At 46.6% G+C, this 288,358-nt stretch overlaps 1 protein-coding gene across 1 annotated transcript; it reads right to left on the minus strand.

The window, feature by feature from the left end:
• Window positions 1-62,976: 62,976 nt before the first annotated feature.
• RAB1B (RAB1B, member RAS oncogene family) lies at window positions 62,977-203,547 on the minus strand. Its single transcript, XM_078660750.1, has 6 exons — window positions 203,310-203,547; window positions 131,942-132,014; window positions 112,715-112,810; window positions 108,553-108,648; window positions 81,303-81,434; window positions 62,977-68,642 (listed from the first exon to the last, which is right to left on the minus strand). Exons 1-6 carry the CDS (start codon window positions 203,321-203,323, stop codon window positions 68,448-68,450), a joined length of 606 nt encoding a protein of 201 aa, XP_078516876.1. The 5' UTR covers window positions 203,324-203,547; the 3' UTR covers window positions 62,977-68,447.
• Between the last annotated feature and the right edge of the window lie 84,811 nt (window positions 203,548-288,358).

Consider the following 288,358-nt stretch of genomic DNA (forward strand, 5'->3'; position numbering starts at 1 on the left):
AAGGTGGTCCAGACGATCTCTCAATGGATTTTAAAAATGCAGAGATTCTTTTCTGTTCAATAGTTTTATTAAGAATTTAAAAAGATAAAAACAGTCAGCTACATTTCATAATGATACCAATATGAAGAATAAGGAAAGAGCCACAAGTTCATCGGAATATGACAATAATAACCAATAAATTGTCCCAACTCATATCACGTAGAGCAAAAATGACAATCAAGAAATAGAGTGGCATTATTGAATCATAGGAGCCTATGAGTGGCATCATTATTAAGAAAACAGAAAGAGAAAAGAGAAAAAGAGAAGGAAAGATTACAGAAGACAGAAAAGAAGAAAGAAGGAAGAAGAAAGAAGGGAAGAGAAAAAAAGGGAAAAGGAAAAGGAAGGATCTCACTGGAGGGCGGAACAAAGCAAAAGACTACAGACACCAATCAGGCAGACGTCACAAAGGGATATTGATCGACCAACCCCCGTGAGGCCAAATCCATATAAGTATCTAGAGTTCTCCAAACATTAAAAGAAATAGTGGGAGTAAGATGAGCCCTATCCACAGAAGTGTGTGCACTTCTCAAGAAGGAAACCCATGCCCACCACGTGTGATAAGAAACGGAAGCAAAAGACTTCCACTCCATCAGAATCACCTTGACAGCCACCGTCAATAAAAGATCTAACAATTGCATATCCAAGGTATCTAACGGCAGAGGTACCTGGGAAGCCCAGGGTCCCAATAAGATCATAGGAAAAGAAAGAGGAAATTTGATTTGAAAGATTAACATGAGATGTTTATGAATAAGATCCCAAAAGGGCTGGAGAAGTGAACAATGAAAAAACATATGTGGATAATCACCGACCTCCAATCCACAACTCCAACATAAATCATCATCCTGTAAATGAAGAGAACAAAGCCGCTTAGGAGTCCAATGAAGAAGGTTAATGGAAAAAAATTTGGATTGAAATAGAGAAGGCGCAATTTTATTGCGCATAGAGAACATACCTATCAATTGCCAGGTGTCCGACGACACGTGGTCCGTTATCTCCGTACCAAAGTGACGGGCCCATTTTTGCTGCGCAATAGTGCATGAGTCTGAAGATGTTGAGGACAAAAATGTATATATGCGTGAAGCAATGTGACCAGACTTGAGCCACATAGATAATAAAGAAACCAAAGGGGAATCAGGAACAAGACGCACTTTGGCAAGAGCGACTTTAATTTTCAAAAAGGTATAAAAATCCAGATTAGAGAGTGAAAATTGCCGAGCTAAAGAAGAAAAGGGTAACGGGTCATTGTCGGAATTATAAAGATGTTGTACCAATGTGATACCTTTGGCAGACCAATATTGAATAAGTGAAGGGTCAATAATAACCGTTATGCGGGGATTACGCCACAAAGACGACCACCTAGATTTATGAATCGGAGTTGCCAATCTCCGATCAACCAATTTAACAGCTGCAATGGTGTCCAATATAATAGCTCGAGAAAAGAGAATAGATAATGAAGACGTGGTTAAAAATGAAGAGACCGGAAGAGGAAAAGAGAGGGCCTGTTCGATGCACATCCAAGAAGGGGTATGGCCTGGGAGTGAAGAAAACCACAACACTCCCTGAGAGGCTAAAAAAGCAATCTGATATTTTCCCCAATCTGGAAAATTACAGCCACCCATATCGTAGGGTTTCCTCAATGCTTTATATGCAATACGAGCTCTCTTGTCATTCCAAAGAAATGAGGAAGTGATGGAATCAATCTCACGAAAAAAAGAAGAAGAGAGATTTAACGGGAGCATAGACGAAATAAAGTTGACAATAGGAGTGACCATCATTTTTAATGTTTGGAGTCGGCCCCACCAAGAAATGTGCTTAGGAGACCAAGTCTCTAAAAGGCGCCGGACCTTAATTAAGGTCTGAGTCTCATTATAGGCCACAGTTTCCGATAAAGTACTACAAAACCAGATCCCTAAATATTTGAGCTGTTTAGATTGCCATTTGAAACCAGCTGAGCCCATATGGGCTGGAAAACAATAAGCATTGAGGGGAAACATCTCCGTCTTATCTCTGTTTAGAGTATAACCAGAGACCTTAGAAAAAAGGGCAATCGTGTCTGTGATCGCAGGAATAGCTGAAACAATATCATCAGAGAAGATAAGGACATCATCTGCATATGCCTCTGATTTTAGGCACTGTGAACCAAACGTAAAGCCCTTAATATCCGGATGAAGATCAATTAGTCTCAGAAGCGGATTGATATCAAGTAAGAACAAAAGCGGGGACAGGGGGCAACCCTGACGAGTACCTTGACGAAGATTAAAGAACTCCGAGGTAGCTCCATTCACTCGAATATTCGCTCGAGGGTGGGCATAAAGAGACATCACCATAGTAATAGGAGTCTCCAAGATTGTGAGCACGAAGAACAGCTTGTAAAAAAGGCCAAGAGACCTTGTCAAAAGCCTTCTCGGCGTCGAGGGCTAACGCTGCAGCAGGAAGCGTGGATCGTTTAGCTGCTCCCAAAATATGGCAAAAGGTACGAATGTTGTCCCGAGCAAGCCGACCTTTAAGAAACCCAGTCTGTGAAGGATGAACCAGAAAAAGAATATAGGACTCCAAACGTTTAGCCAGAATTTTGGCATACATTTTCACTTCCATATTAAGGAGGGAAATAGGACGGAAATTTTTAGGGTTCGTGACGTCCTTCCCTTCCTTAGGAATAACTACAATCGTAGCATCCACCGCTGAACCAGAAACCGCACCACGTTGAATGAATGCATCAAAAAGGGTCTTGAGGCGAGGCACCATGAAAGGGAGGAAAGTTTTATAAAAAAGAATGGGAAAGCCATCAGGCCCTGGTGCTTTGCCAGAACGAGTAGCCTTGATAGCAAGAGTAATTTCCTCAGTTGTAATTGAGGCGCTTAACTGCTCCCTAACATCCTCAGAAACAGAGTGAATAGGAATAGTGCTTAAAAATTCCTGACAAGCCTCCAAGGACGAAGGATTAGTAGGAGTATATAAGTTATCATAAAAATCACGAAAGACCGCAAGGATCTCCCTGGTCTGAAATTTTTGAACACCGGATCTATCAGAGATAGAAGAAATTTGAGACGACTTACACCCAGAGTCCTGGAACTTCAATGTGGCTGCTAATACTTTACCAGCACGGTTTTTTAACAACAATCGCTTAGACTTTTGTGCCTGAACACCAATATGAGCCCGCTTAGTGACAAGAGAATTATAGGAATATTTTAGATTTTTAATAGATTGTAAAAGTTGTGAATCTTTCGTTTGACGAAAAAAGGAGTTCACTACGTTTAATATTGTCCGCTAAATCAGAAAGTTCCTTCTTAATGGCAGCATTCCTACGTGCCATAACTTTAATGATGTAACCGCGAAGAGTACATTTAAAGGCGTCCCACAAAACCACCGGAGAATCAACGGACCCTTCATTATCAGAAAAAAATTGCAAGGCACTGATCGCAGCATCATCATAAAGAATCTCCGTATTTAACTTCCACGAAAGGGAGGATTTCTTAGGGGCGAGCCCCGAGAGGGAGAGGGAAACCGCCGCATGGTCTGAGACAAGAATAGGAAAAATGAACGGAGAAGATGAAGATTGTAGCAAAGACGAATGAACCAAGAGGTAATCAATACGAGAAAAACTAGAATGAGGAGAGGAAAAGAAAGAAAAGTCACTGCCAGTAGGGTTATGAAGACGCCAGACATCATGAAGATTAGCGGAAGAACACATGTGTAATAAATGTTTGTGAGCTCTAGGAGGACAAAAAGGAAAAGCAGAATTCCTATCCAAGAGAGGATCCAACGGTAAATTAAAGTCACCACCAACTATTAAATTACCATTATGAGGCGTACGGGTGAGTAATTTAGTAATATTTTGCCAAAAAAGAGGATCATCAGAATTTGGAGCATAAATGTTCAAAGCATATAGATCATGAATACCATCAGACAGTCTAGACAAAATCCAACGACCTTCAGAGTCATGGTCAGAAGAAAGGATCGATAAGCCAGAAGTTTTAGAAATAAGGGTGATCACACCATTACGTTTACCGAGTGCATCAGAGCAAGCAACATTCATAACCCAGCTATTCTGCAACCACAGAGCCTCTTTATGGGATAACTTCGTCTCTTGCAAAAAGACCAGATCTGAAGACAAAGATTTGCAATAATGCAAAATGTTAGCCCTCTTAACCGGATGATTTAAACCCTTAACATTAAGGGAAACTACATTTAAGCCAGGCATAAATGAACAGAAAAAAAAACATCACAAAAAGGAGACGGATGGACAAAAAAATAAAACACTACCATCGGACACACAGAAGAGAAACGCCACCAGGAGACCCAAGAGAGAAAGAGAAAGGAAATAGGAGAAGAAAGGGAAAGAGAAGAAAAGATAAGGAAAGAAAAGAAAGGAAAGGAAAAAGAGAGAAGAAGAGACTCGCCAGGGTAGGTCTATGGGAGACCCGACTCATATCAGGGGGAACATGGAGAGGGAAACAAGAGACCGTCAGGAAAAAGATCAGGAGAGAAAGCAATAGATCCCAAAATGAAGAAAAGGAAACAGCAAGCAATGAACGTAGAACCAGAAAGTGAACCCAATAGCAAACTTGAAACCGGAAAATGGAAGGTATATAAAAGAGGTCCGGAAAAACACATCCGAACAATGGGCGAAAACAAATGACTGAAAAATACAATATGAAACTGAGGCATATGCAATAATAAGCAGTTGAATAAAAGCTAAATTGAGATAACAGGATCTTAGCTATATGGCAACAATTAAAGGGCAAATAAGCTGTAAAAGCAGTACAAAAAGTCAGAAAAAACTAAGTATAAAAGTCAAAAGATGGTGTAAAAGCAGGAAATTATCTAAAAATAATAAAAACGCAGTAATACATGGTATATGGATAAGAAGACAAGAACTATATACACTAGAAAATCAAGCATCTGAAATGAGAAGCAATATTAGATATGACTAGGAACAAAGTACAAGGTGAGAAGCACATAGCGAAAAAATAAACAGAATACCATCACATTCTAAAAAGAAATACTAGCCCGGGAGGCATAAAACAGGTACAAGAAAGGAAAATATACAAAAACGAGACCATATGAATGGACATAAAGAGGATAACTGACATAACGGCTCGAACGGCTTAACAAAAAACAGACATCATAACCCACGTAAGAAAAGAGAAGAGCACTACACGGACAGATGCATAATCGAAAGATAAGAAAAGTAAAGAGAAAGAAAAGGACAGCGTAAAACAAAGACCAGCAAATATGAGATACCTAACGACGGCACCAAAAAATGGCCATCTTAAAGAGAATAATCAGGTAAGACAAAATGTCCACAAACAGATACCGGTAGTAAGTAGAGAAATATCCATAATAAGACAAGCTAAAACTGACACGAGACAGACATATTAATTGGAAAGCGAATCTCAATCAGTGATCAAACATATGAAAACAGGGAACAGAAGATGTGAGATGCATGAGCGAAGACCCAAAAAACGCCAACATCAGGAAGGATAAACAAGAAAGTCAAAAAGACCACAAACAAATATCAGAAATAGTGGATAAATACCAATAACAAGTGAAAGTAAAATAGACAAGTGACCAACAACTCATGTAAATAATGAGTAGTAATCAACAATCGACATATGGAACAAAAAGACAAAAGCGTATGTGAAACTGCAAGACTCATGAATCCACTAGAAACAAGAAAGACAAAAATTCAAGACCTAGAAACCAGGAGGTGAATAAGAATCCATCTGAGACGGAGAACGAATAAAACCAATATTAGTCAACATAACGCTGACAAAGAACGGACAAATCATCCAGAGACCGAATAGCAACCAACTATCAACATAAACTGCGAAGGAGCAATGACAGATGTGGAACAGTAAAACGCACTAAACCACGTGGAACAACAAAGAGAAAAACTCAAGTCCCGGAAGATCCAGGAGTCGGAGCAGAGTCCATCTGTGATTCCAGTTGGTTATCCAAAAAAGAGGAAAGATCAGCAGGTTCATCAAAAATCCGATGGCGACCTTGGAAAGTTATACGAAACTTGGATGGACCAGCAAAAGAAAAAGGAATATGCATGTCCAACAGACGTTTTCGCAAGTTGAGAAAACCTTTCCTCCGAATTACAGTGTCTCTGGCAAAATCCTGTGAAATAGTAATCCGGTGGCCGTTCCAAGAGATCGATTTAACTTTCCTCATGTGGGCCAAAATCTGTTCTGAATGCTGATGACGCAGCGGTTTGAGGATTACTGCTCTCGGATAAGTGGAGTGTTTAGGTTTAAACGCAGGAACCCGATGAGCTCTTTCAATTTCAAAGTCTCTCTGAAAGGAGATTTGTAGAGTAGAAGGTATCCAGTTGGAGAGGAACTCAATCATGGAAGAGGCAGACTGTTTTGCATCTTCAGGAAGGCCAAAAATACGCAGATTAGACCTCCGATTGCGATCTTCCTGCTCCGTAAGGTCTCTGCGTAATGCCGCCATCAAGCGTTCCATCTGAAGAAGAGATCTCGACTGTTGATGCGTATTATCCTCTACCACACTAATACGAGATTCAGCGTTCGTAACCCTACCAGATAAGGCTTTAAAGTCACTCCTGATAGCAGCCACCTCAACTTGCAGTAAGTCTGTGTTAGTTTTAGCAGACTGCGCAATATCATGGACAGTATTTAAGCGCGCCAAAATAGTATCTAAAGTGGAATTAGTATCTTTCTGAGAGGATTCAGGAGAGGGGGACTGTTGTTTAGAGCGTTTTAAAGTCCCTTTAGAATCCTTTGCAGTAGGGGAAGGCCCCATGTTGTCCGCCATAAGAATAGACCACAGTAGGCAGTTCAAAAAAAAATTTGACGTAGCGTAAATAAGCAAGGGTTAAGAGTTATACAAAAAAGCAAAGCTCACCAACTGCCACTGACCAGAAGCTCTTTAGCTGAATAGGCGCAGACTATGACCTGGAGAATAGCGCACAAAATGGCAGACAAGAGCAGGTGAGGTAAAATAAAGAAGCCAGAGAGACCCAAAAGCGCGAAAAATAAATTCTGTCAAAAAACAAGCAACCTAGCAGTCAGGTTACATAGCATTAACCCTCAGGTAAGGCAGGCACGCAAGTAGAGCGAGACACATGAGGTGAAAATCGGCATTCAGAGAAGAACAGAAGCCAGTAAGTAAATAGTGCGCCTGTAATGCATAGATACAATTGTACAGGGTCCTCAATACCAAAAAAGTGGTAAATATCACCTCAAAGCCGCTGTGCAATATGTCACGCTTGAAGACATGGGTCTGAAGTAACAGAAACGAGCGACGCCACCGCAAAAACAAAATGGCGGCCGCTCCCTGAAGTGCCGGTGAAGAGGATATCCGTCAACAAAGAGGACCGTTCTGGACGTCATCCATCAATAAAATCCACATGGGAGCACTCACTGCACCTTCCTTCACCCCATGTCGAAGTTTGAAGAGGAGACACTTGGAAACGGGATCCTTAAATCGTCCCGACAGCCCTCGTCTCCCTGGAGCTCAAGCGAGACCCGCCATCACGTAGCGGCGCGCAAGCCACGCCGGCAAAATGCAGAGATTCTTTAAGCGGGAATCCATCTACGCAAAAACGGTAAGATCCTTAGCTAAACTTGAAAAAATCTGGCGGTTTTGGAATTAAATTGTTCCTATATCCTCTATATTTTTGTGTATTACATATTTTGTTCAGATGATGTTTTTCTTTTATATTTAATTTTTCATTAATATTTTTTCTTCTCTTCTCCTAAAATGAAATATGAACTACGAATGTCATATATATGTAATGGGACTAATGCAGGTTACCTTCTCGTACTTTGTCATTTTGTACTGTGTAAAATTTTTAACTTTTGCTACAACTATAAAAATATTTAAAAAAGAAAAAAAAAAGATATCAGGCGCAATCACCTCTGGGTGTTTGTAGAGACTTTTGTAATAGCTACAGAAGGTTGCATTATTGGACTCGGGTGATTATAGCAATAACCCTTCATCGGATAAGATCTGGGTTTTGGGCGCTCCCCTAGACTCTGAGCCCACCAACCAAGTCAGTAGCCTCCTTGATCGACCCCCCACCCCCCTTTTTCATGTACTCTAGCAAGGTATTCCCTAAGGTCGAAGCACCGAAGATGCTCTCGAACAGCACTATATTGCCTCTTTATCTCCTTCAGTTGTTTCTTCATAGCATCATCAGGACCTGTTATCCAAATCGTGAAGTTCATGTTCCAGAGTAGAGAGCTCCTTATTAAGCTCTCTTTTGACCACAGCTGTTTGCCCCATGCAGTGACCTCGCACCACAACCTTGAAGTCATCCCATTCAAGAAGGAGACCCGAGGCAGTTCCCTGGTTAAATTGAAAGTACTCAGAGGTAGTCTCCTGCAGGGATTCTCTAAAACACAAATCTTCGCAAAAACATGGGTTGAAGTGCCATATGGGGATCACTGGGGGTTCAGCAATGGGACAGAATATCAACAATAATGGGCTATGATCTGATAACGTGTGCCCCAGATATTCAGTATGGGTCACACCCCAGGCCGGCTGAGCCAGCAAACATATCCAGCCGAGTGTGTAATCTGTAAAGATTGGAGTAATAAGAATAAGCTAGCCCCTGCCCATATTGTACACTCCAGATGTCCATAAGGCCCCGGTGCCTAACTCAGTCGCAAAAAACCCTCAAGGTCTTTCATGCTAGTGCCCCAGGCATAGTAGGTGTGAATCTGTTTAATTGAACATCTGTGACACAATTAAAATCGCCTCCTAGGACGAGATCATCTGTTATAAGGGAGGACAAAGGTATTAAAAGTGTCAGAAGGAAAGGGATGTGATCAAGGTTCGGGGCATATATACTACCCAGAGTAACCTCCCTACCCAGGAGTTTACCTTTTACCAGAGCAATCCTCTGGGTCAATAACAGAGTGGATAGCTTCAAATGGGGTACCTGCCAAAATCCACAACCGTGCCCCCCCCCGGGGAATAAGCAGAGTAAGAGGTTGCATAAAGTTGCCACGCCACCTTCGGCGCAGGCGTATATCCTCCTCTGCGGTTAGATGGATCACCTGTAACATTTCTATACCTTGGCTATACAAATAACGATTAATACTATGACATTTAGAGGCAGCACCCATTCCTCGAATGTTCCAGCGCTATAGTTTTACATTAGAATGAATGTTTGACATTTACAGTGAACCCCTGACCTATCATCGCCCGGCCCTCGTGCCCACAGAGCTTACCATGACCCCCAAGACAACAAACTGCAACCTCAACCCACACACAAACTCCCACTCCCAAGGGAAGTCCAGCAATAGCTAGCCATCCAAACTTGTAAAGAAACAATATTATTATGGGAAAGCCACCTTCCACTTACTAGTAGGGGCAGTTTGGATGTGGGCAAGCAATAGAACTCCTAGCGCCCCAGTAAGTATCAGCTCATTGCTAGTAATAGTGCTGGGTTTATACCTCCCAGAGGCCACTTAATCACAGCTAAACGCAAATGGCAAAACAAGCAAAGATTAGGCATCAAATAATGTCATCTACAGATTGCTGAGTTATGACTGGGAGGCCTTTTCCACCCAGTGTCAAACTCTTGGAGTCAGATGCTGCAGTGTGTTGTTCCGAAGAGGAGTCTTTATCAGCCTCAGTCTTTTGTGATGAGACTAACTCAGTCACAGCCAGAAATGCCTCTCTACGCTCCTGCTGTATTTGCAAGGAGGAGGGCCCCCACAAGAACGACCTACTGGTGGGCCGCTTAAGCCGCCTTCTGGTTCTCTGTCGAGCAGTTTCAGGCTTCCTTTGGAAGCATGTGAGCAGTGTACCCTGCCTTGTAGAATTCCAGCCAAGTCCATACTGCCTCAGGAGAGTCACATAAATATATTTGCCCATCTAGAGCTATGCAAAGTTTGGCAGGGAACATCAATGATTATTGGCGACCGTGCGAACGCGCAGCATTGACGCGCAGCGGGCGCGCCGTTTGTGCGCCGAAGGCGCGCCAAAGGTAAGCCCGTCTGCGCCCGTCCGCGCCTGGACCGCGCCCAGTGCCAGGACCCCTGGCCCCCACCGACGGAAGCCGCCCCGACGAACCTACAACGCCGCCGATCTCTTCGCACTCAACACCGGCCGCACCCCAGGATGCCACCGAGCCGCCCCGAAGCACACCCACGGACCCTTCAGCTGCCACGCCTGCAAGTTCACCTGCATCCGGACCGACCCTGCACCAGCACCCGCCAAGCCGAACACCAGCAGCAACCACCTCAAGTGCATCCTGCTCAACACCCGCTCCGTCCACAGACACGCCATCGAACTCTGGAACCTCCTCGACACCACCGCCCCTGACGTCGCCTTCCTCACAGAGACCTGGATGAACGCCTCCTCAGCGCCCGACATCGCCATCGCCATCCCAGAAGGCTACAAGATCACGCGGAGGGACCGCACCGCCAACCAGACGGGAGGAGGCATCGCCATCATCCACAGAAACACCATCCGCATCACGACCAACACCGAAGACACCCTAACCACCGCCGAACACCTGCACTTCCAGATCCACACCGACCCGAGGACCACCCTCAGAGGCACCCTGATCTACCGACCCCCAGGACCACGCACACGATTCAGCGAGGACATCGCCGACTTCATCAGCCCGCATGCCCTCCCCTCCGCCGACTACATCCTCCTGGGGGACCTCAACTTCCACCTGGAGAACAACAGCGACCGCAACACCATCACCCTGCTCGACAACCTCGCTAACCTCGGACTCAAGCAACTGGTGACCACCCCCACCCACCTCGCCGGACACACACTCGACGCCGTCTTCTCATCCAGCAAAGACATCGCCTTCAGCCACGCAACAGGACTCCACTGGACGGACCACAGCTGCGTCCACTTCACCTTCAAAAGAACGACGATCCACCACCACCAGCAACAGGTTGCCCGAAGAAGCTGGAACAAGATCACAGCCGACCAGCTCACCGCCTCCCTGAGCCAGCACCCTCCCGCCGGCTCAACGAACCCCAGCCAGGCCGCCGACAACCTCACGAAGTGGATCAGCAACTGCGCGGACGAACTCGCCCCTCTGAGGACCCCGCCCAGCAGACCCGGCAGCAGAAAAGCCCCATGGTTCACCGACGAACTCAAGAGCTCCAAGAAGAACTGCCGAGCCCTCGAGAAAGTGTGGAGAAGGGAACAAACAAGGGACAACATGGCTACCCTCAAGCTCGCCACCCGGAAACACCACCAACTGATCCGCGCCACCAAGAAAAATGCATACAAGGACCGGCTTGACAACAACGCACACAACTGCAAGGAACTCTTCAGCATCGTAAAAGAGCTCTCCAACCCCAACGCCGGAAACAATGACATCACCCCGTCGCAAGACCTCTGCAACTCCCTCGCCTCCTTCTTCCACAACAAGATCGCGGACATACACAACAGCTTCAGCATTCAACCATCGCACACAACGACCGCAGCAACGCCGCCCACCACCACTCTCCGCGCCTGGACTCCGATCAGCACCGAAGACACCATCCACACAATGAACTCCATCCACTCCGGATCTCCAACCGACCCCTGCCCTCACCACGTCTTCAACAAGGCCGACGCGGTCATCGCACCCCACCTGCGGGACATTATCAACACCTCCTTCGACACCGCCACCTTCCCGGAGAGCTGGAAGCACGCCGAACTCAGCGCTCTCCTCAAGAAACCCACAGCGGACCCCACCGAACTCAAGAATTACCGCCCCATCTCGCTCCTCCCGTTCCCGGCCAAAGTCATCGAAAAGACCGTCAACAAACAGCTGGCTGCCTTCCTCGAGACGAATGGATCCCTCGACCCCTCACAGTCTGGCTTCCGAGCCAACCACAGCACCGAGACCGCCCTCATCGCTGCCACCGACGACATCCGAACCCTGATGGACAACGGAGAAACAGCGGCCCTCATCCTCCTTGACCTCTCCGCGGCGTTTGACACCGTCTGCCACCGCACCCTAGTACAGCGCCTCGGCAACATCGGAATCCAGGAGAAGGCACTGGAATGGATCACCTCCTTCCTCGACGGAAGAACACAGAGAGTCCGCCTACCACCGTACAAGTCAGAGGCCACCGAAGTCATCTGCGGCGTCCCCCAAGGATCCTCGCTGAGTCCCACCCTCTTCAACGTCTACATGAGCCCCCTCGCGGCCATCGCACGCAAACACAACCTCAGCATAATCTCCTACGCCGACGACACCCAGCTGATCCTCTCCCTGACCAACGACCCCGCCGCCGCCAGAACCAACCTGCACGAAGGGATGAGAGACGTAGCCGAGTGGATGACGACCAGCCGCCTGAAACTGAACTCGGACAAGACGGAGGTCCTCATCCTGGGCTCCTCGCCCTCCGCCTGGGACGACTCCTGGTGGCCCCCCGCCCTGGGCACCGCACCCAAACCGACTGACCACGCACGTAACCTGGGCTTCATCCTGGACTCCTCCCTCTCCATGACCAGACAAGTCAACGCCGTCTCCTCATCATGCTTCAACATCCTACGCATGCTACGGAAGATCTTCTGGTGGATCCCCACCGAGACCAGGAAGACCGTCACCCAGGCCCTCGTCACCAGCCGACTGGACTACGGCAACGCTCTCTACGCCGGAACCACCGACAAGCTCCAGAAGAGACTCCAGCGGGTCCAGAACGCCTCAGCCAGACTCATCCTCGACCTCCCACAAAACAGCCACATCTCCGGACATCTGAGAGACCTGCACTGGCTCCCCGTCAAGAAAAGAATCACATTCCGTCTCCTCACCCACGCACACAAAGCCCTACACGACCAAGGCCCGAGCTACCTCAACAACCGAATCAACTTCTACGCTCCCAAGCGCCACCTCAGATCAACCAGCCTCGCCCTCGCCGCCGTCCCCCGCATCCGAAGAGCGACAACAGGAGGAAGGTCCTTCTCCCACCTGGCCGCCAAGACCTGGAACTCCCTCCCGACTGACCTGCGCCTGACCCAAGACCACCTCGCCTTCAGGAAGAAGCTCAAGACCTGGCTGTTCGAGCAGTAACGGCACCCCCCCCCCTAGCGCCTTGAGACCCTACGGGTGAGTAGTGCGCTCTAAAAATGTCGTGATTGATTGATTGATTGATTATTGTATGCCCTCATCCCGTAAAGCCTTCTTGGCCTCCCCGAAGGGCGCACGCTGAATCTGCACCTTGGCGGTAAAGTACATAAACACCAGCACTTTACTATTTTCAATTGTGAATTGGCCACCATTGCGAGCCCTCTGCAAAATCATGTCCCGGTCTTTGTAATATAGGAGCCTAAGTACAGCTGGTCTAGGCGGTCTCCCTGGTGCCAGCGGCTGTGATGGCAGCCAGTGGGCTCTCTCCAGGGCAAATAATTTTGTGAGGTGATATGGAGCAACTGTGGTGCTAAGCCAGTGTTCCAGGTAGAAAACCATATCTGTTCCTTCAACTCCCTCAGGGAGCCCATTCACTCAGCTGTTGTTGCAGTGATTCCTGCCCTTCGCATCTTGAGCTCTATGTTCCAGAGTAAACACTCTAGTTGTAAGTTTCTCCACCCTGTGATCTTTTGATTGCTGTCTGAGGAGGAGCTCCCCTACAGACTGTTCTACGTTTTAACTCGGTCCCCCAATTTGTGATGTTCTGCCTTCAGTAGGCCCAGCCCCACAGAGACTGCGCCAATGTCCTGCTGGAGCGCTGCCTTAGTGTCCGCGGAAGCGGGCAAGACCCTGTCCAGTTGAAAGTGTAGCACAGTGTCATCCCCCTCGCTATCTTCCTTCGCCCAGTCGGTGGGAGCGAGGAGTCCCCAGTCTCCAGCGTATGTATTACGTTACAACGCATACTTTTACCACGCATAGCTTTACAACGTGGTTTTTACCACGCATACCATTACAACGCATAGCGCTTAGAGGTGCTGGATAGTGGTAAGTATAATTTTCTATTCCAACTCCAGTCCCCGTGGACACTAGGGAAGGTGTTGGATAGAAAATTAAACTTATTCCCTATCCTAGAGCGCCCCCCAGGGCAATGCGTTGTAATAGTATGCGTGGTAATACCTGCGTTGTAATGGTAGTGCGTTGTAAATATTTCGTTGTAAACGTTGCATACCGTCTCCAGCTGTGGGCCCCCTGTCAGGGCCTAGACTTACCCATAATTGCAGTCAGCATCGCCCAAAACTGAAATGGTGACCAAACTGAGCCAACGCAGCAGGACAGATAAGAGGGCTCCCACAGCTCAGCGATAATCATATAGCATTAGTGTGAGCATCTCTCCCAAGCCAACATTCAATTATCATACAGCAGTTTTCACCAAATCGTAGGGGCGTCACGGCTCAACTCAGTTTTAGGGTACCCCCACTGTCACAGCCACTGAGTTACAATGAACGCTGCAGGCTGTGGCAACCATTAGATCTGCAGGATGCGGCGCACCCAGGTGGCAGGCCAAAGCCCTGGGGCCACGCCCCGGCCCTTCAGATGACACTAAACCCCTCCATAATCAGCATGTCTTAAAAAAAAGCCAGGGGGCAATTCACTCACCCCTTCTTTGGGGGTGACACAAATCCTCTTCTCCATCCAGGGGCTGGCCACCCTGGCTCCCCCGGCCACGGTTCCCAACCAGGATGTCCAGGAGATTCGCAGCAGCGACTGTTTGGGCCCTCGAGTGAACTTCTTGTCCTGGGTGGCATTCAGTAGAAGGGACAAACTGACCAGCCAAGCAGATGTTCTCCTTGTCAGCAACTGTGACCCCCACCACACCCCCCCAACCAGACGGTGCTCGAGGGCGCCGGTCACCGGATCTGTCACAGTGGGCTCTAATGTCCTAGAGTTATCCTCTGGGGTTCCCAGATCTTGCGTAGCACATCACTCTGATCTCTTTTCCTCCGGAGTCTGTGGGATCACGGACCGCAGACAGAGGACGAGAGGGTGATTGGCAACTGCCGTGGCTCCAAACAGCCAGTAGGTCGCTCCCCGCAGGTGGGCAATGGGGTATCGCAATGGGTCCCAGTACACGGACTCGGCCCTCGTCTTGCAACCTGTCACCCTCAGGATAGTCAAAGTCGGGCAGGGTCGCTGTTAGGGGGCGGTCCGGTCAGGCGCCATCTTGCACTGGGTGTCTCACACTGTGACAGCCCACGCAACTGAATCCTGGGCTCTCCTCCCAGCACCAGGCGAGAACCCATTGAGGGTGGGCCCGGGGTGACACAGGGGGCTCCCCGGCTCACAGCCCCAGTTCTCCGCATGCCCTTGTCACCTTTAGCTCGTTCTGGGCTGAGTAAGGTTCCGTCTTCGGGCATTGGCCCTGGCTGGCGCCATCTTACTTGGGCCGGTTCACATCAGGTCGGTCTTCGCCCTTTGTCTCCATGCCCCTTTTATGGCCACAGGTTCGACTCTCCATGGGTTGGATGCAGCCCGAAGGCGGAATGGGCAGGATGGGGATTGGGCGTCAGGATTCAGCCAGGATTTATGTGGGCCCATCCAGAGCTCAGCTCAGACACATCTAGTTTGCCATGTAGCCAGCCACGCCCCCCCCCCGGTTTTTAAGCTCACCTTTGTTGGTTCTTTTTCTTCCATGCTTCCTCCCTTTGACACTTTATCTCTCTTCCTTTCTGTCTTATAATCTTTTGCTCGGGGTCAAAGTCTGATGATGTAAAATAAGCCTCTGTCCCAGGAAAGACATTTCAGGGCCCACCACCTGCAACCACTGGTACACATTCAGTACTTGCTGAGCACAATCCACACCAATAATGCCTCCTAATAGCGGTTTATATGGGGTACACCACATCAAACAAAACCATAGTTTATTTTCTCCACAAATCTAACCCATCTTTAAAATCGTAAAACTTCTCACATATCATATTACCTACTAACCTAAATCCAATAACATGTGAAGCTTCAAAATGCAGTGCCACCACACACTTGTCTTACCTTTTCCTAGTGGCCTCCATAAAGGTACATCCTGGGGTCCACTGAAGCCCCCTAAAACAGCACGTAGCACAACATAATTTCAAAAAAGAACATAATCTCAATATATCAAAAGCAACATAATTTTTAAAAAAAATTTAAATTTATTTTGAGTTTTATAGAGCGCAAACTTGACCCCTTAGGGTATCGGAGCGCTTTACAGGAATCTGCAGCAGTATACAAAAGACTTGGAAGGAGTGGGGGCATTTACAGTTCACGAGGAAACGAGGGTCCCAAAGTCAATGGTGGTAAGTCACGAGGAGCCGGGATCCTGTGTACTCCCGGGGATGCATTGAAAGGAGATGGGGCAAGATCTCATCTCTGGGTGAAATAACAGGCAGAGTTTAGATGAGGAATTTGCCCATTAGGAAGTTTTTGGCATCTTTTTTTAAGCGAGCCAGCAACGGGATTCTTCTGATGGCGGGCGAGAGTGAGGTCCATATTCTTGGTGCGGCCCCGGAGAAGGCCTGATTGTAAGTTTTCTTTTTCCTAAAGCATGCAGGTTGGAGCAGGAGATCTCTGGAGGACCGTGAGTTTCTGGTCCCTCCGGATAACACAAGTTTCTGGACACGATATGCAGGGGAGTTTGTGTATATTGCCTTGTGCATGATACATGCCATTTTGAGTTCGATTCTGGCCTGTAGAGGAAGCCAGTTCAGCGTTTTCAGATGTGGTGAGATATGGTTTATTTATTTATTTATTAATGACACTTATAGAGCGCGTACAATTACCCGTGGGCGTCTCGGCGCTAATATGCAATTATGTCTCTCCCTGATCAGTATGTTTAGAAGCTTGATTTACTGGTTAAATAACCATGTTTTCAATTTTTTCCTAAACTGCAGCAGTGAGGAGCTTGTTTTTATGTGGTTTGGTAGGGTGTTCCAGAGTTTAGGGGCCGCGATTGAAAAGCGGCGGTCGCCCCAAGAAACTGTTCTGCTGCGTTGGACCACTAGTTGGTTAAGTGAAGTAGATCGAAGTGTTCTGGACGGATTGTAGGGAATTAGTTGCTGTTTGAGAAAACGCGGGCCTTGATCCTGCAGGGTTTTGTAAACTATACACAATGATTTGAATTTTGCCCTATTTTGGATAGTTAACCAGTGGTAACTTTTCAGAGTATTTGAAATGGGTGCAAATTTAGGTTTTTTGGACAGCACGCGTGCCGCTGCGTTCTGCACGGTCTGTAATTTTTTGGTAACTCTGTTTTGTGCATTAAGCAGAAGACCATTGCAGTAATCTAGCGATGATAGGACAAGGGAGGTGACTAGCGTCTTGGCTGCTGAGTCTGGTAGGAACGGTGTGATTTTTTTTTATCATTTTAAGCTTAAAATGGGCATTAGCTGCCACCTTATTTACATGGGCCATGAAGTTGAGCTGGTCATCGAATGTCACTCCTAAGTTTCTAACCTTAACCGTGGGGCAGGGAGGAGTTCCTAGAGCCGATGGCCACCAGGCTGCAGACCAAGCTGGCATAAGGTTACCATAGATAACCACCTCCGTTTTATCGGAGTTGAGCTTCAGGCAATTTTTTGCCATCCACTCACCGATGGCATTCATCCCGTTTTGGAATCTCACTGCCACCTCCTGTCCATCGCCCTTCATGGCCAACACTAGTTGAGTGTCATCAGCGTATGAGGTTAGGCCCATCCCGTATGCTTTGATGACACTAGCAAGGTCCGACACATATATATTAAATAGTGTCGGACTTAGGGATGAGCCTTGGGGGACCCCACACGGTAATGACAAGTCAGCTGATTGAAAAAGGCCCAGTGTAACCGCCTGGGTTCTGTTGGCCAAGAAGGAAGCAAGTAGGTCCCTAGCAGTGCGCTGAATACCCAACCTTTCGACACGATCGACCAAGATCTTATGGTCGACCGTGTCGAAAGCTGCTGAGAGATCCAGAAGGACAAGCAGAGCTGTTCCTCCTTGGTCGCGGATGACTCTAATGTCATCAGCTGCTTTGATGAGAGCGGTTTCCGTACCATGATGTTTACGGAAACCGAACTGAGTGTCATCCAGCAGGTTATGACTTTCTATATATTCCGACAGCTGCTGATTCATAGCTTTTTCGGTAACCTTAGCTAGAAAAGGGAGACTCGCTATAGGACGGTAATTTTTAAGTTCACCTTTATCTAGACCAGGTTTTTTCAGCAGGGGTTTAATCAGCGTGTTTTTTAATGAGTCAGGGTAGATTCCGGAAGTCAGTATAGTGTTACAGACATGAGTAATAATAGGGATGACTGTGTCTGGTACAGTTGTGATCACAGAAGTTGGGCATGGATCCAGAGCTGATCCAGCTTTGATCGATTTTACTATGCCCTCAACTTGGTCAGTGGTAAGGGGTTTAAAGCTGGTCATGGTATTCGTGGGAGTGATCATGGGGGTGATAGCATTACTGATGCTCAGGTCTGATTTGAAGGCTTGGTAAATATCATTTACCTTCACAAAGAAGAATTTGGATAAGGCATCACATAATGCTTGTGATGGCGGTGGATTAAGATCCGGTGCATTTCCAGAGAGAGTTTTGGCGATGTCATATAGCTGTTTGCTAGAGTTTTTCGCAGTCTCTATATGGAGTGTGAAAAAATTTTTCTTAGCCGCAATTATCATTGCTTTATAAGAGGCAAGAGCTTTTTTGTACTTTTCCTTATTTTCGCTGTCATAAGTTCTTCGCCAATGCCTTTCCCTGTTCCTAGTTAATTGTTTTTGGATTTTTAGCTCTTGTGTATACCACTGAGCTCTAGGCAGATTTCTGTTTCTTGAGAGGGTTTTGGTAGGTGCCAGCTGAGACGTGGCATCGCCCAACCATTTCTGGAATTGGTTGGTTGCGATATTAGGATCGGTGGATAGATCCGGGCTGGTGTTGTTTAGAAGCAACGTTAGGTCGTTGGAATTAATGTCCTTCCAAGCTTTGAAAGTGCCAGTTTTCGCGTGAACAGCCTTTTTCCTCAGCGAGCCTTTGATAGTAAGGCTGCTGAGAATGACTGAGTGGTCTGTCCATATCATGGGAAGAACTGAAGTTATACAGAGACCCTCCGCATTTGTAAAAATTCCATCCAACGTATGGCCTGCCTGATGGGTGGGGGTCATGACCAATTGTTTGAGGCCCATTGTTTCTAAATCTGATATAAGGGAATTAGTATCCCTGTCACCGATTTGCTCCAGATAGAAGTTGAAGTCACCCATAATTGTGGTGGACTCTTCTGTGGCTATGGACTCAGTGATGTTACTTAAATTAGTTAGGAACGCCGATCTGGTCCCAGGGGGTCTATAGAGAAGTACTCCCTTGAAGTTATACGTGGAAGACAATTTTATATTAAAATGCATGGCTTCACATGAAGTAATGGGAATAGGTGAGAAGCGAACCTCAAATTGGTCTCTGGCTAAGATGGCTAGCCCACCTCCATTCCCTTTGGGTCTATCCTGCCGATAGGCACTAAAGCCTGGGGGAACTGCCGTTACATAGTCGGGGGCAGATGCCTCATTGGACCATGTCTCTGTAATATAGAGAACATCTAAGTTAAGGTCGCTAATGAGATCAGCTATTTCCTGGCAGTGTTTACTCAAAGAACGCGCGTTTATAAGTGCCATAGTCACGTGTGAGTCTATCTCAGACACTGAAGATTTAGCAGCGATAGTAGAGTTAACAAACGCGGGCACGATGTTGCAGTGTGGGCATTGTGTTTGTTTCTCCAGAGGCATGAGAGATAGATCGTATTTGGTGCAGAGAGGGGCATGGGAGGGACAGATCTCCAACAGCGTACTGCGATTATACATAAGCGGAGGAACAGGGGTTGTGGCCCTGGGCCCGGTCCCGGCGCGGACGGGCGCAGACGGGCTTGCCTTTGGCGCGCCTTCGGCGCGCCGTCGGCGCGCCCGCTGCGCGGTCGGGCGATACTGTTGTTAATATACATCTGTTGGGCGGGGCGGGAGGAGGGTGGGAGGGGCGCAGAGCTGTCAGGCCAGCCTTCCCAATGGAAGATGGCGGCCAAAAATGCTACAGAAAGCTTCCCTGCGCCTGGCAACAGCGACGCCGTGGGAAGCGATGAATAGGGGCCTCGGCGAAGTAATCTCGCCTTAGGGTAAGGGCACAATATTAAAACGCACCAATTAAAATATAATACAGGGTTTTAAAAACAAATTCGTAAATCAATCGTTTTAAATGGCAATAGCTGCAAGGGAGCAGAGAGACCTCCGGCTTCCGCCTCAGAGGGAAGAATACATCAGCAATTACTGGCGGCGTGAGAAAACGCCCATTAAATACCCTGGGAGGGCGGGAGGGGCGCAGAGCTGTCAGGCCAGCCTTCCCAATGGAAGATGGCGGCCAAAAATGCTACAGAAAGCTTCCCTGCGCCTGGCAACAGCGACGCCGTGGGAAGCGATGAATAGGGGCCTCGGCGAAGTAATCTCGCCTTAGGGTAAGGGCACAATATTAAAACGCACCAATTAAAATATAATACAGGGTTTTAAAAACAAATTCGTAAATCAATCGTTTTAAATGGCAATAGCTGCAAGGGAGCAGAGAGACCTCCGGCTTCCGCCTCAGAGGGAAGAATACATCAGCAATTACTGGCGGCGTGAGAAAACGCCCATTAAATACCCTGGGAGGGCGGGAGGGGCGCAGAGCTGTCAGGCCAGCCTTCCCAATGGAAGATGGCGGCCAAAAATGCTACAGAAAGCTTCCCTGCGCCTGGCAACAGCGACGCCGTGGGAAGCGATGAATAGGGGCCTCGGCGAAGTAATCTCGCCTTAGGGTAAGGGCACAATATTAAAACGCACCAATTAAAATATAATACAGGGTTTTAAAAACAAATTCGTAAATCAATCGTTTTAAATGGCAATAGCTGCAAGGGAGCAGAGAGACCTCCGGCTTCCGCCTCAGAGGGAAGAATACATCAGCAAGGTTGAGCTTCCTTGAGCCTGCTAGAAGCCTGGCGGCCGTGGTGAGCCAAGCTTTTAAAGGTGCCAGCGAGATCTAGGGTAAACCTGAGAGGGTAGAGCAGCCATATTCCAGTCTTGAGATGACTAGTGCCTGGACTGCCATTTTCAGGTCGGGAGTGTCGAGGAAGTGTTTCAAATGCCATCCTTGCACAGGCCTCCTCCATTTAGTTTGTGATGAATGGACACAGCAGTACCATGATCACTGGTCATAAAATTTAAAGTGAGTTTAATTCATTTATGAAGGTATGTGCAATGTTATCTCTAAGTAATGACTTTGAGCAGATGGTCTACAACATAGCTTATATAAAAATATGATCCACAAGCTCAAATGGGTGCTATGTGATCTAAAGTGGCATAAATAAAAGTGTCTATCCATTTTTGTTTGCACATATATATTTGTACCTAAATGACGCGAGGGCAGCTCTGAGACAGCATTGCCTCCCATAGCACGAAACCACTAATCTATGAAAAGTGGGCTTAACAGGGCTGGAACAGGGCAAACACCACTAGGATATCACGCAAAGCCAGATCAACTAATTTTGCACGACCTGGCTTTGTATGGAATTCTAGCACCGAATGAAACCAGGTGCAACCAATATCTGAATATCATGTGATATTTTCATTCTTAAAATGGCTTTTTTTAAATATATATAATTACCAACACATTTTAAATGGCTTCTCCTTGGGTGGGTTGTCTGTGTGTGAAAAGTTATATTTTAGTCTGTGCCTTGCAAACAAATCTCACGTAAATCACCCTTCAGTGGCGTCACTAGGGTTGGTGTCACCCGGTGCGGGTAACTCATGGTGTCACCCCCTCACGACTTACCGCATGGACCTCCTGCGCTCTGAGTCCGCCAGTGGACACAGTTGGCAAATAACGGGACCATACAGAATCCTTAGCCTTTACCACATGGGACACCAATTTCCCAAATTGGGGCGCTATTTTAACTGCTGATGCGATGTGTGATGTCATCATCATTTTTTGCCTTCTAGCTAACAAAGCTTTGCCTACGAGGAAATATAAGACAATAGTTTCTAAAGGGAAGAACAAACGTACACCTTCCAGACTATAAAGCGGTACAGATTAACTAATTATGTAGTTTGTGCTGTTGTAAAAACGGGACTGCAAGTCCCAGAATGCAACGTAAAAGTTCGGAACTAGATTAGTTATTCACGATTGGAGTTGGGCAACTTGAGGCGTTGACAGGTAGAACACACTAACTGGCACCAAACATCAACTTTGCATGCTGGGACGTGTAGTCGTGATTCATTTCCATCCCAGTTGGACTACACTGTCAGTTTACAATTCTTTGAAAAACTAAAATCCGGTGCCGGAAACATTATCTTCATTTAACGACGCATCAGCTGCCCAGACAACAGGCCTTGCCTTGTGTTTTCAGATTAATGGATGTTCGAAATGGCCTCCATCCGGAGTCTGTCTGGAAAGCATGCGTTTCACATTGACAAAGGTCAGAATGCTTCGACATTGGCTGCCCGTGGCACAGTGTCGAGCAGTAGGCCAGTTCATTAATGCTGCATGGAACGGAGACAGAAAGAAAGACGTATGCAGTGGCGCCCTATCTCACAGACCAAAAAAAACCCGTTCAAATGATGCTGCAAATGGCGTCCCATCATTAGCGTGAGGTAAGGTTCACATGTGATCAGCACACAGCCCTGTGACATGTATATTTCTCACAGTGACAGTGACATCTTACCTTTTCTTTAGACTCCACTGTGGTGGTGGCTGGGCCCCTACCGTAGGGGTTCTGCAAATTGCCCAGCAGCACTCCCCTGCCGACACTGTCTCCACTCAGTCTAAGCGTGTGGTGGTGGTGCGCGTCAGAGGAGTACAGCGAGGGGGCTGGCCTAGGGCTGTCATTGGTAGCACTATAAGATTGACGGCCCTGGGACCCACAAACTGGGTACGCCGCCACTGCGCATCGCACCGTCACCACTATGATAGTAGGTGGTGCGTACGTGGCATGCACTGCAGTATTTGTTGTAAGCAGGTGCGCATGGACAATGCACTAACATAACCATAGTCTCTACTGATTTCACACTCTTCCTTTTGTCTGTACTTCCTCCTGTTGCACCACTTTCACCCTCCTCTCTCTCTCTCCTCCACTCTCCCAAGTCTTGATGACTCCTGTTCATATTTAGCGCTACTGCCGCTTTTAGTATGAAGGACTCTTATTTAATGTGTACTTGCTAAATAGCTCTTTATCCTGTGAAACACCGTATTATACTTCTAACTTATTAACCTACATGATGTTACATTTTGAGACTATTGATACTTCTTGCTAAAAATATGAAAAAAGACGACACAGCCACTTGGCAGCTACGACAACTGAGCTCAGCAGGTTTGTATGAGAGGTTGGCTGAGCACTTACCCGTAAGGTGCATCTGTGGCAAGACATGTCTCACACAAGCACACAGGGGCCTGTTATCTCTACATCTTGGCAAGACTGGTTTACAGTGCAGCTTGTCTAAGCTTTTGCAGTGAGAGACCTGTGTATGACTGATGACTATGCTTCCAATCACTAATAGTTTACTTAAGGTTGATTCTGTTCTTCAGTAGTGGTTATTGCACCACACAATACTCCCATGTTCTCATTTATATTGCACTGTCACTGAGCGACGGCCTAAGGACCTCCAGCTGTTCAAATGAAAGCCCCTCTTGCCACTCCGCCACCAAGACCCGGCCCTTGTAGGCATTCTTTCCGGCAGCCAGAGACTGCTCCTGTGCTGATCTGGGCCTGACACTCTGCACTGGTGCACTGACCTGCCCGAACAGCACAGAGGCCTTCTGGGATGGCAGTGCAAGCAACATATGCACACGAAAGACACACAGAGTAGGCAGCACAGCAAAAGTGATTGAGGGGGAGTAATCTTCATTCCCAATCACATTAAATTGAGCAGACCAGGTAGCGGCAGTGAATCTTCACAAAGAGGCCTAGCAAAGGAAACGTCGGTGCAAGCATCATTTTCATACAGAGCTTCAGAAAAGCCATTAGCAGTCTTAAGTGTCTCAAGAATGCAGATTCATTACACGTCATAAAAAGGGCCGATAAAACTCTTCTCACCTGCCACCATCGATCGAGGGTCTTGCGGCCAAAACACTCTTGCTAGGATTCTGATGCTCTTTTGTCTAGCGCTGTATACTCAGTCCAGTGGGTCACACTTAAGTACCTGCCAAACTTCCCTTACCTACACGCACACTATTTGCCAAGCAGCGGTAAATCCCGAGGTGCACCACAAGCTTTACACATCACGCACGTGCGTAAGAGAGTGACCAATCACTGCGCTCACAAATAAAACGCCATCCAACCAGCGTGAATCAGCCAGCCTCATTATAACTTGCCAGAGAACACTAATTCGCCGCCGAGTTCCCTTGACACCCCTCCCCACTCCGTCTGTATAGGCAGCGGAAACAATAGATCTTAAAACAAGGTAACACGCTCAACTTTTATATTAGCTGATGTGCCATGTGCGTGACAATGTTTTTGACAGTAAATAAACTTAAAATGCGTTAGTAGTAGAACACGAGGTGTGATACTTAGCACTAGCAGGGCTGTATAACTGCACGTAATGTATGCACTGTGCCGTCGCCAGAGCTGTGTTACACAGCGTAACCCAGATTGGTGCCACCCCATGTGATGGTGTCACCCGGTGCGGTCCGCTCCCCCGCACCCCCCTAGTGACGCCGCTGATACTCAGTCCAGTGGGTCACACTTAAGTGCCTGCCAAACTTCCCTTACCTCCACGCACACTATTTGCCAAGCTGCGGTAAATCCCGAGGTGCACCACAAGCTTTACACATCACGCACGTGCGTAAGAGAGTGACCAATCACTGCGCTCACAAATAAAACGCCATCCAACCAGCGTGAATCAGCCAGCCTCATTATAACTTGCCAGAGAACACTAATTCGCCGCCGAGTTCCCTTGACACCCCCCCCACTCCGTCTGTATAGGCAGCGGAAACAATAGATCTTAAAACGAGGTAACACGCTCAACTTTTATATTAGCTGATGTGCCATGTGCGTGACAATGTTTTTGACAGTAAATAAACTTAAAATGCGTTAGTAGTAGAACACGAGGTGTGACACTTAGCACTAGCAGGGCTGTATAACTGCACGTAATGTGTGCACTGTGCCGTCGCCAGAGCTGTGTTACACAGCGTAACCCAGATTGGTGTCACCACATGTGATGGTGTCACCCGGTGCGGTCCGCACCCCCCGCACCCCCCTAGTGATGCCGCTGCACACAGTGCAGCACAACATTAGATATTTCTAACGGTTTCTTTTGTCAAAATATTGCACCAGAAAGCAGGTATTTGACTGCTTTCTCGATCATGGGGACACGGCGTCAGTTCTGTCGTCTCTCCCAGGGATTCAAGAATAGTCCAGGGTTATTTTCAGCCAGAGTAACAGAGTTACTACAGACGTATGATGATGAAGCATTATCATATGTCGATGACATCTATCTAACAGACGATGACTTGGACAGGTACTTGAACAGAGTGAACACCATAATACTTGGCTTCGCCTCTGAAGGGTATAAATTCAATTTCAAGAAATCAAGAATTGCCCACCTCAACGTCCTATTCCTAGGATATGAATTATCAAGTGAAGGCAAAAGCCTGGTGGCAAACTTTCTTGAGAAATGTGCGCTGCTCCAACCTCCAAAAACGCTGAAAAACGTAGTCAATTCTAGGTTTCCTAAATTTCAGAAGAACTTACATTTTAAATTACGCAGAAAGGGTTAAACCTCTTTACAGATTAATTAAACAGGATTTCAAACAAATAAATTGGACTCAGAAACTGCAAACAGACATGTTAGCAACCACACATTTACAAACATGCGTAAATATACACAATTTAGTAATCCGAATCATTCCAGGAAGATGCGGATTCACGTACTTAACCTTTAATGAAGGGGAAAAGGTACCAATTGCTTATAAATCACACTTGTACACACAAGCAAAAATGAAATTCACTTCTACATAAAAAATTCTGACAGCAGTTCAAACTGCAGTAGCAAAAGAGAGAGCCCTCGCACAGGGAAAACGCATAATGGTGGTTACTCCTGTACCTGCTTTGGAAGCAGTAACAAAAGCAAGCATTCCGAATGCAAAAGCTTTACTTTCAAGATGGATACAATGGGTTAATTCTCTTGCTGCAACAGACGTTGAATATGTTTTTGACCCCTATTTGAAAACGCAAGAATTTCTACAATACAAACAAGAATGTCCTCTGCCCACTGAAATTCTGCCTCTAGAACAGTACGAATGTATAATTTATACAGACGGATCAGCACAACCCGCAATTGGGGGTAAACAAGCTTATAGTGCTGCATGTGCGACCGTTAAAGGTCGCTGGCGAGATGGTAAATTCCAACCTATGGTCACAAAAACACAATTTCTCGGAGATTGTACAGCTCAGCGAGCTGAACTACAGGCTTTCAAGATGGCGCTCGAAAATACAGATCGCAAATTCCCCACACTCATAGTGTGCGATTCCTATTATTGGGTTCAATCTTATAACGAAAATTTGCAGAACTGGATTGAAAACTGTTTCAAAGATGTGAAAGGTGGCACAATCAAACATAAGTTGCTTTGGGAACAAGTAGTTCAGTTACGAAAAGAACCTGATGGCGTTCATGTTGCAGGGAATTCATTGGCTGATGAAGCCGTGAAGGCAGCTGTGCAAACGGCTTCCGTAGCTGCAATCACTCATTCAAAAACGAAAATAGACGGCAAAATAATGCTTGCTGTCAATGCGACAAGCAAAGGTAGCGGTGCAGCGTTACCTCAAAACTATCCACTCGAACAGTCATACATAATTGATGCCAACTCCGTTCCTTTTGCTCGAATCCCTGGGGTGGGGGATAGAGTAATTCCAAACCGGAAACGTAGAGTAGCTTTGATACAAGAAGTTCATTTTGGAGAGGGTCTGATGCATCAGGGGATCTCTAAATCTGTACTAGAATTAAAAGAGATGTACTGGTGCCCAGGGATGAATATTCACATTTACACATTTGCAATTAATTGCCATGACTGCAACAGAGATCGCAGCATAGAACGCCACCAGATACCTGACTAGAGCGTAGCCAGCCCAGTACAGACACCATTGTTAGACAGCATTAGACTATCTACACGCAGATGTCACTATGGACAAATGCGGTCCCACAAATATTAAGACGAGATTCATTTGGATGTGGCCCCAGTGCACGGCTGACGCCCGAACTGTTATAAAAGATTTGTGAGTCTTTATCGGCACATACGTAGTCGGCACGCTACATTCTGACCAGGGTCCTGCATTTAGCTCAAAAGCTTACAAGGAGGCCATGGTCAATATGGGTGTTGCATTGCGGTATTCTAGTCAATTCCATCCTGAGGGAAATTCGGTTGTGGAGAGAAAAAAACGAGACATAAAGCAATCTATAACAGCTAGGGTACTAGGCTCAGGTGACGGGTGGGTCAAACATCTAATAAGTGTCCAACGTAGTCTTAACAATCTGCCAAGAAGTTCTCTAGGGGGTATCACTCCATATGAAATCCTTTTTGGAACTAGAATGATTGTCCAGGACCTTGATCGTCACACTTCAGTGGTAGAACAAAAACCTTTTGATATCAAAGACCGTTTGGCTGTTTTGCAGGACTTAAATGAAACAAGAAAAAAATCAAAGCAACGTATTACTGAAGTCAACGACCACTGAAGAAAAAACACCCGTCCCAGCAAGGTCTGCCTGGATTCCAAAGATTGGGGATCTAGTCAGAGAAAAGATCGCGGACAAGAAGGAATTTGGGCCTTCATATGGACAACCAGTACCTGTGCTAGCAATCCACGGATCAAGAACAGTACTTGCTGGAAGAAAGGAGAACAGGTTCGTGTCCATCGACCTGGTAAAACTACATCATGTGGCCGATCATAAGTAGTAAGCCGAGTGGACTCCAAAGATGTAGCAGACACCCGAATCTGGCTACAATCCAAGAGGTTCAAACTGAGAGACTGATAACATTCGAAGACTCTGCAGTACAGAATAAAGGACTATGCAACAAAGCCATGGAACTTTTACCTCTTGAGACCCAAATAACAGTTCGTCAAGAAACACCGGTCTACAATGATATAACACCCGAGTATACTAACATGACAAGTGAACAAGCAATTCCAGTGATTTCATCAAATCCTGAAGCAATCCCTACAATTGACAGAACTGCCTCTGGCTACTTCATTAACGTTGATATGTTTTCCGAGGACTCAAGTGAACCTGAAACGCTGCCAGCTGAAAAAACTTTAAAAAAACAAATAACAGATCTCCTGCAACAACTGGAAAAATATATCTGGTTTCACCATGGGTTATACTATGGATTATATTAGGTGTACTTTTTCTTCTACTTAGGTTGACTCTGGTATTTCCTTGGGAATGCTGATCAATGGAAAATATAGTACAAAGGAATAGTAAGAAAGAACATCAACTTACTCCTCAAGCCACACAAATCATCTCATCGTGAACAAAGAGGCTTGTCAGCAGTAAACATCACAGCCATCCCTATACCAGGTAGTATAGCTTGGGACAGAACTTAATATGACATTCTTGGTCCGGCAGAGCTGTTGAAGATTCCACACCAATTCAAGGTTTCCTTGAGTGATTTTGTTTCACCCAGCACATTTTCTGATGATTGGGACTTTGAGACTGTTAATAATATGATGTCATACTTAGAAGGTTCATCAGACTATGAACAAATGCACTGTTATAATCACTATGGTCATAATTTCTTACATAGATCTGCAAACTCTAGAAATATTTTTACTTATAATCAATGAGAACATTGTCCAACACCACCAAGAGGTAGCTCAAAAACATTTTATGACAAATTTCCGTTCTTTTTAGGCTTTCATGTTTCCAAACCAGAATCATTTTACTTTAAAAATGTTAATAGGACAGGAATGAAAAATATGTTGACAAATACAAAGCAAATTTATTCTGCTGCCTTTTATGCTCAGTTGTCTACATTAGGTTTTGACTTTTGGAAAGATACCGTTGAGACAAAAAGTGTCTGGGGCACAAAAGACTGGCAGATGCAGGGCTTAGAAGCTTTATTTATAGCCTGCATTATCCCAGAACAAATAATGTTTTTGAACGACACTGTTCAACAGACATCTTGTCTTGGACCAGCTAAGATTAAAGATTTAAACACACCATCAGTACCTACACCAGAAAGAAGTAATATTTCAGAGGGGGTGGTTGACGTTAAAACTATTTTACTTTTTTTTTTTTTTTAATATATTTTTATTGCAGAATCAGGAAGAAAAACATCCAACAAACCAACCCGTACACCAACAGTCCCCATCATACAGTGCAATAATAATACAGTACACAGCCGATCGGCCCACATCCCTGAGGCTGGGCGGCGCATCAATAAGTCAGTTCACTGGAGGTACCTCGGTGCATGCCCTATTCGGGACACAGGTCAAGTATAACACTTCGTATCCGCTTTTATCCCACAACAACCAACCCACACTCTCCATCAGATCCCAGGCCACTCTAATGTCATGTCACTAAAGCATCACAAGTACTATCCTGGGCCAATCGGTTCCGGGAGGTTGCCGCTAGCCGGCAAACCGCTCCTTCCAACAACTCCCTCCCAGTGCCCCCCCCCAACTGCTGCTAATGCGGGTTCCACCATCCCCCTCCTGCTCTCGGGTGACAACTATCAGAAAGCTTTGACAAGCAAGTAGCCACACGGAATCCCTGGTTATAACTGATCAGTGTCCTCGCTTTCGGTGAGATAGTCCCTCAATGCCTGCACCACCAGCTCCCAGGACCGCGCCAGTTCCAAGCACTTCTCGTTACCAGCCCTAGTCGCCTGGCGCATTCGTAACACACTCTCACAGCTCGACCACCTCACCAATTCATTCCTCCACCTCCGTACAGATGGCCCCTCTTTAGACTTCCAATGCCACGTGATCTCACGCTGTGCCAGTATCAGTCCCAACCCAATGAATTTGCTCGTAACCTTGGTCTTTTTGGTATGCGGGAACCAAAGAAGTAGGCATGCGGCCATGTCAAAATCTACCTCCCGATCCGTGACTGCATTCAAGAGGTCCCCTATCTCAGACCAGTAGTCCCCCAATTTCGGGCAACCCCACAGCATGTGGTCAAGATCCACCTCAGGTTCTAGACATCGCGGGCACACGGCATCAAGCACCTGGAAGTGTCGCCGCAACCTCTCTGGGGTCAAATACGCCCTATGGAGCACAAAATAATGCACTTGTTGGAATCTCGCATTCCTCGTCCCCTTCCAGGTCCTGTGGAGCACCTGACCCCATACAGAGTTCGGGATTTGCCTACCGACGCTGGTCTCCCAACGCGACTTCAGTTCAGCCAACGGGGCCAGACCTTCATTTAACATCCTATTGTGGAGGCAGGTCACCGCCTTAACGGTGCCCGCTGCCATCACTACATATTGGCACACCGTCGTCACCTCCGGCTCAGCCAATCCGCCCCCCCCAATGCCTCTGCAGGGCCGCAATAACCGCCGCATGCAACAGGAAGGTACCACTCGGCAGGCCGAATTGCTCCTGCAAGGTTTGGAACGGGGCCAGCGTCCCGTCCACATAAAGGTCACCTACCATCTGCAAGCCCAGGTCCTCCCACTCTAACAATTGGGACCAATCACCCCCATGCGGTAAGGCAGTGAGCATTCCCAGCGGAATCTCCGGTGCGTACGGCCGGCGCTTCCCAGCCCTCTTCAGGTGCCTGTTCCAACATAATCTGAGCGTCCATTCCTCCATCGTGAGGTCCCTACTGGCCAGTCTCTGTTGCATCACGATAGACGACAAGACATACCTCCGAATGCCAACCCCCCGGCCATCTTCAGGCCCCCTGAACTCTCTGGCCACGTTCTGCGTCAGGACCTGGAGCTGCGCTGCCAGATAGTATAGCTCATAGTCGGGGACGGCCACCCCTCCCTCACACTTGGGTCTCATCAGGGTGGTCAATGCCACCCGTCTGCGGCCGCGGCCCCAGAGAAAGCCGGTCACCAACGTCCTCAGCTCCCGAAAGACACCCTGCGGGATCCACACCGGCAGTGTTCTAAAATAGTAGAGGAGCCTCGGGAGTGCCACCATTTTCAACAGCGCCACACGGCCCAGCACAGACAGCGGGAGAGAGGCCCAGAAGTCCATACTGCCTCTCAGCGCCCTAACACAGCGCCCCACATTCCCCTCAAGGAGGTCCGCCGTGTCATGGTAGATACGCACTCCTAAGTAAACAAAACAAGAGGGTTCCCACACTACCGGCCTCGTGAGCTGCGGGCAGAGCGTGGTCTTCCGCAGCGGAAACACACAAGTCTTAGTCCAGTTCACCCTGAGGCCTGAGAGCCTCCCGAACCTGTCCAGCATGTCCACCGCGCCCTCAAGAGCCCTTCCAGAGTCTGCCAGGTACAGTAACAAGTCGTCGGCATACAGCGAAATATAATGCGAGTCAAGTCCCAGCGCAATCCCGTCAAAAACAACTCCCTGCCTCGCCTGCGCCGCCAGCGGTTCCATTGCTAGAGCAAAGAGCAGAGGAGACAGCGAGCAGCCCTGCCTCGTGCCCCTGCAGACCGGATAAACCGAGGAGACCAAGGTCCCTAACCGCACCCTCGCCTTAGCCGAAGAATAGAGCACTTTCGTCCAGCCCCGGAACCCCTCCCCAACTCCGAACTTCAACAGCACACCATCTAAAAAATCCCATTCCAAGCTATCAAACGCCTTTTCAATATCAACCGTCAGCACTACCGGGCCTGGATCCGCCAGGGCAGCACTATCAATGACCCCAATCAGCCGGCGGATATTCATCGAAGTGCTCCTCGAGGGAATGAATCCCGCCTGATCCCTATGCACCAAAGAGGTCATCAGTGGGAGGAGCCGGGTGGCCAGGATTCGGCTCAAAATCTTATAATCTACAGTCAACATAGACAACGGACGAAAAGAAGAAACATCTAATGCATCCCTGCCCGGCTTCAGCAGGGGCACAACCAGCGCCTCCGTCATAGAGTCAGGCAACCGCCCCAATTGTTTCGCCTCCGCATACACAACCTGCAGTCTGGGAGCCAACACTTCCATAAATTTGGCGTAGAACTCGATCGGCAACCCATCCACCCCAGGAGTTTTGTTCCGCGCCATATGACTAATCGCCCCTCTGATTTCCGCTAGGGTTACAGGGCCCCCCAGATCCCGTGCGTCCTCCTCATCCAGTACCGGTAGAGGGATCTGAGCCAAATAATCGCCTATGTCCGCGGCTTCCACTTCGAGGTGGCTGGTGTACAGACTCGCGTAGTAGGACTGAAAGCGCCCCAGGACCGCCGATTGCGAATAAACCACCTCCCCATCCTCCTGGCGCACACTCATAACCGGACATCCTCTAGGGTTCGGATCAGCCAACTTCGCAAGGAGCGTGCCCACTTTATCTCGCTCGTCATGCACTTTCACCGCATACAACTTATAATCATAGCACCGCAGTCTCTCTGTCTCTGTCGCCACCGCCTCCTTAACACGCAACAAGCTGTCTTGCAGCTCCGGTCGCTCGGGCCGCAGCCGTTCCACCCCTCTCAGCACTTCCTCCGCGAGGTCATTCAGCACTGTACCTCTCACAGTCAGAAACCGACCCATACACACCCCCCTCACCACCACTTTCATCGCGTCCCATTCATTCGCTCTAGTCTCTGTCGACCCAGCATTAACCGTGAAGTATTCGTCTATACCCTGTCGGACCGTGTCACAAAACGCCGGATCCTCCAGCGTCTCCGGGCGAAGTCTCCACATAGGGACCGCCGATCTCGCCAGCTGCCATTGCACAGAAATCAGCAGTGGGTTATGGTCCGAAATGGTTCTAGACAAATATTCAGAGTGAATCACCATCTGCGCCAGAGACTCGCAGCATAACACTGAATCCAGTCGAACATGCAGATCATGTAGCGTCGAGAAGTAGGAATAATCTCGAGTTTCAGGGTGCTGCGCCCTCCACACATCCACTAAGCCCCACCTCTCCTGCCAGTCCCTCCTGTGGGTCGCAAGTCTGCGCACTGGGGAGTCTACCAAAGGCGGGTGTGACCTGTCCAACAGCACATCTGAAATGGAGTTAAAATCCCCCGCCAGCAATACAGGGCCTGCCAAATAATACGCTACGGAGCGCGATAAATCCTCAAAGAAATGCGCTTGATCAGCGTTGGGGGCATAGATGTTACATAGCACCACTTCCCTACCACACAGGCGTCCTTCCACCACCACATACCGACCCTCCGGATCTATCCTTTGACTTGTGACTTGGAATGGTGTGCCCGCTCTGATCCATATTAATACCCCTCTGGCAAACGCTGAGTAAGTCGTGCCAAACACCTGACCCCTCCACCTCCTCTGTAGGGCCCCACATTCCTGCTGTGTCAAGTGAGTCTCCTGAAGCATCGCTATCTGAACGCCCCGCCTCACCAAATATGCATGTACCTTGTGGCGCTTAACCATATTTCGAATACCCCGGACATTCCATGTGACACATTTCAAATTAGGTAACGTCCCCATAGAGCATCAATCCCAACAGTGGCGCACGCCAATAAATGTGACCCGCATCGCAGCAATTGCACAACCCCTCCAAAACAAACCCCGTAACTCCCAACCCCCCCCTCCCCAGGACAGGGCCTAGTAACCCAGCTTCAGCCCCGTTCCAAACCTCAAACACCCAACACATCACACTAATCTGTGGTCGACACCACAGAAGACCTTAAGGGTCTGATGAGGACAATGGAGCACCGAACCAGGACGACAGAGCAACCACCCCGCGCCCACAGCCCCATACTGCCAGAGCAGCCCCAAACCTGGCAGTCCAATAGAAGTCAGGAGCGTCCAGGCCTGATAAGAAGTGCAGCGGCCATGCGCTTCAGCCATTAAAGATACCATCAGATGTCTGTGGGGTAACCTCCGGCCCCTGCGCTCCCCCCTCCTCCGAGCCGTCACCACCGGACTTCTCACCTTCACCCTCCGAAGCCGAACCCCTGGAGGCGTCATCCCGCTGCGAGCCCGTGATGCTCGCCGTGGCCTTCAGCGCACTCTGTCTATCGGCTAACATTTGCGCCTCACGCTCGGCCCGTTGGCGCCTATTCCGGGAGCGGATGCGCTGCGACTTCCTGACCCTGACCGGTTGCTCACGATCCCTGGCAGGCCTGTGCGTTCGATCCGTCCCTGCACGATACTGTTCCAGCCAGGACCATGCTTCATCGGGTGTTTGGCAAAAGTGAGCCCTGTCGTCAACAATGATCCGCAGCTTGGATGGAAAAAGCAAGGAGTATTGGATCCCTTCCTCTCTCAGCTCCTTCTTTACCGACAAAAAAGACGCCCTGCTCCGCTGTACCTCCTGCGTATAGTCCGGAAAGATCGTCACCTTGCTGTTGTCCACCTGGAAGGGCCCATGATCTCTCGCCCTTTGGATCAGCAGATCCCGATCCTTGTAGTGCAACAGTCTGGCCACCATCGGTCTGGGCGGTCGGCCCTCCAGGGGGGGCTTCGCGGGCACCCTGTGCGCTCTTTCCAGGGAGAAGAAGGGGGAGAGGCCCTCCGGCGCCACCACCGTGCGGAACCAGTCCTCCAAGTAGGCCACCGCATCACCCTTCTCAATTTTCTCCGGAAGCCCCACCACCCTCACGTTGTTCCGGCGGTTGCGTCCTTCCGCGTCCTCTGCTCGACGCTCCAGAATCGCCAGTCGGTGGAGAACGTCATCAAGTTTATGCTCCGCCGTGACCACCGCCGGTTTCAGCTCCTGGAGCAGTTGTTCATTAGATTTCACACGGTCAGAGAGCTTGGCGTGATCCGCTCTCAGCAAGCCAAGCCCGGACGCCACCTGCGCAATATCCTGGTGCAACTCATCCTTGGTGGTAGTGATCGCGGCCAAAATGGCATCAAGACGGAGGGTCAGCCGCAGCTCCTGTGGTGAGGGCTCCGTTGGGGCATCGCCATCCGCGGCCCCGGACGTCCCGTCCCCCCGCTCATGAGGCGCAGCGAGGCCAGCCCCCAGCGCGGCCATCTTGACGACGGGAAACGTGCCACCCAAACCGCCTCCTTCAATGACGGTCGGCTGCAGCCGCCCTTTCTTCCTTCCCGTTCCCAGGGACACCCGGCGCAGCCCAATGGCAGTTCACACGATGCGCAGCTCCCCCGTCTCCAGGCAGTGCCAAATGTCCCCCCAAGGCGCTCCGTCGCCAACCACCAGCTCGGGGATGGACGCCGTGCAGCCCCACCGCAATCTTCAGTGCGTCATCCAAGTGCAGGGGCTAGGGGTAAGGCCCCCCACGGAAGACCAAGAGGCAGGGGGCGCCCCACCAGGCAATTTGAGCCCCCGGCCCCCGGCGGCACCAATCTGCGCTGCGTCAGTACACTGCGGGGTCCATTCACTGCCCCTGCTGCTTCACCCCCTCTTGCGGCCAGCCGGGTGTCCACTTGCTCTGGGCAGCTGCCCCCTCAGTACACGGCCAACTCGCCGTCCTCCTCCGTGTCCCGGTGGTCTCTGCCTCAGTATCCCCTGAGATGGGTCGGCCACAGTCACCAGCAGCGCCGCCACCGGTGCAGCGCGAGTGAGGGCTTCACTCTCCTGCCGTCCGGGCAAGCAGGTGGGGGAGGGGCGCCGCTCGCGCCTAGGCAGCGCCGCCGTCCTTTACCGTCGCTCCGGTCCCGCTTCCTCGGGCCCCTCACCAGCGCACTGCCTCGCAAGGGCTCCCAGGTGCCTCAGGTCGCTCAGCACCCCACAGCGCACCGCTCTCCAAGCGCTCGCTCGCTTGGCGCCGCCATCTTGGCTTTGTCCTTCAGCCGCCTCGAGCAGGACGGCAGGTCCGTCCGCCTGCAGCGCCCAGGGCTCCGACGGGGGTCAGACGCTCCCCGTTAGTTCAGGGACCCCACCGGAGCTCAGATCCAGCTGCCAGGTCAGGCGGGGCCAGCTATTTCAGGAGATTGACGGGACTCGGCGCGGAGCGACTCGCTCACGCAGCCATCCCGGTCGGCGCCGTAACCACGCCCCCTCCCGTTAAAACTATTTTACTTATCAACAAAACAGATCGTGATTGGAAAAAATGGTTAATCTGGCCCACAGACACAAACAACTGTCAAGATAGATTCCTGAATAAAACACAAGAGTTCACATTCACTAGACCAGATCCAAGATATGTCCAGAGACAACATCCAGGGATAGTGTGGGTAAACTTTGCCTTGAGTGGCTGCAAAAATCTACACTAAAGGAAGTAAAACAACACTTATCTTTACTTAAAGATGGTGTTGATTTAAGGGACTTCTTACAAGGAACTGCAAAACCGCATCATAAACGTTTTATATACACCGGTATTTTTGCCATGTATAATGGAGCATGGAAAACAACGCAAGGAGAGACTGCAGAACGGATACGAGAAATTGATCGTATTCATTTAGAGAAATCTCTCTCTGTAGTTGACAATGGGTTAACGACTCTGTCATCCAGAATATATTCTTTGGACAGCATAGTATCCTCTGCCATTTACATAATGGAACAGGTCTTGGTCATGTTCCAACATAGCCAGTCACAATTTTATTTATTTATTTTTATTTCATTTATCAAGTTTTAAATAGAGCGAACCAGATACCGAAGGATATCAGAGCGCTTTACATGAGGATCAATTGAATCACAAGTTATATATTACATCCAAGCACAGTAAGTCTCTCCGCTGTGTCTTCTTCCTCCCACTTCCCCCTTCCTCCGACGAATTACTGTTACATTGTTTTTGTACCTGTGTCTTATTGTCCCCATCGCTATGGAGTACATGTGTGCTGTAGGCGAGCAAGAATGGACAGATGAGTTATCTAAAGATGTCTTGCTGTGTCAAGTCATGAAGTGTATCAAAGGTGGTTGGCCTAAGGAAAATAATGCACCGAACTCCTTGTAAACCTTTGTAAAGGTCTCCTTTGAACTTTCTGTGGAGGATGGCATCCTGGTGCTGGGTGATAGGTTGATTGCTCCTGATAAATTCAGGGGAAGATTGGATTGTGGTGCTCACAAGGGCCATTTGGGTAAAACTCTCACTAAGCGCAGGGTACGTGAGTGTTTTTGATGGCCCCTTATGTACAAGGACAATGATGCTTTTGTAGGGGAGTGTGTTGTATGTTTGAATGCGGAAAAAAGGACTGATAGTGAGGACTCTTCCCCTCCAAACCATTGATCTTCCAGCTTAGGCCCTGGGAGAAAATTGGTATTGATATGGTTGGTCCTTTCAACCTTCTAATGCTTTTGGGCTGAACATTGCAAAACCTACGTTCTGGATATGTGCCATGGCGTCTAATCAACACCACGTCATTGTTTTCTGAGTTTAAACTTACAGATAAACAAATCACTTTGGCACAAAGAGGGGCAGACTATACGGTGCTGAGCATTGAAAAACTGGAAAGATTACCATTAACTGTTTCGGAGAAGCCAGCGACAGAATGGATAATACATGGTACAATCACTCTGCCTGTGACGATTTTCCATTTTTAGTATTGTTTAAAACATGGGTACTCACAAACTTTCCCTCGGGGGCCAAATTTACAGTGTGTTTTGTGTTCGAGGGCCGCACCGGTGGGGGCAGGGTTAGTGGGGGAGGGTGAGGGGTTAGAGCAACCAAAACACTGTGACCATGAGGTTGATCACAGGTCCCTGCAGCGGCGTCTTCATCCACTGAGCCACCAGACCCGACATACACACATCTCTCTCTCTCTCTGTATCTCCATCTATCTCTCTCTTTGTCTCTGTCCCTCTCTCTATCTCTCCCTGTCTCCCTCTGTCTCGCTCACTCTGTCTCACTACCTCTCACTCCCTCTCTCTCTCTCCCTCTCTCACACAGACTGTCTCACTCCCTCTCTCTGTCTCCCTCTCTCTCTCCTTCCCTCTCCCCCACTCTGTCTCCCTCCCTCTGTCTCCCTCCGTCTGTCTCCCTCTGTCTGTCTACCTCCGTCACCCTCTGTCTGTCTCCCTCCGTCTCCCTCTATCTGTCTCCCTCCCACCCTCTGTCACCCTCCTCCCTCTGTCTGTCTCCCTCCCTCGGTCACCCTCCTCCCTCTGTCTGACTCCCTCCCCTGTCTGTCTCCTTCTGTCTCCCTCTATCTCCCTCCCTCTGTCTCGGTCCCTCTGTCACCCTCCCTCTGCCTGTCTCTCTCCCTGTCTCCCTCACTCTGTCTGTCTCCCTATGTCTGTCACCCTTTGTCTACGTCCCTCTCCCATTCTCGGTCTCCCTCCCTCTGGCGGTCTCCCTCCCTCTGTCTCCTTCCCTTTGTCTCCCTCCCTCTGCCTGTCTCTCTCCCTGTCTCCCTCACTCGGTCTGTCTCCCTATGTCTGTCACCCTTTGTCTACGTCCCTCTCCCATTCTCTGTCTCCCTCCCTCCCTCTCCCATTTGGTCTGTCTCCCTCTGTCTGTCTCCCTCTGTCATCCTCTCTCTGTCTCCCTCTCCCTTCCTCTGTCTCCCCCGGACTCCCTCCCTCTGTCTCCCTCCCTCTGTCTCCCTCACTCTGTCTCCCTCTCTCTCTCCTTCCCTCTGTCTCCCTCTCTCTCCTTCCCTCTGTCTCCCTCTCTCCAAGGCCTCCCTCTCTCTCCTTCCATCTCCCTCATTCTGAGGTTTCCCTCACTCTGTCTCCCTCCCTCTGTCTCCCCCTCTCTGTCTCTCTCCCTCTCCCTTTCTTCCTCTCCCTCCCTCTCCCTTCCTCCTTCTCCCTCTGTCTCCCTCCCTCTGTCTCCCTCCCTCTGTCTCCCTCTCCCTCCCTCCCTCTGTCTCCCTCCCTTTCCCTCCCCCCTCTCCCTCTCTCTGTCTCCCTCCCTCTCCCTCTGTCTCCCTCCCTTTCCATCCCTCTGTCTCCCTCCCTCCAGCTCTCCCTCCATCCGTCTCCCTTTCCCTCCCTCCGTCTCCCTCTCCCTTCCTCTGTCTCCCTCCCTTTCCCTCCCTCCCCCTGTCTTCCTCCCTTTTCTTCCCTCCCTCTCCCAGTCTCCCTTTCCCTCCCGCTGCCTCCCTCCCTTTCCCTCCCTCCCTCTCCGTCTCCCTCTCCTTCTGCCTCCCTCACCCTCCCTCCTGCTCCCTCTATTTCCCTCCCACACTCTCCCTCTGTCTCCCTTTCCCTCCCTCTCCCTCCCTCCCCCTCCCTCTGTCTCCCTCTCCCTTCTTCTGTCTCCCTCCCTTTCCCTCCCTGTCTTCCTCCCTCCCTGTCTCCCTTTCCCTCCCTCTGTCTCCCTCCCTTTCCCCCTCCCTCCCTCTCCCTCTGCCTCCCTTACCCTCCCTCCTGCTCCCTCTCTTTCCCTCCTGCACTCTCCCTGTCTCCCTTTCCCTCCCCCTCCCTCCGTCTCCCTCCCCCTCCCTCTGTCTCCCTCCCTCCCTCTCTCCCTTTCCCTCCCTGTCTCCCTCCCTTCCCCTCCCCCTGTCTCCCTCCCTCTCCCTCTGTCTCCCTCCCCCTCCCTCTGTCTCCCTCCCTCCCTCTCCCCCTTTCCCTCCCTGTCTCCCTCCCTCCCTCCTCTTCCTCTCCCTCATTCTGAGGTTTCCCTCACTCTGTCTCCCTCCCTGTCTCTCTCCCTCTCTTCCTCTCCCTCCCTCCATCTCCCTCCCTCTGTCTCCCTCTCCCTCCCTCCGTCTCCCTCCCCCTCTCTCCCTCTCTCTGTCTCCCTCCCTCTGTCTCCCTCCCTTTGTCTTCCTCCCTCCAGCTCTCCCTCCCTCCGTCTCCCTTTCCTTCCCTCGGTTTCCCTCTCCCTTCCTCTGTCTCCCTCCCTTGCCCTCCCTCCCCCTGTCTTCCTCCCTTTTCTTCCCTCCCTCTCCCTCCCGCTGCCTCCCTCCCTTTCCCTCCCTCCCTCTCCGTCTCCCTCTCCTTCTGCCTCCCTTACCCTCCCTCCTGCTCCCTCTTTCCCTCCCGCACTCTCCCTCTGTCTCCCTTTCCCTCCCTCTCCCTCCCTCCCTCTCCCTTCTTCTGTCTCCCTCCCTTTCCCTCCCTGTCTTCCTCCCTTTTCCTCCCTCCCTCTCCCTGTCTCCCTTTCCCTCCCTCTGTCTCCCTCCCTTTCCCCCTCCCTCCCCCTCTGCCTCCCTTACCCTCCCTCTCTTTCCCTCCTGCACTCTCCCTGTCTCCCTTTCCCTCCCCCTCCCTTCGTCTCCCTCTGTCTCCCTCCCCCTCCCTCTGTCTCCCTTTCCCTCCCTGTCTCCCTCCCTTTCCCTCCGTCTCCCTCCCTTTCCCTCCCGCCGTCTCCCTCCCTCTCCCTCTGTCCCCCTCCCTCTGTCTCCCTCCCTCCCTCTCCCTCGGTCTCCCTCTCCCTCTTTCCCTCCCTCACTCTCCCTCTGTCTCCCTTTCCCTCCCTCCCTCTCTCTCCCTCCCTCCCTTTCCTTCTGTCTCCCTCCTTTTCCCTCCCTCCCTCTCCGTCATCTCACCCTGCCTGTGTGTGCCCGGGCTGAGACAGCTTCCGGGCACACACAGCCGCACCGGAGCACTTCACACGTTTTCAAAAGACCATTTGCATGTTAATGAGGCTGTGTTCACCTCTTAGTCCCTTTGCAGCCCCACTCTGACTATGGCGGGAACCGCGCAGCCCCCACAGAGCAGCAGAGTCTCTGAGTCACGCTGCCGCAGGGGTGTTTGCTGACACTGTTTCAAATTTTTTTTTAAACACGGGTACGTCTGCAAGGTCCGCGGGCCGCCAGGGAAGGCTTGCCGGGCCCCACGGGCCCTACTAGGAGTACCTGTGGTTTAAAACATATACCAGCAGGCGTATATGAAAGGTTGGGTAAATAATATATCAAGACATCCTGGGATTTACCTTATACACACAAATGTTGGCGTGGAGAAAAAGAAGTGTTTCTTAGTGGTACGAATTGTGAAAACACACTAAGCGGTTCACACTTATGTCAGGGTATTACCTTACACGGGACCTGCGATGGTTCCTCGAACAACTTATCCTGCCACCTGCAAGGTTCTCCAGCTGCGGTGATAGATCCAATTTTTAGGTAGCTTTCTAATGGAAGTTACATTATGTTGAATGATCACAGCTGTTGTGGCAAGTTGCCAGGAACCCCCATCTCGTTACTGTGTCGGCCAGGGTCACTTGTTGTATGCAAGTATTGTTTCCTAAAACTAAGACAGACGGGGAGTCGCCATTATGCCTTAACTGAACATCTCTTCTATTCGAATTGATACTTTAAGCAGACTGAAAGCCATTCTTTTACAAAAAACTGTGCCACACCTTGGCCAAAGAAACGTATGATCTGCATGTTGCAAGGACTTCTGCAGAGATACATGCCCTTTTATCGACAAACTGCCCTATGCATTTCTCAGAAATGTTAGGTCGTATCTTGAACATGTCTGATACCAGTGGTATTGTACATGTATTTAAGATGATTTTTTCGGGACTGTTAGCACCCTTTGAAGCAGTCCTAGGCATATTTCCAAACTTCGTGCACTCTTATGGTTGGCGGCCTGCCTCTCGTTTTGGGTCTCGTAGCAGGAATACTATTTTTATTCATTCTGCTCCGTTATGTCAAGTCAGGTCACCATCGACACCCAGATCACCCTGGAGAACACCCTCCAGAACACCCTCCTGGCAATGAAGTGTTGTGAGCGCATTATACAAATTCTGGGCTTAGCTCGTTTAAGAGATCTAAATACCACGTGGTTTCTATCATTCCTACCAATCTGGCAAGATTGCATCTTACCTGTTCTACGATGCCTGCTATGTGGAGAAGAATGCGTGCAAGACATCTGTCTGACACTCCCATCAGTCCGGCCAACGGAAGTTGATACTTTGCTTGAACCAGTAACGGCTCATGCACTGTGTTGTTCCCAGCGGCTACCAATCCTGATGACGGCATTCGTTGAGATCTCACAGACGCAAACTGCAGACGGTGAGAAACATGGAGCAACAGACACACAGGTACTATCCACTTCAAACATTGCTGATGCGGCTGACGGCGATGCTTCTCATCTATGTACAATTGATCTGCTTAACGAGGTAGTCCAAGTTTCACCTACAGTAGTAGACACATTATTTACCAGCTTGAAAGATTTGATGTTTTCTCTAAACAATAACACTGACTTTTTAAGTTAGCACACAGTTTTCTCTGAATTCGACCTTCAATTTTCATTAAACAAACTCCTAACTTTGGAATTCTATTTTTCTATGATTTGACTTTTTTCCAAAATTGATCTTTTTTTGGCACAAGTAATCTGCTTAAAGTAGAACTATTCCTAGAGAACAAGAATTCTTTGAATACTTCCAAGGGACAATATTTGATCTTGTCCACAAGCAAACATTTATATATTATGTCATTGAATGGTCAACTTTTTTCTTTTGTATTTAAGAGCCATTTCATAAATGTATTTTCATGATTCATTTGGATAAGCGTTTTTTAAATGTTAACTATATGCTTTGAATGGAACATTGCTTTTAAATGCGTACAGCAAAAATGCTCTTTTTCGTGTACAACCATTTTTCGAATGCATTTTTTTGTATTTAAGATGGGGGTTTTAACACATCAGGTTTTGGATATGTTTTATGTATTCAGAACTTAGTAATGTCGTACATAATAAAGTGGAGGGGGTGTTGTATGCCGCTTTAGGATCCGAGTGAATTTTCCCGATTCATGCCCTTATATAAGTACAATTCACACTGCCCTAATATAGGCATAGAAATCATTCCCTTATTTAGACATAGCCCATGCAGACCAAATACAGGCATGGCTACTTCCACCCGTATCAAAATGTCACAACGATTTCTTGGAAAATCGGCTTAAGCAGTCAGGGACCTTCCCTTGCTTGAATATTGATTTGTCCATGAATTCATCTACTTTACAAAGAACTACTATTCCCTTGGGGTTCTTTCCTGATGTTAGTATGCCCGACTTTACGTCAAACTAGACACCTTCAAGGTATAAACATGCCTTCACTTGCTGTAGCAAGACACGGTGGTTCAGAGCAGTTCAACGGTCTACTTGCCCGACGCAGCTCGCTACAGCAAATGCCGAAGGAAGTCAACCCTCCAGCTGACGCACTGATCGAGAGGCTGCATTTCTCTAGGCGAGAATCCAGCTCAAGTGTTTCCAAGCTCCCCTTGTGGGGTGTTGAGAAATCGAGTCCCGAGACTGAGATACCAGACCTCCTTCATTCTAAACTAAAGGTATGGAGCTGATTAGAACCTAGAGAAACCTTGGATAGATTCTTGGCAAAGAAAAACTAACCCTATGCTACACCACACTTCCTTCTTCCCGCGTTCTAGGCTTAGGTTAAGTACATTGGGGTAGGCGTATTTTAGAAGTTGAGTACTTTTTAAGCCTTGTTATTTATGCCTGTATTTATATATGGTTTGAAAACCATACAATGCTCTTACAGTATTATTTTGGAATATTGTTCTCGCTGTACGTATTATACTTTGCAGTCTGCATTACGATTGTAGCAGTTCACTTTACTTGCAGGAGAAAGAAGACTGTTCAATAAAACCTTTTATTGAAAATGCCTGCTTCTCGATTTCTCTGCACCTCTGTAGAAAAGAAGCATGCACGAGTGAAATACTTATCTGTTGTTTCCACGACTCTAGAGATACTTTTCTTATTCTTGGGAAACAAAGTTGTTTATGCGGTTGTCAGAAACTAATCCCTTCTTGTGACTTCGAGAACGTTTCTAGTGACCTCTGAGCTAGCTGGCATTCACTATTAAGTTTAATATATTCGATAGAGACCTTAGTCCTATGTCTAATATATAAGATATATTATTCTAATGCGCAAAACCTATTGGGAATATAGGAACTACACTACAAGTGGTCTTAGACAACCATAGAAAGCGCTCTAAGCATGGGCGTCCGCAGACATTTTTCCAGGGGGGGGGCAAAATGTTAACGTCATCACCATCCTCCGACATGATGTGTGCCAGGTGGGGCACAAGAAACACTGGGGTGCAGAACTAGGATAGACTCAATTAAATGCCAGGAATCCAGGACATGTGACTGACCCTGCCACAGGCCAACAAACAGCACCTGTAGGGAAAACGCTAAACCTTCTGACAAGGTGCTTTATCTCGGTCTGCTAGGTGTGCAGACTTCTGGGTCCTCGATCCAACACCAATCAAGGCTGTCTTCAGCACAATTCGATTTTTCTTGGTGCTAGAATTCATGATAACTTTTATCCAAAGTTAAAGCACAACGTCAAAGTTAGTAATAAATAATGCAGCAATCACACCCGCTAGTGATTTGCCAGTGGGTGCTCCCTTTACTAGAATTCCCCGGGCATTGCTAAATTTTACACAAATTCAATTTAATTTAACAAAATAAAATGTATAGGTCCAAATGTTAGCTATATTTTTGAAAAGAAACTTAGAGTCCCTCTACGTGTAGTCCATGTCAAACTGACATCGTGCGCACGTTTAGGGATACAATAATGCCCAGCTCCCTTATGCGGAAGCCCTGCACCGTAAATGTGTGGCACATGCGGCGCACGCAGCTGCGCCACATCACAGGTCCAGGGATGCTGAGTCTTACACAGTGGTCGAAGTGGGGGAAAAAAAGTAGGGGATCAGTGAGCGGAGAATCAGAGGGCGGGAATAACCCAAGGATTGGATCTGTGGGTTGAGCCAGAGGTGTGGCTAGAATGCGCAGACATCCCAATTTTTTGTATTTGTTTGGCATTTCACTGCCCAGTTTAATCAACCAATGGATACACGTGATTATTTAAGGTTATAATGAGCTATTGCAATTAAAATATATTCACAAAGTGGGATATGCTTCTAATCACAGAATGTACCAAATACGTTAAAATGTGGAAACACAAGCCACTTGTCTCTGAGCCATGGAATTTCTGTCATCAGCACTTGACCCTTTTTCAACAACAGCAGTTCAAACATGAATGGCAAAATATCCTAGTTTGCAAATGTTTTCTCTAAAATTATGGTTCTGCCATATTTGTCATAATGCAAGATCTGCTGAATAATCTGACCATTTAAACTAATACATTGTTTGTAGCTCAAACATATCAAAAGTTAATATAAAATGCGACTTGTGTTGCTGTGGAGTGGATGGCCTATTGTAAAGGTTAACTGGTCACCTTTCTCACTGCTGCGTTTGTATGTTACACTGGTACTAATAAGGCAACATCTTTCCAAAGACTGTTAGCATGTGTACACACGTGAAAATAATAAAATATCTGAAAATATACTGCATTACGCTGCAGCCTTTTTTTTAGTCAACACTACGGCATAATGTTGTCATCCTTTGCTGCATAATTAATTCCAGAGGCCCCACAGCAGGCAGCACATGTTAAAAGCGCTTGCGAATGAAGCAGGGAGACTGTGAAGTTTGCGAACTTAGTTTGGTGTGTGTGCAAATCCTGCATTGCCAATCCCTGGTTAGTTGCAGCTACTGCTGCTGAAACAAGGCCAATGGAGGTACCTTTGGGTGAGGCAGACTGGCCTCAAGGGCAGGGCCAGCCATAGCACTGGTGGTGTCCTGTGCATTAATGTTTGTTAGGGCCCCCCCAATGACCACCTCCGCCATGGATTCCCTCACTACCACCCTTTAACTGTGCCCCCCCAAGTCTTCATAATCACTCTCTCCCAGATGCATTTAATTTGATTTACAGCGCCACTCATACCATTGTAGGGTGTCAGAGCACTTTACATCACGCACATTACACAGAGACAATCAACATGTGTGTAAATCACTGTATAGAAAATGTTACATAAGACTAAGGACTACAAGGTGTAGGAGTCACATGACAACCATACTAGTAGCCTCTATAGTTTTATAGTGATTGGTCTGGAGAAACACAATAGCCGGAATTTAAAACGTAATACCATGGTTGGGGGTTCTCCTTAATAATCAGAATTGATTTCTGTCCAAAAGAACACTTTTTGGGACATTAGGATAATCAAAGACTGGGGGATGGGGGACATAACTCTCTAATTTATACCTTTCAGTTTGTATGCAGCTCTTAGATGACAGTTAATTGCTCACTGTTCTAAGTTAGGATTTTAACTTATAAACTGCAAGTAACAAAAGGATCTCTCTGACAAAAGCAGTAGCCCACTGACCTATTTACATTATGTGCTCTTTGTGATCTGCATTGCGCATGTTCTTTGCAGCCGGTACATTAACCCTCTGAGCTACCTTTCCATGAATCAAAACTTCCACTAGACAAAATTCTGATCTCTCTCTAGGAAGAACATTAATCACCAGAGTCATCATGATATTTTTATTGTTGCCGAAAATTGCAGGAGGCCAGGAAGGAGGCAGGCAGCAAGCGTTTTTAAAACCATAATATACTTGCAAACATGATGCCTTCACCTAAAGTCAGCACCCGGTGCGGTCACACTGGTTGCACCACCCTAGAGCGGGCCCTTCTCAAGGGTCCTGTGACCTCAGTGACTGTTGTTCTAGGGTGTGCTGCTTTATAGGCCTGCCCGCAAGAGTGGAGGTGAACTTCAGTATGGATAGTGGTGGACAAGCCTTGAAGGTTAACCTACACTTGTCATGCTAGGGTCCATCTGCTGGTACGAAGACACCAGGACTTCTAAGGTGTTACGAAGCCTTCTAAGGTCTAGCATGTGATTGTGCTCTCGCAGGAGAGTGGTCTGGTGGGCTGGTTATTAAGGCTGAACCTGGTTCCCAGTTCCAAATTCAGCAGCTCTGACCATAGTGCCACATCCTCTCCCCCACTGAACACCGTACTGCCCCACTGAGAAAAACTCCCACTGTCTTCAACTACAACCCAATTGTTGCCCGCTATAAACACCTGGATGCGCAATCTAAATTACGCACTAGACAAGAGCAATATGCCGCCTACAAAAAAAAAAGTAACAACATCCTGGAAAAAGCAAACACTTAAAGGGAATGCAAAATTTAGCAAACCATGGGAAATGTAAGCAGGAACAACATGGTTACCTTAATGCTTTTACACTCACTATTCAGAAATCAGTGAGTGCTTTTGTCTGAAAAGTTAAGGACACGAATACAGGGCCCAGAATGGACCCCTTTCAATGGCCATTGCTTATATCCTTACAAAACGTTAGCAGTATGGTAAAAAGACCGCATCCCTGGACGCAGAGCCGCAGCACACATTTTGTTTTCCAATCCACACATTGCAGTACCTCCAGGATTGGTGCACTAGTTCCAAGTCCAGGGAAAACAAAGACAAGAAAACAAAAATAGAGCTTCACTGATAAACTCTGTAAAAGTGGCGCTAAATTGTTTCAGTGTGCATAAAATCAGCCCGGCCCGTTTGCTACCACTCTGTCTTACTTTATTTAGTTACTTATCTATTTTTCATATTTTTAGCCTTTTATTCCCAATGCTGCACTTTGGAATTAAAATGTCAGAAAAATCCGACATTTCCAGCAAAAGCGTCTTTCTTTTTTGGATCCATTTCACAGGGAAGCAAATAAAAGAAAGAAGAGGAAAGAGAGTGAGAACCCCGTCTTGAAGTCACGGTTTTCATGGGCGTCCACAGGGGGGGCAAGGAAGGTCTCTCCAGGGGGGGGGGGGGGGCAAGCGCCCCTCCTTGCCCCCCCCTGCGGACGCCCATGGCTCTAAGTGGTAGCTGTGGAGAGCAGCCTTGAGGCTTAGTCCAGGCGTGTTAAGCAGCTTGTTTTACGTGAACTAATCATTTAGTGTAGGTTAAACGAAAAAAAACACAGTATAGTTCTAAAAATGAGGATATTTATTATACACTCTCACTAACACATTGGTATATCGCCTACCTAGAGAAATCAACGCAATACACATATTTCAAATAGAAACAGATAAGTAAGCACAAATACACAGTGGTCTCCAGGGTGAGACCAAACCATATACTAAAGAAGTGAAAAGTGAACTGGGACCGAAGTCGAGACTTGGACCAGAAGACTCAGAAGAGCTGGGGACCCAATTAACCACCCACGGTAAGTACCCAGGAACCCTACCGAGGCTGTGTGCATGGTGCTACGTACTCAATGCAAGTCAATGGGAAAGTTGAGGTTTCAGTTTTTAAGAAGTAGGACCATTCCCAGTGGACCCTGAAGAAACCCAGATCGAAGGTTGGAGAGTCACCCCACCCGTGGATACCACAGGAACCAGTATACCTAACACCAGGGAAGCTGGGTGCATAGGTGAAAAGTCGCATCGGAAACCGCCGTAGACCATAATGGAGGACTTCAGTAAAGATGCAGCTGGCAAAGTAGGTGAAAGAGGCTGGCAAATTCAAGGAAGGATTTTTGAAGAGTAATACCTGCAAGCAGAGGGGACAGTCTATGCTACACGGGAGGGACCAGGAGGCACAGAAGACCAATGACCAAAGATGCAGGATGACGGAGACCTTGTCGTTGCAGCTGTGAGGACCAGGCGACGCTGGGGAAGACCAGGAGCCGTTCAAGAGCAGTCCCACGTTAGAAGTCAAGAACCAGGGGGGTCAGTGTCTGGCAGGAGCACCAACAAGCCTTGTCAGCAGCAGCAGATGTGGAAGACGAAAAAGGTGCAGCGTTGGGATCAGCAAGGTACGAGGGACTCACCATGTGCAGGAGAGTCAGAGCAGGTCGAGCAAGCAGGGGAGCCCACTGAAACCAAAGAGGAGCCTCAAGAGGACCCACAGGCTGAAGGCATGGGTGTCGCAAGAGGACCTCAAGCTGCTCATCAACGATGCAGACCCACAGTGCAGAGGATGCAGTGAGGACGAAGATCTTGGCAGTAAGAGATGTTGGAGGCTGGAATGTCTCGCAATCCGAAGGTCTCTGGAGGATACAGTCAAAAAGTCTTGGAAACGACAAGTTGATGCGGTGCCCAGGGGTTCAGTTCACACAAGGAGATGCTGAACGGAGCGCTGAAACTTTTGAGACACTCACCCCCAGCCACAGATCTGGGTGGAATCCATCATAATTTTTTAGCTCACTTCCCCACCCCAGTTTAGACCCAGCCATATGCAAATCAGGCTTGACCCTGTTCCTCATAGAAACAGTTCAGCCCGAACAGCCAACCAGGTCTTCCCTGGGCTAGAAACAAGCCTCCTGGGACCGGTTTAACTGTTACACCCCTCATCAGCCAGGCTAGCTTAAATCCTGAGGCAAAGTGAGCAAGGGACCCACGTCTAGGCATACCCTGCCAACTTAGGGCGAACAATGCAAACAGAAAGAAATGATGGACGGAGCGCTGAAACTTTTGAGACACTCAGCCCCTGTCAGAGATCTGGGTTGAATCCATCAACGTTCTTCAGCTCACTGCCTCACCACCATTCAGACCCAGCCATATGCAAATCAGTCTTGACCCTGTTACTCATGGAAACAGTCCAGTCGGAACTGCAAAGCCAGGTCTTCCTTAGACCGGAAATATGGCTGATGAGGGGTCAAACCCCGAAACCGGTCCCAGGATGCTTAATTCCCACTGAAAACCAATAGCATTTAGCAACCTTTTATCATTGTTTTATTGCAAACTTTAGCCAATCAGAGCATAGAGTATTCATCCCCTGCAAGGCCACAATACCTCAGAGTTCGAGCACAAGTATAAATAGAAGAAGAATAGCGGTATGGAATGGTGAATCTGAAAGGGGAGGAGGGTGGGCCGCATGTGAATCTATAAAAGATCTCAATACTGGAGAAGCACAGTGTACAGGTAAGCAACTTGTTCTTCTCCAGAATGGTTTCTTTTATAGATTCACATGCCTGATTCAGAAAAGTAAGTAGTTCCAAAATGGCAATGGAGGTGGGTAAGGTGAACAATCCCAGCATGCAACACAAAGTTAAAAATAATAATCTAAAGCAGATGCTGTAATTGCAGAAAACAATAGGCATAACGCGTAGCCTTTATTAATTAAGATGAAGGTAACCAAAATGCAACAATCACAAATAGCACAATAAGGATAGAAAAAAGACATTAGTAGGTGTATACCTTATGCCAACAGACATCGCACGGCAGCTTGTCTGACTGCTACATCCACCTTCTGCCATGCATCCAGGCAGTAATGCTTTGTGAAGGTATGGACTTTCGTCCAAGTCACCGCCCTGCAGATGTCTGGTAAGGATACTCCGGCAAATAGATGCTCGTGTAAAGGCCTGACAGTTCCTGAGGGCAGAGAAGGCGATGAGAAACAGAGTAAATTTATGGAAAATCTTAGTTCTTTGCAAGTAGAATTTTAAACAATGTTTAAAGTCCAGCGAGTGGAGGGCTCTTTCTGTAGGCGAAGTTGCAGCGGGGAACAAAGGAAGGCAGAATCACTGGTTCATTAGATGAAATGTGGAAGGCACTTTAGGAGTAAAAGGATTGGTGTGAAGGACCACTCTGGCCTGATGAAGCTGCAGGTAAGGCTCTGTTGCGGTAAAGGCTTGGATCTCACTAATGTGTCTAGCAGACGTGATGGCCAATAGAAAATCTACCTTCCATGAAAGGTATTTTAAGTGGCATTTGTGTATTGGCTCAAAGGGAGACCTCATAAATTGCAACAAGACAAGGTTTAGCTGCAAGAGTAGTGGAGGAGGCTTTATCAGCGGGTAGACCCTGAAGAGAGCTTTCATAAATTCCTTCACCAGTCTGTTAGATCACAAGGACAAGTGACTAGAATGTCATCTGTATCTGGATATTGCCGTATGGTGTACTCTAATGGACAAATGGGTATGGCCAGACTTGGCGAGCTATAACAGATTGGGGAGAATGTCTTCAGGAGGTGAATAGAGAGAATGACAAGATTGCTCAACACACCATGAACAAAACCTTTTCCATTTAGCAGAGTAGGACTTGAGCGTAGACAAGCTCAGGCTTGGTGAGGAGCCAAGCTGACAAATGGAGTGTGCGAATTTGTGGATGAACCACTGGGCCCTGGTTCATGGAAAGGAGATCCTCTGTGGGCCGGAACAGGATTGGAGAAGACTCAGATAGGCGATACAGCTTGGTGTACCAGTAATCCCATGCCTATGCCGGGGTGATGAGGATGATATAGCAGGGCTCCTGCTCGAGTCTCTGCAGAACTCTTGGAATGAGAGGAAACAGAGGGAATGCGTAAGCAAATGCTCCTTCCCAGGAGAAATGGAAGCATTCCCCAGAGAGCCTGACTGAGAAAATCTTCTGGTGTAGAACCTGCATTTTTTTGTTGAGGGATGTAGAGAATAGATCTAGGGTTGGAAACCTCCAACACGGACATACGCTTCCTGAGTGGACCACTTTCTGTGGATCTGCAGATCTTGTAGGTGGGCTTCGCAACCCTCCATGAACGTGTCAGACGTCATCACCATCTTTGGTTTTGTCGAGAGGAAGGACAGACCTTGAGAAAGGTTGACTTTGACCATCCACCAGGACATCGCAGATGTCATTGCTGATGTGATTGAAACAATGTAGTTGAAGGAACCTCAAGATTAAGTCCACTGGGCATCGAGCTGCTCCTTGAGGGGTCTCATCTGTAAGTGTCGGTGTGGGATCAACATGATGCAGGATGACATCCTCTCTAGCACTGATTTGTATGTCCTTACTAAAACACACTTTTTTGAAGACAGGAACTGTTTTATCTTCTGCACGCGTAAAATCCTTTCTTCTGTGGGGAAAGCCTTTGAAAGTGTGGTATCCGGGGTATCTCCTAGGAACACCAGCAACATGGAAGGGATGAGAGAGGACTTCTCACTGTTGAGGTTGGAGACCTAGGGAGCAAAAAAGCTGAAGACAGGCTTTCGAAGATCTTCTGGCAATTTGGAAGTATGGGGCCTTGACCAACCAGTAGCCCAGGTAAGGGAATACCTGGTGAACGGATTGTTGGAGAAAGGCCTCCATTTGGTGAAAACTCTTGGTATTGACTTTTACTTGAAGGGCAGCACCTTGAATTGGTAATGGCACCCTGCCACCATGAATCTGAGAACACGTCAGATGTATGGCGATGTGAAAATATGCATCCAGAAGATCGAGGGAGGACATACAATCTCTTGCATCCATGAGAAGCAAAATTTCCTGGAGCGACAACAGGAAGGGTTGACTTCTGATGAACTTGTTCAGCAACCTGAGGTCCATTATTTGCCTCCATGTTCCCGTCTTTTTCTTTCTTAAAAAGAAATGAGTAGAAACCCAGATTGTGCTGTTTGGCACCTACTTGATTGCTTCTTTGGAGAGGAGTGACCTGATTTCTTTTTTGAGAATTGGGAGATGACGATGTGATGTTGTGAATGGAAGTAAATTTGGAGGCTGATTAACAAATTCCAGGGTGTGACCATGGTGGATTACGTCTAACACCCATTTGTCGGAAGATATGAGCTTCCATTGACTGAAGAATTTGGAGCAAGCAGGGCCGCACTGAAGTGGGACTGCAGTGACAGGGGCCTGTGAATTCTCATTGTCTCTTGTTGGCGTCATGAGAACTTTCCACTGACACTGGGCGTCGACGTGCTGATGCTCTAGAATAGGCTAGCGTCTAGGTTTGCCAAAAGGGTTGAAAGGACTACTGCAATCAAAACCCGCTGGTAGTAGGGTTGAAAATGCTGGTGGAGTTGCGGTTGAGAGAGATACTGACCTCTACCTCTTCCTTGAAAGGAAGAAAACTTCCTTTGTTGTAGTCATCAGCAATTTGGCCATGTACATGTCGGACTATCAATTACAGCACGTAATCTATATGCTTGCCAAATTGATGCTCGCCGTCCACCGGCATATCCAGCACCTCGGCCTGAACTTCAGGGTGGAATGTTGTAGCCTTGAGCCATCCCTGCCATCCCAACACCACCGCTCCCGCGATCTTCCTGAAGGCGGAAGATGAAATGCCCAGTAAAACATCAATAATATCTGAAGAAGCTCTCACAACTCCTGATAAAAGATACTTGGATTCCTTCTTATTGTCCTCGGGAAAATATTCCAACAAAGAGGAGATGTCGGACCACATTTGTCGGTTATATCTCTTGAGGATAGCCATGGTGTTGGAGGCTCTGTTGGCGGTGGTCGCCAGCGCAGAGAACGTTTGCCAATGTTGTCCAGCCTGCACCCCTCCTTATCCAGTGGAGCTGCACATGGCGAAGAAGGGTTTTTGGATCTTCTCTGAGCAGCCTGCAAGATAATGGATTCAGGCCAAGGATGATCATTAAGGCACGAAGGAGAGTCTTCAGGCACCCTGTATTTTTTGCCCGGTTTCAACAGCAGAAATGGAGGCTGGTGTCTCATTAATTTAAGGCCCTCTTGACATAAGTAATCCATGATGGGAACGGCTCAGGTCATGTGCTGTGTACTAGCCTTAAAAATCATATAGAAAACCCTCCATCTGCTTGGTGGGCATAGGGAGATCAAAGCGCTTTGACGCTCACTCTAGGTGGTAATGAAAACTGCCAATATGTGCAGGTGGAGAATTTGCCATAGGCGGAGTAGGCGAGGGCGGCATGGGGCGCTATGTATTCGTCCCATTCATCATGGACATCCGGGTCCAACTGCAGCTCCTCTTCTTCTAGCTGCTGGTGGTCACTGTCTACCACATTATCAGGTGTTGCCAAAGATGGTGGTAAATTTCAGTTTGTTGGTAGTGCAGGCACAGGGATGACAGCAGGTACGTCCTGTTCAGGTGGAGGCTGTTGAGTAGAGTTAGTCTCAAAGAAGCGTTTATAATAATCCCGGAGCATCAGACGTAGACCTGTAACCACTGAAACAGGAATGTTGATGATGTTCCTGAAATGCGTCCAAGCGTTGCGCGCAGGGACACCCTCCATCAGAGGAGTGTTCACCCTCTAGATAGGTCGATGAGTCATCTAGTGCTTCATCATCTTCTGAATCCTGGCACTTGACTGAGCTGCGAGAGACTGTTTGCAGGGCCATAAGGACCATCACCCTCTAATTCTTGAAAATCAAAGAGACAAGTAGGAGGCAATGGAGAAATCTTGGAGAAGTCCTGAAGTAGAGATGGAATTGCTCTTAGAAGAGCAATTTATTTTTCCCTCAACGACAGAAACACTGACTGCAGTGCCTGAAGAGAAATGCTTACCGACGGTGTAGTGATGAGCTGGAACGTCAACAGCAAAGTATTCGTCAAAGGAGACAATCTTAACGCTGCGGACTGTGACATCATCACTTCTGTCTTTAATGACATAGCAGCCACCGTCGTCTTGACCGTCGACGTACTGAAAGTCATGGTGCGCCTGATCCTGTAGAAACTGGGTTCGTAGGCGGCGAGTGCTTCACCGCCGGGAGTTTTTTCTTAGATGAGGAATCTCTAAAGGGAGTGTGAGGTGCATATGGTGGTGCTGAGCAAACTCTTTGCTGTGAGGTAGAGGGACCAGCCTGGTCTTTTTTTTGCCTTCTTTTTCTCAGGTACTTCTTTACTCTGAGAATCAGATTTCTTAGAATATCTATGTGAAAAAGAATGTTCTCCTTCCTTTCTGGTCTTAGAAGAGGTATGGTGCTTCCCCTTCAGAGCCGGAGTCCTTAGCAGCCTTCTCCCTTTGCATCTACAGAAGCAGTCTACCCTCACGGTCTTTGAGGATTTTTGTAGAAAAAGCATGGCAGTACTTGCATTCTTTGGGCTTATGGTCTGGATACAGGCAATAAAGACATTTGTATGTGGGTCTTCAGAATAAAGTGTGGACTTTCCACAAGTCTTTCAGGGCCTAAATACGCTTTTTTAGACTCAGACATTTTGTAGAAAAACAGGCACACACACTTCCGAACTGTACCTCAGATGAAGAGATGAACTGCAAGCTGGAAGTGCAAAAGGGTAACTGTAAAAACACCAACTAAGAGCTCAGGAAAACTCACTAACATCCATGAGGTAAGATATCTAAGGTATGATTGCCCTGCAGGGGATGGATACTCTACGGTCTAGGCTCTGATTGACTAAAGTTTGGATGTTTCATAACAACGATAATCGGTTGCTAAATGCTATTGGTTTTCAATGGGAATTGAGTTTAAAGCTTTAGTACTACTATTTTACTGTTACTGTGGGGCTCCCACCATGACGACATGGAAGATTCAAGCTTGTGAATATATAAAAGACACAATAATGGAGAAATGGTCTATAAGGTCCTTCCAGATGAAACAGAAGAGTATCTAACAGCATACACTAGTTAGACAGCAAGTTAAGTGCCCTATGGGGTTTTATCAGGAATGACCTACAGGAGTACTGAGAGTACTGGCAGTAAGAGTAAATGCTTCAAAGTGTCCACTGAGAACTGACGGGAGAGCTACGCACAGGCTTAGCTTGGTTACAATTAGTGATCACAAAAATAAGTCTAGAAGCATCAAAGAGTAACCAGAGGCATGCAAGCCTCGTCGCTTGGCAATCTGAAGGCATACACTAGTTACAGGCAGCCCAGACCTGGAGATCACAGTCAGACATGTCAGCCGTAAAGAATCCTGAAATAAATAAATGAGGCTAGGATCCAATGCCCAGCTTGTACAAACAATATTAATTCACCTTTTCGGAGACCTTCAGGGTACAGTGAAGGTGAGACCCATAGAACACAACTGGTGTCACAGTGCAGTGTTGAGTCCATCCAGATATGGAGGTGGCAAGGGTCACCATAGGCACCTGAGTAAAGGGTATTTGGGATACACCCAGATGTTGTGTAGATGCAACCCAATGAAATTCATACCCACCACAGATGAGGGTCTAGTGTATTACTGCAAAGTGGTGTAAATGCAAACCAAGAAATGCGTGAGTGCTTCAGTGGATGGTCTATGTTGTACCACCCAAAGGTTAGAGGCTCAATCCATGGATTATCACAGACACCTCGTTACAGGGTGTATGGGTTTCACCCCAAAGTGAAGACACACCTTTTGGAGATTCCGACACCTTACTAGTGGGTCCAAAGTGTACCACCCAGAAGTGGTGGAGGCACAACTCAAGGAATACCATAGTCACCTCAGGAGTGGGTTTATGTATGGGTCACCCTTGAGCAGTGAAGGTGCTACTCACCAATGTGGCGATTTTCAGAAAACCTGTGGAAGGAATATTTTTGTTTTAATGGAAAAAGGAGAAGTAGGGAAACGTTTATGGGAGAATGAGACAGACCAACAGGATTCCAGGCACAAGGTATTTTCAAGGGTCTAATAATGAAAACACTACCCCTTATCGGACTACCCTTTACCAGAATGCCCTTGTTGGAAGGCTTGAGAAGAGTGGGTAAGGAAGGGATCATTAACCCCAAGTTTCAGAGACATGTACATGGGAAAGAAATACTTTAGAACACTATGCCCCAGGTGAAACTTTACAACAGTAAGCAGTAGCTTCAGCCTCACTTTCAACCAAATCAATAGGATTTGGCTGGAGAAACAGCTCTTGGAGTAGGCCACTCCATTAGCACGTTTCTCATGTCTCGACAAGGGCAGCATGTATGGTCACAGGTCTGTTCAATAGTACCTAGCCTTTGTCAGTGTTCTGCCAAATGTGGCTACGGGCCTGGAAGAGTGACCTTGGGGTAAGTGGGAGGAGAATAGCAAAGGTAGAGGCCTGGACCCAGTGCTGCTACTGAATGCCGCTAAAGAGTGAGAAGTTGGCCTGGTATATGATGCTCACTAGTTCTAGTGATCACCTTGTACCATGCCAAGCAACCCCCTTGGTGCAGGTTGTAAAGTCAACCTTATAGACAAGCTATCCTAGGGGTAGCATGGACTAAGCAGTCTTAGGCTAAACTCTGTAAAGGCATGTGAAGCAAGCTGTTTTACCATACACAATCCCTTGAATACCAAATGAAAGGACACCACACAGATATATATTGAAAATATATATAGATTTATTTCTACAAATATCCCCTATACTCTTTATGAGCACAGAAGCAAATGTGTTAAAACAAAACACAGTTTAAATATACAAAAGTTGCACAATTATGGATGAGCCCTAGGGGCCACCTAAACCATATACTAAAATAGTGGTATAAGAACCACTATGGGGAAAGTGAAGAGGCCTAGGGCATCGCTGGAGCTGTTCGGGACTAGCAGTGAAGAAGTCGGGAAAGGCCCGCGGGACTCGGGTGCAGTGCGGAAAGTGCACGCATTACCAATGCAATGTCAATGGTGCGTAAAAGTTACAAAGTTAGTTATTAAGGAACCTTCCGATTGACCTAGAAGGATGAAACTTTAGACACAGACACTAGAGGTGTATACCAGTGTGGGAACACCGGCGTTGCTGAGTTACCTCACCCACAGGAAGCGGGTGCACAGGGTCGAAGTAGTGTCGGGTTTCGTCACGCAGGTCGATGGTGCTTGGAGCTCAAGATGCTGCAGGCGGCTCGATGTGAAGAGTTCCGGTGGATCCAAGGGTGGATCTGAAGAGGTGAAGACCTGAAAGCAGAGGGGACAATGTTCAAAGTCACTAGCCAGTGACTACCGTGGAACCAGGAAGGAACCAGGCGATGTCGGGTGCAAACAGGTGATGTCGTTAAGATTGTCTCTGCAGCCACGTGGACACGAAGAGGTCAAGGACGTCCAGGAGTCGGTCACGAGCTGTCCCACGTAGGCTCTCGCTGATGGCGGTGTCGGCAACTTGATTGGAGCAAACAGGCCTTGGCTAAAGCAAGCCACGCAGGAAGTGATTCAAGCTTCTCACTCGGACCAGCAAGGTCAGAGCGGGTGCTCCTTTTTAGGGGAGCAGGGGCCAGTCTGGAGCAACCAGACCAGCGGTGTAGTTTGACGTTTTCGTCGCCAAGATGGCCGCTAGCCACGTGGCAAGTGGCCGGGATGGCGCGTCGAGTGGCACAGTGCAAAAGGCCCCACGCAGATCGTGGAGATGCTGGGGGGCTGATCTTCGGTGCAAGGGCTGCTCGAGGTTGGGGCTTCTCAAACCCCAAAGCACAGCGTCGAGGGTGCCTCGGGTGCTGCGCAGTCCGCTTCTCGGGGGTCTTTCAAGAGGTCCGGTCCCACGTCTCTCGGTGCCTCCACGGGTCCCTTCTTTGCAGGGACTGTGGATCGGGCTGTGAGAAGTCTGGGTCTTGTCAGGCTCTGGGCTCGGGCTCCGACGGGAGGCGGCGGCAAAGCAGACGTCGAGTTACTGGATGGTGCCTGTGTTCACAGGGTGGCCACTCCTAGGCCACAAGGGAGATGCTCTTCAGTCTTCTGTGCCGCAGAATGTCGAAGTCCAGTCGTCTTCTTAGTTTCAAGTTGATTCAGGATGATCTGAAGTCTCAGGACACAGCTCCCACTCTTATTCGAATCTGGGGGGCCGGATCACCTACTAGGTCCCTCCTCTGGGTGGGACCAGGAAGGGGGGTGGTTACACCCCCTTTCCTTTGTCCAGTTTCGCGCCAGGACTGGGGCTGGAAAGCCCCAGCACCGGTTTGAACTGGCCTATGCACAGGGACACCGTGTGTGCCCCAGGCATGTCTGATTCTATTCAGCCCTGTCCTACCCAATACACAAAATCCTGTCTGGGGTGGTGCTAGCACCTCCCAAGGCAGGAAACCCTTTGTCCAAGCTGCCCTCGCTGGAAGGACTCCCAGCAGCAGGAGGTCAGACTTGTGTCTGTGGTGGCAGCATCCATTTTGTGATGCTGAGGCTCTGTTTAACTTTAACCGGGGTTCAGGTTAGGTACATGGCGTGTCCCTCTAGAAGGGTGGAATGCTACCCCCGTCGCCAGAACTGGCGAGGGGGTAGTATTCCAATTCGTATGACACCTTACTCGACATGTTTTGATAAAGCCAAACCAAAGATAGCATTACCGCGAGGTTCATAATGCACTTAAGAGTATATGGTATGGCAGTATCATGAAACAGCTAAAGGACATGGTTCCGAAAGCTGCAGACAGGCTCAGCTCATGCCAGAGCACTATCTCACATATTCCCAAGCACTCTGCCTCCAGGATTGAGGAGGCCTTCCATAGGAGTGGCTGATAGGGACATATGTGTCCATTTTAGGTTAGGTATAGGCATACTACACCTAAGTAAGGGGTGGTTACACCGACTTACCCCATCTGAGTGATCAGCCAGTTGTGTCAAATATGGAGGCCAGGCCAGGGGTAGCACAATACGTGCTGCAGCCCCTGGTAGGCCTTGGAAGCACCTATGCCCTGGGTACCTGGGTACACTGTTACAGGGGCCAATAAGGTGAACCAGTTCCAATTTCGTTATGCACCTAAAGTGCATGGGTAACAATTTAGAGAGAGAACAGCAGGCTGTGGGTCTGATTAGCAGGCCCACAGCCACATTAAGTCATAAACCAGTGAAGCAAAAAGCAAAAATTTGGGGTGACCATAGGATAGCAGACCCTACTCTCCTACAAAGAGCATATGTGCTAAGGACTAAACGAGCCCCAGAATCTGATCTGAGTCCAGCAGAGTGGTGTCGTAGAGGATGATGGCTGTTCCACTGATAAGTGGACTGGGGCTTATCGGCTGGGGGAGGGGATAACTTCTTTCCCTGAACTTACTCCTCTTTGCCTGCCTGCTCCCTAAGAATGATAAGACAAGGCTCCAGCCAGAGACTTAGCACAAGCCGACACCTTCGCCTTCAAAGACTGGAAGATCTTTGATAGATGGGAAAGAGAAGGTATAGGTGGTACTGCTTGTGTAGTACTTTGGCTCAGAAGCTCCTCAAATATCCTTATTCTGCTGGGGAACTTCAGGATCTATGGCTAGTGCCAGCCTTCATGCTGGAGGTATTGTGGTCACTAAAGGTAGAGATCACTGTGTAATAACCTCCTGCAATCAGTATTTGTTCTTATGTATGACATTTTTATGTATATCTCATCAATAATTTCAAAAGGGTTCCTGGTGCTGCCTTGCAGGACTTTCAACCACTATAACTGAACCACAACACGCGTTTGGTCTATAAGTTTGCAAAAAATCTACAGGCCACTCATAATAGGATAGAGACCCTCTATATTTATTAGTAATTCAACAACTTTTAATTGATATTCATTTTTGCAAGTAATCATAAATCTCACTTAAATCATGGACATTCTTTAAGAAATCAATTCGAAAACATTTCTTTCAGCAAATCCATGTTTAATGAAAGCATAGAGAAACGTAAAACTTGCAGCAATAATGAATGAAACTGTGCATGGTTTAGCAATTGCTAAGCCAGCTGTTCCTTGTCTGGAGCATTGATTAGCTGGGTTTGTTCAATCTCAAATCCCCAACTCTGAGGGAGAAACAGACAAGAAAATCCGCATCACACTGGATTATGAGGAGATGGACTGCCTGTGACAGTACAAACTCCTGAGAGCCTAGGACTTTGCCGGGAAGACTAACGCCACTTTGGCTTCCACATCAATTGAACTGGCAGGTTTGGTAGAAGGGTTGTATTGACTTCATGAAAGGATTCGATGCTCAGTGCCCGAAGAAGGTAGGATTGACAGGGGCCAGTGCGTTCATCTTTCCTTTACCTCTTATGTTTTTGGGCAGATACTTATGGTGTCATTGAACCCCTGCATGTCATCATCTTAAAGAGTCCCCAGGACAGCAAGAAAACCAGACTCAATCATGTGGGCAGGTGAGTCAAGGGCTGAGCCAACTGATCAGACAGAGACTGCAGAAAGACAACACACTGCAGTAGCTGTATGGTGCTGCAGGGTGCAAATCTTCAGTGACTGGAGTGGGTGGAGACCCCGTCCAATGATTCAACCCGGAATGTGAGAATTGCTTCACCATTTGGTGCAGCGGCAGATTAGAATCTTCCCACCTATATGAGGAAGTACACTTGACTTGACAATGCAAGGTAGTATCCAGAGGTAGATAAATTCTGAGGTTCTCTGCTCCCAGACACCACAACATCCTTTTTCTTTAACAAGTAAAGTACAGAAATAAAAATGTTCTTGCAACTAGGTACTTTTATATTCCTCAGTGTTACTCTTACCATTTGCATAGAACCAGTAAGTGTCACTTTCCCTTGATGGATGAGACGCTGTACCTACATATTTCTTCAGAAATTTCTTATGGGTGATGAAGTCCAAAATCTTATAGGTGCACCCTTACACGGTATGCAAGCTGGATGGTTCCAGAGACCTTGTACTAATGGTACGAAAGAACATGAGCGTATGTCAGGCTTAGGACCTAGAAAAGTAACATTTTAAAAGTCAGTGTTAACAGTGTGTGTGAGTTTGCGATTTTACTTTAAGGGCTGTAAGTTGAAATGACTCATGCTAAAGAAGTAAAATTTGAAATCCACTGAAAAGCTGCAGGACTATGTGCAATGATTAGAATTGCAAAGCGACTTGGCATCACACATATCAGGCTTGTAAAGAAACCAAATGGAAACATTTGACTGCCTTCCATGGGCTTGTTACTGAAACACAGTCCGTGTTCCAGAGCGAATATATGACAAGGTGCACAGTATTATTACAGAGAAAACCACTGGAGGAGATGGTATAAAGAGCACAAAGGATATGGGTCGTACAGACATAAGTACTGGTTGTTAAAAGGACATCCTGAAGAACCCCTTACTGACAGCAGATCCAACAGCTTTTTCAGGTATTTGGATATGATTTCATAGCTTGGCACATAAACAGGGAATTCTAATAACCATTCGGCCAGCCAATACAATGACCATAAGGCTGATAACGTGAGTAGATATTAGGCAGGGACTATACTAATCTAATGGAGAAAGCCGAACTGTGTGATGTAAAATGGTTGAGGTATTTATGATATTCATCTTTCTCTGTATTAGGACTGCTGAGATTATCGTGATAATTACCATCATTCTGAAACATACGATTTTTTTTTTTACAAACCGTGCAAAATAAAAAACCTTTTATTGTATAATACCAACAACGTTGGGTTTCTAATGCTTCTCTATGTATATTCAATATTCCCCTTGCAGGTCAGACATACTCCGACAGAGTTGTCTGACACCTAACACTCCTTATCTATATCAGCAAAAGGTATTGTGGTGAAGACTGGGGACACCTGCCCATTCTCCTGTATTAACTCCCTAATAAGGATACGTATTTGGACGTTTTAGGTCCCAGAGATGGCAGATTCATTAATATACGACATTAAAGAACAACTTACTGTACAGGAATTTGTAGATGGGTACTTAAAAGCTACTAATGGTGATAGGAGAAAAGCCCCTAGCAGAATTTTACATAGAAAAAGTTGAAAGCAGTTATGTCTGTGTATTAACAAGGCAATTCTAGCAGCACGAAATTCGGGCAGTATTTTAGGGCAAACAAAATCATTCTAGACTGTAAATTGTTTCGAAATATGTTCCTCTTAAATGTGGAAACTATGATATGCCAATCACCGGACGAACCAGCTTTTGGTGTTAGAGAACCGATGTTATTTTCCTGACAGCATAGATCCGACACCACCGAAAACTTTAATCATTCTCTACTGGAGCTAGATCCCACAGAAAATAAATGTAACAGCAATTGGTATTGGATCACAACAGTTACTCTAGAATACCAGAGTGATTCATGGGGAAGCTATGCCTGGGCTTTTCTAAATTTCAAGCTTTAGAAGAGGGCAGCTCTAAAGTGAAAGTATTTATGTTTGCTATGTGTGTTCAGTACATAAGATTTGCTGAAGTATAAAGATGACAAAACGTGAATATCAACTTGAAGATTGTCGGGTTAACTAGACAGTTTAGTGAATATACTTGTCAAAAACTGGTGTCCCAATTAGTGGTTGCTTCCACATGGATCTGGGAGATGAAGTGGAAAGTGACAACATCCGACTTCTGGGAAATTCATAGCTTGTGATATTAAGAAGCAGTTCGTCCATTTCTTTAGGAAAAGCTTGAAAATTATAATCAATTTTTGATAAATGTCTAAAAGTGTTGTTTATATTGCGTGAAAGATGAAAGCTGAGAGGGGCAAAAAGGCCCTACTTAAACATGTTCCGTATCTGTGCTAGAGGAAAGACCTCAGGAAGAGTTCAGGTTAGTAAAATAATTGTATGTAGGGTGCTAGATTGGACTGAAAGGAGGCTGCTGTCATGCTAAACTTCAAACCTTCCATTAGGAACACTAACTCAAGATATAAGAGCAGCTCTTTCCCCAAGACATTTAGACCTTATCCAAGGTATTATGTACGTCGATTCCCAGGTGATCTCTCTCCTCAGTCGACTCCGAAGTACATGCAGTTTGTCAAGTGATCCCGCTCATTCCAAGTCTCTGAACTCAAAATTGTTGTGCAAGTTGCAGATGTACGCCAAAAATACTACAAACAGAGTAAAAGAGCTGCCTGCAAGCTCAGATGCTGGTGTTTATCTTTATTAAAGTTGCCAATACAGTTGTAGCAATAATGTACAGAAATACAAAATTAAGATGGCGAGAAAACAAATCAATTGTAGAAAAAGGCCAACTAAAAAGCAGCCCAAAAAATATAAAGAAGCCCAGAGAGGCATCCTTCCAGCTCAAAAGTGAAAATATTCAGAGGAGCATTAACAAAGCCCAGAACTACAATGAAATACATTTGTCGGTCTTGCTGTAAAAGGAAATTTCCACTTTTGAACATGAAAGCAAACATAAAGGGGGGTACAAAGTGCATAAAGCCGCTTCAAATGAGTTTAAGTGTTGGAATTAACTGACACAAAGCACCAGAAATCCGTATAAGAAAGTGAAAATAAATGGCGAGACCCAAGCACGCTCAGTAGTTATGACAAAGTGATCAAATCAGGGTAGCTATATATCATCACTTTCAGTCAAGATGCCCAAGAGTGGATACCTCCCAATCCCAATAATTTAGATTAGATGACACATAACAGGGCTATGCAGACTAGTCCTGCATCACCACCAGCCGTTTACAATCGGCCACAACTTAAATGTACTGCATTGGGCTACATAATGGCAAATGCACAGTGTATCTTTAAACCATGATATACATTATTTATGGAAAAATATATCAGTCGCTAGAGATGTACAAGGTTAATACATTTTATGACCAAGCAAGCAAAACAGCAGCAGAGCTGAACAAAACAAAACGTGCTAATAGAAAGGTAATTCAAAATCCTACAACTAAGCTAAATAAGCAGGTTCCTCTTATGCTAGAAAAATTAATATATTACTATTTACCCCATTAACAGCCCTCTACCCTTAACTTCACTCATGACACAAATAAACCGTTTGTGTTCATATTGTTTATTCTTCATTAAAGGCAGCTTTGATTAGAATTTTGTAGCAGTGAAAGGCCCCCTCTACTCAGTCAAGGGTTTTGGAGTGCTGCTGTGAGACAGCTGTCAAAAGCTTTTAAACATGGTGTGGGAAAGTGCCTCTGAATGGATCTCTGAAATCAGAATGATAATGTTGCTGCAGCTCGGACGGTTCCATTCTACAACCAGTAGGTTGCTTTTTCCGTCACTCCAACATCCAGTCTGTTAATAAGTCAGAATAACTGCCTTGCCAACGTTTAGGGGCACCTTCAGTTTCATCTAAAGTCGGCCATTCCACGTAGAAGCATTTACCTCACGTAGAGGGTTGGTGTAGTATCCTAGAATTTCCAAAATAGCAATGTGGTCTTAAGGTTTGCTTACCAAGTCCGTTAATTTCTCCTTTTCTGTCACTTCACATCCAGAATATTTGCAATGGAGTATCAGCAAGCTGAGGAACTTATGTAGGTAGTCTTTTGGCAGTAAATAGAGTCACTGAAATATTCTATAAAAAACTGGAATTGAACACGTTTGAGACAGATGTGCATACCAAGATGCTAATTTCCTACAACTCTTATTTGCCTCATCCTCAAGTGTACAATTGAATCAAAAAATGCTTGGAGAAAACTGCGTGTACTTCCTATTTTATTTGTACAACAATGACGATGCATAAACAAGTCTACCACACAAGAGATGAAAATAGATGCAACAGGACTTTTAGTTAGCTCTACTCAGCAGACGATACTTTTCAATTGTATGTAATATTACAGTAGGTACCTCTCTCTCTCTCAATTTGTACCTCACTCTCCCATCTGTAACTCCTTTAACCCCAGAATTTCCAAACTCACGTCATAGGATTACAGAAATCCTCAGTATGTCTGAAGGGAAAAGGGATGTAAAATCTAGAAATGGTTATCTATCAAGACACAATTTAAGACAGACATCAAAAGGGGCAAGGGCCATGCATCCCAATAGTAGCTCCCTCATGATAAGGCTGTCTCGCAGCTCGGGGAGGCAACGGCCCCCTCTCTGGATGATCCAAGACTTAAGAATGAAGTGTCACTGACCACACAAGAATGAAAATCCAAATAGGATTTAGGAAGGAGCACAACTTTCTTATCCAACCAGTGCTTTTTCTGAGAAGGGAACCAGATTGGCAGTAAATTAACCAGGATGGAAGGAGGGATTTGAACAATACTGACACAGAACGGTTGCATTTTAGTAACCGAATATGAAAGACAGCAGGACTACACACTCACCTCCTGAGATGCAGGGTGCACTGATGGAAGCCCCACAAACGATCAAGCACACGTTTGAACCGGAACCATCATTAATTTGACCTCTTACAGGGCCCTGACCAACGAAGAATGCATAAATGTGTGGGAACATCACAACCTACCCAGCTAGCTTTACAACTGAAAATATTTATGGAAAAGAGTTCCTCTTTTTTGGTCACGTAAACAAGAAAATGCATTAATAGCAATCACGTGCCTGAGCGGGTGCCAAGGAGTTCTATCTCAATTTGAAGCTAAATTCAAATTGTACTACTACAAATGTCATGTTATTCTGCTCTTAGAAAACACAATTCAGCTGTGCCTAAAGCAAAGTATAGTAGCTTCAGTTTTTTGGTAAACATAAAACCGAAAATAGCATGCCTTCTCATACGAAGCTTATTGGTCAAAGAGCTACAGATGTAGGGAGGCTCTACAGACCAAGAACCTCAGAACAATAACCCCAATTCTGGTGCATTAAGATCAGTAATGTAAGACTTCACTTGGCTCAAAGAATTCATTTTAGTTCAGACTCTCACACCCCCTACAGTTCACGGTGCAGCACCCTTTCAGTTATCTAGATTCTGTACAAGAACCAATGCAGCGCTCAAGCACTGATTCTCAGCTGTTGTGGTGTCTGGGTGATTATAACACACAAAGAACTACAACTAACAATCACCATAGGTTTCCTCCTAATGCGTTATTTAACTTATAGATATCTATGTATTTTGATGGAAGGATTCAGAATTACGCATCACACATTAAGGCACCCATACACTGGGGGATGGTGGACACGTGTTTGTCCAGTCCACTATTCAAGCCACCATCTTCACACTTTAGTATTAACAGCAGCACTGCACAACGTTCGCTCCATTCTTGCATTAGAACTATCTCAGGAAAAGAATAACTATGTTGCATGGCCTATACTGAGAAGCAGATGCAGCGGTCTGAAACAGCTCTCCAACTCTGGCATTCAGGATCCATTTTTGCTACTTTTTTAAATTGTCCTGAATACATCTTGTTGTTTCTTCTAACAATGTTATCACCTGAAAGAAGAAAGATGTGATGCTCCTAAATCCCAAACAGCAAGACTTCACAGGACAGGTCCGGCATTACAAACGCCAAGATGTACACTGAGTTTCTGACTACCAGCAACTATTAATCCCAAATCATTTTTTTACCTGCCTGATATACACTGACTCAAATGTTTGAGCCATTACACATCTGCTTTTGACCCTCTCAGAAGAATAATCATGTTCATGGCAATGTAGATTTTGCCTCTACCGAAGGCCACATTAAAAAAAATTCTGGATGGTGCGTTTTAGGTTCTAACAAAATAGTTGCTTTAGGTGTAAAATGAGTATGTTTGAAAGGATAAAGTGAGTCCAAAAGAAGAACATTTTAATTGGTCCATCATCCGAAACTTTAAAAAAGATCACAGATCAGTCTCTGTATCCAATTGGATTTAATTTGTGTTTAATAAAACAGCACTAGTGTTCCTACCAAAGCTAAACAAACGTGGTAATGCAATCAATCCAAGGTGAGTGTTCTGTTTGGGCATTGTGATTCCTATTGTAGGATGTGATGACGTTCTTGGTTCAAGATGACTGGTATGGTTACAAGAACCATGGAAAAGTTTAAGTTTTAGCATTGCTTCAATTGCGAGGGGTACGTCATTTCCTTTATCATAACATATCATATGTTAATAATCATATGGTGATTATAGGAGTTATTAGTAAACTAAATTGTAAAATAGTAAAAAAGTGAAATGACAGTTGGGTGTTTAATTAGAGTAGTAATCTTGGCTCAAGTGAGATTTTAAAAGCCTTAATGTCTTACTTTTAGTGAGAAAATGCTGTTAATAGGTATTTGAGTTCCTTTCTGTATGAATGCTTCATAAGAACAAGAAAGTCTGGTCCCCAGTGCCAGTCTGCTCCGAAAGAATCAAGCAAGCTGATTCTGGGTGTATATGTACCACAGCTATATGAGGAGACACATGACAACTTGGTTTTGTGTGGGGGTGTGGGTATACACTACTGTTTGACATGTCTCTGTGCTCAAAGAGAACTTGAAAATCTGGTTACACTTGCTGTGTTGGATCTGTGAGACTAGACTAAAACCATATCTAGCCGAATTCTTCAAATTTCTACTGCTAGTGGCTGTGTCGATGTACTTCAAAAAGTTGAGTTCTGGGAGAGAATTAGCTCCACCTAGGGTGAAAAATCATAAGTTGTATTTGGAGCTTAGGATCCCTTAATTTCCAACTCACGCACTAGTGAATACACAAGTGTGGCTGCAGCAGTTCTGCTTTTATCAAATGAACTGCAGGTCACTCTCCCTATCTCTCAAGTAAGAAGTGCACTTGCCATTATACCCCTGTCATACTGAACTCGGTTGTGTTTCACCTCTCATAAGAGTGCAAAGCAGTAGGACTAAAAAGTTTGAGACACGTGAGGAAGAACATGGAGCCCTTCACATATGGCTATCCTTCTCTCTTCATTGCCTACAGGACAGATCTGCAAACCAGACACATACAAGGAATCCCACTGATTATCTGCTGTTCCATAGCATTTTTTAAATGCTATAAACCTGTCAAGGAAGAGAGCAACAACTTCTTCCCCTACACCACTACAGACAAAATATGACATGCCCAATCAGATGCCTAACACAGGTCCGGCAAGGTTACAGCAATATTTTAACTTGTCAAACAAATATAAAAAGCTCCAACCCCTTCCTCAGACACCCAAACATCAGTAGGAAATATGAATTCAGCACTATCCAATCTTACCTACCGACCAACCAAAATTTATTTACAGTTTAAAGAAAACATGGGAGAAAATGACCAACCAGGTCTCACCATTAGAAAACAGACCTCTCAAACTCAGTAGCCCAGTGGCCACTGACGTATAGAAGTCCAATAGGCATGTTTCCTTCTTCATGATTTGTTTCTTCTCCTTGGTCAATCCTGCCGCCTGCCCAAAAACACAAGTTTAAATCAGTTGAAGTTTAAGGTGAGATTGAGGCCCACCAAGAGAGGGAGGAGGGAGACACAGAGGAGCATTGTATGGAATGGAAGGAAGGTTAAGCACTTGGGACAGACTGGGTATTCAGTCAATATGCTCTTCCTGTCTGTCTGTGTGTGTGAGACACGCAGGTCCAGGTCTAACCCACTGAAGGGCAAACAAGAATGAATGGAGGATTCTTGGGGCTTGCACCATGAACAGGAGAGCCTGGACGGGCTTGGAATTCGGTGCGTCTTCTCTCCTCCCCCAGCAGCAATCATGATCCTCCTCCACTGGATGGCTCTCCTCAGCAGCAGCCCCCACCAGATGACTTGACTGGTGTGCTGTCGATCTTCAGATTAGTACGATCGCCGCCAGCAGTGGCGCCCGGGCCCATGCGCTTCTTGATCTCTGCAGCCATTGTCATAAAGGCCTGCTCCACATTGGTGGCATTCTTGGCGCTGGTCTCCAAGAAGGGGATCCCAAGGGAGTCTGCAAATTCCTGCATGAGAAAGAGGAGAACAGAATCAGTCTGGGAGGATTGAACATCTGCTCCTTCTAACAATTCTTCTCCAGAAATTGGCTTCCCAATAGTTCTGACATGCCAACTTAGAAAAGGACAAGGACTAAGCTCCCCAGTGGGGGAAAAACGTTTGGTGGTTTATAATCAACCTGCAGCAATTGCAGACGTTAACCCTTCGTATACGAAAATGCTCGTTTATTTTGCACAAACAGAAAATGTATTTTCTTGCAGATATTAAGGTGCCATCACAGTTAGACAGAATTTCTAAAGCAGAGATCTTCTATCTTACACAGCTGGTATTACTACAGAGCTAGCAGCTTTGCCATCAAGGCAACTAGCTCATCAGAATGTAAGGAAAGGACACTGGCATTCTTGGACACTGCTCCCTTTCATTAACAACTGGTTGGGTATTGTCTGTGGCAACATACAGTACCAGAAAAGGCTACTTTAAAGGGAATGCTGTCCCTAAGTGTTCGAGCTATCCCTGCACAAACAGTACTCTGCGAGCATGAGCTCAACGGCTCACCAGCTCTTGCACCTAATTGCTACACGCTTTTACAGACATGCAGGGTTGTAGCATGGCATAGTCTCTAGCAGAACTCCTTAGTGGTTGCTGTATGAAGGGAGATCAAGGTACAAAATACAGAAACGCCATGAAAGGTTATTTTCATACTCAGTCACAGTTCTCTTTGCCTGCCATGCTAATTTCTATTTCGGACCTTCTAGTCAGAGGAGATCCTATTTCTCATGCGAAAAAAAAGGAGCAGGAAAGCAGGACACAAGGCTCCATGAAAATATATATACGGAGGGAGCACGTGGAGGAGCACAGTTGCCCAAACAGTGTCTACAATGGATGCAGAAAACATTTACCTGTGACAATAGCCTTGCACTTTCGAAATATTCTAGCCTGGGGTCACCAACCTTTTCTGTAATAAGAGCTACGTATGTTGAATTAAAATCAGCCCGAGCTACGAATAATATTAGTATTTTGATATTGAACACAACAGTTTAGATGACATTAGTGGCCACAATATGCAAGATTACATGCAGGGGTCATCTCAGTTCCCCCAGTCAGGGTTGCCAGCAGTAATGTTAAAATCTGTCAATCTGGAGAGCCTCTATATGGGTAATAAATAACACAATTATCTGCGATGCTCTGGTGCCAAGATAATACCGATAGTAATGCATTTCTCAAATGTCACATGATTTTTCAGTCAAAGATCAGGTTTAAATATATTTTGGTCATTTTGCCATTTTCTATAAACATCAGCTCGAGAAGGCACTCTCAGTTTTGATACAAATATATTAATTCAACCAAAACAAAAGCTCCAAATGTAGTAGGCTGGGCAGCACACAGGAGAGCTACTTTGCAGAGGGTAGCTGGAGAGTTATCGGTTGCTCACAAGGTACTCGTCGGAGAAGCCTGTTCTAGAATCAAATGCGCTGCATTAGTCCACTATCTCGTGGGGGCGCTCAGAAAAATATTCAAAAGCAATGTGTTGGCCTTACGGACGCATATTTTCCTTGATGGTTATATGTGAGTTCTCTTAATAATTGAAGAAATGATGTTTATGCAGTACTATTCACCAGGGAAACAGGAAAGCATCCTGTGAATCTAAAATAGTCTCACTTGCGAAACTAATATTACAGCTAAGGAGCAATGTTTCTTTTGCAGCATGGAGCTCAATCTAGAATCGCATGCTGTGCATCAACAGCAAAGCTGTACCCCTCCTAGGTTGGCGTGTGTGATGTCCGAGTATTTGCAAACAAATATTGTAAACCTGCGTTCCCCCACTATTCCTTCTCGTCTTGCCTCTACATCGCGGCAACAATGTTTAGTAATAGCGTGCATAAATGATCAGTTACTGAAACATTTCGACTACAAGGAAGTCAAGTCCTTTTTAGGTCTCGGGGAGAGTGATGGGGGGGGGGGGGGTCAGTCTGTGAACCTAGAAGGTAATAGGAATGTGCAGAGACACTGTAGTGCAAGGTTATAGCGTTAATAGATGTTAATGATAGCGTTGGCTAGGGGGTGTATGGATTAATTACCAAGCATGGTATTCCTACATTGCATATTTTCATTTATTAATTGAAAACAGAATGAGGAAAGAAATGCCATGTAAAATTACAATAATTTATTCTGTAATTCTTCAATATGTAGAATGGTTTGTGGATTTCTGATACAATGGTGTAATCTACAACAGTTTAAAATGGCAATAAACAGAAGTTAAAAAAAAATGCAGAAGCATCAGTCAACAAGTGTTTTGCCCCTTAATGGCACGCAGGCCTGGGGCTTTTTCAAGGCTTGGAGGGTTTTGAGAAGGGGGAATCATTCTCACTGCCAATCCTGTTCTTGCAGTATGGTAAAAAAAATCCTTTGTATCCCTAGTATATGAGGAAAGGTCTATGGATGTAGCTGAATATCGATATATTCACCTACACGGGAGCAAATTGAGTTGAGTCCGCCTATTATTGGGCATCCTGGTGGTGGAAACCTCGTTTATGCATTTTTGGTAGGAGATAAAATAAATAAATAAAATAAAATTATTTTAGAGGTTTTATATAGCGATGGCTGGACCCAGAGGTATCAGAGCGCTTTACAATTGTAACAGAAAGGTGTTTAAATACAGGTACAGTGTGTATAAGTACAGAAAGTTGATTCAAAAATAAGCATTCTACCACATAGGATAAAGGTTACACTAGATGAAAAGTAAAAAACAATTGCTAAACACAATAAGATATACAATATAGAGGTCGCAGTTTGGTGGGAAGGTTCGATAAAATATACCTAGGAGCAAGAAGGACAAAAAATGTGCAAGAAAAACTGAAGGTCATAAGGTGTAGTAAGAAACGGGAGGTAAAGGAGAGGCAAGGAGGGGAGGGAAGGTGATAAGATTGAAGGGGAAGGGAAGGAGAGGGGGGGCAGGAGGGAGTTCACTAGCCGTAGGCGGAGCAGCTGGGTGGGGGGATGCTGAGTAAGGCGAGGCCACTCGGGAGGTAGTTAGATAAAATGTGTCCGTGGTGGATGTTCAATATGTAGTGCGGTTTTCTCTACAAAGGTAAGCAGTTGTTGATTATACCACTCCTCTAGTTTATTTTTAAGTTCGGAATTCATATCTTTGGTGAGATTATGTGAAACTGCAACAAGTAGGTTCTCCCAGTTGACTTTCGCTTTTCTTATGTAGTCAGCCATGTGTAAAATTACAATGTTGCCTCCTTTATCTGCTTTCTTTATTATGATATCCGGGTTGTTCTGGAGGTCATGTACGGCCTGTTTCACATCACCAACACTGTTCCTGGGTAGGAATTTGCTTTTCCTGTGGTGCTGCAGAGGAGCATTGGAGAGAACATGACAGGAAAAAAAGCAGAATAAAAGGGTATGAAAAAGGAAAGTAGAGCAGTTATGTCTGCATTGCACAAGTTACTTACCTTCGGTACCGATACATCTGTAAGAAACATTAGTTAGTTAGATTCCTTACCTTAGAATATCCCCAGGCATCAGGCTGGATGCGGAAAGATTTTTCGTCAGCAGTACCCCTGCGCGTCGATAGGCGTCGTCTGCGGCTCCGCGTCCGTCATCGTGATTGCCGGGATGACGTCGGAGTACTTAGATGCCGCCCTCGCGTGCTGACATCAGTTCTGTACATAGCTTTCAGCGCCATGAACGCAGAGCCATGCAAGGAACAGACACTGGTGCCATGAAACTAGGGCCCTCAAAGGGATGACCTTAACCCTAGATATCGGTTCGCAGAATGGGGAGGATGGGTGGGGCGGTAAGAAATCTAACTAACTAATGTTTCTTACTGATATATTGTTACTGAAGGTAAGTAACTTGTGCATCTGGAAGAAAGCCGTTAGTTAGATTCCTTACCTTAGAACAGACACCCCTGCAATACCAACCCCAGTGGTGGGTCTGCGAACCAAGATCACACCAGGAAGCCCTGGAGAACCGAACGGCCAAAGAAGCCATCCCTCCGGACTTGACTGTCAAAGCAGTAGTGCTTAGCAAACGTGTGCAGCAAGGCCCACGTAGCTGCCTGACAAATGTCCAGCAAAGGGACTCCCCCGTCCCAGGGCAGCAGTAGCCGCACTGGCCTGAGTGGAATGGGTGCGCAGCCCCTCAGAAGGATCCTTTTTAGCCAAGGAATAACAGACCTTGATGCACAAAAAAACCCACCGAGAGATGGTCCTTTTGTGCACCGCCCGTCCCTTCTTAGCGCCCACTTACCCAACAAAGAGCTGGTCATCCATCCGGAACTGTTGAGTGCGGTTCAGGTAGAATGAGAGCGCACATTTTGGGTCCAGACGGTGGAGCCTTTCTTCCTCTTTCGAAGGATGCGGAGGCGGAAAGAAGGTGGGCATGGTAATGGTCTGGCCGATGTAAAAGGCAGTAACCACCTTGGGTAGAAAAGAAGGACGAGTCCTCAGAACAACTTTGTCCGGATGGACAGAGAGGAAAGGAGGCTTAGAGGAAAGAGCCTGGAGCTCACTCACTCTTCTGGCAGAGGTGATGGCAACCAGGAAAGCAGTTTTGAGAGTCAGAAGACAAAGAGGACAGTTATGGAGTGGCTCTAACGGAGCACACATCAGATAGGTCAATACCAGATTCAAGTCCCACTGAGGTATTACGAAAGGAACAGGAGGAAACATGTGAGAAATGCCTTTCAAGACGCTAATTACAATAGGAGACTTAAAGAGAGAAGGCTGATCAGGAAGCCTCAAGAAGGCTGAAACAGCTGAATGATATCCCTTGATGGTGCCCAGAGCAGAGCCTTGCTGGGCCAGGGAAAGAAGAAAGAGAATAACCTCAGAAAGAGGGGCGGAAAGGGGATCCACAGCCTTTTCTGTGCACCATGCCACAAATTTGTTCTACCTGCAGGCGTATACCATTTTCGTGGAGGGACGCCTGGCTGCCAGAATTACATCACAGACTTCAGGAGGCAAGTCAAATGGCATCAACTGCCGCAGCTCAATCTCCACGCATGGAGGTGGAGGCTGGACAGTTTCGGGTGGAGGACCGTCCCCTGCTGCTGCGACAGAAGGTCCTCCTGAAGAGGCAGTCGAATCGGGGGATCGATTGACAGACTGAGTAGCTCGGGATACCAGTATCTTCGTGCCCAATCCCGAACACAAGAATGACTTGGGCCCAGTCGCACCTGATCATCTTCAGCATTCTGGGCAGAAGTGGTATAGGCGAAAAGGCGTATAACAGACCGCAACTCCACTCTTGACGAAAAGCGTCTCCGAGCGAGTGCCGCCTTGGAAACTTCAACGCGCATAACTGATGACATTGCGCATTCTCTTCGGTGGCGAATAGATCTAACCAAGGCTCTCCCCACTGCTGAAAGAGACCTTGCGTCACATCCGAGTTCAGCCGCCACTCGTGATCCATCATGCACAGACGGCTGAGTTCGTCCGCCCTGGCGTTCAGAGAACCTGCCAGGTGTTGAACCACCAGGGTGATGCCCTGATGTTCCAGCCATGTCCAGAGGCGCAGAGCCTCCTGACAAAGGGTCCACAACCCCACCCCGCCCTGTGTGTTGCAATACCACATGGCGGTGGTGTTGTCCGTGAACACCTGCACAACACTTCCCCCGACAGAGGGAAGGAATGCCTTCAGTGCAAGTCGGATCGCCCGCAGCTCCAGAAGGTTGATATGGAGACGGGACTACGCCGGAGACCAGAGGCCTCTGATCTCTGCCTCTTCCATGTGGACCCCATCCCAGGAGGGACGCATCCGTCACCACTACGTACTCCGATTGGGGTAGGGAGAGGGATCTGCCACTGACTATCGCCGCCCGTGAGCCACCACTGCAACTGTCCTGCGGTGCCTTCCGAGATCAGGACGTGGTCGGACAGGTTGCCCTGATGTTGAGCCCACTGGAACTTCAGGTCCCACTACAGAGCCCGCATCCGCCACCTGGCGTGATGTACCAGCAGGATGCAGGAGGCCATCAGACCCAACAGCCGTAGGGCCATCCTGACCGAAACTCGGGCTTAAGGCTGAAACATCGGAATCAGAGCCTGAATATCCCGAACCCGCTGTTCGGGAGGATAGACCCGAAACTGCGCCGAGTCCAGAACCGCTCCAATGAAGAGGAGCCTCTGGGAGGGACTCAGATGTGACTTCGGCACGTTGATGGAGATCCCCCGCAAATGCAGGAGGTCGGCGGTAGTCTGGAGGTGGGAGACGACTGCTTGGGGCGGGCCCGCCTTCAACAACCAGTCGTCGAGATAGGGGAAGACTGGAACCCCTGATCTGCACAGGCGAGCTGCGACCACGGCCATCACTTTCGTTAACACCCGAGGGGCACTGGTGAGGCCGAAGGGGAGCACGGTAAACTGAAAGTGCTCGTGGCCCACCTTCAACGGCAGGCAACGCCGGTGGGCCATCAGGTCGGGAAAGTGGAAATAAGCGATTATTGTTATTTATGCAACCTGCAGACGCACTACGTGTGTTTAGATCTGATACAACAAGGTGGCTTGTTTGGTGGCACAGGTCCAAGACATGAGTTAACTATTTGGACATGTGCTTGAAATGGGTAGAAAGGAATGACCCAATGTACACATATGGGGAATATTGTTGCAAATGAACTATACTGGGGATTTGCTGGTCTATTTTAAATGATAATTTTAGCTGTTTTATGTGGTTTCAAAGAATCTTATCTAGACAAATATTTCATATACTGCTTTTTAACAACGCTCAGAATCTTGAAGCTTTTTATGATTTAATCACTATTGATGTTATCGAAGTTTTAATATATTTTTTAATGTATGATGCGAGATGTTTTTCAGAAGTGAATGATCGTATAGATCGAATAAACTACTACTAATAATGCTTTATGGTGCCGTTGTTCTGTAGAAACACACTGAATAGATAAACTAATCAGTATGAAAGCACAAAAACTTGCGGCCATCATGGATGTCACAAACCTTGTGGTGCACAGGCTGAAAGTGTTAAGGAAAACACCCTGTACCTTTCTGCCTCTGCACCTCCCGTTGTCTCCCCTGCAATCTTGGATCTTGCTATCAGTCCACTCAACCCACTCTAGGAAAGCCACTGTCAACTATAAATGACAACTTTAGACTCAAATCATTTATTAGAATTTTCAAGTATTACGAAAACAATGCCAGCAAAAGACCTTGTGTTTCTTGGGTAGTACAACGTCCTTAAGTATGTAAACACAATAATGCCATTGTCGAAATGGTCAACAATCCCAAACCCATCCCTCCCCCCACCCACCCACCCTCCACTCACTACATGGTTAGAAAATAGACTCTGCTCTGTCTGTACAGGAGCTTAGTGCTACTCGGATATTTGCAGTGAGCCCATCTCAGGTAAGCGCAGAAGGCGGAGACATCTAGTGCATGCAAATTCACAGAATTCTTGTGAAAGTAGGGACAGGAAAGGATGCCATAAATCTCTGAAAGCAAATCCCGGACCAGCTAAGGTGAGGCTGAGCTTTATCTTTTCAATGTGCAAAATGTGCCATAGCCTATGGAGCCAGCCGGTATGGGAAGGAGTCTGCTGGGTACCCCAATGTGAGAGTATGTTCAGCATGGAAGTCCCAAATGCCAGCCCAATTTGTCGTCCTCTTCTAGATTTGAGGGGATATGTTAGCGGAATAGGAAGGCCATAAATGACAACTTTATACACTGCTTTAATTAAAGTCTGTTCTGTTTTTCTGCGTACTACAGTTTACCTACTCATATTTACACTAAGATCTTACCTGGGTTAAATCATGCATGCTGGTTTTGCAGGCAGATTGTGTGCTAATAATTGTCATTAGATATGTCCAACCCCTTGCCAGGAGGGGGCAGGAATGTTGTTCGACTTCTCTCTACCCCCTGAATTACATCCCATTACATGGACAATGAAGCATTCTTAACTGCCATTAACATCCCAAACGGTATCACATTAAAGCTCATGACAGAGTACATTACTACCACCTAAATAAAGTGTTATTCAATTGGGAAGGAAATGGAAGCTCGAGACCGAAGTAATAGAAGTATACAGTCCTGTGAGAAAAGTGTCCAGTTGGTCTGGTCAATCAGTGAGAGGAGCCTGAGAAGGAAGAGAAGTAGGAATACTGAAAAGCAAGACACAAAGTCATGGGGGCAAAGAAAAATCTCCCAACCATGAGCACTATTGGCTTGGTTCTGACTAACCGCACTAGTGTGGAGGTGTTGCAAGCAGAAATGTCTTCTAGTTTTTAAACAGCCTGTGAAGGATCTTGGCTGCTCAGGAAGTATTCCATAAGAGGTACTGTTGATCTTTCAGTGGTGGATGTTCATTCAGAGACTTATGAGGGGTACTGTTGTCAATTTAGATAATCCCACAGTTAATTCTAAAACTCCAGTAGCACAATCATCTACTAACTAGAACCAAAACCCAATTAAGAATTGGCTTAATTGGGGGAAATGCAAAAGAAAGTGATAGCTTGCCTACTGTAAAACTAAATGAAGAATTAAGGATGCGTGCTCCTGGCTCTACTTCCAGGCCTAGATCATCCCTGAATGAAAAGTAGATTCCGCTGACTGAAACAATACGCGGAGAAGTGGGAAACGTGTACGAAATAATACTGTCAAGGGTAGAGAGGATTTCAGGTCGAGGGGAACCCTAAGAACTGTTTTGAACCAGAGCGCAGCAATACACGTCTGTTCCCGATGGCGGACAAAAAACAATCTAAGAAAGGAGTCCATGACCATGCGCACTATCACTGAAAGGAGGAGTCACCTTACCTCGTGACTAGGAAAGACTTCTTCGAAGAAAAACAACTTGCAATCATCCGGACCCAACACTAGATGGCAGGCGTATGCAAAGCATGTGTATCTACAGCACACATGCCTAGAACATAATGTTACTAGTCTCTTCTATTAGGTAGCAAATCTTGAGGGTAAAAATAAATTGAATTCATGGCATTGCAGCGCCAGCCCAACGAGGAGCACAATGATGAAGAATGGTACCTTCAGGTGGGTGAGAGCTTGTGCTTCTATGAGCAGATGCTCCTAGTGACTGATTGGGTTATTGGTGTTTAATATATTGCCTTGACCAGTATCAGAACAGTAGTCTCTGATGATTTTTTCTACAAGGTAGTAGAACGTATACTGCACAAAATCTGTGTCCTCTAATGATTAGAATATTGAAACATATCCCACCGGCCACAAGCACTCTATCACAGAAACATGGTTCACATCAAGTTACACACACACACATCCTTCTGAACAGCCTCATCCCAGCAGACTACAACATCAACTGAGCAAACGGAACCACTCCGTCTTCTACAAGTCTATCAGGACTTCTGGCCTAAAATACACAGCAACGTTGAAGTAATTTGAGCTCTGCAATTCACACTTTTCACTCTTCAAATTTCTTCAACCTGATCTACAGATCTTCTGGACTGAGCGAGAAGCTCAGTGAAAAAAACACAGGCATCATCACCAATACCTAAAACCATCACACCCAATCCATATTCTTCCGAGATTGTAATCTCCCTTGTGGCTCAGACACAAAGATGATGAAAAAAAAAATCACTCTACACAGTACTTCATAATCTGAGCATTACGTACCTCCATCACCAAACCCACCCACTCCAGAGGAAACACCTTCAATCCTGTTTTCTCTTAATTCATTACAGACTTGATACATTTGGACTGGACAGACCATTTAGTCATCCCTTTCTCCATCCTATCCCTCACACCACACCTACATTTCAAGCTTAAACAAAACCAATACAAACATAGCTCTTCTTCCAAGACTTCTACATGAATGACCTTCAAAAAGAATTTATCAACAGATGGCCCTCCAAGAAACTGAAACTAGAAGCACATAAAAAAATAACCAAAGCACAAGCTCTCAGCACCAATATACACTGTTGACCAGAGAGAAAGAATGTGATTAACAAAAATAAAAAAATAATAGAGAAAGACCAATGCCCTAAATGACTTCACCTGACAAAGAACTCTGTTTAGGCATGGTGAGGGATCGATGAACTGAGCAAAGTTACCTTCTGCAAGACTAGCATTAATGAAGCCACTAAAAGAAGCAAAACACTCTTCAAGGATGTCAGGCACATAGTGAACCAGCTCCTTTGTTCTCCAATACAACATTAATAAGAGCAACATCATGAATCACTTCTTACTGATAAGATAACCAAATTGATGTCCCTTATTAAAACACAAAAAGAACTTCCTCTCTCTCACCAGTCTCAACAGATCCCACCCCAAATGGGCTGACTCAATGCCACCTCTAATGAAGATGAAATTCTACCATCACCCAGAGTGCTATCTTTACAAATCCTCTCACACTCCTTCACAACAAAATATGTCAGTCCAGGAACCTTCCAGGATGGCCTAAAACAAGTTACATTCTCAGAAACTGAAGAAACCAACTCAGGAATCATATGATCTTGCCAACTGCCCTTCAACAAACTTCTACGTTTCAATTGAAAAATCATTTGAGAAAGCAGCCTCCACCCAACTACAAGATGAGCTCACTATGAATAAGATTCAAAAGAACTACAGATGGAGCTTAGGACCATACTGCAGCACATTGACAGCTGACATTCAATTAGCTAATAAGTTCCTCTTCAATAAAACAAATGACCTTTGACTGCTCATCCTAAGGGGGTTCTCTGCAGTTTTTGACACACTGGCAACATGCATGTATCTTTCCGACAGTTAAGCAGTGGTTCACTTCTTACCTAGTAAACCGCCACTGGCTCCTTCAAATGGGAGGCTCAAAATGCAAGAAACTTACAATCTTCTGTGGAGAAACCCTGGGTACATGAAGCATCTTAGTTACAAACTAAGATGCTAACTAAACAAACTAAATCATAAACCTCGGCCATTATGCGGACCCACAACTCCACTTCAAATCTAATCTGTTGACAATGTTAAGTGACTTCACACCTACCATAAGTCAATCCCAAAATGGATGCCATGTTCCTAGAAAATGCTCAAATCAATAAAAAACATAATTCCTCCTCTTAGTAAATACCACCAATTGACCATAGATTTTATACATCATCAACCACAGCAATCCCAATATTCAGCCGCAGTGCTTCTGCAACTTGTGGAAGAGATTCATAGGAGATATGACAGACGATGCACAGGACGGATTTAATTGGGGAGCCAACTTATGACAGAATGAGGGATCTTGTTTCATCAATACTATATGTGTTAGTGCACATGGCAACCAAGTAGTGCAGAGGCATGGTCTGTGTTAGAGGTCAACAAGGTGGGAGCCATGACCCCACCAAGAATTATGAGAAGGTCATGATTACTTTTCCCAGACTAAAGCATGTGCACCCTACAAAGATTACACATTACCGAAACCTGCTTACAACCAGAGATGTAACTATGTCTTTAAACTCCATAAATGTGCTACACATAATTTGTCTTGCAAAGTTTGAATGACCTATTTATTTTCACCTTCCTCTTGCAAATCTGATTTGCTACCACTTTTAAACAGTACAACTGCAGCACCCAACCAAGGAAACACTTAAAAGTGTATACAAAACAAAAAGCATACTATCCTTCAGAAAATAAATAGAAATCTTCATAAAATGCAAAGGAACCTTTACAAAACAAATGGAAGTATCCAGAAAAAAGCCCATAATTCACCAGAAAAGTACTCATCGAAGCGTGCACCCCATGCTTCAAAAAGTGACAATTTTGTACACAATTCTTTAAAATGAGCAAGACCCTCGCAATTCAAAATGTGTTCAGAATTCTTTTGCAAGTAGTGTTTTGATGCAAAGGACACAACATTGTGAAGTTGAACACTACTACAAGTACCTCTGAAGTGACATGCACCTATCCACTGAGGAGTCCTCAAATACCTCTCTTTAAAAACAACAGCCAATGGAGAGAAACTGATTCTTCTATTAGCTTATTATTTTTTTTGGTTTAATTTAACAGACAGCCTAATTTTCCAGAACCGTGGAAGAGCTGGAACCAAGTCATATGAGCTGCAAAAAGAAAAGGTACTGAGGGACAAGGTGAGTAAGTGAGAAGTCATATTAGGAGTCAAATAACAACCATTAGGATTGTAGGGTTCTGCACATAATGTCCCAATTTCGTGCAGAAAATTTGAAATTCCTAGGACAAAAAGAAATGCGAAATACATAATTTTGAATGCCAAGAAGTTGTCATAGGGTAACGTAAAGGAAAAGTTAGATGCCAAAAAAACACATAATGAAACAGCACACCCCTACATCAGACCTTCTCGACTGAGTAAGAAATATATTCTAGTGGCAAACTAAATCACAATGTTGTGAAAAATGGCATTGATAATACAAAAAAATTACAAAATATATGTGGAAATTGTCCATTTCTCGGTCAGACACTTGAATATTTCCATTGGAAAGGGAATCTCTGTTTCCCTGTCCACAACTACGCTCAATCTATCTGATAATCATTTCTTGTTTGGTTTCTCGAAGGAGTGATAATTTAATTAAGTATGTATGCATCTTGACTCTTAAAAGAATACTGGCAGCCATGTATGTGGTGGTATCTGTACCTATGATGACCTATTTTCTCAGTTCTCGCATATAAGCTCAGCATATTTCACTAATATGTTGATTCTGTTTGACGCACCCATCAGCTGTCCTTTGCCCTTCTTTCTTAAATACGCACCTTAGCCGTGGTGAAGTCCACCACCTTCTTGGTGGTCAGGTCACACTTGTTGCCAACCATCAGTTTATTTACATTCTCGCTGGCGTAGCGGTCGATTTCCTGGAGCCATTGCTTCACGTTGTTGTAGGACTCCTGGCGGAAAGAGAGCTAGAGTTACAGATGAACCCAAAACCGTCACACAATCAGCACAACACATTTTGTCACTCACACTTTTACAAACAAAGGGGCTACCATTCCAAATCTCACTTTCTATTCTCATCTATAGTAGCTCATGGGAATGAACAGCAGAAACGTAGTCTAAGCTTTGACTTTATTTATGTATTTGTGTTAGATCTTAATAAATAGCATTAGAAACTACAAAATGCCATCTCAGTATGCTGGGGAAAAGAAAATACTAGGAAAGGAGCCATGGGTCAACTCAGTCTTTCTACCTCATGGAGGTTTGAGGAAATTACATAGTGCAAAAGAAGAGAACTACACATTTAGCATTTTGGATGTTAGGAAAGAGCATGGTTCATGCCTGGGAATTCAAGTAGCATTCTTGGGCATATAACTTGTAGAAATTAGTTGGAAATCTTGAATGTTTAATTGGCACAATTGCACCACCCAACTAAGGAGATACTTAATAGTGCACTTATGTTTATTTGTGTAGGGCACTAGGGCATGTTTTAGAGTTGCCATATAATTGTGGAGTATAACAATACTCCAATCATTTTAGCCTCAGTGCAATTGCTAGAATATTTGTTGCTGTAAGAAACCTTGATGGATGGCAAGGGTGGAAGCGTCTCATTTAATAACTGAGCTCAGCCATTGAGGGCCTTCTGGGTAATGCAGTCCAAAAGATAAACCTAAATGAACATTCTTATACCAGTTGTGATGTGAATATTGCACAGCAGACGTGTTATTGTGGTAGTTCACATGAAACTACAACACAGCAAAAACCATTGTGCTCTTTCGGAAAAGCTGCGAAGCAAACATAGGTAATAGAAAACACTTTCATTCACAAGCACTATGGTAGACAGATTCATACCTTCTATACAGGCCCTAATCTGGCCGAGGAAAAGCGAACAATTTGGAATCAACTGGGCACATAAGAATGATTTCTGACTGTTCAGGCTGTCACTTCAAGTATGTTGGTGCTCCAGTGCGCAAGTTTCACTCTGTGAGCCCCATCCCTAAATGTGTGCAGTTGTCGTTTTTCGTTTCGGCATAGAAGACTTCGGTGCCAGGATGGAAAGTCCTTTTGGAGTGGAAGGTTTAAGCTCCAAAGCCGTTTTCAATTTCAGCATCGAGGATTTCGGCTCCGAAGCAGTCTTCAGCTTTGAGCTCAAAGGTTTCGGCTCGGTGCTGAACTTTGGCCAACTCGATCCTGAGCCGGAAGGCTTGACAATGGGTTTCAGAGCAGAGCTGGGAAGCGGGGCGTCATTAACATCATCCCGGTCCAACCTTGGCCTGGAGGCGAAGGTGGAACCGAAGCCTTTTGCTTTGTTTGAGTTGGATTTAGGGGCAAGGGGTGTTCGGTAATCACGGGACCTTGACCCGGTGGTAAGTCCTCTTCCATCTAAGAGTATGATTCAGGGATCGATAAGGGCTGCTCTTCCTGTTCCTCTTCGGCCCCTTGTGCATCAAATTCTTCTTGCACGGATCCTTCACCGAAGTTGTCTGCGTGTATTCGATGTTCTGGCTTTGCATTTCATGACCTCGACTCAGACTATCATGGAGAGTTTTCTTGGAGCGGAAGGATCTGCACGTGTCGCAGTCTTGTTCGTTGTGCTCTGGAGATAAGCACAAGTTGCACACTTTGTGCAAGTGTGTGCGAGGATATCTTCCGTGGCACCGAGGGCAGAATTTGAATGGAGTCCGTTCCATCGACTGGAATGTGGAGCGACGTGGTTAGGCCAAACGGCATTCCATGAGTTTTACCAATAAAAATTAGTTAGATCAAAACAATACCTGCCTCCTCATCCTTCTTGATCTCTCCTCGGCATTCGACACAGTGAAACATGAGAGCTTACTCGAACTCCTAAAATCAAGAATGGGCCTATCTGGGACTGTGCTTCGCTGGTTCACTTCCTTTCTTCACAACAGGTCTCAAAAATTCAAGAGCAAAAACCTAATGTCTACCCCAGTACCGGTATCGTTAGGCGTCCCTCAAGGATCATGCTTATCCCCTACTTTGTTCAACCTAGTTATGGAACCTCTCACCACTCTGTTACAAGCATCCAATGTACACTTTCACATGTACGCCGATGACACTCAAATATATCTCAAGTTACAATCCCCCAAAGACATCCTGAGTCTGAATTCAACGATCAGAAGCACCCAATCTTGGTTGGCTGACAACCACCTCAAACTCAATGCTATGAAGACGGAGTTCCTCCTAATCTCACCTCCCACGAAAATATCTTCCGCTCAAACATGGCTTAAGCACCTAACAGCACTCAATGTCCAACCGACCATCGTGGACTCAGCTAAATCCCTAGGCATAACACTAGACACAAACCTCAGCATGCAGCAGCATATCAGCAAGGCTACTAAGGGGGCGAACTTCCAAATAAACACCTTGAGAAAACTGAAACCCTTCCTCCCAGCAAAAGACTTCCAAACAGCAGTACAAGCTCTAGTCATCCCTCGCATAGACTATGGCAGCGTGGCCCTCTGCGGCCTCCCCCTAACGACAACTGCACCCCTAAGAGCGTCACTAAATGCGGCAGCAAGACTCATCACTGGATCAAAAAAGCATTCGCATATCTCTCCTGACTTCAAAGCCTTGAACTGGCTGCCTCTGGAAGCCAGAATTCAGCTGAAAATTGCCTGCATGACGCACAAGGCTATACACTTGAAATCACCCAGCTACCTCACTCATAAGTTGACAATCTCAGGTGGGTCCAGAACCACCAGGAGCTCGAACAATCTTCTGCTGAAACCGCGAAGATTCCGGAAGGAAAAAACCTACAAACGCTCCTTCTCTGGTATGGCGCCCAGGATCTGGAACGCACTTCCTCCTGAAACAAGACTCATCTCTTCCTCCCTTCTTTTTAAGAAAGAAGTTAAAAGTATCCGTATGGCTAAATACACTTGAACAATTTCGCGTGTTTTACATTAAGAACAGTATTACCAGTCTGGCGCTATGATACTGCCTATATATTCCTATGCACGTGTTTATTTACAGCGAGTGGATGGCCGACGCTCCAATTTTGCCTGCTACCTCGTACCTGTACTATACGTTACATGAGTACTATGTTATATACTATATTGGTGCTATACGTTATATGAGTACTATGTTATATACTATATTGGTGCTATGTACATGAACCTGTTGATGACTTACGCTCCAACTATGCCCGCTACCTCATACCTGTACTATACGTTATATGGGTACTATGTTATATACTATACTGGTGCTATGTACATGAACCTGGTGATGACTTACGCTCCAACTATGCCTGCTACCTCATACCTGTACTATACGTTATATTGGTACTATGTTATATACTGTATTGGTGCTATGTACATGATCATGTTGAGCTACCTCCCCACTATGCCCCCTTGTTCCCCTGCCCTCCACCTGCCTTTGTAAAGCGCTCTGTTATCTGCAAAGATCTTGTTCGCGCTATATAAAACTCTCAAAATAAAAAAATAAAATTTTCTTTCACCGATACAATACGCGGAGAACAAGGAAACACGTACGAAACAATACAGACGGGGGGTTCGAACTGGAGCGCAGCAATTCACATTCGAACCCGATGGCGGGAAAAAATTATCTAACAATAGAGTCGATGCCCAAGCGCACTAGCACCGAAAGGAGGAGTCACCTTACCTCGTGACTGGAAAGACTTCTTCAAAGAAAAAAACCTTGCAAACATCTGAACCGCACGCTAGATGGCAGGAGTATGCAAAGAATGTAATCTACAGCTCACATGCCTCGAACATTTTTTTCCCCTTTCTAGCTGGGAAATAGAGTGCACAAGTTAAATGCTTGGTATGAAGGAAAGGGGCAGCAGAGAAAAGGAGCAGAACTTCCTGGTCAAAAGCAGTATCTTTCGCCGAACCAGGTTAGAGAGATTCCCCTGATGCTGCGCCTTCAATTCCCACTGCAGAGCCAGCATATGCCAATGGGCATATTTTACCAGCAGGAGGAGATGGCACCAGTCTCACCAAAATCCAGGGTAGAAGCTGAAACATCAGAATCATAGCCAGAATATCCTGGTCTCACTATTCCAGAGGATAAGCTCAGAACTGCACTGTATCCAGAACAGCTCTGATGAAAGGGAGCATCTGGAAGGTAGTCAGATGTGACTTTGGCTTCCTTGAAGGGTCGTAAGGGGGATAACATTGTTCCCTCACGTCGCCCGAAGAATGGCAGTGACGCGGAGAAGGCAAAGAGTGCTCCGATTTCTTGCACTTTTTCATGTGAGACTTACCAGAAGAATTCCTGGAGCGGGACGAGAACCGTCATGAGCGACTCCGAGAACGGTCCCGAGACCTCCCACACACAAAAAAAACCTAGAGTGGTGTGAAGTCATGACGAATAGCTAAAAGCTTCATGGCTTGCGCATGGATTGCCTTAGGGTTTATAGTCTACCACTCTGCACATGACGCAGAGTCGTGGTCCTTCTTGAGGCACCAAAGACATACCAAGTGGGGGGGTCTGTCGATGACATCGGTCGATGACAGGCGCCACAAGGTTTGAACCCGGTGGGTTTTTTCAGAGACATCTCGGAAAAGAGATCAAAAAAGGCACACTATTCGTCGACAAAAAGGTAGAAGCCAGCCAAAAAAATGGTTGAGGGGAGCTTGATCCATATCTGAGCTGATGACGCTGAAAAGAAAGAACTGAGGTCCATCTGCTGGGGTGGCACCTATAAGGCATTGAGCATGTCACTTCCAGCGCACAAGGGGATTGCTAAAAAATAAATAAAGAAAATTACGATTCAGTCTAATGCCTATTCTAGGATAAGGAATCAGCAGCCAGAAGTCTCTATCACATGAATACAATAGATTAGCAAGAATATCCCTTGCCAGCAGATGTCAATAACCAACAGCAAAGGCAGGGAGATTTTAATTAAGTGGCAAAGTAGGGGAATATCCACAAACACATTCTTTAATACTGCTTAACCAACTGAGGTGTCAAATCTGACCTTTCAACTACCCAGTAATGTTACCTGGTATCCATTATCTTGGACTTAGTACTAAGACCTAGAAAATCTCCTTTTCTCTTCTAAACCAACGGGGTCCTGGACTCTTTCTTCATCAGTTCAATGTCATCATCTGTATGAGATCCGATCCGAAAAGGACTAACCCCGTAAAGGGAGGACTCGTGATTTTAAATAGTGTGCCCAGATTCAAAGAAGTCAAATGTAACATGGACGCACGTCAGAGGGAAATGCCATTGCAAAATCCTGTGAGATCTAAAACTGATTAATCAATACCTGTACTTATAACTTGGTTTGAACCTAACTGTCCTTCTAGCATGATCCCCGGGAAGTCTTTTCTTTAGTAACTAAGAAGGTTGTCCGCAAAAGCCACCAGTGACTCTCACAAAGCTTTCTTACATCGTCCTAATAAAATGGAAGCAATGGCTGTTTTGAAGGTTGTTGCTGCAGAATCACATACCCTTTGCACCCAGCATCTTCAATGCATGCATCTGCTCACACTGTTTGACAGTACACACGTTTTCAGAGCAGAGGTATGTCTCTTTCTTACAGATGAAACAATGACCGAATCTGGCGTTGGCTTCTGTCACAGATACGGTGTGTTTTGGTCAAAAAGGCTTCTATTTCTTCAACAGCCTATGAACTGCCATTTTGATCATCACTGGTGATAAGAATTCTTTTCTTGGAGTTCTGTAAAACCATAGACTTAAGAAAGTGATGGACTTGGGTGTAGTATATCCATTATAGTAGAATACTGCGGGGCTCCATGTGGATGTTTCATTTTGTTGTTTTAAGAACATCTTGAAATGTAGTGATATCGTTCACAGGTGAGGTTTGCAATGGAGAGGCTGCAGATAAAATGAGTGTATACGATGAGGATGAATTAGAGGGAAAACTCATTGATTACAAAGAAGAGCTAAATTGAGAACTTTCCATTTTGTACCTCCGTGAAGTTGCAGGGGTGGAATCACTGATCCCACACCAAGGGCACTTCACAAAAAAGGAAAGCACTTTGAAAAAAATACCCTCAAAAGCTACAGAAAAAAATAAGGAAAATGCTAGAAGACATGGGTACTCCCAAACATTTTCATATGGGCCAAAAAGCTTGGGTGTGCTCAAGAGCTGCACCTATGCTATGGCACTCCCCACCCTCAACTCATTCCTCCTCACTTTTTATTTTAGTTTTTTTTCCCATTAAATAGCTCATTAGAGAAGTATCAAAAAGCGCATTAGAGCTATATAGGAAAAAGTGCATTTTGCTCAACGTTTTAATAACTGAATTTTACTGTTTTGAAACCTAGACCACAATGGTACATAGCATTGTTCCCAAATACGATAACCAATAAACATCGGCAATGCACCATACACAGCTGGATACCAATATTTCAAATCAGTCCCCAATATGCCAACCACTTTCCTCATTCCCCTCCATGTTTCTTGGGGCACACTCAAGACATGTGAATTGGTTCCTCTGTTTGAAGCACCAAGCCACGGCCGCTAAAGTGTGTATCGGGGGGGGGTAGAGTGTAAAATTTGGTAAAGTCTCCCGTGGCTAGAATAGTTCCAGTCCCTACTAAGGTTTGGCCTCGAAATTTACCCCCACTCTAGGAGGGCAACATCTGTGGATGGGTTCATGTGCATCCGCAACACCCTGAAAGGGACAGCAAGCACCGCCCGCTAGTATTGAGCTAGCCAAGCACATTCTCATACCACATGACAAAAATGGGCTTGTGGTTCTAGGCAGTGACAACTAGTCTATATAGTCTCAATGGTGTCAAATAGTTCATATGCAGGAAGTTAATCTGGATAAGTTGGACGAGGAGATGACCAGCACCCTGAGAGACACTCATGCACCTCTACAATCGGAGTCATCCAGGCAGCCCAGCCCTTCCTCCCGCGGGACCACAGTGGAATAAAACTTTGTAGACCCACGAGATGCTCATCTCGTCAATAGGACCAATTAGAATCCTGGATGGGAGGGGGCCTAGCTGCGGGATGGTGCAAAGGGATCCTAAGTGTTGTTTGAGCGCATGACAGAGTTGTGGAATTTGGCAAAACTGGGACCTGTGCAGGGGTTACTCGAATAGAAGAGTATGGAAGGACTGAAGATGTGATCGCTGCCACACGTCCCCAACCATAAATATTTCAATGTTGTCCCACCACTCGAACCCAGAAAGGGAGGATGAATGGTGTAACCACAGCCCCTTTCACAGCAGCTACACAAGTGGGATCTTTTTATCCTAACATTTCACTCAACTGTTATTTACTAATCCATCTGGGATTTGAAAGGATATATACATTTAAAAAATGCTCACCTCTTTTGTGTGCGCAAGCATCTATGCTAGTGTGTGCCAATAAAATGACATAAAGGCTACGTCATAGCACCTTTTTTGTTTTACATTTCCAGCTGCGCTGCTCTACATCATGGCTAAAAATCACTGCCAACGCCAATAGGTCTCATGAAAAAGACCTATTGGCTTTGTGAATGCTTGTTCAGTTAAGGTGCCTGTATTTGATTTTATTTTTAAATACACGTATGTTGAAAATAACAATTTTAGCTACGTAATAATTTGTTTATTCAAGCTACTTGACTTGCCCTTTCCCCACACTCACTGACCCTGCCCCATCGTGCTCACTATCACAGTTCCCATACTTTTTAATGCACTTCTTTTCTCGTATGAGAAGGGCTGCCTTGCAGAATGAATGAGCTAGACTAGCTCTAGAAATACAGCCCATTAGCAAAATAGCACAAAAACACAGCCTTGGAACTTATTTTTCCGATCCTGGGCTTTGTTTCTACAGTCATTTCAGCTTGCTCAGTCAGCAGGCCAGTCAAGTTCATTAAACAAGCTATACTAACGTAAGAAAAGCCAAGTATCACAAAACAGTGTTGCTTGGCAAACATAAGCAACCAAACAAAAAAAAATGAACTCAAGCAGCTTTCTCTGCTGGAACTCTCCTCTTGCCACTGGGGGGGTCCCAGATGATGATTTGCAGGTCGGATAGGTAGGTGCGCCAGACCGCACTTTCAGAACAACTGTTTTAATAACTATACAAAGTCCAGTGAAGGGAGAAAAACTCGAATTCAAACAAAATGGGGTGAAAGCCCCTGAAGTGTTCCACGATCCTCTCAGCACGACCCGAAAAAAAGTAATTAAGTTTGTGCAGCAAACTGCCAGGGTAGAAACTTCTGGATCCTTAAAAAAGCAGTGTAATGGACTAGAGCTGGCATGCACTTTTCCCTTCATTTTTCTATTCTGTAATGCAAGGCTTTACAGTTTAGTTATCCAAGTTACATATTTTTTCAGCAAGGTGCTGAAACGTAGCATTTCTACTGCTTTTAAAAAAAAAATGAGGGGAATTTTATATAGCGCTGGCTGGACCCAGGGGTATCAGAGCGCTTTACAGCATATACAGTTAAGTGCAAATATACGGTAAAGGACATTGGAAGAACAAGAGGGATAACTTTTGGAAGGTAACAAATACCTGGGCGAGGGGTAGAGGGGAGTAGGGAGCTGGATAGCCTGGCTATCATCAGCATGTAGTCATTGTTTGGTGAGATCGTACGCATAAAGTTTTCTTAGTCTGAGTCAATGTAGTTGGTCCCAGAAAAAGGTCAGGAGGGGGCGTTGGCTAGGAACTTCCTTGGCTCTTACAGTTCGTTTGAGAGCGGTCGAGGAAGAGGGCTTTGAGTAATGCCTTGAATTTAGGAAACAAGTTTTAGGAAACGAGTTTTTAACGGGATGAGTAAAAGAGAATTGGAGCTCCTGAGATTTCTAGACTGGCCGGCCCTTTTGAGTTTGGCGGCCAGGTATTCCGGTTTGCCTGTGTGCAGGGCTTTGTGCGTGAGGCAGGCTGTTCTAAAGCTGGCTCGAAGCTCCATTGGGAGCAATTTAAGTTCTCTAAGGACGGGAGGGATGTGTTCGAATTTCTTAGTTCCCGTAACCATTCTGGCCGCTGCATTGAAGGTTGTCTTCAGGGGGGTGAGGTGGGATTTTGCTGTCCCTGTTAGGGCAGCAATCCCATAGTCTATTCTGGAAAGTGCTGGGTGGCTTGTTGAAGGTCCTTGGGTGGGAGGAAGGGTTTTATTTTGTATAGAAGTTTCAGATTGAGAAAGGCGTTTTTGGCGGATCTGGTAATGTGTTTCTTCATGTTCAGTTTCGGGTCAAGGGTGATCCCTAGAGATTTTACCGAATCCGCTAAGGTGAGGTTGCCATTGAGGGCGTCGATGGCTTTGATCCATTCTTCGATTTGGGGGTTTTCCTCCTTGTTGGAGATGAGTATTTCCGTTTTCTCTTGGTTAGGTTTCAGGTGGTTGCTTGTGAGCCAGTGTTGAACCTCCTTAAGGGTGTTATTAAGTTTCTGGATGTCGTCAATTGAGGTGGTTTCCAAATAGAGCTGCGTGTCTTCAGCATATAAGTGAAAAGGGATGTTGGATTTCCTGAGTAGAGAGGTAAGGGGTTCGATGTAGATGTTGAACAGCTGAGGGGAGAGCACTGATCCTTGTGGAACACCCCTGGTGACAGGGTGAAGGTCGGATTCGAAGTTCTTGATTTTTATTCTTTGGGAACGGTTGTGGAGAAAGAAGAGAACCAGTGGAGGACAGTCTCCTGAAGACCGGCCCTTTCTTGTAGAACCTTGATGAGCAATTTGTGGTCTACTGTATCAAATGAGGCCGATAAATCTAGGAGGATGAGAAGTCAGCATTGATCCGAGTCCAGTGACTTGAGTAGATCGTCAATGACGTTGAGGATTGCGGATTCTGTACTGCAGCCTTTTCTGAAGCCCGATTGATGGGGGTCTAGGAGATTGATGTTATCCAAGTGCTGGGTTAACTGAGGGAGTACACATCTTTCTAGGATCTTCGCTAGAAGAGGTAGGTTCGATACGGGTCTGAAGTTATTCAGATCCTCAGTGTCTAGCCCTGGTTTTTTCAGCAGTGGCGTGACTTGGCCTACTTTGAGGCATTCAGGAACGATTCCAGAGCTCAGTGAACTGTTAATGATCCTGCACCAAAGCGTGCATCAGGTGCGGGGGAAGCTGATCCAGGGTGTGTGATGATGGTTTGGCGTCGGAGATTAGTTTGATTATCTCTGCTTCCTGGATGGGATTGAAGACGGACCAATGCTTTGGAGGGTTCAGGGCGGTGCTGACAAGAACTTCAGTCGATTCGATCATGGTGGAGGGGAAGGGATTGGAGCCAAGTGAGAGATCGATCCTGGCGATTTTGTCATTGAAATAGCTGGCAAAGTTGTTGCAGCATTCTTTGGATGCCTGCGTTGAGGAGCACATAGGTTTAGAGGTTTGATTCCTGATGATTATGAAAAGCTCTCTGGGTCGGTTTTTTGCAGTATCTAGTGCAGAGCAGAAGAAAGCAGTCTTTGATGTCTTGATGTGCTTTTTGTACATCCTACAGGCTACTTGGAGTTGATTGCGATGTAGGGCGGAGGGATTGTTCCTTCAGGCTCTTAATTGTCTTCTTTCCTCATTGATGTCGGAGGAGAACCATGATCTGGAGGGAATGATCCTGGATTTTTTTAATTTCAGGGGGGGCAAGGTGATCCAAGGTGCGAGTCAAATTAGAGTTGTAAAGAGAGGTGAGTTTGGTAGTTGAGAGGTGGTCAGTGGAGTTGGGTAGGAGCGAGCTAAGTCTTTCTTCTAGGTCCACTCGCGGGATCTGGGCTGTGTTCCTGACACATTTGGGGCGCTACCTTGGGGATTAGATAGGGCAAGAATGCATGATTGATTTGAAAGAGGACTATGTGGTGATCGGACCAGTCGACGGGGAGGATGTGGTCGATGGAGATTGCATTGCTTTCGGCTATTATTGCGTCTAGGATTGCTCCTCGATGATGAGTTTCTTCTAAGCAATGTTGGGTCAGATTGTTTTCTAGTAATAAGTTGTTTAGGGTTTGGATGAGCGGGTTTTTTGTTTCGTTCCATCTTAGATTGAGGTCGCCCAGAATTATATTGTTGGAGTTGCCGAGTGCGCAGTGGGCAATCAGGTCGGCAAGGTGAACCCCGAATTCTGAAGGGTTGCCTGGGGGGTGGTATATAAGGAGGCAGAGAGTAGTCCTATTGTTGAGTGTTTTGATGATGACAAAGACATTCAAAGGAACTGTACACGCAGGAGGGGGTTTCCGTGATGGAGATGTTGTTCTTGTGGATGATTGCTATGCCTCCTCCCCCTTTTTTTCCCTCTCTTTGTTAATCATTGTGAATCCGGGAGGCACCAGCATGTCCATGCTGGGGTAAGAGAGATTATTGAGCCAGGTCTCCGTTATGAAAGCTATGCCTATATCATGGGATAGGATGGCTTTTGCTAGCTCAGTTGCATGTTTTGAGGCTGATCTGCAGTTAAGGAGCATGCAGTTGATGGGGGGGGGATTTCTGTGCTCCTGTTGTCATAGGCTTGGGCTCTAGGTAGGAAGGCTAGGTGGGCTGGGGATCTAGGGTCTCTTAAGGGGGGGTGTTCACCTATACATCCCGTAATTACTTGGATCGAGGATTTGGGGGAGGATTTCGTCGGGGGGACGTAGGATGCGTCTAGTTGAGTCACTTCCCGAGGGGAAAGTGGGGCTGGAGCTCTTCATTCCCTTCTCTATTCCACCGGATTGGTGGACTGTGGGGACTAAGAGGCTCACTAAGTGGTGGGACCGCGTCTTATTTGTGTTGAGAGAGACTGGATAGCTCGGTGGGTAACTGTGTGTACTTTCGGAGCAAGGTCAGGTTGGACAGAGCTTCGTTCAGTCCTCGGATCAGAATTTCAAGCTGCGTTTCTAGAATGGTGAGGCGTTGCGCCATGATTTCCAGGGAGGGAGGTGAGGTGTCAGGAGTAACAGTGCACTTGGGTGAGGGGGGAAGGTCCAAGTAGGGAGGGAGGGTGTCTGGGGTAGTATTGCCCTCTGGGTAGGGGAACGGATCCCTGTCAAGATGGTTGAAAACAGAGGTGTGTTCACACACACCCTGTCTTGGAGGTTGTTGGGGAGGGGCATCCTTGTATGATTCCGGGAGGGCTCGCAGGCAGAGGGAATGGAGCCTCATGGCTAGTGTCGGTTCTCGTGAGGCAAGAAGACAGGGAGGGGCTGTGGTGGGGATGATCCAGAGGATTATTCTCTATCCTGGCAGTCGGTAAGGAGAGGGAGGGGGGGAAATGGTGGGCGTGTCGTCTGCCAAAGGGGAAAGGACCCTTGGCTGGGGGAACAACGTTGGCTATTCCGGAGAGAAACATTCAGTAAAAGCTGATCTGTTTATCTATGTAGATGGCAAGTCATTTTGTAAAAGTTTGAATAAGTGTCCACCTACAGTTCAAGCTGGATTCATTCTACAATCATTAATGGCAGGAATATTCTGCGTTTATGAGTTCCACTAAGATCCTACGATGCAGAACTTTTATTGTCATTCACCACCAGTGTCCGGGGGCCCCAGAAAACGGTTTCATTTAAACATAAAGAACATGTGCTCAGTTACAGCACTTGACTCTAGGTAGTGGGTTCAAGCAGGCAAGGGCTCTAGGAAGTGGTGTGTAGTTAGAAACACAAACACTCAGTTGTACCACCAGGCGGCTCTTTATTTTACAAAAGCAAAACTGTTAAGAAAAAAGTTCAATCATCTAAATCTCGCAAGGCATTATTACTTTCTTTGACGACGACACCAAATGCTGACTTTGCTATCTCAGTCTTGCAGTTTGGTCACTAATCCTGCACTCTAGACAGCCAAGCTTGACATCCCCTGGTCCAGCCCTTTCCATTATGCAGAGAGCTATGCGGAGTCAAAAGGTGACCATGTATTCCTGTCTCATTGAGCCAGCTTATGCCTAGAATCAGTGACAATTGTTGTTAGGTAAACAGGCCACTAGTCAAAGTCATGCTTGACATTTTGGAGAGTTGCAATCCACACAAGTACATCCTCCTGTGTGTAAAGTTTAGTCTCCTGGAAAACAGTGTTGCATAGCAATCACTGTTCCTCTTGGTCCATGATAATAGCAAACATTCAATAATGCCTAATGAATTTGCGAAGCTGTTCCAAAATACTCCTTGAGCCACCAATAATTGATGGCTGGTTCAACTTTCCATCCCAGAACAGGACACAAGATTCATGAAATGGTCAGACAGTCCAAATTTTTTGTTAAGGCACTTCGTAATGACCATGTACTTTTTCAACTACCAAGGCGATAGCACCAAGATCTTCATGTCTGTCCATTGCGCAGGTGTTCCTTCTCTTAGACCTCAGGCTGACCCACTTGAACTGGCTTCATCTAATGAAGGCAAACGCAGAGAAATTGTCCTGCTCCTTCGAGGCAGGTGTAGATTCATATCAAGGCTAATGATATCTGTTGCAGGAAGAGGGGAGAGCAGACCAGGTGAGATGCAGTTAAGGGGAGACAACAAAATTCCTTATCTTGTGCTATTCTTTTGCATCACCCTAAAAAGTCAGGGCAACATACAGGGGTTACCCACTGTGGAGTATCCCACTCCAAGTAGACAGTTACTCCTCCTGAACACCACTCACACTATAGGGTATTGAGAAGCCCTAGAGACAAGACAGTATATAACTTTAACAAGGAAAGCCACTAGTCAATTTTTCTAACTTGGGGAATAGTTAAACACGACTGTATATTATAACTATGTGCTGCCACCATCCCGAACAAAAGAGAGCATCATTAAGGATTACCTTACTTACCTTGCAAGCATCTGTTTGTTGCATGTAATGCTGTAAATTCACATGCTCTGCATATTCCTGCCATCTAGAGTTGGGCTTGGACAATTACAACTTGTTTTTCTTCGAAGATTTGAAGAAGTCTTTTAAGTAACAAGATCTTGGGGACTCGCCCTCTGGTAATGATTGCGCATGGACCTTATTGTTAGATTGTTTCTCGTCCAACGGGTGTCAGTAGGAATGGAGTAGTGAGTAGTACAAAACTAGTGTCCATGCGTGTGAAATGAATATGCTACTTACCAGTATGCATCTGTTCTTGGCATGTAGGGCTGCTAACATTCATATCTTATGCATAGATCGCCGCCTAGTGTTGGGTCCGGATGATTGCACATTGTTGTCCTGGAAGAGTCTTCGAAGTATCACGAGATAGGTGGCTCCTCCCCTGGACTACAGTGCGCATGGGCATCGACTCCATCCCCAGATTGTTTTTAGCCATTGTGGCAGAGATGGAGTGAAATAGTGTAAAGGATGTCTATGCTAATGATGAATGCATAGAGAGTATCTGCAGCCGCTACGGGCACCGGGGAGGAGGGCGGGCGATATGAATGTTAGCAGCCCTACATGCCAAGAACAGATGCATACTGGTAAGTAGCATATTCAGTTCGAGGCATGTGGGCTGCTAAATTCATATCTTATGCATAGAATACACAGCAGTCCCTCCATTAAGGGCGGTTGCCCGTGCCAGCTGCAGAAGCTTGAAAAAGTGTCTTGAGAACAGCCTGTCCTACAGCTGCTTGCTGTTTTGAATGCACATCTACACAGTAATGTTTGGTAAATGTGTGTGGTGTAGACCATGTGGCTGCTCTACAAATGTCTTCCAAGGGAATGTTCCCCAGGAAAGCCATGGAGGCCCCCAATTTGCTTGTGGAGTGCGCCCTTGGGGGTATTGTTAAAGTACGTTTAGCCTTTTGATAACAGATTTGAATGCACTTAACAATCCATCTGGCTATTCCTGCTTTGGAAATGGGGTTGCCTTTGTGCTGTGCTGAGAAGGCAACAAAAAGTTGTTGTGTCTTTCTAAAGTGTTGTGTTCTGTCAATGTAGTACATTAGCGCCCTCCTAACGTCTAATGTATGAAGCATTCTTTCTGCTACTGTTTGTGGGTTTTGGAAGAATGCAGGCAGGTCAATAGTTTGGTTGATATGAAACTGTGACACCACCTTAGGAAGGAATTTGGGGTTAGTGCGGAGCACTACCCTGTTGGAATGTATCTGGATGAATGGCTCTTGGATTGTGAGCGCCTGCAGCTCACTAACACGTCTGAGCGATGTGATAGCAATGAGAAAAGCCACTTTCCATGTGAGAAACAGAATTTCGCAGGAGTGCAGTGGCTCAAAAGGTGGGCCCATCAGCCTAGTGAGGACCACATTGAGGTTTCACACTGGAGCTGGTGGTGTTCTTGGAGGAATGACTCGCTTTAGTCCTTCTAGGAAGGCTTTAATGGCAGGCACCCTGAAAACAGAGAGGTGTTGCCTATTCTGGAGATAAGCCGCTATGGCGGATAAATGTAACCGAATGGAAGCGTACGCTAGATTGCATTTGTAAAGATGTAACAAATAGCAGATGATGTTAGGAATGGATGCATCTAGCGGGTTGATATTGTTGTCTGTACAGTACATGACAAACCGCTTCCATTTTGCTGCATAGCAAGCTCTGGTCGTGGGCTTCCTTGCCTCCCGGATGATGTCCATGCATTCTGGAGGCAGGTTGAGGTAGCCAAATTCTAAGACTTCAGGAGCCAGATCGCCAGATTGAGCTGTCGCGGATCTGGATGCTGAATGTCGCCATGGTTCTGCGTCAAGAGCCTGGATGTGAGATGCAGCCTTTGATGCGGTACCACGGAAAGTTCTAGAAACGTGGTGTACCATGGTTGGCGTGCCCATGTTGGAGCAACCAGGATGAGAGTCATCGAGTGTTGCTTTAGCTTTCTTGCCACCAGCGGAATGAGAGGCGCTGGGGGAAAAGCGTACGCAAATTTGCCTGACCAGTTCATCCATATCGCATTCCCTTGCGATTCCGGGTGAGGGAACCTGGCGGCAAAGCTTTGGCATTTTGCGTTTTCCCTTGTGGCAAACAGGTCTATCTCTGGATGACCCCACTGCTGGAAGTACGGGTGGAGTACTGATGGATGTATCTCCCACTCGTGCATTTGATGGCTGTATCTGCTGAGCAGATCCGCCATCTGATTGTCCTTTCCTGGGAGGTTTTCCGCCATGAGGAAATGTTCCTCTGAATGGCCCACTTCCACATGCTCTGAGCCAGATGAGACAGCTGTGGTGAGTGAGTACCTCCCTGCTTTTGGATGTAGTACATGGCTGTCATGTTGTCCGTCCGGATTAACACGACTTTGTTGCATAAATGTACTTTGAAGGACTTTATCGCCATGAAGATTGCCATCAATTCCAGGTAGTTGATGTGCAACTTCTGCTGCTGGGTGGACCACAGTCCCTGCACAGTGTAGTGGAGCACATGAGCTCCCCACCCTTGGAGAGATGCGTCCGTTGTTAGGATTATCTGTGGCACTGGCTCTTGGAACGGTCGTCCCTTGCAAAGGTTGTGTGGATTCCACCAATGCAGAGAGTTGTATGCCCGACCGGTCACCAACACTAGGTCTGTCAGCTGTCCCCGAGCCTGTGTCCACTGATTTGCCAAGCATTCTTGGAGCGGGCGCATGTGCAACCTCGCGTGCGGGACTATGAAGATGCAGGAGGCCATCATGCCTATCAGCTGCATGAACACTCTCGCTGGCAGGGAGTGTTGCGGTCTGAACTTTTGGATCAGCGACTGAATGCTGTTGATTCTGACTGGGTTTGGCTGAGCCATAGCAGTCAGGGTGTTTATTGTCGCGCCCAGATACTGCCGCACATGGTTTGGTTGAAGGTGCGACTTCGGGTAGTTTAGCGAGAAGCCCAGGCTGTGAAGGAGTTGAATAGTGTGGGACATGTCTGCGGCGCACTGTTGTTCCGACTTTGCTTGAACAAGCCAGTCGTCTAGGTACGGGTAGACATGTATGTTCTGTCTCCTGAGGTGCGCCGCCACTGTCGCCAGACACTTTGTAAACACTCTGGGGGCAGTAGTCACCCCGAAGGGTAGGACTTTGAACTGATAGTGCCTGTTTTGAATGGTGAACCTGAGGTATTTTCTGTGGGATGGGTGGAGTGGGATGTGGAAATAAGTATCCTTGAGGTCCAAGGTTGCTAGGAAGTCCCCTTGATTGAGCAGGGGAAGAATTTGTTGCAGTGTCAGCATGTGAAAGTGTTCTGACAGTATGTACATGTTGAGGGGGCGTAGATCCAGAATAGGTCTGAGGGATCCGTCCTTTTTTGGGATGAGGAAGTACAGGGAATAGACCCCTGTGCCTTCCTCTTCCACTGGTACGAGCTCGATTGCGCCTTTTTGCAGCATCACCAGTACTTCCTGCTGCAATAAGTGCAAGTGCTCTGCCGACATAGGACGGTGTCTTGGGGGAATGTTGGGAGGAGTGGATGTTAACTCCAAACAGTAACCGTACTGGATAAGTTTTCTCACCCACCTGTCTGTGGTGATGGACGTCCAGACTGGCAGGAACTGCTGGAGTCTCCCCCCGACAGGTGTTGTATGGTCGGGGGGCAGTGACAGAGAGTCACTGTTTGTTGGCGGCAGAGGAACGGGAGTTGTTGTTCCCTCTGCCTCTGCCCTTGGCACTGTTACCTCTGTAACCCCCTCTACCCTGCTTGGGGTACGAGGATTGCGCACCACCCTTTGTGAATTGTGTTTGTTGACCCAAGTGTCCTCTGGTAACACCACGTGCTCCTGAGCGACGAAAAGTGCTTCCCCTGAATTGTTGTGACTGAAGCGCCCCCATGGACTTAGCAGTCTCGTTGTCCTTTTTAATCTTTTCAAGGGTGGTGTCTACATCTGGACCAAACAGTCTGTCAGGATTGACGGGCTGGTTGAGGATTGTAGTTTGAATGTCAGGCTTAAATCCAGATATACGAAGCCAAGCTTGTCACCTTAACATGACGCTAGTGTTAATTCCCCTAGCCGCTGTATCTGCCACATCAAGTGCACACTTTATTGCAGCGTTTGAGATAAGCTTTCCCTCTTGTATGAGCATTTCGGCTGCTTCCTTATACTCATCAGGTAGGTGTTGAAGGAGCTGTTCTAGGGTGTCGTAATGCGCCCTATCGTATCGTGCCAATAGTGCCTGTGTGTTTGCTATACGCCATACATTGGCAGCTTACGCAGCCACCCTTTTGCCGGATGCCTCAAGCACTTTCGACTCCTTGTCTGGGGGAGGAGCTTCACCCGTTGTTTGAGAGTTTGCCCTCTTGCGGGCATTGGTGACTAGTGAAGTAGTGTGGCTCACTGGTTAGAGGCGGCAGACCCGAGAGCAGAGGACGGCCCGGGACCAGGGTTCGATTCCCGGCGCGGCAGGTTTCTGGACCAGGGTCAGCGGACTCGATAATTCTCTCGCCTCGGTGCCCACTCTGATCAGCGTTCACACTCGGCAACTCTGGGCATTAGCTTGCCTCATCTTCACTAACGGCCCCACCAGACCGCCGGGGATGCCTGGTCTCACCCTGGAGATACCCATTAAGGGACCATCTCTCAGGGAAGCCAGGAAGGGTTTCGCAGCGGTCGAAGCGCCTTGGGACCCTACGGGTAAGTAGTGCGCTATATAAATGCCTATACATTTACATTTACATTTACCAACGAGTCCAGAGGCAACTGTCCCCGAATATAGGCAGGATCTCCAGGTGCTGGCCTGTATTTTTTCTCGATACGTGGGTTCACCACTCTTGCCCTGGTAGGTTCCTTAAAGATCTCCGGGGCATGTTTAAGGACACCCTTGAGCATAGGAAGTATTTTAACTGTTCTTTCAGAGACAGAGAAAGTGTCGAACAAAAAATCTTCCTCCACCGGGTCAGCATGCATGTCCACATCATGATTTGCTGCTGCCCGTTCTATTAAAGCATTAAATGCTGCAGAATCCTCTGTTGGAGATGTACGTGTCCCAAAACCTTGTGGATCTTGTACCACCTGATGTCCACCTTGGTCCCCAGTGTCGTCATATGAGTCCTGCAGAACATCAGAGTCATTGTCAACTGGGAAATTGTATTGGTCATCTTGTTCATCATCCTCTCCTCCTGATTGGTTGGGTGAAGGAGATGGACTTCTTCTTGGTGGTGGCAGAATAGGTTCAACAAGGGCAGGAATGTCCTTTTCCGGCCTCTTCTTCTTTAGTGGAATAACATAGGATTCCAGCGGTTGGGAAGTGATTTTCCTCTTGTAGAGGGTCAATTTCCCTGTTTGGGCATCGATGTAATGCTCAGAATGGTCTTCTGAGGCTTGATGTTGATCCGAGCATCCCTTTTGCGTCGAAGGATCCGACGTGTGAGCGATTTTCGGCACCGATCTGGGTGCAAATGCTTTTGGTGCCACCCTAGGTGGCAGAGTGTAGAGAAGCTTGGTCGAGGTCTTTGGAGGCGATGCCGTTGACGACAAAGTCTTCTCCCGAATACGTTTGAGGGAGTCGGTCACCTGCTTTGTGAAGAAGGCAGAGGGCTTGGTAACCGACGGCTGATGTTCGGTGGCGTCGGACTTCCTCGGTGTGGTCGAGATTTGCCTCGACGAATCTTCGGCTGCAACGTGTCGCGGCTCCGTTGGAGTCTTTGGCGCCGACGCCGTTGCTGCCGTAGTGCCGGCGGCCTTCGGGTCGTGGCTTTTAGTCGACTTTGATTCGACCGCGCGTCTACTTGACGGTGCCGTAGGAGCGTCCGAAGGCGTGTCAACAGACTTAGATGTCCGTGCCGGAACAACTGTGCTTGACACTTGATGGATGGCCTTCTTAGAGGATGGTTCCTTCCGCACCTTTTGCGACGCTGTCGACTCGACAGCCTTCTTCGACTTCGGTGGGCCTGAGGGCGACGGAGCCGATGAAGGAGCAGGCTTCGATACTTTTTGTTGGACGTCGGCCATTTTAGGTGTGGTCGATTCCGAAGGTTTCTGTTTCGATTTTGGCTGGACGTCGGCCATCTTTGGTGCCGTCGGATCCGAAGGTTTTGGTTTCGGTTTCGATATCTGAGATGGCGGCTCCGCTTGAGTGTCCGTGGCCGGGCCAGAAGGCGGGGCCGGGGATAGCGGTGCAGGGTCGTGGGTAAGGCCGAGTGGCGATCCCGTGACCTGAGCCTGAATAATGTAGACTTCGGGGCATAGCTCTTCCTCTGAGCTATCTTCCGCGGCCCCATAAACTTCTTCGTCGTCCCCTACCTCCTCGACGTATTCAAGGTCGTGGCCCTGTCCCTCGACATGTTCCTCGGGATCGGCCTGGACCTCCGTCGACGGTGGTGAAATCTGGAGATGATGGCTGCCGCCTTCTTCCGCGGGGTCGTCGAATATGTCGTCGGGTGCCGGCGCCGCTCGCTGGGCCTCGAGGCGCGCCGCGCGCCGATGCTTGAGCGTCTTCTTGGACCTGAACTTAGAGCAGGCCATGCAGTTTTCTTCGTTGTGGTCCGGTGATAGGCATTTATTACAGACCGGATGCACATCGATATGTGGATATTTGGATCCACAGACGGGGCAGAACTTGAACGGGCTCCGCTCCATGTTAAGTTCGTCGGGTCTTGCTGCGACGAGAGGGCCTCGATCGAAGAGTTACTTGACTCCGTAGATGTCCGTCTCAGAGAGTCGGACGACGCTCGAGACCGTACGCAAACAATACCGACGCAGGTAACGAAGGCCTTTTGGCCTTAAGAACAAAGTTGTTTTCGGTTCCGACACGGAGACGTCGAAACCACATCCGAACCCAATGGCGGAAAAAAACAATCTGGGGATGGAGTCGATGCCCATGCGCACTGTAGTCCAGGGGAGGAGCCACCTATCTCGTGATACTTCGAAGACTCTTCCAGGACAACAATGTGCAATCATCTGGACCCAACACTAGGCGGCGATCTATGCATAAGATATGAATTTAGCAGCCCACATGCCTCGAACAGAGAGCAATATTGAGTCGAAGATGTCTGTAATAAATAGTCTTCTGGGGAGGAGGGTGAGCCCATGTGAATCTACAGCACTACAGGTAACAAACAGATGCTTACAGGTAAGTAACATAATCCGTTGTAGAATGTGTGGCTGTAGACATACATGTTCTGAATCAACTATATACAAATCAGTACACCTTTAAGCAGTGGCTAGCCAGTGGATGCTGAACATGCCTGAGAACCAACTCTAAATTGCTTGCTGCCTTTTTTTTTTTGCAGAGTTTTATATAGTGCGAACTAGACTCGAACCTAATCAGGTATCAGAGCGCTTTACATATTTTCCAGTTACGTTACATGAGGACACACTTTCATTTTAGGCACGGGGAGATTAAGTGATTTGCCCAGAATCACAGGAGGTTTTGGCGTCGTTACCGAGACTCTAACACAGATCCCCAGGTCCGAGGTCGAGCGCCCTAGCCGTTAGGCCAACTCCTCTCCCCGCCTTGCAAGCACATCCAATCAAGAATGCTTTGTGAATGTGTGTGAAGTGTATCATGTAGTAGCTTTAAAAATGTCTGCTATAGGTATGTTCCATAGAAAAGCCACAGTAGCACCCTGTTTGCGGATGGAGTGTGGCTTGGGCAGGATAGTAGGGTTCTTTTAACTTTAGCGACACAGGTATGGATGCATTTGACAATCCTTCTGCAAATCCCGGACTAGTAAATAGCCTGACCTTTATGAGGCTGTAAAAAGCCACAACAAGTTGTTGCATTTTGCTAAAGGATTTGGTTCAATCTATGTAGTACATCAGAGTTCTCATGAGATCAAGTGTGCGCAGTGGCCTTTCAGCTACCAGTCTGGACAAAGGAAAAAAAGACTGCGAGATAGGTGATCCCGGTCATAGAAGGGTCGAGAACCATGGTTGTCGGGCCCACATAGGTTCAATCAGGATAAGGGAGAGGGATGTTTGCCTGAGCTTCCTTACCATGTAAGGAATCAGTGGGAGAGGAGGAAAAGTGTACACAAAATCCCGGATACATTCATCCACAGAGCATTGCAGATGGACTTGGTGTGAAAACCTGGTGCAAAATTTAGTTTAAGCATTTTGCGTTTTTGTCTGTGGTGCGTATGTCTATGTTTGGCCTATCCCATCTTTGGAATTAAAAAATTAGGACTTGAGAGCGGAATTGACACTTGGGAACTTGTTGCTGCGCACGGCTCAGCAGGTCTGCGAAGTCATCCACTCCCGGAAGATACTCTGCCAGGAGATGACCTTGGTGGCGAATGGCCCACTGCCAGATTCGCTGCGCTAAGGCAGAGAAATGGCAGGAGTGTGTGCCTAGGTAGAACATGGCGGTCATGTTGTCTGTGCGCACAAGGACTACTTTGCCTTGAATCTGTTGAAGGAAGGGTTTAAGGGCTAGATGAATAGCTAACATTTCCGAGTGGTTGATGCGGAGGTTCCTTTGATGAGGTGGCCAGAGGCCCTGGACTGTCATGTCATTGAGATGCCCTCCCCAGCTGACTTGAGATGTGTCTGTGGTAACGGTCACTTGTTGAAGTGGGTCTGTAAAGGGTCTATCCTACAACAGATTGTTGCTGTTACACAACTGCAGCGAGCAATGGGTGCCAGCCCTTATCTACACTAGATCTTCCAACTGACCCTCCGCTTGTGAGCACTGGCTTAAGAGGCATTACTTAATCGGACGCATATGGAATATGGCATAGGGCACTACGGCAGTGAATGAGGCCAGCATTCCCAGGAGGAACATCACTATACAAACTGGGAGTGGACTGAGTGGCAGAAAAAGAGGAAGAAGCTTCTGGAATGCCTGTACCCTTTGTGGACTGGGGAAAGCTTTGCCCACAACTGAATTCAGCACGTACCCTAAGAAGGGTGGAATTGGAGCGGCTCCAAGTGTGATTTGTTGCCGTTCTTTGTGAACCTCAGACTGTGCAGAAGCCGGATTGCTGCCTAGGTGTGGGTTAGGCACCCCTGTCTGCTTGCGCTCTTAATCAGCCTGTTGTAGAGGAAGACCAGAGGTACTCCCCTCCTGAGGTGAGGGGCTACCACCGCAAAACAGTTGGTACACAACTTGAGGGCTGTGGTGAGGCCAAAGGGTAGTACCTTGAGCTGGTTGTGTTGGCCACTTACCAGTGAAGTGGAGGTAGCGCGCATGAGCTGGATGGATTGGAATGTGAAAGTAGTCATCCTTCAGGTTGAATGTCACCTTGCTGCATAAGGGGGCATAACATCCTGTAGGGTAACCACGTGGAAGTGTTCTCCCAAGATGTACATGTTTAACCGATGGAGGTGGAGGATTGGTCTGAGGGATCGGTCATTCTTGGGAATGAGGAAGTATAGGAAGTAGATGTCTTTGCCCTGGTATTATAGGGCACTGCCACTAAGGCACCTTTGTGTAGGAGTGCCTGAACCTCCTCTTACAGCATTGTTAGATGTCCTGAGCTGAGGCTGTTGAGTGTCGGAATGGGATGTTTGGTGTAAATCTGTATTTGTAAAGCGCAAACTACTCAAGGCGCTGTGGGTCGTTGTGGAAATTAAGTGAGCTATTGCCCAGTCACATGGTGCTGAGCTGAGCTGCTGCCGGAGATCGAACCGTGAACACTGTGCTCCAAAGTCAGCTGCCCTGGCCGCTGCACCACACCTCTCCACTGTGGCTGAGATGAGCGCTAGGCAGTAGCCGTGCTGGATGAGGACTATGACCCACCACTCTATGGTGATATCATCCCATCGGGGAAGAAACCCCTAAAGTCTCCCCTCAAAGGTGGTTGTGTGCGCGGAGAGATGCAAGCCAAGTTGTTTTTTGAAGGTAGAGGCTTCCCTACGAGGTGTGCCTCTGCCTCGGCCATTGGAACAGTTCCGTCGAAAGAGCCTTGTGTGAAACCCTTGCAATCCTGTGAATCATAACACTCTTGCTGCCGAAAATAGGACTGGGTTTTATTTGGGGGAAGTGGCTTACCTCTTGACTGTTGCTTGTGAAAGAAGTCCCTACCTGAAGGGACCTGAAAGACACCCATCGCTTTGGCGGTTTCTGAGTCTTGATCTTTTCAAGCATGGTGTATTTCTGCGATCTATACAGGTGTGCCCCGTCAAATGGCAAGTTGACTAGGTGCTGTTGCACCTCCGCTTAAAGCCGAACATGAAGAGGCAAGTTTGGCACCAAAGGATAACGGAGGTGTCGACCCTGCCAGCTGCGGTGTCTGCCACATCTAGCACGCAATCAATGGTTGCAATGGAGATAGCCTTGTCTTGTTCACTATCACTTCCCCACATTTGTGGCACTGATCAGAGAGATGCTGAAAGAGCTCCTCTATCTCTTCCCAGTAGTCTCCATTATAGAGAAAAGGAGTCCAATGGAATTACAGATGCACCAGGGCATGGCCGCACTCCCCAGATCCCCTCTTCAGGGCAGCATCAAACTGCTTGATCTCCTTGTCAGGAACTGGAGGCAAAGCACCTTCAGTGACCTGTGTCACTGCTCCCTTTCTAGTAGAAATGCGGCGTAACAAGACCGGGAAATAGAGTCGGTCAGACTGAGTCGGTCTATATTTCTTTTCAATGCATGGTGTCAACACACGAGTTTATCAGCTCTTTGACGATCTCAGGAAGGAATTAATCATCTCTTTGAGCATCTGGAAATAATGAACAGACCACTCGGTCATTGAGTGGGTCTCTACTAAAATGTTATCCTCCTCGGGGTGGCATACATCTCTGCCTTATGGTAGGTGACTGCACGTTGAATGACACTGTTGTACGCAGTGGTGTAACCTGGCGAGGAGGCCCTGACCAGGACATGTTCTAGGTTAGGGTCTGCCTGAGGGTCCTCCCAAGGATCTACTGAGGTACCTGAGCAGACTGGGGCAAAGTCCTCGGCCAATGAATAAGAGCTGGGACTACCAGTATCAGAGTATGACCTCAGGGACCCCAGCGGTAAAGGCTTTGGAGTTAGGGAGGTGGTGGAGGAGGGAGAGGAAGAGGAGGAGCAGTGACCTTGTCTTTGGGCCTCTTGGAAGGCATGAGGGGCACAGGAGTGTCTGGCAGAGCCTCCTCGAAGGCACTCTTGCATTTCTTTGGCATGGTAATATTGAAGGCAGAGATGTTGCCTGTGCATGGGTGGATGATGATCCCCCTCTGCCTTTCACTGAGCTCCCGCTGCAGCTTCTCGAAGATGGGAAGCTCCTCGACAGAGTGGGCCTTGGATCCAAAACTGGCTTTAGGGCTAACTGCTTCAGTGCCAACGATGTTTTCGGCTTCGGTGAGGGAGCCATTTTCAAGGGTTCAGCGCCGACAGATATCATGCTCCGGAGAGAGGCAAAAATTGACCTAAAGTTCAAGTACCTAGGAAAGGTCTGTTCTCAGCACCGAGGCTTTGCTGAGGGCGGTGGCACACCGGAAAATGGCAGAGGCTTTACACGGGGCTCAATGCCAAACCCTGTGCTGCCATTTTTAAACTTTGAAAAGGGCTTAGGGATCAGCAGTACCAAGGTGGACTCGATAAACTGAAGACTTGGCTGATGTGCGGGGAGAATTGGGCCATTCACCCAATGCTTCCTCTTCTTCCTCAGTATTGAGTGCATCATCGTTGCCGAAGATATACAGTGTTTCTTCCGAGGATTTGGCTATCCGGCTCTGGGCCCACCATTGATCAACGCTGGAGCAGTGTCTTCTTGCTGCGGAACGCCGAAACAGCATTTGCTGCGGCTCTCGTCATGCCTTAGTGAGAGGCAAAGATTGACCACGTGGAGGTTGGACCAGGGGTATTTGGAGTGGCACTGTGGGAATCTCTTGGAGGGCATCAATTCCATTACTTCATGTGCTGATTCTTCGATGGGTAGTCTGGAGCCCAAAGCGCCCCCTGGGCCAAGAGACTTCTTTTGAAAAAACATGCCAAAAAGTATTTTCGCACAGGATTGAAGGCAACAGACTCAGAGGCCGTGACGGGAACTAACAAACTAGTCGAGACCAGAAGCATGCAGAATCATGACCAAACCCAAAGGCAAAGCAAAACAATCTAACAACCAGAAGAAGAGTCACCAAGACCTTGTCGCTTGAACAACTTCTTCGCAGAAAAACAAGTTGTAATCATCTGAGCTCAACAATAGATTGAGCATGTGCATCTACAGTCACACATACTGCGAAACTAGGGCAAAAAGCAGGTAGAAGAAAACTGACATAATAAGTCTATCAGAATTTTCAAGTGAGAAGTAGGACAGTGCAGGGTTACCGCGGCTGGGATTTTGGTCCACATAAGCAGTAGTTTAGTGAAATCAGTTTTGGATAGGTTGCACTGTTCTGCATGAACCTTCAAGAGGTACTAGCAAATGCATGCATCCAGAGATTTTTCTACCAGAATGGGTACCAGATGTTCTACAATGATGGTGGGTACCTCCTAACTGGTCCTGACTGGTGGTGCCAACACTAATGTCATGCCAAGAAACACATTCTTCTAAATCAGGTTCGACTGCTTTCACCCACAAAAAAGTCAATGGCCTCCTTCCTTACCAGCCAAACTGTGGACATCCACAAGAGAATATTCCTAAGCATGATCAAACAAATTTCAGTGCTGAAAATGTAAGAACTTGGATGACAACAGTATCCATAAACATGATACAGGATTAGCAAGGTAATTCCATCATGAGACAGACTACGGGAGGGCAGACTACCAGAACTGTTGGTGGCAGTGCTTGAAGCATATACTAAACAGCATGCAAAAGAGGAAAACAATGTATTTTCAAAATCCAATTGCATGTTAAAAAGTGAGTGAAAACTTCAATAAAAGGGAGGCAGTGCCAGTGAAATACGGAGAAAGCACCAGAGAAGCTGATCCGCGTGTGATAGGCTGAAAAGCACAAGAGCTGTTTTTTGGCCGTTGGTGCTTCACATATAGAAATGGTGTTGCAAGAGTGAATGAACGGGTGCACAGATGCTCCAAAGTTCTTAAAGCTACAAAATAATTTTTTAGAATTTTTCAGAAGATAAGCATACAGGCAATTTCAAACAGTTGTGAAGAAGACAGTACTACCACTCCGTAAACAGGGTGTTCCTAGGTGCCGAAACAATGTCCATAAAAAAACGATGGCCATCATATTCTATAAACAACTGACCCAAGTCTATCAAATTCCCCAAAGATCACAGTGGTAGGGTGTTTAATTCATTAAAGTACAGAGCCCTAGTATTTAACCAAAATAATTTCCAGCAATAGTCAGGCACTGTTAGTTTCTATTACTGTCCAAGGGATTTTGAAAGATCTCCTTTTTCCCCCAGCCATATTAGAGTTAAGTCTCTCTTGGTGGGCACAATACCTCCTCACAGTATATCGTTTGCTATTCAGTGTGCCAAATGCGCCGTGTATAACATTCCAACACTCAGCGGTGTTTAAAGTCGTCCCTTACCTGGTCGGTGACGTCGTACACCACAATGATACCGTGAGCCCCTCTATAGTAACTGGAGGTGATTGTCCGGAACCGCTCCTGACCGGCTGTGTCCCACTGAAAGGGTAAAAGTAGACAGAGCAGACAATTAGCAGGCAGGTAATGAGGAGTCTAGTATTTGACCAAGGGGGAAATGGAACTGCAGTGTTCCCTATACGGATTTTAGCATACTTAGCAGCTACTGAAGACCCCTCCTATTCCCATGAGTCATGACTGAACCTCTAGATCATGGGTGCTCACAAATTTTCTCTCGGGGGCCAAATTTACAGTGTGGTTTGTGTCCGAGGGCCGCCCCGGTGGGGGCGGGTTCAATGGAGGAGGGGGCGGGGCTAGCGCAACAAAAAAACTGTGACCTTGAGGTTGAACACAGGTCCCTGCAGCGGACGCCTTCGTCCACTGAGCCACCATACACACATCTCTCTCCCCCTCTATCTCACTCTCTCAACCTCTCTCTCCCTCTCTCCCTCCCTATTTCTCCCTATTTCTCCCTCTGTCTCACTCCCTCTCACACCCGCTCTCTCCCTTCTTTCTCTCCCTGACTCCCTCTGTCTCACTCACTCGGACTGTCTCACTCCCTCTCCCTCCGTCTCCCTCTCTCTCCTTCCCTCTCGCTCTGTCTCCCTCTCTCTTTCCCTCTCCCTTTCTCTCTTTCCCTCTCCCTCTCTCTCCTTCCCTCTCCCCGTTTCCCTCTCTCTCCTTCCCTCTCCCTCTCGGTCTCCCTCTCTCTCCTTCCCTCTCCCTTTCTCTCCCTTTCTCTCCTTCCCTCTCCCTCTCTTGTCTCCCTCTCTCCCTCTGTCTCCCTCTCTCTCTCTCCTTCCCTCTCCCACTCTGTCGCCCTCCTCACTCTGACACCCTCCTCACTGTCGCCCTCCTCCCTCTCTCTGTCACGCCCCTCTGTCACCCTCCTCCCTCCCTCTGTCTGTCACCCTCCTCCCTTCCTCCTCCCTCTGGCTGTCACCCTCCTCCCTCCCTCTGTCTGTCACCCTCTGTCTCCCTCCCTCTCCCTTTCTCTGTCTCCCTCCCTCTCCCTTTCTCGGTCTCCCTTCCTCTCCTTGTCTCCCTCCCTCTCCCTCTCTTTGTCTCCCTCTGTCTCCCTCTCTTTGTCTCCCTCTCTTTGTCTCCCTCTGTCTCCCTCTCTTTGTCTCCCTCTGTCTATCTCCCTCTCTGTCTTCCTTCCTCTGTATCCCTCATCTGCCTCCCTCCTCCCTCTGGCTGTCGCCCTCCCTCTGTCTGTCTCCCTCCCTCTGTCTGTCTCCCTCCCTCTGTCTGTCTCCCTCCCTCTGTCTCCCTCCCTCTGTCTCCCTCCCTCTGTCTCCCTCCCTCTGTCTGTCTCCCTCCCTCTGTCTGTCTCCCTCCCTCTGTCTGTCTCCCTCCCTCTGTCTGTCTCCCTCCCTCTGTCTGTCTCCCTCCCTCTGTCTGTCTCCCTCCCTCTGTCTTTCTCCCTCCCTCTGTCTGTCTCCCTCCGTCTCCCTTTCTCTGTCTCTCTCTCTCTCTCTCTCTCTCTCTCTCTCTCTCTCTCTCTCTCTCTCTCTGTCTCCCTCTCTCGGTCTCCCTTTCCCTCCCTCCTTTCCTTCCTTCCCTCGCTCTCCCTCTGTCTGCCTCCCCTTTCCCTCCCTCCCTCGCTCTCCCTCTGTCTGCCTCCCCTTTCTCACCCTCCCTTGCTGTCCCTCTCTCTGCGTCCCTTTCCCTCCCTCCCTCGCTCTTCCTCTGCCTGTCTCCCTTTCCCTCCCTCCCTCTCCCTCTCTTTGCCTCCCTTTCCCTCCCTCCCTCGCTCTCCCTCCCTCCCTCTCCCTCCCTCCTTTTCCCTCCCTCCCTCGCTCTCCATCGGTCTGTCTCCCTTTTCCTCCCTCCCTCGCTCACCCTCCCTCTCCCTCCTTTTCCCTCCCTCGCTCTCCCTCTGTCTGACTCCCTTTCCGTCCCTCGCTCTCCCTCTGTCTGATCCCTTTCCCTCCCTCCCTCTCCCTTCCTCTCCCTCCTTTTCCCTCCCTGGCTCTCCCTCTGTCTGCGTCCCTTTCCCTCCCTCCCTCGCTCTCCATCTAACTGCCTCCTTTTCCCTCCCTCTAACTGCCTCCTTTTCCCTCCCTCCCTCTAACTGCCTCCTTTTCCCTCCCTCCCTCTAACTGCCTCCTTTTCCCTCCCTCCCTCTAACTGCCTCCCTTTCCCTCCCTCCCTCGCTCTCCCTCCCTTTCCTTTTGTCTCCCTCCCTTTTTCTCACTCCGTCTTCCACGCTCTACCTCCCTCTGTCACCTCTCCATCTCTCCCTGCCTCTGTGTGCCCGGGCTGGAACAGCTTCCTGGCACACACAAACACACAGCAGCACGAGCACCTAACAGATCTTTAAAAGAACATTTGTATGTTAATGAGGCTTTTGTCTTTCACCTCTTAGCGCCCCTGCAGCTCCACTCTGACTATCACGGAATGCATGCCCGGGCCCCTACAGAGCAGCAGAGTCTCGGCCCCCAGTGTTTGCAGACACTGTCATTTTTTTTTTTTTAACATGGGTAAATTATCTGCAAGGTCCGCGGGCTGCCAGGGAAGGCTTGCCGGGCCGCTGACAGCCCGCGGGCCATACTATGAGTACCTCTAGATCAAGCCTCACTCCTGCTTCAGTGTCCCCAGCCCTGTGCAGCAAAAACATCTCCATAAACCCTCGGTTCATGGTCCCGAAGAAGAAAAAGGAGCGTGAAGGCCAAAAAATAGAAGAATGTTTTCATCAATGATTCTCTTGGGGAGGCGGTAATAGGAAGGGGCAGCAGAGTAAGGGTGGTAGCATTGGAAGCATAAATAAAATGGAGGAACAAGGGCTTTTAAGAAACAGGTCCAGTATACATGCACAGAAACATGTAGAACATTAGGGTATGCAGTTCCTAAGGAGGGGCAGAAAGGGGGTGGGGGGGGGAAGGAAGGCGATAGGTAATCAGGTAGGAGAAGGACTAAAGAAGGGAGAGCTCCAATAAGGAGCAAGGACCCTCGCACACCTAAAGAGATGTCATGCTTCATCATAGGGCAGCTCCTCGTTGGGCCAGCGCTGCAATGCCCAACAGGCCCTGCAGGAGGGCTCTTTGCCGGAAGTCTTGAGTTAGAAGCCAGGAGGCCCTTTGTGTGGCGGTCCCGAGGCAACGGGTGGTGAGTAGAGTGGGTGCAGAACGTGTGTTAAAAATAGCTATGAGTGCTCCAGGGAACCTTTATTAGCTGGACACTTGTGCTATAGTTAAAAACGAGACTACAAGAGTCTTGGCTAGCAGGGGGAATTCTACCTGCTCTAGCTCAGTGTGAGGGGTGACTAGTGTTGGTGGTTCAAAAGTCCACATGTTTCACGCCTTTAACTCCTAGTGGATGTGCAGTGCTTCTTCAGGACCAGGGAAGAAAAAAACATTAACTACTCTTACAAGTAGGCGATGGTCATAGGGGTTTCCAAAAAAGTACCTCCAAAAAAGAGGGGGGCAGCTTGAAAAGTCAAGAGATTCGTCCTTCTAGCAAACCTATGGAGGGGTAAATGGGGGATTCAACCAGGACATCCAAGGTAATCCACAACAATGGTGGAAGCGAATAACCATCTTCTCGGTGTACTCCTACGTGGGACCTACCCACGGCCGGGCTCCTGGGAAGATGTCTTTAGTCCTTCTCCTACCGGATTACCTATTCCCTTCTTCCTTTTCCCCCCTTTCTTCCCCTCCCCACTCCCCTCCTTAGGAACTGCATTCCACTATTGTTCTACATGGTAGTATTGGTAGCCAATGCCTCAGTTCCAAGAATCGGATCTAGAGCAGAAGATGAATGGGAGTTCGCTCCTTTACGTCCAGAGTTCTGGTTTAGGAAGTGACTAAAAGAATACCTGATGTAAGGCAGAACTTGAGTTATGCCAAGAATTAGTTCAGTGCTAGAATTGAGACAGCTAACTGGAATTTCCCACCATTAAAGCACAAAGGATATGTGGGCAATGGAGGGAGTAGTGTGCAAACAGCGGAGGTTTGGGGAAGATCTGAGATGAGGGATTCCTTGTGGGGTCTACGCAACACAGAGAAAGGGCAGAGATGGAAGGGCATGATAATTAGCAAAAATTGTTTGCCCACCAAGGTGAAAGTCTCTTCAGGCTCTAGTGTTAACTCATACACATACTCACAATTTGCAGCTTGATGGTTTTCCCATCCAGCTCTATAGTTCGGATCTTGAAGTCCACCCCGATTGTGCTGATGTAGCTCTCGGTGTACGTGTCATCCTAAAAAGAAGGGAGCATTTAGCATTGGTAAATTTTCATGCGGACTTTCAGACATCTATTCACTCAATATCCACCAATGGCCATGGCCCAAGGGCCTTAGAATTTAATTTTGAAGTGGGGAGAGAGAAGATAATGGCCCAACGCATTTAGATTTGCAAGAGCCCACAGTAAAAATAAAAAGTGCGCAGCAACAAAATGCCTGCTTTTTTTTTATCTCAGACCCAATTCCAAACAGTCACCCTCTGCCTAACAGCATGAACCTACTAAAAGAACTAAGGCTAAAAGTATAGCATTATCTTATTTCCTACATTTAGCTCCATCTAAAAATTAGAAGGCAGGACACTTGGTGAAAGACTGGAAGTAAATAGGGCTGGGTAGATTATGCAGAGACATTTTCTATTACTGTTGATCGGGTTTCAGTAATAATAACTTTGGAATGCCCAGTGCAAACATTACTCTGTCAAGCATTAGAAAAAAATCCTAGAGTGGTGTTCAGAGAGCCAACGGCACAAGGCTTCATTCAACCAAGCAGTAAGTTGCCACTTTGAGCCCCATGCCAGCCCTGTGCTGGAACTGGGCATAAAGAGCCACTAGGAGCAGAGCTTTTTTTCCAGGATGAAGTTGAGAGAGGAAAGTGTGTGGGTGCTGGAGCTGTGCTGAGAACATGTTATCAGGAAAATCCAATAGTTTCACCCACTGCTTTTCTTTGAAGTGGAAAACCTTGGGAATCCATTCACCTAAAAATTGTCTACACATAAAAATGAAGCAAGATGAAAGCACACCTTTTAAAAGACACTTCACACACATATACAAATCCTAGTCAGAGTGAATAAGCATATTTCAATCTTGAAACAAAGAAACAATCAATCACTCCAAAATGGACTGTTTATATATGTATGCACTTTAGCCTTTATTTAACTTCCAAAGATCGTCGGAGTGGTGTAAATGACGTCGGAGTACGTGAAATCAACATTTTAGCAAAGCATGCAATGGTGGTCATTTACAAATGGTGGGTCTCCCACGCCAAGAGGAAGACTGGGCATGCCGAATGTCGAGGACATCACGTACATTGTTGTGTACAAAACATAGGAAGACAGAGCGTGAAGCTTAGGACCTCTGCAAATAGCTTGACTTAGCACTTGAGACGATGCATGGAGCACACAGTTAGAACTATGTTCTATAGCCGATCAGAGGATCTGCACAGTCAGTTAAATCTTAAATCCATAAAATGGCAAAATATAATTTGTAATTACAATACACAGTCTAAAAGAAAAACAGTGAAGATGGGAATTGATCATTGTATCTGCAACGGTCAAATGATGCCGTTTTGGCCAGCCACTCATACCCTGCATTTGCAACATGAAACGTAACGGGAAATGCCTAGAGATTACATGGTTCAGTACAAACCTGAGGACGTGAAAAGATTAGTCCTGGATGCTGAAGAAAAAAAGTCTATTTCATCAACACCAGATCAAATTTACCCTGCAACCAAAAGGAAGAATACTGGGTCTCTAATTCATTCAGTTATCTCTGCAATACAGGTAACACCATGAATTTTGAGCTAAGCCCTTATAGATTATCAAAAGTTATTAATGCCAAAGTAGTCGGGCCCCCACAGTAACTATGTGGATAAAACGCACCACCACAGCCCTCTATATCATGACCTCCTTTCATGTCGAAACTCTGTTCTAATCACACATAAAAGTTTAGTGCCTCAGTTGCCTTTAAATGTCATTGTAATTGCATTCATATAGCGCTTATTACTCTGGACGAGGTGTCAACTCGCGTTTCGGTGAGTAGCATACTACTCTGGAACCTGAACAGTTTTAGTTGGGACTTAGTATGGGGAAATATGAAATTAATTTGAGCAGTGGACATGAGAGTCTGTTAGTTGGATTGAAAAGGAATGTGGAGGGATAGAAGAGGGAAAGGTCTAGAAGGTGTTTTTCCTGGAGATCATAGCAGTAGGAGGAGATCTAGGATGAGTAAAGGGAAGGCTAAGGGAGAAAGAGTCAGAGGGAACGGTTTAGAAAGGCTTGTTTGGGAGATATGAATAGTAAAAGAGGTTTGAAATGACACAGGGAGGGGTAGAGGAGGGAAGAGTATAAACAAGCATTTGCAATGAAATAGGTCTCGCATTTGCGAGAGTTTGAGCTATTGGCATTGTAAAGGACTATGCCTTTTATTTATGTGTTCTGAAAACCTGCAATTAGTGCATAAACACACACTTTGTACTTCTAGTAGTAGTTGCTTATGAGAAGCAAGGCTGTCAGTAACTGTGCCTGTTTTACTGCCAGCCGTGCATTTCGTAAGCAAGGATGACAAGTACAAAGTGCATATTTACATGCACTTGCAGGCTTTCAAAATACTTTAATAAAAGGCCTTGTCGTTTACAATGCCAATAGCTCAAACTCTCACAAATGCGAGACCTATTGCATTGAAAATGCTTGTTGAATTTATGGCGTAGCTCTTGACATATGGGGCCTCCCATATGAAAATACAGGTGCTGACATACAGGAGGTAATATTTGGCACAAGAGAGTAGATCCACATTATAGAGCGCCTATGTCAAAATGCTGACCCTGGCGTACTTCAGGATCATTTTTACATATGAGGGCACCAAAAGTACTGTTGGGGGGGAGGGGATGTATCCATAGAAAAAGTCTAGCTATGCCATATTGATTTATATTTTTGATTTAAAGGGGCACCAACAGCATACTGGGGGTTATGCATTACAAAATGCAAACCTTGGCATATGTGAAAATTTTTGACCTGGCACAAACCCATGGAAAAATCTGTACATGGCACACTTTAAATATTTCCAAACATATGAAGTGAGCCCATGGCAAATTTTGATGAAATGGTGCTTTGTTCTTGGGCGGGTCTGGCTTCTTTGGAGGTATATATTTCATGATGGCCCCTACAGGGCCTATGTCTTTTTAGCAAATGTATTTGACCACTGTGCTATAAAATCCATAATTCGACCCCATTAAAAAACTATTGGGGGAAGACCCCCTTCTCAGGGAACCCTTCTAAAAGAAGGCTGTCGTATTCAGCTCCTTTGTTGGAATTTGGGAAAGTAGTATGCGGACAACTGGTGATTAGAAGCGGCAGGGAGCAAAGAGTAGCGTGTATACAGAGCGGCTGGGCAGTAATTTGGAAATGACAAAAAGCATGAAAAAAACTGCTTACATTCAAAAGTGGGTACACCTGATGCACTCCCGTCCTACCTGCAAATTATTTGGTGGTATTCAAAGTTCGGGCATGTGACCCACAATACTTATGTGATTCTGGCGCTCGTGATTAAAAGGGATGAGCACATTTGGGAAAGACAACTTTACATCTTTTTACAAGGGAATACAACTGTAAGCACCGCGGCAATTTTTGAAGCTCAAGTGAGAAGGCGGTGTGTAGAAAAGTAATAAAAGGGGTCAGTGTCGAAAAAGCGCTTCAACGCCTCATATGGGGTAGTAAGCGCTATATAAATGCAATTACAATTCTAAGCTCTGTCAAAGGCGTAACATTAGCCCGGGCAGATCCCGCAGTTCTGGGGGTGGGGGGACACCCCTCAGGCACTGTGAACGGGCGAGGACTGAAATCGGGGAGGGAGTGACCAGACCACTCTCTGATGTCAGCTGGGGAGTGGTGCGTTGACGCACACTCACTGATTAGAAGCGGCAGGGAGCAAAGAGTAGCGTGTATACAGAGCGGCTGGGGCAGTAATTTAGAAATGACAAAAAGCATGAAAAAACTGCTTACATTCAAAAGTGGGTACACCTGATGCACTCCCGTCCTACCTGCAAATTCTTCGGTGGTATTCAAAGTTCGGGCATGTGACCCACAATACTTATGTGATTCTGGCGCCCATGATTAAAAGGGATGAGCACATTTGTGAAAGACAACTTTAAATTTTTTTGCAAGGAAATACAACTCTGAGCACCTCAGCAATTTTTGAAGCTCAAGTGAGAAGGCGGTGTGTAGAAAAGTAATAAAAGGGGTCAGTGTCAAAAAAGCGCTTCAACGCCTCATATGGGGTAGGAAGCGCTATATAAATGCAATTACAATTCTAAGCTCTGTCAAAGGCGTAACATTAGCCCGGGCAGATCCCGCAGTTCTGGGGGTGGGGGGACACCCCTCAGGCACTGTGAACGGGCGAGGGCTGAAATCGGGGAGAGAGTGACCAGACCACTCTCTGATGTCAGCTGGGGAGTGGTGCGTTGGCGCACGCTCACTGATTAGAAGCGGCAGGGAGCAAAGAGTAGCGTGTATACAGAGCGGCTGGGGCAGTAATTTAGAAATGACAAAAAGCATGAAAAAAAACTGCTTACATTCAAAAGTGGGTACACCTGATGCACTCCCGTCCTTCCTTTCAAGTCGGGTGGGGGGGCGGGGGAGCAGGGGAGCGAGCGAGTTTGAGGGACCCCATTAAACAAGCGATGCTCACTCTGAGCTGGGGGAGGGCCATTAGCCTGTAAGAACTCGCGGCGGACATCAAATGAAGGGTGGGAGGGACATTGGCGAGCGAGGGGCGAGGGGGTATGCAGCCTGGTGACGAAACCGAATAAACTAAACTGTGAATAATATCGATCACGTGGTGATTGAGGCGCACTTGTGGTGTTCATTTGGGTAATACATAGGTTGATCATACCGGGTTCCGCAATCGTCTTAATAATTAGAGCGGTGCATGCTAAGTGCTCGTGTTATTATTGCCGGTGGTCTAACGGACGAAATAAGTTAAAGTTCGAGACGATCGGACGCTAGCTCGTACCGCTATCTTTCCCCGCATGCACTTAATTGTGTCGGTAGTGAATATTTACGCCGATAACATCTCTGTGGTCTTCCTGCTGCCGGATGCACGCTCTGAAGATCATCACAGTGTGGGTAAACCGTGGTGTACCCTGCGGGCATTTAAAAGCGGAAGTGATCAGTGTTTGCATAATAAAAAGAGTGAAAGGACTATTGTCGCCGTAATGCGGACACCATATTGGAGTGTCTGGTTATCCCTGAAGGCTCATATGTGTGTGTAAGCTGATATAACAACCCAAAAGGTAAAAAAAAAAAGGTAAAAAGGGATAAAAATAAAGGAATAAAAATAAAGGATAAAAATATATCTATTGCTGCGAGGCACAGACTGGTTTGCGACATGGCTGGTGTGGCGGCAGGGGCGGGGGAGCGAGCGAGTGGGAGGGAAGGAGCATGGTGGTGTGCGAGGCGGATGGGGCGGGGGAGCAAGCGAGTAGGAGGGAACGAGCATATAGGGTGCGAGTGAGGCCAAGCGCGCGCTGGCGAAGCGTCACGCTTCAATACTTCACATGCATTGGGAGGAATCCGCTTGGTCAGAGAGTTTGTTTCAACTTCTATACTCTCGTCTATTTATCCCTGCGGGATAGAATAGTCGAGACCTAAAAAGGGTTATTTTGGGGATCATAGTAGTAGAATGGGTTTTGGGGTGAGTCAGAGAGTGGAGGTAGAGGTTATAAGCAGACAGTGCAGGATCTGCATAGCATACGACTCTTTGCGAAGGGGGAATGTATTCTTGGACAAGTAACAACTGTTTTAACTGTGTTTTTAACCGCTTTTAATAATTAAATTTAGCGCAACTGTGTATTAATCTATGTTTACTGCACTTACCTGAATGTTCTCTCTGGCCCTTGTTGTTTGTCTTCGCTTTGTCACGCCTCGGCTGCAGTGTCGTTTGAGCGGAGGGAGGGACTAAGCTTTTCACTCACTTCCGCTGTGCTAGCTGTTCACGGAGGTTAGCAGGATAGTCTTGGCGGCTCTCCGTCTATTTTAGACGCATGCCGGAGCGGACATGCAGCATAAGCAGACACTGGAAGGATCTGCATAGCATACGACTCTTTGTGAAGGAGGAACGTATTCTTGGAGAAGTAACGACTGTTTTAACTGTGTTTTTAACCGCTTTTAATAAATACATTTTGCACAGTTTTGTGTATTAAGCTTGGTTTACTGCTCTTACCTGTATTTTCTTTCTAGCCCTCGCTGTTTGTCTGCGCTCTGTTCCGCCTCAGCTCCAGTGCCGTTTGAGCGGAGGGCGGGGCTATGCTTTTCACTCACTTACGCTGTGCTGGCTGTTCACAGACGTAGGCAGGCTAGTCTGGGGGCTCTCCTCCTATTTTAGATGCATGCCGGAGCGGGCTTGCCAAAGGCAAGCCCATCTGCACCCGTCCACGGCCAGCCGAGGCTAGGGGCCAGAATCCCTGTTTGTTTTGGGGTAAATCAGCACCTGAAATACTGAGAGGTGCAATAAAAGAACTATGTCCTCCGGTTTAGACCCATGTAGGCACGGTGTTTCTATGGATGTAATGCCATTGAAGTGCACTCACTGCTCTATAAAAACAGCTGTTCATAAGGCAGGGCTTGGGGAAAGGCATAAGTTAAAATTAATGCTCATTAACTGTAGGCCTCTCAACAAACAAGTTTGAAATCCACGATTGTATTCTAGAAAATCAACTTGATGCCAAATTTCCTCACGAAAACCTGGTTGAAGGAAGACTCTGCCCCTCAGATACTGGATGCCCTCCCGCAGGATTGTGGCATCCTTAGACTGGATCGCCGGATTAAGCATGGGGGAAGAATAGCCTTTGTCTAGAAATTATCCTTAAAATGTACTCTGTATATAGCCATCTTATAGTGAAGCCGCCTCATTTTCGATAACGGCAGCTGATAATCACGCATTCAAGGGCTTCTTGATTTATCGACCTCCTGGGCCTGCCACTAATTTTATCTCTAGTTTAGTGGAGCAAATGGTACAACCAGCACTTCGCTATAATAGTTTGATAGTTTTAGGTGATTTTAACCTACACTTTGACAACCTTAATTGTGAAGCTCAATTTCTATGTCAAGAACTAGCCGCTTTTCATCTAATACTTAAATCATCTCTCCCAACACACCAACAAGGCCATATATTAGACTCTATTTTTACTAACTGTTTAGAGAATGAAATCAAATCCTCGATTGCAGTCCTATGGTCATACCACCATCTCGTTGTTTGCTCAATTCCTCTACCTAAAATCCCCCCTATAGCTACTATAGGACTAAGCACCCTACACAGGAGATGGTCTAGATTTAGCTCAGTGAGCTGTATCCATGCCCTCCAGTAGAGTCGTCTCCTCCTGGAAAAGGAGGGGAAGTGGCATGTAGCTCAGTGGAAAAGTTGATTTCGGAAGCACTGGATGTAGTGGCTCCCTGGACCTCCAGCTTCCCTTATAGACCGACTAAATCAGCACCATGGTTTCATGAAGCCCTAAGAACAGCAAAAAATCTTGTAAGAGTCTAGAACGCACATGGAGGATAGATTTTTCAGACCATAATAAAGACTGCCTACAAGCTGAACTTAAAGCACTACCACTCTTATAAAAAAAAGCGTAGTGCCTACTATAATGACAGAATAGAGAAGACCGATAACTCTTCCAAAGAGTTATTTACCATCATTAAAGATTTGTCCTCACTTGAGAGAACTGTGGATCCAGCTACCAGCTCATCTGAGTCGTGTTACCAGATTGCTGATTTTTTTGCTGAGAAGGTAGTTAAAATATATTATACCTTTCCGGATGAGGCTCTTAATGGGATGCTCTGCCAAACTGATAGGACCTCTGTGGATGGGGCCAACTCCCTCCCTAAATTCTATCCACCCATACTGGAAGATCCAAAAGGGGTAGCTGTAAGCATTATATCCAGCTCTCCCACAGATCCAGCTACACCCAAAATTATGAGAGAAAGCCTGAAAATAATAATGCCTTGCATACGGCAGCTTCTTGATCTTTCCTTTTCTGGTGGCGTGATTCCAAATATATGGAAGCGGGCAATTGTCCTCCGCCTACTAAAAAAGCCAGGAGCTGACACGAGTCAGCTGGAGAACCTGCACCATATTTCGCTTCTACCCTATTTCTCTAAAATAGCAGAAAAGGTGGTGAATACACAACTAGTTGCACATATTAACCGGCAAAATCTACTCCACCTCACACAATCAGGCTTCAGAGCCACGTACTCTACAGAGTCAGCACTGCTCCTTGCTACGGAGACAATACACAGACGTGTGGCTGAAGGTCAGACTGTTGCCGTGGTCCTATTGGACCTTAGCGCTGCTTTTGATACGGTATCCTACAAACTGCTTTTACAACATCTCAGATTAGGGGAGCTGGATGAAGCCGCACTAAAATGGATAGCTTCCTCTTTTCAGGATCAGAGCTTCCAGTTTACACAATGCCCATACATCTCCAAAAGCATAGCTCTGTCTCACGGGGTTCCTCAAGGCTCCATTTTGAGCCCAAATCTTTTTAATCTTTACACTGCTCCCCTGGCAGAGATTGTGGAAAGGCAGGGGGTAACCACTGTGTCGTATGCGGATGACACGCAACTTGTTGTCTATCTGTCACACGACTGACGTAGCAGCCACCAAGTTTTCTTCTTGCTTGCAGGACTTGGCGTCCTGGATGACAAATAACTGCCTTAAATTAAATGGTAGTAAAAGAGTGATCTTAGTGGTGGGGAAATCCCCCTCCGTTTGGTCATCGGCATGGTGGGCATAGACTCTGGGTCCTACCCCTACCCTAAGAAAACAGGTTAAAAACCTAACGTCTGGTTAAACTCCACTCTTTCTTTTGAGGCAAATACCAGAAAGGCTGCAGGGAAGTGCTTTGGAATCCTTAGAATGGTATGAAAAACTCTGAACATTCTCCCCACCCCAGGTAGGAAAGCCCTGGTTCACACCCTGGTAACATCTCAATTGGACTACAGAAATGTTCTCTATCTGGGGGCAACAAAAAAATGCCTTCACAGGCTGCAATGTATTCAGAACGTGGCGGCTCGCTCAGTTCTGAGCTTCCCAGGAGAGCTTCTACTGGTAAGGCTCTTGATGACTTGCATTGGCTGCCGGTTAAGAAAATAATTCATTTTAAAGCATTATGCATTAGTCATCGTAGCTAGCAGGGCAAAGGTACGAGTTATCTTTATGATTTACTCAACCGTTCTAATCCTACACGCCATCTTAGATCGACCGGGACTTATCTGGTCAAAGTTCCTAAAGTACACAAAGTATGAATGGTTGGGCTACCTGCCTGCCGCTGTCATGAGGGAGGGGTTGGATTGGGGAGGAAACTTAGTTCCCTAGTTGAAACGATTATTGTTGTTTATTTGTTTTGTAGGGTATTGGTCCTACAAATATAAAAATATAAACTGCATTCGCATTGTTCTAATGGATGAGCAGTACGCTGACATCACAAACTGTATATTGCTATTAAGATCCTAAATTGTATATTCATGTTCGTTGTACCTGATACAGTGGAAGCGGCTTTAATAAAAACAAGTTTAAAAAAAAAAAAAAAAAAAGAAGAACAAGTAAGAATGGGCGCACGTTCGTTCGTTCATTTATCTGGCAACCAAAAACTGGAATGCACTGCCTCTTTTCTCTGCGCTGGACCAAAGGAGACCCTCTTCCGAAAACAACCTGAAAACCTGGCTTTTCCAGCTATATGTCCTTTTATTCGCTCTCCTCTTCCGAACAGTTAGACAGTCTCTCACAGTCTCTCTCTCATGGCATCCACTTGTCAATGACTCTGAGGCAACTGAAAATGTGTGGGTTTCCAATATCGTTTCAGCTTTCCAGTTAAAAGAAAGTGTGTGTGTCATCTGCATGGTTATAGCATGTGAGGTGAAATTCATTGATCAGTGCTGGTAATTACTTCATGTACATGTACTCGTGGAGGAGTGTGGCTCACTGATTAAAGCGGCAGACCCTGATGCAGAGGTCTGGCCCGGGACCAGAGTTCAATTCCCGTCGCGGCAGGGTCTTGAGCTCAAATGTCCGCGGACCCGATAATTCTCGGCACGGTGCCTAATCTAATCATGGGGTCCCACGCTGCAACTCTGGGCAATAGCTTGCTTAGTCTCCACACCGGCCCTAATCGCTATGGATGCCTTGCTTCACCAGGGGGTGCCCAGGAGTTGGGCGCCTCACAGGAACAGGCCAGGACGGGTTCCTCAGCGGTTTATTCAGCGCGGGGACACACTGGTAAGTGTAACCATGCGCTTTATAAGCTTCACAATTATTTTTTTTTTTTTTACATGTTGAAAAGCATGGGTCAGAAGATGAAGCCTTCAGAGACACCTACTTAAGTGAAGTAGGGTTTAGATGAGAAAGGGGGAGTATGGATGACATTAGTTTCGTTTTGAAGGTAGGATGTAATCCAGTCGAGGGCAGTACCTCGCAGAGCAGAGCGTTGCCCAGGCTCGACCTGAAAGGGATGGCTAGGTTTGACGGTCAGGGGAAGTAAGCGCTACAAGAATTCAAATGCAAGGACGAACTTACCTGGGTAGAAAAGAGTGAAGGGTGGACAAATATATAGGGCCAGAAATTCTGAGACACTAGGAGCAAAAGTGATCATCATCAACAGAATTTCTTTTAGAGTGAGAAAGTAGAACAAGGCACCAGGGCATTGACTCAAATGGAAATACCATCAAAATATGGAGCCACAAGTGGTGATTTAAACAGAGAAGGTTGGTCAGAACGATACATAAAAGAATGTTGCCAGTTAGCCTTTAACTGTGGCAACGTCCAGAGCTGGCTATGTAAGGGGCAGTGCAAACATCAGGACATTGGTTGTAGAGGTTTAAAAGGATGAATACCTTACAACATACAAACTGAAAACACTTCGTACAGCAGTCTGTGTAGCTGGACTGGATAGCAGGCTTTGTTGGCTGCCAAGATGATCTTTTAAGACCTCTTCAGGAAGGGAAAATTAAGTTAGTTGGCATTTCCCAATCTCCATGCATGCAGCTGAAATGTCTGGGTATTTGGTTGGAGGACCAAACCACCAATGTGAGAGCATGTCGACTCAGGGAGGAAGAGGTGGCTAAGTGCAGATTGTAGCATCTTCATAAGAGATCCTCCTCACCCAGTCTAGGGTGACAAAAATCAGTTGAGCATGATCCTCCCATAGTTTCCATCCTGGATAGGAGTGGGATCGTCAAAAATTCATACCATGGGCCATAAGCCCAGCTGAAGCTAGGGAAACCACCTGACGGGAAATATATGGCACAAAACAGAGGGCACTTCCTGTTCGAGACATTCATGAATGGAAACCTCTACCTGGAGAAATCACAGCTGACACTTTGAGATGTAGCTCCCATTGTTAGTCCTCAAGGAAGCCACAACTGAGGGCATCTGCTCTCATATTGAGGAATCCTGAGAAATGGCACGACTGGGAACACTCACCGCCACTGCGCCCATGTCTACAGACGAATCATCTCCAAACATAGGGGCCACAACCCCATTCTGCCCAGTTTGTTGTACTACAAGATGGCACTGATGCTGACTGATAGAATCGGTACACAGTCCTCTGGCACGGAAGGGAGTATGGCCTTCAACAAAGGTCGGGCACAACCAGGCTCGAGCCCATGAGCAGACGCTGCTCCCACATGGACCAAAGGCTTTACATGAGAATGTTGCCACAATAAGCACCCAAGCACATTGAGAAAATCCTTGAATATAATAGTCTGAGGCTGCAGGGGGATGAATGATGACAAAAATCCCCACAGTTTGCAGAGGTTCATCCATCAGTGCATAAGGACAAAAAGTGTGAGTCACCTAGAGCAGACCTAAGGTATCTGGAATATGTCAATTGCAGGGCCCCAAAAGGGTTTCTCCCAAGCACAAATTATAGTGTCCGAGAGGCCGTCAATGAATCACAGTAGGGGTCCCCAGAACGTGTGGATGATTGCACGGTCTTAGTCAGAATGTTAGCCTTCACTTTAGCAAAGGCAAAGTCCGTTTAGAGGCCCCTGCATCCTGCAAATGAATGTTGTAAAAGTTGAGACCTCCTCCAAAACACAGCCAGAGAGGTAGAAAGAGTTACCTTTTGGTGAAGTATCTAGGTCACTAGTATTTAATAAATCTAACTAAATGCCAGGATCAATATTATAATGCAGCATCCGGATGGGAGTTGAAGTATTCGTCGAGCCTGCAGGAGGGAACTTTCTCTCAAAATCACCTTGTCTCCCACTCCCTGACAGCTTTTGGTCCATGGAGGGCTGGAGTTCCAGGCTGTATTGTCATGTCCAGAACCCAAACACCACATCCACACAATGTTCCTTCCGTCATCAGAGTGTGAAAAACAGCTCTTCTTCTGGCACCTTGTACAAGGCTTGAATCCAGAGGTTCTTTGAGGTGACATTTGAACAAGTCGCTGTTGAAAGCAGAGGAATTAGTCAGTGAGACACAGAGAGCTTCAGTCCCCATCACAGAAGTGTGGATAAAAGGACAAGAGGTCACAGTACCACTTGAAATCTAATACACCTTGGTTGAGTCATGCAATTGGTGGCACTGGGTAGTCCTGGCTAGGGGAAAGGTTTTCAAGACCAGTCTGAACCCTGAAGGAGCCTTCATAAGGTGAGGAATCTACAGGAAGATACAGCCATCAGAAAGAATGATTTTCGTCATGCAATTCTTTCATTGGGAAGTACTTAGTGGCTACAATATCTTCAATTAAATTAATTTAAGTCCACCTTCTTACATTAGCTTTTATTCTCTTCTCCATTGTTTCTGGCCACGGAAATAGTAGCCCTTGCCCTTACTGGGCAGTGCAACCGCTCCCTCATACCTGCGGTGTCCCTGATAACCAGAAACAAGCATTTGTATTCGCAGCAGATGCCTCTGTTGATAGTAATTTTCACCATATCTGTGTTACTTGTAAAGGACTTTGAAAACTAAATCAATACTCTTCATCCTCCAACTCCTACAACATTCTTGATCATATAATCAAGCTGTTCAACTCAGAATGATCAAGAACAGGGAGGTACTGCCCATTTGATTCAGTTACATTTCTTGGCAGCATTTAATACTGTTTCCCATTCTACACTTCTTTCCCTCCGATTATCTAGCAACGGGATATAGGCCAATGAGCATGCATGCATCTCATCCTTCCATACTGGTCATACTCGAGCAATTACTCTTCATCCTTTCCAATTGACCCGTAAATTGCTCACTTTGAACCCTTAAAGATTCTTATCTGAATTTCACTTGTTTCAATGTTTGTGCATCCTTATAGTCCAGCTTTTCCACTTACGTGGGCTTTCGGTCTTATCCTAGCAATTAACAGCAAAGATAATGATAATTTGATGCAAACTCAACTGATCCATTTAAACTTTCATAATTGCATGTCTTTGTTATCAGTCTAGATAAGAGAATAGTTACAGCAAGCAAAACTCTGCTAAAAACAGCGTCTTGATTGGGTGAACACTCATTTCTGTGGCCTCACAGCTTGTGGCCTAAAGAACAGGGTGTCTTCCGCAGCCACCCTTTTGGACTCAAAACGAAATTTTGGCATACTTCCAGATACTGCCTCATCTTTTGCCCAAATAATTAAGGTCACTTCTGTGCACTTAAATATAGATGCCGGGAAAACGTATTACTCCCTTTCCTTTTTCCTGACATTTAACAGTGATGCAGGAAGTCACTTTTTTCTGCTGACTTTACTATAGTATGACCCTGTATCTTGGGCTTCCTTCCTAACTGTTAAACAGCCTTCTATCTGTATAAAAAATGTTGACACTTCTCTTACTGACCCTGCCATTCCATGCTTCAATTTTCAGCCTTTTAAAAGATTGTATGGGCTACACATTGTGAAAAGTGGTCATTTTTTTAAGACCCTCTCGATCTGTCACAAGGCTATGAGAGGCAAAGGACCAGCTTTACTTCAGACCCTCTTTATTTCTGTAGTCTCCATCTCAAACTCATCACTTCTCTGCTATCCTTCTACGTCTGACTAAATTCAGGAGAGGGCAAATATCTTACTGACAAATCTAATAAACATGAACTATTGATTAAAGTAAACATTGAATACATTTTCAAAATATATAAATAGAATGTAGTCCAAAAAAGCAAAACATTCTCCATCGAGGTACTTTTAAACCACTAAATAAATGCAGGGCCACTGGAAATACGCGATTCTGGGGTGCGCTGCATTTACCACATAATTATGAATTTGCAGCATTTGTCACATAATCAACCATCTGTTGCATCATCTGCAAATTTCAGCCCAACAAAACTGTTTCCATCTCAAACGAATCAAAAGTTACTACAAACGCTGCAACACATGATGCAGTGCAGCGAAAGGCCCTTCGCAAAGGTTGGCTTATAACATTTCTCTTGCTTATTTCTGTATTTGCATGTCAAAGTGGTAGTAATAAGGTGAAACCTCTGCCCAGATTATGTTAACATTGGGCATAATATGCCTTTTCCTGCTGTATAATTTAGTCAACCCTGCCGCATATTTCCAGTGGCCCAGCATATAAATATACAACCAATCCAGGAGCACTGATGCACACTGCTGTCCGGTTGTATATCTGTAAATCAGCTTCTGGTGTAACCCTGCAGTTTATAGTAAATGCTAAGCAATTGCAGTTCAAGTAGGTTCATGGTTACCCTTCCATGGATGATTGCTATTGAAGAAACATTCAGTTGAAAGAGGTCACAAAACAATACAATCAACTATACTGCTTGGGTTTTACGAAAAATTTAAGAAACCTCGTCCCAACTCCAAGTCGAGAAAACGTATTTCTTTGAAAATTAAACACATAACAAGGTATCAGTCCTTTTAGTCATAATAGTTATACCAGTAGCAATACATGGGGTTTCTTTTGTGCTATTTACTTTGTTGTGGTGTATCCTGAGTCCCTAACCCGCACCATCTCCTAGAACAAATCTAACCTGCTTAACCTTGGAGACGGAGGTGCCCACAAACTTAATTTGGGTACCCAATTTTAAAGCATCAATATTACTGCATTCACCTCTGTGGCACAAGCAGTGATACACAGTGTGTACAAGGGATATTGCTCAATGATCATGGATGGACAAAGAACCCAAGGACAGCGCTCACTAATGAGGCGGGAAGAGGGCTTTCTCTTTGCATCTCCTCTTTCTTCCCCAAGGAGCTATGACATTATATATGGAGTCCCTGGTCTTTGGAATTCTTAATGAAGCAGGAGATGGGTTACTGAAGAGTGATAGGAAACTCTGCTATACATCAATTCGTGAAGAGAATTAGATTCACAGAGTAGAAAGGCAGAATGTAGAGACAGCACTCATTCTGTTTGCAAATACATTTTTGGGACTTTCTGAAAGCTGACCTGGGTATGCATTCTGCCTATTGCTTACCATTGGCTCTGTGGTTTATAACTCATATTTGTTTGCCTTCTATTTGCGCTGGCTTTATTTGTTTGAGGGTATCCAGTATGCCTTTGTCCCTCCTGTGGAGCATACCCTGTTTCCTGTATTCTTCCACATGCGCTCGCTTTCTGTACACAGGCTTCTAAATTTTGTTCTCATCACATCTGCTGTTCTCCTCTTATCACATCTGCTGTGCATTCAAAGACAGAGGCCAAATGTCGGCCTTTGTTTTCCGAGGGAGCTTGGTGTTTACTTTTCTTTCTTGGATTTCAAAGTGAGAGGATTTATCTGGCGTTCTGGGAGTGCGAAAGGAAATGCTCACAACAACATTTAAATGTTGGAAAACAAACTGTGGAAATATTTTGGAAAACATCCGAATTAGGAAAGCACAAATGAAGCCATTTTTTGGGGGTAATTCTGCAGTGTGGTCGAAACCAATATTTTAATACGATTAAAACAAATCAATACACTAAATGATGCCATTTCCACACACTATCGTTTGAGAACTACAGAGTTTCATCAGTAAAACTGTATGTCTGTGCAAATGTAAGTCATTTCAATTGAAAATGTGTTGTCTGTAATGGCATTGCACTACCCCACCATGCATACTTGACTTCACGACACCCCATGCCCCGCCAAAACACTTTACTTCACTCTAAGACAGTCCACTTTACGCCAATTCACAACACTCTGTGTCGCTCTACTACACGGCATGCCACTACACTCAATGGCAGTCCACAACACTTTACTCCACTCTATGCCCATCCACCTTATGGCACTCCATGCTACTCTACGACACTCGACAGCACTCCTATGACATTCTATGACACTCCATTCTATCCCACTCTACTCAATGCCACTCTATGACACTTTACTGCATGTAACTCCACAACACTATGCCAGTTCACTCTAGGCCATGCCACTCCACAATCCTTCACTCCACTCTATGCCTCTCGACTCTACTCCAATCTACAATACTTTCCTCTACTCTACGCAACTTCACTGTATACCCTCTATGACACTGCACTCTAGACCACTGCACGCTACTCATCCTATTCTTCACGCCCCTCTACACCACTCCACACTATTCCATTCTAGTCCACATTACACCGCTGCTCTTTACGATACTACACCCTGTGCCATTCAGACACCCCATACTATGCCAATGCACGACACTCAAAGCCACTTTACTACACTCAATCCACTATGCGCCACTTCACTTGCAAGACAATTCACAACAACTCCACAACACTCTGCCACTCCACACCACTTTACTCCACCCTATAACTCTCCACCATACGACACTCCACACCACTTTACCCCATCCTATGACTCTGCACCCTACGAAACTCCACTATAGGCCACTCCACGGCACTTTCTACACTCTACGCTACTCCACCCTATGCTTGTCGGCTTTCTGACACTCCACTCTACGACAATCCACTATATGATACTCTATGCCACTTAACTCTACGCCCCTACGCCACACTTTATGCCCCTCTACACCTCTCCACTCCCACGGCACTCCCACTCCCATGGCACTCCCACTTCCAGGGCACTAACCTTTAGCCATGCTGAACAACAGCCACACTGGTGCACATCATGGCTAAAACACATCGGCAAAGTCAATAGCTCTTGCATATTAGAGACTTATTGGCTTTGACAAGGTTTGTGTTCAGTTTCAGATGGCTGAGCGACAAAAGCACCAGGTACCAGAAGGTTACCACATATTCAGGGCACTGTAGCCTTGCAATCAAGCAGGGGCTAAGTGGAGACATGCCCAAGGGGCGGAGGGGGAGGAGGAGGGCTGGTCAGACAGACGCCAGCCTTCTGCAAAACTGCTGTTTTATGAACCCAGCGATAGCTTGCATGAATCAACTGCAGAGGTAAGGAGATACAAAAGCATGCAACGATTAAAAAAATGTATTTAATAAAATCTTTAAACGCAAACATTATTTAATGCAATAAAACCTTTAAACACAGGCAATAACATACTTAATCATGCACTTAAATATGTGGATATGTAAAAAAAAAGTAGACAACACGGAGTTGGAGGAATAAAATAGAATAGAAGGGTGACCATGGAAGGGAGGCTTACCAGTCGAGACAAGAGAGACAGCACATGGGCTTCTGTCATCAGGAGATAAAGATTAATAAAGTGTGTGGTGTTAACAATAACATGTTTTATTCATGCATGTTGTGGATGGGATAATGTGGAAGTTCCAGTTTCTAACACGATCACATGAGAATGAAACTAGAATTCAGCTGTAAGTTTATCGCTTCTCAAAAAGCATTCCGCTCTACTTAACCAAGGTATCCCGCTCTATTACACGCTTCGAATTCCTTCAACTCGCATAAAAAATAAACAGTCCCTGGTAGCGTAGTTCCATTCCACGCCTGCAGCTTGGAGTTCACTCCCTCAGAAATCTCTGGTGCTACACATTCTAACACACCCTGACACAGATTCATATCTCATTTTTTCCCAGTAAAGCTCCGAGATACCAAGGAACAGATGTACAAAAGAGGTTTTCAGTTGCAAATTCTCAGACTCAGAATTGGCGACCAAAAACTACTTTTAGCAATGTACTAAAGCCCATTGTGACCTTACAGGGGAATTAAAGGGGGATTAAAGCCAGCCCACTGCTTACCCTTGGTTAACTTTACTGTCAGTCTTATTTGCATGCTTCTTATTCGATGGCTTGCCTTCATCTTCTTGTGTTTTCCCTTCCCTAGAACACAGCGTTTTTTTATAATCCTTTTGTTTGGCAGACTGGTAGCCTTCCACTGTTTACTTTTAGGGAAGTCGTTTTTTAGGTTGAGCCTATCAGACAATGCTGTGCATCTTGCATTTGCCTGCTTTTTATTTATGCCAAAAATAGTTCATCTTGTGTTTGTCCCTCCAGTAGATCATATCCTCTTTACAATATATTTTGATTGGCTGACTTCAATGGTTCCACAGCCTGATTTTCACGCACTACTTTTTTTCTCTTTTTGGTTAACTAATTCATTCACTCTATGTTTCTCTGTCGCTTGTGTGCTTCTCCCTGCCTGCCTTCATGTTGCGCTCACTCTAGAGTCCTCCTGCATAAATAAAAACCGTTGGCAATGCCAATAGGTCTCAAAGGAGAGACCTGTTGGTTTTGCCAATGCTGGTTTTTAATTCTTTCTTATGTTACGAACTCCAAGAGAGTGCATGTGTTTTCTAGGTTTCTCATCAGTTTGCTTATCCTCTCCACACTCTGTACTGCTCTCTCTTGTGGATTTTTCCCCTGCACCTAGTGTAGCTCTACCACTCGTTGCCTTCTCCGCTAGCCAACCATGTTGCGCTCTCCCACACCCTCTGTGTTGCTCTCTCCCTTGTGTGCTGCTTTACATCTCATTCTGGCTTTATTTTTGTTTTATTCCCCCTCCCCCACTACCCTACCCACCCCACCCACTCCTACTCCTTGACAGCCAACTCGGTCCCACTTAAATATATATATATATATATATATATATATATATAATACTGCCACTCCTACCTTTAAAAAAAGTTTTCAAACTAAGAGCCATCTCTATTTGGTAAGTTCTTAAATAGGGTGCCCGCGTCATTTTGTAGCTGTGTTCATCTGTGGTAACGCATGAGCTTGCATAGATCATAACACAAGGATGCGCTTAAAAAATAGTGTGGCGTCATTGCACATCTTATTTTTATTTTATTTTTTGGCCAGGCTGTACAAAATCTTTTGCCAATGCTGAACAGCATCACCCAAAGGCATTGACATAGGCAACAGATCCCAAAGGTAGGATGTATTGGCTTTTACTTTACTATGTGCACCTGCAGATGCTGACTTATTACCACTCTTCTCCCCTATTAAGGAGATGTAGAGCACTTCTGAGAATTAACAGATTGAAACCATCTAATCAACATCCTATCAACAGAAAGCAAAAGAGGAGGCGAGAACTCACTGCGAACCGGAGAAGAAGGCAGGACTTTCCCACTCCAGAATCTCCAATCAAAAGTAGCTTGAACAAGTAGTCACTGAAAAAAATATAAAGAAAAAGATGTTACACTTCTATTTATGAACTAAGGAAATGAGAACAGGTCTTTAGGTAGGCTGGATAAAACAGACAAATGGCGAGAGAAGAGTGACATTTCATAAATAGTGTAAATGAGCTCAGTGGGAATTAATCCAGGCTTAGGGAAAATTCCTGCATGCTAGTGTTATCACGAGTAATTTAGTGTTAGGCTTCCTACGCGAAATTCTATAGCTGCACCACGCGACAAATTTTAATCACGGGAGCACTGGTACAACGGAAATGATCAGAGCGTAAGTGGCTGTTAAACATATATGGCTAAAGCCCAGTTTGGCAGTCATTTTTGGAGAATGATGTAATTATGCTAAAGCAAATTTTACACACTTAATTTATTCTTGACACTGCTTACCAAATATTGCACAAATACTTGGCCTATATAAGTTACTCTTCAAGCACTGATTTCAGAAACGTTTTTATAAATACCAGATTGGCTAAACTGTAGGGTAAACAACTCATACAGGCTAAGGGACAGCTATTGTTAAGTTCTTGGCGCTTTTAATAAGCCAGGTCATTAAGAATTTACTAAATAAACTTAAATCAGTTTAAAGGCGAATATAATAAGGCAAAGAATTCAAGATTTCAGGGGCCAGTACTGCAAAACTAAGTCCACCTGATCTGCACTTGCTGAACTTTGGGACCGTCAGTCAATTTTCAAGTGTCAATCTCAAATTGTGTGTGGGAGTATACTTATCTACTTTTTCGGACACAGATTTGGATGCTAGCCATTCGTGCTTTTGAACACCATGCAGTAAAGTTTAAACTGTTCTGGTTCCTTCACTGGTAGCCTGTGGATTTGTTTTTTGTTGTTGTTTTTTTTGGGTTTTTAACAGTGGCGTGGCTCGAGTGTCTCTAGGAAGTTGAAATACCAGTCTTGCAGCCTCATTCTGAATTATTTGAATCGAATGATGTTAGACAAGCCTACATACGCAGACTTGGCATAGTCTCGTCTTGAAGTGATACTAGTCATTGATGTCAAATCCCAGGTCCTGAAAGACATAAGTGGTGCAATTTTCCTCAACATTTGGAGTAAAAAGGTGCACTTAGACACTATTGAACCTAGCTGTGGTTTGCCGAGTTTGTTGGAGTGGGCACAGAACCCAGTTCACTTGGCCAATATAGCTGGTTCCATAAACTGATTTTGTTGTCAACTATCTCCGTCTTATCAGTGTTCAGTTTTAGCTGCTTGGCACACATCCAACTAGCAGTAAATCTCACTGTGTTGGGAAAGGTTATATAGGATACGGGAGTATCATTGAAGCGAAATAGCAGCTGTGAATCATCTACGTAGTTGTATATTCTACTAATTTTAGAGGGAAGTTCCACTATCAAAGGTTTGGTATATAGATTAAATAAAAGGGGGGGGGCAGAGATGAGCCTTGTGGGACCATACACTCTAACGCAATTGCTTTGGCTGAGAATTTCCCAAGTTTTACTACCGGAGTTTGCTCTAAGAAGGACTAAATCTAACTCAAAGAGATGCACTGAACTCCTGCTTTTTTTCCACACGGTCGATCAGGATCTTATGAATGAAACTGGTATTTGGTAAATTAAATATTACAGCCTTGGAGCCCACCGTAGTGGGCTTTACCGACCATTAAAGGCCCGATCCAGAGTTAAAGGCTATTAGAAGCCCAGAGCACTCCATTGTCTTCAATGGAGGGCTCAACATTCCAAAGTTCTAATATAGCCTTATAGCCCACTGCAGCGGGTTATACCAGCTATTAAAGGCCAGCTGCAGTGTTAAAGGCCCGCGTCGAAGGAGAGGGACTTTAACAAAGCAGAGGGACTTTTAAAACAGATTGATTTTTTTTTTTTTTTTTAAAGTTAAAAATTTTAACAAATTTGATTTTAAAACAGATTGCACTAGTACTTTACCTTCTTGTGAATGGTGTCATTATTAAATACTCACTTCCAGGGGCCACTATTTGGACCTCAGCATATAGCTTTATAGGACTTGAGTAGCCACTGAGATTGCAGCAAGAGGGCTACTATAACAAAAGGGCAGCACGTTCACGCAGATAACACACTGCTGTTTGTGGTCAGATACTCTGCTAAAATTCAGATTGAAATAAGATGGCTTTTACTATGCTCAACTTTTCTATAAATTTAAAATAATCTGATTGTTTTTGGATTGTTTTATTTGTCTTGCTTCAATATCAATAGTCGACACAAAACTAATATTAACCAGGACAAGCAAAAATTTAAAATACAGCATTTGTCAGAGCCTTTGTAGGTGTACAACTGCCTACTACATTTCTAACATTGTCAAAGAATTTGATATCTTTCAGGCAACAAAATATTTTCTACAAGATGAATAAAAATTCAACAAAACTGTGCTTTTGAAAAAGTGCAAGAAGGAAGTCAATAGAAATAGAAGGAGCACACCACTGACCTAGTTCAGCATGTGGGAATCTAAAGGAACTATAGAAATATGAACGATAGAGAACTATGAAAGTAGCTTAAGAAAAAATTAACTTCAGTTAACGGTCAGTGGAATGGGAGTCCCAAGTGATCATTTTATGTGGCCTATCCTAGAGACGGCTTGAGATGTATTGCCATCCTTATTTAATAAATTAAATAAAAATATATATACATATTTTCACATATACATAGATAGAGGAGATTTGGGGGTAAGATGTTTTTATGTATTGGTTTTCTTGAAAGTCCTTTACATTTTGAATTCAGACAGTTATAGTAATTCACAGCCAGTAACTTTTCTTTCTCCTAATAAAACTCATATTGTGCTATCATTAAAAGTCAAAAGGACAAGAGCAGTTAAACTGAGCTCAGTGTGTCTTTTGTCAAAATAGCCTAATAATCCTACAAAATGTTTACATTTTTTTCCCTTTTGCAGAAAAATGAGGACATGGAAAAATAAACAAGCATTGGCCAACCCAATAGGCATGGCGTTGGGTGCAGCCTTTTGGCTTGTTTTCTTTGATCATGTTTTTCGTAAAACTTTATTGTTCAAGTTGCTGTCCGAGTTCTCACCAATGGGGAAAAATGTCTAAAAGCAAAAGTATTTATTGATCCGCCCCCCCAAAAAAAAGTATTACCATTGTAGTTACTGGCACTGACGTGAACTGTTTAGTAAGCAGATGTGGTCCAAGTTAAATAGCAGGGTGTCGTTAATCACAGTGATCTTACTAAATAACTGAAGTGAGCAGACCCGTTGCCCTAAAGAGAGTTTTGTTTTGGGTACAAGACAAAGGTGAATGACACAGCAACAGACCTAAGGATGAAGAGGGCTGACTGAAAGTCTCTATATGTAGGTATATTGTACTCTTCAATCTACTCCAGATAAATGGGTCTCAGAATTGGGGCGTGAATTTACTGAAAAAGAATTGAATGTAATACTGGAATATCCCAGGGAAATTTCTAGAAATTCTAAATTCAAATTCATCCAATTAATGATTCTGCACAGAGCTTATATAACCCCATACAGATTACATACTATGTTTCAAAATGTGGCGATAGTTGCCCACGCTGCCATTCAACGGCTACAAAATTAGTACACATGATATGAAATTGCCTGAAATTGGTGCATTACTGGTCGGAGGTACATAAGATACTACACGAAATTGCGTCGGTGCGACATAATGATTCACCGGAATATTGTCTGTTGGGATTGGGTACTGGAGGTAAGAAAAATGGCACGGTTCGTAAATTTATGAACCTCGCACTTATATTGGCAAAACGTAACATCACATTGAGGTGGAAGACTGCTAAACCACCATCCATATTAGATGGGTATAATGAAATGGTGCGATGGGGCAGAGCGGAAGGCGCTGAACTCAGATGAGAAGAACAAAGAGGCTTGCGCAAAAAAAATGATATCAATGGAATGGAATACAATGATGGAGGAGTTTATAGCAAAGGATATACGATCAGGCTGATTGAGAGGACTAAAGCTTATTACTAAGGTGATTAGTTTTTTTTAGATATTCTAAGTGATAGTGTGTGTGTTATTACTAGTAGAATGTCTATTGAACGCTAATGCTGTATCTCGCTAAGAACAGAAACACGCTAAATTAAGGTATTATGCCCTAAAATGACTCGTGTAGCTGAGTTTGTGGGAGGGAGGGAAGGGGTAATTTTTCTGATAGGGGATGAGGATTAGAATCCAATTTAATAGACGGACATGAAGACCTGGAGATTTCTGGAACTGTAAGGGATGTCTGGTAATTGTTTATTAGATTACGATATTTGTCGACGAGTAGATAAGGGGATAATAGAGCTCACATTAAGTCAACTGTTGATAAATCCAGAGCTAATGAGTCTAGTTGGACATTATACTACTGCTATATTTCAATTGTATTCTAGGCTATTGTTAATAATACAATTTTGATATGTATATTCTGTCAGTACAGCGACTATTTGAGGCGGTTTCATTGAAGTTGTGAAATTTCAATAAAAATATGTAAATAAAAAAATATAGGTATATTGTATATGCAATTTCACTACAGTTAACTTTACTAAAATCAAAAAGGTCTTGGCTGACGCAAAACCTAACATTTTGTTTTAAGGCAGTATGTCACTTATAAAAGGTTTGTGCACATATTCGACTTTGTAAGTGGGGTATAGGTAAAGAATAGGGTATTAAGAAAGGAGGAAGAGTTTTGAATGACTGCTGATGCTCTACTGCTAAAACCTGGTCAGCATTTGAATAGCATAAGCATCTCAACGTTCTTAAAGAGTCTTGTTGCCTCTTGCAGATGAATTTGGATCAACAGAATGTTTCCATGGTTCCAACTAGGGCTGCTTCAGAGGCTGTTGAGCACACATCCAAAAAAGCAGAGAGATATAGTTGAAATGCATGGTTCCCTTTATTAGGTGTATTAACCTACTAAGCAAGCTGCAGCAAAAACTAGGACAACCCAGATGGGTGAAGCTATGACCATCAATGTCTGTACTTTTGGAGACGGAAAAGAAGGACAGCATTAGGAAAAAAACAGACTTTCGTAAGCAGATTTTTATTTTCAAGCAAGCAAGTTGATTAGAAAAATGCCAACAATGTAGCTACACATGGTACGGGCAAAGATAAGGAAATAGCTGAAGTCTGCGACAGAAAGTCATGTCTTTCAGGGACTATGCTACCTGAGCAGGGATTTGGATGAGACGGGAATCTGGAGGCTGCATATCCTATGTTGTAGGCAAACAGCTTCATAGAACAAATTGGCACATCTTATTTCTGCACAAAGACTTGGGCTGAAACGGAACACAAACTCTAGAACTTGATAGAGCACAATATGCTACAAGTGGCCCACAGAACTGGACACAATACACCAAAGGCAGTCAGCACAACTGGAAATAATGGGATAGTGGTTGACTCCACAGACAACATGCCAGAGATTGCCTAAAGAACAAGACAAAGGTGGCTTGAACCTAGTACTGTTGTATAGCATTTTAGGACCCTAGTGTAAATTTCCCAATTCATGCCCTTATATAGATATAAATAACAACAAGGGGTGGTGATGGACAGAGTCTCTGAATTAAGCAGAAAACTCTCACCCAGTCAAGAGATCAGGGCTAGATCCAACACCGTTTTTTAGCTCACTGCATCATCCCAGTTTCAGAACCTGGCTGTATGCCAATTAGTCTGTTCCTGTCCCAGTGCATGATGGGAACAGGGCAAACCAAACTACAAAGCCAATTCTTACACTGGAAAGGAAACAAGCTACCGGGGACCGGTTTCTGGCATTTCAGCCTCTTCGGCCCGGCTTGCTTGAATCCTGATGGTGCAGTGAGCAAGGGACTCATGTCTGAGCATACCCTTCCACGCTTAGGGTGGACAAAATAATTAACAACAAGGGGTGGTGATGGACAGAGTCTCTGAATTAAGCAGAAAACTCTCACCCAGTCAAGAAATCAGGGCTAGATCCAACACCGTTTTTTAGCTCACTGCATCATCCCAGTTTCAGAACCTGGCTGTATGCAAATTAGTCTGTTCCTGTCCCAGTGCATGATGGGAACAGGGCAAACCAAACTACAAAGCCAATTCTTACACTGGAAAGGAAACAAGCTACCGGGGACCGGTTTCTGGCATTTCAGCCTCTTCGGCCCGGCTTGCTTGAATCCTGATGGTGCAGTGAGCAAGGGACTCATGTCTGAGCATACCCTTCCACGCTTAGGGTGGACAAAATAATTAACAACAAGGGGTGGTGATGGACAGAGTCTCTGAGAAACCGGTCCCCGGAAGCTTGTTTCCTTCCCAGTGTAAGAATTGGCTTTGGTAGTCTGGTCTGCCCTGTTCCCATGATGCACTGGGCCAGGGACAGACTAATTTGCATACAGCCAGGTTCTGAAACTGGGACGGTGCAATGAGCTAAAAAACGGTGTTGGATCTAGCCCTGATCTCTTGACTGGGTGAGAGTACTCTGCTTAATTCAGAGACTCTGTCCATCACCACCCCTTGTTGTAAATTATTTTGTCCACCCTAAGCGTGGAAGGGTATACTCAGATGTGAGTCCCTTGCTCATTGCACCATCAGGATTCAAGCAAGCCGGGCCGAAGACGCCTGAAATGGCAGAAACCGGTCCCCGGAAGCTTGTTTCCTTCCCAGTGTAAGAATTGGCTTTGGTAGTCTGGTCTGCCCTGTTCCCATGATGCACTGGGCCAGGGACAGACTAATTTGCATACAGCCAGGTTCTGAAACTGGGATGGTGCAATGAGCTAAAAAACGGTGTTGGATCTAGCCCTGATCTCTTGACTGGGTGAGAGTACTCTGCTTAATTCAGAGACTCTGTCCATCACCACCCCTTGTTGTAAATTATTTTGTCCACCCTAAGCGTGGAAGGGTATACTCAGAGGTGAGTCCCTTGCTCATTGCACCATCAGGATTCAAGCAAGCCGGGCCGAAGACGCCTGAAATGGCAGAAACCGGTCCCCGGAAGCTTGTTTCCTTCCCAGTGTAAGAATTGGCTTTGGTAGTCTGGTCTGCCCTGTTCCCATGATGCACTGGGCCAGGGACAGACTAATTTGCATACAGCCAGGTTCTGAAACTGGGATGGTGCAATGAGCTAAAAAACGGTGTTGGATCTAGCCCTGATCTCTTGACTGGGTGAGAGTACTCTGCTTAATTCAGAGACTCTGTCCATCACCACCCCTTGTTGTAAATTATTTTGTCCACCTTAAGCGTGGAAGGGTATACTCAGATGTGAGTCCCTTGCTCATTGCACCATCAGGATTCAAGCAAGCCGGGCCGAAGACGCCTGAAATGGCAGAAACCGGTCCCCGGAAGCTTGTTTCCTTCCCAGTGTAAGAATTGGCTTTGGTAGTCTGGTCTGCCCTGTTCCCATGATGCACTGGGCCAGGGACAGACTAATTTGCATACAGCCAGGTTCTGAAACTGGGATGGTGCAATGAGCTAAAAAACGGTGTTGGATCTAGCCCTGATCTCTTGACTGGGTGAGAGTACTCTGCTTAATTCAGAGACTCTGTCCATCACCACCCCTTGTTGTAAATTATTTTGTCCACCCTAAGCGTGGAAGGGTATACTCAGATGTGAGTCCCTTGCTCATTGCACCATCAGGATTCAAGCAAGCCGGGCCGAAGACGCCTGAAACGGCAGAAACCGGTCCCCGGAAGCTTGTTTCCTTCCCAGTGTAAGAATTGGCTTTGGTAGTCTGGTCTGCCCTGTTCCCATGATGCACTGGGCCAGGGACAGACTAATTTGCATACAGCCAGGTTCTGAAACTGGGATGGTGCAATGAGCTAAAAAACGGTGTTGGATCTAGCCCTGATCTCTTGACTGGGTGAGAGTACTCTGCTTAATTCAGAGACTCTGTCCATCACCACCCCTTGTTGTAAATTATTTTGTCCACCCTAAGCGTGGAAGGGTATACTCAGATGTGAGTCCCTTGCTCATTGCACCATCAGGATTCAAGCAAGCCGGGCCGAAGACGCCTGAAATGGCAGAAACCGGTCCCCGGAAGCTTGTTTCCTTCCCAGTGTAAGAATTGGCTTTGGTAGTCTGGTCTGCCCTGTTCCCATGATGCACTGGGCCAGGGACAGACTAATTTGCATACAGCCAGGTTCAGAAACTGGGATGGTGCAATGAGCTAAAAAACGGTGTTGGATCTAGCCCTGATCTCTTGACTGGGTGAGAGTACTCTGCTTAATTCAGAGACTCTGTCCATCACCACCCCTTGTTGTAAATTATTTTGTCCACCCTAAGCGTGGAAGGGTATACTCAGATGTGAGTCCCTTGCTCATTGCACCATCAGGATTCAAGCAAGCCGGGCCGAAGACGCCTGAAATGGCAGAAACCGGTCCCCGGAAGCTTGTTTCCTTCCCAGTGTAAGAATTGGCTTTGGTAGTCTGGTCTGCCCTGTTCCCATGATGCACTGGGCCAGGGACAGACTAATTTGCATACAGCCAGGTTCTGAAACTGGGATGGTGCAATGAGCTAAAAAACGGTGTTGGATCTAGCCCTGATCTCTTGACTGGGTGAGAGTACTCTGCTTAATTCAGAGACTCTGTCCATCACCACCCCTTGTTGTAAATTATTTTGTCCACCCTAAGCGTGGAAGGGTATACTCAGATGTGAGTCCCTTGCTCATTGCACCATCAGGATTCAAGCAAGCCGGGCCGAAGACGCCTGAAATGGCAGAAACCGGTCCCCGGAAGCTTGTTTCCTTCCCAGTGTAAGAATTGGCTTTGGTAGTCTGGTCTGCCCTGTTCCCATGATGCACTGGGCCAGGGACAGACTAATTTGCATACAGCCAGGTTCTGAAACTGGGATGGTGCAATGAGCTAAAAAACGGTGTTGGATCTAGCCCTGATCTCTTGACTGGGTGAGAGTACTCTGCTTAATTCAGAGACTCTGTCCATCACCACCCCTTGTTGTAAATTATTTTGTCCACCCTAAGCGTGGAAGGGTATACTCAGATGTGAGTCCCTTGCTCATTGCACCATCAGGATTCAAGCAAGCCGGGCCGAAGACGCCTGAAATGGCAGAAACCGGTCCCCGGAAGCTTGTTTCCTTCCCAGTGTAAGAATTGGCTTTGGTAGTCTGGTCTGCCCTGTTCCCATGATGCACTGGGCCAGGGACAGACTAATTTGCATACAGCCAGGTTCTGAAACTGGGATGGTGCAATGAGCTAAAAAAAACGGTGTTGGATCTAGCCCTGATCTCTTGACTGGGTGAGAGTACTCTGCTTAATTCAGAGACTCTGTCCATCACCACCCCTTGTTGTAAATTATTTTGTCCACCCTAAGCGTGGAAGGGTATACTCAGATGTGAGTCCCTTGCTCATTGCACCATCAGGATTCAAGCAAGCCGGGCCGAAGACGCCTGAAATGGCAGAAACCGGTCCCCGGAAGCTTGTTTCCTTCCCAGTGTAAGAATTGGCTTTGGTAGTCTGGTCTGCCCTGTTCCCATGATGCACTGGGCCAGGGACAGACTAATTTGCATACAGCCAGGTTCTGAAACTGGGATGGTGCAATGAGCTAAAAAACGGTGTTGGATCTAGCCCTGATCTCTTGACTGGGTGAGAGTACTCTGCTTAATTCAGAGACTCTGTCCATCACCACCCCTTGTTGTAAATTATTTTGTCCACCCTAAGCGTGGAAGGGTATACTCAGATGTGAGTCCCTTGCTCATTGCACCATCAGGATTCAAGCAAGCCGGGCCGAAGACGCCTGAAATGGCAGAAACCGGTCCCCGGAAGCTTGTTTCCTTCCCAGTGTAAGAATTGGCTTTGGTAGTCTGGTCTGCCCTGTTCCCATGATGCACTGGGCCAGGGACAGACTAATTTGCATACAGCCAGGTTCTGAAACTGGGATGGTGCAATGAGCTAAAAAAAACGGTGTTGGATCTAGCCCTGATCTCTTGACTGGGTGAGAGTACTCTGCTTAATTCAGAGACTCTGTCCATCACCACCCCTTGTTGTAAATTATTTTGTCCACCCTAAGCGTGGAAGGGTATACTCAGATGTGAGTCCCTTGCTCATTGCACCATCAGGATTCAAGCAAGCCGGGCCGAAGACGCCTGAAATGGCAGAAACCGGTCCCCGGAAGCTTGTTTCCTTCCCAGTGTAAGAATTGGCTTTGGTAGTCTGGTCTGCCCTGTTCCCATGATGCACTGGGCCAGGGACAGACTAATTTGCATACAGCCAGGTTCTGAAACTGGGATGGTGCAATGAGCTAAAAAAAACGGTGTTGGATCTAGCCCTGATCTCTTGACTGGGTGAGAGTACTCTGCTTAATTCAGAGACTCTGTCCATCACCACCCCTTGTTGTAAATTATTTTGTCCACCCTAAGCGTGGAAGGGTATACTCAGATGTGAGTCCCTTGCTCATTGCACCATCAGGATTCAAGCAAGCCGGGCCGAAGACGCCTGAAATGGCAGAAACCGGTCCCCGGAAGCTTGTTTCCTTCCCAGTGTAAGAATTGGCTTTGGTAGTCTGGTCTGCCCTGTTCCCATGATGCACTGGGCCAGGGACAGACTAATTTGCATACAGCCAGGTTCTGAAACTGGGATGGTGCAATGAGCTAAAAAACGGTGTTGGATCTAGCCCTGATCTCTTGACTGGGTGAGAGTACTCTGCTTAATTCAGAGACTCTGTCCATCACCACCCCTTGTTGTAAATTATTTTGTCCACCCTAAGCGTGGAAGGGTATACTCAGATGTGAGTCCCTTGCTCATTGCACCATCAGGATTCAAGCAAGCCGGGCCGAAGACGCCTGAAATGGCAGAAACCGGTCCCCGGAAGCTTGTTTCCTTCCCAGTGTAAGAATTGGCTTTGGTAGTCTGGTCTGCCCTGTTCCCATGATGCACTGGGCCAGGGACAGACTAATTTGCATACAGCCAGGTTCTGAAACTGGGATGGTGCAATGAGCTAAAAAACGGTGTTGGATCTAGCCCTGATCTCTTGACTGGGTGAGAGTACTCTGCTTAATTCAGAGACTCTGTCCATCACCACCCCTTGTTGTAACTTATATAGGTATAAATCACCATATCCTAATATAGGCATAGAAATCATAACCTTATTTAGACATAGCTCAAGCAGTCCAAATACGGCATGGCTACTTCCACTAGTTCTGAAAATCCAAAACAATTTCTTGGGAAACTCTGCTTCAGCAGTTAGTGACTTCCCCTTGCTTGAATATGGATTTATCCAAGAACCCATGGAGTTTTCAAAGAACTGAGACTCTTTGATGACATTATTATGTCCACCTTTACGTCAATCTTGGCACCTTCAAGGTATAAATATGCCCACACTTGCCTTAGCCAACACACGGTGGTTTGGAGAAGTCGACTATCTACTTACCGGACGCATCCTGCGACAGCAAGTGCCGAAGGAATCCGACCCTCCAGCAGACGCACTGAGAGAGACGCTGTCTTTTCTCTTGCTGAGAAATTCAGCTCCAGTGTTTGCAAGCTACCCTTGTGGGTTGTTGGGAAATCGAGTCCTGAGCCAGACCTTCATTCTAAACCAAGGTACAGAGCTGATTAGACCCTTAGAGAAATCTTGGAAAGATTCTTGGCAAAGAATACTACATTTATGCTACACCTCACTTAGTCCTTCCCTCGTACTAGGCTTAGGTTAGGTACATCGGGGTAGGCGTATTTTCGACGCACCAGTTGAGTACTTTTTAGCCTCTGTTATTTATGTATGTATTTATCTATGGTCTAGGAACCATACAATGCTCCTACAGTATTATTTTATCCTACTCTTTTTACTGTACGCATTATACTTTGCAACCAGTATTATGATTGTAGCAGTTTATTTCTTCTGCTTGAGAAAGAAGACTGTTCAATAAATACCTTTTATTGAAAACGCCCATCTATTTCTCTGCAAACTCTGGTGAAACGAAGCATGCATGAATGACTGAGTAAAATATCTATCTATTGTTTCCACAACTCGGAAGATCAGTTTTATCTTAGGGAAACAACGTGGTCATGTTTATGCGGTTGCCAGAAACTAAATCCCTTCTTGTGAACTCGAGAAAGTTTCTAGTGACCTCTGAGCTAGCTGGCACTCACAATTAAGTCTAATATATTTCGATAGAGACCTAGTAGACATAAGTCCTACGTCACATCTATAGGATATATTTTACCAAATCGCAGAGCCTATTGGGAATATAGGAACTACACTACAGTACTTGACACCTAGATGGACTGTTCCGTAGCTTGCTGCTCCAGCAATATGCAAGTCACGAAAACATTAAAAGACATGATTGACATTTATGAGCTACAGGATGCCTGGTGTGTCTGGCACCCTAAAGATAGGGTGTACATTTTCCATTCTGCACCCCATGAGACCTCCTCTTGGTTAGACTATTGGTTGGCACCCCCAAGCTGACTGAAGTTATGCCTTTGCCCAGCACACTCTCTGACCTTTCACCTGTACCATATCCTTGGTGCACTCTAGATTCTGCTGTGCACACTGGAATCTGCCCTCTGTCTCTCCACACTTCAATGGTGCCAAATGGAGTGAGATTAGCTCCACTGCGTTCTTGTTGAACATAGAATTGAAATGACAGTTTGGGCAGTTTTACCTTGATACTGATACTGGTTTGATCTGTATGGGACCAGCTCTGCTGCATTTGGTATGAAGAGAATTGGTACTGGTTCTTAAAGAATATGCCAATCACTGAAACATTTGACTGGGATAAGTGGAATACATGGGAGTTCTTCCTGTTACACAACTGAACTCACTATTAGTCCTGGTAGTCAGATGACTACATCCTGAAGTGACACTTAACGTCATATGGGGTCAAAACGTCGAAGAACACTATCTTGGTTGTAACGTGTTTAACTTCAAGAGATTCCACACTGACCTATGCAAACCCTATTATGAAATGTATCAACCAATGCATACAACCCTTGGGAATTGTACAGTGTCTTTTATCTATGTTTTAGTATATAAAATCACCATTAGAGCAGTGAGTCGTCTGTACTATGATCACTTATTTTGTTGATTGTTAGACTTGATTGGAGTCAAAACATTACAAGATGCAAACTGTATCGTCCTTTGTTTAGACCTCTTTGTAATTAATTTTGGTCCAATTAATAAGTCTGAGTAATTCTGGGTCCCTTCGAAGACACAAAAAACAGTGCCACTTTTGAATGAGTCCCACGGGACAGTTGTTATATACACTAGGGGATCCAGTAAACTCAATTTTAGATCCAGTCTTCCAGGAGACTCTCTGGACTTCACTCACAGACACTGGACTACCCTATTACTTGGGCAGTAGACTCTGTAAAATACCTAAGGATAACCATCCAGACCATTTGGGCGAATTATGGCCCAGTCATAGATAAACTGAAGCATCAAATTGATAAATGGCTGTTAGAAATGGGGGTCTCTAGTTGGCAGTGGCTGGCCACAGTCCCAGTAGGGACCCTTCTTCCTAAGTCAGAGTAAGGGGCTACACCCTTTGATAACCCCTGCTCAACCCTGTGGTAACATAGCACGAGCAGTTAGGCTTATCTCAGAGGCAGTGTGTAAAGCATTTATGATCATACACAGTAACACATTGAAGGATACTACAAAGGGACACCACACAAGTGGTTATAAAAAATAAGTATCTTTATATATAGACTTAACACAAGACCAAACTGAATCGTATGCTCAGATGAAACTCCTTATATCGAGGCCTAAAAATATATGGCTCCCTTTCAGAAATATACCGAGCCAGTCAACAAATGTCAGAGATGGATGTGTCAGAAAACGAGGTACCCGCATAGCGTGAATTCACTCCCTCTCACCCTTGCTCCAGGCCACCCATTCTGCTCACCCGACACATGGCCACACGTTAGTCAGGGCATCACCCTGACCACATGACTAGACAAAGCTAATACATCACCAATACGGATATCATGACAATATGTTTTTTTTAAAGCCGGACAGTAGGTCCCATTATACATGAATATGGGATATTGAAAATTTCTGCCACTGTAGGCTTGACTTCATGTTAGTCATTATTCATCACTACTTATCTACATACATGCTGGTGTATAATGTAAATAAACAATAAAGAGAGGACAAGACAAAGTATGCCAAAGGTGGATTTAGAAACATGTATGCCTGAAGTGCCGCTAGAACAAACAATGCTCCAGATGAGATCTCCAGAACTGGACAACAATCCAGATGAAGACTCAGGAACTAGATAAAACACTCCAGATGTGGTTATACTGGTGACGTACTCTAACATGGTGTCCCTTTTCTGCTGATTGTATCTTGCTCTACACACCAAACATTTGTTTTGCTATTCCAGGTTTATTCAGGGTCAAAGGAGGCTTGCACAGATACTGCATGTGCTGTGAGTGTTCTGAACTGGTGAGTTAATCTTGCGGTGCCACTGCATGTGCCATGCTTGTTTGTTTTTGAGAAGGTAGGGTGCACTGCTACTGCTCAGGTGGTACCTGTTGAGTGTATGCAAGGGAAGCCTACAAAGCTAAATCTATATGAGGTATCTGTGTGTCTTGGTGAATGTTTTTTTTACTTTAAAGTAAAGTATACCAAGTAGTACATAGCCTTTACGCGTTGCAAAACAAAGGGGAACAATTATCCATGCTGTGATTATGTCCAACCTCAACTACTGCAACAGCATTTCCTTGGAACTTCCTGTAAAAACGCCTTTGAAGCTTCGAAGGGCCCAAATCTTTGCAGCACAGCTGTTTGACAGGCTTTAGTTCACCAACATTTCAGCAGCACATAAATGTCTTTACTAGATACCCATTGTAGATCAAGGTAACTACAACGTCCTAGTCAGAATTACGAGGAAATCAAAGGCCTTGCTTATGACTGGGGGAAGGCAGAATCAGAGCTATATCACTGCTAAACTAGGTACTTCAAGACCACGTGAAATGAAGGCTAGACAGTTTAAGAAGCAAATGGGATACAGACACTGGCACACCTGTAGAAAACAGAGAATCTGGACATATCCTCAACAATGCACCACAAGTGTCCAGAAATGACAGATATAAACGGATACACTTTAATTACCTACAAAGAACACACACAAGACCATGAACAGGTTCTAGCAAGGGATATTGGCCCAAGGAGGAAGATATGGATTTCTACAGAATTGTGTGGAGCTGTCTGAAATCGAAGACATACTGGAAGAAGGTTGTAGACGTCATAAATTAATCCAATAATAGGCAAATTGACTGTGCACTCGTAAGTACTGACCAAAAGACAATTAGTAAAGAATTGGAAGGCAAGACAGGGGCCCAGTCTACCCAAATTGAAACATGAAGTGCTGAATGCGAGGGCACACTGTTACACATAGAAACTAAGAACAGGTGTGGAAGCCTGACTTTGTGTATCCCTGGGACATGGGAGGGTCCGCCAGAGACAATGTAGAAGGGCAGTTCGATAACTGAACTGCAGAGATGGACACCCACATATGAGGGAAGACCTTGGCTAATACCGTACGGTGCTTAACGACGTTCATGATATAACACAGTCAATACAATGCTAACTCTGCCTTATAGTCCCTACCAAAAGACTGCTGAACAACCAGTTGCATATTATCTATTTGTGGTTGAGATTGGACATCCAGATACCCTTTTGTTAGGTTCTCTGTTTAGAACTTGGGGCGCATAAGTCACCTTGGCAACCACTGTCTAGGTGGAATGAGAATGCAGGGGGAGGATCTGGCAGTTGCTGTTGCTCTGCTGGTGGTGTACATGTTACTTCTTCAACCCCCAGCTCCCATCCGCCCCCGCCAGCTTCGGCGGATGCCTGGGCATGTGATCTTGCTGGTTTCTTCACAAGTAAGATCAAGGCTATTCAGGCCACCTTTGTGGAGGGACCGGATGGAGGCAGTGGTGTTAGGGCGGACTGTAGTCTTCCGCAGATACCTGCGGCGGTGCTGTCCGACTTCCCCACTGTCTCCTGTGATGTCTCTCAGACGTTACTGGCCAATCTTAAATCTGGCTCGCCACTTGACCCCTGCCCTGCCAAATTTTTGGCCGGGATGGCGGCGGTGGTGAATCCTTTGGGCAATTTTATCCTCAATACCTCCTTGAGGGAGGGAAGGGTTCCCAGCTCTTGGAAAAGAGCGATGGTGATCCCCCTCCTAAAAAAACCGGGTCTTGACACCGAGGCTTTGGCGAACTATAGGCCAATCTCGCTTTTACCAGCACTGGCGAAGATAACGGAAAAACATGCCCACGGCGTCTTGTCGAGCTTTCTGGAAGCTAACAATCTGCTCCATTCATCTCAATCGGGTTTCCGTCCTAATTTTAGTGCGGAAACGGCTCTGGTGGAGGTCACTGAGATTATTAGGGAGACTCTGGATGTCGGCGGTAGGGCTATGCTGGTCATGTTAGATCTGTCGGCGGCCTTCGACACCGTCCCCCATAATGCGCTTTTAGCGAGGCTTCATGACATCGGCCTCAGGGGGACGGTGTTCAGGTGGTTCACTTCTTTCCTTGAAGACCGCCGCCAGACGGTCTGGGTTTCCCAGAGCTCCGCCGAGATGCCGCCATTGGGAGTTGGGGTTCCACAGGGTTCTGTGTTGAGCCCCACGTTATTTAACATCTTTATGTCCCCTTTGGCTGCCTTGGTGGAGGCGTACGGGGCCCAGATCGTCTCCTATGCAGACGATACGCAACTCCTCTTCACATGCGGGAAAGACCAAGAGTTTGATGGAGAGAGAATCCGGAACTGCCTTGCGCTGGTCTTCGACTGGTTCCAACGGAACAGTCTGAGGGCCAACTCGGGCAAGTCTGAGATTTTATTTTTTGGTTGCGTCGTCGAGCCGGATTGGCAGCATTGGTGGCCGTCCGACATGAATCCCCCTGCTCAGTCCTCCCAGGTTGCCAAAAATTTGGGCGTCACGTTAGACAACCAGTTGTTGCTGCGAACTCATATTCTTGGCCTGGCCGGCACCTGCTACGGAATCCTGAAGATGCTCCGCAAATTCTTGCCTCTGCTGTCGGAGGAGCACAGGAGGATTACCGTTCAGGCTCTTGTCGGCTCGAGGCTGGATTATGCAAACGCCCTCTTTCTTGGCCTCCCCGATTACCTGGTTCAGCGCCTCCAGGTGGTGCAGAACTCTGCTGCCCGGGCAATTTTCGGTCTTGGTAGACGAGCCCGTGCTTCGAGGTTGCTTCAGACGCTTCATTGGCTCCCTATTAGGAAGCGGATCCAGTTTAAATCCCTGACCCTGATGCATAAAGCTTTGCATGGATCAGGGGCGGGATATCTGCAGCGGAGACTGAACTTTTATCATCCAGTCCGTTCCCTCCGTTCGGAATCCCTCTTTAAAGCTGTGGTCCCACGGGTGAGGAAGGCCCGCGCTGGAGGGCGATCTTTTAGTTGTAGAGCTCCCCAGCTGTGAAATCTGCTCCCACTTTCATTGCGCAGTACTGCCAATCTGCTTCAGTTTAGGAGGGGCCTGAAGACTTGGCTTTTTAATTCTTAGTCTGTTCTTTTATTGAATTGTTTCTTTTTACTTTTCTTTTATGTTTTCTGTTTTTAGCTGTGTTGTGTTACTTTTTATGAGCCACTGGTGGAAAAGCGTCGGGACACTCCTCTCGAGTAGCCGTACGCTATATAAAAACTATGTAACATAACATAACATAACATAACAATATACCTTGAGGAAACTACTTACGAGTCCTGTGTGGTTTGGAACTTTTCACTGGAGACGAACGGAGAACCAGCAGAGCAGGCAATTTCCCCCTTAAAGCCTGATTTTGCCCTAATCTGTGAGCTGGAACATCATGGATGCAGTTTTCTGCAGGCATTACTGAAGCAAAGTCTTGAACGATAGCAGGCGACGTGTGGAGGGGCTGAACGCATTTTAGGGTTTTTCTGTCCCGTTTGAGGCTGCGGGGGAGTGACATCACTGACGTAACGCACAGCAAACAAGCAGCTGCACTGAGTTCCCTGTTGCCTAGCAACAGCCACACTTCCACGCGCATCTGACGACGCACGGCAGCCATATTTTCTAGTTGGTTGCTTAGCAATCCTCAGGCGAGGCCAATAACGTGTTAGAGCTCTGAGGGGCCACGGATCAGTCATTCAAAGTTCTGCACTGTGGCAAATTGAAGCAAGGGCGGCGTTTACAAGCCCCGGTGTCAGAGTTGTATAAGGGCTACGTGTCACGCATGGGTGATTCGCACATCACTAGTCCAAGTTTCTGTTCTCACAGAGCCCAGTGGCTGATGCTGATGAGGGCTGAAACCCCGAAACAGGTCCTAGGATGCTTGTTTCCGGTCCAGGGAGGACCTGGCTTGGCAGTTCGGGCTGGACTGTTCCCATGAGGCACAGAGTCAAGACTGATTTGCATATGGCCAGGTCTAAACTGGGGTGGCATTGTGAGCAAAAGAATGATGGATTTAACCCAGATCTCTTGACTAGGGGTAAATGTTTTGAGTTTTTCTGCATTCCGTCCATCAATTGTGTGTCTTTTGCATGTTGTAGCTCCTGACACCACAGTGAAGAAAGTGGAGAAGAAAATGGTTGCTAAATAGAAAACCATGTTAAAGTGTTATGGGTGCAAAAGAAAAACCATTTAGGCAATGCTTCTTCGTGTCCAGCGGTCAACCAGATATGCACAAAGTGCAAGCAGAGAGGATACTTTGCTAGGGTTTGCAAACCTAAGCAAAGTGTGTCATTCCAAACTCCAATTGTGTCCTTTCTGTTGAGTGTGCATCAGATGGTAGTTCTGATTCAGATAAAGAGGGCGGCAATGTGGTCATGATGACTTCCAATGCAACTGGGATTGAGAAAAATGAGGTACTTAAATTAGTCACCATGGGGGTCATAAGACTGGTTTGTTAAAGTGATGTGTCGGGAGTGCAATTTCCATGATGGCAGATTCGGGGTTAGTTTTTACCCTCTTAGGTCCGGAGGAGTGGCACTGTTAGAACCCGGGGTCTCTGGTTGGCAGAGGTAAGTACCTTAGACCAAGTAGGGACCCTTGCTTCCAGTCAGGGTGACGGAATAACCCTCTGAGATAACCCCTGCTCACCCTCTAGGTAGCATGGCGCGAGCAGTCTAGGCTAAACAGAGGCAATGTGGATAACATTTGCACTTAACACAACAATAATCCCCAATCCACCACAAACTGAGACCACACAGGTAAGTATATTTTATAAAAATATATAGCTTTATCTAGTTTCAGCAAGTAATTAAAGCAGTTGCATGATAATCACTTCTTTAGAAAAATGTTGCATTCAATCTTACGGGTTGCACTTAATCTTTAGGATGGTACTTGTAAATAGGAAGTTCTTATGGAAAAAAAAATAATGTCTCAAGTCTCTTTAATCAGTCGTGAGAAATAATGCCAAGGATTTATGTTCACTTCGCTCTAAAAACGAACATTAACGCTACTGCCCACGTGCCAGGCTACGTGGGGGCTTCCAGCGCTGCAAATGCGCTTTTACGCGAGGCTCGGGGACTCTTTCCCTCCCCAGGTGCAGCCTCGCGCCTTCTTGGGCCTCACACGCCCCAGGCCGTGCAGTTCGCACGCGTCCCCGCTCCGGCCGGTCCCCTGTCCTCTCCCGCCCGCTCTCGACAATCCAACGAGCGGCGGGGGAGGCGGTGCTGCTCACCTGGTGGGGGACGGCTGGTCAGGGGTGCGGGACGCTTCAGATTCCCTCGGCGAGGTCGGCTCTCGCTGAGGGGTCGTCTCCTCTCCTCCTCCTCTCCACGCCGGGACCAACCAATCCCATCGCGGCGTTGGGTCGAGCCTCCCGCAGCACCCGGGAGTCAGCCAATGGCAGTGCGGCTCCCGGGAGGCTAACGATGACGCTCCGCTCCTTTGGCCAATCACGGCCCTCCACCACTGATGACGCTGCGCCGCACGGGCCAATCCCGTCGCGACGTTAGTGAGGGGGCTCGGCTCCCTCAGCCAATGGGAGCGCGGCGGCTTCGTTCTTCGCCGCTTCAGCTCCCCAACGATCGGCGACCTTCTGGGGGGGGTATTCCTGGCCCCCGGGCCGCGGTGGTGACACAGCTCACAGTCGTTTTCAGTGCGCCTAGCACTGGGAAGGCCCACAAGTCTCCGGGCTGCCACATACACGCGTGTCGATGAACACGCCGATCTTGGCCCCTCAGCAGGCTGGGTCAGCGCGGCGCTCTCAAGCAGATGAGAGAGCAGCCCACGCACTGATCGGGCAACCTACAGGATTTCACGATCTCCTCGCCACACAGCAGCTTCAGGGGGCACAGCAGGGTCTTGTGGTCCTTGGGCAACCTTTATGTTCCTGGGTTGCAGACAGGGGGCCAGCTCTTCCCAGGCCCTTGGAGATTCAAGATTGTAGACACAGCACACAGCAAAGTCTTGGCAGTTGCAAGCAGGCAGGGTCACAGCACACAGCAAAGTCCCTTTCTCCTCCTCAGCTTCCAGGTAGACAGTAGAACAGGTCAGCCCTTAGAGCACACAGCAAGGCAATCTTCCTTTGGTTCTCTAGCCGTCCTCCTTCCAGCCGAGGTTCCTTCTTGGTTGCAGAATTTCAGAATCTAAACTTCTGTAGTCAGGGGTCCTTTCCTTATACCCCTCAATGTCTTTGTAGTCCTTTGAAGTCTTTGTGCATGGAGGCCCTTGGTCCAGTCTAAACCAGTTCTGGAGGTTGCGGAGCACTGAGGTGTCTCTGGTTTTCTTCTCCCTGTCAGCTTCAGGGCCAGAGGTGTCAGTTGACCACCAGGAGGGAGCTAGCATGGGGGAGGTGGCCGGCACAGCCCAGTACTTATCAGGCATTCCTTCCTCCCACCTCCCAGGCAGGCAGATGTGCCCTTTCATCCCCGGGCTGGCTCCGACCCTCTCCTCCGGGGCTCTGCAGCCCCCCCTGTCACATCCAGACCAGGCAGGCATTCCACAAACCCAGGCGCACAGAAAGGTTTAGACAAGAGAACAGCCACTTTCTAAAAGTGCAATTCTCCAACACAGGATTTAAAAACACCCTTCACTAAAAGATGTGTCATTAAATTCTGAGTTCAGGGATATCTTTCACTTATGTCCCATCTTGTTCCTATGGGAAGATAGGCTGGCATCACATGGGCCCAGCCTCCTCCATGTTACTCTATGGAGCAAGATAGCCTTACAGCAGTGAGCACATAAAATGGCTGCAGCCCACTACCAGAGCATGTGACCTGCACTAGTACATGCTCTACCTTATCCATACACTGCACCCTGCCCAGGGGGGTACCTTGAGCTTTCCATAGGGGTGGCTGATGTGCACAGACAGGGAAGGGTTAGGCCTAGCCAGTGGAGACACTGGCCAGGGGGACAGGGCAGTCCACTGACTGCACACAGGCCCTGCGCTGGCAGGCCTGAGTCACTATTTTAAAGCTACTCATGTGGGTGGCGCAATCTGCGCTGCAGGCCCACTAGTAGCATCTGTCATCACCAGCCCTGGCACACACAGTGCACTTTACTAGGGACTTCGTGGTGATACAAATATGCCAATCAGGTATATTCCATCAATATCACAATTTACAGAGGGAGCACTTACACTCTGGCACTGATCAGCAGTGGCAGAGTGTCCAAAGCATCTAAATCATCAAAAACGAAATCCAGCACAGCATCAAAACACATGAGTCAGAGGCAAAAAGATGGGGGACGAACCACGCCAAAAGGTGTCAGGTCTAACAGGCACAAATTTGACAATGCCATCTTGAGTTAGCCACAAGTTAAACCCGTTGCTTATGTGGGAAGCCAGCTGAGGTGTTGGGTGAATTTGACAGGGTCTTGAACTTTAAAAGGTCATAGCACCCCAGCCACTGTTTGTGGCAAAGGACGGGTAGAGTTTATTAGAGTGGTCAGAACAAAACAAAAATAGTCATCATTCTGGATCCTAACAGTCCTGTTCAAGTGTTACTGAAGGATGAATGTAAATATGTATGGGTGGTTGGGGTAGGGAGTCAGGAAACATCTTTTCCTAAAGTATTTTGCAAAAAATTGGGGAGAATCAAAGGTTTCGCTCACAGCATAATTTTGAAGGAAGGGGGTCAGCCAGTAGTCCACAAACCTAAATGGGTACCTTTAGCTACGAGGAAAGATCTGGAACAGGAATTGGAATGTTGGTGTCAATAAAGTATAATTGAGCCTATAGAAAACTCTGAGTGTTTATCCCCCGTGGGCCTAGCCAGCAAAGTCGATTGCACTCTCTGAATGTGAACTGATTTAAGGTATCGTAACGAAAGGATTTGAGTGGCTAGACATCCTTTGCTCCAATATCACTGAAATGTCAAGTTCACTTAAGGATGCCAACGTTTTTTCGACCTTCAACATGTCTTCTGCTTACCATCAGGTCACTTTGCACAAGCTGAGTCACGATTTTCCAAAATTTATTACCCCTGCTGGTGCATATAAATTTGAGAGAATGCCTGTTGGGTTGGCGTCAAGCTCAGCAGTATTTCAGAGGATGGTAGAAGCAATGTTTGTGGGGGGTCTGCAAGTGATGGGTTTCCAGGAGGACATTTTAGCGTACTGAAAAAGCACGGAGTCTCATGATAGCACGTTAGTGAAAGTGTTGTCCATTTTGACAGATAGGGGTGTCAAGTTGAACATGGACAAATGTAGGTTTTCTGTGGACACAGTCGACTATTTGGGTAACAAGTTGTCAGCTCACGTTGTGGAACCAAAGGAGGATCTTGTTAGGGCCATCAAGGAATTTCATGTCCCACAGAACAAGGATCATTTAAGCTAAGTCTTTCAGATGTTGGAATTTTATGTGGTTTCATTCCGAATTCCAGTGGGAAGACGCATAACATGAAAGGGCTGATGAGGAAGAATCAGCAGTTTGTATGGTCTGCAGAGTACAGAGTTTTAAGAAGTCAAATTTGAACTAGAAAATGATATTCCTCTCCAGCCTTTTGACACCAAAGACCCATCTATAGTGGTATAATATCAGTCAGCAAGGTGAGGGTGCTGTGCTGTTACAAAAAAAGGGAAGGCAGGGAGGTAGTTGTAGCTTTCGCTTCCAGGGCATTGAGGAGCGCCGTCTACATACTCGGTTATCGAGCAATAAGCTTTGGAATGCAGCTGGAGAGTGGACCATTCCAGGAACGACTTGTGGGGCTCTGTATTTGTCATTCGCATGGACCACAAGCTGTATGGAGTGTGAGGAGGATTACATGGTGGCATTGCTGGGTGAATCAGGTTTTAGGTGCATTTCAGAGGAAGAATGGAAAAAAGCAGTGTTGTGACGCAAGATATGGTGGGTAATGGATGGACGTCAAAAGATACTAGTTCAATTGTGAATTACTTTAAGCATGTATTCCCTGAATTGACCATAAGGGGTGGTGTGATGAGAAGAATGGATTTGTTGGTTGTTCAGTTGAAGATACAGGGCAAAATGTTGGCTTTGGGTCACGAAAGGCAAGTAGGGATGAGAGATCTGAAGAGGAGGTTCAGGGAGTTGTTCTGGTGGCGGGGAATATATTGGGGTGTGAAGCAATATGTCAGGGATTGTATGGCATGTGCAGTGAGTGGCAAGTCTCAAGTGACTTTTTCTAGCCTTGTTAAAGCTATACCAGTTCCTGATAAATCTTGGTTTAAGTTGGGTTTGGATATCATTGGACCCATGTAAGTGTTGAACTAGGTATGGGTTGGTACTGGTATGTTATGACACACAGTGGCTAGAAGTAAAGTTCGTGAAGCCAGCAAACATGGAAGTAGTGTTGGGAGATTTTACAAACCTTGTTCTTTAGGGAAGGCATCCGGTCAAACTTGTAACGGACAACAGGGTGCAATTTACATCCAAAGAGTTTCAGAGATTTATGTCTCATTGGGGGATAAAGCACATAACTTCTCCTTGCCATCCCCATTGTAATTGTCTAGTGGAACGCTGCAAGAGAGTTATCAAGGATAACATACACACTGTCAACGGCCAATGGGTTGAATTGGTAAAGCGAGATTGTGGATTTGTTGTGGGCACTGCGTACCACTCCTTGTTCGACCACCAATATCTCACCTTTTGTTCTGTTTAAGAGAAGGTTGGCGGCCACCAAACTAGTCAGACTTTGGATGAAGGATTTGAAGGAGTCATGTTAAACTTGGGTTGGTCAATGTCAGTTGCATGAATAAAATAGGAAAGGGGGAGATCTGTTTTTATCAAAGGAGATTCAGTAAAAGTCAAACTCCCAGGTATTGTGGCAAAGGGTTATTTCAAGTTCTGCCAGCCCATGGAGATTGAGGTGGTCAAGGACACAGTGGTGAAGCTAAGCGATGGGAAATGGTGGAACAAAGAAATTGTCCGAGCTAAATTTGAACTGGGATAAGCAGTCCAAAGATGCTCCTGGCGAGTACCAGGACCAGAAAGAGTCTGGGTCAGGAAGGTTTGTAAGAATGAGGAAGGTACCTACTCATTTCAAGGATTATGTAGGGCTTCCTTTTGAAGTCTGGGGTCCTTGCTGTTTTCTTTCAGGTTCGGGATGCTTGGTGTTATTAAAAGTGTAAAGTATTCGTTTTAACCAGATTGACATTATTCTCGGTTTGTTACAGTTTCTCCTGTGCAACTTTATACGGTGATATTATTTACTAGTATGCATTATCTGATCATCATGCTTCTATGCATTTTTGTATTTTTTTACTTCGTTTTAGTTTTGATTATAAAGGGGAAGATGTGTTAGGTTCTGCGTTTGGAACTTGGGGTGCATGAGCCACCTTGGCAACCACTGTCTAGGTGGAATGAGAATGTTGGGGGAGGATCTGGCAGTTGCTGGTTGTTGTTGCTCTGCTGGTGGCCTACATGTTGCTTCTTCAATAAACCATGAGGAAACTACTTGCGAGTCCTGTGTGATTTGGGACTTTTCACTGTTATTGCCAATGCTCAGGCAAAGATACTAAATTACTTGTGACAGAAATTATCTGATGAAAGTATATTATTTGTATTATTCATGAGCTACAGTGCTCATGTAAATGATAAAGGACGGTGTACGACATCTGTTTACCTGTAGTACAAAAGTGGGCAGGGGAAAAAAAAAAACACTTAACAAGCACTGCTCTACCACGTAGAACTACATCCAGCCTCCCGTTCGAAGTTCACAACATGAAGGACAGAAGATTTGAAAATTCTGCTGGTCCACTTTACCTATGGATCCCTATAAGGTCTGATATCCCTTCTTCTGTTCTATTGGACACATTTTCCTGACTTCTTCCTTCACTATCCTGTCCACTTCCAGTGCTCGGATACGCCCAGCACAGCGGGCAATCTACAACTTATGAAGAAGGAGATTATATATATATATATACTGGGTGCTCCCTTGTGTCTGGACAAAGCTATACCTCTCTGAAGAGCTCTAATTAGAGCGAAACACTGTGTCAGGGGTTGCTTTTAATCATTTCAGGTTGGCTTGAGTTGGTATTTTACCAATTCAAAGCTGTAATATTGTGCCTGGAGTGATAAATGGTTTTTGTTATTTGACAGCTCGGCAAGGACTGCACTGTACTAGTCCTATGCTTAAAGACTTTGCTGTTTAAATGGCGAAAGACTTTGTCATTTTCTATCTCGGCATGGATAGCACTGTCTAATCCTATGCTTAAAAACTTTGATAGAAAAACAGACATTTGAGGTGAGCAGATCTAGAGTGTCGCTGGTGTTGAGAGTGCTCTAAAAGGAGCTGCTTTCCACCTAAACTGAGACCTACCCAGAGTTCTCTCCTTCTTTTTTGTGTGTGTGTATATATATATATATATATATATATATATATATATATATATATATATATATATATATATATATCACTGTGAGTTCTGAATAAAGATTTGAACTCACCCTTGAGAGTGCTTTCCTTTCTTCTCTACGAGATAAAGTTTGAGCATGGATTATAGCGGAAGGCACCGCCCGCGAAAGCACCCGTTCTTGAGTGCGTGAAGCTGGTGTAACCAGGAGGAGCTTGAATATGAATATATATATATATATATATATATATATATATATATATATATATATATGTGTGTGTGTGACAGTGCTCTATTACCATTGTACCACGTGATTTCATTGTCACAAACATAGAAGAAATGCATATAATTTCAACCATTTTGACCCTTAATGTTAGATCGAATGTTTTTTATATATAAATGGTGCAAATCCTATTTGGATTCTTGAATTCAGAAATGGTGAATGCTTTTCTCACTCAATATTATACATTTCATAAAATATCATTAAAATACCTTGTATTGTCCAGCTTTCAAGCATACAGTATATTCAACATTTTAGTAAAATTCAGTGTCAATCCTCAACCTATGGTTGTTTGATCATATGTTCTTGTTATTCACTTTTTTTGTACATACACGTGGTACATAACCCCAAAGTGTAATGGTAATATGTGTCTTTAGAAACTTGAAAAATAACTTAAATGGTGGTATAGGATATTTCGGTCTCGTTTCATCTAGCGACAGTGGCCTTGTGACAGAGTTGAAATGAAATGAATTAAATATTGATTAAATAAGGATTCTATGCCAAACCATATAGGATGTTGACGTATTCACTTGTTAATACAGCATAGGTAAACAAGCATACATATTAAGTATTTGAGGGAGAGGGATACACAAGTTTGCTCAAAACTGAATTGTATGGGAAACGTTATTGTTGTTGTTGTAGTTGCTTTATTTCGAAATATTTGTCATTTCATAAAAGCGTTACAGTACAAAAACAGATACAAATAAAAACATTAAGTAGCTCAACCTTCTAAACATTATGTACAACGAACAATAAGAAACAGTCATTGGTAGAATGATAAGAAAAGGAAACAAAACAAAGAGATACAGTCATTGATAAAATTATAAGGGTGGGGAAACAAAATATCAAATGTTGAAACAAGTTGAGTCTGTGGGGATAACCTTACTGGAGGAGAAGTTTCCTCGCAGATCTTATCCTCCATACCCAGCCCAAAAATGTTGCCAGGCAGCAAGCAAACAGAGGACGGGCATCCGATCTTAAGATCCGTAGGGCCTCCAAGTGTGACCGAGTGCCCAAGCTCAAACAAAGAGGTTTCAGCCATCTACGGCGAGGTGCTACATACGCTGGGCATTCAAACATTAAATGGGCAATAGACTCTACCCTATTATCACAAAAAAGGCAGGACGGTATAGTTTGCCAAGGTGGTTCCCAACTTGCTGTCCACTGGCCTAAGGGCAAAACTCCCACCCTAAATTTGAAATATAGTGACCGGTCCATCGGGTTGGAGATCAAGTCCAGATAGGGTTCTCTAAGAGGGAGTTCTTTAATTAGCAAGAACTCCACGGCCGATCTGCATATTTTGGGATTGCTTGCTCTCTCCTTTGCCACCCAAGACCAGAAGATTTTCTTTAGCAGTTGTTTGGGTGGAGATGTTCTGTTGGCCCAAGCGTCTGCCAGGCCCAGTTCGCAAAGGAGCCGCTTTACCCCTTTAAGCCAACCGACCTTATGCCAGCCCGGGGTAGAAAGAAGTTCACGCAGCGCTTCTGCGTAACTGGAGAGTTCTGGAACATTCCATATGCGAGCCCACAGTAAAAGAGGACGTATCTTTGCTTGCTCTGATATGGGACGTGTACCTGTGACGAATAAAAGAGGGAGCGTGGGAGTGCTGTAAGGGAGCCTCATGAGATCTTTATGGAATTTATTCTCGAGGTGGGTCAGGGTATCAAATTTCTGCGTGCCCCACAGTTCAGCCCCATACAGCGACGCAGTCACCACCTTTGCCCTATAAATATCTAGTATCGCCCCAATGGGTTTAAGGGGTGAGGCGCGATGCTCTTAACAATGCCCCTGTGACCCTCCTATGCGTCAGAATGATTTTTTGATGATGAGCCTTCCAACTCATAGAGTCACTGAGTCGAATGCCTAGGTAGTCAAATTCCCTTACCCTTTCAAGTGGGACTGAGTCTAGGGTTGGAGGGTGGACAGACTTCCTAGGTGGATTCAGGACCAGGAATTTGGTTTTACCTATATTGATGGCTAATCCCCTGGAGACACAAAAGTCCTCAAACCTAGAAAGCAACATTTGAAGGCCTACCGGGGTTTTTGAAATCAGCAGGGTATCATCTGCAAATAGGAGAGTTGGTATCTTCCTGCCCGCCAGGGAGGGTGCGTCTGATGGTTGATTAAGAAGATGCTCCACCACTCCGTTTAGGTAGAGTGAAAACAGAGTGGGGGCTAGCACACACCCCTGGCGGACGCCCCTATCTACAGAGATGCAAGATGTTTTTTGGCCCTGATCGCCCCATCTGATTTGTGCAAAGTTGCTTTCGTGGAACTTGATAAGTAAAGCCAACAAATACGGGGGAATACCCAAACCCTCTAAGACGTCCCACAATTGGTCCCGTGGGACTAGGTCAAAGGCAGTCCGCAGATCTATAAAAGCGAGATACAGACTACCTTTGCCCAGTACGACCACTTTCCAATAGAGCATTAATAAATCGGAAGGTATGTTCTATAGTGCCAGTTCCTGTCCGAAAACCGGCCTGGAAGTCAGACAGAACCTGGTTTTCTTCCGCCCACTGCAAAATCCTTCCTAAAACTACTTTGCCTGCTACCTTCTGGGTGGAATCGAGGAGGCTAATGGGACGATAGTTAGCAGGGTCGTCCCTACAGCCTTTCTTAAAAATCGGGACGACTTCCGCACCCCTCCAAGAGTCCGGGAGGCCTCCACCAAACATGGCCTCATTCAAAAGTAGGGCAATAAGTGCACTCCACACCTCTGGGTAGAGCCGTAGCAAATCACCCGGGACGCCATCTGGACCTGCAGCCTTGTTAACAACAAGGCACCTGATTGCTCCTTCAACTTCCATGGCCGTAAAGATGTGGCCATTATCTGAAAGTGTGGCTAGCATTCTATGCCTGAGGTCCCTGTTCAGTCCTAAAGCCCCTGGTGGAATGGAATACAGGCTGGAAAAATGTGCAAACCAGGCCTCCCCTGTAATGTTACAAGTCAGTTGTGAATCAACAGGCCTATCCCTACCTCTGAGCAAATCCCAGAAACCCTTTGAGTCCTTTTTGGAACTGGCGTCCATTAGGTCTCTACAAAAATTGGTTTCGTGTTCTTCCCTTGCCACAGCTTGGATTTTATTGTAACCTCGCCTAGCGAGTCTAATTTGGGCTGGATCTTTGATTTCAACCGCCCGGATAAGTTCACTTTTAGCAGCACGGCAAGCAGAAGAGTACCATTTGTCTCTACCCCTGGATGCCGTTCTCCCAAAAGCCCTAGCCCTACCCTGTGGAACTATAAACAAATTACTTACGGCTGAAACAGTCTCAGTAAATGCCGTAAGAACATCGTTAGAGAGATCCGAAGTGCCTAGGTGTTGCTTTACATTTGTCATTATGATCTCAACTTGAGCCATTCTCCCCTCGTCTGCAACAACCTTAGCCCATTTTAACCGCCTACCACAATTAGATGGAACAACATCGTGGGACGTTTTCCAGATGTGTCGAGACAAAGATGGATTCCCAACTTCCCACGGAAGGGTAAGGGTTAGGGCCAAGGGATTATGGTCGCTATCGAATGTTTGCAGGACTTCCATATCACGGAAGTACTGCCATAGGTTATGGTTTAACAATATGTAATCGATTCTAGAGGTATGGTCCACCCTGTTAAAGGTGTGCGCTCCCCTAGAGTCTGACTTCGATCGACCATTGGTGGCTCTAAGGTCATGTTCTAAACAAAGTGAGTTGAGATCAATGACATTCTGGGTCCATTTTTTAATCGGATCCAGAGCGAGCAAAGGGATGCCTCTCTTAGCGTCATCTTCCCAGATGCCCAGGATGTCCTCACTGGCCAACGGTTCAAAGCAACAGTTGAGGTCACCAGCCAAGATAACAAGGGAGTCAATGTTGCAGGCTCTGAGCTCCTCTTCTACACCAGTTGAGGATAGCAACGAATTCCCCCCCTAGCCCCCCTTAAATACAGGTTAAACACTTCCAACTTCCTGCCCCCGGGACACTGTATAGTGAGTCTCAAGAGGTCAGGAGATTGGGTGTTGATGTGCCTTATGGATAATCCTAGTGCAATACTGACCCAAATAAGAAGGCCACCCGATGGGCGGCCTTTACTGCCCTGTGGTTTGGATGCTGGTACATAGTAGGTCGTGAAACCTACCCTGTGGAGGGGCTCCAAGCACCAAGTTTCTTGTAGGAGGCAGATCCCAAACGGGTCAACAAAAGAATTCCAATCAGGCTTAACGATGTTACGTGCGAGCCCTGCCACATTCCAGCTTAAGATGTTCAACAAGAAATTATCTATGGAACTCTGACAGGTCGAAGGGGCCAGGACAGGTAGGTCAAGGTTAGAGCCGACAGGCAGGGACCGCTGGGAAGGAAGTGTGGGAGACGTCGAGACAGGGACTGTCTCGCACACAATTGCATTAATAGTATTGGTGTTGAGAGAGTGAAGCGCACCCTCTACTGACAGGGCCTGTTCCATAGGTTCGGTAGAAGTGGGAGGGTTAGTCACAACATCTGTAGTCAATAAGGGAAGGAAGCCGACTTCCACATGGGGTGCAGAAATCGATATCAAAGGAGGTAATGCCGGAACAGGGGGCTTGGGCAGTCAATCCACATCCTCGAGACAGTTGAACCTGTTCGAGGTTGGTATCCCAAACCAACTTCTAGTTTGGTTGTGCTCTTTAGTATGATACCCCCTTCTGTGCTGATGGTGAACCATGGTCCAATTTCCCCCGTGGGCATGAACATCTCGAGGTGGATAGAAAAAGGACAGAGGCCTCGGGGCAACAGACAAACCCTCATCCTCAGTGACCCATGAACAGATATAATTAGCCGTGTGAGCGTCTTCAAACGTCACGACTATGCAGTCACCGGAAATACATTTTCGTGAGGAACCCACCCAGGGAACTCTACGCACCATTTTAACTCTACTTATCCGGCCATTAGGAATCGGTCTGTGCGTGTTAAGCCAATGCATTACCTTATTCCTTAAGGACCAATGATTTTCCTGGTGGCCATTCGCTGCCTCCGGCACACCTGTCAATACCACCACGTAGTCATTGGCTTCTGGAGGGAGATCAATGTACCCCCCTCGAAAGTTGCTCTTGTTATGTGAGCCCAAAATAGGACGGAAGGTAGAATTATTCTGTGGGCCCTGAGTAGGACGGTGAGAAGTGCTGCTAGTGTTCTGCTTCCTAGGGGCTATCATATTGGTACGGGTATGAGTTTGTAAGGTGGGTGCCTTTGGGTTGTTAGCTCCAGACGGGTGTACAGGGTTTTTAATATCGACTCCCTTAGTGCGCGGTTTAGGGATAGGCTGAGTGGAGTTTGACACAGTGAGGTGAGGGGTAAGGCTCTGCTGGGCTGTGGGAGAAGGGTCTGGGGGACTATATTATTCTCTAACAAACCTTGGTTTTCAAGCCCTCGTAAGCCAAGAGTAGCCAAGGATATAATACTTTTTTCCATCTCTAATAGATGGTTCTCAATTCGAGAGAGTCTTAAATCTAAGGGAGAGAGGAGTCTTTTTAAAGTTTCCCCAGACTACTCCTATAAATTCCCCATCCCTCCCCTCCTGGTCCTTTAAATATGAATCTATTTTCTCCTCGGGGGTGTTACCATTAGTGGCTGCAGGTGCTGTGCCATCTTTATCAGTGCACCAAGAAGCCTGTAACGAGGAGACATGCCCTCCTGAAGCGTCCTTCACAATGATGTTGGCAACATTAGATAGGTGTGCCCCGACATTTTTAGCCTTCTTACATGAGGAAGCCGACAATGGGGTACGCTTTCTTTTAAGCGGGTTGTCAGTAATACTATTGAGAGTGCCATAACAGGTGGACGCATCAGAGATATCTGGAGAAGGAGGAGTGGGGGCATGTTGGTGAGAGGGGCTAGCCCCAGATGGAAACGGGCTTCTGGAGAAAGGCAGGGGACACAAGGATGGTGGGGGGATGGGCAAAACCGGGGAGTCATGAACCTCCGCCAGCGTTGTTACACAGTGTGGAATATCCAAACGCTTCGGAGTAATGGCTGATGCTATGTGCTCTAGAGACGATTTCTTAGAGTTGGCAAATTCTAGCGACAATTTCCTAGCAGCCGCCAAGTCAAGGGAAACTCGAGTTTGCAATTTGGTAATCTCTTGGTCTATGGCAATATTTGTGCGTGTGATAAAATCATCCATAGGACCATTGCGAACCAACCCCCCCTTAGCAGCCCTGCTTCGAGTGGCTCGTGTACACATATTTAAGGATGTAGACATCTTGCATGAGCAATGGGATAAAACAATACAAAATTATATTAGGCAGAGCTAGGGCGAAAGTGAAGGGGCCCAGACCAGACCACTCAGACCTCGAACAGCCTCAAACGGCCCGCTCTTAGCCCGGTCTTCACCCCGAGCTGCGTCCCGCGCAGCGGGAGGTATGTGGGAGGATATAGGGGCGTAGAGGGCGGGGTGCGGGCCAGCAGGGAGAGCGGACCGGAAGCTGGACGTCAGTCTCGCAGGGACTCCTGGTTCCTGGAGTCCCTGCACGCTCGCAGCCCCGCTAGCACCTCTCACCCGGTACCGCCCTGCAGCAAGTTCTTCCAAAATTGCCCCCTGAGCCTCACCCGGCGATGCGGCACCCGCGAAGCGGGTGCGGCGAGATGTGGGCAGGAAGGGAGAAGCCGCTGAAGTCCTGGACAAGGAAAGTGCCTCGGTGCGTTATACTCGCGTTATTTAAAATACAAGCCTAAATATAGGATTTGAATTTTGTAAACACATTTTAAAAGAACAAAATAACTAGCAAGGAAAGTAGCTAGGGGTGTAAAAAAAAGGCCCAAAGTATTTTACAAAACTGAAAGAAAATTAACTTAACGAAAAGCAATCTTCTCTCAAGTGGCCAGATATCCAAGTTTCCATATTTCTTGCAAGATAAATAGGGTAACAGCAGCAGGCTGGGAGAGGAAAGGCATAGTCCAGTTGTGCGCAGAGGCAGACACTTACCAGACTTGTAGTAGATTAGAGTCATTACCATCATACTCCGGCAGTCACTCCAGGTCCTATGTTTGGACTAGATTTTCGGATAAGCAAGAAGTACACGTGGAAATCAACAATCATACATTCCAATGAGTAATCTAAAGTAACGTTTATTTCTGCGGAATTTACCAGTCAGCAGAAAATGACGTGCAAGCAAAGACGCAAAATTGTGCATTTTCATGTTTTTCTTCTATGTGGAAAATATTTTTTTGTCTCTGAAGCAATTCTTCAACTTCCACCCACCCCTATAAATCGAGACTGGAAAGTTGCTTAGTCCTGCCATTCAAACAAGTAACTTGGCTGTGAAGCTTAATGTGGTATCGGGCGGAAAAAATAACTAGCAAATAGTGAATAATTGCTAACACATGTTTCTGAGTGTTCACTGTGTTAAGTAGAGAGACCTCCTCGAACAACCACATTCGCAGCTCCACATTTACTAATACGTTTTGCACGAGGTAGTAGTTATTTAAATAATCCTGGTTCTATGCGAGTGCCCCCAGGCAGAAGTATGTTGTGCAAATACATCTGCAAATCGAGTTGTTCCTTTTCTATTCTCTAAGTGTTAGGACCCTGTATTCTTGGTACCATCATTGACATGACGCCTCATTCCCAGATTGTAAATGGATGTAGCATAGGAAAACACCGTCCTTAGTAAAAAGAGAGAAGAGGGCAAGAAAAAACAGTAATGCTGTTCAGGAGTGGGGTGCCAACCTCGGATTTTAGATTGAAAGTGTGCGTTCCTAAAGATCGCTCGACCTCTGAATTGAATGTGCACCTACGGGTGCACCCAAGTCACAAGACTGAAAAACAAACATTTGTTGAATAACCGGTTTAAAGAGCGCCACCTGGGTTCTGAGTGTTCGTAATACCCGGTCCTTCAGGGGATAACAGTCTTTGTAAGACGACCACTGATGGCGGGTGAGCGAGTCTTTAGAGACTTCCAAGAGAGTTCACGTTTTTAGAAGGCCGTCTCTTTGTGGTAGTAGTTAACGGCGCTTGCCCTATAATGCTGCTTCTCCAGAGAGGAGAGTTTGGACTGCAGCGTCAGCTGCTGTTGGCCTGTGACAGTCTCTGTGCAAAGATGCCACTCTTGTTGGAGGATGAGAATCTCTAAAAGAGTGGTTCCTGCCAGATATGGGGACGAGACTACGTAAGAAGGTCAGCTATTTCCAGGGGGTTTGACTGTCAGATGGAGCAGCTACATGTAAAAGCAGAGTTGTGCTTCATTTTTTAAAAGAATGGGCCCAAAGCTCTGCTGAGAAACCCGTGTCTGGTACAACTGAATGTCAGCGGGCTCATTACCAAGGATTGGGCAGCGCAGTCTCTATTCCAGCTCAATCCTCTTTAATCCACAATGAAAGCGGTATTGGTCCCTAACAATCACACTGAACTATGAATCCAGAACGCAGCGCGAATGGTTTTTATCCCCATGTTTTGAAGTTGATAAAGTGGTGTTACAACTTTTTAATCCCCAGCATACTAGGATGACAAACTGTTATATATCTCTTATAATTCTGGAAAAATGCACTTCATACCGAATTCAACCGAGCACGATTGCAATGATTTTAATTGTGCAATAAATACTATCTAACTAGCTATCTAAATCCACTACTAGAGACTCCCTGTCCCTTTACATAACTCGTGCCAGTTCCTGCGTTCTCCCTCTGTAAAGGGTTTTCCACCGTTCTCTTCCTCGTCTTTCTGCTTTGTTTGTTTACCCTCTTTAGCGCTGGGCAAATGTCTGAAGTAGAAAAATAAGTGCTGGTGGAACCCCCGGCTCAAATTAAGCACTGAGTGAGAGAGAATTTGCAATATTTGCCTTCGCAAAGGTGAAAGCGTCTCTTTTAAGACCTTCACCTATCAGGGGAAAACAGACTAAAGTAAAAGACTCCTCTCGGAGGCTGGTGCCTGCTAAAGGCTTGGTTAGCTACCTCCAATCAGGGGATATGAGTCTCAGTAATGCTTGCACTTGTGAGGGCACCTTCTGCCAGATGATTAGTCATTGTAAGGGCAAAGGTGACCAGTACGTGTTACAGAGCAGACACGCATAGAGGACCAGTGTATCAATGTTACTAAGAAAAAGAGAAACTCGCTGAACCAGAGCTTGCAGTGTCTCATTCCAGCGACCAGGTATTCACAATGAACGAGAAAGGCACTTGGGGACGAAGCAACCAACCAAGGAACTAGAGTGTCCCAACCGCCAGAGCAGCCTCACCCACATAACAAGATTACCGTTCTCACTGATCGGAGCAAAGGGGCAAACGTCGCTTCGTCTTCTGAGAATAGAGGCATTCACAAGGGCGCCGCATTTTCAAAACTGCAGACAGAAAATGGAAAACTGGACTTCGCTGTGGCACAGGGAACGGGAAAGTTCACGCTCACCCAGAAGAAACACTAATATGAAACCTGCCCATCGTGTTTGCAAAAAGCAGACACAAATATAAGGATCAGAACAAAGATAAACGATGGGAAGTGGGAACCACAGCAGTTCAGTCAAAGTTAGCAGAGAGTAATAGGCAGCACCCCTCTCAACGAGCACCGAAACACACACATGTCCACTTGTAAAGTGGAAAATGTTGAATAAAGCATCCTGTACACTACACCACGTCTATAGGTAGCAGAGAAACTCAGAGACCTTTAACGCTTCATTGTCACCGAGAAGAGACTTCCTGGGGAACAATGGCAGTTTATTCACTCGGTGTTTACACGCACGTTCAACAACTAGAGGCACATTATCAGAGACGGGGAACACGTGTCTCGCTCTAACTCAGCAATAACAGAGTATCTCGTGGTTCACAGCGCTGACGCACAAGAATGAGTGTCCGTAAAAAAACGCAAAGAGGACTAATTTATAAAATTCATATGCAACCGCTACTCACTACAGGTTAAGGCTAGGGCGGCCCACCGAGGGCTATATATCCACGAGGCCCTGTGGAGTGGAGGCGGAGTAGCGCCACGTATTGTAATTATCAACAAGACAAAAAAGACGTCACGGAACGCGGACAGTCGAGCTCCCAGTGAGCAATACTTTAGTCCGGAAGTCCTCCAGGCCGAGGTGGAGGTGTTTTGCAATTCTCTTCGCGTAACAGTTGATGCTGCAAACACAGAGCCACCCCCAGTCTAAAGAACAGGCACCACACCCTTCGGCGCCGTAGCCTTTGAGGATACGGACTTTCCAATCTACTTAGTGTCACCGGTCACGTCAGCAACAAAATGAACGTTGGATTTTATAACTAGGCTCTGCTGAAGTCCTGAAACACTGGCACAGCGGTCAGTTTCAAGCACTGTACCCCGAATCTACTAACAGCTTACATAACCATTACCACACATTGAACCACAAGTAACTCTGTCCACCTCCAACCGCTTTTCGGATTTCAGTTTCTACACCCAGTACCTGCAAAACGCAAAATCCACCTTAAGCCATTGAGTACTACTTCCCACAATTAAGCACCATCACTTACATCATATTTATGCATCACCTTACCTATTCTTTCTGAGCCCTACCGTGCTCTTCTTACCAATTACTAATTCAAATCTACGTCACCCTCCTCCAGCCACAATTACTTTCCCGCGCCATTTCCAGTGCACCTCCTGGCCTAGCAACACCACAAAATCCTACGACTTTTAATATGTTTAAGATCGGTGGAAGGCATATACATCTTTGAATGTATGTTAGGTTACCAATTATTTGCATAACAAAGCTTTCACCAACAACGTTGTTTTTGGCATGTTATGCAAACTATGATGTGTAGTTGTGATTCAGTCACTGAAAGTTTCTTACTGGAAGAATTTATTGCCGAGCACACGGTGTGGGTTTGTGGCCTGGAGTATGTGACTTATCCAATTAAAGTGTTTAATGAAAGCTGGTGGTTCTTAGCGACCTCCTACAGTAACCCATGGGAGTTTGTTGCATGTCATCTGTCAATGGTGGTTCACAGTGGAGGTTTTGTTCGTGTGGCCAACAGCTTTGCTTCTGTCACACGACACAAGACCTGTTCAGATGTACAGAATATCAATGGGGGGAGTGAAGAGGTGGTGCTCAACGGCACCGAGGTGGGCACATCCTCCTCTTGAAAGTACATTTTATCAACAGGGTCCACCTCAAGTGGAATTAGTGTGTATCCTGATGTTGATGGAATACACAATGTGTGTTAAAATACCCCTCACACACCAAAAGGGCCCTTGGTGTCATGCTTCATCATTGGGGTCTTCCCGCCCCGCTGCAGGACAGGGCAGTGCTGCGACAAGCGACTACGCTGGAGCACCTTTTTAATGTGGGTGCTATGTGAGTGAAGTGGAGTGAGTGTCAGTAGGGTCAGGGGTGATATATATATATATATATATATATATATATACGTGATGTTAAAAAATACCTGGCCTAGTGGTAGAAAAAACTATTTAATAGACACTGGCTGGTATTGTTAAATAAGGTGATTTGGGGGGGCGTGGCCAAGATGGCGAGCTGAGCGGACAAACTCTCTGCGAGCTCCTCCGACCTCAGGCCCCTAAACCGTGAAATAGCGCGGATCTCCCCCCGGGCTGCAATGGTGCAGTAGCCGCGTCACACTACCGCCACAATCTGCCACAAGATACTCGCCCTACCAGCAGTTTACGACCGGGACGCCCCGGGGAACGGCGGACTCCAGTCAGCGGCCTGTGCGACGCTCCACACAACGAGGCACCTGGGAGTCGGAGAGCGCCGAATCCAGTGCCGGGGGACCATGAAGAGGGCACCGCACTGCTGGACGCTAGACAGCGGACACCGTCGGTCGCCCGGTCAGACCCCGAGATCGAGTGGCGTCCGGAAGACAGAGGGCGGCGGCGCCATCCGGGGACCCACGGGACCGGAAGTCCTCAAGCGAGGCCGGTGTCGCGGCCTACTGACGGAGCACCCCGGCTCTCTGCCATAGTCCAAGCCGACACAGGCAGACCGCACCACACAACAGCTCCGGAGGGGAGGGTCACAGCTCCAGCCGACCCTGAAGGACACGCCGGTGGTAGCCCGGCTGCAGCGGAGAAGGAGGAAGCAGGCCCGAGCTCCGGCACACGCAACGCTCGAGGTCTCCTGGTGAGGTGGCCGGACCCGACGCTGCGCGACTGTTCGATGTAGGGGGGGGCCCTGCTTCCCTGTCCCGAGCCCAGTAGCAGTGGCTAACAGCGGGCTGCGGGTCCCTGATCCCCAAGGACGTCAGTGGAAGGCTGATCGGAACGCGACCCTGGGCTCCGCTCGCACGTGAGGCCGGGGATGCGGCCTACTGCCGAGATCGGCGTCCCCATGCCCCGGGCTTGATCGGGGGGCTGCAGACACCTACCCTCCAGACACGACAGCAGAAGATCGACGGGAACACGACTGGACGCCCCCGGGGAAGGGTTCACAGGCGAACTTGGGGACGCGACCTCGGGCCGGAGTGGACGACTCCCCTGCCCCGGCCGGCGCGGCTGGCCCCCCTCTCATCGGAGGACGAGCGACGGACCGGCATCGATAGTGGGTCCGGACTTCCAGGAGCATTGATCCGCGACGACTGCCGAGGGAATGAGCTCCGGCTCTGGGCAGCGCCAAGACACGATCGGGCACAGTGCCGGCCTGAACCCCGGTGAGGACTTCGCCTCGACGTACGCCCGGTGGATTACTATAAACGCTTTGCAGGGACATTAGCGTGCTAGGACTGACGCTGCAGGGAGTCACACTACGTGCTGCTGCGAGGACTTGGAGGACGGCGGAGCATCACCCGGAAGTCTCGCTCCGCGCAGACGGGGGGGACCCGACAACCTGCCCCGGAGGAAGATTGGTATGTATGTATTTTAATGCTTGTTAAGCGCAACTGTCACCCCAAGGGTATCCTGGCGCTGAGATCAATTCAGCCATCTGGTGTAAACTTATTCTGCTCTTGGAAAAAGATAAGTTTTGAGATCCCTTTTAAACGAAGTCAGGTCTTGTCTGCTCCTCAGTGTCAGAGGAAGAGTGTTCCACATTGTGGTGGCCGTGAAACTAAAAGCACGGCCGCCCATTCTCACTCTATTTTTCCTCGGGATTCTCACTAAGAACGCCGAGGCGGATCTCAAAGGTCTGGCAGCCTGGTACCATAGAAAAAGATTTTGCAGAGGTATTGGTCCTTGACCATGCAAAGCTCCAAAGGTCAGGCATAAAGCCTTATAGGAGATCCTTTGCTGGACCGGCAGCCAGTGTAGAACTGCCAGAGCTCCGGAGGAAGAGGCCGATCGAGGAAGGGACAGAGATGGTGTCCCAACACAGAGGTGGATTGTTCTGCACCCTCAGCCGGGAGAGGTGGGCTACAGAACAGGAATTGGGGACGCGCCACGCACCACGCACGCACAGACGGGGGGGACCCGACAACCTGCCCCGGAGGAAGATTGGTGTCCCAACGCAGAGGTGGATTGTTCTGCACCCTCAGCCGGGAGAAGTGGGCGCGTCCCCAGGAACTGGGGACGCGCCACACACCACGCACGCACCACCACCCTCAGCAATGGCGGGCAATAGAGGATTTAAGAAGGGTGACCGCACTCTGCCAGAAATGCTGAACAGGGTGCCACCGAAACCTGACAAAGGGCGAGTTTCACCGGGCCCCTCGAGAAGTCCACCGGAAGCGCAAGACAGAGAACCACCGGTCACCAGATCCTTTCTGGAATCTCTATTCAGCTCCCTGCGAGACGAATTCCAGACACTGAAGCAGGAAGTAGCCGGAGAAGTCAAGGAAGTACGGAGAGAAGTGGATAATCTGGGTGAGAGAGTGGCTACGATGGAGGGAGCTTATCACTCCAGGGACGAAGAGATTGAACATTTGCAGCAGGAAGTGCTCCGCTTACGGGATCAACAACTGGACTTACAAGCACACAATGAAGACCTTGAGAACCGGTCCAGTCGCAATAATATCAGAGTCCGGGGGGTGCCATCCAAAGAAGAAGGGGAGGACGTTGCCACTTACCTGCAATGCATGTTCAGAGACATACTGGGGAATCGGAGGACTTTCCCATCAAGATAGACAGGGCGCACAGAGTGGGCCTAGCGCGCTGGTCCTCAGCACCACCACCAGACATCCTAGCCTTCCTGCCGGACTACTCGCTTAAGGAGCGAATCATCCGTGAAGCGAGGAAGCGACAGTCGCTGCACTTCCGTGGACACCCGATCGCACTTTTCCAGGACTTATCAGCGATTACGCTCCAAAAACGTAGGACATTTAAGATTGCAACTGACTTTCTGAGAAGCCACGACACACAGTACGCGTGGGGCCACCCTTTCCGACTTATTTTCCGCTGGAACGGCACCTTGCATCAACTCCGTTCCCTTCAGGACACATGCGAAGTACTGGGCATCACGGCGTCGGACGAACACCCATCTACACCGCGTCGCAGACACACCACCAGGGAAGGCTGGCAGCGAATCCCGGACCACCGACCGTCTGCCTCCCGCAACCGCCCAGACTCGTCCACTGTCCGGTCCGGCATTGACAGAGCGATACAGGAAGCAGCCAGAAGCGCGACCACTGATACTGCCGCGCTGACAGCTTGAAATGTCTCCAGGGGGAGATGGATGTAGCCTTTCTATAATGCAGGTTTGGGGGTGCGGGGGGAGGGGGCGGATGGGGATGCGGTGGCAGGACGTCCACTATCGTAACCAACCACGGTCTTGTCCTGGATGGACCGGACTGGGACTATGAGACCTTGGGGCTCATTGCAGGGTGGGGGAGGAGGGAGGTGGGGAATGTTGGGGTTTCTTGTTTCTGAGGTTCGGGGAGTTGGGTCAGGGATTGTTCAGGAGGAGTTGAGGGGGGAGGGGGAGGGACCGTCCAGTGCACTGAAGCCACACACTCTAGCTAGACAATGCCCCTGTACACTACTCAACACGGTGCCGCCTTGCCTGGGCTCGGATTCACTGCTTACGCTAATACTGACCTACGACCATGGCAACTCTTAAAGTAGTGTCCCTTAACGTGAAGGGGCTGAATAACCCAGTCAAGAGGAGGGCGGTTCTATCCCTGCTTGAAAACACCCAAGCGGATATCTGTCTCCTACAGGAGACCCACCTGCTAGCCCGTGATTGCCATAGGATGCGGTCTCGCAAATTTCCCACACAATTCTTTTCTTCCAACACTACCAAGACGGCGGGGGTGGCAATCTTGATTTCCCGGACGTTTAAGGGGAAGGTTTTACATAAATTTGCTGAACAGAAAGGGAGACTTCTAGTATACAGGGTTAAGCTGGGCGGGCTGGTATTCACCGTAGGGTCACTATATAGCCCCAACGAGCAGCAGGAGCGTTTTTTTCACTCAGCCATAGTAGATGTCACAGCCACTGCAGACAAGCACATTATCATAGGGGGGGACCTGAACATGGTGTTTGGCTCGTCTTTGGATAGATCGGCGCAGCGATACCCACAAACGGGAGAAATTTCCCATGGAGGCAAATCCCACTTGCAGGACCTAGATTTACACGATCTCTGGCGCCGCTTTCACCCCACCGACAGGGACTACTCCTTTTACTCGCACGCGCATAAGACGTATGCGAGACTGGACCACCTCTTGGTCACGGGGCCGGTTTGTGCCCTAGCTACGGCATCAGAAATGGGGGTTCTCTCCCTGTCTGATCATGCGCCCGTCATGGGCACCTTTTGCCTCCCACCGGTGTCTTCGTCTCGTGGGGTTTGGCGCCTCAGAGACACGCTACTGCATAAAAAAATCAGTGGTGAAGCATATCATGGACTCTATCCGTGAGTATCAGACCCACAACGATTATACGGACACCTCGTTAGCGACGCAATGGGCGGCCCTGAAGACGGTGCTCAGAGGTGAGTTCATAGCAATATCCTCTGCGGAGAACAGGGATCGACAGCTCAAGCGAGACAAACTCACACGTGATGTTCGAGAGCTGGAACAGGTGCATCAACGCACGGGGGCCCCTAGGGTATGGAGGCAGCTTAAAGCGGCACGGAAACTCTTATCGGCTCTGGACACAGACAGAGCGGAATATGCAGCGCTTCGCTTGAGGCATGCGTACTATACAGGAGGGGACAAGTGCGGCCGGCTGTTGGCGAACAAACTCCGAGTGGCGCACCAGCAGCATCGGGTGAAGGAGCTGCGGGTCTCCAACGATGAGACGGTTACGGAAGACGCCCAGATAGCAGAGACTTTCCGTAAATACTATGCGGAGCTCTACGCGGGTGAACCCCCATCCCCACGGACGGAGGAGAGTTACCTGGACTCGGTCATCCTCCCTTCCTTAACTCCGGAGCAAGCTGAATACCTGGAAAGGGACATTCGGGTCGAAGAAGTGATTACAGCCATCTCTAAACTTAAGCACAGGAAAGCCCCGGGCCCGGACGGCTATACTTCACTTTTCTATAAAACGTTCTGCTCCGTGCTGGCCCCTGTTCTCGCCCGCCTATTCAACTCATTCTCCACTCCGGGGGCTATCCCACCTGATCTGCTCCGAGCGACCGTATCGGTCATCCCCAAACCAGGGAAGGACCGAACTCACTGCAGCTCATATAGACCAATCTCCCTCCTGAACATTGATCTCAAGCTGTACACCGGGATCCTTGCGACCCGGCTGGCGCTCCATCTGCCAGGGCTGATTGACCCAGACCAGGTGGGATTTGTCCCTGGGAGACAGACGGTGGACAACACCAAGCGGGTGGTTCACCTCCTAGAGAAGGCCTCCCGGATCCCTGGGGAAACAATGCTGTTAGCCGTAGACGCTGAGAAGGCGTTCGATCGGGTACATTGGCCTTATTTAGAGCGGGTCCTGGCAAAAGTGGGAATTGGAGAGAAGTTCCGCACTTTAGTGTTCAACTGCTATAGACACCCATCGGCGGTAGTGCGGGTGAATGGTTACAGCTCCCAGGGATTCAACATAGAGAGGGGCACCAGGCAAGGGTGCCCACTGTCACCGCTGCTCTTCGCCCTCTATATGGAGCCTCTAGCTCAGAGGATACGCCTGAACCCAGCCGCGATAGGAGTGAAGATGGGGGGGGATTTGCCCACACGATCAGCCTCTATGCAGATGATGTTATATTGACGTTAGCTAATCCGAGGGGGGCCCTTCCAGCGTGTGTAGCGGAGTTAGACGCCTTCTCATCGGTGGCGGGATTCAAAATGAACATGGGGAAGTCCGCGGCCCTTGATATCTCACTGACCGCGGCCACACAAACTGAACTCCAGAGTCTCTTCCCCATGCACTGGTCTTCGGATATTGTACCCTACCTAGGCATTCTCTTGGCACCCACCTTGCCTGCCATGGTTACCGCCAACTACGCGGCCTTGGGACAGAAAATTAAGGAAGAACTGAGACGCTGGGACAAAGGCACCTAGTCCTGGCTGGGCAGAGTAGCGGCAGTTAAGATGACAATCTTACCACAAGTCCTATATCTGTTCCGAGCCCTACCGCTCCAGCCTCCTAAAGGGTGGATCTAACAGACGCAAGCGGACCTTGCACGGTTCATCTGGCAGGGACGCAAACCCCGGCTGAAGAGAGCCCTCACCACATTGGCCCCGGAGGCAGGGGGTCTGGGTATACCGGATTTACGCAAGTATTTTCAAGCGGCGCCGTTGCGCTATCTCGTTGAATGGAGCAGACGGGAGTCAGATAAACACTGGCTTTTTCAAGACCAGGCAGTGGTGGGTAGGCCTTTACAGGAGGTACCCTTCTTGCGCAGACCACACCGCCCACCCAATTTATACGCATCCTTCATCACACGAATCCCATTGCAGGTGTGGGACGCCACTAGTGTTACCCATGGTCTCACCACGTTCCCCTCCCCGTTTACGCCACTAATTGACAACCCAGATTTCACCCCCGGGATGGACCTGGGTGCCTTCCGGCGTTGGCGAGAGGAGAGGTGTACAGCACTGTATCACATGTATACTCCAGAGGGTATTATCTCATTTGAGGAGTTTAAGCGCAAATATCATGTACCTGAAACGGAAAGGATGCGGTATCTGCAGGTGCGACACTGGGCGCTGCAACCACAGGTGCGTGAATCAGCGGATAGAAAGCTCTCGCCCTACGAGAAGTGGCTGATAACACGTTCCTCAGACGCGAAGCTGATCTCAGATCTTTACCAATTTCTGCAGCCCCCCTCCTATCATATTCATAACCCGGGCAGGGAACGGTGGGAACGGGAACTGGGGAGGACACTGAATCATAAAGAGTGGGACCAGATTTCATACCGGGCACGACACTCCGCATACCACACTGGCCTTACCGAAACATTCACTAAGGTGACTACCTATTGGTATTACACCCCCGAAAGACTACACGAAATGAATCGTAACATTGAGGACACATGTTGGAGGGCTTGTGGGCAGGTGGGCACTCTTACGCATGTGTTATGGGATTGCCCTTTGCTACGCCCCTACTGGAAGGAGGTCCTAGACGAAATAGACACACACTTTGACATTGAGCTGCCACGCTTCCCTGCCTATGTACTGCTGGGCTTGCCCAACCGGTTAATGTACCCTCTAAAGTCACGAAGAGGCCGACAGATTGCAATTGCGCTGGGCTCAGCCGTTCAAAACATCCTTATACACTGGCACACCACTACACTCCCCTCTATCACGGGCTTGCTGCATAGATTATGGCATGTCTTAGGCATGGAGACGTTGTCGCTCACAGTAGCGGGTGACGTTGAACAATTTGACGACCTATGGCAACCGTTCCACTCGCTACTGGTTACCGAATTTAAGGAACTCACATGCCCACGGTACCTTAGACTCTTTAGGCTAATGTCTCCTGCGAGTTCATTTGCCTGACGGAGTTGAGGGTGGGGTGAGCCGAGGGGGAGTAGGGCGTGGATCGAGGGGTGGAACAGGGATATGATCAAGGCACTGGACGAGGGAGGGGGGGGGAGGGAATGGAAGAGGTGGGAGGGTTAGGGGGAGTTGGTAAGGGATTTGTTTATTAGTGTGTTATAGTCGCTGTAGGTGCATCGACAAAGATACCGGCTGGTCGCTTTCTTCGCAATGACTTTCTATGCTATGCGCTCTAGAATGGCGATATTGTGTCTAGACTCTAATGAGACTATTGTTTCTTGTTTCTGTGCATAACTCAATAAAATGCTTTAAACCTAAAAAGGTGATTCGGAGAGACAAAGCAGGTTAATGCGCTTACTTTCCTGTGCGGGTCAACATGTTTCGGGGCACCAAGCCCCTTCGTCAGGACCAGGGTCATATCCTCCTGTCACTCACTAATGTCTTACCACAATAAGGAAAAATAAAGGTGTATGTACAAGAAAAAGTGTAGAAATGTTCTTTATCAATGTGTATAGATATGATTTATATTTATACGTATCCTAGCTCTATCAGAAGTTCTGATGTAAAAAGCTTAGGAAAATTGGAGTTAGTTCCCCATGAGCCAGGTCTGGACAAAGGGTATTTAAGGGTCCGATCAACCCCCAGCACGTCGGTGCTTCCTCCTTCGTCCGTGGCTTCCGTGTTAGTCACTAAATCATATCTATACACATTGATAAAGAACATTTCTACACTTTTTCTTGTACATACACCTTTATTTTTCCTTATTGTGGTAAGACATTAGTGAGTGACAGGGGGATCTGACCCTGGTCCTGACGAAGGGGCTTGGCGTCCCGAAACATGTTGACCCGCACAGGAGAGTAAGCGCATTAACCTGCTTTGTCTCTCCGAATCACCTTTTTTAACAATACCAGCCAGTGTCTATTAAATAGTTTTTTCAACCACTTGGCCAGGTATTTTTTAGATATATATATATATATAGATATATATATATATATATATATATATATATAGATATAGATATAGATATAGATATAGATATAGATATAGATATAGATATAGATATAGATATAGATATAGATATAGATATAGATATAGATATAGATATAGATATAGATATAGATATAGATATAGATATAGATATAGATATAGATATAGATATAGATATAGATATAGATATAGATATAGATATAGATATAGATATAGATATAGATATATATATATATCACCCCTGACCCTACTGACACTCACATAGCACCCACATTAAAAAGGTGCTCCAGCGGAGTCGCTTGTCGCAGCACTGCCCCGTCCCGCAGCGGGGCGGGAAGACCCCAATGATGAAGCATGACACCAAGGCCCCTTTTGGTGTGTGAGGGGTATTTTAACACACATTGTGTATTCCATCAACATCAGGATACACACTAATTCCACTTGAGGTGGACCCTGTTGATAAAATGTACTGTTCAGATGTACCTCTGGCAGCAGCTGGGAATTGTATTCTTCCAACTGCAATGTTCAGCAGGAGTGAGTGGCAGTACAGTAGAAGCCTTATTAGCTGATCTAGTCTGGGAGGTGATAATCCTGGGGATGGGTTAACTTTAAGTGCTATTGCCTTGTGGCCGGAGTCTCTTGTGTCAGGTCGATAGGTTCTTCTAGAATCTAGACTATTTCTTAAGGTTCAGTCCTTAACCTTACTCCCAGATCCAGTGTTTTCCAGTTTCTGGACTTGGATCTTCCAGAGTGGCCAATTCATATGTGTAGGACCCTTAAACGCTGGTTTTAGATGTATCGAATTTTGTGTATTATTTATCTTCTGTATTAGGAAGGACTCCCTTTGAAGGTGTATTTCAAAGGAATTCTATGCTGTCAAATGTACATGTGGTTGGTCTTAAAGGAGTCAACACAAAGGTAGTGAAGATGAGGTTTTAAAGAATACCTGTCCTCCTCAGAGTTCTGCCGACCCTAGCCTGCATGGAGGGTTCTTCAATCTCTAATTTTGTAGTCATTCATGCCATTAGTGTTGTTACTTCTTATTATTACTGTCACTTTCCAAGTGCTGAAATTGAACAAACTGAAGAGGAGTAGAAGGCTGCAGTGTCAGTCTAAGCGTTCTGTGTTGAAGGCCTTAACTGTCTTTTGCGTTGGGGTATTGTTAACAGCAGCGTTTGACAGAAAGGCTGCGAGATTCCGACGGCCAGCTCAAGATCTGCTGAACTGATGTGTTGTTTTTAGGGAACTCCGATACAATGGGTATGAGAGGGACAGGTATTTCTGTTATGATACAGCTGTTGCCTAGTTTGCGTTTCATGCTCTGGTTCGTAAAGTGAGGCAGCTGCATACTGAAGAAACAAGCATTTACAATGCAACAGTCTCGCCTTTGCAAAAGTTAGAGCTATTGGCATTGTAAATGACAACTTTTTTATTTATGTGTTGGTTTTGAAATCAGATAAATAAATGGCAGTCATTTACAATGCCAATAGCTTAATCTCTCGCAAATGCGAGACCAATTGCATTTGCGCGCACACACAGAGCCACACACACACGTGGATGTGGTGGATGTTGGATGTGGTGGAGGTGGATGTGGTGGTGGACGACGACGTGGTGGTGGACGACGACGTGGTGGTGGTGGATGACGACGTGGTGGTGGTGGACGACGACGTGGTGGTGGACGACGACGTGGTGGTGGTGGACGACGACGTGGTGGACGACGACGTGGTGGTGGACGACGACGTGGTGGTGGACGACGACGTGGTGGTGGACGACGACGTGGTGGTGGACGACGACGTGGTGGTGGACGACGACGTGGTGGTGGACGACGACGTGGTGGTGGACGACGACGTGGTGGTGGACGACGACGTGGTGGTGGACGACGACGTGGTGGTGGACGACGTGGTGGTGGACGACGTGGTGGTGGACGACGTGGTGGTGGACGACGTGGTGGTGGACGACGTGGTGGTGGACGACGTGGTGGTGGACGACGTGGTGGTGGACGACGTGGTGGTGGACGACGTGGTGGTGGACGACGTGGTGGTGGACGACGTGGTGGTGGTGGACGACGTGGTGGTGGTGGACGACGTGGTGGTGGTGGACGACGTGGTGGACGACGTGGTGGTGGTGGACGACGTGGTGGTGGTGGACGACGTGGTGGTGGTGGACGACGACGTGGTGGTGGACGACGACGTGGTGGTGGACGACGACGTGGTGGTGGACGACGACGTGGTGGTGGACGACGACGTGGTGGTGGACGACGACGTGGTGGTGGACGACGACGTGGTGGTGGACGACGTGGTGGTGGACGACGTGGTGGTGGACGACGTGGTGGTGGACGACGTGGTGGTGGACGACGTGGTGGTGGACGACGTGGTGGTGGACGACGTGGTGGTGGTGGACGACGTGGTGGTGGTGGACGACGTGGTGGTGGTGGACGACGTGGTGGTGGTGGACGACGTGGTGGACGACGTGGTGGTGGTGGACGACGTGGTGGTGGTGGACGACGTGGTGGTGGTGGACGACGTGGTGGTGGACGACGTGGTGGTGGTGGACGACGTGGTGGTGGTGGACGACGTGGTGGTGGTGGACGACGTGGTGGTGGTGGACGACGTGGTGGTGGTGGACGACGTGGTGGTGGTGGACGACGTGGTGGTGGTGGACGACGTGGTGGTGGTGGACGACGTGGTGGTGGTGGACGACGTGGTGGTGGTGGACGACGTGGTGGTGGTGGACGACGTGGTGGTGGTGGACGACGTGGTGGTGGTGGACGACGTGGTGGTGGTGGACGACGTGGTGGTGGTGGACGACGTGGTGGTGGTGGACGACGTGGTGGTGGTGGACGACGTGGTGGTGGTGGTGGACGACGTGGTGGTGGTGGTGGACGACGTGGTGGTGGTGGTGGTGGACGACGTGGTGGACGACGTGGTGGTGGTGGACGACGTGGTGGTGGTGGACGACGTGGTGGTGGTGGACGACGTGGTGGTGGTGGACGACGTGGTGGTGGTGGACGACGTGGTGGTGGTGGATTTTGTGGAGGTTGTGGTGGTGGATGTGGTGGTGGTGGATGTGGTGGTGGTGGATGTGGTGGTGGTGGATGTGGTGGTGGTGGATGTGGTGGTGGTGGATGTGGTGGTGGTGGTGGATGTGGTGGTGGTGGATGTGGTGGTGGTGGATGTGGTGGATGTGGTGGTGTTGGATGTGGTGGTGTTGGATGTGGTGGATGTGGTGCTGGATGTGCTGGTGGATGTGCTGGATGTGGTGGCGGATGTGGCGGATGTGGCGGATGTGGTGGATGTGGTGGATGTGGTGGATGTGGTGGATGTGGTGGATGTGGTGGATGTGGTGGATGTGGTGGATGTGGTGGATGTGGTGGATGTGGTGAATCTGCCTCTGGGTACTCTCCTGATCGGGGGGACATGAATGCAGTTATGAATCCGGAATTAGACGATCAGGTCGGAAAGGAGAGCGAGACCTGTTGGGCTTCATTACGGCTATGGGCATGGTGGACCTGTGGCGGGGACACAACCCACTGACGCAACAATACACATACTATTCGGGACGCCATGAATCCTTGTCCAGACTGGACTACTTCTTTACACGAAATGATTGGGCGGGGGAATTCGTGAATCCAAAACATATGGCATGGGGTATCTCAGATCACTCCCCGGTGAGCATTGCCATTACTGGCCCGCTCCTAGATAGGGCGGCGTTCCAGAGGATTGACCCATTGCACCTGAGAGACACCGCGCTTAGAGATAAAATCAGAGTGCTCGGAACTTTACTTTACAGAAAACGAAGGGACAGTGGACTCTCAAATAACCATATGGGAGGCCTATAAGACGGTTTTGAGGGAGCAAGCGCAGGCGTTAATTGGGGCCACATAGAAAGAGGATTCTGAGCTGGTCACGGTGCTGGAACAGGAAATAAATCAGTTGGAAGGGGATGCAGCACTGGGAACGAGTGCTGACTACCACCATAGACTAGCATTGCGGCAGCGAGAGCTACGCGCCTTAGCAGATGGTGAAGCGAGAGCCTATGCCCTGGCAACGCAGCATCGTCTGTATGACGTGGGAGACAAGGCATTGAAACTCCTTGCGTGGCTGGAGTGTAGGGACAGGGAATGATCATGGTTGACAGGGGTGCGAGATAATTCTGGGTCTCTGAGAACAACAAGTACAGAGATAGCAGAAGGCTTTGCCTCACACTTTGAAGAGTACTAGATCCGAGACTGCGAGGAGTTCCTGAGAGATTTTTTTGTTACCTGCCTTAACACAGGACGCGCGCGAGGCGCTAGACGCTGACCTTCCGAAGCAAGAGCTGGGAGGGGGGCCCTGGGGCCCCTGTAGTCAGCAGGTCCAAATGGGCTCCCGGTCGAGATATATAAAGGACAGGTCTCCATAGTAGTACCTCCGTTACAGCGCAAGCTCTTAGAGGCATGAGATAGGGGGCAACTTCCCCCTGATCAACGGGCGGCCACAATTGCAGTTATATACAAGACTGGGAAACCTCTAGACCAATGCGGAGGCGAAGGTGCTGGCCAAAGCCTTGGCAAACAGACTGATGCTGGTTATCACGGAACTTGTCCACGTGGACCAATCCGGCTTCCTACCCAACAGAAGCACCCGCCATAATCTAAGGAGACTATATGGTGTGCTTCACATGATGGGAGACCCAGCAGCCCAACAGATGGCATTGATGGCGCTAGACGCATCAGTGGCGTTCAACAATATTGAGTGGTCATATCTGTTAATGGTTCTTCGCAAGATGGGATTTGGTCCCATTTTCTGCCACTGGGAAAGGCTATTGTATACGACATCCACGTCCAGGGTGAGGGTCAACGGGGTGATGTCCAGACCCTTTCAATTGCAATGGGGCACTAGACAGGGTTGCCCCCTGTTTCCACTACTATTTGCCCTTGAGCTGGAGCCATTGGCGCACTGGATGAGGAGGGAACAGATGATTTGGGGTATAAAAGCACCGGGTGGGTGGGAAGAGCGAATTTCGCTCTATGTGGATGATATAGCCCTATATCTAGGAAGACCATATCACTCGATGGTGAGGGTGCTCTACATCTTCGAGTTGTTTGGGAGCTACTCAGGCTACAACATCAATTGTTCTAAGTCCGTGAACTTCCCGTTATCGGGTCCTCCACCCAGGGTGCAGACGAAATGTGCCGCTCCAGTTGTAAGAGAAGGCTTCAAGTACTTGGGTATCTACGTCATGCGAGTCAGAGGACGTTCCTAATGGAAAACCTCGAGCCCCAGATAGACCGACTACACACAGACGTTCATCATTGGTGTACCCTCCCATTGTCTCTTATGGGTAGGGTGGCCCTCTATAAAATGACAGGTCTGCCGCGCCTCCTGGACGTTCTCCAAAATACCCCATATCCTGTTCCATGGACCGTTTTTAAGAGGGTGGCCCAGGAAGTCAAAACACTACTATGGCTAGGTGGCTCTCCCAGAATCGCACTTCACAAATTACAAAAGGGAGTCCATGATGTTGGCACCTACCATCAAATTATATTACTGGGCGTCGCAATTATTTTCATTAATGACTTGGTCTACATAGACATCAACAAGCCGGCCTACAGAGCAGAAAAAGCATCCATGCCGCAAGGGAACAGTGAGCCGCTCTCGTATGCCCGGAAAAAGAGTGCGGAGTGTCCAGAACACAGTGGAGTGGTGGTAGAGTGTTGGAGGGAAGCTACAAGATTCCTTGGCTGGATAGGTAAATTGACGGGCCGGACCACACTATGGGTGTGTGACCCATTGAAAGAGGTGGCTAACCGAACGGGCTTCAAAGGGTGGACACCGATAAGCATGGAGTATCTGGGCGACGTGTGGAGGGGGGTGGGGCTCACCTTACATTCGAGGACTTACAACAGGAATACAACTTGAACCAGACGCACAGATATCATTACCTTAGATTAATGCATGCACTACTATGCCACATCCCATGGGGTACCCAAGTGCCGGATCACTTGCCTCTGGAGGATAGGCTGCTACTCGATCCCATCCCTGAAAAAGGGACATCGACAATTTACCGCAAACTAATAAATAACGCACCAGATCTCCTGTTGACCCTGCGAGAGGCGTGGACGCCCGACCTGGGTAATATGGAGGATGAGGAATGGCCGGAGTCCAAGGGAAATCGCAGTTCGTTCGAGATTTAGATTAATACAACTTAAGATACTACACCGCACCTACTACCCTCATACGCCAACGGTGCTGTATGTCAGGGGTTGTCAGCAGGAAGGAACTTTCTTCCATATTTTGTGGGAGTGCCCAGTCATTACCCGTTTTTGGCAGAAAGTAACAGACGTTATGCCTGGGGTGACAGGGGTGGAGATTCCAATGGATGCTAAATGGCTCCTCCTAATGATTAGAGGTGACACGGATTGGCCCAGACACGTGGGCATGCGGCTAGTTCTTGCGGCTGGCATTGCCAAGCGGAACATTGCCAGGTTGTGGGCTGCATCCTTGTCACCATCAGTGGGGGAGTGGGAAAAAGATCTCGACTGGTGCCAGCGAGCAGAGTAAACGGCGTATAAGAGCAGGGGTTGTGTTAAAAAAATGGGAGAAGATATGGGCACCATGGAAGCAATATAGAGTGACATAGGGTGGGGAGTGATATCTATCAGTCATGTTGGGGTGCAATAGGGTTGGCAAGGTAGGCACCGGATTTAAGCTCATTCTTTGTGAAAATGTTTTTGCTGTATAAGAATGTATCAGAAATCACCTGTGATCTACAGTCTCTTCCCTCTCTCGCAGATAATGGTGGAAATATTGAAGCCTTATCATGTACGAGCATAAGTCATTCATGTATGTAATGGTCTGTTGAGCAAATTTAATAAAAAGAGTTAAAAAAAAAAACTCTGGTCATTGTGTCACAGATGGTTGTGTATTGGGAATGTCTGAAGAACAGCTATTCTATTATTCTGGAGAATGACTATTCTATTGACAGGGCAACCACTGGTTTCAGGATGTCCTGGTATTGTGTGGTAGTTATGCTAAGTTGGGCATAATGTGTAAAATATAGTATTTACTGAGTTCATATGGAACGGAACAGATCTACATCTGATCCCCAGAGCTGAAGAGCTTATGGATCGATTGGGTCCTGCAAAGTACTGTGATCTGACAAGCGGTTTCTGATAGATCGGTTTATCACCCAGTGCCAAGGAGAAGACCATAGTTTTGCCACCAGAAGGATTGTTCCAGTTTAGAGTAATGCCTTCAAGTTGAAGAATGCTCTTGCCAATTTATAACACTTCGGCAATCATGGTCTTGCAGGGATGGAAACATTTTAAGTAGCAGTGCCATATTCAGCAATTGATGGATGGATCACCTGAGGAAACCTGAACAGGTAATGGGCGAGATACAGAGGGCAAAACGGACCATTAAGGCAACCAAGTGCCAGGTGTGGCAGTCCTCTGTAGTTCACCTGGGGCATCAGACGGGGAACAGGAACATTGGCCAGCTGAAGGCAAAAATACAGTCTGTGTTGGAGTTGGAAATGCCTACTACACAAACAGAAGTGAGAGCCTTTTAGGACTGACTGGTATCTAAAGAAACGTTCTAGCTAATAATGGAACCAGGGTGACCCTGTTGGCTGCACTGCCATCCAAGAAGCAGCCCAGGGATACCCAAAGACAATGCCACATACAACATCCAATACAGGTCTGGAGCACCAAACAATAAAAATTGCATAATTATAACTTTCTGTTGTCAAAGTGTCTGTTAAAAACACAATTTTTGCTAGACATAAATGATAAGAATGGCAGTACATATACAATCTTAACAACATCCACTGCGTTTCACATGAAAAAGATAACGATCTTAACAGTATATTGTTCAGTCCAAACACAGCTTTGTACAATAGGTTATTGAATTCCAGCGCAGCCAACAAGTGTTTCTTCTTTAGCCAAGTTTCTTTGAAAGTACTCAAAGTTTGGCCTCTTCCCGGACGCTGACTCGGATTTTGGGGATTATCCCTGATCAAGGGGGTTTTGCACACTTTCCATGTCTATTGACATAACCTATTGTGCACACCGTGGATGTTCGCTTACAGGCACCACATTGACGCAGCTGTTCCTACCGGAAGATTGCCGCAAAGCTGTGGTACATGCCACAGTGACATCTAAGCTTGACTATGCAAAGTGCTTATACCTCGGCCATCCCAAATATTCCATCTGCCGCCTTCAGATGATACAGAATGTGGCTGTGAGACTGGTCAGACGCATACCGTTTCGGAACCATGTCTCTCCGCATCTATGTGAGCTCCACTGGCTCCCAGTTGCTAAAAGAATTGAATTCAAGGCCATGACCTTGGCCTACCGGGCCTTAAATGGGAAATGCCCCGGATATCTCAAACAAAGACTTTGCCTGGTCAATCGGACAAAACTTTGGTCAATTTTGCAGGACATAGGCATTGACCCACCTCTGGTTATTTTTTTTGCTGTTTTACATCAGGGTCTTTTTGGCGTCAGTCAGGGTTACTCGGGAGGGAAGATGCACTAGTCACTTTAGTTCGAGGAGGGGCGTCAGGCAAGGATGTATCCTGGCTCCCCTCCTCTTTACTTTATACATTATTGCCCTAGAGAAGTCCCTGGGGGGGGCCACTTTGGATGTTCCGCGTATAGGAGACTCAATTATTCCGGTTCTCCTATACGCGGATGATGCTGTTTTATTGGCACGTACTGGCCTTGGTCTCTAGAGGCTGTTGGACTCCTTTGGGGATTTCATGGGGTCCTTAGATCTGAAAGTAAATATTAAGAAGTCGCATGTCATGGTGGCAGGGATACGCCGCAGGAACTTGAAGTCAAAATCCTTCTTTTGTAATGGTGCTGAGGTGACGACGGTCCCGGTCTTTACATATCTCGGGGTTCTCTTTGATGAAAGAGGTACCTGGGGACCACAACAGAAGCTCAAAAGTAATGCTATAGCTAGGTCTACTTCAGCACTTATGGGTTTTGCCAAGCGGCTGGGGCAAGACCAATGGAGGCACTTTAAAAAATTTACAAATCTAAATGTTTGGCCATAGCTACGTATGGTGCATCTTTATGGGGTTATACATCCCAGGACAAGATTCAAGTGGCGGAAAATACGTTTTTAAGATTCCTTCAGGTGGTTCCCCAGTCTACCCCAACCTTTTCTTTACACACAGAATTAGGTCTAGGATATGTTACGGATCCGTTAAAAGTCGCCCCACTGATCTGTTGGTTAAAGACCTGGTTAAATGAAGAAATCACTATGAACCATCTGATCCTAAATGATTGTGTGTCCATGGATAAGGCTAATAGGGTGCCTGGCTTGTGTACGTAAGATCGATGTTCACTAAACTGGGGCGCCCCGAGATTTACACATCACCAGAATGTATCAACAGAGAGGATGTAAGCTGGACAAGGATCAGTTTTTTAAATATGTTAGCACTGGAACGTGAGGAGCAGGAGTTAAAGAAACTGTGTGTAAAAGCTAATTATGTGTTATTAACTACTCCCTCACTGGAATCGTATTTAAAAATTGTAACTAGACCATTTCATCGCCAGCTTTTGATTAGATTTCGTTTTAACTTAATTCATTTAACCCATGGCGTTTTTCCCACTTGGGGTAAACCTGAAAATTCTAACCCATTCCATTGTGATAACTTTTCCACAGAAAACACATTGCACTTTGTTATGTTTAGTGAGTACTACTCTGACATTCAGGAAAAAATTTTAGTTCCAATTTTAAGAGAGCAGGTTTTTTACAAGTTAGGCCTGCTCTGATTTATTTGCAGATGTTAAGTAGTACTCGCGACATTTATTGTGTTGCTAGTTTTTGGGTGGCTGCTGCTCGGATCAATACTAAAAGATTAACCGCCCTCAATACCCCTGCCTGATTTTTAGCTGTTTTAAAAATTACGATGTATTTCTGGGCCCTTATTGTACATTTTATAACTGATTGTAAGCATTGATTGATTGTACATATATGATATTAAGTGTTTTTATTTTGTCTTTTATGATTTTAAGTAATCGAATAAAGTGTTTGACTGACTGACTGACTGAGCCGTTACAAACAAAACTGAGCTTTGAGGTCGAATTCTCAGATTCTGCTCTGCAGCCCCCGCTGTGAGAAAGCACATCTGGGTTGCAGAGCACTCGCAGATAGAACGGCCTTAATGTGGAATGCCCTTCCTGGGAACCTTCGCCAGGCCAAATCAGAGATCTGTTTCAGAAAGGCCTTGAAGACGCAGCTCTTCAAGGCCTACCTTTGGCAATCCTGTGCACCATGGTGTTAACCAGATCAAGTTTGCCCACAGCCTTCATTCTGTTGCTGAGGAGCGTGCTGGCTTCCATTGTGGAGGTCTCAGAGTGCTGAGCTCATACTGGGTCGGCGAAAACTCCACCTACAAGTTCTTCGAAGAGGTTCTGATTGATACCTTCCACAAAGCCATCGGATGCAACCCAGAGATCCAATGGATCACCAAAGCAGTCCACAAGCACAGGGAGATGCGTGGGCTCACTTCAGCTGGCAAGAAGAGCCGTGGTTTGGGCAAGGGACACAAGTTCCACCTTACCATTGGAGGCTCACGTCGTGCTGCCTGGAGGAGACGCAACACCCTTCAGCTCCATTGTTACTGTTAAACCCTATTGTGCTTCTAAAAGATATTTCGAATAAAATTGGTTTTGACAGGACATAGGCTCACTAAGCAGGTGTGCCGAAGGACCTGTGGTACTACCAGGTAGGGGGCTGTGCAACCATCTCACTTATCCCCCAGCCCCAGGTACCTGAACTAATGTGCACGCGTGGAAGGCCCGCTGAAGACGGGATAACAGTTTGCTGGGGGCCCTTGTGCCCAACATGGGGACTTTGTGCCTGCTGCACTGCCAGGTGTGTAGTTAGGTCTGAGCCAATCAGGAGGATTGAGCAACACAACTAATGTCCTGGGGCGCCTCGTGAACAATCAAGTCGCCGCCTCGAGGCACTATGCGGTAACACAGAAGCATGGCCACCATGCTCAAGTAGTCACCGAATGTTGGAGTAAGCCACAATCTTTAGCTCAATGCCTAGAAGAGGGCCTTCCACAGAACCCTCCACTCCTACAGCAGCCACACTAAGAAAAATGTAGCGTGTCGCATGGAGGCACCTGTTGCTGATGAGATCTTGCTGCCATGGGAGCGCCGATTGCAGTCTCACGTAGCTACTACGAACTTAGTGAGAAACTAAACAGGCCTAGGCGCGAGAGAGTGGGAGCCAAGACTAGATCAAAAGGGGGTGAGAGGATAGGGAGAAGATTAGGAGCAGCACCCTCCGATCTGCCCCGAACGCTAAGGGGGGAACCCAGAGTCAGGGAGACCCATGAGAGGCAGGTGGAGGACAATTCTGCTAGGTCCCTAGGACACAAAGACCTGCACCTGTGAACCAGGTATTTGTGCATTATTGTGCAGTGGAATTCTGTGTGTTATAAACTACTTGTCAATTCGCACTGGTATGGACATTGATCTTATTGAGGTACAGCGGAAATTATATTGATTCTTGAGTCTGAGTAACCTCCAGATTAACGCCCCCATTCAGAATTCTGTGACTGCTCATCCTCACTACTACTGGGAGTCAAGTGCAGAAAGGACTGCACTTGGCCCAGTTTACAGAGACATAGTGAGGCAGATCCTGCAACTGCAAAAGCCCTCAACCCCTACAGTTATGGACCAGTAACCCCTGCCTGCCCCATGGACTTATAAATGGGGTCTGACATACATCCGGTCAAAGATGGGAAAAGAGAAACAGAACGTTCAGTTACAAGAATTTTTTTCTCGAAACCTTTGTTTCCAAAACGAACACAGATTCATTGATTTCTTGCCTGATTGTCTCCTTTCTAAACACTGAAGAAGGTACATAGGCATAACTAAGCAATCCCTTTTTAAAGACAAGAACAATGGCAAGGCTCTTCTGCGCACAATAAAGTTACAATAATCCCCACTCTCTCTCATTGGTCAGTATGGTGTGCTCCAAAGAACAGGGACAGCCACTTGTGTCCCTACAATAAGGACCAGATCTCTGATGCTCATATATAAAACAGGAAACAATGTCCTGAGCACCACTCTTTATATAAGTCCAATCTTTCCTCAGTTTTGATGATTTTATTCTTCAATCTTCAACTTCAACATGTGTGACTTTTTAACACTTCATGGCACTTCTTAGCCAACACGTGTTTCGTCAGACTAACGATGCTTCAGCATCTCTAACTTCCTCAGGGCTCGATATCAAGATCCTTCAACACTGTAGTCTAGCAACTTCATCAATCCTTATAATGATATTGAATATTTGATCCTTATAGTTCTTCACGTTCCACGTCTGGAACTATGTATTCAACAGAAAGAATGGTCTCTTGCCCGCGAGAGCTCGTGTTCTCCGCTCCACAAAAAAGACGGCGTTGTACATCAGCCTGAGGAAGTCAGAGATGCTGAAGCATCGTTAGTCTGACGAAACACGTGTTGGATAAGAAATGCTATGAAGTGTTAAAAAGTCACAGATGTTGAAGTTGAAGATTTAATAATAAAATCAACAAAAACTGAGGAAAGATTGGACTTCTTCTTATATAAAGAGTGGTGTTCAGGACATTGTTTTCAATCCCTTTTTAAGTCAAGATAGGCCAGCTCCCCCACACATGACCAAGAAACCATGATCGGAAGGGAGCAGTGTAAGCTACTGTGGGAGGGTGGCACTCCACGCATTGCATTGCGCAAGCTGCAATGTGGGGTTTTTGAGGGCGATCTGCCTGTCCCATATATTCAGAATTATTACAGGGCGGCCCAGTTCATTAATATTAACGGATGGGTGTTTGCGCCCCTCTCTGAACCAGCTTACCGGATTGATCGACGTGCAATGGGGGTTGGAGCATACGCTTCAATTCTATATCAAAAGAACTGAGTGAAGTCCCTACCCATGCATACACAGACTGTGGTGCGGGTTTGGCACACCGTCACGAAGGTGCTGGGATGGGAGTCACGACTGACCCAACAAATCCCGCTCTGAAGAAGTGATGCCGTGGGCGAAGTGGGAGGTCTTCAGGGATTTGTAGATGGAGCCTAATTGGCATCAACAGCCTCGGGGACATATTGAGAAGTTGGGCCATGCGGACCTTTTGCGAAATTCAGACTGAATACCAAATGACAAACGGAGATCGATTCCGTTACCTGCAATTGAGACATGCTATGCATTATGTGTCAGAGGGGGAGGTTCTACCGGAAAACTCCCTACTAGGAGACACACTATTGCCGGATCCTATGATAGATAAGGCAGTTTCTCTTACATACCGGAAAATAATGAACAATCTTCCTGACCCTCTAAGTCCGCTTAGAGAGGCATGGGAGACTGATGTGGGACTACTGGAGGATGACGACTGGCTAGAAGCGATCCAATGTCCAAGGGAGGTGGCAATACGCTTGAGGTCCAGATGAATTCAGATCCAGGTCCTACATAGGTATTTTGTTCCCAGAACGCTCAAATACAAGCTGGGTAGATGTGACACGTGTCTCTGTGCCCAGGGGTGCAGGGAGGTGGGTACGTTATTCCACACTATCTGGGCATGCCTGAAAATTCAGCGATACTGGTCTGGAATAATTGGGGCGATGTCGGAGGTAACTGGCCTGCAAGTACAACTTGACACACTGTGGCATCTGCTAGGGATCTCGGGGAAGGATAGATGGCCCGCACACACTAAAATGTGGCTCCTGCTGGCAGCAGTGATAGCAAAAAGGAACATAGCAAGACTATGGGAGTTGTCAAACACACCCAGGCTTAACTACTGGGAACAGGATCTGGACTGGTGCTGCCAGGCAAAGAAAACGGTGTACAAAAGCAGGGGATGCCCTAAGAAATGGGGAAAAAGCTGGAGCTCATGGGAAACGTACAGTAACTGATGGTGTGGAGGGTGTGGGACAAAAGGGGAGATGGGGCATTTAGATGACTTGGGCATCGCACCCACAAAGTGAAATCGATACATGGAAAAGTGTATGCCTCACTCCTGTTTTTGCCCAATAGGTTTTGCTTATTATTTACTGCCTGTACTGATGGATTGCATATATGTTTTAATAAACAGAAGTTTTTTAAAAAACGAAACCATGAGCTATTTGTCATCAATACTCGACCTTGAAGCCCTCATATCAGAGGACGGCAAGACATAAAATGTATGTATATTATCTATTACAGAAATGTTTTAAACTTCATCTAACAAGCTGGGGTTCCAAACCTGACCCCAAGAGCCAGCCACTCATCCTAGAGGAGCATTAGTCTCGGTACACCTGATAAAATGGTGTAACCCAACCAATTTCAAGCTCTGGAGCGGGAAAGAAAGAGTAAATATCCAAAAATTCGGCAATTGACAAACATTTTCATTCAACCTGCTAATACCAGTACTACAAAAGGAAGTAAAAAGTCGACCGGTATTCTCCCGTCTAGACTTTTCTTCAGTAACCAGCACATCAACCACTGAGTAACTGTTGTCAGGTAGCAAATCACGATGAGCAATAACACTGAATGGTTCAAATGATTTTCTACTCAGTAACTGAATCTCTTGCAAGTAAGATCCAACATTAAGAGATCATCAAAGACCAAAAGGAACACACCACAGTCAATTACAAGGCAGCATGCAGTTATAAACGAATACAAAAAAGGTTTGCCCCATGGTGTGAAAGTTATTCATGTTCTCTTCCACTTAAAAGGGACCGCACCTGAACCTGTGAATTGGGCATAAAATGGCTTAAACAAACTATGTACATACCTGCATGTCCTCCTTTAGAGCAGAGGTCCATTCTGTTAACTAACCCCAATTCAGAAATTAAACCACACACTATTATTCAACAGATCACTTTAGAGAGCACCCATAATATTCACCCAAAACAGCACCAGAATATGCCAAATCGTTCTCCATGAGTATACCAAACAGGACAACACCAAAAAAACGTCAAACAACTCTTTATCAACCCAGCCCAGCAACTGGTATGTTTACTAAAATAGAAGATACATAAACAATGGTAATGCCATTCAGTCCAGCTCTAAGACCATCTCTTCATCCAGATACAGTTGGACGAGCCACGTAATCCAGAACAGGCGCAGAAAACAATACCTATATCAAGTAATCACAAACTGGATCAGATTACGGTGTGTGATGGAACGTTCAGAACCAAGTGGAAAGCCACTAGACTATCAAAAGTGAAAAGGCCACACAATGGCAGAATGTACACTGTACAAATGCAAATAACAAAACACAAGATGAAGGATATAGCCCGTAAATCATCCCATTACATTTCAGAGTCAATATGGTTTAACCTTTAGATTAGTCATCCCTTGTTGAGATGTCTACATTTTGTGCCATAATTCACTGAACTCGTTGTAATACAGTACTTCCTGGTGCATGCTGTCAGCAAGCATAGAGATGTAAAACATGAAATTATATAATGGACAGCATCCACCAGAAAGAAATGTTTGGATCACATTTTGTGCTGCCACAACCAGTGAAAACCATTTAGCCTGGCCTGTAATGAAACATGCTCATCATTTATTACCGGCAAATACAGTTCCAAAAAAGATCGAATTTTGTACCAACTAAGTAACACTGTACCTACCAGATCTTTAAAGTTTCCTATCCAGACTTCGGACACGCAAATCGTACTTAATCTCCAACTTCAAAATTGTGTTACGGGTGTGGTACTCCTTCACCTGGGCCACACGCTTCCATTATACTTTCTGGGTTCTGCCCATTGGCCTATGCTGATAAGCAATGAAAATTCTAATGTCACACTTGAGCCTGCCACAAGTTTCATACTGTGAATCCCTGCTTATTAATTCCTCTTCAAACTGAAAGATGCAGCCTCTTAACCTGTGTTTATTCCCTTTTAAAGGATATTGTGTATTACCTGCTCCACTCCTTCAGTGTAGACAAGTCTAGATACTTGAAATTCTATTACAGGACCGGAGGCTTCAGATTATGCTTCTCTTTCATTTACTGTAAACTCACAGCAGCCAATAAACATACAGTTTATCAAAGTTAAACTACATTAACCATCATGCTTGGCCCAAGCCACGCCTCCTTAGCCCTACAAGAGCCCTGGTAACAGTCCCAGCTTCCTCTTTCTTTGCTGCTCACAGCAAGAGATAAGTGCTATGCTCCCATTACTCTTATGCTTATATTACTATTAGTGCTTGACAAAGCGTTTTCGATATTTATTGTATTCATTGCTTTGATTACCTCAATTCTGGTGCTTGTATGCGGCTTGGCCGTTTGATGGTTGATTTTGTTGGCAGTTTTGCAGCTTATGGAGCGACGCACTTTCGCGCTCTGAGACCCGTTTCGGGGTCGGCGGTGACAACCACGTTAGGAGCGCTGCTGCGCTCGTGTTGGAGCCTCGCTCCGTTTCTCACGCGCTTCGCGCGCCTGTACCGGCCCGCCCTGCGGGTTAATCGTTTCCTCGGCCGGGCTTCTCCGGTGCCTGAGGATAGGCGCAGGGCTCTCCCTAATCGCCCGTACGCCCGCACAGAGCCGCGAACCACACGGCAAGCGCGTGCAGCCCAAGCCACGTCCATTGGGCTATTCCTAGTAGGATTTGGACGCGGTTGGGCTGCACACGTTTTGAGCTCGTTTTCCACCGATTTCCACCGCGTTTTTAGTAAGAGCTGGTGGAGGAGACGCCTAACTGGCTGTGATCAACAGTTGCCTTCTTTAAGAGTGTGCACACGCTCTATATATAGATTTTACTCGGCTCTGACGCCCACTGGGCTGCAATAATATTATACAGCTTTGCTGAGGGGGTCTGGTACAGGACATTGGTGTATATTTAGTGTGCAGTGGGGCTGACCCCCCCTTACTCCCCTAGTGCCTACCTCTTCTGTGGTGTATCCACCCACTGTGATATAGGATGGAGGACTGGGTGTATTTTGATGAGGAGGCAGGGGAAGAGGTCTATGAGGAGCAGCCAGCTGCTGCAGTGGAGGATAAAATTGTGGAGGCCTTGGACGCTTCGGTGCAGGCCTCAGTCAACAAGGCTGTCGAGAGCACAGTGCCTTCTACTGTGCATCAAGCATTGGCGAAGGCTCTTAAGCCTATTACGAAACAGTTAGAGAATTTTGCTAAACGGCATGGCTTCACTAAGGACAAGCACGCTAAGAATACTCCACCAGCTACGCAGGCAGGCAGCAGTGACCAATGGCCACATTCAAGTGCTTTACAATCCCTACTGGCATCAGGGCAAGCACAGGCTTTGCAATCCCTACCGACATCGGAGCAAGACCATGGCTACTCTACAGGAGCCAAAGCCAAGAGCAAACAAAATTATGCAGAGACTGACACTACCACCACGACTGGTACAGATACCACGGATACGGACGAAGAGGCTCCGCCGAAGAAGAAGGCAAAAAAGACCACACCTTCGGCGTCCGCCCCGGTTGTTACTACTCCTTTTACGTTCAATCCCACGGAAATAGTCCTTCCCAGATCATCTGACTGGGTTCCAGCCACAGCCGTGGCAGATTACCTACAGGAAAACCTCAGGAAAGGTTTTGACAAAGAAGTGCGTAATCGTCTACGCTCGGAATGCCCTTGACCGGACCTTGCCCACAAGGTGGCAGAGACCCCGGAGATCGACGTTAGCCTTTTAACCTTTTTGAAAATGTTCGCGTAAGACCCTAAAAAAGGCATCGACCGCGCCTGGCGCGGCTGCCAGGATAAAATGCTGGACGTGGTGGGTCCTTTGGCGAAGATCCTTGAAATGGCCCTTCAAGCCAAGGAATCCAACGTTCCCGTGGACCCGGATATCCTGGCTGGATGGACCCAGCGGGCCATCTGTTTATTAGGCAACGCTAATTGCGCGCTATCCACTGAACGACGCAAGTCACTACTTATGCGAATGGACTCAAACCTGACTGAATTAGCATCGGCGGAACCAGGCCCTTTAGCCGAAGGTAACTTGTTTGGAGATCGCTTTGTGAAGGATGTCTCCAAATATGTGGGGACCTTCACATCGCTCGACAAGGCTCAATCTGGAATCAAACGAGTGTTCCACCATCAGGTTTTCAACAGGGCCGGACGAGGTCGGGGACGCTCGCCTGGCCGCTTCGCCAACCAAGGTCCTCCCAGAGGCGATTTTGGTAGAGGTCGAGGAGACTGGGACTCTACCAGAGGTGGTACTTTCTACCCCACAAGAGGCAGATTCCACAGAGGCAATTTCCGAAGAGGTGGCAACAGAGCAGGCTTCCACGCCCAGAACTCTTCAGGTGAGCACAGTCGATTGTTTTCCCTTTCCACTGGGGGGTCGCACAAAACACTTTTTTCACAATTGGGCTCTTCTGACCCAGGATGCATGGGTCTTACAAACTGTACGGGGTTTTCAGCTAGAATTCTACCATACTCCTACACAGACAACAGGTCCGAGGACTCTCCTTTTTTCCCAACAAGAGAGAGCCTTTATAGACAACGAGATAGAAGAATTGCTTCACAAACAGGCTATAGCGGTGTGCGATCACGACCCGCACGGGTTTTGCAGCAATATCTTCCTAGTTCAGAAGAAGGGAGGAGGTCACAGACTTGTGTTGAATTTAAGGGAATTCAATTACTTCCTAGTATACAATCATTTCAAGATGGAGGGCATCCATCTGTTGGCAGATCTGCTCCGGCAGGGCGACTGGTTGGTCCGTTTGGATCTCAAGGACGCCTACCTATCTATTCCCATCTACCCTCCCCATCGCCGATTCCTGCAGTTTCAGTGGATCGGACGATGGTTCGAATACTCGGCCCTTCCTTTCGGGCTTTCCTCGGCTCCTTGGTGTTTCACCAAGGTGATGAAGCCGGTGGTCTCCCGCCTTCGGGAACAGGGCATACGATTGATAATCTACCTGGACGGCATCCTGATCATGGCTCAAAGCCCGGATCTAATGTCGCAGCATCTGCAGACAACGATGTCGTTGCTCCAGAATCTGGGATTTGTCATAAATCAGACAAAGTCCGCTTTGATTCCGTCACAAACGACGGACTTTCTGGGGTTTGTGATCAGCTCACTGACGGCTCAGTTGAGCCTTCCGAAGTCGAAACTGAAAGATATAAAGAAGGAAATCAGTTCTCTTCTCAACAAGCAGATGGTATCTCTCAGGACGGTCGCCAGGATAGTAGGTCTATTGGCGTCGTCAGTACAGGCGATTTTTCCAGGGTCTCTTCACTACAGAGCCCTGCAGAGACTAAAAATACAGCACCTCCAGAGGGGGCTAGCATACTCGGATCTGGTGCCGTTGTCACAAGAGGTAAGGGACGAGATGCAATGGTGGTTGCACCAGGTGAAGGCTTGGAACGGCAGAGCCATTTTTGGTTCTCTTCCCGAAGTGGTCATAGAATCCGACGCCAGCCGTTGGGGCTGGGGGGCGCGCTGTGGCGCGGTTTCCACAGGAGGACGATGGTCCCCTCAGGAGCTAGAGTTACACATAAATTGCTTGGAACTTCTAGCAGGATCCTTCGCTATCAGAACTCTCTCACCGCATCGGACGTCATGTTGCATTCTTCTCAGAATGGACAACGTCTCGGCGGTTCGCTATATAAACAAGTTGGGAGGGACGAGATCGTCCATGCTAGTACAGGTCGCCAAGGAATTTTGGCAATATTGCCTCAACCGTCAGATCACGGTTATTGCAGAATACATACCGGGGCAGTCCAATGTGGTAGCGGACTGGAACTCGAGACACCTGAGGGATTACAGCGATTGGCAGCTGCTTCCTCAGATGTTTCAATGGCTGCAGGACCTCTGGGGTCCTTGCCAGATCGACTTGTTTGCATCCAGGCTCAACAGCCAGCTACCCAAGTTCTTCAGCTGGAGGCCGGACCCAGCAGCGGCGGCAACGGATGCATTTCTACAGGACTGGACGGGGGCGTTGAACTACGCGTTTCCCCCCTTTCTTCTCATCCCACGAGTGGCGTCATACATTCTCAAGCAGAAAGCGGAGGTGATCTTAGTGACACCTCTGTGGAAGTCGCAACTGTGGTTCCCGACTTTGTTGGGGATGTGCAGCGATCTTCCCAGGATGTTGCCCTGGTCAGAGTCCATTCTCCTGGGACCTCTACGGGAACAACATCCGTTGATCCTGTCACGTCGTCTAATGTTGATGGCATGGAGGCTTTCAGGCAACAGTGGAGTTTGCCTGGAGTTTCAGGAACGGCTAATGAATTCATCAGACAGGCTTGGGCCCCTTCCACGAGAAAACGGTATTCTTCAGCCTGGAAGGGATGGTTATGTTGGTGCGTGGAACGGGACCTGGATCCCGTGGGGGCAGGCCTTTCACACATTGTGAATTTTCTGTCTGAAAAGGCGACCAGTGGTTTAGCCTATAGATCGGTGAACAACTTCCGATCTGCCATTTCTGCGGGTCATTCCCACATTGATGGGAAACCTGTGGGAGTTCACCCCTTTGTGTGCAAACTCCTCAAAGGGATTTGTGTTGCGAATCCTCCCAAACCCAAGTATTCTGGGCTATGGGATGTTTCTTTGGTCATCAAGCTACTTGATAGCTGGCCTTCTAATGACTCGCTTTCTAGGAAGCAGTTATCGGCCAAACTCGCTATGCTTTTATGTTTGTCATCGTGCAGGAGATCTTCGGATGTGCGGGCACTGGACCTTGCAGGTAGAGTATTCGTTCCTTGAGACCGACTGGGGTTACGCAACTTTTAATTGCGGTTCAGAAACCCTTTAAACTGGTGTCTTCGGCCACCATTGCCAGATGGCTCAAGTTTGTCATGAAAGAGTCGGGTGTTGATGTTCAACTGTTTGGGGCGCACTCTGTGAGGGGTGCTATGGCTTCTAAGTCATATTTATTGGGAGCGAATATTCAGGATTTTATGCATTGTGCTGATTTGTCGTCTGAGTCGACATTTAAACATTTCTACTATAAGCCGGTGGGAGATATTTCTTCTGTTGTATTTGATTCAGCGTTAAACTAGCATAATCTGAAGCCTCCGGTCCTGTAATAGAATCAAAAATTAGCTAGCATTCGCGCCAAGAATTTTCAATTCTATTAAGGACACGGAGGCGAGGATTATCCCACCCGGCTATGTCATGTTATGATCATGCTTACCCACCCGTTGTTATGATTGACTGTTTATACAGGCATTACGGGTTCTTTATCTTTGTTCTAGGTTCTGACAAGAAAAGGGAGTGACGTCTCTTCTATTGAAGATTGCAGTTGGAACGCTGTTCCCCACTATCTCACGTTGGAGATTTTCTGAAGTTGGAAGTGATTCCGGGTTATTCCACGTTGGAGTTTTGATAAGACTTTTATACTGAACTTATGTTGCATGTTCGTGCAAAGAAAGAGGAAGCTGGGACTGTTACCAGGGCTCTTGTAGGGCTAAGGAGGCATGGCTTGGGCCAAGCTTGATGGTTAATGTAGTTTAACTTTGATAAACTGTATGTTTATTGGCTGCTGTGAGTTTACAGTAAATGAAAGAGAAGCATAATCCTCGCCTCCGTGTCCTTAATAGAATTGAACATTCTTGGCGCGAATGCTAGCTAATTTTTGATTCTCCTCAAAGCATCTGCAGTTAATTTCTGGCTGTCTGTTGCAGCACTATCTACAGCCTGTGTGCATCCTATCGGAGATTTGGGGACCAAGATTTAGACAATACTTCAGGCGATGTCCCTGTACCACCACAATAGACTGGGAGAGGCTCATGGACTGGAAACAAAACTGGACAGAATACAAAATATCAGATAAACCCTGCATGTCTTGGTAAAGTTACCAGCATAATACAAAAAATTGGCGAGGAAAATCGACATTTGACAAAATTAAAATGTGTAATTTATGGAGTCTTTTTACCAACTCAAGTGGTGGGATGGATACAGGCTAAAAGCCATTTAAGAAAGGAGGCCAATTATGCAAGAGCTCGGTCACATGAGCATAACTGTTAGGTTATGCCAGCTGTAACCATCACCAGCAATTTTTCATATTAGATCAAACCATCCTCGAACAGCCTGAAATCTGGTTTTATCCTCAAAAACAATTTCAAGGGCGGATGTTTCGCAAATATCTGGAAAGGTAGGGAATCTGTACAATAGGCCAGTAATCAATTGGTTGTCTGTAATCTAGAATGACTATCAAGAACGGTATTAGAACTGCTTCCTTAAAGAGCTGTGTGACAATATGAGAATATAGTGAGTCGCCAATAATGTTATCAAAATCTTCACACATCAAGGAACCTACTGCTTCATTATACTACCAAGGAAAATATTACACCATGAACAGGAGGGTCAGCATGCTAGTACATACCCTCTTAAATTATTTCCACCTGGGACTCCATATATAAAGGAAGAACTAAAAATGTTCATCAAAAATCAAAAACATACAAATTACCCCCATGAGCAAATACAGGCAAAGATAATCACGGCCAACTTTCACAATTCAAGACACATGGTGGATATTATCAATGCCTTCCTCTATCAGACATATTCCCAACTTCAATGAAGTTCAACCAAATCGCTCCAATTTCCTAAATGTTTAATATTAACCCTATCCAAACGCCAAACTACAGACCATTTGTGAACCTTCCATGGCTTGGAAAAACAACTAAAAAACAGTTGCCAACCAACTAAGTTTATCATCACAAATAACAACATGCTGGCTATCCACCAGCCAAAATTCAGAGTCAGCTTCATCACTGAAATGGCAACCTTGTAGGTGCTGGATGACGTCCATATTGTGAACAAAGGAGACTCATGCTTGATTGTGCTGGTTGCTCCATTGGCTGCCTCGGTTTCAATCAACAATGGAAGGCTACTAAAGACTCAAACACTGCATCAGTTCAGACAGTTAAGTCACTTCATTTTTTTCTGACAAACAGATCTCAAATAATAATTATCAGGTTCTTCAGCCACGGCCAAAACGGTATACAGTTTTCCTCAGAGGTCAACCCTAGCACTAACACTATTTAATATTTACATGTGGAAATAAGCTTAATCCTAAATATAACAGGGCAGACCTGCACTAATATGCCGACAGCACAGAGATGTAGCTAAAAACATCACCAATTGACATATTAAGTAATTGTATATCCCAATTATAACTGCTGATGAGGGATAACTTACTTCTTCTAAACTCCCAAGAAACTGAATTCCTTCACCTCTCAACGTCAATAAGAAGTAAATTTAACTACAGTCTTTACCAAGTTCCCCACAATACACTTCACCTCCTAAACTCTTTTTTGAATTCCCCATTCCAGAACAAGATTCGGGATCAGTTAGGTAGGTACCAGAATATTATTCTAATGTCTAACTATACAGTGAGCAAAATTACAGCTAGCCCAATAAAGGTCATTCGCCTCAGCTAAGTGAAGGTGCAAGCAATAAAACCACATAATTGATTGTTAAATACCCTCCGAATGTTTTTATTCCATGTTCACTTCACCTTGAAACGATGCTCCGTTATATAAAAGGTTGCATTATGAGGCGGGGGGTCAACCTGAAAAGGTAACTCTGCATCACAAGTGGATTATACAGTACAGTTAATAATTGCTGGTAAATCGTGTAATACCAAAAAAAAGCACATCATTCTGGAAATGTGAACTCTGAATCAAATCTTCCTTTGTTTTGCCAAAGAACAGGAATCTGTCTCCCAGAAAACACAGACTTGCGCGTACACTTCTAGCAGCGCACAAAACCCTCACAGGTATCTCTTCTCAGTCCCATGCTTCTCAACTATGGCTCCTCTCTAAGGTCTCAGAAGAGATCTTTCTTTAAGTATTATCGAATGTGCAAATGTGAGTCAGCCTATTATGTATTGATAAATCGAGCCACTATCCATGTGACATGATTCAGTCTAAAATTGAATTTAATAAACAAATATAAATAGACCAAGGCCCATTCCGTCTGTGTGAAATATTACAGTGCGGTTGCTGCACATGCTTGTGAGCTCTTTTGCCTTACTACTGCCCAACAGAATCACTCCCCTTGACCTATTCTTGCACGCGTCATGATATATACTCCCACAAGCCAACTATCACAATCTCAAAAGTTAAAACCTTTAGGTATAGTTCATCCAAAATTTCTAGTATCCACTGCCCTACACAACATTTCAAGCCTGTGCAAACAGGCCATTTACTAACTTCCACAATCCATGGGCACATGTCCGCTCTAACATCTCTCCCACTCAATGCACAAACTGAACTCTACCCTTAAAGTCCAACTGCATCCTCTCCAAGGACCAAATCTTCAGACCCAGCCCTAGACTAACATTCCCTCCATAATGACTGTCAGAACACAAGCGATTTATTTTTGCCCATATATCGCCCACTGTTGGACCAAGATTAATTGTGATCCCACAAATGTAGCCCTTCTCACTCTGTCAGACCTACTGACTTAGACTATGCTACATGGTGAACTCCATCACTAGTAAAACAAGCCAGCTCCGCAACTTCACCTAACATGCATCGAATCCTATACACACTGTGGAACATGATCCAGGAGAACTAGACCGGCAGACAAAACCTCTCGGTCCCCCTTCAAAATATGCCAGGCCAAATCGCAAAGGTGAACCTTATGCGCCTTAGAAGACTGACAGATCAGCCAGGTCAACAATGAAATACCTCCAGGAGATAACCATAAATATACTGCGTAATCTAGTGCTAGCCACACTGCTGACCGAGTCCTGCTCACATTTTCAGACCCCTGAACCTATCCCAACATCTCCTCCTGGGCCACAGCTAGAATTAGTGTACAACTACAGACCTAATCATGTCCCATTTGCTAGATACACAATAAGGCTCTCAACACATAAGGCCCTGCCCCAACTGTCAGACCAAAAGCATGGCCCTGCCCTCATTGTCAGACAGACATGGCAAAACCCCAGAGCTAAATTGATAAGCCTGGAACAGTCCCTCCCTGTCAAACCTAAATGCCAATTCCAAGCTCTGCTTCCACTGTCAAACGCGCAGACATTGCCATGTTCCCACTGTCAAACATTAAGCTCTAGTCTAGCCACACCACCCTACCGGGGCTAAAACCTCCAATGTCAGACTCGCAATCACACGGCACCCACAGCAATAGACATTGCTCTTCTCCTGTCAGAACACCACTGTCAGGGCCACAGCACTAACCCTGACCCCACCGTCAATCCCATTTATTCTTCTCAACTAGTAGCCTAGTGGCTCCGCGCAATGTGGTTTTCCTGAATAAACTAGTAACTATCAGATACATAACACAACTGTTGAGGTAAAACTCGCATTTGTACATCGGTACTGACCTCAGTGTCTCCTTGCACTCAAAGGGTCTTCTCGTTTTCCTATTACTTAAGTATGACTATGCGATCCCATTTTACATTCTTCCTTTTGAGTCTCTCCTCCATATCACCACTCCCTTACCTTTCCTTACTTGAACCCCACATCATCCACTGACCACCTTTATCCGAGCCTTCCGCCCTACTCTCTATGTATTATCAAGAAAGAGTTAGCACCCACCCATACGTAGTATTTATATGAGAACTTTCACTGAACCTACACCCCTTGTTCACTGTAACCGTCTTATGCACAATTGCATCTCTACTCCTCCCCACTGCAGCCCCAGCTCAATTCCTCGCAGTATCCCCAGACCCGCCACTTCACTGAAACCGCCGTTCACTCTGTCCACTCATTCTTACTATTCGGGGTTCATGGCTTCTCCTCAGGCGGCTCCTCCGATGTTCAGGCTACTGCTGCTCCTGTGGCTACTTCCGGTCTCTGACACTCCTCAGGCGACACATCCGGTCTCTGACGACACATCCACCTTCCGGAGGCGGCTGATCCGGGATGGGCCGCTTCCGGTGAGAGACCCGAGCCACTTCAAGTTCCAAGCACCCAGTCAGCCTTCCGGAGAGTGTCTCATCGTAGTAGACAGAGGAGAAACATTGCAACCCGGGAGCGTAGCATTACGTAATGCGGCGACCATCTTTGTATGGGACAACACATCTAGTCTATGTGCCTGACCCTGGCAACAGACGGTGTAATTATAACGAGTTACGATCCGGACATGTTACATTTGAACGACTTCTCACAGAAACTGTCTCGAGCATACCCCGTCTTAAATTTACAATTCAATTAAAGGACCCGGAGGCGAGGATTATGTTTCTCTTTCTTCCTTGTTTATTATCACCCTTTTCACAGCAGCCAATCAAAATAAACATTTTAAATAAAAAAAAAACTACTATGCCCATGATCCTCTCCTCACATGATGCTCTTGATAACTTACAAGTCCTTTTCACTGTATTCGTGTAGTTTTCTTTGCAACGTTGTCAAATGATACGTTGTCAAATGATAAAATAACATTTACACTCAACAAGGAAAGAACATCGTAGCCCTATGAAAGAACAAGCATTTGCAATGCAATAGGTCTCGCATTAGGAAAGTTAGAGGTATCAGTATTGTAAATGACAATTTTTTTATTTATGTGTTGGTTTTGAAAATAGCGAAATTAATAGCTTTGTCATTTACAATGCCAATAGTTTTAACTTTTGCAAACGTGACACCTATAGCATTTGTAATGCAATATGTGTTGTATTTACATGACTTAGATGTATTAATATTACAAATAACAATGGGTTTTATTTTTTATAATACTTAATACTTAAATAAAATTTATTGTAATTTATAATAGCAATAGCTTAAACTTTTGTAAATAACTTTTGGGAAGATTATGTTCAGTGTATTTTATTGTGATGAAAATCCAAGAACAGAAGTGAAATATTAACATCTTTTTGTGACATTGAGTGGTGCTATGGCGTTGTGGGGTGCTGTGACATTCAGTGGCGCTGAGTGATTCAGTGGCACTGAGTGGTGCTGTGGCGTTGAGTGTTGCTGTGGTGTTGAATTGGGCTGTGGTGTTGAATGGTGCTGTGGTGTTGAGTGGTGCTGTGGTGCTGTGGTGTTGAGTGGTGCTGTTTTGTTGAGCGGTGCTGTTTTGTTGAGCGGTGCTGAAGTGTTGAGGGGTGCTGTGGTGTTGAGTGGTGCTGTGGTGTTGAGTGGTGCTGTAGTGTTGAGCGGTGCTGTAGTGTTGAGTGGTGCTGTGGTGTTGAGTGGTGCTGTGGTGTTGAGTGGTGCTGTGGTGTTGAGTGGTGCTGTTTTGTTGAGCGGTGCTGTTTTGTTGAGCGGTGCTGAAGTGTTGAGGGGTGCTGTGGTGTTGAGTGGTGCTGTGGTGTTGAGTGGTGCTGAGGGGTGCTGTGGTGTTGAGGGGTGCTGTGGTGTTGAGTGGTGCTGTGGTGTTGAGGGGTGCTGTGGTGTTGAGTGGTGCTGTGGTGTGAGGAGAGGTAATACGGGGGCAAAATGGAAGGCTTTGGGAGTAAATGGAAAGGGAGAGTGGCGAGTAGAGGAGATGTTTCAATAAAAGACACATATCCTTGCAATACACTTGAAAACGTGTTACTCAGAAAGAAGCAGCACCACTGCATGCCCTTGAAGAGTGTAGGTGATACTTGTTGCTAGATTTTCACATTTAGTTGGAGAAATCATAAGATCGTTGAGTCAATGTTGATAAGAAATGTGAGAGAGCGCAAACTGACCTAAATGTATGAGTGCATCACACTTACCTGTAGTAAGCACAAATCATGAGGAGAAATGCCATGAGTGCTAGTAGTATCTGCAATTATATTCTGAATGTATAGCTAATGTAGAGATTTAAGTAGAAGTGGAACTAATACAGAAATGTGTGACACTATATGATTTTATTAGATGTGATTATTCCTGAATCCATGTCGTGTAGCCGCTAAAATGTAAGATGGCATGTGGTTAAACGCAGAATGTGGTAGGCCTCAGGGCCAGAGCTAGAAGGTGTTTCTTTTCACGACATAGATTGAACTAATGTTTTGGTCATTGCATTAATGGGCCATGATTTATAGATGTGTTTACTGAATAATAGAATAAGAGTATTAACATGCTTTAATTAATGAAGAAGTTGAATGCTATAATCATTATGAGAAATGTTGTAGGCCTGAAATGTTTTAACATTGATTTACACGTACATGTCTGGACCGAGAAATGTTGCGAACCTTTTTGGAAGTCTATGAGAGTTGGGTTCTTGGCTGCAGATGTCTGTCTGCAAGAGAAAAGGGAGGATCCGATTATAAATAATATGAATAGAGGTCTGTTCAGTAGACGGCCCAGACATGGAGGAGGGTTCCGGAATGTTTTAAGGGGTATCAGCGGGCCGGAGAAGAGTCTGAGAAGCAAGGTCAACTCCAACGTATGAGGCCCAATACAAAGCAGCATGGAAAAAGCCAGAAGCTACACCACGTGAGGGGCGTCTCACGAGGGGCGTCTCATATGTTGTTGACTGTTTTGTATTAGGGACAGCACCCCTGGGTGAAGTTAGAGCAGATGCCTGAGGACCCTTTAGAGAGCGGATGGGTAGGCAGAGAGGGGTCATGACTGGAGAACTATAGGTTTTCACCAAGAGACTAAGAGTGAGTGACTTCCCTTGGGGGTCATTCACTGCTGACACCTTTTGTTAGGTTGAGACTTGGTTAAGTAGGGATACCATCTAGAGCAGGGTAGGGACAGCCTAACCTGTGTGTTTTCCTCCAACTTAAATGAAGGAGAGATCTCAATATGCGTCAATGCTGATAGCTTTATTATTCTTAGAACTTGTGCTGGTAATTTCCGTTGCTCGTCTGAGGGCTTTCAGAGAGCACATGTATGTAGTTGGACCTGTGTATCTCGTGAATCTCATTCTGAGATGCCTGTATTTGCAGCTTATCCTAACCTTACAATAAACTTTTGAAAGCTAGAAGTTGTTTGTGATCTTTTGGAGCGGAGTCCTTTATTGGGTGAACTAACTTGGTAAGAGAGGCACTTTCTTCCTTCAATGACAGGCAACAAAGGTTCAGTCGACCAGATCGGGGTTTAGATCAATAGTGATAAGGTATCGATCAAAATCTCGCCCTTCCAGTTGGTAGCTATAGAGGATGGTTGCCTTCTTGAGGACGGTGACCTAGGCCAGGTTAGCTTACCCCAAGGCCCCTAGAGATCGATGATCGGAAGAATCGCCCGCCGAAGAAGATCCGGATGACGTGAGACAGAAAAAGCAGCAGTATCGGTCGAGAGTGAGTATAAAGGGTCATGCGTGTTAGATTGCGGTGTTTTTGTATTGTATCTATGTTGTAATGTCTGGCGGAGTTGAATGTCTGTAGAGTGACTGTGGAACAGGTTGTGAGCGCGCGCAACCGGTGGAAATCTTAAGTTCAAGGAGAGCTTAAGTGGTTCGGGTGTATCGGACACCCAGAGTAATTGTCAAATAGTGTGAAGGGGGTCATGAGGTACCATTGATCACCCGAAAGACCGAGATAGGGGGAACGTAAGAGTGAGTGCGTGAGTAACGGACGCTGGTCGGAGGTTACTGTGTGTGTAAGCAACCTATCAAAGAGACGATAGACATTTCGTCAGTTGTGTTGACAATTACATATAGACTGTGGACGTACAGTCGAGGGAAGTGACCGCTTGGTCGGAAGTAGTCATTTTTCGGTGTATGAATGGGACGCATGCATGACCGGGAGACGAGTTGAGAAAGGAGGGGTGCTGCTGCGAAGCGGAGAAAAGTGACGTCAGGAAGTGTCGCGCAGTGATTGGCTGACCGGAGAAAGACCGCGCTGTGATAGGCCAGCTAGCAAAGACGTCAGAAAGTGTCGAGCTGGGATTGGCCGACCGGAGAAAGACCGCGCTGCGATAGGCCAAGTTAGCAAAGCCGCGTTAGGATTGGTGGATTGTCATCAGGAAGTAAACAGAGTAGCGAGGCTGGATATTGTGCGCATAATTATGAAGTGTTTTAAATGGCTGAGAGCGGCGTTAAAAAAAGAGAAGCGGGGATCGGATGAAGGGGAAGAAGCCCCGCCGGAGGGTACGCCGGCTCGTTACATGGCAGTGAATGTTGGGCTGCATACGATCCTTTGGATATCAGAGTGGAGTAAGATCACGGAAGGAAATGAGGAACTGACGTTCCCGAAGTACGGGACGTTCAGATTAGAGGTGTTACATCGATTAAAATCAGTCATGACCTCAATGAGACCCTTGCCTAGACCGACCCAGTTTGAAGCCCTTGATGCATGGATTAGGGCAGCGCATGAAAAAAATATGAACAGACGACAAGAAAGGGTGAAACGATCGGTAAGGGCAGTGCAGGATGCCAGGTGGGATGCGGATGCTAAAAGATGGAGAGTGCATAACATGGAAGTAAATAAACTGTACCCGGTGTTAGAGGTGCCCGGAAATAAAAGCCCCCTAGAAGAAGATGATGAGAGCGAAACAGAGGACAGCCTGATAAACAGATTATTGACAGACAGGCCACCCCCGTATAATAGAGCAGGGGGAGAGGTCGAGCATAGTGAAAGAGAAAAGGGGGGCAATGCAGGGGAGCATGGACCGCTTCCCAGTTCAGAGTGGGATCCTGAGGCAAAGAAAGAGCTGTCCCAGCCTAGTCAGGTGCAACAGGTAGTCGGGAGGTTTGTGGTACAAAGAGCGCCGGAAACGGAGTGCGCCACATCCTACGGATTACCAGCTGCACTACAGGTACCTGTTACTATAGGTCCTATAGTATCGATATATGACCCAGAGAGAGCAAGAGGGGAAGAACGGGTACGGAAGGACGGAGAAAGAGCAGAGACGGCAAGGAGGAACGATACGATCAATTCCCCAAGTCAGATGCCGATACCCAGAGAGTGGAGCACCCCGATGCACACAGCAGGGGATCCAGGAGGGGATCCTGGGGGCCCTAGATGGCCAGTGGATCTGAGGGGATCTGGACGAAAATCCTTTCAAGAGCTAAATGAGTACATGAAGAAGTGGGATGAGGCAGTGGAGGCTCACAAGAGCATCATAGCTGCAGAAGCTGAAAGGGAAAGTCAGGACAGCAGAGCTCGGACTCACTGCGGGGCTGGGGAGAGCAGCCCGGAGTGGGACTGGAGAGAGAGAGATAGTAGGGGAGTCACCCATTGGGCCCGGAGTGGAGATAGAACGGACCTGGAAAACGGGGGCCCCGGGAGTGGAGGGGTGGCGCGCCCAATACTCAGTGAAGGGGAGAGGAGAACGCAAGAGTACAGAAACAGCTTTAAGTGTACCCACTGTGTGCCCGGCACCAGAGAACTGAATGGGAGTTGTGAGAGGTCGCACCATAGTCCCTGTGATGACGGAAACGAGCGCAGCCCAGGGAATATGGGGAACCAGGAAGGATCGTATCGGATACTGAGCGATACTAGGCAAAGGGAGAGTAGCGACCAGAGGGAAAATAACAGAGAGGAGTACGGTGAAAGGAGAGAAGCAGGAGAGAGTGGGCAGAGCAAGAGTGGGGGTAACAGGCCCGTGTTCCATCACCTTCCAAGATCGGATGGCCGAGCATGGGACCTGGAGAGATGGGAGCAAGGGAGAGCACTCATTAACTCTCCCGAGCCCAAACGTAGAGCTCGGAGTTGGGATGGTAGGGAGACCAGTGAGCCCCCTTCGAAAGACATATTGCGAGCTGAGATAAAAGCCAAGAGACTCGATGTCGCCAGCTTAAGGTCAGACCTGGATGACATGGTAGATGGTACCCTGCCTTTAGAGAGAATGGAAATGTATGAGCAGGATGAAATACTGTATATGGCAAAGGACATCACTCGAAAAGCGAGAGCAATCCATGAGAAGTTAGTCGAACTAGCAGGCAAATATATGGTGGACCTGTCAAGAACCAAAGCATTACAGGGTAACCACAGGCTACATTATACAGATCGAGACCTAGATGAGTGGAGAACGATCGGGCTGAAAATGCACATAAGGGAACTGATCACTGGAATAAGGACATGGAGGGCACTAGATAAGTGGGAAGAGAGGTGGTCCAAGAAAGGGACCGTCAGGAGAAGCACGCTTGGTACGACACCAGGAAGGCTGCAGGGAATAGAAGCATACCCTTTGCGTGAAGTCGCAAATGGGAATTATGTACATGTCCCTTGGAGTAGGGGAGATTTAGCTGCTTTTACCACCTCCTTCCCCAAATTGCGGGAAAGCCCAGTGGAGTGGTACAAGCAAGTTGAGAGATTTGTAAAAATCTCAAAGGTCCTATGGATAGATCTGAACACGCTGTTTGACATTGTAGTACCAGGAGATCTGTGGACAGCATGCAAGGTTAGCGCTGAGTGGCCCACAACGGAGCCAGAGAGAGATGCTAAGACTAATGGGCCGTCCGAGATTGTGATGGCAAAATTCGAGAGAGTGATGACTTGGCTGAAAGAGAAAGTGCCAATGCAAGACATAGATTGGGTCAAAATAGACCGAACCAGACAGGAACCCAAAGAGACAGTTCACGAATATTATGAGAGATTGCTGAAGGCGTTTAAACAGTATAGCGGCTTGGATGTAATGGATCCAAAAGACATAGGGCAATTTGTGTCCAAGTTCGTCCTGGGACTGAGACCGGATATTAGTTTAATGATTCAGCAACACTTGATTTGTTGGCAAAATAGACCCCTAGACGAAATACTGAGATATGCCAGGTACTGCTGTGATGAGATAGACTCCAAGGCTAAGAAACTAAAAGAAAAATTGATGGTGGTACAGATGCAGGCAGCAGGGAAGGGGGGACAGCAGCAACAGCAGCAAGGAACAGGTACAGGAGGAAAGAAGCAGTACAGTCAGAACAGGGGCAATGAGGAGAGTTCCACCTTTAGACCCAGAATAGACATAGCTGCCTTGAAGAAAACGACTAGGTGCCACCAGTGTAACGAGGTGGGGCATTGGAAACGCGAGTGTCCCTACAATGTAGAGATAGGAGAACAAGAGGAAGAGGAGGAAGAGGTCCAGAGCGCGCCTACGAGAGGGGTGACGCCATACCAGGGAAAGGTGCTCAAAGGGGGGGGGGCTCCTCCCCGAGCCCAGTTCCCGCAACCTCCCCGAGTAGGGACTATGGGTAAGACCTATAGACAGATGCCCCTGTTTGTAGAAGGAGAAGAGTGCTATTATGTGGACCCATTAACCGGACAGAGAGTGGAAAGAGAAGACTGCACCCTCGGGGCAGCCTTGGAGGTGGACCAGAGGGGACCCTATGTCGAAGCAGAAGTAGCAGGGTGCCCCACGACATTTCTGGTGGACACAGGAGCCACTAGGTCCACGATCAGATCAGCTGCAGTTCCAGACCTGCCCATGTCTGGAGAGACCATACAAGTGGTGGGGGTCGCAAACAGGAGAATAACCAGCCAATTGACAGAACCGGTACAGGTGAAAATAGGGAAGTACAGCGATGAGCACCAGTTTGTGGTTTGCGATTCAAGTCCTGTGTGTCTGCTAGGCAGAGACCTGTTGTGTAAATTGAATTGTACAATATACTGTACACCTCAGGGAGTGGAGGTATTGACCAATGATGATGACGCAGACTTCAAAGTTGCAAACTCAAGAATATGCGTGGAGCTGTACCCTACTTTGACAGTAGAGGAGCTCCCCTGGGACTTGAGAGAGACAGTGGCACCAGAAGTATGGGATTTCACTGGGGAAGAGATTGGATTGGTCAAAGGGGTGGACCCAGTGAAAATAGTAGTGAAACCGCATGCTGAGTTCCCAAGAACACCCCAATATAAATTGACTCCAGAAACGATTGCAGGCATAAAACCCGTGATCGAGTCCATGATTAAACAGGGAATACTGAAAGAAATCGTGGGTAGTCCATGCAACTCCCCGATTATGGGTCTGCAGAAACCAAATGGGAAATTCCGGATAGTACAGGACCTTCGAAAGATTAATAACATAGTCGTTTCGTGTTGTCCAGTGGTACCGAATCCATCAGTGATACTGTTTCAGATTCCATTCCAAGCTGAGTGGTTCACTGTGATTGATCTTTGTCAGGCTTTCTTTTCGATCCCTCTGGACGAAGAAAGCCATTTTCTTTTCGCATTTAAGCTGGAAGGTCGCGTCCTAACATGGTGTCGTATTCCTCAGGGGTATACAGAAAGCCCATCGATCTTCAACCAGCTTTTGAAGAAAAATCTTGAAAGTCTAGTGCTGCCCCAGAAGTCAGTTCTGGTCCAGTACATAGACGACCTCCTCGTGGCGTCAGAAACAGAAGAAGCTTGCAGGGAGGACTCCATTGCTTTGTTAAATCACCTAGCTGCCAATGGGCACAAGGTGTCCCCGGGAAAGTTGCAGTACTGCCTGACAGAAGTGCAGTACTTGGGACACCGAATAGAGAAAGGCAAACGAAAGGTGTCACCAGACAGGATAGAGGCGATCATGAAAATGAATGCGCCTAAGACACAGAGAGAGGTCAGGATGTTCCTAGGGATGGTGGGTTATTGCCGACAGTGGATCGCGAACTTTTCACTGAAAGCAAAGCCCTTGCAAAAACTGACGCATAAGGAGGTGAGCGATCCGGTACCATGGGACAAAGACTGTTTGATGGCATTCCTACAGCTGCGAGAGGACCTGTGTCGTGCTCCGGCATTGGGAATGCCTGATTACAATAAACCATTTTTTCTTTACTGTTGTGAGAGAGAAGGTTGCGCGTTGTCTGTGTTAGTCCAAATCCATGGGAATGCCCGTAGACCAGTTGCTTATTTCTCGGCTACTTTAGACCCAGTAGCCGCAGCGTTGCCCGGATGTCTCAAATCCGTTGCTGCAACGGGTGTCAGCATTGAGAGATGTGAAAATATCGTCATGGGGCACCCGTTAGAGGTGTGCGTGCCCCATTCTGTTGAACTGTTGATGACCAGGACCAAAACACAGCATCTGACCAACAGCAGGCTCACGCGCTATGAGCAAGTTATTCTTGCTGCAGAGAATGTGACCCTCAGGAGATGCTCTGTTTTGAATCCTGCCACCTTGATGCCACTCCCAAATGATATCGAGGATGATGATGAATGTACAGACCATGACTGCCTCGATGTGACTGAACTATGCACCAAACCCAGACCCGACATCGTAGATGAGCCACTGACCGACCCAGATGAAATTTTCTTTGTCGATGGCTCATGTGTAAGAGACGAAGTTGGGCAGTTGAGAGCAGCTTACGCTGTTTGTACAATTACTGGAGTTGTAGAAGCTGGGTGCCTGGAAGGAGTACACTCCGCTCAGGTAGCCGAGATTATTGCCTTGACACGTGCTTGCTTGGCAAGCAATCAAATTCGAGTCACCATATACACCGACAGCCAATATGGTTATGGGGTGGTTCATGATTACGGGCAGTTATGGTCTCAAAGAGGGTTCATGACCTCTTCAGGCTCTCCCATTCGCAATGGAGAGTTTGTGCGCCTGTTGTTAGAGGCGTTGCAATGTCCAGCAGGTATCGCAGTTGTAAAGTGCACCGCACATACCAGAAATGAGGACTTCGTCTCGAAAGGCAATAGATATGCCGACGAAGTCGCGCGGTATTGCGCAGAACAAGGGTACTCTTTCACAGAGGTGGAAGTGGGTGGAATAAATGTAAGGACTGAATTAGCCATGATATTGGAAACTGTTGATACTTGGGACGAACTGGCAAACATGCAAGAAAATGCTCCTGATTTTGAAAAAGAAACATGGGAAAAGGCAGGATGTGTAGTGGGTGAGTCCCATTTTTGGGTCTCAGCAGATGGCAGAGCAGTGTTGCCCAATGAGATGGTGAGCCCAATGGCCAGACACATACATGGTCCCGTACACCTAGGGAGAGACGCTATGCTGAGAGTGTTTAGACAGACTTGGTACAATCCTAAGTTTAGAATAGCAGCAGAAGCAGTGTGCCAGCGTTGTGTGACCTGTCAGCAGCTGAACGTAGGGAAAAGAACACCAGTTGCACTGAGTCACATAGGAAGGTCTGGAGGTCCATTCAATCGAATGCAGATAGATTTCATTGAAATGCCGAGGTGCAACCGCCTCCGCTATGTCCTGGTGGTTGTTTGTGTATTCTCCAGATGGGTTGAGGCATACCCTACACGTAGGTGCGACACCCTCACAGTGGCCAAGTTACTGCTTAGGGAACTCATTCCGCGCTTCGGGGTGCCGGCCTCTTTGGAATCAGATAGGGGAACGCATTTCAACAGCGAGCTTGTGAAGATGATTTGTGCGGCTCTGAACATAGATCAGAAATTGCATTGCAGTTACCGACCAGAAGCCTCAGGAATTGTGGAGCAGATCAATGGCACGATCAAAGCCAGAATTGCAAAAGTGTGTTCCTCAACGACCCTGAGTTGGCCTGACGCCCTGCCATTGGTCCTCATGAGCCTTCGTAGTACCCCAGACAGAAGAACGGGGTTGTCACCACATGAGGTGTTAATGGGGAGAGCAATGAGGCTGCCATCTATCCCAACTACTGCACTGTTAAATATCACAGATGATATGATCCTGGACTATTGTAAGGGGCTGTCTGACGCCATTCATTCTGTGTCCCTTCAGGTGCAGGCTGCCGAGGTTCCATCGTGCCAGGGCCCGTGCCATGACCTGTACCCTGGGGACTGGGTCCTGGTGAAAAAACATGTGAGAAGAAGCTGCTTGGATGTTCGTTGGCGTGGGCCCTTCCAGATCATCCTGATCGCGAATACGGCTGTAAAGGTGGGAGGCCTGCCCAATTGGATCCACGCGTCACATACGCGAAGGGTTCCAGCACCTCGGGAAGAAACAGCTCCTCTCTCGGATAGACGTCCAGCAGAGGACCGAGAAGCCATAGAGGGGGCTAGCCAAGCTGTAGAGGTGCCAGCGGAAGCAGGGAACGAGTCTGACCAAGCTGAGGACGGTCAGTACAACAGCGAAACAGACGACGCTACAGAAGGAGAAAGTAGCTGGGAGTACGAGTCAGACACTGACAGGTCTGACAGAGAGCGAGAACAGACAAGAAGGAGAAGGAGTAGAAGGGCACGTGGAGAAGCTAATTGGCCGCAAAGAAGGAGCTCTAGCCTGAGGTCAACTCCAGAGATAACCCTCCCTCCGATATCAGAAGACTCAGACCCGGAAGAAAGTGCTCAGGGCGCGGAAGCACCAGACCGAAGAAGGTCAAGAAGAGTGCGTGTGCCTAGCAGAAGATACTCCACACCTGAGTGGACATATCTGGCGACAAATGTCTTTGAAACAGGAGACAGGGAGGATTCGAGCGGTGGTGGTGTCCAGTTCTGAGCCCATCGTCACCGTGGAAATACGACTGTTGGTACCCGGAGTCGAACAAGAAGGGTCACTAACATTCATGCTCCCCAGACCTCCCCGCCTCAGCAAGTTAAAACACATGTTTCTCTCAGAATTGCAATTCCCCGACTTTGGTACAACGATAACAGCCCATGAAGAGCACAATCTTCGTTTGGAAATACTGAACTTTGCTATCGAAGCTGCAGGCACAAACCTGATAGTAGATGCTTAAAGGACTTTGTAAATAAAGCGAGCAGAAAAAGAAGATTACCTAGCGCCCAGGAAGCAGAGAATATTAGGGAACTTCCCTTGAGTTGATGGAGAAGGGCTAGGGTTGTCTTTATTGAACTGTTAAAGGACCTTTGCGAAGAAGGTTGTCAGCTTCCAGTTGTGTGGATTCTAAAGACAAAAAGAGTAAAAAGAGACTGTAAAGGAACGAGAAGAAAAGTTGTGCCAAGATAAGAGAGAGCCGTATTGTCTGACGAAATGGAAGCCGGCACCCAGAACCGCAGAGCTAAATGTATAATAGGTACACTAATAGTAGGAGTGATAATATTAATAGCTTTAGTGGTAACAATTTCTTATGTAAAGGGACATGAGGAAGAGGCGAAGGTAACTGATGTGAAATCTGTAGAAACGCTTACACCCACTGTTGCTGGTGGGAAAAGGGAAAACACTCAAGAGAAAGCGTTATTAGCTGCAGAAGCCCGCAGGTTACACGTAGATGAGTCCCAAGGAGACTTTAGGTCAAATGCTTATGCTAAACTCTTATATGAATACGTGGATGCCATGGAGGTTAAGGACTGTTACGTCTGCATGCAGTTGCCGGCGTCTGTAGATGAAGGCATTAGATATCATCACCTCCCGCTGACATATGGCATTACATGTAGCTTATTGCTTAGTATATTTTATGGGAGAGATAGTTTTGAATACTATTTCTCCAACTATGATTCAGTGTTGCCAGAAGTCCCAAATTATAAGCAGATGAACAAATGGGACTACTGGAAGAGTGAAGACAGATTGGCCAAGTTCTTCATTCCTTGGATTACCTTAGATACTTCACATGCCCGTAGAAATAACCTGACATGCAAAGTGTCAGAAGTCGAGAAGAAGTTCATAGGGCAGGTGGATGATCGTTACAGGAGACAAAAGATTTTGAAAAAATCAGGACAATGGAAAACAGATTGGACCGAGGAAGAGAAGGCACACAAGAGAAAGGGTAGTAGTGGTCCAATAGCTTTAGATAAGACGCAGAAAGGAAAGCTATGTCTTCACCGAGCTAAAACGTATTACGAAAATGTATACGTGGGAGAAGTCAGTTGTGAACATGCTTTCAATATAGAGTACTATACTAAGGATTTCCTGAAGGGAATGCAAGTGATTCCAAATGTGTATTTTGTATGTGGAAGAAATGCCTACGTGAGACTACCTGACAACTGGTATGGATCATGTTACCTAGCAATTGTCTTCCCCAAAATATATCATGCACAAGACTTAGAGATCGTCGAGGGCAAGACATCATCGAGGGGAAGGAGAGATATAGGAGATGCAGAAATGGTTGGAGATGTCTTTGGAGCTATGTTCCCTCTTTTGGGACTAATCCTTAATGATGTTAAGATTAGACGACTGGCAACAGTCGTCGACAGGTTGTCTGCCAGCACTGCTCAGTCCTTAATGCTGGTAGAAGGAGAGATGCAATCGATAAGGGCTATGGTTCTTCAGAACCGTCTTGCGTTAGACGTCCTACTAGCAAAAGAGGGCGGAGTCTGTAAGGCTTTGAAGGTCCAGGAATGTTGTACTTACATTCCAGACAATTCAAAGCCCCTTGAGAAAGTTATTAGGAACATAACTGATATTCACAAGGAGATCGAAGACTTGAGTAGAGAAAATGTCTGGGAAAAGGTGGGCCACGGAATGAGTGAAGTTGGAGGGTGGATCTCCACCTTAGGCAAAAGCTTTGTGTGGTATATACTAAAACCTATCATCATAATATTGATCTGTGGGATCATATTGTGGGGATTGGTGAGGGTATTCAAATGGTACAGAGCAAAAAGGTCAGAAAGGGCCCAAAGAGAGCAGCTGCAGAGATTGGCTGCCATACAAGATAATCAGTACAGGAGTCTGAGGGCTCTGGAAACGCAGAGACAAGTTATGCTAGCAATAACTGCAGTTTAAATGTTAGTGATGACCCCGAGAGGTCATCAAAGGGGGGAACTGAGAGAGCGCAAACTGACCTAAATGTATGAGTGCATCACACTTACCTGTAGTAAGCACAAATCATGAGGAGAAATGCCATGAGTGCTAGTAGTATCTGCAATTATATTCTGAATGTATAGCTAATGTAGAGATTTAAGTAGAAGTGGAACTAATACAGAAATGTGTGACACTATATGATTTTATTAGATGTGATTATTCCTGAATCCATGTCGTGTAGCCGCTAAAATGTAAGATGGCATGTGGTTAAACGCAGAATGTGGTAGGCCTCAGGGCCAGAGCTAGAAGGTGTTTCTTTTCACGACATAGATTGAACTAATGTTTTGGTCATTGCATTAATGGGCCATGATTTATAGATGTGTTTACTGAATAATAGAATAAGAGTATTAACATGCTTTAATTAATGAAGAAGTTGAATGCTATAATCATTATGAGAAATGTTGTAGGCCTGAAATGTTTTAACATTGATTTACACGTACATGTCTGGACCGAGAAATGTTGCGAACCTTTTTGGAAGTCTATGAGAGTTGGGTTCTTGGCTGCAGATGTCTGTCTGCAAGAGAAAAGGGAGGATCCGATTATAAATAATATGAATAGAGGTCTGTTCAGTAGACGGCCCAGACATGGAGGAGGGTTCCGGAATGTTTTAAGGGGTATCAGCGGGCCGGAGAAGAGTCTGAGAAGCAAGGTCAACTCCAACGTATGAGGCCCAATACAAAGCAGCATGGAAAAAGCCAGAAGCTACACCACGTGAGGGGCGTCTCACGAGGGGCGTCTCATATGTTGTTGACTGTTTTGTATTAGGGACAGCACCCCTGGGTGAAGTTAGAGCAGATGCCTGAGGACCCTTTAGAGAGCGGATGGGTAGGCAGAGAGGGGTCATGACTGGAGAACTATAGGTTTTCACCAAGAGACTAAGAGTGAGTGACTTCCCTTGGGGGTCATTCACTGCTGACACCTTTTGTTAGGTTGAGACTTGGTTAAGTAGGGATACCATCTAGAGCAGGGTAGGGACAGCCTAACCTGTGTGTTTTCCTCCAACTTAAATGAAGGAGAGATCTCAATATGCGTCAATGCTGATAGCTTTATTATTCTTAGAACTTGTGCTGGTAATTTCCGTTGCTCGTCTGAGGGCTTTCAGAGAGCACATGTATGTAGTTGGACCTGTGTATCTCGTGAATCTCATTCTGAGATGCCTGTATTTGCAGCTTATCCTAACCTTACAATAAACTTTTGAAAGCTAGAAGTTGTTTGTGATCTTTTGGAGCGGAGTCCTTTATTGGGTGAACTAACTTGGTAAGAGAGGCACTTTCTTCCTTCAATGACAGGCAACAAAGGTTCAGTCGACCAGATCGGGGTTTAGATCAATAGTGATAAGGTATCGATCAAAATCTCGCCCTTCCAAATGCATGCCATATTAATGTGTGTGCAATGTGCTCAACCACAAAGCCTCTCCAGTATCATAGCAATAATTGATTCCCCATTATGTGAAATCCCAAAGTAATATATAATGTAATATCTGTGCAAAGAAATCACAAACTGTTCATTGTTTGAAGGGATTCACTCTTGCAGTGGTAATGATGGTGCATTGGAAATGCCGTTGCAGTTTCATGTTAACTGGTATTTATGTCAAACTAAAACAGCATAAAACAAGAACAGAGGTGAAATATTAACATCTTTTTGTGACATTTTTAAATAAAGCTGTGGCAGTAATTGCTTGTGCATATTACTAAAGCATTCGCCAGGCCCCTACAGTATGAGAGGAGAGATGGGGGATATATTTTGCTTCTGTTTAGCTCTTGGTTTTCTCGTTACTGGGTATTAGTGTGAAGTTTACGTGCTCAGATTATGCTGAAAAATGCTTGAACTGAAGAACGCGGCGATTTAATTAACACTGAATCCCGGCGCGCACGAATCAACCAAACAGTGTGATCCTCTGCAAAATGCCGTAACTCTCTGTAGGCCCCCTTGTTTGCCAAAATATTGAGTACTTAGAAACGAGCTAACCATATTGCAGCTGTGAGACACACTGGACGCTTACGTTTTTTTAAAATTTTGAGAGAAGTCCCAGTTTTAATGTTAACCACTTTTTAAAACAAACCGATATCAATTCAATATTTACCATGTAAAACCTTCTCTTTAAAAAATAAATGGATCTGTAACCTAACGTGAAAAGCAGCAGGTATCATCCGAGTGATGACATCCAAGGGGGCAAAGAACTGGTACGATAAGGTGATGAAAAGAACTAATGCGGTCATCAGTGAAAAAGAGAAATTATAAAGGCATGTAAATAGGATAAAAGCAAACCGTCAGCTCCGAGAAGGAAAGACAAGTGGGGGCATTCCAGTATAACATTTTATTAGTAAACACAGTTTGGCGTTCTTGTGATCCATTGTTATTAATGCTGAAGTGATTGTTAACTGCGGGGGAGCACGTATGGGATCTTCTCTGCAGCAGCTGATATGAGGGACACCGCCTGCGGCCAGGTGACAGTGGATGGTCCACAGCGCGAGATAGTCTGCAGTGGCCCCTCCAGCAGCAAGCAGCACAGGGAAATCTGCAGGCGACGGCCCCAATGTAAGAGAAGGAGGGGGAAGCCTGCTGCCGGCAGCTGCTTTGCCTGAAGGTGGGAAGTGCAGGGCTGGTCGAGGTCGCACAAGCATGGGACCAGTAATGAAAGAGAGGCTGCCCCCGGGGCAGAGCAGGACTTCGGCAGCGGCCCAGCTGGGAGGAGGCTATGTGTTTTACGCAGCAGGTTGCAAGCAGGCTACATCTCAAATTTAAGCTACAGGGGAAGAGCCATAGTTTCAACTATGTGTGGAATTAAAATACAAGAAAAACAAGTCATGCAGTTGTGTTACCTCGTGGCTTTGCATATGACATCATTCACAAAGGAAAATAATACGCACAACAAACATGCTGTTGTTACACTACATTGTTTTCTTGTTGGTGTGCTCAGCGTTCGTGTTTGAACGACTCATATAGGTGCGAGAAAAACGCATGGGCAATTGCACGCAACTTTCATAGGGCGAAAAGCTACGTTTTTGCCACGTACAATCAACAAAACAAAAATATGTACCCATAACAAAAAACAGCGCATTATATAACCGCATGCGAATTTCAAGTGCTCATGTTTTAGATAAAAAGTATAACACGTCTCAAATATTACTTTACATCCTCGGCCTATGAAATGTGGAAAAATAACTATGTATACGTCATTTCCGTATGTAGTGTACTAGCCGAGTCTACGTCTGTCTCATGTTTCTACACGTAATTTAAGAAATGTACAGCAGCCGCAAACATTCCTGGCCGGGTTGTAAAATAAATCACACGCCAAACAAGAAACTAAGGGAAGACAATAAGGTAATAAAAGTACCATATATAGTTTAAAGGGCACGCCTGAAACTTGAATAGCTAAGATAGTAAACAAAGGAACAATGTGGAGAGATTGTGGCCTTACGGCTAGGGCGGCTGACCTAGGAGCTGGGGAACTGGGTTCGAGTCTCGGCAGGGATGCCCAAGCTTGCGTGATTTTGGGAAAATCCCTTAACATCCCCTGTGCCTCCCAAAAATGAATGCGTGTGTATGTAACGTAACTAGTGCTGGTGTAAAGCGCTCTGATACATTGGAGTCTAGTTAGCGCTATATAAAACGCCACACATAATGTGATAGTAAAGTGGAAAGGCTAACAGACGTTGATGTGGGAAGTTGCCTTTATTAGTAAAATAAACGTGAGTGCTGATTGTATTACGTTTTAACATACATTAACTTACAGACAACAAGCTACAAGGAACTGCAGATGGCTGGGCTTTTCCAACTGTATTAAAGGAATGGATCTCACGGCCTGCCGGCCGTGAAGTGTGAAGCAGTGGGCGGGGAAGCTTTGAAGCTTTGAAGCTCTCGGAGGCCGGAGCGCGGGAAGCAAGGAATGGATCTCACGGCCTGCCGGCCGTGAAGTGTGAAGCAGTGGGCGGGGAAGCTTTGAAGCTTTGAAGCTCTCGGAGGCCGGAGCGCGGGAAGCAAGGAATGGATCTCACGGCCTGCCGGCCGTGAAGTGTGAAGCAGTGGGCGGGGAAGCTTTGAAGCTCTCGGAGGCCAGAGCGCGGGAGAGCCTGGTGGGGGGGCGGGAATACGAGCGACGGGAGGAGAAGTTGATGCAGGCGGAATAGGGAGATGCGCGTGCTTGTGTGGTCACGTGACCCGCTTTTGTGGCCACGTGACCTCACATGCACTGTGAAGAAACCGCGCATTGTAGGTCACGAGACCTAAAAAGCTGTCAGTGATATAACCGTGTCTTCTGAACAAATGGATTGCCAGTAGCTGCTCAGTTTTCAGTGTGCTTACGTGTGAAATTTCCATTGTCTCTGTGCTCTTATGTGTGACATTTAAATGCTCTATGTGTGACACTTGGAGTGACACTTTAGTATAAGTAGAACAAAACAGTTCTATCCATGCAATGCAAATATTTTCAAAAATAATCTCTTTGTATAACATACAATTCTCTTTGTGTGTAGGCATTGACAGTCTTGTGAAAGTCGGGTGTCAGCTGACAGTCTGGCCTATTGTCTGTGGAGAAAGTAGGCTGTTATCTGTTGATGGGAGTCCATAAATCTGACCCATGTCGTTCCTCGAGGGCTTCGGCTTCAACTGACAGCATTACCTGCATTTCACCCTGTTTTCAACTGCTCTCAAAAACCTCAGATCATTCATTCTGTCAACGATGATACATTACGTCAAGTAGATGAGTTAGGATTAAACAGTTTACTTCAATTCAAAATAACCTTCTGATAAGAAGTTGGGATCATCCAGCTTCAGTTTACAGTGAGAGACTGACTCACCGGACACACACACAGCCATCCTCATACAGTGCAGTCTGAGAAACAGTACCGAAGGTAGAAACGATGCCAAAGACCCCGGTGCAAGCAGGAAAAATGGTCAATTTCGCTATTGTTGGTTTAGTAAACTCCCTGAATTATCAGGGCTCAATGGGCTCCTCAGGGCTCTGGGCCGGGTACACTGCACCTGCTGCACCAGTGGTAGCTACACCCCTGTTGAGAGCGCACTAGTAAATATATTTGATGTCTTGAATTCCATGGAATACGAAATACTATTTAACACTAGTAATGGCGTGGACCCCTTTCTGTCGCCTTGCAAGGGGCTCTATGCACAGCACACAGAATATGAAAACTAAACAGAAGTTTAACTTTTTGCAGCTCAAGTGTCCCAGTGAGAAGTGAGAGGCAATCCAGTCTCAAGTTATTCATACATTTTGGCATAGGGTGGAAACTGGGTTGGGTGTGACCTGGCTAAATATATCAGAAATACATATATGTTTAAACATAACAGAGTTGAAATTGAGGTTTGTGGTCTAGAAATTTTACCAGAAGGCCGAAAAGACCAGATTTAAGCTTCGAGGCTGATGTGCTAGAAACATGGAGAGTGCAAGAGTGACATAAGGGGGCGGGAAAAAGAGGAGACAGACTAGAGCAGGGGTATGTGTAACAGAGACTAAAAAAGTGGAACGGCAGCGAGTGAAAGTACAAAACGTATCAATCAAGGTTTTATAAAACACAGCAAATCACCCATGAGGGTCTCAAGGCGCTGGTTGCTTTTTGATGATCTGTTCATTCGAACAGCCACGTCTTGAGTTCTTCCCTGAATTCCTGGAGTGATGAGGCGGTCCTGAGGTGCAGAGGAAGGTCGTTCCAAGTTTTGGCTGCTAGGTGCGGGAAGGAAAGTCCTCTGCTGTTGTTTTGGCAGATCTGGGGCGCATCTGCGAGGAAGAGGGAGGCGGTTCGTAGGTGTATGGTCTGTTGATGTAAAGTCATGCATTTTTTGATGTATGCTGCCAGTCATTGTACGGGGCTTTGTATGTGTGGGCCAATATCTTGAACTGGTACCTCTTCTGGATCAGAAGCCAGTGTAGCTTCTTGAGGTGGGGGTGTGATGTGGGTCTGTCTAGGGAGGTCGAGGATGAGTCTTGCCGCCAAGTTTTGTATTGTCTGTAGTCCCTTCAGGAGGTGTGTGGTGATTCCTACATAGAGTGTGTTCACGTAGTCCAGCCTGCTGGTGATGAGGGCCTGTATAAGGGTCCTTCTGGTGTTGAGTAAGAGTCACCTAAAAATCTTGCGGAGCATGCGTAGTGTGTGGAAGTAGGCAGATGTGACTGTTTTTACCTGTTTCTTCATAGATAGCTTGCTGTCCAAGATGGACAAGGTCCAAAGCAGCACCAACGGTACACCACCTTCTGCACAAGGGCGGCCGGATGCAAATCAGTGCCGGTAGCCCAATGTGTTTCAATGGGGATCAGCCTCTGTAAAAAAAAAGAGGCTGTAGGTTCTGGATAGGAAGCCAGTCGGGCTTTGCCAGCAAGTGGGCTTAGGCCTTCCAATGCTCAGGGACTCATTTGGTCCTCTTCTCCAAGGCCCAGGGGTAACAAATCCAGAGAGGTCTTTAGGCATCAGGGTTTTCCTTACCGGAGCAGTCGCGGTAGAGGGGGCCTGCATGCAGAGGCTGCAGGCAGCGCCGAGGAGTCCAGTAGGGGTGAAACCATGATGGACTCGAGCTCTGGAGGGCTAGGGAACCTTGTTGGCACCAGTGGCCAACTTCAGTTCATTCCGGAGGCGACAGGTGCTGTGGCCACTTTGGGTTTTGGTGGTTCTGGAGGCTTCAGAGTCTTTTCTTTCTTTGAAGTTTCTTCAGAATAGTCCCGCTATTGACAGCAGGTCTTGAGTCTTTTTTAAGGCAGGCAGTCCTCCCAAGTTTCTGAAGTCAACAGCTGCAGGATGAGTCGACTTTGGCTCAGTTTACGACAAGGGCTGCAGACAGGCCAGCGCGGCTGGGGCCAAGTCAAGGGTTCTCTTCAGTCTTCTTTGCTTTTGCAGCTCTTCAGTGTCCTCTTTCTTCTTAGGTCATCAGGATCTGCTTTTTAATTAGTAGCCAATGAGCTACTTACCTTTAGGGTGACTATATACTCCTGCAAATACTTCTGTTGGGAAGTGGGCATAACCCTGACCCTGGTTGGTTAATTCTCTTCAAGATAAGAATGGAGGAATCTGAAGAGAGGGGTCCTCATCACCTGACCCACCCTAGGCGTCATGCTGATTGAATGTGGGCACCCCTTCTAATCAAACTAATTTTCCAGCCTGTCCTACTGCCAAAAGTGCAGCAGGACAGAAGGGTTGGCATCCTCTCCTATAAGGGAAACCACAGTCACATACCAATGGCAGAGGGGCTGCTTTGAAGCTCCCTTGCCTTGGCAGGCTAATATGCAGGTAATCTCGTGGGAGGGGGTGGAAGACACCCCCTGCCAGAGTTGGCCTGGTGTCCGGCCTCCCGAGAGCGAAGGCCCTCACCCGTGCGGGTCAGGAATTCGTTCTGGTGTCAGCCCGGCTAAAACCAGTCAGTCCGCCCACCAGCATTTGGTACAGTTTCAGGGTGCACTTATGAGATACCCTCTGGGTGCATGTATTGATAAATCCAACACTGAAATCAGTGTGGAATCCTCAATACGAGATGTTTGATATCAAACATCCCTATTTTCAGTGAAACCATCATATAACTAGGTGTATGAGAGTAGGGTCTGCTTTCCTATGGTCACCCCAATTTTTGCTTTTTGCTTCACTGGTTTTCGACTTAATATGGCTGTGGGCCTGCTAATCAGACCCACAGCCTGCTGTTCTCGCTCTAAATTCACATACATGTACTTTAGGTACATCACCAATTTGGTATTGGGTCACCTTATCAGCCCCTGTACAGTGTACTATAGGTACCCAGGGCATATGTGCATCCCCGGCCTACCAGGGGCTGCAGCATATCTTTTGCCTCCCCTGGGTGGCCATCCAAACAGACACAACTGGCTGATTACTCAGCTGGGGCAAGGGCGTGTAATCACCCCTTGCTTAGATATAGTATACCTATGTCTAAACCTATATCTGGACACATATGCACCTATAAGTCACTCCTACGGCAGGCCTTAACAATCCTGGAGGCAGAGTGCTTGGTTTTATGTGAGATGGTGCTCTAGCATGAGCTGAGCCTGTCTGCAGCTTTCGGAACCATTTCCTTATAGCTGTTCCAGGGTATTGCCATACCATATACTCTTAAGTGCATTATAATCCTCGCGGTTATTGCTAACTTTGGTTTGGCTTTATCAAAACATGTCGTGTAAGGTGTCATACACTTTGGAATACTACCCCCTCGCCAGTTCTGGCGACGGGGGTAGCATTCCACCCTTCTAGAGGGAGAAGACATGTTACTTTACTTAAACGCGGTTAAATCTAACCAGAGCCTCAGCATCACAAAATGGATGCTGCTGCCACAGTCACGGGTCTGGCCTCCTGCTGCTGACCGAAACTCCGGCAGGGGAGGCCTGGACAAAAGGTTTCCTGTCACAGGGAGGTGTTACACCACCTCAGACAGGAGATAGTGGATTGAGGCAGGCAGGGCGAGTGAAACTAGACACTGCCTGGGGCACACAAGGCTCCCCATGCATAGCCCAGTTCAAACCGGTGCTGGGGCACTCCAGCCCCAGCTCTGGCGCGAAATTGGACAAAGGGAAAGGGGTGTAACCACCCCCTTCCTGGGTCCCACCCATAGGAGGGACCTAGCAGGTTATCCAGCCCCTTGATTTGGAATAAAGGTAGGAGCTGTGCCCATAGACTTTAGATAATCCTGACTGAAACTTTGAAACAAAACTTTGGACCCTTCGACATCCCACTCGACGTGGAAGACTGAAGAATATCCCTTGTGGTCAAGGAGTGACCACCCTGTGCAAAGAGGCACCATCCAGCGCCCAACGGTTTGCTTTGTTGCAGCTCCAGCCGGAGCTCGAGCGACAGAGATCAACAAGAACCGGATTCCCAGACATCCAACAGCCCGATCCACAGCCACAGCAAAGCTGAGACCCGTGGAGGCGAAATGAGACGTGGGACCGGCCATCTTGAAAACACTGCGAAGTGCTGACCGTGCAGCTCCTGAGGCACCCTCGAAGCTGTGCATTGGGGTTTGAGAAGCCCCAGCCCCGAACAGCTCGTGCACTGAAGATCACCCCTCCACACTCACCGAGTGCTGCGTGGGGCCCTTTTGCATTTTCCTGCTCGGCGCGTCTGTCCGGTCACTTGCCCGTTGGCTAGTGGCCTCTATGACGACGATTCTTTGAAACTACTCTGCTGGTCTGGTTGCTCCAGACTGGCCCTCGCTCCCCTGAAAAGGAGCGGCACCTCTGACCTTGCTGGTCTGAGTAAGAAGCGTTTTTCAATTCCTGCATGGGTTGCATTTGCCATGGCCTGTTGACTCCGATCCGGAAGCCGACACTGCCGACAGTGAGAGCCTATGTGGGACAGCTCGTGATCCACTCCTGGTCATCCTCGATACCCCAGAGTCCACGTGGCAGCGGAGACAAGCTTCTCGGCAACCACCTGATTGCGCCCGACATCACCTGGTTCCTTCCTGGTTCCATCCTGGTCACTGGCTAGTGACCCAGACTCTGTCCCCTCTGCTTTCAGGTACTCTGCTTTCAGGTACTCTACATCTTCAATCCACCCTTGGATCCAACCGGACTCTTCTCTCCTGGCCGCCTGCAGCATTTTCATCTCCAGGCTCCATAGATCTCCACGACAAAACCCGACACACTTTGGTACCTATGCACCCGCTTCCTGTGGGTGAGGTAACGATACAACACCGGTGCTCCTGTAGTAGTTTACACCTCTAGTGTCCTAGTTTTAAGTGGCTAAGTTCTAGTCCAGTCGGAAGACTTCCAAAGCAGTAACTTTATAACTTTTACGCATCATTGACTTTGCATTGGTGCATGCGTGTGCTTTTAGCGCTGCACCCGAATCCCGCGGGCTACTCCCGTTCTAACTACAGTTAGTCCAGTGTAGTCCCAGCGATTCCCAAGGCCCTAAGCGGTTCTTATACCACTTATTTAATATATAGTTTGAGTGGCCACCGGGCCTATCCATAATTGTGCAACTTTTGTATGTTTAACTGTGCTTTTGTTTAAACGCTTGTGCCTCTGCCCTCATAAAGAGTACAGAGGATTATTCTAGTAATAAATACATATATTTTTATAATATGTAACTTGTGTGGTGTCCTTCAATTTGATATTACAGGATTGCATATGGTAAAACAGCTGGCTTCACATGCCCTCTTGAGTTAAGCCTAAGACTGCTTAGGCCTATGCTACCCCTAGGATAGCTTGTCTATAAGGTTGACTTACAACCACCACCATAAGGGTTGTTTGGACTGATACAAGGTGCTCACTAGAATAGTGAACATCATGCATCAGGCCAACTTCTCACACTAGGGAACTCATTTTCAAAAGTGCCAAGCACATGTTTTAACATGGCTTGCCTGTTCACTTACACTGGCAGTAATCGAACTTCATGTAGTATAATGCACCCTGCCTTAGTACTGTAAGGCCTACAGTAGGGGTGTCTTACCGATACTGCATGCAGTGTCTTCATGCATGGCACACAGGGATGAGTCAACACAACAAGATGACAGAAGGAGTGCTAAAACCTTTCAAACACTCTCCCCCAGTCAAGAGATCTGGATTAAATCAATTGTTCTTTTGCTCATCATGCCACTCCAGTTTGTACCCAGCCATATACAAATCAGTCTTGACCCTGCTCCCAATGGCAACAGTCCAGCCCGAACTGGCAGGCCAGGTCCTCCCTGGACCGAAAACAAGCATCCTGGGACCAGTTTCAGGGTATCACCCCTCATCAGCCAGGCTAACTTTAATTCAGTGGAATGGTGAGCAAAGGACCCATGTCTGGGCATACCCATGGCCACTAAGGGCAAACATAGCAAACACAACAAGATGATGGCATGTCGACTCTTTAGTTTTCTCTACACCAAGTCAAAGTTGCATCAAAAACTGGGCAAAAAGTGGGAGTGGGTACTGCAACCTGTACCCAGTTGCCTATATATTTGATGACAGCATTCACATTGGGAGAGTTGGATAGACAAATTCCTCCTATCACTCTGAGCACCAGAGATAGGTTCCCCCCACCATGTAATGACCTGCATAGATCACTGAACTATTGTTATTCGCAGAAGAGATGCCATGTCCGCACGGAAATTGGTTACAAAGGGAAGTGGGGCCTTCAGGGGATTCATGTTCCGTTCGTCGCATCAACCCAAACATTGTTGCCAGGCTGATGAATATCATTTGTGGGTTGCTTCTGAACAAGATTGAGAGAGGAAGGCTCCAGATTGTTCCGATAGGTCCGACAAGAACCAATGGCTCCTGAAATTTGCCATGCCATGAGAAGTTTTTGGTCTTAAAGTATCTAGGAATTCTGAAATCTCCATTGTATCTAACACAAGATTCAGGAATATGGGACGTATCACAGAGAGTCGCAGGACATCTGCAGAAGTACTGTAACTATAGGAGGCTGGCTTAGTATATGGTGCCCACTTATTTAAATGATGCACCTTGCACTAATCCAGGCAACCCTTATGGTGATTTTAGTAGTCTTTGATAACCATAGAAAGCTCTGAAAGTGATAGATGTGGAGAGCAGTTTTCAAGTGTATTTTGAAAGAGTGTTAAGCAGCTTGTTTTACTAGATTAATCATGTAGTGTAGGTTAAACTAAAAATAACCGCACAGTGTTTATATAAAAATACTTCTATTTATTACACAACACTCACTAACACATTGGTATAGCTCCTACCTGGAGATATCAACACAAATGCACAACAGTGCTTCAATTGCAATAGGGTAAGTAGCACAACATACAGTGGTCTCCAGGGGATACCAAAATATATATTAAGAAAGTGGAATACGAACTGCAGGAGAGGATGGGACTTGGACTAGAAGACCCAGAGGAGCTGGGGACACAAGGAACCACCCATGGTAAGTATCCAATGATCCCACTGAGGCTCTGTGCAGAGTAGGAACACAGCCACATGCCCAATGGAAGTCAATGGAGAAGTTGCGGTTGCATGTTTGCTAAAGAAGGACCCATCCCAGAGGACCCTGAAGTATTCCCTTGGAGGATGGAAGGTTGGAGAGCTACTCCACCAGTGGATGCCACAGAGACCAGGTTACCTGCACCAGGGAAGCCAGTTGCATAGGGGTGAAGAGACACCGGAAACTTCAGCAGACAACAATGGAAGACTTGGAGAAAAGTGCCTCTGGAGAAGAAGGGAAAGAAGGCAGGCGAAATCCAAGGGTGGATTCTGGAAGTGAAGAACCTGCAAGCAGAGAAGACAGAGTTTATGCCACTCAGGAGTGACCAGGAGGCACAGAAGAGCTATGCCTACCGATGTTGGACGGTTCAGGCGAGTTGATGGTGAACTTGTTGCTACAGCCGTGAGGACCAGGCGATGCAGAGGAAGACCACTGAAGCAGGAGAAGACCCTCAGGAGGACCCACAGGCAGAAGGCACAAGAGTCGTAGGAGGACCTCGAGCAGCTTACCATGAAGGAAGGCCCATGGTGCAGAGGATCTGGTGAGGATGCTGTACTTTGAGGAAGAGAGGCTGGAGCTTCTTGTAGTCCGAAGATCTCTGGGGTGCAGAGCAAACAAGCCTTGCCAACGGCAAGTCGATGCAGTGCTCAGGGGTTCAGTCCCAGCAGTTCTAACGAGGGATACTGGCCTCAGAATTGCAGAGAGGACAGGTCAGACCTTGAGGGAGTCGCAGAAACACCACCTGTGTTGCTGAGCCTTTCAAAGTCTGTGGGACATCAGGAGCAGCAGACCAGTCAGCTTTGTTGCGGTGCCTGCAGATGCAGGGAAGTGACTCCTTCACTACAAGGGAGATTACTTCAGATGTCCTTGCTGCCCACAGACCTGGTGAGGATCCTGGAACAAGCACAGACATAGGTGACGAAGATGATTGGCAGAACATCGAGACCAGGAGCACTAGGAGTCTTCCTTGATGCTGTATAAGTTCCAGGCGTAATCCAAGTGTCCAGACAGTCGAAGAGTGACGTGGTTTTAGGCTTGAGTCTTGTTCCACAACGAATCTAAGGAGCCACCCACAGGTAAGCCCTTACGTACACTAGGGAAAGGGTTGGAACGACTCAGGGTCCCTCCCAGAGGAGGGCTGGACAAAGGGGAGGCTATTCCCTTGTCCTTTGTCCAGTTTTGCATTAGATCAGGAGCCAAGGGCTCCCTGAACTGGCTCAACTGGAGGATGCAAGGAGGGCCCAAGTGTGCCTTTCAAAGCAGTCTGGTAGTGCTGGCAAGTGCCCCCACCCCAGCTCAAAACACTAAGACCTGTCTGAGAGGTGGTCTCACATCCCTGTGTCAGGAAACCTATTGTTCTACCTTCCCCTGCTTGAGCTTGGCTCAGCAGAAGGAGGGCAGAATCTTGTCTGTGGTCGGCAGCAGCAGTAGCTTGCTGTCAGACCCTGAAAGGCTGTTACTGGTATTGCAGGGGTGTACCCCAACGGAGCCCCCTAGTACATGGGATCATACTTCCAAAACTGGAATCGGTGTTGGGGTATGATTCCAATATGTTTGATACAAACATGAACGGGTTTGGTGCAGCCACTATATAGCCAGACATCTCGTAATGACTGATGTCCACTATATGTATTAAAATGGCTGACCGCACTTACAAAGCCTGGCGAATTAACTCCGGGGTTTGTAGGGGTGTCCTGCTCGCACAGGGGCACCCCCAGACTTATAACCAAGCACCCCACCTTCAAGACTGACGAGCCTGCCATATGGATGACTTATAGGTTTTAAGTGCAGTGACCTCAGATATAAGGAAACTTATATCTGTCTTGAGAGGTGCAAGCACCAAAACACTCAGGCTTCAATGGCAGACCTCTAGTCACAGTTTAAGTTGGACTGCCATTGGTGGCACGATACATGCTAAAACCCATAGGAGACCCCTGGTGTACCTAATCCCTGGGTACCATATACTGGAGACTTACAAAGGTAAACCAGTAGCCAATTGTAGACGTACAAAAGTACTTACCATGGTCAATTTATAGAGAAAGCATACTGACTGGGGTCCTTATTAGCAGGTTCCCAGTCAGACTAGTCAAAAACATACTGTCACCAAGCAAAAAGTGGGTTAACCATGAAAGCAGATCCTACCTTCCTACAGTAATCATGGCTGGGCTCTGCAAAGAGGGGTCACCAGGATTAGTTCTGTTTGTTAGTTGCAGGATTGAGCTGATACTCTGAGAATTATAAGGAAAGGGGGTAGCCAAAGTGTAGGTCGCCGTGCCAGTTCGGGAGAAAAGCATCCATGGCACTGGTCATTGAATCCCGTCTCCAAGAGAAAAATCTCTTCAACTGTGTTTTCAAGGGACGATGTTGTCAGTATTGCATGGGCCCCACCTGTCTTGAAGGGCTTTGAAGATTGCTGGATTCAGTTTCCAATCACAGGAGTCTCAGAGATACCAGGAATGCAAGTTGGCTACCACATTGTTATGACCTAGGAGCTTTTCCGCTTTCACTGATATGTGATATTTATAGTCCATAGCTAGAAACGGATGTGATTTATGTCTGGTCCTTTGAAATTTGTTTTGTGGATGTCAACTCCTTTGAAGTGCCCTCTCAGCTGTCCTATCCTTTGTCAAGGGGAGAGTCTGCCACAGCCAGAGGATCTGCAGTTCCGATTGACCAAGCACACTGTCCAAGGAAGTAACTGGGGAATCATACCTGGCTGTCAGTCTCCACTGAAATATGTCTCACAAAGGATCAAAGGCCTTAGCCCTCCTGTTGACTATGATTCCCTGGTCCTAAAGTTCCAACCCTATCAGACTCACCATCTCGCCTAGGCCCCACTTTCCGGTAACTCTTCCGTGAATCCAAGTGACCTATGGTGTGCACAGAGAAAGCTCTGCTTCCTTTCCTGCAGTGCATATGGTCCCACCCCATCCCTCAGTTATGTCAGCAGCCCACTTCTCCTGTCTGGGTAAGTGCAGCCTTACCTCCAACTATCCTTTCCAGGCTCTGGGCTTCTAAAGTGGAATTCACAGGCCTCCGTGTCATGTACATCCCAACACAAGCAAGCATCACTCGCTACACGGCATCACATGCAAACATCATGTAGGTTAAGGGTGAGTTATGTACACAGCACCGTAACTTTACATGAGTGGGCAGCAGGCACCACTACTGTGGTAACAAAGCCTGTTCAGATTACAGATTACTATAAAAGACAAAACAGGAATGCTGCCACCACTGCGCTTGAGTTACTTAACTCAAGGGAAGGGCTGTAGCCCTCTACCACTACATTGGTAGTGCTTGGGGCACCTCTCCTGGTCTAACAAGACCACATTACCATGAGACAGGCCTAGATCATGGCGCGCATGCATGATCCGTATTTGCCCATGACCAAAAATCAATACAAGAGGTCCAGACAGCCATGCCGCTAGGGTATTCCCGTATTTAACACACAAACATGCCACCCCACCTTACTTGTTAGTTCTTACTAGTAAACAACACATCAATCCTAATTCGATATGTTCGGTATAATTATTTACCTTTTATTTCTAGTATTTTTTGAAAACAATCTTTGATTTAATGTCAGAGTAAAAACACAACACATATACTATACAAACTCAGACTGTGTACAAACTTTAAATTTGACCATAACATTTACAAAAAAACGAACTTTACTACATAAAAAATGCAATCACTATACACAACAAAAGAACATATATATCATTTTCAAATTGTTCCAGAAAAGGGCAAGTATCAACTCCTCGCCTAAATGATCATAACGATTTCAATTTTTAGGGAACAATGATTGACAAAATCACAGTTGAAAGGAGATAACCAGATAAATCAGTAATAATAAATTAATAATTATCAATATTTATTGTCTCCTTTTTTGCCGACGTGTTTCGAACTCCATACAGCTGTTATGGGTTCTCCTCAGGGCCTTGTCACTTCTGTCTGCATGTGTGTAAGGAAAAAACAACACTGTTTCAGTGTCTATTCCTATAGCCTCATATTACAAATCCGCTTATGCCATCCTTAAAAACCATGTTTACCTTAACTGTTGCCAGCCGTGATTATCCTATTATCTGGGTTCTGGGTCTTTGAAGCTGCAATCTGGGGGACATTTCAGAGAACCCATTTAGTGCCAATCTCATTCTTAGCCCTAAGATTACTTTATGCAAAAACACCGCAGGACATACCTTTAGTATTGCTCAAGGGTCCGTGTACGGGCGTCCCTCTACGTGACGGTGATGGTTTTGGTGTTTAAGCCTAGGAGAAAGGCAACATCAATTTCATGCTACAGGGCTTGAAGGGGAGACTAGCTGGTTCTCAGTGTTTTTATAAAACCTTCATACCCTGTAATGTACACCGTAGGCTTCGGGGGACGGCTTTATTCCGTCTCAAATTCTAAAACGGGGGCGGTTTCCCTCTGTGCGCACCGCGCACTTGTTCGCCTCTGTTTACTAACACCGGGTCCTTGTGTGCCCCGCACACCGGTGTTCGTATTCCTGTTCTCCCAATCGCGCACTGTCAAAAAAATAAACCAAGGGACAAATTTAAAAGCCCCGGTTTGCGTGTAAAGCGCTACAAGCGTCCATGCGCCCCTCACCCGGCTCACCTTCTTTCAGAAGCCTTTGCTCAAAAATCCTTCGATCACTGTGATGGGCGGCGGCCCGAGTATCTCGTTACTTGAAGCGGTCACATGACCAATGGAATTCTGGGATCTGTAGTTTTAGTATTGAAACGCTGTACTCTCTAGTTCCAGCGCCACTTTGGGGATAACGCTGTGACCTGTATTCACAGCGGACTAAGTCATAAGTCAGTGGAGCCCAACATAATTACCCCGTTACAGTCTCGACACCTCAGAGAGGGCATTCAGCCCATTTTGTGTACTATTAAATTTTAAGATGAGGTACGCCTCTTTTTTCAATAGTGTGTCCTCAATGTCAATCGGGCCTTTACTTCCAGATTGCACTATAGTGCACAGGACGGTCCATTTGAAATCCATTTGGCTATGGTTCATGTCCAGAAAATGTTGGACCATTGGGGCACTTAAGACCTTTTTTCTTATTCTCGACCTGTGTTGTGTAATTCGGCTATTGACCTGTTGCGTAGTTTTTCCTATGTACATCTTTTGACAGGTGCACACAACTGCATAGACCACATTCCGAGTCTTGCAATTCGAAAAGCTGGTGTTTTTGCATTTAACTCCCCTATGTACAAATTGGTAACCAGGTTCTGCGAAGAGATGAAACATCGTGGGTATCCTAAGAAATTGCTAAGCCACTCTAAAAAGAGAGCACACTACACGCCCCGGGAGTGTCTACTTGAAAGAAAGACAAAACAGGATATGGACAGGTTGGTCTGTGTTACGACCTTCGGACCAGACACCCATAAAGTACGGCAAATGGTCCTGAAAAACTGGCACCTGTTAGAGGAACTTGATTGTTCGTTCCCGCGACCATTGTTCGCTTATAAGAAGAATAAGAGCATTGGCCAATGTGTTATTAGAGCGGATGTACTAACCCCTAAGCCAAAGAGCGACTTACTCTCAAAATGGGGGTTGAAACCAATTGAAGGGCACCACAAGTGTGGAAATTGTATATCGTGCGATTCCACAATTGAAGGGTCAGAATTTGTACCATAGCCAAATGGATTTCAAATGGACCGTCCTGTGCACTATAGTGCAATCTGGAAGTAAAGGCCCGATTGACATTGAGGACACACTATTGAAAAAAGAGGCGTACCTCATCTTAAAATTTAATAGTACACAAAATGGGCTGAATGCCCTCTCTGAGGTGTCGAGACTGTAACGGGGTAATTATGTGGGGCTCCACTGACTTATGACTTAGTCCGCTGTGAAAACAGGTCACAGCGTTATCCCCAAAGTGGCGCTGGAACTAGAGAGTACAGCGTTTCAATACTAAAACTACAGATCCCAGAATTCCATTGGTCATGTGACCGCTTCAAGTAACGAGATACTCGGGCCGCCGCCCATCACAGTGATCGAAGGATTTTTGAGCAAAGGCTTCTGAAAGAAGGTGAGCCGGGTGAGGGGCGCATGGACGCTTGTAGCGCTTTACACGCAAACCGGGGCTTTTAAATTTGTCCCTTGGTTTATTTTTTTGACAGTGCGCGATTGGGAGAACAGGAATACGAACACCGGTGTGCGGGGCACACAAGGACCCGGTGTTAGTAAACAGAGGCGAACAAGTGCGCGGTGCGCACAGAGGGAAACCGCCCCCGTTTTAGAATTTGAGACGGAATAAAGCCGTCCCCCGAAGCCTACGGTGTACATTACAGGTTATGAAGGTTTTATAAAAACACTGAGAACCAGCTAGTCTCCCCTTCAAGCCCTGTAGCATGAAATTGATGTTGCCTTTCTCCTAGGCTTAAACACCAAAACCATCACCGTCACGTAGAGGGACGCCCGTACACGGACCCTTGAGCAATACTAAAGGTATGTCCTGCAGTGTTTTTGCATAAAGTAATCTTAGGGCTAAGAATGAGATTGGCACTAAATGGGTTCTCTGAAATGTCCCCCAGATTGCAGCTTCAAAGACCCAGAACCCAGATAATAGGATAATCACGGCTGGCAACAGTTAAGGTAAACATGGTTTTTAAGGATGGCATAAGCGGATTTGTAATATGAGGCTATAGGAATAGACACTGAAACAGTGTTGTTTTTTCCTTACACACATGCAGACAGAAGTGACAAGGCCCTGAGGAGAACCCATAACAGCTGTATGGAGTTCGAAACGCGTCGGCAAAAAAGGAGACAATAAATATTGATAATTATTAATTTATTATTACTGATTTATCTGGTTATCTCCTTTCAACTGTGATTTTGTCAATCATTGTTCCCTAAAAATTGAAATCGTTATGATCATTTAGGCGAGGAGTTGATACTTGCCCTTTTCTGGAACAATTTGAAAATGATATATATGTTCTTTTGTTGTGTATAGTGATTGCATTTTTTATGTAGTAAAGTTCGTTTTTTTGTAAATGTTATGGTCAAATTTAAAGTTTGTACACAGTCTGAGTTTGTATAGTATATGTGTTGTGTTTTTACTCTGACATTAAATCAAAGATTGTTTTCAAAAAATACTAGAAATAAAAGGTAAATAATTATACCGAACATATCGAATTAGGATTGATGTGTTGTTTACTAGTAAGAACTAACAAGTAAGGTGGGGTGGCATGTTTGTGTGTTAAATACGTATTTACAAGGTCCAGCCTTCCCCACAGTTTTATGGGCCTAACTCCTTCATACTAAAAAATTGAGGGCGGGTGCATACCCGCGAGAGTAGAACACGGGCACTGGAAATTGCGCCCTAACTACCTATCTTAAGAAACGCGGAGGGACCTTTTGGTTCTTCCGAGGGAATGTCGGAGAAAGATACTTTGTCTTTTTCAGAATCACATATCCAGAATCTAATAGCCTCATCCGCTTTCGGCAATATAACCCTGAGCACCTCCGCTCAACAACAGAACGAGTCGGACAAACTCATTAGACTCAAGAAGAAACAGATCCGCACGGAACTTCATGGACATTTTCTCCTGAAACACCTTAGGGGTGGTACCATCCCATGGGGACTTCAGGTAAAAAATGTCCCTGTGATATTCACGGAGGACAGTGAGTATAAAAAGGGTTTTAGCTGTATCAATACAAAGTGCAGCCGGGACCTCATGGTCCATACCATTGAAACAGCCCAGAGACTGTGTGCCAAAGAATTAGAAGAGATTGAGGATCTCACAAAGAGCCTCCAGGCAAGCCCAGCGGTTACCGACGCAAAAACACTGCTCGAGAAAATCGAAAAAGACATCCTAACGTTCAAAGATATTACCATTAACTCTAAATCTGCGCAATACGAGAGGGACTCAAAAGCTTTCACTCTAGAAAAGGCCTACCCATTCCTCAAGGAGGATTATTATACTCAGTCAGAGTCACGTGGAGCCTTATATAATTTCCAGGGACGGTCGAGAAATCGATTTAAAACTTTCTCCGACACATCCTCCTCCTCGAACTCATCAGGAACAGAGGATAGAGGGAACAATCAAAATAAGAAGGGGCCTTTTTTAGAAAAAGGCCAGCAGCCAAAAACTCGGTTCAAACCCCAGTGGGAAATGCGTACCCGCAGAAACTTTTACAAGTCATAGAACCCACACCATCCTCAGTAGTAAATCTTTCCTCGAAGATACTCACGAGAGATGAGGAATCTGTCCTCAATCTTGGCTTGAAATTTGTTCCCAGCCAGCACACTGATTTTACCAGACTCAAGTTGGACACCATTGCCTTTTGCAGAAAAATTCGCTTACGAGCTTTTTTTGCGGATAAACCACCAGCCCCGAATGTAGAAGTGACAGGCCTGAAGAACAAGTCCACCTTTATCCCTTACCAAAATATTCCTAAGCAGGTTGTGGCATTCGAACAAATCATGCTCGCATCTATTAACAAACTAGAGAAAGAGAAGAAATATGTTAAACAGAACATCACGAAAGGCCAACGTACAGCTATTAGAAATCTAAAAGATGACCCTTCGGTCGTTATCAAACCTGCTGATAAGGGCGGAGCAGTAGTGATTTGGTCCAAAGAAAAATATCTCGCTGAAGGGGCAACACAGGTGAACAATGCTGAGTGGTACAGGGAACTGCCTGAAGACCCAACTCGGGCCATTCAGGGACAAATTAGTGTGATCATAAAAAATGGTGCAGAGGATGGATTTGTGGGACGTAAAGAAAGTGAATTTCTGATAAAAAAATTTCCAAGAACACCCATCCTATATTTTCTACCCAAGATTCACAAGAATCCGGAGGAGCCCCCAGGACGACCAATCGTCTCCGGGTGTGAGTCTTGTTTGGAGTCACTTTCAAAATATATAGACTTCTTTTTAAAACCTTTTGTCAGTGATGTTAAATCATATCTGAAGGATACCACTGACTTTCTTCTAAAAGTTGAGGGAACGCATTTTGATCCAGTAACGGAACTGATGGTGACAATGGACGTCACGTCCTTGTACACCCAAATTCCTCAAGATGAGGCACTGGAAGTGTTAGAGCTTTACCTTGATAAGAGAGCTAGGCCTCATCAAGTCCCCACCTCGTTTATCTTGCAACTAGCTGAAATAACATTAAAAAAGAACTATTTCAGGTTCAATGATAAATTTTATATGCAGATCAAGGGTACGGCCATGGGCTGTCCCTATGCGCCGGAGATGGCCATACTGTATATGGCGGAATATGAGAACAAATTCATCTATTCCAACAATCCTTACAGTAAACAGATTAAACAGTGGGTGAGGTACATCGACGACGTGTGGCTCCTGTGGCAGGGGAGCCATGCCGAGTTGATGGACTTTCACCTTTGGATTAATCAGAGACATCGAGATATAAAGTTCTCACTGGAGTCCAGTAATGAGAGCATGACATTTCTGGACATCGAGATAAAATGCACTGATGGGCAGTTGGGTTCTTCCCTTTTCCAAAAGAAAACGGATAAAAACACGATTCTCCATCACCGGAGCGCACACCCCAGAAGCCTGAAAGATAACCTGCCCTATGGACAGCTGCTTCGCATAAGAAGAAATTGCTCTGAGATAAATGAGTATGAGAAACATGCAACCAGGTTCTGCGAAGAGATGAAACATCGTGGGTATCCTAAGAAATTGCTAAGCCACTCTAAAAAGAGAGCACACTACACGCCCCGGGAGTGTCTACTTGAAAGAAAGACAAAACAGGATATGGACAGGTTGGTCTGTGTTACGACCTTTGGACCAGACACCCATAAAGTACGGCAAATGGTCCTGAAAAACTGGCACCTGTTAGAGGAACTTGATTGTTCGTTCCCGCGACCATTGTTCGCTTATAAGAAGAATAAGAGCATTGGCCAATGTGTTATTAGAGCGGATGTACTAACCCCTAAGCCAAAGAGCGACTTACTCTCAAAATGGGGGTTGAAACCAATTGAAGGGCACCACAAGTGTGGAAATTGCATATCGTGCGATTCCACAATTGAAGGGTCAGAATTTGTACATAGGGGAGTTAAATGCAAAAACACCAGCTTTTCGAATTGCAAGACTCGGAATGTGGTCTATGCAGTTGTGTGCACCTGTCAAAAGATGTACATAGGAAAAACTACGCAACAGGTCAATAGCCGAATTACACAACACAGGTCGAGAATAAGAAAAAAGGTCTTAAGTGCCCCAATGGTCCAACATTTTCTGGACATGAACCATAGCGAAATGGATTTCAAATGGACCGTCCTGTGCACTATAGTGCAATCTGGAAGTAAAGGCCCGATTGACATTGAGGACACACTATTGAAAAAAGAGGCGTACCTCATCTTAAAATTTAATAGTACACAAAATGGGCTGAATGCCCTCTCTGAGGTGTCGAGACTGTAACGGGGTAATTATGTGGGGCTCCACTGACTTATGACTTAGTCCGCTGTGAATACAGGTCACAGCGTTATCCCCAAAGTGGCGCTGGAACTAGAGAGTACAGCGTTTCAATACTAAAACTACAGATCCCAGAATTCCATTGGTCATGTGACCGCTTCAAGTAACGAGATACTCGGGCCGCCGCCCATCACAGTGATCGAAGGATTTTTGAGCAAAGGCTTCTGAAAGAAGGTGAGCCGGGTGAGGGGCGCATGGACGCTTGTAGCGCTTTACACGCAAACCGGGGCTTTTAAATTTGTCCCTTGGTTTATTTTTTTGACAGTGCGCGATTGGGAGAACAGGAATACGAACACCGGTGTGCGGGGCACACAAGGACCCGGTGTTAGTAAACAGAGGCGAACAAGTGCGCGGTGCGCACAGAGGGAAACCGCCCCCGTTTTAGAATTTGAGACGGAATAAAGCCGTCCCCCGAAGCCTACGGTTTACATTACAGGGTATGAAGGTTTTATAAAAACACTGAGAACCAGCTAGTCTCCCCTTCAAGCCCTGTAGCATGAAATTGATGTTGCCTTTCTCCTAGGCTTAAACACCAAAACCATCACCGTCACGTAGAGGGACGCCCGTACACGGACCCTTGAGCAATACTAAAGGTATGTCCTGCAGTGTTTTTGCATAAAGTAATCTTAGGGCTAAGAATGAGATTGGCACTAAATGGGTTCTCTGAAATGTCCCCCAGATTGCAGCTTCAAAGACCCAGAACCCAGATAATAGGATAATCACGGCTGGCAACAGTTAAGGTAAACATGGTTTTTAAGGATGGCATAAGCGGATTTGTAATATGAGGCTATAGGAATAGACACTGAAACAGTGTTGTTTTTTCCTTACACACATGCAGACAGAAGTGACAAGGCCCTGAGGAGAACCCATAACAGCTGTATGGAGTTCGAAACGCGTCGGCAAAAAAGGAGACAATAAATATTGATAATTATTAATTTATTATTACTGATTTATCTGGTTATCTCCTTTCAACTGTGATTTTGTCAATCATTGTTCCCTAAAAATTGAAATCGTTATGATCATTTAGGCGAGGAGTTGATACTTGCCCTTTTCTGGAACAATTTGAAAATGATATATATGTTCTTTTGTTGTGTATAGTGATTGCATTTTTTATGTAGTAAAGTTCGTTTTTTTGTAAATGTTATGGTCAAATTTAAAGTTTGTACACAGTCTGAGTTTGTATAGTATATGTGTTGTGTTTTTACTCTGACATTAAATCAAAGATTGTTTTCAAAAAATACTAGAAATAAAAGGTAAATAATTATACCGAACATATCGAATTAGGATTGATGTGTTGTTTACTAGTAAGAACTAACAAGTAAGGTGGGGTGGCATGTTTGTGTGTTAAATACGTATTTACAAGGTCCAGCCTTCCCCACAGTTTTATGGGCCTAACTCCTTCATACTAAAAAAGCTAGGGTATTCCCAACAGATGTGCACATCAGTCACTGTAGGAAAGTAGGATCTGCTTCTCATGGTTACCCACACTTTTTGCTTGATGTTACACTGTTTTGGACTAGTCTGACTGGGATCCTGCTAATAAGACCCCAGTCTATCTGCTTTCTCCATAAAATGTTATGCATGTACTTAGGTACACTCTAGATTGGATACTGGGGTACCGTTGTCAGTCCCTAGTATATGGTACACATGTACCCAGAGCATAGGTACCCCAGAGGCCTCCCATGGGCTGAAGCATGTATTATGCCAGTCATGAGAGGCCTTGCATAATGGAACTCCAGGCCTGTGATTGCAGCCTGTGTAAGTTGGTGCTTGCACCACTTACTTTAGATATAGGTTTACTATATCTATAGGTCATTACACTTAAAACAGTCACCCCTCTAGCAGGCCTTGACAATCCTGAAGGCAGGGTGCTGGGTTTTACGTGAGTGGGTGCCCCTGCATGAGCAGAGCCTCTCTTCAGCCTTCGGAGGTCATTCTCCCAGGCTGTTAGTGACGCATCCAGACATATAGGTAGAGGTGCGTTATATGCTAGCCTAAAATGCTAACTCGAAAATGGCTGCAACAAAACATGTTGTGTTTGGTATCAATCACCTTGGAATCATTCCTCCACACTGGTAAACGGTGTGGGAGATATGATTCCACCCTTCTGAAGCAAGCTTCGTGGGGTCACTGGTCTTCCCTGTACCAGCCTTCTCGATCCGGGCAGCACAAAATGGTTGCTGCAGACAAGAGACACATTTCTGCCCTCCTGCTGCTGAGCCAAGCTCAAGCAGGAGAAGGCAGGACAATAGGCATCCTGTCACAGGGAGGTGTGACCACCTCCCAGACAGGATTTAGTTTATTGGGGCCGGGTGGGTGCCCTTCCAAAGTGCCTGAAAGTCTGCGTCTGTGGCACACTTGGTGTCCCTGTGCATAGTCTAGTTCAAACCAGTCCTGGGAGTCGTTGGCTCCTGCTCTGGCACGAAACTAGACAAAGGACAGGGGAGTATCCTCCCCACTGTCCTGACCCTCCCCTGGGAGGGTCCCCTGAATCTGTCCAACCCTCTCCCGTTGGTACAAAAGGGCTTACCTGGCTGTAGGACCCTAGATTTGACGTGGACAAGAGTTTGATCAAGAAACCACTGACCTTCAACTGTCTGGATACTCAGGACTTTGCTGGACTTCGACTGGGCCCGACTTCATCTCCCTCTCCGTCCTAAACATTGTCTATGCCCGTGCACCATACAGGCTCCTTGTAGGACCTGTGGAGCATCAAAAACAACGGAAGTATCTCGCTTGGGGTGAAGGAGTCACTCCCCTGCATTTGCAGGTACCATAACGCAACTGACCGATTTGCTGATACTGAGCTCCTGCGGACTCCGAAGGCTTTAGCAACACAGGAGGTGGATTCCTACATTCCTCAAGGTTGAGCTGCCCTCTCACCAAGTTTGACGCCAGTATCCCTCGTAGGGACCGCATAATCCAAACCCGTGTGCACCACATACATTTGTAAGTGCATATGGTTGTTGGCATTTCCCAACTAAGTGCATTGGGCTATCAATAGCCCCAATCTCTGCGCACATTTCATACAAAGGACTTTGGCCTCCTCACACTCTGTGCCCTGCAAGCTGTCATTTTGTGAAACTGCTGGAGGTCCCGTCACAACTCCTGTTCCTTCGGCCTGTGGGTCCATTTGAGGGACAACACTGCTTTTCTTGGGCTCTCCTGGTTTCTCCATACCTGCCCTGACTCCCCTTGCTGTGTTGAGTCTCCTGGTCCTTGCGGGGCCAGACCGTGACCTTCCTTGAACTTCTTCATAGGTTCTGCTACCAAGGCTTGTTAGTGCTCCCGCCGGACACCGACCCCTCAGCACCCGACACCCTTCATGGGACAGCTCATATACGGCTCCTGGTAATCCTCAACGTCACCGGGTCCCCTTGGCTGCAGAGTCTCCCTCTTCACACCTGAGGCACCCAATATCAGTCGGCATTCGTCTACTGAGCCCCTGGTCACGCCTGAGTGGCCCAGACTCTGTCCCCTCTGCTTTCAGGTTCCTTCCTCCAAGAATCCACCTGTTGGTTTCACCGGACACTTTTCTTCTTTCCAGCAGTGGCATTTCTTTGAAGACTCCCATTGAGAACGACAACGGTTTCCGACGCCACTTCAGCCCTATGCACCCGGCTTCCTTGGGATAGGTAACTGAGGTACTTCGGTATCCAAACTTCTATGTTCCTCAGGGTTTCCTCGTAATCCACTGTGAAGGGTTCTTAAACACTAAAACTGCAACAGAGACTCTCCCATTGAATTGTACGTAGCACACGGTTGTGTTCTCACACTGCACCCGTCTCCCGTGGGGTCCCTCCTTACTCACCTTGGGTGGTTCTTTGGGGTCCCAGCGATTCTACAACCTCTAGAAACTGTCTTGTCGAGTCATGGTTCTTACACCACTATTTTAGTATATGGTTTGGTCTCCCCCTGGAGCTCACTGTGTATTAGTGCTACTTACGTTTGTTTCTGTGCTGCAGTATTGTGTGCTTTATGTTTATCTGCATGTAGCAGAAACTGTAAGGTATTGAAGGTGTGTTATAATAATAAACACATCTTTTTATAACTACTGTGTGGTTTTCCTTTCATTTAACCAATGAACCAGGGTTGCATTCTGGTAAAAAAAATGCTGCTGAACATTCCTTCAAGACTTAGCCTGAAGGCTGCTCTCCACAGTTGCCACTTGGATAGCTTTCTAAGGTTATCTTTGACCTCTTATATCACCATAAGGGTTGTTTGGACTGGTGCAAGGTGCCCACTTTAATTAGTGGACATCACATACCAGGCCAACTTCTCATAGTCACCATGTAGGGGACATTACTGTTCCAACAAATAATCTTCAGAGATCTAACCCCACAAAAACAACTCCTAACCTGGAGGGATTGGGTTATTTGATCAACAAAACCAATGCAAAAGCACAGGTGTATTCCAGTTGCTCAATCCTGCTCTGTGTTCCACTACAAAATCTAACACTTGCAGTGAACAAGACCATCCGAACAACCTGGTCCACTTCAATTACTTATGATCAGTTTGCACTACAAACCTAGTGCCAAACAAGTAAGAGCAGAATTTCCACAAGACCCAAAAAATCACAAATCCCTTCTCTATGGCCTCTGAGTTGTATTCCCTGGGTAGCAAACTCCTACTAATAAAAGACCCCAGAAGCTCTCTACCTTTGTCATCCAATTGAGCTAAGACTCCCTTGTTAAAGACAACCACCTGTACAACAAAAAGCTGACTCTAGTCAGGCACTCTCAGTACAGATGGTTTGCATAGTGCCTTACTCAGCACCTCAAATGCCCTTTGACACTTCTTAGTCCAAATCACTTTCCTGGACTGCTTCTTGGAGGTCAGCAGATTCAATGGGGCAACTATAGTCCAACAGTTAGCCACACAGTTCCTGTGTTACCATGTGAGTCTTAAAAATGCCTTAACCTCTGTCTGGGCAGTGGGCGCCTTTAACTCCAACACAGACTGTACCTTGGCATCCAACAAGTGTGCCTGCCCGTTACCTACCTCATGCCCAAAGTAAACTATAGAGGACGGCCACACCTGACACCTGGTTGCCTTGATGGTCAGTTTTTCTTTCTTTCTGTATCTTAGACAACACCTGTCCTAAATGCCTCAGGTGATCATGATATGAATTGCTAAATACCACCATGTTATCCACGTAGGCCAAACAGAATTCCTTCAGCCCTGTGAGAACATGAGTCACCAGGCACCAAAATGTAGCAGACGCATTCTTCGACCCAAAGCGCATTACTGTAAACTGATATAACCCATCAGGTGTGGAAAATGCAGTCTTCTCCTTGGCACTTGCTGCTAAGGTGATCTGCCAATACCCACTAATCAAATCAAAAGTGCTTAAGTCATTTGCAGCACCTAACCGACCTACAAGCTCATCCACTGTCAGGAGTGGATAGGTATCAGCTTTTGTTACCTCATCAAGGGCTCTTTAATCCACACAAAACCACAAGTCTGTAGACCCTTGCTTTGGTACTAGCACCTTGGGACTAGACCAAGGACTATGAGATTTCTCGTTGGCCCTCTGGTCCAACATCTTAGTAACGTTTGTCTTAATGCTTTCCTTAACTGACCAGACATTCTGAACAATCTACTTTTCACTGGCAGACTTTAACGGGTGTCTAATTTGTGGACACCGAGGGGTGTCAACCCTGGAGTTCGCAAGAAGAGTTTGGAAAACCATCCCAACACCACTCTACTCTCTGTCTGCTGCTCAGGCATCAACTCAAGGGCTAACTGAACCCCTTCCACAGGTCCGTCATTCATGTAATCATGGAGCTGGTCAGGAAGTCATCCAGTGTCTTCCTCAACCTTCTCTGCCATAGCCATGGCATTCACTGTGTAGTCTCTGCAAAAGTAAGGCTTCAGCCAGTTTACATGGAACACCCTCCTTGGTTTCCTTTTGGCACTTGTGTACACCAAGTAATTAACCTCATTAACCTTTTGAACTACCTCGTATTTCTCTTCCAAAGCCCTGGGACAGTTAGGCCATAGTACCAACACTTTCTCACCTTCCTGATACACAGTGAGCGTAGCTCTTTGGTTATACCAGTCCATCATAAGCACTCAGCTTTTGATAACTGGAAATTGATGTGTACCAAATGAACCACTAGCCTTCTGCTTGAATCTGGCTCAGGATTCACTGGCAATCCCCCTAGCTAAAATAATATTTCCTGATCATTCATTTGCTGACTTGTTCCTGGACTTCCTTAACAAGTCCCATAAGCGTAGGGTAGTCCTCTTGTATCATGCAGAAATCTTTCCAGAGAGGCCCCCCAGCAGCAAGCAAACCCTTGCAGATCTGGATGCAACCCAGACTTTTGCACCTGGTCAGATTTCAGAGCCTTATCACATGGAGGTATTCAGCCTGGTTAAGAATTACCATCTTTACATGCTCGCGACCTTAAATTGCCTTTTCTCCCCTTTAACAGAATGGCATTTGACACACATTAATTTGAGTGCATACAAATGTAAAATGTAAATGTAGGAATTTGTAAAGCGCACAGCTACCTCCACCGGAGGTGTCCCGGCGCTGTCCGTATACCGCTTAGGAACCCTTCCTGGCTTTCCTGGGAAATGTCCACTCCTTGGCACCCCCCCAGGTGCAGCCAGTCATCCCAGCACTTTTGGGGCCGTTGTGGAGACTAAGCAAGCTATTGCCCAGAGTTGCAGCGTGGGACCCATGATCAGAACAGGCCCTGAGGCGAGAATATCCAGTCAGGGGAATTAATGAGCCGGAGACCCGCCGAGGGGGGAATCGAACGCTGGTCCCTGGCCAGAGCTCTGCATCAAGGTCTGCCTGCTCTAACCACTGAGCCACTCTTCTCCACATAGAATAATATTCCTCGAACTCAGTTTGCTTACAATGCCATTTCGTAGGAGCTATGTCAGACCACCTTGAACACTTTGTATAAGGGCTAAGTTCAGCATGCAAGATGTTAATTGTTTTGGTCGCTTGGGGACTAAGTTATCACAATGGAATTAACATTAACAGCCTAACTGGGGCTTCAGCATGGTAACATGGACGATGTTATTATACATATGACATCAAGCCTTTGTTTATTCAGAGGAGAATTTCGTTGGCACTGAGAGGTCGGTCCATGCCGGAATTCCAGCTCAGTGGATTCCTCTCACCTCATGCGAGGGATGCTGTCCAGCTTGCTGACACTAACCCACAGGTGATGGGGAGTTAGACCAAACGGATAGGAATTTGGCGGAGCCGCTCATCTAAGACACAATATTGGAGAATGTGCCAGGTAGGAGGAGTACATTATATTACAGTACGTGTATGCAAGCATATCGTTTTCTGTAATCTGCAAAATGATTGATTTGGTCACCATTCTTGTAAAGCTACAAATATTATTCTGTTTCCTGCTATTACACATTGCAGCACATGTATTTTACTCATGACTTACAATGCTTCGATAAATATTGAAACCAAATGTGTATTTCTTGTGCATCTCCTTGGGTACGCACAAGTGGCTGAACAAAAGCGTTCTAGATCTGTTACCATGATTTCCTTGTGAGATCATTGTTGTCATGTTCTAAGGTTGCACACTCATTTGTTACCCTGTAAGGTTAGGGGTGCAGATGGTGCACTGTGATATAGCAGGATTATAGGCCAACATATCCTGAGGGGTTCTCAGAATCAGTCACGCACAAATACAACATTTATGTTGCCCTGCAAACGTACAATTTAATTGAGAAAGTACAAGCCGTACAACAGCCTCATCCTCTTTGCCCTTGGTAGCAGAAGCAATGACCTCCAGGCGAGTGCTTTCCCAGAGTCTTCCCTTTCCTGCAAACTACCTTTTTTTTAATTTTATTTTTTTATTTATGTTTATTGCGGAAACCAGGAATATAAGAAAGAATCATATATCAGTCCCCTCCACAACAGAGGCAATTCGATTCACATTTGACCAAAATCAACAGTTAGGAGAAGACACAGCCTTCTGGCCCACAACCCGGAGGTCGGGTGGCGTAACATGGAGGGATGCCACAAACAAAGAGAGGGGAAAACACAATCAAGTATATAGGCACGCCAGGAGTTCTATCAACTACGGATTCCTTTTTTAGTTTTCCCGTATCAACCCTCCTCATTCGTGTTGTCCATCCCCCTGACTACGTCTTTCACATGGCCCAGCTACCACCCATCCGCACAGGTGGGTGCGAGACGGATTCAACAAACATTCAATAACAAAACACTCCCCCCCCCCAAAACGCGGCATCATCACAAGAGCACGTGCAACAATCAAATCATGCATGTAAGGCACAGTAGGGTGTCCTGCAAACTACCTTATCCTGGTCCCTGCAAATCAGGAATGGAACCAGACTCCTTCTGAGACTGCCGTACACCCTGTCCTCTGGTCAACATAGCTGACGGTGACCACACCTTTAAGGCATCTGGTCTCGGCACTAAGCCAGGGGCAATGAAATCATTGCACAGGAGACAACCAGATCCTTGCTTCTCTCTCACCCCTTCAAATGCCTTTGCTGCCTTGCCATTGATTCACCTCCCATATGTCCTTAGCCACTCGGTTGAGAACAACAGGGCCCTCTCATGTCCCTTCCACACGGGTAACACGCTAGCTATCTCTGGTGCTGCTGGTATAAGGTCTTTCAACTGACAGGTCCCATCTGGTGTCACTTAACACAAGTCACCATCTTGAACTTGGGAGAACCTCCTTGTCCTCTCTTTCATGATGCTTCTTACTGGACACACCGTTACCATTTCCATTTCCCCTTCTCAGGTCCCTTGAAATTACCCCTGCCCTTACCCTCCAGTTGGAACCAGTCTGTGGAGAGTTCCACTACCCTTTTGGCTTAGAACCATGGTACTCTAGCTACGTTCAAACCCTGTTAGCCTGGTAGTTGTCAGCCAACAATCAAGTTTCTCCGGATCTCTTTCTGGCAGGACTGACCGTTAATACGTAAGAGGGGTAGAGAAGTTATTGTTAACTTGTGGTTCATGAACCACTGGGTATCCAAGACACCTGCTCAGTGGGTCCGCTACTCTTTAGAAAATTAAATAATATTAAAAGATTAAAGAAGTGCTTATACATACAAAAGAAAAAATGAAAACTGAACATTTTAAATGCTTTGTAAGAGTGAAGGAATAGAAAATTGGAAACTAGAAATTCCGTTGGTATTCTTATTGATTTGTAGGATCAGCACACATAGAGCAAACTGAATCTAGCATGACCGATGTGGACTTCAATTGAAGCAGCACTAATATGTGTTACCAAAAAGAGAGCACGCACTAGTTTGAAAAAAGACAGTGATATGCTCACATCTCGCACATCACTTTGTCTTTTAGAAATAAAAGTACATTTTGAAAAGGTTCAACCTTCCCATGAAATTAAAATTTTTGAATTCTCAAATGTTGTTTGTGAATTTAAATATTTCATAATTTGTGTATTTGTTTGATGTATACTTGTTTCTTAAGTTTTACACATTATTTTAAAGTTAAAATCGAAGAAACTGCTCAAGCCAGTGTCCCCAAAAAAGGAACGCCATTCACTCTTTAGCATTCCTTGCATCTCTAAAGGTACTGAGCTGACTTAAGCCCAAACCTCCTGTTTAAGACTTCCTTCATTTGCTCATAGACCACCTGGTCTGCCACAGTCATCCTTCCACTGAGAGCTGCTTTGGACACCTCTTTGAAAGTCTGCACCTTACAAGCTATTTCAAAGCTCACAAACCACTCTAACAAATCATGCCCTTCCACATACAAGTGTACAAGCTCTCTTAGAATTGTGTCCACTACCTGGTCTGAACTCGAGGTTAAAGTCTTTTCTCCCAGATTGAGCTGTTCATGATGCCATCCTAAGCTGCTTCTTCTCCTTCTAAAGGGAAAACGTTTCCTTCTCCAGCTCTCTTTCGCTGGCCTTTTCCCTTCCTTCCCGCACTCTAAATTTCACATTCTGCTCTCTTCATTTCTCTTCCTGGACCCATTTTTCCTGTCTCTCCTGCCTCCCCTCCTCATGTAGCCTCAGCTTCTCCCTCTCAAATTCCCTGGCCTTATCCTCCTGCTCAGCGTTAGTTTTCTGGCAGGGCAACTGCAAGATCAATGCCTCGATAGACTCAAACCACCCAAGGGATATACTATTGGAATTGGTGATAGTAGTATCCTAGAAATTAGAGGGATGAAGTATGTATGCTTCAGTGCACCCCACAGGAACAAGTGGAGGAGGTGAAAGAAATGGAGGAAGAGGAAGGTGACATTGCCCCACAGGGAGCAGTGTCACCTGCCCTGTCTATTGCAAGGAGCAATGCGCCATCTCACAGTTTGACCCAATCAAGAGGAAGGGAAGATGGGTGAAGAGGGCCCTGAAGTTACCACTGAGAACCTTTGCTCCGGAGGAATGGCATCTGGCTGCATGAGAAAAAAAGGTAGCCCTCACAGCTGAGGAGAAAAAGGAAGCACCAAAGATGGCACAGAAGAAGAAAAATTACCCTGGTCTTAGAGAAAAAGAAACTCCTGCTGGCCCATTACAGAAGCCAGCGAGAGCTGGACTTGAGAGCCCAGGGGGGCTTCGGAGTCCAGTTAAGATAGTGGCAGCAACAGTGAAATGCCTAGGAAAAACATAAGAGTCCAAATACCCAAAGACCTGGTGACTAGCTATGTGGTGGGGGAGTGCTAGACTTGGCATCTTTTGGCGTGTTTCCCTAGAGTTTTTGCTTTCTGACCTCCCGGTTTTTGACTGTTTTTGCTGGCGTAGCATTTCTGCTCACTTTTTGCACTGCTGATCAGTGGTTAAGTGCAGGTGTTCCTGTAGTAAATTGTGTTATGGATTGGTGTTTCCATGATTGGATATTTGATTTATGTGTCAATCCCTAGTAAAGTGCACTGCGTGTGCCAGGACCTGTAGATCAAATGCTGTTGGTGGCCTGCAGCGCTGGATTGTGCCACCCACCCAAACAGCCCGTAAATGTGACTGTGGCCTGCCATTTCAGAGCCTCTGCGCAGTCTGATACTGCCATGTCGACTTGGCAAGTGCACCCACTTGCCAGTCCCTAACCTTCCCTTTTTTTACATGTCAGCCACCCCTAAGGTAGGCCCAAGGTACCCCTGTGGGCAGGGTGCAGTGTATGTGAAAGGTAGGACATGCCCTGGTGTGCGTGGCATGTCCTGATAGTGAATTACTGCCACTTTCATTTTTCACTATTGCAAGGCTACCTGTTCCCCATAGGACAGAAAGGGAAGTTTGTTTAGAACATCTTATAAACATAACTGGCCCTGGGAACTAGGTAGGAAAATACAGTTTAGTATGCCTGAACTCAGAATCTAAAGATACATCTTTTAGTGAAGGTGGTTTTTACATTCTGTGTTTGAAAATACCAATTTTAGAAAGTACGTATTTTCTCGCTCAGTCATCCCATGTGCCTCTGCTGGAGTGTGGATTGCCTGTCTGGGTTTTGGATGAGAGAAGGCTGGGGAACTGGAGTGGCTCCAGATAGTCTAGGTGGCCCAGGGAAGGGCTGAATAGGCCTGGGCTGCAGTTGGGGAAGGGGGAAGAGATTTCCTCGCACCTCAAAGGGCCTGGTCTGCCTCAGACAATGCCGTCTCCACCTCCTGCCAGGCCGTCACACCAGAGAAGGCACACCTGGTTCTGGCTGGGCACAGACACTCTCTGCCTAAGAGATCAAAGGATTTTATGATATAAATATTGGGGCCCAGACCCCTGAAGTTTAGAACTCTTTTGGATCAAGAAGACTACCAAGAAGAAGAGCTGGAGAAGCTATGAGGAGGGACTACCACTTTGTTGTGTGCTTTGCTGTGTTGGCCTGCAGTGACTGCTTCTGTCTTGGGCAGTGAAAGGACTGGACTGAACTTTCCGCAATCTACTTTTGTGAGTTTCTCCAAAGGCTTGAGGTAGAGGTTGACCCCTGTTCAAGAAGTCTCAGGAATAGCAAAGTCTTCAAGCTCTTCTGCCCCAGCACTGGGGTCTGTGTATTTTGTGCTGCAACAGAAGAAAAGCAACCAGAGACGTCTATGACACCGCTGCCGGCTCCATGTCCTGACGCACCGCAGAGGGCACCCCAGCAGTGCCGCACCGTGACCCTGGTCTCACCGACGATGCCCGCTGATGCCGCCACCAAGCCACTGCTCGCACTGCAACCTGTGGGCACCGCACCACTTGGCTTCACCATGATGCCTTGGCACCACAGAGGGAACCGCCGCAATGCCGCACCGTGACTCTGGTCTCACCGACGACGCCTGCTGACACCACCACCGAGCTGTTGCTCGCACCGCGAATTGTGGGCACCTCACTCCACAGCGCCTTGCTTCATGACGACGCCTTAGTATCCCCAACGATGCCCCTCCTCGCCGAAATTGATGCCGCTGCTTGCACTGTGGTTCGAGGGCACCGCTCGTAAAGTTACATGACGCATCACCCTCCTCCCGCACCGCATCCTTGGCCTACCGACGCCGGCACCATCGACTTCAGTTCATCAGCCGGCGACAACGGTTTAGCAATGACGACGACGCTCCTTGCGCCGTGACCTCCAGCACCGTGACAAGCACTGCCTTCATCTCGTACCGCGACCCTGGTCTCACCGACGACACCATCTGATGCCGCCATCGAGCCGCTGCTCACACCTCAACCTGAGGGCACCGCACACTGCACCGCTGCACTTCGCACCACAGCACACAACACCTGCTGACGCCAGCGCTCCTGACTCCATCAGAGAGGAGATCGACCTGCAACGCGTGTGACTTCGAGGGCCGCCGCCGACTCCTGCACATACCTCCGGAACCGACACCTGCAGACGCCGTGTTTTCGGAAGCTCAAGGAGAGGCCATCGACACCCTGCATTTCTAAAAGGTACTGTTTGCGGGTCTTCCCGACACCGTAACAGGGGCTTCCAGCGCTGTAATTCTTGTTTTACTTGTCTAAGTGGGGGGGGGGAATTTGCCCGAAACAAGCCTTCTTTAGAGGGAGTAATCTGGATTCCCAGGTACGTTTAACCATGCTTAGCCCACACAAATGGGGATTCCTCCTGAAATACTCGCTTCACCCCCTCCAATAATGTAATGTTCAGTATAGAAGATTTAGAGAGGTTAACCTGAAAGCCAGCCACATCCTCAAATGCTCTCAGTTCTGATTGTAGTGCTCGAAGGGAAGAGCTAGGACTCGTGAGGGTTAACAAAATGTTGTCCGCAAACAATGACACCTTATGTCCCCCCCCCCCCAAATCTGATTCCTTGAATGTCTGGGTTCGTCCAAAGCCGGCCCGCCAGCGACTCGATGCTCAGAGTAAACAACAGTGGAGACAGGGGGCACCCCTGCCGAGTTCACTGTCCCAACTCGAAGAACGCTAAGCTAACCCCATTAACTGGAACACTAGATAGCGGGTTTAAATAATTGGCTCTTATCCGTAACAATCTGTCCCCAAAGCCAAACTTCTCTAGGGTGAGAAACAGGAAACGCCAGTCCACCCTATCGAATGCTTTTTCTAGACCATATTTTTTTTTCTGGTTTTAGAACTCTATGTACTTTATTCCTGCTAGCCAGTAGTGAAATACCTGTGTTCTTGCTTTAAACATGGTCAAATTGGCACATTTCTACTTGGAATATTTAACTTACAGATAAATTCCTAGTATATGGTACAAATGTACCCAGGGCCTGTAAGTTAAATGTTGTGGACTGCAGCCCCTATTGAACCATCTACTAGAGTGACATTGCAAACATGGCATCAGGCCTACCCAGTGTAGCCTAACTGTTGCACTGCAATTCAACCTATCAAATTAAATACTTTTGACAGGTCAAAACCTCCCCTATAAATATTAATAAGGAACTCCTATGTAGGCCTTGTCTCTCACGAGGCAGGATGCATGGTATTTAAAAGTGGGACAGGTAGAAATATAATGTTTGCATGTCCTTACAGTGACTGGTACCCAAACACAATTTTTCTCTGTGGCAGGCCAATCTGTCCTATGTAGAAAACCATAGTACAGATTGAAAATGCTAATACTGTATCGAAGTATTAGGACCTGCTGGAAAAGCAATTGAACAACTATTTTAATAGTTAGTAGATAACCAATTGAATAGTGAATTTGGATGTTTAATAAATATGAAGGAAAAGTAACTTTCAGGAAGTTAACTTTTCCCTGCCTTAAGTTCCTGTAGGCTAAGATTGTATTTGCTTTCCCACATTTGCCAGCCAGTAATCACCATTTGAATAGGTATGAAAATGATGTTAAAGGCTTCCCATGAGCAAATAAGCTGGCCTAAATGATAGAGATGACTCCTCTGAACATGATGGAGTATGCAGTGTCAAATTGTGCTGGAATGTGAAATCTTTCTTAACAGGTCTACTGGGTTTTTCATATATCACTATGTGTGCACTTGAAAGGTAGGGAAAGAGGATCCCAAAATGGTTCCTTTCCATGCACAGTCTGGTTGCTGAAAACCCTACTTTTGTTCTGCCAGACACCTGCCTCTTGGTTTTACATATAAAACTTGGGGGGGCACGTTGAAGGGAAGGGAAACAGGATCTGTGGGTATAGTGACTGCTCAAATCTCGATTTTAGTATTAGACATGGTAGAACAGTAGGATTACCATAGTCCACTCCCACACAAACCTCCATTCCTCAGAGCAAAAATTTAGTGCATCAGAGATATTTGCCATCTTGAAAATGCCTAAAGTGAATAGGTTGTTTTACCCCAGTGGTTAGGGCATGCCAAGGATTCATACTCACTCAATAGCTTGTGCCAACCATGAATGTGGCACCTCCAGGCAACCACTACAGAACACTCCTGGACCTGAGGAAAATCAGAACATGACAGAACCTGCTGTCTGCCAGCTGAGAAGAGCCCTGAAGGACTGGACCTGCTCTCTTGTACCCAGATCAAATAAGCAGACTCCAAGGAACTTAAGGCTGATCTCCTGTTAAAGTTACAGGATAAATCAAGCTACAAGAGCCTTTTCCTCAACTACCCAGAAGACCAGGAGCAACTGGACCTGGACTAGACCTTGCTGTTTGGCTGCTGCCTGACACCCTATGACTCTCTAAGTGCCTCCACTAAGTTTCTGGGGTGTCTTTGACTTGAACTCCATCACAGTCAGCATAAACATGCGCCTTGGTCCTGGTCCACAGCATCCATTAACTATTACTGGCACTTTATGCTTCTTAGCGCTATTCTTACTTAAGGTTTTTTATAATAATTTCTCCGGTCCCCCTTATTGGACTTTTGTCATTTGATGTCCTCTTGTTTATTTCATTTTACTCTATTTTTCCAAGTAATTTTTCATTGTTTTACATTTCGACTTTATTATTGTTTTGATACTGCATAAATACTTTACATATTACCGTTAGTTAAGCCAGTCTGCCCTGTGCCATAGCTACGAGGGAGTTAAGCGCAGGTTAATTTAGTGAGATTGAGGTTACACCCTCACAATTGTTGTAGAATTCCTTTAACAGGGTAGTGACTTGCCCCAAATAATAATACAACATCTTACAAAAGTTCTTTGGTGATCATTCCTTCTCTATCTCCCTCAAATTTCCCTTGTAATTCTTTGTCCGATATTTTTCACACAGTGTAGCTTATTACCACATAATTTACATATTATTTTCCGTGCTTGGCAGCTTTTGTTATTGGCCAAGTGCTCAACATGGCCATACTTGTAGCATCTCTTTTTATTGACACTTCCACAACAATCTTCTGCGTTCTTAACCTTCACATTTTGCAAATCATGCAAGTGACCACTATCTTTTTTACATTTCTTCCACACATGCAATATAGAACGCTCATATTTATTTTGCTATCATCAACACTCCACTTAGTTGAGGCTTATTCTTTTGCCACTGTTAATCTCACACTAACATAAATTGAAGTCTTATTCCTTCTTCTATGTAGCTTCTTTACACAAGGAAGCTAATTTGAGTAGATCTATGTCATAGCTGTCTACCCTTTCAGCACTTCTCTGTATTCTCTTTCCCCAAATTTTATTTTTCTAGTATTTTGCTTACTTTAACTACATATTGTAAATCAAGTCCCTTTATGCATATTTCGCATTAATTAAGCCCAATCGATTCTTCATCATTTAGTTCTGGAAGGTGGTCAATAATTTCTTGTCCTTACAGTCCTTAACAGTGTAACAACAAAGAGGTTTTCCTCTCTGCACTTGATGAGGTTCTGCATTCCCTTGCATAATGACCAAATACTTTCTTCCACTTTGCCCACATTAATGTAGCTTCTCCGGGCAATGTGAAGAAGAAAGTTGGAGCAGTGGCATTTTTCTTAGACTTATTGTTGTTACTATTGAGATTAAATATTTAGAACAATATTCTCAACTTGTCTTCATCTGTTGAAATGAATATATCATATACAGTGGAGGTGATTGTTAAAATATGAGTTAGTTCTTATTAAATGAGTTAGCAAAGTTGTTAATTTCTTGAATTATATATGGTGAATTGGTTGAATTGTGTATTGCTTAGTAGAGAAGATAGCAACTATCTTAATACAGTTAAAATGGTTACATGGAATAGTGGTACATCAACACTTTGATGTAAATTTAATTTAGTATGGTAGACAGTGTAATCACATTGACATTTAACATGGAAATCGGGTTGAGATGCACCAACACTAGACCAAACGTCCCATAACATTGATGTTTGATTAAATGTCCAAACTGTCCCTCACCGGTTCTCAATTTTTCACCCCGGCGTACATTTCTTTTGACAAACCTTGTTGCAACAGCCCTTAAATAGTTGTAGATTGTTCAGTTATTCCTGAGGATCCGTTTCTTTTCTAGTAACCACTTGTCAAAAAGCATTTGAAGTAAATGTGTATCTCCTCGTTTAAATATTTTCTGCAATAAGTTGTTCCAGTGTCTGGCTTCGAATTGAAGACCAATAGTACTGCTTCAGAAACACTGGGAACAAAGGGGCTTATTACAAGTTCTTTCGCCACCGGTGTGTCACTTTATCCCATATTAAAAGTGACGCACTGGCTTGTAAATAAGCCCAGAAGTTTGCCGAGTGGTTTAGGGCACAGACAGAAATGAGGCTTGACGTACAGCGTGCCCTACGTCTTCCACGCTATGACATTGCCTGGGGAACCACATAGTTTTTTGATTTTATGGCGAGACCGGAGGCTGATATTATTGCATTACTCTTAAATGCTCCACACACAGCAGCCCCTTTAAATAAATAGAACTTTACATCTTAGAATTCCAACACTATAAAACAGCAGAACACTCCTTAATCTTCCTTCTTTTTGCTGCTGCACAATGAGATAAGTATAAAAAGCAGCTCTTTTGTATGGCTATGTTTATGTTTCTGTTAAACCCAAATAAAAATTTCTTAAACAAAAAACAAAAACAAAAAAAGCAGCTCTTGCATTTGTCTATAATTTTGTGATAAGTTTTTAAATGAGAAGCGTTTTTACGATTGTTTGTGTATGCGAAAAGATTTATTTGGAAAAGCGAACATCCTGGTATTATTGGGGGTGCCGCTCGAGTGAGGAGTTTGTTCAGCTTTCCTGCTTTGCTCGCCACAGGAGTGGTTGGGAGCCTACGCCCTCTGGGGGATCATTATTTGCAAGTCCGGCCGCAGCGGAGGTGAGAGGCGCAGGCGAGCGGGACTGCGAGGACCAGCAGTCCATCTGTCATCGCCAGCTGGTTCCTCTTCCCGCCGCGCCTCGCGCCCCCTCCCAGTGCCACGCCCCCCTGCCTGGAAGTGCTCTTTACTCCTCGCGGCCCCCGCTTCGCGGGAGCCGCTCGAGTGAGGAGTTTGTTCAGCTTTCCTGCTTTGCTCGCCACAGGAGTGGATGGGAGCCTACGCCCTCTGGGGGATCATTATTTGCAAGTCCGGCCGCAGCGGAGGTGAGAGGCGCAGGCGAGCGGGACTGCGAGGACCAGCAGTCCATCTGTCATCGCCAGCTGGTTCCTCTTCCCGCCGCGCCTCGCGCCCCCTCCCAGTGCCACGCCCCCCTGCCTGGAAGTGCTCTTTACTCCTCGCGGCCCCCGCTTCGCGGGTGCCGCTCCAGTGAGGAGTTTGTTCAGCTTTCCTGCTTTGCTCGCCACGGGAGTGGTTGGGAGCCTACGCCCTCTGGGGGATCATTATTTGCAAGTCCGGCCGCAGCGGAGGTGAGAGGCGCAGGCGAGCGGGACTGCGAGGACCAGCAGTCCATCTGTCATCGCCAGCTGGTTCCTCTTCCCGCCGCGCCTCGCGCCCCCTCCCAGTGCCACGCCCCATTGTCATACTTAGGAGAACCTCCTCACGCGCGCAGCGGGACGCGCGCGGGGCGGTCACCGGGGCGAAGACCGGGCAAAGAGCGGGCCGTTCTAGGCCGTTAGAGGCCGGTAGAGACCGGACCGGGCCCCTCCTCTAACGCCCCCGCTAAATTGCCCCATCAGTTACCCCTGTATGGCGTCCAGAGCCTTAAGGAGTAAGTCTGTACATCAAGGCGCAAGTACTTTGGAAAAATTTTTCCCCAAGGCCAGCTCCCAAATTAGTAAGTGTCATTCAACCATGGACTCTCACCTTGAGATGGGTCCTGAAAGTGTGTTCTTGGACCACGGGGAATCCGCCTCAAATGATGTTAGTACACCCATCACTATGGACGTTACCCATATGTCATTATTGGACAGCATTGACCAGACTATTGAGTCGGTCCTTCAGCAGCTAAGAACTCCTGTAACGCAGAGGGATCGAAATTCATCACGACCATCTGGGACTTTTGACCATTCTGCTGCTCTGGACAACATGGGATCAAACACGCCTGAAGCGGGTCAAGCGGTCCTGTTAACAGACCCTGTAGATAGTGGGGTGGTACAGCCCTTAAAAAGGAAAAGGCCCAGGGAAATAAAGAGGGCAAAAAGGGCAAAGATTGATTTAACTGAATCATCCCTCGAAGATAGTACAGACATCTCGGTTTCCCCTGAGCTTATTCTATCTGGGTCGGGGCCGGATCTTGTGGCCCCGCCAGCTCCTGTGTTATCACCAGCAGCGGCGGGTCCATTTATCTTTGGTGGGGTATCCTCCAATACTACAGATACAATAATTAATTCACTCACAGTTATTATTAAGAATCTGTTAACCCCCATCTCAGCTAGACTAGAGGCTATAGAGAATCTACTCCAGTCCCGGGAAAATAACCATACTAGGAAAAGCCCTGGTATAGCTACAAATGCTCCTATAGCTACCGGGAAACCACCTGGGAATAGTTCACTTCCATCCACACTGCCCCAGGTCTCCAGTAGGGTATCGCTGAGTACAAATGGTGCGTCTGTTTCTCAGACGCGCACTTTGTTACCTCCAGCACCTAGGCCCCCTGTTCCGGCTCCCAGGAGATCCAAGTTACCCCCTGCGCCGCAACTTGCGCCGCAGTCAAGAGCGACAGTGGGTCTTATAAATGCCCCGATCGATGGTCTTGCCCCCCCCCCCCCTGATAGGCGCAGGGTGGTTAACCTGCCCCCAGAAGCTGTCCCATATACGGCAATCATGGTGGGAGTTCCTGAGCTAACTGGTGGTGTTAGGGAGACTCAAGACTCCCTACGCAATAAGGTTATAAGCTGGCTCAGCATTAATAGGCCGCTGCCTCCAAACTTGAAAGGTGAGGTTCTGATGGTAAGGAGGATTCCATGGATTGGCCCTACTATAAAGAACAGGGCAGGGGACTGTATCGTTCTAAGTTTTAAGAGCCCACACGTTGCAAATTATATCTGCAACTGGCTTGTAAGGCCTGATAAGTCCAAAATAGAACTTGTACCCCTCTCATATTTCTATCCTAGTGGTAGCAACACGGTGGGAGGGAGTGAGAAGGGCTGGACTAGGGTGGGCTTTGCTGTGGATGGCTCCCGCTACAGACCAAGGCACTCCTTACCAACTGCCCAGGCAAATTTCATACATCATAACAGGTTTTCCTGTTTGGATCAGGTCGATTGACCACAAACCAGGGCAATCCTGTCTGGTCCTGGGGAGATGGTGGATGACGTGAAAAGACGGGTAGGATCGGGTATAGTCCCTATGACGGAACTAACCCGGCTGCATACTGTGAATGAGCGAGGGACTGACACGGACAATAATCTGTGCCAACTGGGACCCTCACCTAACACCGGGTCTGCCCATATTTTGCAAACAGGGGCATTGGAGCTGGCCGGGCCTGCCGCTATCGCGGTCTGCGGAAGTGGCACCCTAGACGCTGGTTCACCCATGGTCACTCCGCAACCTCCTATTGGAGCCCAGGGCAACCTGCCACCTGATCCAGGTTTGAGAATTCTCTCCTGGAATGTGGCAGGAATCGCAAACAAGGAAGGCTCTCCTGAATGGGATTGCCTGGTAGGTGGATGTGATATACTCCTCTTCCAGGAGACTTGGCGAGGGCCACCAAGTCTAGGAGAGGGTTTGAAGTATTCGAATCCCTGCCAAATGGGCTGGGAGGGGGAGGCCATCAGGTGGCTTGGCAATCTGGATTGCGAGTCACACTGGGTGCCAGGCGGAGCAGGTTTACACGTGTTCGCAGGACATCCAGTGTGTGCGGCTCACATGGCCTGGTAAAACTCCGTGGGCCATTGTCAATGTTTACTCGCGACCAGTGGCCTCGCCAAACGAATCACCAACCCTAAATGATTTGGCCTCCTTTTTGGGCCAACTTCCGGGTGACCTCAAGGTGGTGCTTGGAGGAGACTTCAATTGCCACTTTGAACCTTTGGAAGGTCTACTGGATGGTGCCCTTACGGCTGAGGATGACCACTGGGGGGTTCCACCCTCATCTTCTCCTCACCCTAAAGCCTGGTCCCCTCTAGCATTACAACTCATGTCCCTCACCCTGAATTGCGCACTGAGGGCGTGTAATGGTCGTACCCCTTCCGATACCCCCTCAGTGTGTACTTTCAACAGGAGGGGCCATGAGTCGAGGCTAGATTACATCATGGTGGACATTACACTCTGGCCTAAAGTGCTTGACTTCAGGGTAATTAAGAGGTCTGACAGTGATCACAATGCCCTTTGCCTAAATATCCTGTGCCCCCTGCCTATGACGGACTCATCCCCAGTTGGCCAAGGGGAAGATCCGGGGGATTTGTTCCTTACAACAAATAGGCGCCGGGTCAAGTGGGGAAAGTTGGTGAGCTCGGAAGAGTCCATTAAGAAATTATACGAGCTGGCACTTCCCAGCTTCATGGAGGTGGATGCTCTCCTGAATGAACTAAGAACCCCAGATTACTACGAGAAACTGGGAAACATACACCAGGATTTAGTGAGGGATTTGGCTGAGGTATTCCATCCGGAGGTCCCAACCAGAAAGAAAAGGACCCTTGCTCCCTCTTGGTACACCTCAGACTGCAGGGCAGTAAAATCTGAGCTCATTGCAGCAATAAAAGAGGGGTCAGATAAGGCCAATGTACGTAACCTTAGGAAGCACTATAAATCAGTGCTGGCGACTGCGAGGACCGAGTGGGACTGGAACCACTGGCAGGATCTTCACGATGCCCTAAAAGTCAGGGACTCCCGGAAATTCTGGGCCCTTGTAAACAATGGGACTGGGGAATTCAGTAAAGCGATCGAGCCCAATATAGCCCCCGTGGTCTGGGAGGCCCACTTTGGGGCTCTTTACCAAGATACTAGTTCCTGCCCGGACGCAGAGTTGCAACTGCCCTTGGGTACTCAGGATTTTGGAATGGAACTATCCCTGGGGGAAGTAGAGCTTGCCCTAGAACGCTTACCAGTGGGGAAGGCGCCAGGACTGGATAGGTTACCCGGGGATCTATTTAGGCATCACCCGGATATCTGGGGCCCATACCTTCTTATCCTCTTCAATGCCATTCTTGGAGGTATGGCGATCCCTGGGTCGTGGCTGGGGGCAGAGATTGTGCCCATCCATAAGAAGGGTTCTACTCTGCTCCCCGCCAACTACAGGCCTATAAGCCTTATAGATGTGCCCCAAAAGCTCTTTGCGCGCCTCATCTTAGACCATCTCCTAGACTGGGTCGAGGATAATGACACCATGAGCCCCCTCCAGGCTGGCTTCAGGAAGAACACGTCGACCATGGACCAAATTCTTCGCCTCCTTCTCCTGTATTGGAAGACGGTCACGCTAGAGGGAGGTCGACTGTACATGGTCTTCGTGGACCTGAGGTCAGCCTTTGACCTGGTCCCAAGGGGGAAGTTATGGGAGGTTCTGCAGAAGCTAGGAGTCCCCCCCCACCTCCTCAGTATCATCATCAGGCTGCATGAGAACAACTTTGCGCAAGTGAGGTGTGGGAGGGATGGTAAGCCCTCGGGCAAATTCCCGGTCAGCCGAGGTGTTAGACAGGGCTGTGTTTTGGCTCCGACACTGTTCTGTCTGTACATTAACAGCGTCATTCAACATCTTGACGCTGTTGGGGACAATGATGCCCCGGTTTTGGCAGGAAGGAGGGTCCCGGCAATTATGTTTGCCGACGATACCCTCCTTCTTTCCAAATCCCCCATGGGGATCCAGAGGATTGTGGACGGTTTTGGCCATTTCTGTCGACAACATGGGTTGGAGGTGAACACGGAAAAAACTAAGTTCATGATCTTCAACCCCCCCACCAAAACCAGACCCAATCCAAAACTGGGGGAAACTAGCCTTGAAAGGGTTTCGACCTTTATATATCTGGGAGTATCACTCCAAGAAAATCTGACATGGGACTCCCAGGTAGCAAGATCTAGGTTGAAACTTTCCCAGCTATCGGGCGCACTCTTGAGGGTGTCTAATAAGTCCACCTTCAAGCCTGTTAGTCCGGCCTTGGAAACGTATAGGACCCAGGCGAAGGCAGCAGCCACCTACGGCAGTGAGCTGTGGGGACATAAAGCTGGGAAGGTCATGGCAGGGGTGGAAAATTGTTTCCTCAGACGCTTACTTGCTCTCCCGCAAGGCACACCACTCCTCCCCCTAAGACTTGACCTGGGCCTTCCGTCAATTGCAGAGGACCTACGTTCGAAACCTGTGAAGTTCTGGCACCGGATATGGACCACCGAGGAACTGTATCACTATAGGCAGGACCTTATACATGTCATGAGGCTGGATGTTAACGGCAAGATCCCTTGGCTGGCATTTATTAAGTCGGAACTGTCTAGCCTGAATTTGCCAGATTTATGGGATGACCCAGCTCAGGCCTGCCGTAAGATTTCGCGTAAAACCCTTGCACAGCTTTATAAGAACAAAAGCCTTGTTGATATGGACAACGCTTATGATAGTGGCACCTTGACGGGACGTTTTATAGTATCCAAAAATTCTTATGTGTTTGAACCTTTTATGGATTTTATCTATCCTCTTTTGGCGAGGAAACTGTTCCTGCAATGGAGGTTTGGCACGCTCCCTACTAAAGTTTTTACCTATAAATGGTCGTTAGGGGGTGACAAGCTCTGCCCATGCTGTAAAGCTAATGATGAAGACGACTTGCACATAATGTTCTGTTGCCAGGCCTATCGGAGCCCGAGGAGGCGCTGGTTAGCTCCTCTATGTCGGAACCTGGGCTTCAGGAAGTATTTACAGGCCTACAGGGTTATGAAAACTAACACCCTGGGCCACATTGTGTTTGCGGTTTCCAAATTCTTAATGGCAGCATGGATAATAAGGAAGAAAATGTCTGGTTAATTCATATTACCCTGTATTTTCTAACATTGCAGGACCAGTAGGATTTTTTATTGTATATATTGTGCTTTATTTATATGTATTTTTATTGCATCTTTTATGGCCCATGTGGCCGAAATAAAGAATTTTTGGAATTGGAATTGGAATTGGTATTATTGGTGTTCTTATGCCTGTTGAAAAGAGTTTATATGTACAAAGTTAATTGTAAGGAAAAGCACGTTGTTTTGTTAAATATACGGATGGAAAATAAATTTTAAGGATAATTTCAGGCTTACTGGTGTATTTTAAATGTTGACGCTTGATTGAGGCATGACGTGTAGCTCGGCGCGCGTTGGTTGCATGAAGGAATTGTTTTAAGCAGTGCAGAGTGTAACGCGTACAAGGAGGACATTTCCACATGCGCAGACGCATGAGCCGGCACAGTCACTTTCTGGAAGGAAGAAGAGGGGACTGAGAAATTTCCTAGTTATCACAAAGGAAAGTTTCAATTCTATTAAGGACGCGGAGGTGAGGATTATGCATATCCTTTCTTCATTTATTTGACAGCAAGTTAAAAGATAACAGAAAAAAACAGCCATGAACTACATAACCCATGAGGCACAGCGGTATCCATGGGAACAAGTCCACCAATCACAGTCCAGCCAAGTGCATATAGGAACTCCCCGGACGTAATCCTTCCTCTTTCGCTGCTGCAGGAAGTTAAGTCGACCACAGTCTATTCCGTCTTCTGATCAGAACCTAGGACAATAGAGAACATTATAATCTCCTACCCATAAAGGACTCATACATGAGAACAGTACAGAAGCATTTGGCACTAAGTCAAGCAATTACAAAGGCAGTACAGAAACAAAGCATAAGCTGTAAAATAACCATACCAAGCAAAAACAATACATATCCATGTACAAAATAGAATAAGAAGCCACAAGTGCAATACTTCCCTGATACGTAGAAAAGATAATCATGAATACAGGTAAATTCCAGGGAGCGAGGCTAGATGAAGCCAGGGAGGGATAATCCTTGCCTCCGCGTCCTTAATAGAATTTAAACTTTGCTTTGTGATAACTAGGAAGTTTCTTATTCTATGTCAGGAAGCGGAGGCGAGGATTATGCAAGTTCAAAGCTACCAGCGCAGCGACTTCATGAATTGGTTTAAAATAGAACTTTTTAAAAGTTGATTCCGAAGACCAATCAGCCGCATTCATAGTGTCCTCTAATCTGCCACCTACCTGGACAGTCTTGGATGCCATAGCTCCTCTAGTAGAATGAGCCCCAAAGTTCCTGACATCAATACCGGATTCAGACATAATCCACTTGACCCACCTAGCAATGGTAGGAGAAGAAACCGCTCAAAATAGTTTCTTAATGGCAATCAAAAGTTGCCTCTCGCTAGGAGGTCGAACCTCCAAAGTCATGTTCTCATAAGACTTTAGACATCTAACCACACATAATTTAGGAGAATCTGGGAAAGCAGGATAGGTTACTGACCTTGTACTAGATTTAGTCCTCCTGGAAATCGTAAAGGTAACACCTTCCGGGGTAAAAACTCGGGCAGAAATGTCAAGAGCCCGGACATCAGAAGCTCTCTTACAAGAAATAAGACAAAGGAGAATAGCAAGTTTAGCCGAAATCTCCTTCCGTGACAGGAAATCATTATCTTGCCACGATAAGAGCAGATAAAGGGCCAAGTTAACGTCCCAGACGCCAGAATAGCGAGGCTCTGGAGGACGCGAAAGATGAATTCCCTTCAAAAGCTTACAGACCCATGGATGTTTGCCGACAGGAGCCCCATCCACTAGAGAATGACCAGCAGAAATGGGTGACCGGAAAGAATTAATGGTGCAATAATCCAATTTCTGATGGAAAAGTACCGCTAGGAAGTTAACTACCTCAGCAACGGAGGCGCCCACGGGATCCAGGTGTTTTGCCACACACCAACGAACCCATCTTCTCCAAGCTGATCTGTATCGCTTGGTAGTACCCGGGGCCCAAGCCTGTTGAATGAGGAGTTCAGCTTCTCTCGAAAGCGAGCCATCAGTCCATCGTCTCCTGAAATCCTCCAAGCCATAAGATGTAGATGGCCTTGGAGAACCAGGGGGTGAGAATGACCCAGGGGATCCGACAGAATGTCCTCAAAAGATGGCAACCGAAGGGGTCTGTCCCAAGACAATTCCTGAAGGGACGGGAACCAAATCTGGGAGTTCCAGATTGGGGTAATCAAGATCAGAGAGGCCTTCTGCCTGCGGACCTGGGCTGCAACTCTCTGAATGAACAGGAATGGGGGAAAGGCATAAGCTGGAATCCCCGACCAATCCTTAAGGAAGGTGTCCACTGCTTCCACTCCCGGATACGGCTTCCAACTGAAGAATCGCGGGAGCTGGGAATTCCATCTGGAAGCAAAGAGATCCACCAGAGGAAGACCCCAAAGGCTCACAACCTGAAGGAAAAACGTAGGATCCAGCTTCCAATCGCTGGCATCCCTGAAATGCCTGGAGTTCCAATCCGCCACACAATTCTGAACTCCCGGGAGATACTCTGCCGTCACCGAAATCTGACGATGAAGGCAGTAATACCAAAAATCCTTGGCGAGATCCGCCAGAATCTTGGAGTGAGTTCCCCCTAGTCGATTGATGTACCGCACCGCCGTCGTATTGTCTATCCTGAGGAGGACACAACAGGCGACCTTGTTTGTCATGAAGGAGCGAATGGCAAACGAACCCGCTAGAAGTTCTAGACAATTGATATGGAGATGTAACTCCTCCTCCGTCCATATGCCTAACACCGAGAGAGAGCCACATCTGGCCCCCCAGCCCAGGCGACTGGCATCCGACTCGATTACCAGATCCGGGCGGGAGCCGAAGATCGCTCTCCCGTTCCAAGCTTCCATATGGTCTATCCACCAAAGGAGCTCCGACTTGGCCTCCGAGGAAAGGGAGATCAACTCCGAATAAGTGAGACCCATGCGGAGATGCGAAGCCTTCAGCTGCTGAAGGGCTTTGTAATGCAGAGGACCCGGAAATATGGCTTGAATCGAAGACGATAACAAGCCCACAATCCTGGCCAGCTGATGAAGGGAAATCCTGTCTTGAAGGAGAACCTTGCGAATCTCCTTCTTGATTTTGGAAATCTTGTGAGAGGCAAGATTCAACGTGGCATCCCTCATGTCGATGCGAAAGCCTAGAAAAATCATGCTCTGCTGCGGAATCAAATCAGATTTCTGGGCATTGATGGTGAATCCCAGATTCTGTAGAAGGGAAACCGTAATCTGCAAGTGGAGAAGAAGCTGCTCCCTGGACTGATCCATCAGAAGGACATCGTCCAGGTAGATAATCAACCGAATGCCCTTCATGCGGAGATGTTCGAGCACTGGCCGAAGAAGTTTGGTAAAGCACCAGGGTGCTGAGGAAAGACCAAAGGGAAGAGTTCTGTACTCGAAAGTCTGACCCCTCCACTGGAACTGAAGTAACCGGCAATGAGGAGGGAAGATGGGAACCGAAAGATAGGCATCTTTGAGATCCAACCGGACTAACCAATCGTCCTGGAGAAGGAGATCCCTGAGAAGATGGATTCTCTCCATCTTGAAGTGCCGATAAACCAACCACTCGTTGAAAGACCTGAGGTTGATAACAGGTCTGAAGCCTTTTTCTTTCTTTTCGACCAGAAAGATATTACTGAGAAAACCCAGCGGGTGAAGACTGAAGGGTACGATAGCGCCTTTTGAGAGAAGGTCCAGAACTTCTTGGTCTATGAGCGACTCTTCTGAGGTGGAAAAAACTAAAGGGCGAGGACGAGAGAGTTGAAGAGGGGACCCGTAGAACTCTATGTGAAAACCTTGAACTGTCTCTAGCACCCAAGGGTCTGACGTGAGTCTTGCCCAATTTGCCAGAAAAAGAGAAATCCTGCCCCCCAGACAAACCGGAGAGAGGAGATCCATGCTTACCATTGAATCCCTTGGAATTATTTTGGTTGCCACCGCGGCCTCTGCCTTGACCTCTGCCTCCACGGGAACGGTAGAAGGATCCCTGTCTACCATCGTTCCATCCATTGTTGCGCTTTGCTTGTCCTCTATTAGAGCCTTGGTTGTACTGACGGCCGGAAGAGCGACCCCTGCCTCGTCCAGCACCGGCAAAAACCTTTTTCGGAAAAATCTTCTTCATAGAAGCCTGCGCCTTATCAAGAGCAGAAAACGTGGCCACAAATTTCCCAAGCTCCTTCACAAAAGGATCACCAAAGAGGGTGCCCTGCGCAACAGAGCCAGCCTCTGAAGAAGACAATTCCCCAAGTTTAGGGTTAATCTTCAGAAGGAGAGAACGTGACGCTCAGCAGAGAGGGCACAGTTGGCGTTGCCCAAAAGGCACATGGCCCTCTGTGCCCACCCCACAACGTCGTCCATTGGGAGAGGTTGGCCTGACTCCCGTGACCGCTCCGCTAACTCAATAATTTTAGTCAGGGGTCCTACAACATCAAGAAGTTTGTCTTGGCAAGCTCTCCAAGAACGATCTATACCCTTCTTAGGGTCCTTCATATACTTAGCAAAAAATGTGCATAATTTTGGGTCTATCTCAGGGGTAGCCGTAACAGCATTAGGGAGTGAAGGTCTAGGGCACTCCGACCTGAGGCGAGACCTCACTTCCTGATTCAGGGGCTGTCTGATCTTAGCGGCACCATAGTCCGCAGTCTTCTTATCGGGAACCCATTCTGTGAAACGCGGATGAAAGATACAGGTAGGGTCAAACATGTCCGGATGAACCGGCTCTCCATCCCTTGTTCTGAACAAGAAGGCCTAGGACGCCAAGACCTGCCAGAATCCATCAAACCCTCAGAGGAATTGTCATCATCCTCAAAGACATCATCGTCATCACCCTCTCTGCCTTCGGGAAACCCTTCCTCAGGGTCAAAATCTGGGGTGGCATCGCCACCATTATATCCGGGTGAGCCTTCCTCCCAGTAGGGTGCACTTCTTAGCGTGCGCGCACTCTTATGGAAGACCTCAGCAAGTTTACTGAAGCCTTCCAGGTGCCCCGCGTCACGCTTAACAGCCTTGCGTGGCACCAGAGAGTGAATTCCACTAGGCCCAGCCCCACTGTCTCCCAGAATGCCAGAGTTATTTTTAAAACCATGAGCAGACAATTTATTAACGCTGTCCTGCAGAGGAGCAAGCGCCTGGGCAATGGCCGAAGAAAGGAGCTTGTCAACCTCTGCAGGAGAGCGTACCTGGTGGGGCTGTCCCTCAGTATCTGGGGCTGACACATAGTCATGGTCGTGACGAGACTGCGTTATCAAAGAGGGTCGGGCACCCATAAACTGACACACCCTATCTATGTATAAAAGGGTCCCCCCAACACAAGTGCCCTGTCCAGTAAATACCAGCCACTGAACTGAAACAGTTGTTTCCCCTTATACTCTGAACAGTATTGAAAATAAGCAGGATAAATAAATAAATAAACAAATTCTGTAAATATGGGCAAAACCCATCCAAACCTACCGCAAACGCGGTGTCAGTGAAGGGGAGGGAGGCAGAGCAAAGGAAAAGCGAAGCGCTAAGCCTCCTGCGCGTTTCCACCACACACACACAAAGGGTGAAAGCTGAAAGCACCGACAGCGCATCTGACAGACAGCACCACACAGCGCACGCGTACTGCAAAAGACGCTCGAGCCGAAGCCTTCCGCATCGGACAGCAAGCGGGAGAAACCCTGCGACGACAACAATTATACACTTCAAGAACAAAGCTGCCAACAGCAAGAAACTACCCACTCCACAATCCCGAATGCGCAAGAGATATAAGGGACTTAACTGACGGAGCAGCAATGAAGAAAGAGGAAGGACTACGTCGGGGGAGTTCCTATATGCTCTTGGCTGGACTGTGATTGGTGGACTGGTTCCCACGGCTACCGCTGTGCCTCATGGGTTATGTAGTTCATGGTTCTTTTTTCTGTTATCTTTTAACTTGCTGTCAAATAAATGAAGAAAGGATATGCATAATCCTCGCCTCCGCTTCCTGACATAGAATTCAGATCGGCACGTTTATACACGTCGGCAATTTTAAGAGATTGGGAAAAATTGTATATTATTGTATGTGGAGATGTGTTTGAAGGATTGGTCTTTTTTCAATCGAAGTGGCAGTTGTAATAACGATCGGTGACAGGATTTGAGAGCTTTGGTTGCATGAAGGGCAGGTGCTTCAGTGTAGGAAAAGTAATTGTAATAGTTATACATTAATAGGAGTGAGCCAAGTAATTTAGGGAGTTTGGAGAACAGTACAATGGAAGGGAGAATTTTTAATATGTTAAATAAATTCTCTACAGATTTTGATAGTAAAATGGAAAAGAAATTGAATGATTTAATTCAGAGTAAGGGATTATCTGTTCAAGATGAGAGATTTTACTCAGCTGGGGAAATTCCACCAGCAGTTTCAAGTAGAAAAGTAAGTTTGCGCTATATAAAACTCTATAAATACAAATAGGAAAAGAAAAAAATCTGGTGGAAGTGAAAAATGTTACAAAAAAGTTTTAAAATGGTAATTTGGATAAAACATTGAGTGGCTATAGGAAACATGATGGTGTCAAGGACACACATGGGGACCAAGTTAAGGGTCCAGAGTATACAGGGAAAAAGAACATTCAAGTTCGCAAGCATTCTTAGTGTTGTGTGATGAACCCTCTGGTAGTGCAGAGGTAGAATTAAGTTGTTCTTCAGATTTTGAATCTGAGCACGATATCAGAGAAAATATAAAGACACCTGTAGATGTGACAGGTAATATGGGAGAGCATGAGGCTCTTATGGATCCCTTGGGTGAGTTTAAATTTGATCCAATGTTAATAAAACACCCACTATCCCCTGAATGGGTGACGGTGGCACATGTAGCAGAATACATGGAAGCTTGGTTGAGAAAGCAGATCCCAAAGGATGTTAGAATACGTTTGCGATCTGAATGTCCAGGCCGACCGTTTGGCAAACAAGGTCATGGTGATGCCTGAGTTAGATGCCAAAATATTTGCATTCATAAATAAAGGAGGAAGGGATCCTGGAAAAGGTCTGGATAAAGGTCTTAAATGTGCCAAGATCAGTTGTTGGACTTATCAGGTCCATTAACAAAAGATTTTGATACGGTTGAAGAAACTTATGTGGGAAATAAGTCTTTGGATGTTGAGGAACAGAAGGCAGTATGTTAGCTGGGAAATGCAAACACTGCTTTACCCGTTGAACAAAGAAAAAATATTCTTTTGAAGAAAGACCCTAAACTAGCAGAGCTTGCTGGTAACGAAGGGGGTCAATCAGCGAATGGTTTGCTGTTTGGGGACAATTTAATTAAAGAAATGTCCAAGTATGTAGGGGCTTTTAGTTCTTTACAGAAGTCACAAGAGAGATGAAGAAAGTCTTTGGCAAACATGTTTTTGGTGGGACTGGGAGAACAAGAGGTCAGTTCCTCAGCCGAGGTCAAAGGATTACTAGGGCATCACTCAGACACAGTATATATCAGACCCCTTATCAGAGAGGAAGTTTTACCCACAATGACAAAGGAATAGAGGAAGAGGTGGACAAGGTGATCGTTGATCAAGAGGTGCAGGTAAGACAACACCCATTTGTTACCCCTCAAAAATTGGGCAGCAGACTTGCCCAATTTATATTAAATTGGAAAAGGGTGACAAGGGATCCTTGGGTCTTGCAAACAGTTTTAGGTTACAGAATAGATTTTATAGAGGAACCAACTAAAAATCATCTCCCTGTAAGGTTGAAATTCAATGCAGAACTCACAGCATTAGTGGACGGGGAGGTTCAGGATTTGCTGGCCAAAGGTGCAATTGTGGAGGAAAAAGAACATGTAGGAGGATTTGTCAGCTAAATTCTTTTGGTGGAGAAAAAAAGACAAGGGTAAGAGACCAGTAATAAATTTAAGAGAGTTTAACGATTGGGTAGAATATCACCATTTCAAAATAGAAGGGATACATTTTGTGAGAGATATTTTACAAGTGGGGGACTTGATGATTTAAAAGATGCTTATCTGACAATCCCAGTATGGGAGCCTCGTCAAACATTTCTAAAGTTGAGATGGAGAGGAAAGATGTGGAAGTTTACGTGTCTACCATTCGGTCTGTCATCTGCTCCATGGTGTTTCACAAAGGTGCTTCGACCAGTGGCAGCTTACTTGAGAGAAAGGGGGATAAGGTTGATTATTTATTTGGACGATATCCTGTTGATGGATCAATGCAAGTCTAGACTAGTAGAGTACACAGCTTTAATAGTGGAATTATTCGAAGGTTGGGGATTTGTAGTGAGCAAGGGAAAGTCTTGTCTGGTTCCAGGTCAGGGGACCCAGTTTTTAGGGTTCTTGGTGGACACAGTGGTTGGGCAATTGAAGCTACCAAGGGAGAAATTGAAACATATCAGGAGGAAATTCAGAAGGTATTAAGTTCAGAAAGTTTGTCGCTAAGGGCATTGGCAAGGATGATAGGTTTACTTTCTTCAACTATTCAAGCTATTTTTCCAGGACCATTGAAATATTGGGCCCTCCAGAGGTTGAAAGCAAATCTTTTGAGGGGTGGGCTAAAATATTCAGAGGAGATTGCTCTCACAGAGGAGTGCAGGGAAGAATTGGTTTGGTGGTCAAAGAACTTGGAGGCATGGAATGGGAAAGCTATATTTGGGGAATGTCCTGAGATGGGGATAGAGTCAGATGCGAGTCTGGAAGGATGGGGCGCCAGATGTGGAGCTGTTTCAACTGGAGGAATTTGGTCGGAAAAGGAAAGGAAACTGCATATAAATTGAATCGACCTTTTGGAGGGGTCTTTTGCGATAAGGCGCTTTACGAAAGACAAGGCGAGATGTTCAGTTCTTCAAAAACTGGACAATGTTTCAGCTGTAAGGTATGTGAACAAATTGGGGGACCAATGTCAAAGGATCTTGCAGATCTGGCAAACGTTTTTTGGGATTATTGTCTTCAAAGGAAGATTTTAGTTCAGGCTGAGCACATTGCTGGGCTGAAGAATGTGGAAGCAGACTGGTGCTCAAGACATGAGAGGGATGCAAGCGATTGGAAGTTAAACAGCGCTCTCCCTTGTTAACAACTCTGGCCACTCCACCTTCGAATACCTTGAAGCTGAACTTAAAGTTCAAGAGACCCACCCTATTCATTTACATACTATCTACCACCCTCCTGGTAATCCACGCCCCTTTATTGATGAACTTTCTAACTTTATGACACAATCCTCAATATCAAACTCAAAAAATCTCTTCCTTGGAGACCTCAACCTCCACTTGAATGACACCAATGATCCCACTACCACCCTCTTCACCAACCTTCTCGAAATCAATGACCTCAAACAAATATGTCAGTCCCCCACCCACACCAAAGGAGCCGCCCTGGACGCCATCATTACCAACAATGACTTGGCCTTCCTGACCAACATCATCCCCATTGACTGGTCTGACCACCACCTCATATTGTTCTCCATTATTATCACATACCTCCCCTTCCCACTAAACAAATTAAACCCATGAAATGGACCAGAAATGTAAAACGTATCACTCCTGACGAGCTTGAGTCCAAACTCTAAGCTCAACTGCTACTCACTCCTCTCTCACAAAACGCAAATGAGCTTACTGATCACTTTAATAAAGCTGTCACGGATGTCCTAGACCAATTGGCCCCTCCTAAACTTAAAACTTTAAGAAACATCCCTTCCAAATTATGGTTTAACCTAGAACTTAACAACAAGAGACGCTCATTAAGACTGATGGAAAGAACCTGGAGACAGCATACCTCCCACTCAAACCTGACACTCCTCTGATCAGCTAGATCTACAGACAAAAACACAATTTTAACGAAAAAGCATCCTTCTTCCGTATACAACTTGATCGGGCCAAAAACAGACCTAGAGAACTGTTCAACATTATCCATCACCAAACCTCCTCAGCTCCGCCTAACCCAACGGCCTCAACCACTAGATGTGAACAAATTGCCCTCTTCTTCTCTGACAAAATCGCCAAAATAGATCAATCCTTCCTCTCAATGCAGATCCCAACCAAACCCCTACTTACTCCTGACATCACCTCTAAATCACACACCCCACTCCTGACACCCCCCTGGTCCCCCCTCATACTCACCCGCTTCTTCTCCTCACCCTAATCCCTCCTCACACATTCCTTCCCCTATCACCACCCTTAACTACCCCCACACCTTCCCACCACTACTCCTCTCGTACCCAACCACCAAAACCCACGACCAAAAAACAATGCCTCCTGGCAAAATTTCCTCCCTGTAACTGAGCGTGAAGTCCACAGCATCATTGCTAAAATAAAACCTTCCTCCCATACCAAAGACCCCCTCCCTTCTAACCTTGTCCAAGACCTAAAGCACATCATTGTCCCATCCTGGACCACAATCATCAACACCTCCCTTGCTACTGGAAGTGTCCCTAGCTCCCTTCAACTTGGTCAAATCTCCCCCATTATTAAAAATATTAATCCTGATCCTAATGACATAAACAATCTCTGCCCCATCACTAACCTACCCTTCTTTCTAAAGCCCTCAAAAAATGTATCTTGCTCCAATTAGACAAACACATCGAACAATTCAACCTTCTGGACTCCTTACAATCAGCCTTCAGAAAAGGCTGCAGCACTGAAACTGCCATACTAAACACTGTTGACGACATCCAACACTCCCTTGATAATGGTGAGACATGTCTACTAATCCTCCTTGATCTCTGCACAGCTTTTGACACTGTTAACCACTTTGCCCTACTTAATGTGCTCAAAGATTGTTTCATCCTCAACGGTACTACCCACAAATGGTTTGTCTCCTATCTTCAACATCGAACCCAGCAAATTAAAATTCAAGACTGTCTATCTAACCCCACTCCGGTTTCCCAAGGAGTACCCCAGGGATCTATTCTCTCACTCTCTCTCTTAAACCTCTTTATGGAACCCCTCACCCTCATTCTAAAACAAGCTGGAATCAACTACTACCTTTATGCTGATGACACCCAACGCAAACGCGCTGAATTCGCCGAGTTTTCTACCTGCCTGTGTCTGTGTGAGGGAGCACTCAGACGGGGAGTCTGCCCAGGACCAGCCACCAACACCGGAATCCCGCCACCAGTCGCGCCGCCGCCGGGAACTACGCTTCCCATCAGGCTCAGCGGCGGCGCGTTCCCCGACGCGGCAGAAGCGACGGGAGGGGCTTACAAAGCTGCAAGCCCTCGGTGGAGCGGGGGGAGCCTGTAAACGCGCTGCAAACGCGCTGAATTCGCCGAGTTTTCTACCTGCCTGTGTCTGTGTGAGGGAGCACTCAGACGGGGAGTCTGCCCAGGACCAGCCACCAACACCGGAATCCCGCCACCAGTCGCGCCGCCGCCGGGAACTACGCTTCCCATCAGGCTCAGCGGCGGCGCGTTCCCCGACGCGGCAGAAGCGACGGGAGGGGCTTACAAAGCTGCAAGCCCTCAGCGTCGCGGGACGCGAGCGGGACGCCCGGGGCTAAGCCCGGGCAAAGGGCGGGCCCTCTGAGGCCCTCCGAGGCACGGAAAGGCGCGGAGAGGCTATCATCCGGAATCTTTCGTGTGGAATAAAGGTACTGATATTGGCCTGTTACTTGGCACGTTTTATTTTTGCTGACGATATTTATTCTTATTCATTTCAAAGTCCGCCCAAGACCTACAGTATTTTATGCGTCGACCAGCCACTGTCCTGGTTTCTTGCCAACACTAGCGTTGATCGTGTTCTCCCAGAGTAAGAGTAAGGAATGGGGAAAAAGCTGGTACCACCCCCTATTGAACCTGTGAACACTCTTGACTCATACCTGGTCCAAGTGGTGAGTAGTATTAACAGCAAACGAAGGCAATCCTTGGGCCTAAGCCAATCACCCGTGTTGCCTGCAGAAAGCCCACCTACAAGCGCTGCAAGCACAGCCATGTCTGATACCCTGACAGGAAGTGTACAGCACAACTTAACTGACTCTGATTTTAATTCTCTAGCTAACCACTCGGAGGCCACTATTGTCCCTGATTCCGCCGTGAATAGCGAAGATAGAGAAGATCTTATTGATCTATCAGACAATTTCAGCTCAGAATCAAGCATTCAGATAGAAGCCACGGAAGAGGATCCTCAGCCCCAGCCTCCACCAAGTCGTGCTGTTAGAGCATGTAGGAAACAAACAGCTAAACGAGGGGGGAAACAATTGGGAAGGAAGAAGCCTGCCACACCTCCTCCCAGGCGTTTGGGCAAATATTTAGATTGTGAGATCGATCACGAGTCCAAGCGCATTATCGATGACGACCTCTTCAACAGGTTTCAAGATATGATAGATATCAAAATAAAGACCATTATTAAACCTCTGATCGGGAAAGTGGACAAACTAACTGCTGAAGTTAGAAAGTTGGGGGGGGTTCATAGTACTTTGACTAAGGAGCTAGAGAATTTATCTTCCCTCGTCGCGGACTTAATATCCACTGACGAGGAGGCCCCTGCTACTGAAAACAACTTAAAGTCTGACCAACAAGGGTTGCTACCCTTACCCCCATCAACAATACTAACTGTTCCGGATCAGAATGGCGTAACTGGGGACCCTCATACCATTCCAACTGCTGTAACAGTGGTAAGCCATCAAGAGGCCAGCCCAGTTCAATTTATTGCAGAGGCCTCACCGGTAGTCTTGGTGCTGGCCAACGTTCCACCTTTGCTAAAAGACAAAACAGAGTCAGATCAGGGCCTCAAAGACAAAGCCACACATTGGCTCTCAAACAACATGCTTATGGCGCAAGAAGGGCTTGATAAACTGGCAGGTAGCATAGTTTCGACCAGGAGGGTACCCTGGATTGGCAGTAAGCCGAAAAGGTTTCAAGGCGACTGCGTTATCATAAATTTCACTAATGCCGAGGTCCTTCCCGAAATCTTGGCCAATGTTTTTCCACCTCAGCGGCGCAATGGTTCCATAGTCCCATTAACTCTTGTTTTTTTTTATAATGAGCCTCAACCGGCTACCATACATAAAATTAATAGGCAGAATAAGTATAGTAACAACTGTAGCTGGGGAGGGGTTAGGGGCCTGCGATATGTAAATGACCGGTTCCCGCCCGTAGTACAGCGAGAGTCAGGAAGATCCATCTACCCGCACGAGGAAAACATTCAGCCGGTTTATCAGTATGGGTTGGGAATCAATGGGTGGTGGCCTGGTGCACCAGGGCACGTTCAAAGTGCACGGGGCATTATGCCAACACGGTGGCAGAGAATGGACCCTCCCTTGATTCACCCAACTACCCCACATCCCACGTGGAACTTATCCAACAACGGGCCGGCTCAGTTAGCTACTCCATCTGCCTGGGGCTTTACCACAGGTAACAGGTTTGGCCCCCTATCCGACCTTAACACGTGCGATTGACTCGAACCAGGTATTGACCTAAATAATGTGGGTTCGATTAGTCAAAACTCCTGTAGCGATGGTTTAAGCACCGTTGATTTCCTCGGATTTCCGACGCCTAATTTAGCCACTAAGCCCCAACCATCTACCACTCTAGGTCAGCAAGCAACCTCATTTGGGGGTGAGTCTGGCCGTAACCAGGGTTTGGGTGGAGTGGGCATACAGCTTGGTCGCCTAGCAAAAATCACCGTTGCTTCACCATCGCAGTCAGTAGAGGCTGGAGAATCAGAGACTGGTAGCAAGTTAATGACTAGTAGGGAGTCATGTAAGATCATAAGCTGGAACGTGGCGGGCTTGAATACCAAATGTAAGGACCCGGTATTGTGGAGCTTTATCTCAAAGCACCACATTATTGCCCTACAAGAAACTTGGGACACATCTAGTAACATCTGGTGGGATGGATATACTAGCTTTATAAGCCCAGCTGTCCCAAGTAGAACAGGTAGGGCTAGAGGCGGGTTGGCCCTTTTTTTCGCCTTGGACCTAAAGGGAAGTTATAGGCTGATTAGGTCCGAATCTGACAATATATTGATTGTTGAAAGGGTTATTAATAAGACCCGTAGGACCTTATACATCAACTTCTATAACTCGGGGAACAGCGCATATGAAGGGCGTAATATTGCCAGTTTAGACAGTATTTTAAATTCAGTCCTACAGAATATCTCTTTCGCATCTGAGTTAATTTTACTAGGTGATTTTAATATACACTTGTGCAATTTAGCTTGTAAGGGAAGTGAAGTCAGCGTAGAGGATGATGACGCCCCAGTAGCACCTCATTTTGAACACTCAGCTGAGGGCCAGGAGCTTGAGGACCTACTTGCAAACTTCAACCTCTATGAACCAAATTTCGGTCAGAGAACGCCAACTTTCACTGGCAGTCAACATGGGTCTGTGATAGACTATATTTTTGTTTCTCCTGGTATCCTAAATTTGACTGTCGCATATACAACGATAGTAACTCACTTCAGTGACCATAATCCAGTACTTCTAGAAGTGACGTGGGGCAGCCAGATGGGCGCATCACCATCGATTATAAAATCAGCCCATTGCTTGAGGACTACAGATCAAGACAGAAGAGTTAAATGGGCGAAAGTGATCCCGGAAGATTTTTATAAAAAATGCTTCCCTAAGATTAAATCTCAGGTTGAGCTTTGTCAGAACCCTGACACCCAAGGAAGCCTCATGGTATCAGGCTATGAGGAAATATGCGTTCAGGTTTCAAACTAACTTTTAGCTAAACCCTTTCAGGGAGCGCAGGGTCACAAGCGATGGTTCGATTCTATTTGCTCAAAGGCCCACAGAGATTTGTTGGCTGCTCTAAAAACTGTCCCGAGAGTAAGAGAGGAAATTGCGAGGCTTAGGAAAATCTATAAGGCTGCAGTAAAGAACCGCAAAGATTCCATTAAACGTGAAGCATTGGACAATCTCCTCTCGGCGGCGGTGTTGAAGGACAGCAGGAGATTCTGGGAACTTATCAAGCAGCCCCTTTTCTCGGAGGACAGCAATTCACCAATGGACTGTGTGATTACTGAGGAAAAATGGTTGTCTTTTTTCAAAAATGTATATGGGGGGACCTAGTGGATGTGCATATTGACAGGCGCTTATCGCCCAACGAGCCTGTACATCCAATTGTTTTTAGCCCCCAAGAAGTAGAAAAGGCACTTGCAGAAACCACTAGACACAAGGCACCTGGTCCCGACGGAGTTCCGGCCGACTTTTTCATGTTTTCACCTAAAATGTGGTCGAGGGTGCTGTCCAATGTGTTTAATGCTGTCAACGATAACTCAGCTCCTGCATCATGGGCTACATCTACCATCGTCCCCATTTACAAAAATAAAGGGCAGCGGGATGATCCAGCATTCTACAGGCCTATATCCCTTTTGGACTCTACCGTAAAGATTTTGGGGAGAGTCCTCTTATCAAGACTGAGGGAGAATGTTGAGGGGTGCGGCGGTTTGTGTGATCTACAATATGGGTTCAGAGAGAGTAAAGGTACAATTGAGCAATGCATTAATCTGTATTTACTTACCTCAAAGTATACGTTGGCTAAGGAGGGCTCAGTGTACCTGGCATTCATGGATCTCTCTTCGGCCTTCGATCTTGTTAATAGGTCCAAATTATGGTCGACACTCCTGGATATAGGTATTGATGAAGCTCTGGTTATGTTTATGGCCAAACTGCATCAGGAGCTTTTTGCATCCGTGCGAGTCTCCAACAACGGTAGGCGTACCCCTTTATTTAAATCTCTGAAAGGGGTACGGCAGGGTTGCATCTTGGCACCCACGCTTTTCATCATCTATATCAATGGCCTGGGGGCTTACCTGAGAGGCTTGAGCACGGATGTCCCACGTGTAGGAGATGACCATATCCCGGCACTCCTGTACGCGGACGATGCGGTGCTGATCGCCCGCACAGGTAATGGGCTACAGGTCCTTCTTAACTCCTTTGGCTCTTTTATGGAAAATCTGGACCTTAAGGTCAATGCGTCTAAATCGCATACAATGGTCATGGGCAGAGAGCGTACGAAGAGAAGTCACAAATCTTTTCTCTGTAGTGGGATCCCGGTTTCGGAAGTAACCACATTCCCCTACCTGGGAGTTTTGTTCGACCATAAAGGCACATGGGGACCACAGATAAGTGCAAAAAGGCTGGCAGTCACTAGATCTGCTTCTGCACTCTTGGGTTTTGCCGGCAAGCTGGGTGCCAGGCCCATGGAAGCGTTGTTGAAGATCTATAAGAGCAAACCTGTTGCCATTGCCTCATATGGATCTCCTCTGTGGGGGTATGTTAATCTTGACCCCATTCAGAGGGCAGAAAATAGATTCATAAGATCACTCCTTTCTGTGCCCCAGTCAACCCCAACCTATTCTATTCACATGGAGGTTGGCCTACCATATTTGTCGGACTTATTGAGTGTAGCACCTTTGATCATGTGGCTTAAAATGTGGTTAAATGTTGATCTTCCGCTGAACCATAAAATTTTGAGGGATGTCCAATCAATGGACAACCATAGTAAAATCCCATGGTTGGCTTACTTAAGTAAATCATTCAAAGATTTGGGTCGCCCAGATTTGTTCCTCTGCCCAGAGAACATTAGGGCCCAAGACATACCCTTTATAAAAAAGGCATTCAAAGAAAGGAAGGAAGCCTGCCGTGAGGTATCTGAGCTGCAGAAACCAGCAGTCAGGGCTCACTACCTACTGGTCAGCACTCCTAATTTGGCACCTTATCTTCGCTACGTATCAATCCCTTACCACAGGTTTTTATTAACTAAACTTAGGTTTAATCTTATTCACTTCCACCTAGGCTCTTTTAAGGGATGGCAGAAGCCAGAATTAGCCGCCCCGTGCAGCTGCGACAATTTCTCTGTGCAGGATACAATGCACTTCGTCATGTTTTGTAGCCTATATCATGAGCAGAGGAAAAAATATTTGCTCCCTTTATTTAAAGAAGCAGGGTTCACCCAGGTGCGCCCTGCGCTGCTCTATTTACAACTCATGACAAATCCATGCACAACGTTTAGATTAGCAAACTTTTTAGTTGCAGCCTCTAGGGCGAAAGCTGTTGGACAATCTCCGGTCTAAGAGATTTTTATCCTAATGAGTTTATGTGTATTGTTTTAAAACATAAATGTATCCTTTTAAATTGTGTAAATAGTATTTATAATGTATATTGTGTATGATGTGTTTTAGATGTTAGGAAACTCTATTATGTTTCTTATGTCATGTTTTAATTGTTTTGTTTCTTTGTATGACTTTGAATAAGTCGAATAAAGATATTCTGACTGACTGACTGATGACACCCAACTCTACTATAAGATCAAAACCCATGCTGACATCATCCACCTTAATAACACCCTCACCAAAATCCAATCCTGGTTCCACCTTAATCATCTCAAACTCAACCCCAAAAAAACTGAAATCATTCTCTTCTCCCCAAAAAAAACCTCTCCCCATTCAAACCTGGATCTCTGACCTCAATGCCCTCAACTGCTTTCTCTCCTTGTCCAACTCAGTCAAATCTCTTGGTATCGATAACAGTCTTAAACTCAATGTCCACATCAAATGTCGGCTAAAGGTGCCCTCATCACTCTCCGTCATCTCAAGAAAATCAAACCCTTTCTCCCAACTGAATATTTTAAATTAGTAGTTTAATCCCTGGTCCTTTCATGAATCGATTACGGCAATGCCATCCTCACCGGAATCCCCAAGGTCCACCTAGCTCCACTCAAACTGTACTCAACCTTGCAGCCAGGCTTATCACTGACTGTAAATGGTTCGACCACATTTCCCCAGCCCTCAAAACTCTTAAATGGCTCCCCATCTCTCAACGCTGGGCGACGTAATGCGCGGTCCTACCCTTAAATCCTTCCAAAGGCTGCAGGAGGATTTAGACCTACACAAATCCCAATTCCACAAGTATCTCCAACTTCGGCACAGTCTTTCTCCCCTGATTAAAGACCTTACGACCTTGCCTGAGTTCCATCCCCTGGAGGGTAGACTGTTGATGGGTGACCTGGGGGACAACAAGATCCGTCGGCTAAGACATCGGACACGGGCGGTTTGGGAAGCTGACATACCGACCCTTACTGACAACGACTGGACCGAGGCTCTTGCTAGTCCCAGGGGCACAGCAGTGTCATCTAGATATAGACTTATACAGTTCAAGTACATGCATTGGGTGTACTATACCCGCTTCCCTCTCTGGAAGATGGGAGTTATTTCGTTCCCCGCATGCCTCAGATGCCAGTCAGATGATGGATCCTTTCTACACACAGTCTGGGGTTGCACAGTGTTGCGTCATTTCTGGTCAGGGTGCTGTCCTGCCTGGGGCGGGTACTGGGGTGGGACCTCCCGGACAATCCGCGCTTGACCCTCCTCCACAGTACTGACGATATAGGAGGGAACATCTATAAGAGACACCTTCTTTTCCAGGGGCTCACACTGGCTAAGCGCGACATTGCCCATTAATGGAAGTCCTCTTCCCCCCCTGGGGTGGCGGCCTGGAAATCCGCATTGGATAAATGCATATCTGCCGAGGTGGCGATGTTTCAGGCCAGGGGTAGCCCACAGAAGCACGGGAAAATCTGGGCTGCATGGGCCAAGTATTGGGGTAATGCTCTTTTGATGTCTCACACGCCCACGAATCAAGATCTCATAGACAGACTTACCATCTCGTGAGGTTCCACTCCTACTCGTGGATTGGTTGGCGCGGAGATGTGCTCATATATATTTATGCCTGTTTAGTCTTTCAAGCGGGTTGGATGGTGCCGGTGTGGGGGAGGTGGGTGGTGGGGGCTGTTGGGGTGGGTGTTTTATAGCTTCCCGAAGGATACCCTCGGCGACACCTAACATACAAATGTTCATTGCCTTGTATGAATGTGATTGTTGGGGGCTCTTCCCCCTTTGGATTGAAAATGCAATAACATTTGTTGTAAAAAAAAAAGGCTCCCCATCGAAGGCAAATCTGCCTACAAAAACACATGCATCACACACAAAGTCCTCCACCAAAATGCACCACCATACCTCGCCAATAAATTCTGCAAAGCTGGCATCACACAACCTTTGAGAAGCACTAACTCTCTCCACTTTGTCCAACCCCTGCTAAAAATGAAGTCCACACAATCCCGCTCCTGCTCTGGAAATGCCCCTCACATCTGGAATGCCCTCCCCAAAGACCTACGATGCAACCCCTCCTACATCAGTTTTAAAAAAGACTTCAAAATGCACCTCCTCAATAAATATTGGGGGTCTTTATCCACGCCTTAAATTCGATCTGCCATATCTTATATGTATGTAACTCTTTACTCTAACTATCTGTTTACATGATACGTATAATCTCAAGCTGTTCTTCCTCTGTTTTACCTGCTGTTATTCCACGATGTTGTAATTTTGTTTTACTGGTACTAGCTCTGTCAGGTAAAGCGGTCTGATGTTTTGTTATTCCATAATGTTGTAATTTGTTTCTTACCATAACTAGCTCTATCATGTAAAGTGCTCTGATACCTCCGGGTCCAGCCAGCACCATATAAAACCTCTAAAATAAATAAACAGCTAGGTCTTTCGGAGACTAATGTGTCTCAGGGGACCTTGCGATGTGGATTTGTTTGCGAACAGGTTGAATACACAGGTAGCGAGGTTTTACAGTTGCTGTCCGGATCCAGAGGCGCTGGGAGTGGATGCTTTTCATTAGGATTGGAGCAGGCTCAGGTCATATGACTTTCCCCCATTTTTAATGATCACTCGATTGACTGGTCAATTACGGAAACAGAAGGGAACATTGGTTTTGGTTTCTTTGGCGGTCACAAGTTTGGCATCCAGTACTCCTGGAGTTAGCAGTGGAAGTGCCGATTTTGCTACCAGTGTTTCAGGATATTTTACTGAATCCTTGGAGAAAGATTCACAAGTTAGTGATGTAAGGTCAGATGAGACTGGTGGCATGGAAAATTTCAGCCTTGTTTGGGAAGTGCATGGACTTTTGCAGGCGGCTACAAATCTTATTAAAGGATCCTGGGCACCTGGAACACGGAAATTGTATAGATTGGCATGGCAAAAATCAATATGTTGGTGCATGGAGAGGGAATTTGATCCAGTTTCAGTTGATGTAGTTGAAGTAGTAAACTATTTATGAAGTTTATTTGAGAAGGGACTGTCTTACAAAACTATCAATTGTTATAGATCTGCGGTAGCGGCAGGATGTGTTGGTGAATGGAATTACAGTGGGACAAGATGCTTTGGTTAGACGATTGTTGCGAAGTATAAGAATTTCTAAACCACCAGTGACTAGATATAATTCAGTTTAGGATGTATCTAGAGTATTGCAGTATTTAGAAAGTTTAGACAGCTATGAATGTCTAAGTTTAAAAATGTTGTCACTAAAGGTAACCATGTTGCTGTGTTTGATTTCTTTTAGAAGAGTATCGGATGTAAGAGCTTTGGATGTGTCAAGTAGGATTTTTTTCACCTGAGGGGGTTTGTTTTCATTTGAGTAAGAGAACAAAACTGAATTTTTTTTCAATATTTTACCCTTATTTTGATGAGGGAGAGAAGTTATGTGTGGTACGAGGAGTAAAAGAGTATGAGAGGAGGACATCACTCCTGAGAGTGAGAGGTGAAAATTAGATGCTTATTTCTTTTAGAACCCCATTTAAGGCAGTATCTTTACCCACTTTGCCTTGTTGGGTGAAGGAAGTTATGAGATGCACAGGTGTGGATGTGAGCATGTTTGGAGCTCATTCTGTGAGATGAGCGTCTGCATCTAAGGCTTTTCTTCTGGGTGGTGCGTTGCAAGATATTTTGAGGTTTGCGGATTGATCAAGTGACAAGGTATTAGGAAAATTGTATTTTAAACCTGTAGATTGTGCTGCCTTGTTATAGAAAGACTTTAAACTTGCACTAATATTAGCTTCCGGTCTGCCCTTAAAATGTAGATTTTCATCAGCTTGGTGTTCAGAAAATCTGGATTTTATTAAAGACATGGAGGCTAATATTATTCCCGCCCTGAACCCAGCCCCGTTTTTTTAATGATGTATTTTATATTTCAGCTCAAAATCAACATTGATGGACTGCATGGGAAGGATGACGATTCATGGAGGAGTTATGGATTCAAAAGATTTCGGATTCTCTTATGTTGAAGTTATGGACATATTTATGCTATGAATAAGTTAAATGCAAATGGCGAAAGAAGAGAAAGGAGTGTTCTGCTGTTTTATAGTGTTGGAATTCTAAGATGTAAAGTTCTATTTATTTAAATGGTTTGCTGTGTGTGGAGCATTAAAGAAGCAAAGCAATAATATTAGCCTCTGTGTCTTTAATAAAATCTAGATTTTCTGAACACCAAGCTGATGAAAATCTACATTTGCTACACATGTTCCAATTTGCTGCTGGTGAAGTGGATGAGATGATGGTGTCCACCTTGACACTGTAGAGCCTAGCAGCAGTACGTCACGAAGATCCACATGGAGAGTTCACGCTAATGCATCTTTGGATATATTGATATTGTATTTCAAGAACACGCTTGTAACTCATCTCCAAATATATAGCAGCAGCCATCTACATCTCTATGTCACTTGAGACGTATTTCACACTTGCTGGTGATATGTTTCTAGTCAATACCGGCTTAATTGTCCAATATCTGTCTTAACTGTTACACAGTGCTGTTCAGTCTCACCCTTATTAAAATAATCTCATATGCATAACCAATAAACACAATATACTGTTTTGCTGGAACAGTTCTTTCAATCCTATAACAGTTAAGTTATTTTCAAGAACTATGTCTTATCCATACCAAGGAGTTGAGGTGTCACTGAAAGTTTTCTTACAAATTTCTTGTGTATACCCTCTTGGTTTCCTTTTACCAAGCTCGTGGCTAATGTAAAATTGTTGGTTTTTCCCATTGATTGAGCTCCAGATAGGGATCTTGTGATAAAGTAAGTTTATTCTCTAATCACCTCATCCACCTAAAAAAAAACATCAAGTCTGTCCCATTCATAAGATGCAAAGAATCTCTTATGTTAAAGCATTCTACAAGTTACTATTCTGCAGCGCATGCAGGATAGAATCCGTATACAAGCTAGGTTTATACATATATCTTCTAAGTTCTTCTTAAAATTACAAAAAATACTAAAACAGTATTCTTTTTTAAGATAACGTTATTTGTAGACTTAAGATGTCATGTTAAAAAAACTCTCTTAGTTTACCCAATAGCGTCTATTTGTAGATGGTGTTCATGGTTTATTTGGATGCATGTGTTTGTCTTGTCGGTGCACGTGTGTAGATGTCTGTTATTTGTGTACTTCACTCAAGGCAACCCTTTTTCAAGAGTCCCATTCAGGAATCAAGGGTTAGATCCTATTGACCACTACATAGCATGTCAACACTATTTTACCTGCCATGACATCCATTGCATTTCAAACTTTTGTGTTACAGAATCAGTGCTGCACAAGACTTCTGGATGCTAGACATAAGGGTAGGCATCATGTGCCTTACTGATGCTGGGGCTTCTGCCATGCTACCCCAAACATTTAAGGGTCACATAAGTAAACTAAGACCTTTTTGCAGAATTGGAAACTGGCAGGGGTCTCTCACTACTTACTCTGAGGTATGCCCTGGTGGAGAGGGTGTGTCAGAAGTTAGACAAACCTGTCAGAGAATCTTTTAGATTTGCAATTTGCAGAGGCTACAGCAGAGCCACACCCAAACCACAGTACTAGTATGCACACATAAATGTTGGCATTGTATAATGTAATGTATTGTAATTTATTAGAGGCTATTCTCATAAAAAATAGATGAATACGAATTATCATCATAATAATGAATTTAGCCATCAAAAATGAAATTAGAGTGAAAGATGGATACACCCCAAACATTGTTCAACACAATTCCTAACGTATTAGTGTATTCCCTAACTTTATAATATTTGGCTGACCTGCAGCTTGGTGCATTAGCCTATCATAAAATTTGCAAAGTCCTGTAAAGCAGCCCCGCAGGCCCTGTATTGTTAATCGATCTCAAATCAGAAATTGATTTTCAGCATGTCTGCCCATCAACAGTCTCAGGTCAGAATGCTTGGCTCACCCGAATTGCTGGGGTCTTTTATAGCCTACCCATGTAGTAAGAGCAAGTGCTTGGACCCATTCCCAGACAGATCCTGCACTTGTTGCACCAAACACAAGACAGTGCACTTATCAGTTTATTATATTGCAGCCTATGTTGTATTGCTCTGGTTCAGCCGCCACGAACCTTTCACAATGTCAATGATCAAGCAGATTTCATGCTACTGTGAAGCAGAGAATAACAACAAAAATTCTCCGGCTATTATAACATAAGCAGCAGATAATATGCAAAAATTCAGTGAATACAAAGTGTGTTAGGTTGCACAAAAATGAAGCTAAGAAACATCAGGTTATTAGTATGCATCTAAGCCTAGCACACTAAAACCTTTTCAGTGCAGAGAAACAGCAACTATGTTAACACCCATCAAGGCCTATGACACATGCTACATTATCAAACAAAAAAAAACATACTCACACACAATACTTCAACCACACTGGGTGGTTTGGGAGGGATACAGATTTCTCAGAATTTGGATTTTGCTTTTCTGCATTCTACACACCCAAACTTTCCAGTTCTGGGTGGCATGCTTGTTGCTTCAGTAGAATGCACTGGAAGTCACCTCTTATTATAAACCAGCAAAATGGCTTTGCGAATTAAAAGATCATTACTGACATATGGTGGGACCTGCAGATCATGAGACTGAACTGGCGCTCTCAGCCTTTCAACGTTGACGCATAACAGTTCTGTTTCTGAAACAAGACATCATTCTTGACATAATGCAAAGTGCTTATGTATAACTCACAACTTTGCCATTTTATGGTAAATTGATAAATATTTCTATGCAGTACATTTTAATGTTTTTTTAAACTTTTATAATGGCACAAAACAAACAACCATATGCATGCTCCAAAGACATTTCCATATATCGCCAGTTTAGGAATGAAACAGTTTCAGTTTCATATTTGGTCCTGGAGTTGACCAAGCGACCTCAAGGAGGCGTCGGTTGCCTTGCCCACTGAGAGGGACCCTGCATGTTTCTGCCATTCCATGGTCCATCTCATGTCTGTATATCTTGTCTACCGGGGAAGAACTGGCTCTCTCCTTGGCCTCCCAACCCAAAACATAATATGCTCTCCACTTGCCCCAGACCCTTTAAAATTTACCAGGGCAGCAGCTGACCTCATACACTTCCCTTTCCGCCGCCATACGGATGTTCATGCCCATTATCCGCATATCCCCAGTTGGCTCCTCCATGTTTTACACTGTCACGTTTCGCCATCACGAACCCCAGTGAGCAGAACAGTAACTGTGCTTTGAGTAAGTCTAGATTGCATGGAATACCCCATATACGAACTGCAGGAGGTCTGGAACAGAAACCCCCAGGACCACTGACAGATGGCATGACCCGTCAATATTGCTGTATTAGGGGCACCTGCAAGTCGTATGGTAAAGGAGCCCGTCAATACCTCACATCTCAAGCAACTGGGAGACGGCACCTCGCCCATCCTGAATGACCTACTCCGATTATATGACTGTTGTATGTTGTTGTTCGTAGTTGACGCGCACGCGATGCTTGCGCGTCAACAACGAATAATATGCAGGCCATGTGTTGTGATTTGAAGGCTGCCGCGTGTGGAGAGATATTGGAGGGGATCGCGTGGTGAGTTGTGTTTTGAATGGGAGTGGAGAGATGTTAGCGTGGCGTCGGGCGGTTTACCGGAATTCAAGACTGGGAGATGTTTGAGCTTGTATATGGAATAAAGAGCTCATTACCTGAATACACCGGATTTGTGTATTTCTTCTTTAATGTCAAGGAATGTACTTTGTTACACTGGCGACGATCGGGAACGCACTCCTGCGTAGGATTGTAATAATTTGTGTCTTCAAAACAATTTCTTAAAGAATATTCTTCCTGATTTGCTAACACTGGATATCTTTGGAAGTAGTTATCTTGAGCCTCGCAATTGGACGGATCTACAAGTGCAATTGGATAAACAACACGGAAAAGTTTCTTTTGTTGATTTTCATTGGATAATTTTCAACGCATTTCATTGGTCAAAGGAAATTTCAACCAATCCTGTCATTCTCAACAAACAATCATCTTCCTTCATTTATTCTGAGACAATCTGTTGTTTTTATTTCATTTTCATAGCGATAAGTAAGAAAACTTACTCTGAAATACTATCCAAAGATTTTCCACTCATTTCAACGCTAGCGCTGTGAACTACAAGATCAACTGTAAGTAAAACTACCTTGACACGCACACATTTTCAGCGTGTCATATATTATAGCAAACGAAGGAAAGGAGCGTTTATTGGTATACATTGGCACATATATTATATAAACTATTTGTGTTTTATACAAGATTGGTAAAAAGAAATAGGAAATATGTCTGGAATTCAACCACCACCTTCATTTTTATCTATGCCAGGTGATCCTCAAATTGAGTGGGAAATATGGGAAGCAATGTTTTTAGCTTAT

The sequence above is a fragment of the Lissotriton helveticus genome, chromosome 9 (assembly GCF_964261635.1).
Source record: "Lissotriton helveticus chromosome 9, aLisHel1.1, whole genome shotgun sequence".
NCBI classification, from domain to species: Eukaryota; Metazoa; Chordata; class Amphibia; order Caudata; family Salamandridae; genus Lissotriton; species Lissotriton helveticus.

Excerpts from the sequence above, each read along its gene's own strand:
- RAB1B (XM_078660750.1), bottom strand. Across the intron at positions 112,811-131,941 it reads GCCTTCTTCTCCGGTTCGCA|GATGACACGTACACCGAGAG; the intron begins GTGAGTTCTCGC and ends CCTTCTTTTTAG. Across the intron at positions 108,649-112,714 it reads AAACCATCAAGCTGCAAATT|TGGGACACAGCCGGTCAGGA; the intron begins GTGAGTATGTGT and ends TTACCCTTTCAG.